The following is a 288,358-nucleotide window of genomic DNA, read 5'->3' as shown; positions in this document are numbered from 1 at the left end:
ATGGCAACACTGATGATGATGCAAGTCTTGGAACTACTACTCCTAACAATTAAAAAACCTCATAACACCAATTTCTTTAATAATAAAAATTCTTCATCAATGGAAACATAACTTCTTTTCTCATGTTAAAATCATCAACTGGACTTGATGATCCTTGAGGGTTCCTTCCAACTCAAAATATTCTGTGAAAAAGCTTTTTACTAAATGTTCCTCAGCCTGATATAGATTTACCTCTGAAAGTACAGAACCTGAAACTCTAGTTGGCTTTTATTCATTGTCCCAACAATGTATGACAGCCTGACTCTATGGAAGCAATATAACTGAAAAAATTGCGGGCAAAAAACCCAACCAAACAACCACAAAGAACCTTAAAACCAAAGATACTTTTCTATTTTTTTTTTTTTTGCTGTGCAAAAGTAGTATTGTATTGGAATTAATACTTCCTGATCAATATATCTTATATTTACTCAAGTCTTTATACATTTTTCATTTCTTTTTGTCAGCATAAGAACTACTTCTGATAAAATCAAATCAAATAGAGGCGAATTGAAATCCAGGACTGGCTCCAGGTTGTGAAGCAAAAATCTCTGCCATGCCTTTTGTCTTTGTTTTACTGAGGGCAGTAAGAGAAGAATGAAAAGGCTTTTTTTTTTTATGGTTTGGGAAAATCTGCCTCATAGAGCTGTCTGATGAGTATGAGATAGGGAAGGTCACTAGAGAATTGCATGATAAAATTTAATTGTTCCTCCTTTCTCCTTCTGGAAACTTTTTGTGTCAATTAAGCCAGTAAATGAATTGAGTATTTTCACAGTTTTGGTCAACCGAGTATTTCAGCAGTATTTGAGCTTTTATAAATAGAAAGGATTCAGCTGTTGCTAGCACAAGAGAGTACTTCTGAACCCATCACCTCCAGCCTGATGGGTGCTGCAGTCTCACGTGGCAGGATGATGTACAGGAGAATATGTATAATATAAGGAGAGGGCTCTGCCATTACACGTCAATCCCTCTGAGCCCTCGGCCCCAGCATGCATCCCATTCCCACCCAAACTGGCTTTACACTTCAGAAACCTCTGCATGGACACAGATTTGCCAGTGAAAGAGTTGACTTAAAAGAGAAAGCAACACAAGATTTGGTGTGAACAGCTTTTTGACACTTTTGCTACCCTGCAAAGCTGCAAAGGGATTAATAACCAAAGCCATAAGGACTATTGATCTGGCATATGCTTCTATTAGTCCAGCTTGCACCTCATTTCAAACACACTGAAGACATGCTGCTGTACATTGAGAAGAAGGCAGTGGAAAACAGGAGCATTAGGAGTGGAGAATTTATCTGCATGCATTCCTACATCGAGGACCAGCCTTAGAAAATGCTTTCTTTTTTTTAATTTTTTCATTTTGCAAAAGAGGGTTGGCACCAGGGATTGGGGATAAAAAAACCATTATCAAAATGCTGGTTCTGAATGACAGTGGAAAAAGAAGCCATGTCAAGTCTATACAGTCCAGCCCTCTTCTCAGAAGAATAAAGCAAAGTGGGTTCCCTGCCCTCCACTTGGGTCACAATCAAGTACAAAACAAAGATTTGAATGTTGAAGAAAACAGTTTTGCTGGGTTAGTCCTGTAATTTGTGCTACATAATTGTAGCAAATGCAGCTGCTATTCTTGATAGAACTTTTCTTCATTTCATTAGGAAAAAAATGCCTATGGAAGAGACTCTCTGTCTCTGAAGATTGCAAAAAAATGACCCTCTTTTTGAGATTTTTAGATAATCAAATTGTGATGAGCAAAGATGGAGAGATGATGGATGGATACCTGCTTATTCAGGCAAATCAGCATCTTAAACCTACAGAAATATTTGCACAAAGCAAGCAGGATTAAGCAGCTTCTAAAAACTATATTAAAAACCCATCAGGTTAAAACAACCAAACAAGAAAAAAGGGTTTTAGGAACATACTGCATTTATTTGGTCCCACAATTCCTAACTTTGTAACAAACCCCCAGAGTTTCACTCCTTAAAGTGCTTCAAACTCCATTTATATTATTATTATTATTTTGAACATCAATGTACATTTCTGTATAAGCAACAATCCAAAGAGATTTATATTTTTATAAAATTCTTTATATTAATGGATCAAATTTGCTCTCAAGATGGCCAACATTAAGGAAAATTTCCAAAGTATGCACACTGGAGTTGCTCAAGTCTCTGCTGTTGTGGATGAGAGCAGAATTTGGCCCAGTAGGGTATATGCAATTACATTTTCTGCATATATCTCCAAAGGCACAACAGATTACCTCAGAAATCAATAACATTTAAAAGGGAGTTTGTCAAAGCAAATACATTTTGTTTGCTTTGGCACAGTCCACATCCAGAGGATGCATTTGCTCACCGGCTGTTCAGAAGGAGCAGCCTGATGCTGGTCACCAAAGGGGAATCCATGCAGCTCTTCAGCAGACACAGCCCAATGTGTCCACAATGACTGTAACAGCAGAGTTACTTCTCTGGGCACCCGTGCAAATTCACTGTACCATGAACCTCTGAAATCCTCCTGGTGGAAACATGTTTGTCATTGATGGTAATATTTCGAAGACAGCCAGAAAATGGGTCTTCGACTGGAAGCCATGGGGTGTCCAAATTTGCTACAAAACCAAGGTGGAAAGACCAAGTTAGTAAGTATTATTTTAAGGAACATTAATTATGGCAGGGTTTTCAAAAGAGGGGAAATTATATAGGAGAACATGAATGGATGGGACCTTTGTTTTGGAAAGGAAAAAACATGAAAAAAATAAGAAGCAATAAAATTACCTGGAATTCTGCCAAAGTAGAGTGGCTGATACACACGTCTAGGAGGAGAGGGTTGAAGTACAGTGGTATAGTTACTCTGTGTTCCCACCTCTAGCTGCACTGTGTTCTCCTTCTGAGAGACTGCAAAGAAGCAGGAAAATGAGAACTCTTTCTTCAACCCTATTAAAGAATCAGCTAGATATGGCACTATTTTTAAATTGCATCTTTCTCGAAATTCAAGGCACAGAAAAAACAATTTTTTTTTATTCAGGGTCCGACTGAAACCTAGGTCATCTGGGGCTTAACAGAGCCTACCAAAAAAATCTTATGTAAAGCCTTGAATTAACACAAGACACAATGCAAGAGTATTCTCAGACTAAACAGAAGTGAAAAGATTAATGAAAAATTTGGAGCTGCAGTGCTCTGTGCCCACCATCCCTTCAAAGCTTCAGAAGAAATGGTATGTATAATGTACCTGCAATGGTATGCCACTGTCCATCAGACAGAGGTTTCTTAGGTGTGACTGATGCCTGGAATTCTCCAGCATCACTATTTCCAGCAGCAATCACCTGTAGAGAAGTTACCTGTAAAGTTACTGTGACAAAGAACAGGAGCAACAGGGGGAGGTCAGAATTCCCCCTGCTGAATGAGGGCAATACAGCTGGAATGGACACAGTCTGTACCCACCTTCCCTCCCTTCATGTAAACAGTCAAGTAGTTGTCTTGCTTGCTTCCAGCATGGAGGAGTACACCTGTGGAACTCCTTGGTCGAATGGTAAATACAATCCTGAAATCCAAATCCATCAGCAAATTACCTGTGGAGAATTAAACAGTGGGGAGAGGTATGATCATAGATGGAGATAATTGGAAAACCATGTAAAAACAAGTAACCCATACACCTCTGTGCTTCACACAATTCCATATACCATAATCCCCACACAGCTTACCAATGGTGATATATCCTCCTTCATTAAAGAAGTAAATCCCTGTGTCCATGGGAACATCCAGACATGGAAGTACGCCATGTTTTTGTTGAGGTGCATTCATGGCTTTTCCATTAATCTTAAAATTCCTCAGGCAACCCTTGAAACTCTTCATAGGCATATTCTGAAAGCATATTTCAAAACATGAATACTGAAGCATTATGGCTTTTTTTTTTTAGCAATAATACTAAACATTGGTTGTTTTGGACTGTTGGACTATTAGAAAGCCAACTGGCACTAAAGGCACCTAGCACCCATCTTTGATGCAGTGAAAAGGCATTCCAAAGTTCTATAAAAGTGCTTGAAACCCAGTAAGAGTTGATTTTCAATTAACATGACTCCTGCTTGTAAAACAGATACTTCCCAATGATGTGTCAAAAAGACAATGCAAAAGGAATTGTGAAATCCCTGAAGCAGCCCTTCCCTTCCTAAGACTGTTTATTTAATTCTGATTTTATAAAATACCCTCATTAACTGTCCTCTTTTTTAAACAGAAACCACATGTATTTCAGATTCAAATCCAGTTCTACATCCATAATTCCTTAATGAGAATAATTCTTTTGTTTTTCTACTGATTATTGCTTAGTCCACTGAGGTAAATGTTCTGCAGAAAGATGGTATTCCTGGAATTAAAAATGTGACTTTGGTCTTCTCTACTTTTAAGGAATAAAAATGAAAAGAGTACGTGTTTGTCATCAGTGTCTCAGCAACATATTGAAAATAGAGGTCCAGGTGAAGGCTGTGTGAACAGGTGTGGAAAAAGATCTGCAATGAGCCACTGCAAATACCAGCCACAGATGGTGCTCATGTGGTCCTTGGAAACCCTCCCCAAAGCTTTTCAGCATGGAAATCCTGCCTATTAAAGACTTTCCCATATAATTAGTGCAGCATGGGGTGTGTGTGGGGGTGGATTTGTCAATTATTTACCTGTCTCTTCAGTGGTGGCAGCCCTCCCACGTAGACTGGTGGCTTAATGCTGATGGCAGCATTTGTTGCCAGTTTTCTGTGCTGGGCCCTTAGACCATCAACGACAAGGCGGGCGTTCTTCCCATCTGTGCTGAAGACCACCTTTCCAGGAGGCAAGGATAACAGAATAAAAAACCCAAAAGCCAACAAAAGCCACTGCAGATTTTCTTTGTCTTTAAATTAAATACCATGTTGTTGAAATATTTAAACTGAAAGTAACATCCTGGGACCATCAGTCTCAATAAGGTCTCTCAGAGACCTGTCAACCACATGAACTTTCAGGCATAGGAATTAATTTCCAATGACCAAAACTGAGTTTCTATTCTCTTAAAAATGCATTAGGCTGTGCTTGCTGAATGCTAGTTATGCTAACACTGTAGTTCCATGCTACTTACAGTGTGCCATTGCCCATCATTGTATTTAATACTGCTTCTGACTTTGATTTGTTTTTCTCCAGAGCCAAGTGAAAAGACAAAACGTCCTTTTGAAATGTGGAGAGCCATATAAGTGTCCTCAGAGCTTCCCTCCATGAAAACTATTAATCCTCTTGATGATCGAGTCCGTACATCTACAGAGAAATGTAACCTGTAGTGGAAAGTAAGCATATTCCAGTATAGGTCTGTTTTGTTGGTTGTTTTATCTTTTCTGTTCTCCAGTGAAACTCCATTTGTGAAATGCAGAATAGAATTTGGGTGGAATCATGGCATTATACACTGCATTTCTGCATGTGAATGAAACTTGACACATTCAGGCTTACATCCCATTCAATCTGCTCAGTTTAGATAAATGTTTGAGCAGGAAAAAAAAAGCCTGAACTTTTTCAACCACCTTTCATTATGGCCCAAGATATAAACAAGCAGAAAATCCTTATAATCAGCACCCTAAGAGTCAAGCAGCTTCAACAATTCAAGTACTAGGAGGAGAACAGAGAATGTTTTTATTACCTGTCTGTAGATAACAATGGAGAAAACATGTAGGATATAAAACTGTTTGGGATGCTTCCAAGGAGATAAGCTTCACTGCTGTCATGTAATGGAGCTGGTATAGGGTGGTTTTGCACATTAGCAGCTTTCAAATAATCAAGGTATTTTTCATTCTGTGCACATAAGATAGAATTGAAGCATTTATTATATGTGCAATAAATAGAAACATTTTAATCAACACATTTAAGAGCTCCCAGCCAAGGCAGTCAACAGCCTTCTCTAAAAGACAGAAAAGCTGTTGTCATTCTAGACAGGTGCAGGTTTAGCACGAAACTGCAACACGGTGAGAACTTCCTTCACATGTGAGATGGAAGGAAAGAAAGAACATCTGAACCTCAGTTCCAGAAATGATGGAAAGCCTGGGCATCAAATGGAGCAAAGATGACAGTAACAATAAGCATACCTTGAGCATCTTAAGCCTGAGAGGACTTTTAAATTCCTGCAGCAGCATTGGTTCAAGGTTTTCATATTCCTGGCAAGCTCCAAGGGATACACCAGTCTTCCCAGTATTATTGACAAGATTTTGAACCTCAGGGAGCTGACCTACCCTGTTATGATGAAAGCAGTAAGTGCTGTGACTCAGCATTCCTTTTCTTTAGTGTAATCAACAATAAACATATTGTAAAAATGTGTTCTGCACGAAATATATTTCCCAGTGACATGATAGTAAAGTACCAATTTTTAGTTTTCAATGAAAAATGTAAATTCAATGTTGTAGATTATATTTTCCCTGGCTCTGCTCATTTCTTTTTGGCTATAGAAAAACTCTGATTTCTGTTCTCATCTTTTCGAAACAAAGTAATTTTTGCTAGAAACCATTTAAAAAACACAAACATATGTGGTCCTTGAAAACAGAGAAAAAAATGACAGCAGCCTTGATTAAGATTTCTGAATCTATAAAGACTATAAAACTTTGATTGTTAATTATACATAAACAGTTTCAAATCAAGAAAATATAACATCAGGTTCTGCTTCACTCTCTCCTTAAATAAGATGTTCTGATGAGTTTTGTCAAGGGACAAAGCCTGTCACAACTTCACATGTACCTCTAGTATTATAACAAAATTATCAGGAAGACTGTCAAAGCAAATTTACCCTGTGTATAAAGAATAATATTAAGGAATACTATAATTTTCTAAGTTGTACAAAGCATCTCTAATCAGTAAATTACAAAAAACTTTACAGCTACAAAAAAGCCACAAAGCTCCTTGCTTGTGGTTTTCTATGAGAAGAGTGGTAGATTTGTGAGTAGAACCTGAACTTCTTGAATGTTGGTCATTCTCCATTCACTCCATCAGACCAGCTACAATATTTATTCTTCATCTATTTTGGCACAAAAACTTTCCCAATTTGTTTTCTGTTGGGAAGTTTAATATATAGGTTACTTCTGATGCCTTTTCCTGGTCTTAAAAAAATTGAGAGCCAGACAAGGTTAAAGGATAAGGGGTTTTTACCTTGGTATTTTAATAAGGATCCTTGTGGTGCACCACTTCACCAAGGCAGAACCGCAATGCACACACATGATAAAATCACATATACAATTCACAGACCTTACAAATTGGGATATCTAACAAGGATGCCCCAATGGAAGGCTAGGATGAATAGTGTGATATTCCCTCATCCAAGGAATTCCCCCTGGATGGGCAGAATCTTAGTTTAGAGGCTATGTTCTAGAGGGGGCCTTGGTTTCTCAAGACAGCATAGGGCTTTCCAGCCTCCTACTATGAGTCATTTAGTATGTCTGGTTTCCTGGCTTAACAGACTTCTAGGGCTATGCTGAGTTACTAGAATTAAGGAATTACAAGTATGCATGCTAGGAGTACTGAGGATACATAAAAGGTATATAAAAGAAAAGGCAAAAAACCATCTTGGCATCACATGAATGCCTTGTAGTGCTTTAAATTAAGACATAATTTGAGCAGCCTGGTCTAGTGGAAGGTATCCCTGCCCATTGCAGGGGGCTAAAACTAGAGGATCTCTAAAGCTGCCTTCCAGCCCTTCCCATTCTGTGGTGGTACGACAATCGAATCAAAATACACTACTTTTGAAAACTCTACACATGTATAAACACTCATCAAAACTTAACTAACACAAAGTCCCACTGGGACATGACTTATGACTCATGTAATGCTTGTCTTCTAGAAACATATTTATGCATATCTTTACTCCTAAATTTTGCCTGTAAGGTATCTCTAATAATCAGACAAATACGTGAAAAAAAGAGACAGCCTAAATAAGGCAGATGATTTCTACACATACGGTGTCACTTGTTTGTGTAACTGGTTTGATTCTGTCAGTAGCTTTGCTCCTTTACCACCTGGTTCCCTAGGGAGCTATAACAAGACAATTTAGCAAATCTTTTTGGATGACTTGTTGGGACATATCCAATTCACTCTGCAGAGTCCATTCTTTGCCTAACAGACTGCTAAACAGGTATGATTGAGACTAAAATTCCTTTACATCTTTAATTATAACTGGATCCCATGTATAATACACCTGAACGAAAGTATTTGAGGGCAGAAAAGTTCATGCATTCATGAAGGCTTCACACACATAGAATAAAAGCATTTTAGCAAAACGTAATTTAAATATGATTTAAGGAGGAGAACAGGCCAAAATGCATGAAACATAATTCTTTCTAGGCCAAATACCTTTCGATAAAGATGTTTGAGATGCAACCTTCAAAACTATCTCCACCAAATTTTATAGGTCTGTTTGATTCCTGTGAGTTTGATGACCTGGGAGAGTCAACTTCTTTTGACTCATCATCAACCATCAGATGTACTCTGAAAAAAGTGAATGAAAATAAGCATGATATATAAAGAAATAATTAGGAAACTAAATAAAAAAAATATATAAAAGAACAATTTGACAGATATATTTCCTTGTTACATTGTGATTATGCTAGAGCTTCATTAGCTTAGTTCTGGGACTTTTTCAGTATGTGCTTATTGACTGCTGTGAAATTGCTCTGTTTTTCAATATTAGTTAAAGAGCTAGAGTTGAAGTTCATACTTCAGTCCTACAGTGAAATCCTGGTCAACTGAAATGCATGAAAATGCTCTCATTGTCAGCTATGGGAAGGATTTAAGTCTGTGTCAAAATGGAATGGACAGTATTAAGTTATAATAACACAAAGTTATAGCCAACCATTCAAAACTTTCCACTTCAACTAACACTTATATCATTTCATGCATTACACAGCAATCACTATGATTTAGGAACTTTTCAGTAAATTGTCTCTTCTAATATCTAATATCTGCATAACAGATCATTATTGAAAAAACAGACAGCATTTGCTTCTTCCCTACCAGGGGTAGGGGACACATAGGAAAGTTATGGGAAGGGGAAGAGCTCCAAAGACTCCAAAGCTCCAGCTAGACAAGCAGTCAAAACTCACACAACCTATAAAAGAAATGCACAGTAGAGTACAGCTAAAGCATCACAGGTACCAGCGTCCATATTCATAGAACAAAAATCTCCTTTCCCTTCATTATTTAGGTATCCTCTGCTAGAAGAGACCATTTTAAGCTGTTTATCCAAAGAATTAGTCTCCCAAAATTTGAATTTCTTTTCTCCAACCACTACATATAAGATTTAGATGAAGAACTGGACTCACCTGTTGCCTGTTTTCATTACAGTCACATAATGCATTGACCCATCTTCATATTTCTTTTCCAGTTTAATTTCCTTATCTCGTATCTTTGCAGTTACAGAGCCAGGACTCAGAAAAATGGAAAGAACATCAGGCTACAAAAGAACCCCACAAAATAATCAGCTAAATAAATGCAAAAGCCTTTAGTTGTTGCTACTGCCATTAATACATCTCTCAGTGGGTGCCAGTAGGCAACACATTTTCTTACACTAGACCTACATTCCTCAGTCATCTAGTACCAGATGTGTACCAAGTTCTGCATGATGAGCATAGCTTCCATTTCAAAATACCTCTGCACTCTGAATAGCAAACATTTATTTAAAATACTTGTTTATTTTTACAAAAAGCAGAGGAGCCAGCTCTCCACTTCTCAAATACCTGGTGTATCTTACCTCCTCCAGTAAGCCAGAATGGGGTTCTACTTAAACTTCCCTGCTTTCTGAGGGATCATAGCTAGAACCAATCCCTTTGCTCTGCCTATTCGGACATGGTAACATTTCTATGTGGGCAGAGTGCCATTTTCCTTGAGAAAATTTCTAGCCAATTAAGCAACAGTTTTCTTGCTGGGATGTTGGTGTCAAGTGTGTGAGCTACTCTGCAGAAGGCTCTAGTTCAAAGCTCTGTTACTCATCAAACTACTTGTTGGCCATGTGAAGAAATTGCCAGAATGCATTTCTCATGCAAGATGCCACACTCAAAAAAGGCATTTCTTACCTTAAAATGCAGGAATTTACATGAGACTTATGACCCAAACTGAAATGACTGATTCAGAGATAAAACTCATCACATATGCTAAGTTGAATGTGTTTCATACCCGTAGATTGTAATTTAAGAGTGTTCCAGTAGAAGCTGTTGTCTGAAAGCCAAAGCCAACTTGGAAATCCTTTGGAAATGGGAAATTTGCTGCACTCAGGCTCAGTGTTCCATCCTTAGAGAAAGCTGCAGATCTGACAAGCTGAAAGAGAGAAAATAATGATTTCAGTGATTTTCCCTTTAATCAGAAGAAACACCAACATGAGACAACAGCTGCCCCACTCAACATAATTGTGATCAGCTCCAGTCAAAACCAAGCACAAGGCAAACCTCAAAAACCATTATTTCAGTACAGAACAGACTGTCAGAGTTGGCTTCACCAGCATTAATTATGCCCTGAGAAACTCTAAAAAGAGAGGAGGCTTGCTGAGAATAATGAGCTGCTCATCTCTAGCTATTGTAGCTTTGAAAGTTTGCACGTTTGAGGACACAAAACTGAGTAGCTGGAGGAATATTTCACAACTATGAAGCTGTGCAGATGAGCTACATAATTGAAACTGTGTGAGTCACTGGACACTTTTTAATACATGAGAAGTTTTGCAGATACAGAGAATGAAGATTAGATCCTCTGCAAAGATAGTCTGTGAAGAAATCGCTCTGTGAAAGGTTTAGATGCCACAAGTACAAGAAAATAAGCACAAACTTTCAGTGCAATACTGTAGCAAAAAGGGCAAATGAGATCATGCATCATGTAAGCATCAGTAAGTAGAAGCAGAAGGATAGTTTTAATCTCTTCATGCAGCACCAGTTAAGCAAGCACTGAAATGTCATGTTGTCCTATTTTAAAAAGAACATGGCAAAATTCAAGGCTGCACAGAAAATAATTAAAAAACAATCAGATAAGTGGAGCCTTAGAATGTGAGAATTTGATGGAAGTAGTCTGTTAAGATCTTTTAAGAAAAAAAGGCTGAGAGGTCATTTAATTAGGAAGCTTAAACACCATGGCAGGAGGAAAGATACAAAGTAGTATTAAGTATTCCAGCCTAATCAATAACAGCAACTGGAAGCCAACAAACTTACATGATAAATATGAATATTAAGTTTACTTAACTGTAAACAGTATTAAATAAGAGGGTGGACTATGTGCTGTAACAAGCTATCACAATAGGGCTGGTGTCTCTTATTTCTGCATCTTCACACCCAATCCGGGTTCTTTTACTGCCATCACATGTTAACCAAATATAATTTTTGACCTTTGCAAAACATAATGGTCCAGCACTTATAGACAAACCAGAGTCTGTGAACTCCAGCAGAAGTTTTTGAGGAAATGTATTAGTTACCTTCCAGTCATCTGAACATTTCTTGCTGACACCAAAAGTCTTATCAAAAACAACAGATGCAGTGCTTGGGTTTTTCAAATTCTTCATGCAGCCCCGGAATGGAGGTGTGGATATATTAAAGCTGGTTTCAGGGAGGGGAAGGAAAAAGAGTTCAGTAGCCTGGCATTTTCAAAGCACACACCACTAGAGTAACCTATAAATGCTGACAATATAAGAAATAGAAAAAGAGAACAAGAGCAATCTTTCTTGTGTACACATGCTCATGCTGATCAAACCCAGTCTTTAGGATGGGCTACAATGAAGATCTCACCATTAGCCAAAAATCACAGATTATGATCATGTATTATACACTTGTTTTTTTATGTCACATTAGATAGTCGATACAGAGCGTGAAAGAAATTGTGTAAGGAAAGAGTGTAGATGGAGTTTCCCTACAAAGTCTGTATATTACAGTCCTTTTATAGTTACTCACCGTTCCCGTAGAAAAGATGGAACTCCACCTAAGTAGTACTCAGTGAAATTGAAGGCTTGTATGTTGACTCTAATACCAGGACTGACATACACAACCCCGTTTCTTCGGTCAAGCACCAAATTAATCTGAAATACATGAATAATGAGAACCACTTCACTTGGCAGAAACAAAAATCATTTACCTGAGTAAAAGTACCCTGACAGAGCAGGACACAGTGATGTTTTTTCCCTTCCTCTTGTTTACTAGTGACTTAAATCAGATAACTGCAGTAGTTCAAAGGTACTTTGCAAGCTTTGGGCATTTAGTCAAAGCAAGGAAAACATTCAACTCGCCAAATACAAGGTGAGGTTTTATTTTCATCTGAAAGATGAATGCCCTAAAAACACACCACCCCTAAGATTCAGATACTGTCTTGTCTTTGTAGCTGAAGTTTCAGAAGCTGCTGCCTGATACAAAAGCTAAGTCAGTCAGCTGGCTGAAGGTAACTTAATCCAGTAAAGCATAAAGATTCCTTGCAGCAGACTCTGCAGTTTGCACTATTTAGTTTGAAATATATTAAGGGGAAAGGGAGAACTAATCAACAAGGATATCAAAGTTTTTAACAATGTCTTTATGATTTCACTCTGGTAGTGCTACAAAAGAGCTGGACTGAAGCTAAGGAGACAAGCAACAACAAAGACTGCAAAAGAGTAATCTCTAAAACGATCAGCCCACCCTGAAGAAATAAACCCTTAGGCGGTGAAAACACTAATCTAAGTATGAAACTAATGCAAATAAAAGCATTGTACACAACTATCTTTATGTAAAACATTGCTCTGAAAAAATTTTCCTTTGATGGTTTCACTGTTAAAACTTAACTATTCACATTAAAGCAGGACAAGAGAAAGATTCATTTTCACATCCCCAAACTAGTCTCCAGTGACTTGATTTCCTCACACAAAAGGAAAACTCCACAACTAAACTTTATAACAGCACAGTTTTAGTTAATGTGTATTTTTACAAATAGTGATTCCTTGATTCTTTAAAATGACATACTTGTTGATATGTTCCATCATTTACAATTTTTTTGGCTTCTACTTCTTCTGGAGTTTCAGAGTCAAGTTTGTATCTCAAAGCTGTATGACCATTTCTAATGAGCACACTGATGAACTGATCCTGCAATAAAAAAAAAAACCACACACCAACACCATTAAACTGCTATAATTTCACATATATATTTCATTGTCATATGAATACTTTTAACAAAGCTATCTAATTGCTTCTAGAAAGCTTTTTGGGGAAAGGCTAACACAAAGCCTAAAACTTATACTAATCAATCATAATTATTTTAAACTGTTATAAACAGATCTGCTATCAGCTTCAAATCTCTGAAGGACTTTGTGTCATTTCAAATGTCTACTGACTTTATACAGCATGGAAAAATTATCCAGAATATGTCCCGGTGATTGCAATACGCCTACAAGATTATTAGATAAGTAGCAGCACTGTGGTTTTGAACATCTTTACAGGTATAAGTCATCATGTCACTTCCTTTATTCCTTCTTACTCTGTTTCCACATATATCTAGAGTTGGGAAGAGTGCACTACCAATTTTGAAGGATTTCAATATTCCAACGTTGGTTTGATCCCAATTACATTCCTCCCTTCGTGCCCCCAGTTCTGAATTCTCTGCATGGCCTAAATGGAGGAGCTTCTTGGAATCATTTTTTACTCAACCTTGACGAAGTGAGTATTCGGCAACCATGGCAGAATCATTGAATATCTCAAGCTGGAAGGGACCCATAAGTCCAACTCCCAGCTTCTTGCACAGCTACCTAAGACTAAACCACATGACATTAAACATACAGCAATATTTACTAATTTTCCACACAGATGAAAATAACACTTTTAAGACATTTCCTTACAGTTATTACTATATCTAACATGTTCTTTAATAAGCAAGATTTTTAAGATGTTCTTGCACTACAGAACAGACAAAAGCATTCCACACATTACCCCATTTGCTGCAAAGAACACAATGCCTTCATCTGCAGTCGTCTCAATTGTCTGCTCATACCGAACTCGTTCGGCACTTCTTTCTCTTGCTGTGACACTGGCATAACCAGTGCCCTCAAAGTAGCTTTGGTCAGTCTCCTCTTTATATCTGTAATAATTCAATGTCACAGGTGTGAATATATGACAGCAAAAACTTCTACCACTTGGACTTACTGCCATTATAATTTTAAAAAAGCTTAAGTTAAAGAATTTGGTATAGGGCCAAATTCTGATCTAACCCAAGTGAGAGAAAACCTTCTATCGGCTTCTATCAGATTCACAAATGGTCTTTAGAGAGGAAATCATTAATGACTGCATTTTTTTAACTTAATGTAATATTTACTTTAAAAAGTAAATGAACACCTTAGTCTACAAATTGTGTCTGTATTTTATAACACTTAAATTTGAACAGATGGAGATTGCCATAGATGTGAACCACGTCACTACTGAGGATTTTTTCTAAGAAATGTAATAATGACCAAGAGTTAGAAAGAAATCACCAATTTAGCTACAGTGGTTATTCTTCTACACGTGAAAGACAAAAATTCATAATGATAAAATCACAGAACTTGGAAACATTTCTGTGTTCATATCATACCGTCTGCAGGGTTGGACTTCAGTGGTGTTGAGATTAAAAGTCCTCTTGAAGTTGTAAAGGCTGATAACACGCTCATTTAGGCTGTTTAATTCAATGCAGCCTTCATAACGAGGATAGTTGAGATTATCTGGAGGCTGCAAAATAGTGTCATTAAAACCATTTCATCTACATCAGTTAACAAAATTTTACATTGCTATCTAACTGCTAAGACTTATTGCAAATGTTTTTAAGACACAGAATATGACATTCTAAATATGTACATGCTTGCATAAAATATCCAAATTATCTGATATGACCCTAGGTGTACTGCAGCACAATTTAAAATAGAGTCACATGGACTGGGAACACTATTTAGCAGGGCTGGACAGGTTTCATGCTTTCCTTGGCAATGAAATATCATCATGCTCCCTTCTTTGAGCTCTAGCATAGTACAAGCCAGGCAGATTCTGTAGGAAGCAGCATCTCCTTGCATCTCATCTATTCCTACTGACATAGGTAAACTTTTGCACATGCTTTTGAATGACTGCTAGGTCCCATCTTTACTTGTAAGAACAATCGGATGATTAACACAAAATCTCTTTAAAACACTAATAAACTCTTTACCCTAAAATCTGGTGGGTATCCTCCAACATAAAAGACAACACTGCTGGGATCAAGATTGAGGAGCATGTCACTGTCTCCACTACTTGCACTCCTAGGGCTTTCATAATCTGGAGAAATTGATGTTGCTGCTTTGATGTACTTCAGCTTTGCATACTGGTAAATCCTAGGACCAAAACAGGCAGAATATCACATCACACTGATAAAAGATGTTATTAGCAGGTTTTCAAGAAGATTGTTGTACACTGTGGGTCTTATACCTTTCAAATGTAACTTGATCCATAACAGCTTCCTCAGCCTTGCTTTGAGTCACCAATGACTGCACTCTCACTTCTCCATCACCACCTCCCAGGTTATAGACACAAGTAAGGTAACCACCTTTCACAGCCATACCAATATAGTCCTTGGAAGCCTAAAAATAGCAAGTAAATAATAATTAATAAATGATTAATTATAATTAAGGTAAAATACAGAAGCACTTCCTCAGAGACATCATCATGCTATGCATGAGTCATAAGAAATCCACCCACCTAATGATGAGAATTAAGTTTATCAGTTCTGGGAAGAAAAAATAATGCTATATGTTGCACTAATTCAATGAATATGGTTAAAAATTAACTGAAAAGTCATGTGTGACTTTTTACTTTTGTAACAACAGTATCTAAAATACTTTTCTCACTTGTAACATCTCCCAGCTAAAGCTATGAAAACATGACACCTTTACTAAGAATTAGACTCAACACCTGTGACATAAAAAGATGTTCAGGACAACACTCAGGGAAGGACAATGGTTCCTGCTGAGGTGACTGGGAGCATTTTCCCCATAAGTCACATTTTATTTGTTCAAGAGACTGTATTTCAGAAGTAACCATTAAAATGCTTTCAACAGATGTCTTGGCTAGTTATTCAGAGGATAAAAAGATGAAATCCAGTGTAGAACAAATACCCCTGAACAGTTTTCTGTGTAAGCACAAGGCTTACTACAGATACAGCTCCTGTCAAATAACAAGAATAGAAGCCACATGCAGGAAATTTTTTCAATGCTTGATGGTGATTGAGCAAGCCTAAATGCACCAGCAGGTCTGCATTATTCTGCATACTTAGAAGGAAAAAAAATTAAGAGCTGAGGGGCTGAATTTTAAAACTGGAATAATCACTTTTTTAACCAAAAGAGAAACTCAGAGTGACTTATATCGTGAAAAGAGTCAAAGCTCTGAGGCAGGAGTTGGGCTGAGTTTGGGCTGACTGCTGCAGAAACTGACAGGTCTGATAAGAATGTGTGATGGTATCCATGATGGAGAAGTAACTTCCAAAGGAGCAAAAGAGCAAAGCAAAGGACAAGGCTCAGCTGCTTGTTAGTTACTTTGCCAGGGAAGGAATGAACATAACACTTCTACCATTACATAAATACAATTTTAAAGAAACTAGGCCAATAGTAGCTACAAATTTCAGTCAGAAAAGCTCACTTCCCATCCTTTTCTCAAAACACGATATCTGGTCCTAAAATCAGATCGAATATCAAAATATACCTACATTTTTATTACCCAGGTACAGGACAAACCTATTTGCCCTCTGCTGGCTGTCTGTACTTTGCTGAGGTCTTTGATGAACAAGGAAAGTGAAGTATAGCCCTTCAGATCTTCAAGGTTGCTTGGAGGTCGAATCTCTACCCCAGAGCTGCCATTGAACCTCATGGGAATAGCAACCTGTTAAGAATACAAAAGTTGAGTATGTTACAATTAACTATTGCTACCACTGGTGTGTTTAATTGCAAAGTAACCCATTACACATTCTAGTCATGTTACATCCATTAATTACCACAGATTTAGACTCTGCTCCTACCAAACAAAATAATTAGGAAACAGAGTGGATAATGCAGTATCTGTATTATCAATACTTAGCACTTTTTTGTTCCAGACATCAATTAATCAACCCTTACTGTGCCTCTGTTACCTTCAATACATGGACAGGGAAGGATGTGCCCTGCAGCTCTGAAGAGCAAGTCTATGAATTATTCAGATGTCTACAAACACATCCTGGTCCTTCACTTAGCTGGACTTGACTGTCTGTTGGGAATTACAATGCACCTCTGATATCATAAAGACACATCCTATTCCAGCTAATTACACCATGATCACTGATTCCTCTTATTCACTGTAACTCTAGGCTATTTGTGATGATCTCAGGGATGGTTCTTAGTACCTGAGACCACACTATCACTTCAGCAACTACAGCAGTTCCTTAAATGAGAAAGGGCAGTCTAATAAGGTGCCAGTAGCCAATTTCTAACATTTTGGAGCAACAGGAGTAACAGGGCTGCACAACTTCTTTGGCAGCATCAGCTTTCAATTGACCACATATGGGTGGAGAGCCCTGTCTCTAAGCAGCAGAGCCAACACTGTCCCTGCTGCCAAAGCCACCACAATGTACCTTGGAAGGCAAGAGGATGCTGTACAAATAAATATTACAGAGATGCCCTGGGGAAAAAAAACTAATGGGAAAAATATGTAGCAGGATGCTACTGCATCCAGTAATTTTTATGTATGAGTTATTATGCTTCCCATCACCACAGTTACTTCAGTTGCTGGGTAGTGCTGTTGAATAAAACTTATGTCTGTTCTTTCACACACATTGAAATAAAATTATTTAGAAAGAGGAATGAAAGTAGTGTTGTGTATCCAAACCACTGAGGTCAAGCACAATTGCAATGCTCAGGACAGACCTTATTTGCAGCATCTCTTGCCTGCTGAATCAGCTCTCTTATGCGATTTATGTTCTCAGAGATGTTGCTGATTGGCATCAGCTGTTGGTTGATACTCTTGATCTTGCTGAACAGATCTGGAAGTTGGTTTGTCAAATTTTTTACTGCAATGAAAGAAAGGAAATAGTTGATATTAAAAAGGAGGAGGAAAACAAGATGCAAAAATATGGCATCACTACACAATTATGAGAAAAAGCAGTGGACAGGGTAATGACAAAACAGTTTTGACTGGTCCTACAATATTAGGAAGTTCTCACTAAAAGTAACAGTTTATACAGAGGTTATTGCACTCCTGAAATTTTTGGCTAAAGGTGGCCAGAATCAGCCAGAATCTGGCAGAAGCGGCCAGAATCAGCACTTCCAAAAATGTTTTAGGTAAAGGTCCAGAAAAAAGTATTAAATAGAACATGATGAGGTCTCAATGAGGTCCCTGGCATCATTACCCAGTGGCTCTGGATGCTAGAGGAGAATGAGGATAAAGGAGAGCAGATAGGACTCAGACTCATAGCATCTCCTACTGTCAGAGAGTGAATAATGGGGTAAGCAGATTGCTGGCCTGACTGAGTAGGGCATGAATTATATTCTTGTGTCAAGGTTGCTAATTAGCACAGTTTCATAGTGTCTTATGGCATCTGGCCAGGTTTATTTAAGAAAAAAGAAAATATGACGAGAATTTTAACTTTTTTCATAATAGGAAACAATTTCTCATCTCCAACCCAATGTTGCAGAAGGCAAATAAAATGAAATGTAGACCTTTTGTTTTTTCTAAATATGACTTCTAAACCAGTTTTGTAACTGCAGGGATGACTTACAATGTTGCAATACCATGCAGGACTAGCTCTTGTATTTACATGATTTAAAATGTTTTTATCTTACTTGACTTTAACAGATAAAGCTGCTGAAAAGATGTAAAATGAAGTTGCTTGGGAATGTGATTGTCCCTTATTTTGTATTCAGCACTGCCTCTGTGCAATCCTTTTCACTTAATTTCAGTTAACAGACATGTAGCCTAAGCTAATAGTCTAGGGCCCTTCTCTAGCCAATGCAGTAGAAAATCACATAATAACAGAGCAGCTGGAAGAGCTCTGGAGGTCACAGTGTCCAACCCCCGTGTTCAAGCAGGGCCAGCCAGGTCCAGTAGCCCAGAATTGTGTCTAGGCAGGCTTCTGAATATTCCTGAGGATGAGACTCAGAGACAACCTCTCTGGGCAACCTGTGCCAGTACTCAGTCCCCTCACAGTAAAAGAACTGTTTTGTCATGTTCAGAGGGAATCTCCTGTGTTTAAACCTTTTACCCCAGGGGGACATTGCAGGCTCATCTTCAACTTCATGCCCACCAAGACCCTGAGGTGCTTTCCTACAAAGCTTTTTTCCAGCTTGGCCACTTGCTCAGCCTGTACTGGTACATAGGTTTATTTCTCCTCAGGTCCAGGACTTCTCCTTGGACTTCAAGAGGTTCCTGGCAGTTTATTTCCACAGCCTGTTGAGGTTTGTCTGGATGGCAGCACAACCCTCTGGTGTATCAGCCACTCCTTCCAGTTTAGTGTTAGGAGCAAACGTGCTGAGGCACACTCTGCCTCATCATCCAGATCGTTAATAAAGATGTTGAACAGGATCAGACCCAGTATTGACCCCTGAGGTCCCCCATTAGCAACTGGCCTCCAAATCTTTAGAGACCAGTCATGGCACTAGCTTTTAACACATAGCACAGAATGGCCTGAGTCACTTTCTGCTATGCCTGTCCCTTTCTACTGGCCATAAAAGAAGTTCAGAATACTACCTTAGGGTACGTGCCTAACTCTTGAGTGATTAAAGCTCCTGCTGCAAACTGGCCATGGTCACCCTTACAGTGATTTGGTAGGTCCCTCACAGCACCTGCAATACCTGAATTGTTTGCCTCCATCAGTGCTTTATTGAAGGTGGCACTCTGTGTGCTTCCATAGTTACTCTTAATTCTTTCCACTTCTGCTTCAATTGGGACCAGTTCACCCAACACACTGTTGGTGACAGAGTTGGCATCTTCTGCCATGTTCCTTGCACTGGTGATGATGCTGTCAATGTCATCTGAAACAGACAGAAATGAACATGCAAATTCTTACAATAACAGATAAAAGGGGCAGGCCAGAAGTGATCCATAAGTAACAAACCTCTGTTTATCCCGTTGAGATTGTTTTGAGCAGTGACAAGATCAATTTTCAGTGCATTTGTCTTTCCATCAGCGACATCAAGTCTTTGCTTTAGGTCTTCCAGGTTAGGACCAATAGCTGCAAAAGAGTGAAAGCCCCATGAGAATTTCAAAGAAAAATATCAATTTTCTGTTGGACAGATGGTGCTGCAGCACTTGTCTGTACTCTTACACAGCTCATGCTGCCACTGAGCATTGAGTCCACTGCAAAACAAGCACAAAGCAAAGAATTTGCTGGACAGGAGGACTGCAAAGGTGCATAGCATAGCAGGAGCCAGAAATCTACTTTCTTGCCTTTTTGCCATGGGAAATAACTATGACAAAAAGTCCCACTGTAATGGAACTTGCATTTTTTTGTTGAACAAGTGCTGAAGATGTGAAAATTTATGGTTCAAGGAACGTTTCTCACACTGTGCCAACATTTCTAGTACCACTTTCCTTCTTAGTACCTTGCAATGTCCTTTTAGTCTCCTGTGCTTGATCCATGAGTGCACTGCTCTCAGTTTTTAACCTTGCAGCTTTTCCTGATAGGTCTTCTCTCCTCACAGTCTGACAAAAGAAGCACGGTACTGTAAGATCACTTGGTAGTTACATTAAAATTTAAAGAGTAAAAGAGAGAGCCCAATCCAATTTAAAGAAACCCCCAACTCTACTGAGATGTAATCTGAAGAACGTAACCTTTAGCAACAACTCCCCAGGTTAATTCAAGCATACTACAACCTTGGTCTTTAGCAATCTTCAGACAGATTTTAAGGCATTAGGAGGAAATTACCAGCATACAGCTGTTGGATGCTATATCTCTGCTGAAGAGCTTGTGGGTATTAGTAATGCAGAGTAAAAGAGAATACCTGAAATCACCTGCAGTGACTACCAGGCTTGCCTTGTAAGAGCTCTTTATTTTTCACTGAAAGCAACAGTCAGTACTCACATGCCTTTCCCATCAGAAAGGCAGTAATTGGCCTGGTTAGTGCTGAGCCAAGACTAATTATTCAACATGCAGAACAGCAACTCATACAAAAAGTCACAGAAAAATAAAGCATGCCAAGACACACGGGTGTTTGATTTTGGGGCCTCTGAGATAGTTAAAGAAAATAGACCCCTGGTTGTAACAAGTTTACAGTGATGTGGACACTTACTGATACTTACCGATAAAGCTGAGTCAGCTGCTTTCCCAGCTTGGTTGGCTGCCTCCTCTGCTGCCTTGATGGCACCAATAATATTGTCATAGGCAGTAGAAGCTTCCACAGCACAGCCTACCAACTCGTCCTTCCTGGCACTGTTCTTTATCCTGTGGGAAACAGGGTGAAAAATGCAGCCTTCTTCCAAGGCTGTGAGATGGATTCCAAACAGATCTGAACTCGGTATTTTCTAAGTAACACCAACACAGAAAATGATTTTCAATTAGATCTGTGACTTCATTCTACAAAAAATATCAAATTTGGAGATAGACCAACATGGAAAGACTCTTCAGAAAACAGGATAAGTTCAAGCATATGGAAAAGCACAGCTGTGAGACTCCAAAGCAGCCTTCAAATGATTAAGATGGAGAGAATTCACCAAAGCATATGTCAATAATAAGGTGCCTCAATCCCAGCCCTCCAAATACAATTAAGAGGAATTCAGAGGATTGTAGATGTCAGATCATGGAGTAACTACAACACCTTTTGTGTTTTCCCCAAGAACCAGCACAGCAGCTCTGGGATCAGAAACAACAGACAAAATCTCTTCTATCCACTCCCTGTGAGCTATACAGCTATCTAGTACTAGCTGCCTTGTATTTGTGAGAACAGTGCCTTCTTAGTTTTCAGTGTGATTTTTTTCAATTAACAAAAAAAGTAATGAAAATGTGGGTTTTTTACCCAAGAATTTTCCAGCCGTTAGGTATTTTGGAATTTAACTTCTGAAACTTTGTAGTTGGTGCTATGACAAAATGCAAACAATTTGACCAGGGAAAAGTAAATCAGGATCTCACTTTTTTTTTTCATTTTGTTCTGATGGATCACAGAAGGCCTCCAAAACCCCACTCATAATTCCAGTCCAAAGTACAAATAATGGAGAGAGAAATGCTTAATTCCTATCAAGTTTATAATATTTTTGCCTTTTGAGAAGATTCCTAGAAGGATGAGAAAACCAATGGAGGTCTTTTCCTCCATAGTGCTGAGCAGGCATGTCTGAAGACTTCCAAGACAGCCATTTATTCAAATTATTTGCCTCAATTCTTTCATACCATATAAGCATCCCTGAGTACGAGTACCTGAAATAACTCTACAAAAATATTCTAAACATCTTCCCACTCTGTACATGAGGATTTTCTCTTACTAGTAAGATGTTAATGAAGTGTTAGTACAGTAGTATAAAACAGTATTACATGAGTTCACACTTCTAGGGGGGAAACAACCAGGAAAAACACAGGAAGATGTGGGTTTTGGAAAAAAAGAAAACTTCTGTAAATCATGAAGAAGCAGAAAGAGACCAACCTAATTTCTCTCTAGTTTTGCAAACAGTTACAAAAGCAAGTGAAATTACAGATCATTACAACCACTCTTTTTGTTCTGTACAAAAATTACTCATTTACAGGAATGGCAACATACTCTTCCAGTTGTTTTGCCAAATCTTGCAAAGATTTGGCATGTTCCTCGGCCCTCACCACCAGTGGTTCTTTGCTTGCTGATGAGAGATTTGCCACTTTTTCATTCATGTCCTTCCTTGCTCCATCCAGCTGAGCAGCCAGGATTTCATATTCCTATGGTTTTAAAAAGATATAATTTTATTTGTATTTGTACATGTTTAATTTTGTCCATGTATACTTCAGTGTTACACATACCTTGCACCTGAGGAGACCAAAGAGAAAAACATTCCGTCCCAACTTATTCTGCAGGTTACTGGAGTCATTACATTATGCTTCCAGACCCATTACATAAAAGCTGAGTCAGAGCAAAGACCCTTCTAGCCTAGTATCTTGCCCCTCTGACAGTGGCTAAAAGCAATTAACCAGAAAGAAAGACAAGAATACCACAATTGCTTATGGTACTTCTCGCAGACGTCCTCCCAGATTCTGATATCTGCAGCTCAGTGTCTTCCTCAGACACATCACAGCCCCCAACAAGCTTCTCTTACAGAAACCTGTGCAGACAGGCAGACTCCTTATACATCCAGGATGGGCTGTGGGATCCTTTCTTTCTTGACTGGCTCGGATAAGCCTCATCTCCAAGAAGATATTGGGGTTTTTTACCTTCTCTTAAACTTTACCTCTTTGCTCTCTTGCAATAATCCAAGTACACTCTTAGCTTGTGTCAGGGAAGACCGGGCTGAGTTCAGAATACCCAGGACACCATTCTGTTGCATATTTGTCTCTTCAATCCGTTTCTGAGGAAAAATGAGAAGTTGAAGAACATGTGATTGAGTTAAGAAAAGGGGCAAGAAAAGCTGTATCTTGAAACCAAAATTAAAAACAAAACAAAACAAACCCAAACCTAATCTAGCTGGCAGTAGGATTTACCAAGGCTACAGTCACTTTTTTTTATTAAATGAGTGTGCTAAACCAGTGATACATTTCAACAAGACCACAATTAAGAGAAGGTGTCCTGCAGCACATTTATTCCTCGTACTATTTTACCAGCTCTAAAATTCAAATACTGCTAAGTAATAACAGCTGTTCCTTGTCATGATGAGACCTCAGAATCTGTTATGTGGAACACTAATCCCAAATAATTTAACAGTACTGCACCCATTTTTGCTCCCATCTTTCATGGCTGTTAAAGCTAAATACTTTGAAGAACTTACTATGAAAAGTACATCAGCATCAGGAATTTGGTCTTGAAAAGGAAACAAAAGCACTAGTGGCAGCTGGAAAGAAGTGCTGGGAAGAGACTGTCCTTCCCTGCTCTCATCAGAGCTATGTCTAGGTCCCACTGTTCTGGTCACATAAAGAGACCGTAAGCAGCAGAACACACATTTACACCTGTCCACACACCCATCAGAAGATAGAAAGGGACCCTGAAGCAAGTCTATAAAGCATTAGTGCTGCTTAGCTTTGTGAGGTCAAAAGCAGCAACCAAAACCACTTCTTCTCTTCTGAGGTTTAATTTTTTTTCTCCTGATGCCCAACATTACCTTAATGTCTTCTAACAGAACTGTGTTGTCTCTGTTTAAGCCTTCAGCCTGCTTGACTTGAGCTGTTGCATCGTTCAGAGCTTCACGAAGGTCAGTGATTTTGGATTCATATTCATTCAGTGCATCCCTCACAACTTTAATAAGCCCACGATTCTCTTGGTGGTACTTCTGTAGCTCATTCTTAATACGTGCCAGTACTGCAGTATCAGGATCAGGACCAGAAAGAAAAGTTTTGTTCAGAGAAGAAAGGGACCAGAACAAACTTTATTAAAAATACCTTGACATTTCGGATTATAAAGCTGTACTTTTGCAAACTGAGCATCTTCTGCAATGCTAATTTCAGTGCTACTATAGCAAAGATACTATTCAGCATCTCGCTGGATCAAATCTGCTCACTAGTTTGCTGCTGCAGACACAGAACACAGATAAATGTTCTCTTAAGTAAGGATGATGCTGATCTGAAAATACTAATTTTCTTTTTTATATGAAAATAACAATTTCATCAACAATTCCATCTACAATGTAGACATCTACAACTGCACTAGTTATCAAAGCCTCCTCAGTAATCAATAGAGAGATACAAGCACATTTAATTTCAAAGAATATAGGAACACAAAAGATGTCAAATTAATCACACTCTTCAGCATGCCCATTTCACTGCTGACAAAATAGAATACAGAAGAGTCATCCAGAGGTGAGGTAGGTATCAATGCTCAAGGTTGATGGAAATTAACTGTCACTCATATGGGTGACATTCACATTCCACATTTCTCCACTATACCCCTGGTTTGGAGATTAAGCCTGCAACTCTTCTTGATGTCTGGAATCAAGTTTCTGAATGTCCCAGTCAAACACTTGCAAAGAACAGGACAAGGAGTGCAACTAGTGCAACTAGAACTCCTGAACTTCCTCGTCCTTGTATGACCTGGCCCTTGGACTACTCTAGCAACTTCTGAAAATCTGTTGTTAAATTAAACATGCAGTTCCTCTAAAATAACTCTGTGTACCACTACCTATCTCTTACAATACACAGAAGTATTGCATAGGTGTGTTAGGATGGGCTACATCTTTATTTTACTGAGATTGATCTAGTTACAAAAGAAGGATCTACTGGGTTTCTTCCCCAGCTCAACCCATTTTCTTCCATACCACACTAAAAATGCCCTAAAATCCCCTCCAGAATGACCGCTTTCCTGTTGACTAACAACAGCTTCAAATCTCAGGGATACACTGCAAAAGGCCCCTCCCTCTACTCCAACCCTATCAATAATTCTTCAGACTTAAGACTGCTCTTTCCAGAAAGCCAGAAGCTGAGAGAAGCAGCACTTACAGCGCTGAGCTTCCGTCCTCTCCTTCTCTGCCTCAGCCTGAAGCTGGCCGAAGTTGCGGCTCCGCATCTCGGCCATCATGCGCTGCGCTTCGGCCAGCTCCTCAGAGGCATCTCCCAGGGGCAGGTTGTTCCCTTCTGTGTTTGTGCCAGCTACCTGTTCCAAGAACACTGAAAAAAAAGCACTGTCAAAGTTAAAAACAGGATGTGCTTAAGCCTATTCAAGATTCCCAAATGACAGAGCCAACATCTTCTCTGAGATGGATCTGCTTTGTTAATGAATTCAGGAATAGGCATGTCTTATTTTTTCCTTAATGAAACTGATCCATTTTCCATTAATTTTATTAAGATGAAAAGTATCCTATGACACACAACCAGAGAGAGCAAGATGGCATTGGCCTTGAAATTTGTCCCAAATGAACAAGTTCACAGCAATAATTTTAAGCTTCTAACTTTAAAGAGCCCATTATAACAACCCAAAACAAAGTTAGACTTGAAATACTCTTCAAGTCTAGGATAGTCAAATTTGTTGCTTGAAATGTCTCTGTAGTGAATCTTCTCTGTCCCTTTTCACTTCATAGGGGAGGTAGGGTCCTAAACTAACATTATATATTAGATTTCTAATAGGAAGAGTGAATACTAGAGCCGTGACTAAATTCTGATTTACAAAGTTATTTTATAAGAAAATCTCTTATGTGTAATTAAGAATATTGTAAATAAGCTGAAAAGATGCTATAAAACAAAACATGAGTTAGAATATAAATTATTATTATATATTTTTTACCTCGTATATTGTTGACCACTACTTGTATTTGTGAAACCAAATCCTTTCCTCTCTGATGAGTTTGGCCAAAGTTGTCAAATAATCTCTCAGCTTCTTTGTAGTTCATTTCAGCCTAGCAAGGAAAAAACCGATTAGATTTAAAGTATCTGGATACAGCATGCTAACACATAGTCAGGAGACATGTACTTTTAAATTGATTTGGTAAGTCACCTTTTCCTGGAGAGCATTTACATCACGATTTAGTTTAACGAATTCTGTCTCCAACTCATCTACCTTAGAACCTTGATTATGAACAACAGAATGGTAATTGTTCAATAAGACCTGAAAAGAAAGGAAAAAATTAATCCAATAAATCACCCACTGCACAGCAGACTAAAAGCAAAAATGTCACTGGATTAAATCTTTACCCAAGGTAAATAAAAGCGGAATTACTGATATGAAAACAGAACAATTCCTTCCCAAAACCTGAGGGTTTTATCTGGGACTATAGCAACTGCTATTCCAACCAAAGAACATTTTTTTAGAATGAATTTTGGTAATGGCAAGGGGAATGTTGAGGGTTTTCGGTAATGCAGAGACATGAAGTGCTTGAAATAGAGATAGCTAGAGGGACACCTCAGAGGTTAACTTCCGAAGGGAGCAGGACTCAGAAAACGCAGAGACACTGTTTCAGAGCATGACATGGAAACCTACACAGCTACCTTCTAACAGGTGAAGCCCAGTGCTGCCAACATCTGGTATTTGGAATCCAGGGTTGATGCATGTGACAAAACCATGGCAAAGGTTCCTGGGTTCATTGCCTATCCACGTCAACTGAAAGTCGCTTTTCTGTGTTTCTGTGTGCCTACCTTTAAGTCCTTGATGCGTGTTTCCAGGTCTCTCATCTGCTCCAGAGTGTGGGTACTTGCATGGACATTTTGCAGCCGAGACTTGATGAGCTGAAGCTCATCACCTATTGTGCTCAAATCCTTCAGCAGTGTAATCACACAGCTGTCACAGGCTGGAGGGAGCAGTGGAAATCAATACATATCCTTGATATTTTACACAGAGAACATTCAACTAAACACATTAATAATGGTGGAAAAGCTTTGAAGCTTGTCACCTGGTGTAGTCAGAAGAACAAAGGCAACAACAAAGCCTGCAGCATTAAGGAAAGTGACTTAAGTCAGAAGTAAGGAGGAGGTTCCATTTACATCTGACTAGATGAGAACCTCTTTAATCATTTTTCCAAGTATCTGGTTGAATGTTTGCTTTTAAAACATTCATTGCAGGATATCTCAGTCCTTTTTAAACTATGTCACCCTTAAAAGAGTCAGCAGTACGTATTCAGAGCCAGCTGAAAGTGATCCAACTGCAGTTCTATTTTAGCACTTACCATCACAATCTTCATTGGGATCCACATCTTTTGGTTCATTATTGAAACATTCTGAAATCACAAGATTAGTCATTAGTAACCAAAGTCTTCTTATGGAAATACTACTGCATTTTTCCCCTCACTTTTCATGTTTAAAGCATGATGCTGCCATTAAAACATGATGTTGCCCTTTCATAAATCCATACCCACTGTGAATGAACTGAAATGCTCAGAAGGCTTGAGCATGCCAGAACATTCAACTCCCACTAATGCCTTGATGAAAGCAACACCTTTTCCATCCCTCAAAGGAAACCTACTGTAATCCCACAATATATGCTAATTGGATAGGAGCAGGAGACCCTCTCAAATGTATTGCTAGAATTTGCCTAGAATAACACCACCACGATTGGAGACAAGATTATACTGCTAAAGCACTTCACCCAGGACATATGTTCAAACCCCTTTATCTACTTCAGTATCCAGGTTCAAACCACAGGTTCTGATTCCCCAAAGAATGTGTTACCCACAAGGAACTGAGAAATATTTATGGCCTTCCTTCATGCCTGCCACAGCTTGCAAGATTAAGGTATTAATCAAGCTTGAGAGAAATCCACAGTGTGTGTGCATGGATGGAGGCGCCGTACGTAAGACAAGGCAAGGAGCTTGGACCACAGATGCAGGTCGCATATAACAAACATTGCCCTCAGACTTTCCAACAAGCCAGCACAGATGATTTCCTGTCCAATGCACTCTTTTGTTTGGTTTTTACAAACCCTTTTATAAGAAGCTTAACAGTCTCCAGGTGCATGTGGAGTAACATCCTAGGATACTAACTTCTAGGATACAGGAGAGGAACTGGCTCCTAAAAATGTCATCATATAGGACAGGAATCTCCCCATCTTGATGCCCAAGTTCCTTTTACAGGCTTGGTCCCACTGCCAAGCTGTCATCTCCTCTTGAAAATGAAAAGGGCCATGCGTCTTGGTCAAAGATTGAACCCGATGATCTTGAAAGTCTTTTTCCAACCTTAATGATTCTATGTCATTTACTCTAAGGGAAAAGGATGCACTCAGTATAGGCTGCCACTGTCAAGAGTCATCAACAGCTTGCAGCTTGTGAGAGGATACAGTGATAAAATTGGACCTGAACTTTACCAGCAGCATGAAACAGCCTGGAAACAAACTGCCTAGCTGTGCCATTTCCTTTGGCACTTGCACATTAAGTCATCGGGAAGTTAAACAGGGTTGGTAGTGATTACTGCTGCCAGAAGGAGACAAATCATAAAGAATGTGTTTTTAAGAGAATGAAGGAAATTCCTCTGAAATTCAGACATCCCTGCAGTTCTGCTGTTGTGTAGTTCAGCTAACAGCAGGCACATTTCAGCTGTGACCGTGAAGTACCAATTAAATAAAACTATTATTACAGCTTGTGCACCAACAACATCAGCCAAGAAATGGTGAAGTGCTGGCCAAGCACCAAACACCACGCAAAGAGAACCTGCTAGAACATGCTGTGCCAGTGATCACAGAGGGGCTTATTCCTAATGCAGAGAAAGGGACTAATGCTGATCAGGAGGTGTAGCTGGAGGAAAACAAACTGGCTTGTTGAATATTGCCCTATGGATTAGTTTGTCCTGGCAAACTGTTGCTTCAAAAAAGAAAGGAATGATAAAACATCAAACACTGCTTGGATTTGTTCCATACAAGGTATAATAGAGATGTGGTTCTTCAATGATTAAATATGAAATGAGAGCAAGCTATTGAAAAATTGCACCAGCTGCCAACAGCAGTTCACATCACCTGCTGTTTCTGATTTCAGTGGCCAAGGACAGACAATGGGTTCCTTGCAGTTACTAGATTGCAGGATGAACAGCACTGCAGAGAAATTAAGAGTGCAGAAATATTTGGAGTTATTAGTTGGAAACTTTGCTAACATATGAGGAGGAAAATCTGTCTACAGGAGGAAAGTGAAATGTTATTGGTGAATGAAAATATGGGAGAATCAAGGACATTTCAGGAGCAGTGGCCTCTGTATTTCTGAATATAAAGGAGTATCCTAAGGGACTGAGGTGAATCAAGGTAAAGACATTCTGAGGAATGTAAGATCAGGCTCTTTATTTCAGAATTCTAATAGATAAAGCAAACCTATGCCCATGGCATAATGTAAGAGCTTACTAGTAGTGAAGTACATGTGTGACTGATTCTGGGAAATCATTAATGTTTTAGCTAGAAGAGCAGTGTAGCAGGATTTATAAAAGAGCCTCCCTGAGTCAGGTCCTAACTTCCATTGCAAATGCAGAAAGCTTGGATACCTAAGATGGCAGTGCCTGAAGCAGAATCTGAAGATTTCACTAAACTGTGCCAAATACATTTTAAGAAGACATTTTGAGGATGCTCAGTTTCCTAAAACTGTAAGACAGACTGGCAGGATATGATTTAACCCTGTCAACAAAGGAACCATGATATATTTAAAAACACTGCCATGAAACAAAAACAAAAAGTTGGCAGTATTTATGGAGGGAAATACAAGACAAAACCATTTAGAAGGGTAAACCTGATGACTCATGGACAGCCCTTCTATTACTGTGGCGCTGTGTTTTAGGAAATCTTACATTTTGTAAAAAAATTAGCTACATGTCTTGTAAGCCTAGATCTTTCTTTCAGTTCAGCTTATCCAAGTACCTTCCTTCTTTTACTTCTTTCCTTCCCAAAGAGAAAACAATGCTCCCCCTTCCATTCAGATCAATGCTCCATTCACAGGCCCTCACATACCTCCAGTCAGGTGGTCACAGCTAGCCAGCTGTCCATTATTATTACAGTTACATTTCTGACAGAAGCCTTCATATTTTTGTGGATTTCCAAAATATCCTGGAGCACAGCTAGATAAGGAGATACAAGTAATATTTATTAAATAGTTGAAGCTAATTTTGTGGAATATACTTTCCCTTGAGATAAAAACCTAGTTATTTGCCTGAAGAAACTTTCAAGAACTTTTGATTTCATGTCTTGACTTAGACAGAAATAATATATTTTTGGTTTACAGTATCCTCTGCACTATGCTAAAAATATCTTTGTGAATGCTGCAGATTTTTTTCTAAAAATAAAAGAACTCCCACAGTGCTCTTGCAGGAATAATTCACTTAATCTGACAAGAATTTGAAAAGGCTTAGCCAAGAAAACCACATAATTCTGGTCTGTGATCCCACCAGAAAACACATACTGAGGGGGATCACACTGCAAGCATAGCTGAGATTTCAAACAGCAACAGCACTAAATGACATCATCACCCTTCTGCTGTGTGATACCCCCTCTTGCCTCCTGCCAGCAAAGCAGTCTGTGTGACTGAGCTCTAAATATTTTAAAGGTAAAATAATTGTTCACACTGGATAGCTACCATTCCTAGAAGTCACTCTGAGGTAAGATCTGTAAGGGCGATAATGCGGGATCAAAGGGCCATGATGAGCAGCTGAGGTACAGCTACACCTGGAACAGAAAATACCTATAACCTGCAGATTAGACAGGGTCAAAGGCACCAGTTTTGAAGGACAAGTCCAGGTCCTACTGCAGGTCCTGTCTTCAGATGTGACATCATGACTTACTTAGCCTCAAATTTCCAAACCAGACAACACCACTCCATTACACTTCAGTTCTCTCTGGATTTGAAACTCAGTGAAATTGGTTCCTCTGCCTGCCTGAAACTGCCATGCTGTTCCTCTCTTGCTTTGCCAGACTGCTGCAATATTCCAGCAAAAGAGATGGCTTCAGCCTGGTGTGTGTAATTGCCAACTGAGGAGCACACCAGAATGATTTGGGATGAAGGGTATGGTGCTACATGGTTGCTGTTGAGGCACCATCGTACACACTGGAGGAAAAGGGGAAATGTTTTTAACTTGAAAAGGGGTGAAATAAGAGGGAGTCATTATTACCAGAGTGCAGGATAAGGCAAGGCATAGGGCACTTCAGCAAAGAGGCAGACACCTCTTGTCAGTAAAAATGGTGCAGTCAGTCTGTGGAGAATTGCTTACATTTCCCCAGGGAGTATTGGGTTTGTGACTGGAATCACACCACAGCACCACTCTTCAGCAGCTGTTCATATAAATAGTTGCTTCTTATGGACATACTGTGCACAGGTGCATGTCCATATGTCCACATGTGTCTATCCCAATACAGACATCCCTCCTTTTATCATCTCTCCAAACTCTTGGTTTTGAGAAACAGGTTACTCACCGCTCACAGCGAGCTCCGGTGTAGCCTTCTTTGCAGAGACACTGGATATCTTCACCATTTGCCACACAGCCAACTGCAAATCTTTGAGAAGAAGCAAAAACACTATTGCAGCACATGATCAAATAGGTTTGACACTCTAGAGGTTCAGTTTAATGACTTTCAGATTAAAAAGTTTTTACACCACCAAATTACTTCTCAGCTAATTTAATTGCCTCTAGATAATTCATTGTGACTAATTCTTTGAAGTTTCATATTTTTTGTGCAAATCATTTCCTTAGACTCAAAAAATTATAACTGCCTGCCCTGTGGACTGAGTATAATAGTTCACTACCCAAAGGAATTCCTAAAATAAACCCTAATAGCGATGTCATAAACAAGTCTGGGTAGCTATTTTATCTTAGTAGGTAAGAACCAATACCCTGTGCTAGACAGACCTTTCCTCATGTTTATACATCTTTTTTCTTTTATTTTCTTTTCAATGGGTGGATCCATTAAAGGATATTTTTACATAGCTAGTGTTTTTAAGGCATTTTTTAACCAAGGCAAAGTAGAGTTGTGCACAGTTTTTGGAATCCCAAGGATGTGGTTAACACAAAGAACTTTTTTCTCTGCTCTTTCAAGCAGATTTGTCTAGATTCAAAGTTCAATGTTTGTGAAGGAGAAGGCAGGAGGTGAAACAGGGCCATGTTTCATTTTTTGAAAATGAAATGAAATATCAGGGCTATTTTCATTTTTTAAAGTATTGGATAAAGCAAGTCTGTGTATCAAAGAGAGAGATCTGCACTAAGAATTACTGGAATTTGAGTGGATGGAAAATTGTCAACTCCAGTAATGCCAGGTGGGGTGCATTTCCTATGTCAAGAATGATATTCACCACCCTAATCTGCAGTTATGAAACTGCACAGGTTTATGGTCTCCCTAGATATTTCAGAGCTCTGAAGGCAAACAATGACTAAAAACATGTTCAGTCAGCCTCAGGCAAGCACCTGCAGAAAAGGCTGTCAAAACCCGATCTGTCTAAGAGTCCTCTGATAAATTATAAACCTGTCTTTTGTCTGGTGGTGTAAATCTCCTACTTAAGGTTATGTGGTGTGTGCTAATGCACCTGGCAAATACCATGTGGTGCCTTCAGCAATTTATAGCTTAGGGTTTGTTTAGTTTTTTTTTTAAAATTTGATTTTATTTACCATGGTTTAGAAGTGACCAACGATGACAATCTGGCTAAACATACTGTGCATTTAAAATGCAATTAACTGCTGAGTTTTGAAAGCCTGAAAACCTTATTAGATACAAATAAGTTTCATTTTTTTCACTTTTCATCTCAGTATGTTTGCACTTCAAACAGAACTTTGACAGGAAAAGCAATCATACTTTTCTAGAGATCTAGATATATACTTAAGACCTTAAATGTTTTTGCATCTTAATAATTTTTCTGAATTCCTATAAAAGGCTTGTTTCACTGTTTTCTCTTATCTCCTAGCCAGAGTAATGGTGCTAAACATTTTGCATTCCAGTAAAAAATAAGGATTCTGGATATGCCCAGTAAGGGAAAAGACCTCATTGCATATTTCTCACTATAAGGAGAAGGAAGTACTGGTGGCTTTGAAAAAAAGCCCTCTTCTACTGTCTGAGTCTCCCCAAGGCTATGAGCAGTGTGCCTCTGAAGTTCAGGATCTGAATGAGAATTAGAATATTCATCTTATTAAAAAAGGCAATGCTGTGAGACAGACCACCAAGCTCTCAGCATAAGAACAGAGAAAAAGATCATTATATTCCTATGGTAGCAGAGTTTGGGCTTTGGGATTTTTTTCTCTCTCTCCCTCATTTTTTTTCCCCTCCCCTGCTTTACTCTTCTTACAAGCTTTTACTATACCTGTTTGTGTATGGGCAAGGGCATTCCCGGCAGGAACCTTGAGTAGCATCTCCAAAATAACCATCTTTACAGTGCTCACATTTCTCCCCAGCAGTATTGTACTGACAGTCCTTGGAAAGGAAATGAGCAAGACATTTAGCAGTGCTTTAACACTCAATATGGCTTTACTATTATTTAAAAAAATACAGCCTATTTACTTGGAGAATATGTTCTTTTTCTTCCATATAAGTAAGCATTTATTGCCAAACTGCCTTCACAGCCAAGATAGAGCAATTTCAGTCCATTTTTGTGTAAAAAGCACAATTTCCTCCCTCTTGTGGAAAAGCAACAGATAAATAAGTTGAATTAAACATATTTTTAAAGAAACTCAGCTAGATTCATAGTTAGTAAAAGAGCATTCCATTAATGCTCTGTCTTCATATTACAAATAAAAGTCACTACATTTATATAAAACTAAATTTTGCATCTTAATACTACTTAGAAGGCAGATACCATCTAAGAGCAAGCAATCAATTGAGCCCAAGTACATTCCTTTAAAAATCTCATTAAATTAATACAAAAATTGTTTCATGTAGCAGATTCAGACCAGAATTCTTTCATGTAGTTTCTCAAGTGTATGTGTTACTTGTATTTTTTTGTAGTAACTGGAATAAATAATAGAAAGCAAAAGCTAAGAATACCATTGAAACTGATGCAGCTGACCCCTTCTCCCATGATAAAGTTGTTGGGAATTGTATCTTTGTTTAGAAACATTCTTAATTCTACTGCTGTCTAATTGTCACACATCTATATTTTATGGGTACAGATAAGGAAGTTGCCTTTGCATTACCTAAAGGGTTGCTAATTTAAAATAGAAGTTGTTCAAATACATAAAAATAGAGCATAAAAATACCTAAGCAGCCATAAGAAAAATATCAAATGACTAACAGTTGAGAGGCATTCACACTCCCAAGTTCTACAACTGTTTGTCTTATGTGCAACAGACTGATCAAATGTCCCACAGAGCTGAAGGTTTACTAACAGAGCAAAAGATGGAAAAAAGAAAGCAGGAAATCGGCTGGAAGCAGTCACTGAGCAAACTGTGCTTCCATTTCAGAGACCTCAGTAGCTCAGGGCTATGTTTGAACACCCTACTACCATGACTGGCAGAAGAGAGGCATTTTTCCCTACAAATGAGAAATAGCTCTGTCTCTCCCATCTCCTCTAAAACTCCATTGTCCTTCACATTTCTTCACACCAGATTCTCTGAACCACAAGCTCTTCCCTCAGGTGGTAACCCATAATTTATTTTCATTTTGGTTAAAGAACTCTATCTGTGGCTCCTTGATAAAAGGTTCTGGTTAAGAACAGGAGAAGCTCCAGTTCCCATATGAGCCATTTGACATGAAGTTAAACATCAAATATCACAAAGGCACTATGTTTGCAAAAGAAACCATTTTAAAATGCAGTCTCTATAAAAGCTGGTGCATATGTTCCTGCAAAAGCCTAATGGAAAATTCAGAACCTGCTTCTGAAAAATTACTGTCAATTTTCTTAATCTTGAATAATAAACTCAACTGCAGAAAGAGTAGAAGAGATGTATTTAAAATATGTGTGCTGGTTTCATCTTAGAGCAACCTCCTCCCACAAGGTTATGCCCCTGTCTTTTTGTTTTGCTCACTCTGTCTATAGAAACTGAAGAAATTCTGTAACTGCAAAGCAAATTTCAGCTATTTCACATATAAGCCACCCTAAATGTGCCATGCTGCTCCTCTAGCTACATGGCATTTAGAGGTTGGAACTCCCTAGGCACAGTGCAATGAAGCCAGAGCAGCAACTCCCTCATGGGTCTTCCTTCAAGTTTTACAGGGTCAGAGATAACCCTGGGAGCCACAGCATGTCCAAACCATCAAGTAATCCAAACCTTGAAGGAGAACTTCCAGCTGACTCTACATGCCCCCATATGGTACCAGGCAGTCAGAGCAGAGTGTCAGGGCCACAGCAGAGCCACTGAGGTTACATCAAACACGTGGGGCTCCTTGACATGAAGCAACATGCCATGGAATCAGCAAGTCTCGGCACCACGCTGCTGCTGAGGGAATGTGCCTTCCAGGAGGAAGGGCAGGGAACCACAAGGACACAAAGCCTGATTAATGGCAGAGAAATGCTTTACCCTTCACATGAGAACCAAAGTCTTCATTCTTCTCCATCTCCCCCTGCCCTCCATTGCTCCCCTCTTCCAGCAACATGGCAGTGCACTCCTCTCCTTCCAGCAGCATGCAGCAGTGGGAGAGCGACTGCCTGAGCCAGGGAGGGCTGTGCTGCTGCACAGGGGAAGGAGCCAGCCTGGGCTTATCCTCCCTCACAAAGCCTCCTCTGGAGGCTGTCACCGGAGGGACACTCACAAATGTAGGTACTTGGGTCTGGGGCTCCAGGTGAGGAGCAGGAAGCCAAGTGAACAAGCTTTGCACTTTGGATGTGGAATTTGATGGCTCCACAGTGGGAAGCCTCCTTGTCTTCTCTGCACCATGTCAGGGTTTTGTCCTCTACTGAGAGACAAACTTGCTCTTGGTTGGGCAGAAGTTCATGATGGAAATAAAGGCCCTCAGGGCTTTCATTTTTCACCACATTATTCTGGATGACTTTGCCTGCCCAGGACTAAGGGCTGATTTAGCTCTACCTATCTGGAAGTTAATCCAGCTGTGAGAAGGATGGGATAAAGAAAAACTTAGATCACATACTTCATGAGGTGAAAGTAAAATCTGCCTTCATAATTCTAATCTGAAGTGAAACTTCTTGATCTTTCTTGCTGTGCCGCAGCACTTTCCTGTCACAGCCTGCCCTACCCCTCCAAAGCAGCAGCCTGTAAGTCATCTTCCAGAAGTGCTGAATTGGTTTATAGTTTCCATTAAAGCAACAGGGTTGGTTGAAACAAAGTCAGGGAGAATGACATAATGCACAGGAATGCACCGCAGGCAGAATGGATGCTCTGCGAATGAGGAAGAAGTAACAGAAAAGACAGACCATGAAAGATGTTGGCAAGGTTCTTGTTTGCACAGTAAATGAAAAATTAGTAAAAGCTTTTTAAGGGGGAATTTTTCAGGATAAGCTATTCAAAGAAGCATCATTGATATACACTGGAGAAGCGCAGTCAGCCAAGTGTCACACTTCCATTGTTGAGGGCTGATCCACTCCCATGGGGCTGCTTTGGGTGTTGCCAGGGAGCAAAATCTACCCCACCACATCTTCTGTAACAGCTGGAATCTTCTAATTAATCTAACTTCTATTACTTTCATTTAATCTTATTTAATTCAATATTTTTAACTCATCCAGCTGTAGACCATGATTAGTGGAGTTGCACTGAAGCTGATTAAACAAAGTTCTGCAAAGCCCTATGCTATACATGAATGTGCTGTTTGTCATCATTATACAAACATATCCTAGTACACCTGTATAAAGCTCAGGACTGCATATGCCAGGATAAGACTCAGGTTATTATAAATAACTACAAATGTTTCCTTATGTATGAGTTTGACTTTTTTGTAACCAGGAGCTAACAAAAATTACAGGTGAAAGAAAGAAATGAAGACAAGGACACAAAATATTCCAACCAATCACAGTTACATTAAATGTACATTTAAGTGTACACATCTTATGCTCATTAACAGTATAAAATTAAGAGAATGAGAGATACAAGGATTGTTCTTAGATGCCTGGAATTTAACAATACTGTATGGTCCATACTGCAGTAAGAGAAATGCTGTTTTCTCCTTTTCTTCCAATTAATTTAGTGAATGTTACTTATTACTTACAATACATTTTCCAGTACCATCTTGACATCTATTTGAATTTCCATTGCAGTTGCAGGGCACACAGCGTCCAGCAAATATTCCTTTATTCTCACGATAAAATCCAATGCCACACTCCTGGACATCATGAAGAAAGAAAAAAATTAGTGATCATTGGTAGAAAGTTTTGTATGTGACAGGAAGTGTATTTTGAAAATGTTTTCCATTCCAAGGAGTAGTGAAGGCAAGCATTTCCTTTCAAGCTCACCTAAGCTCATAATATTGCTTAATTTTTTTTAATACAGTAAATAGCAATTAATGAAGATAACGTTTCATCTGAACCCTGTGCTTTAGACACTTTGGCAGTGATGATTTAGTAATTTTGACTCTAACCTCTGAGAAAAACACATTTCCTGTGGCTACATACGAAGGTGTAGAATATGATGTCTAAACCACAGAAAAATATTTGAGTATGAGAACACTGTAGTGTAAATCTAAAGAAGAGCACCTGGAAATCTCACATACTAATTAGTGGTTATATCTTAATAATTTCACTACAGTGTATTCCTTGGAAACAATTCTGGATACCTTTTACATACATTCATCAGGACTTCCACAGTTAAATCTACCAAGAGCTAAAGCCACACCTAGACATAGCTAGGTGATGTAACAAAACATACAGTGGTCTAGTTTCTAAGTACAGGCTTGCCCTGGAGACCAGGGAAGCATGACAAGAATGTTCCAACTATTGAAGGCACAGGAGCAGGAGCACAGCCTGTCAGATCACAGTTGGATTTAAACAGGGAGGCTAAACCAGAGGGACATTCTGAACGAAGGAAGAAATGTCAAGTTTGTTTATCTACAGCAGGGAGGTAGTAACTAATATGTTAAAACTAGGGTCTTGCTTGGCACGAGCAGGAAAATTGAAAATCACAAGGAATTCCTCATGGGCATGAAGTCCTTCTGCATACACATCAAATTCACGCCCATCTTCTCCTGGAATACTCTGGGTACACCAATCACACTAAAAATGACTGGACATCAGTCTGTTCTTCCTATTCTGTAGCTCTTTTCCCCAGGAACTAAGCTGACGTGGTGCAAGGAGGATCAAAAGCTTATGGAGAAAGCTTCGTGCTCCCCACGAAGCCAGCACCTCCCAGGTTCCTGCCTCCAGCAATGTTCTTGTGAGCTGCACCTCTGCCTTGCCTCTGCCTCTCGGGCAGGGGCTGGCCCCAGCAACATGCAGAGAACAAGTGACAGATGAACTCTAAAGCCATAAATCTTTCCTCATAGTAAGTGCACCACCAAGACTGATGGAACCAATCTGAAGAGCAAAGGGTCTGTGGGATTATGTCACAAATCATATTCCAGTGGCTGGAGGCATAAGTATTTATGCAGAGGCAGGATTAACCAGAGAATTTTCAATGATAGAACTACCACAGGGAAAAAAAAATACTAATTTCTCACAAAGCAGAACCCAAAAGGAATATTGAATTGCTGCTGTTGAAATAGCAATCACTACTTCCATCTTTGCCTTTTCTACATGTAGGACAATTCTGGGAAAAAAAAAAACTATGCAGAATACTAATACCATCAACAGCTTTGAATACTGACTTCAGTGTGAGCAAGGACTAAATTTAGAATAGACAGTTGAAGTTTTTCAGACACATTTATTAAAGAGTGAATATTTTCCCTGAACAACAGGGAGCCAATACACACAGCTTCAGAAGAAACCAGGGCCTGAAATACATTAAACAGCATGACTAAGTAAAATAGATGCTCTAATACATATAAATTTTATTTACTTAAAGTCTCTTTCTGGAGAGAAAAATAAATCAAACATTTTAAAAATACCTCTAATTGCATTTGGAAAAAAATCTGTACAGCCTTTTGTTTTTCTATTTATGCTGTCTTTAAAATGACACATTTGGAGTACGTGGGCACATTGTTTTTGAAGCAGCATTTGTGATTCCACACAAATGACAAACTGATCCCACATGAAGATAAAGCTCCAGGCACTTTTAAGTGCTCTTTAGGATCATTGTTTTCAAGTAAACAGCAATTTAAAACAAACCTCTTGTACACAGTTTTGTTAGTACTTTGAGACAAAAGGTTAATCTTCTCATTACTTCTATACTAAGTAATATATAAGTTGTTACCAAATCAGTTCATTTAAAAACAAAGTGAAAGAAGGAAGGAAGTGAGGAAGAAAAAATGAGCAAATTACCTCTCTTGGATAAAAATCCATTTGAACTTGTTGCCACTGACTCCTCTCCTGAAGGTGGGGATAGGAGAGCCTCTGCTGTATATCTTGTGCTAGGCAATGCCCAAGGGACACTAAAGTGACAACCAGCCATCCTGCATTTCTTGGCCTCTGTGCTTGGGCCATCATTTTACTTTTGCTCCCCTGTGACCATTCGCTGCTCTCCCTTCGGTGCTCACTGCTCTTTCTCTTATTACTCCCCCCTTCTTCTCCAGCTTCTGACTCAGATTAATGAGGTTCTGGGCCGGGACGGGCCCCACCTTTAAACTTTATCCGTGAGTCAAGGTGCTCGGCACACAGCACCGTTCCTGAGGTTAACAAGTAACTCCGCAGTTCCTGTAGCTCAATATATATCTAAGTCAGGGTGTGGCAGGCATCACCTCCTCCCCACCTAAGGCAGCCAGACACAGCCTGGCGATTACAGCAGTAAATCACTGCCTGAGTAATGCTGCATAAATATACAGGGCTTACGAACTTCCCAGTGAATGTCTTGATCACTTCCTTTGGCTTTGTACTTTCACAGGTTACATTAAAAAAAACCCAACAGCTTAATTTAACCAAGGCAGTATGTTGAAAACAATGGGATGGCAGCAGAATTTTCAGTCAAGGCTCATGAATTTGTGTGTGACACAGAGCAACAGAAGTGTGAAAAAAACCAAAGATATTTCCGAAATGGTTACTCTCTAGATGATGAATTAGCTGTCCTGAGCAGTGGATGCATACACAAAATGTAAGCCAGCCATACATGGTTTTGCTCAGTCTCTCTGCAGCTGCTCCGGCCTAGATATTATTCATTCATTTTCAACTCAAAAAGCTTTTGCAAGGTTAGTACGGCAATTGCCACTTTATAGTAATACTCAACAATTTTCTGAGAGTAATTCCTCATATTTTGTGCACTGCTTATCTCTCTGGTGCTTTATTCTGCTGCATTGGGTGCTTACACATGGCAACAGCCAAGCTCTAAGCTAAGCAAAGCGACAAGCAAAAGAATTACAGCTACAGGAACTGCATCGAGGACAGGATATACAGCTGTAGTGCCAGTCTTCAACTAATAGCATTATTTTGCAAAGCCTGCACTATCTTTCATAAACACATCCCCAAATATTTTTTGCAAATACGTTAATTTCAGTTTTCACTGTTTTTCTACACAAATAGTATCCTGAATTGTCTGGATTTGGCTACTTCCCTTGGACCCTGCTAAAATAAGAAACACCAGGAACCTTCTCTACTGTGTATGGTCTCACAGAGTTTGATAAGTCAATTCTGACCTCCTCTCGAGTAAAGTAAGAGATTATTCAGCCTCTCAGAGGGCATCACAGAAGAACCCCTCATCACAGCGCCTTACAAATGCAAAATTATGTTTGCAGCTCCATAAAAGCAATCACAAGTCGAATAACCCCACAGTGCCTAGACGGTGAAAGCACTGGAGCCATTGAAAGTGCACAGGCTTACAGGAAGCACACTTAATTACTTTAACCACCATCCTGCTCCTCTAACTACCCAGTATGTGTAGCTGTAGGCAAAGACAGCAGGTAATGGCACAGTGTGGAGGCAGATGTTTCCTACCTGGCAGGAGTCGCCGGCGTACCCGGGCGGGCAGGCACACATCTCCACGCTGTGCGCGACGCTGCCGCTGCCCTCGCTGCTGGCTGCCTCCAGCCCGACCTCCCCGAGCGCCAGCCGCTGCGTCTCTGTGAAGTACAAGGCCCGGATGTGCAGGCCATCCAGCCTGGAGAGCAGGGTCAGCAGCTCTTCTCGGGACACCAGCTGGCCGCTGCCGGCGTGCCTGAAGCTGCCCTGCGCATCAAGGGGTACAAAATCAGCACAGTACTGCCCTGCACATCAACGGGCACAAAACGAGCACAGCGCTGCAGCTGCTTGAAAGAGTAGCTTCAGAGAAGACCAGAGGACAGAGAAAGGGAGAAAACACGCTGGAGTAGACTTGTCTAGTGCCAGCTGGTGTGGGGCAATAGAGTCCAGGAGAATAGACACACAATGGGTGCAAAAAAAAAAATAACGAGTATGAAGAAAGGGCTGTAGCTTTGACTGTGCAAGGTAAGTATGGCTTTGAGGTATTAAAAAGTGAAGAAGCCTGTAGCATCTTCTTCAGTCATCCAAATTTCTTTGAGATATCATCCATCAAACCATAAAAATGTGAAGAAAAATGCTTTTATTTTTAAGAGTAAATGAAATCCTAGAAACCCAATCTTTCAGGGCTTTCTTGCTGTTAATCAATTTTCAGCATTGCTGAAAATGGAATTTGGCTTGAAGAAACATCTTCTTTGCCTGCATATGAAATAAATTACCCAGTTCAACCTTCTGAGCACAGGTTTAAGGTAGGAATAATCCTCGCTGAATTCACCTACCTGAATGTTGGACACCCCATTCTAAACTAGTACCTAGACACCAAGAAAACAGATAACAATTCATTCCGTCCCTATTAAGTAAAGTCTGTGGCTGCAATGAATCACCTTCTATTGAGGACTGATTCAGCATTACTCCATTGGCCCTGGAGGGAATGCTAAGAGCTACACTGGACGAGATGCCCAGCCCAGAGGTGCTAAAATTAGGTGTCATGAACCAGAAACCCAGGTTCATTGTGGCAGTGAAGAGAGATAAAAAGTGTTCTTTATAGTTAAGGTCTACAGTGTTTAAGTTTATAGTCCTCACTGTTACCAAGTATTTGGTATTTCTGCACGTATTCTACATGTGTGCATTTTTCTGTGACTCTGGAAAGAAAAGAAGGCCATTCCTTTTTCAGTTCTTACCTCAACCAGCTGCACTCGGCCGTAATATTGACGATCAGGCAGTGGGTTGTTGGGATCCATAAAAACAATTTCCATTTCTTGGCCCTATGTGAGAATGAGGATGTAACATTGCTGTTTCACTACTTGTTATGGGAAAGTGCTCAGATACAAAAAAATTTGGTGAAGCACATTAATCCTGTTGTTTGGGGGATCAAAACTGAGTAACACTAGGAAAACTGTATGTCTTTTTCTCAGGAAAGTGGTATAGTGAGCACTGTGTTGTGGTGTCAGCAAGGTTTTCACTGCTTTTGCCTATTAACAACCTTGTTTGCAAGTAAAACATCAAGAGAATCAAATTAATGCTGATCACCTTTCAAAAGAACTAGTTATTACCTTAGAATAAGAATGGTTTTACATTCTGAAACACTCATCTTTGCATCCCGGTGCACCAGCAACTATTGGTATTATGGTAGCAGTTTATGAGGTACATTTCCCAATAAGAATCCTAGAGCATTCAATGGGTATTTCTGATGGTGTGAGGAAACAAAACACCCCCTTGAGAATCTCAACAAACAGTTAAAGATTTCAATTTTGGCTCTAAAGTGGTTAAATTAAAAAAATGTCAACCTAAATTGCATTTTTGTTTCAGTTCCTTGAAGTCTTATAATTATGCCTAGTTTTATGCTGAAAAAAAATCTCACAGAAAATGAGATCAATCACACATGAAATCCAGGGCATCTTTTGCAGAGATGAGGCCATACTTGTTGACAAGTGTGCAACGCATTGATTTTCTTTTTCCACAGGCACATTCTACAGAGAAAATCCTGGTTTATCTTTTTACTTGCTCTGCAAATCAGTTATGCTTAATAATATGTTACTTTGGCAACAGATGTGTTTGGCATAAGTATCATAATATGATACTTTGGCAACACAGACATATGTGTTGATGGTTTTGAGCAAAATGAAGTAAAATCACTTTTATAGAAATAGTTAATGGTTTTGATAGTTAAGTTAATGTTTTAATAGTTAAGTCCACTATAAGAGCAAAATTTGCCATAGTTGTTAAGTAAGATGAAAATCATGTACTGCTTATAGGAAAAAAAATAGTATTTTAAAGCTTACTGTTAGTCGTATATCAGGTTTCTTATCCAGAAGAACCATGCCCTCACTAGGTAAGCCAAAAGATTTCACTTGGTAACTTAGGTAGCCACCATATGAAGAAAGCTGTAACAAAACGCACAAGACCAGATATACTTTACTGCACTATTGGTTGATATTAATGTAAATTTTTATTCCAGTTTATCTCATCTTCCAGCACTATAAATAACACATTTACTCTTCGTTCTTTAGAAAAAATATGAAAATATTGCTGTTTGAAGAAGTTACTTTCTATTTTGTTTACTGTGTGTATCTGACATGAGCAGATACCGTTTTCTGAAAGGTTACCTGCATCATGTTTTTTGGGTTTTTTTTATACTTGGGTTCACACCACCTGTGGCATGGAGAAATCCCATGGTTACATGAATATTGTTCTTCACCTGACTGTACAAAGCAGATTTGGTGCATCAAGAACAGGCATCAGACTGACAGTGAAAGTGGTGGTGAACCTCATGAACAGCCATGGATAAAAAGAAGACAGACTAAGCAGGTTTAAAGCCAGCATTTTCTAAACTTATTGCAAACATGAATGCAATCAGCATTCCTTTGTTCTACCTTCAGGACAGAATTTCTACTGGTATCAGCTCTGTGGTAAGCAGACTGTGTCTGTAGGCTGAGCTGAAACCAGCTACAGGTGACCACAGATGGCCTCAGACCCAACTGAACATGGGGCTGCTGCCCAGAACAGACACAAGTGTGGTTGAATCACCCGACAAACACAGCACAGCCCTGGGTGCTGTGTGAGGGACTCAGTACAAAACACCCTGGGAGCACAGGATGCTCCAGGCACAGCCTAGATAGCTTCTGTTCCAAGAAGAGCTTCAAAGGAAGGTTTGTGGGTACCAAGTGAAATAAGGCATTATGCTATGGATGTCCTATTTTGGTTTGCACCTTTCTCATTTGCCCTTATATCTTATCCTTGGTTTTGTCATGGAAGAATTGCTTTGTCAGGTTCTGCTCTTCTACAGGGAAGATCTACTCCTCTGCATATCTCTGATGAATTTCAAATAAAATACTGACATCTCAACACTAAATTTGTTCCGTGTATCATAGGTCTGTAATTAATGCTATTCTCCTCACACAACTGCATTTTCAAATCATCATTTGGAACATTGTCTATAGTTTGCCAACACAATCAAATCACCCTGTATAAATGAATTCTTTAAAAAAAACATAAGAAATTCAAATTAGAGTTGATTTCCTATTTAACATGTTTCAGAACTGCACCATTTGAGCGGCTGTTAAATTACTTTTAAAATTTTTTTTATAGGATGATATTGATGCTACAAACTAACCCCTGTATTCTGTAGTATTTATTTTCTAATGTCAAAAATGGTCTGTTATGTAGAATGATAAAACAGAAAAGAAAATGGGGACAACATGATCTGAATTTCTCAATTACTCTTAGTTTCCGTACTGCTACACATTTTATATTTGATTCCCTTTTAACTTCGTAAACAAAAGACAGAGGGAGGAAAGAAAATATACTCTGCTAAATATAAATGTTCTAGTGAAACCAGTTTAAAGGTTTCAAATAATGGAAAACAGTATTTATACCCTTATCATAAAGAAAAATAGCTGAAGAGATCTTGTTCATATTTTCTAAAAGAGATGCTATCACTGGAAGCAGACCAAACCCTGACATTTCCAAAACACAATAACAATAATTGGTAAATTTATGAACATGTAAACTCAGAGCTAGATAGCATTTTGGTGGGACTTTCATTACTGCAGTATTGCCTATGCTAAAATATACACTCACACACTGCATACAGCAAAAGCAAAACCCAAATTAGAACTATTTTATTTGCAGTGCTGTCATTGTAAATAACAGCAAGTAATGGCAGGCCTAGGACCTAGGCATGTACTGGGACATGCAACATAAGTCAGCACTGATCTTAAAACACATCAGCTGTGTTTAAAAAGGGTTATTGCCTGCTTTATACCTTGTTACTGAACAACAAAAGTACTTTTGGTTTAACACTGCAGGTGATAATGTGTGCTTTAATATGAAATTCCTTTCAAAAATAATTTGTGGGCACTAAGAACCTTTATAATGTCAAGAAAAAGCACTCAAACTAAATGTGCCATTCACCTGAGATTATATATATACAGCTCTGAGCATAGGAGAGCAGGAAGAAAAATACTGCTCTAGTCTCTAAAATAAGGACTAGGAGAAACTTCAAAAATTGAACCATCTTTCATGTCTTGGTGTCTACACCATTTCTCTTGTGTGTCAGTAGGATCACATCTGAAAAGCCTGTGTATCCTGCAACGGGCTGGTAAGTATTGGCACTGTCAGAGCTCCAAAGAGGGGGGCTCTGGGCCTGCAAGTCACCATTAGCAAAGTCCTCTGGTCAGTGTGATCCTCAGGCTGAGACGCTGATGGCACTAACCATGAGCAGAAGGCTGCTCCCATGCACGGACTGACAGAGCAGCCACCAGCCCAAGAAACACAAAGGGTAGAAAACCAGTTGATGTTCTTCCCAAGGAGCATAGAGCATATCCAAAGCAAATGCTGGGGGCTTTTGTGTGCCACTGAGCACATAATCAGCTTTTACTCTTTTGGAAATCTGCCCAGGATATACTCTAGAGAATCTAAAGAATTGACAAGCCCTACATGTTCTGGGTTTTAGAGCAGCCACATTGGCACGTTCTACATGTTCTGGGCATCAGAAAAGCAGCTGAAGGAACCACCTGCTTGAGACATTGGAGCCATTGAGTTCTTGATCATGCTGTTCACATTAAGACCTGTCTAGCACCAAGCAATATGATTAATTCTGTGTTATTGGTTAATTTCAAAACCACACTCAGAAGTAAAATGGTGTGATTCCCTACATGACAGGTAAGAGATATGAGTGAAGAGAGACAAACTTATCTAAGAAAAACAATGAGACTCTTTATCAATGACACTGGTAAAGAAATGATTACATGTTACTAAACCAGAAGAGTTAAGTGGCATTTACCTTCTCTCCCAAGTAGGATGGTGGTGCTTTCCAGTACAAATTTTGCACAGAAGCTGGCAATTCTTGAACATCAGCCACCACACTGTTACTGACTGGATTGAAAGTGACTGGAATGTCCATATGTTCATCTACTGCCTCCAAGCGCCAGTTCCTCATATCCACAAACTAATGAAAAACATAAAGGAAACCAAAAGTTTGCCTCATCCTTTGTTAAAACTTTACCAGCACCAAGTAACGAGAAAAAATTGTTTAGCAGTTTTAATTCCCTTAGATGAGATCCAACTCCTTCAGAGTCAGCCTGAAGTCTTTGAACAATGGATATTCCATGGACCTCAAAAGAGAGTGAAAATATGAAGAAGACATGCCAAAGCTACTTGGGATGCAGGCATTTGGTTTGTCACCTGGAAACTAAATTCTGTCTTCAGCCACAGGAAGACATAGCCTTCTGGGAGTAATAGGAACTGTGCACACAAACCCGAGAATATAATTTGGAGATGCTTTCTAAAGTCCATTCCAGAACCAAATCTTTGTCTCTCAAAGACAGAGTTTGGAACAGGTTAACTGTGAGGGAGGGGGCATTGCATGACATTTTAGAGAGGCAGGCAATGTAGCCTAATATTCTGCCTCTTTAATGCACATTTTACGTTTATGGCTATTGTTTCATGAAAGACTATGCCTCTTTTTTATCATTATGCTGGAGGAAAGAGAGCATAATGTGTATGATGTACCAGAACAGTTCTGGGTTCTGGTGAATTGTCCTTGACTGGCCAGAGCAAAAAACCAAAAAAAATAGACATGCTTTCATTAATAGTTTTTGGTGAGGACAAGTAATGACTAGAGGAAGTTTTTTACTGATTTCACTTAGGCCACATTTTCACCTTTTGCTTGTAAACAGTAAAGGGCACAATCTGGATTGTATCTAGTCTATGTCTAAACCTAAACTAAACTCCTCATCCACCACTCCAGCTCTCCTCTTTTTTTCCTTTCTCTTGCCTTTTTCAAGCAGCTGTTGCCTTTTTTTTTCAGTCTTTTTTTTTCCAGTCACATGATTTTTCAGCCTACAGCCATTTATGCTACTAAAATCTTTGTTTCTCACACTTGATGTCATGTCTCTTCTACAAGGAGGTAAGAAAGACAATTCTCACAATCTCCGTAGAATCTGTCACACAATTCTTAATGCATCTATAATACAGATATGTAAAATGATATGTGTTTATCAAATCATCTTGAAGGAGATCATTGACTTCAATGATGACATAAGAGTTTGAAGATAAAGCAAGCAAGATAAAGGCTGGCTCAACTTCAGTCCAACTAGTGACTTGTAAACAAACAGGTGAAAAGAGCCATTTCTGCTGAACAGCACTTTCAGACTACTCCTAATCTTGAGGAAGCTGTACTTGGAGAATTGCTTGGAGAATATTTCTCATCCTTAGAAGCTAATAAAATATACTTTCAACTTTAGAAGAAATCTTAAATTTCCTCAATGGAACAAGTGTAAGTTCACTGATAGAAAAGAAAAAAGATCTTTGGTCCACCTTGGTTCTACGACGATCCGTGCTGCGACAGCTGCTGGTTGCCCCAAAACAAAAGCAAGGTGTGCATCCCCTGGGGTTAGAAGGGTTCAGATAAAAGGATCCTGGTCTGCAAGTGTCACACGCTGGACCTTCAACATTCTCCTGTTAGGGCATAGTTCAAAGAAATTTCAGTGCTTTTCTTTTTGCATTGCTGAGGTCCCCAAAATTTCCTGCATATGAAACAAATCTTCTGAAAGAATGTATATATAAATGTACAGAAACCAATGAATGAAAATACGTGGTTGTCTGGATAGGCTATATTACAAATTCAAATAAAACTGTCTTGGAGGCTATCTCGTAAGCTTTCTTTGCAGTTTATAATCTGAAATGTGAACCACTGAGTAATAAATATTAGTCAGAGACAGCTGGTAACTTGCTTGCCAAAACCCTCCTGCTGGCTTTTGCAAACCCACAATATAAAAGGTCACTTGTGAAAGTTCACATTTATCGCATTTAATTATGCAGATCAGAACAAAAGAAGATTTCCTAGCTATAATGATGTGGTAAAATGTCAACTGACATAATATGGCTAAAAAAAGCATGGGACTTGGTTAACATCCAAAAGGCAAGATGCAGATGGATAAAGTGGATCTGTGCAGGGTACATACAGACTGCTTCAGTGATTCAATGGGCACCCACTCTGCAGCTCTCTAACATCCTGCAAAAACTAAGACCACCTGTATAACTGACAGATATTGAAGCCATTAAAAAATTGTATTTAATGTGACCATGATAATCTGTGCACATACAGCAAAGTGTGATGGCTTCGTACAGCTGCATTAAATTTTTACTGAAAATTTACTGATAAACTCACTTTATTCACCCCATTATATAAGAAATAGTCACTGGCATGCAAATGATGCTTGTGAATGCAGAAGTAATTTGATTTATCTGACCTTGCAAAGACAAATTCCTGTCTGGGGATCACAAACATCTGGCTCTGTTCCATCTCTGTTACAGCTACATGGCACACAGTTAGGGAAACCATAAGTTCCAGGAGCACACTGATCACACCGATGGCCTTTTATTCCTGGTTTGCATCTTTATCAAACACAAAGGAGAGAGAGTCAATAAGGGAGGTAGGAATGGAGCAGGGAAAGGAAAATAAAACAGGTAGGTGGATATTCGAAGGGATTGCATGGCTGTGACACAACTTTATGACTTCCACAGAGAAAAGGTTAGTATTGGTCTCAGATTTTGAATAGTGTGATGTTATAAATGGCCACAGAACTGAGTAGGAATGGATTTGACTTTGAAGGATAAAAATGCTCACAATAGAATTAGACTTCTGCAGCTATTCAGGGCTTGCAGTGCAGAACTACTCTCTCTGTATGCCAAGGTGTAAAACATTGAATATAGGTAAGCAGAGCTGGAAGAAGATTTATAGCTGGAAAATGTGCCTGGGCATTAATCAAGGCATGCACCTGGTAACAGAAAAATGGGAAATTGCAAGTATATGAATAATTACAGAGACCTCAATCACCCACAAAGCTTGGGTTAGTTTACAACAGTTCACAGTGGGTAAAATCCATTTTGCTCACACTGAAGAGTGAATAACTAAATTTCCCATTACCTCTCCAAACACCTGAAAAGAGCATTGAAGCAAACCACCCATGCCTTGTTGTTAACACACATAACCCAAACTTACTTGCATTGCCCACTGGTTTTATCACATTCTGGGTTTGCCACATCAACAATTCCTTTTTCTGAGCAGTTGCAGCTCTTGCAGCCAGCAAGGGGATGATAGCTGAAGTAATATTTCTCACACACTTCACATTTTGGCTTCACAGTTCGTGGAGGGCAAATGCATTTACCAGTCACGTCATCACAAAGACGCTGCCCACAGTTGCATACTAGATCAAAGAAATAGTTCCACAAATCAGCCACATCTCATCTTACAACAATCAACTCTTACTGAATATGTAACAAATACACACAACCTTTATGTATAGAAAACATGACTCTTTTCTCTCACTAGTTTAATGTTCAGGGTCATAGAAACCAACTATGTGACTGCAACAATAGTTTCAAAGAGCAGGTTTAATGCTTGGCTCTTTTCCATGGATGGGCTGCTTAACTTCACCACAGACATTGTTTATCACTTGCCAAAACTGCCAAGGATTAGTTTTGGTGTCAAGGGCACCACTTTTATAAAGCAATGTCTATAAACATCAAGTATAGTATCTATGAAAGCAGCTGAGCTGTTGGTGTAATGTATAGATCTGTTGTTATTAACATCAGAATTTGAGGAATTAGGAATACTGTGTCTCTGGTTATCTATGGAAAAGATTGAAGGTGTAAAATGGGATTAACCATTAACAATTTGGAAATGATTTAGCAGTCAGCGCAGAAAAAAGTCCATTTCACTGGAATAGTGGCAATATGGATTTTAACCAGTTCAGCTGTAAGCCTACTACACCTGATCAGACAACACATGCAAAGGGTCACTTCACCACGAGCTAGGTGTGCTTTAGGGGAATGCGATTTCTTCTGCCTTAAACTGGAAGCTAATGCTATGGTAAAGCTAAAACAGCCTGACCAGCCTCTCACAGGATCAGGCTCTACAAAGAAAAGTCAGGCTGCAGTACACCTGCAGCAAATTCAGAGGATTCAGCAGGTGGCCAGGCCAGGAGATGAAGGAGTGCAAGCACATACTTACACTTGCAAAACGGGAATCCATAGTAGCCAGTTTGGCATCGGCTGCACTGGCGACCGACGACGTTGGGTCTGCAAGCACACTGCCCTCCCAGGGGGCTGCATGTAGGGCTGGTGGCACCTGCACTGTGGCAATCACATGGCAGGGCTCCATTGTTGTAGAAAGCCACCAGCGACCTCACAGAGTCCTTACAGAAGGCTGATGATCGTTCTGGGCTGTTTAAATTGGAATATAAATCATTTAAGTGCTGGCACTCAGGATTGCTATGAGAGTGCTTTGCAGTGGTTCAGTCTTTCAAGCAGTTTGACATAAGGATGGCATCAGCACACATGCAAGGATATACTTTAATTAAATCAGGGTGAATAGCTTTGAACATGCAGGTAAGAGGTTTTATCATAGCAAGTGTGGATTAGTTGTATCAGTTCAGACATGCCAAGCAAAATACCAAATACCAAAGATGGAAATACCAAAGACAGGAAGATGACATAGATATTCCTCTTTTGTACTGTGAGCAATAAAGCTCTACCTTTACAATGCATTTGCAACAGAAAGTCATGGAAAAATGACTCATGGAAATTCAATGGGCTAGCATAAGCTGTGAAAAGCATTTTAATGTAGCACAATTACAGGGATTTAAGGCAGCTCTTTAACGCAGAGTAAAAGTAATATTATTCCCAGTTTGTTGTCAATGTTCAGTGTTTTAGAAAGTGATGCTTACTCAATATAAAAACTGTTTCCTCCACACTGGCTGATAAAATCAAATGACTTGTCCACTGTCTTTTTGTCAAGAATTGTGTAACTGTAGGTGTCTGCTGGAACAACTAAGATATTTTCCTTAAAACAATAAGAAAGCTAAATTGTACATTTCAGAGAAAAACAAAAAGACACAAGCTAAGGCATTTACATATTTAAATGTTGCTTCATTATGCAATCTGGATTTTTTCAAAACCTTTAAGATTTTAACCAAAAATAAGAAAATAAACTTTGCATACTGCCCTCAAAGTTGTGATGCTACAAGCAGTGTACAACAAAAACAGTGCAGAATATCTTAAAAATTTAAATAAAAGCAGTGCAAAAGATCCTAAAAATCTGAAACAACATTAACAAATTTATTCTTTTTGGATTTTATCTTTGCATCTATCTGTAAATGAATGGTGAAACTGAGAATAACATTTTCAAGTACATTTACATAATACACGTACCACAACCAGCATTCTTCCATCCGGTATTATCACTGTAACAGAGACCATGGCTTCAGAAATGTCAAGCTCAATTTGGTTTGCTGCAACCACCTGAACCCGACAGCCAGAAGTATGAGGGCAGAATGAAGCATTAAAAGTACCTAGAAGAAAAAATGTATTGGGTTTATGTGAGAAGGTTTTGATTGCAGAAGGTTACTGGGGTGGGTTCTATGAAAATCTCTAAGAACATTCTTCCATGTCCCACAGAGCCAATCCCAGTTGGCTCCAAGACAGATCCAACAATGGCCAAGGCTGCATCTGACCATGGTAGAGCCTCTGGAATAACGTATTTAACAAAGGGGGAAAACCCCAGCTCAACAGCAGGTACAGCCACAGAGAAGAGTGAGAGCATGCAAGAGAACCAAATCTGCAGTCACCAGGCCAGTGAAGGAGAGCTCCAGGTGCTGGACCAGAGATCCACCTGCAGGCTGTGGAGGAGACCCCCTCAAGAGCAGGTGGATGCCCAAATAGGGTCTGTGAACCTCTGGGAATTCGACACTGGAGCAGTCTCCTAGCAGGCCTTGTGACCCCATGAAAAGCACCTACACTGGAGAAATTAGTGAGGAATTGCAGACCAGGAGAATAACTAATGTTGGAGAAGCTGGTGGAGGACTGTCTCCCATGTGAGGGATCCCACACTAAAGCATGGGAATAGTGTGAGCAGTCCCTCACTGAGGAGGAAGGAACAGAGGCAACCTGTGATGAGCGGAGTACAGCCCACATTCTCTGTACCCATGTGCTACTCAGTGGGAGAAGTTGGACAAATTTGCGAGCAAAGCTGAGCTCAGGAAAAAGGGAAAGGTGGAAGCAAAGTGTTTGAAACTTTGGGCACCTTGTGTCCATACAGGGTCAAGCCAACACAGGTCCATAACCCAAAATGCTAAGAAAGGAAAGGGGTTAGGTCAAATTCAGATGCCTACCTGACCACACATGTCCTGCATTCACATGGACTTGCACAGAGAACATTGGGTGTGCCGGCTGATAAAAATGTACCACAAATACGTATCGGCCCAAGTGGGGCACTCTGCCACTCAAGGTGATCTGGTTCTGGAGAAACAAGAACAGCTCTGGTATTAAATCACAGAATAGAATTGTTTTGTGAAACATTCTTGGGCTTACCAGCTGTGCTCAGTGCCCCCTACCAGCAGTGAAAGAGAGGGGGCTTAGCATCTCTCAGCAAGTTCAATTTCTTCAAGGAAAATGGCATTACAACTGCATGTTCTGTTTGCCTGCCAAGCACATTTAACATTCCTCTGCAGTCCGTACAACTGTTGTGCAGTCGAGAAAGAAACTGGTATTTGGGGTTCCCCCCCCGCCATTCTTTCTATTGTTTCTGTGGCTTACTTAGTTTGCAACATTTTCATCATATCACGTCATCCACTTTTTATTATCTTACAGAATTTCATCTACTTAACTCTACTAAGAACATACCCTGTGACTTGCAAAACAAAGTTTTCAAAATACGAGGTACCTGCAATGGTGTCAAGGTGACTCCATGAACTGAACCAGCAGGTAAAATGGCACTCAGTGGATCATGGAGTATATTCTCCTGCACTTCAGAAATCTTCCCATCTTTGAATGCATTCAAAACCAAAGCTCCTGGTGGAGTCTCAAACACTGAGGGAATGCATGCTGCACTAAACACAGAACCACAGCAATTATTCTTGGGGCCAGGAGAAAGTCTTAATCATAACAGAAAAGGCTGCTGACTTAAAGTCAATGTCTTAGACTATATTATAATTGATAATGCAATAATAACTCCTGTACCTATTTGGATTCTTTATGAATGATCAGAAAGTAAATGAAAACAAGAAGTATGGATTTAACTTCCATAAGAACGGGAAAGTTTGTACACTTTTAATGTATTAACTGATTTTATTCACACAAAATTCACATAACTTTAGGTTTCAGTGGAAAGAATTTGCTGAGGAAGAGGAAACTTAAGGGAATCAGGAGCACTAAAAATTAAATACATTTTAGTTAATCCAGTTAGTTACATTCACTAGAATCTGCACTAATATTGAATTCTCAGTTCTACAAATATTTACATAGGAGGATCCTTTAAACATGCAAGTTTTCCCACTGAAGTCAATGGGACTACTCAAGTATTTAGAAGTTAAGTATATACTCAAATATTTGTAGAACTGGAGCCAAAATAAATAACAGTACTCCTTCAAAGCATTCTTATTCATTCACTGCTGTGTTTAACTATTTCTTCCTTGGCATAATTAATTCTGGGATTTAGAGAAGAATTTTCCAAGACTGCAGGATAAAATATTTTGGGGGGTTTCCTGGCTGTATTTATTCACTTCTAGTAAGTACTCAACAGACAATGATTAATCTTGAATCAAGACAGATCCAGAACTGGAATTGCAAGTATGTTTCAGAACTGAGATGTATTTGCCAGGCCTGTGTGGGAAATCATGTGCAGCATCCACTTACAATACTGTTAAACTGAGCCAAGCCTCTGCATCTTTCAATTTGATGAACTTAAAACACTTTCAGGAAAGCAAAAATGCTGGCAGATAACAAAAACAAAACAAAAACCTACACTAAAAAATGCAAATTTAACAAGAGTTTAAAAAAATACCCAACACAAAACCAAAGTCAAATATGTAAGTTTCTACATTTATTTTATTTCGAATCATGTTTTTCACTCATCTTTCCCTGTTTTACTCAAAATATAAATGCCTGTATTTGCAAAATAAATCTGGTGGAAGGACAAGTATTTTCAGTCTTAGAAAGCTGCTCTCAGTGGTAACAATGAGCAGGAGAATTAAGCTGTGATTCAATGCTATGCATGTTTGGAAACCAAGCACAGTCACATGTTTTTATCCAATTTACTACCAGATTTTTCTGCTTTCTGTTTCAATTCAACCATTATATTACAAGCTACCATTTGGAAAACTATTAGACCAAATCACCAACTCTTTTTGACTCTTAAGTCCTGCAAATGACATTCACTTTTATTTTGAGACCCTTCCCACTGCTAGATCAGTAGGAAGGAAAGCTTTAGGAGTAGGAATCACGAGGCACATCCTAGGGAGTGCAGGCAGGCACTGAAATGTGGAGGTCCCTAATTTGGAAGCTGCAGTGACAGTTCCACTCTGTCCCAAAGAACAAAAGACGGGGAGGGGAAGAGCTTCAACACGACAGAGGAGATGCTCTGCAGATCCCAAACTTGACCACTGGGGAAGGCAAGGTTCAGGTTCAGATCTTCACAGCAAGAGAAGAGCTGTCAGCCTGGATTAACCAAGCAGTACATGAGTCCCCTAATTACTGGTCCTATAAAGTATGATGGAGAAGAAGGACCAGCTGGTGTTACTGTGTGAGGTGAATGATGAGGGCACACCTACCCTAGGGGCCCCACTATGACAGGGAAAAGGGAATGGCTTGTTTGGGAAGCAGGAGTTTTCATGTTGAGTAATTTGAGGCTGCCAAGTTGTGCCTGAAAGGGCAGTCACATCCCACACCTAGTGACAAATTAAAGCTGTTTTGGGACAGCTGAAGCAGTAACATGCAGAAGAAAACTTCAGATGGAACAGTAAGTATTTCAGGCCACTAAACTAGGAATGATTTTCCAGCTTGGACACCTGTCCTACTGGATGGCATGTGAAAGATATGTTTTCTCACACATCAGCACTGGGAGGTTCAGATGGGCTAGGAATAGGCTCTTATCAACAAAATTCTGTGCAAAGACTGTATAGATTGACACTAACATTTCAGCTTCTTTACAAAGACTACTTTACAGAAGTGGCCTACAAATCACCTGTGAGTCACTGAGTAAAGCGCCACTGAAAAAAATTAAAACACTATTTATTCTACCTTTCAAGGTTGTCCTCAGATAATAGGAAGGATAAAATCAAGCAAGTTACCTTCCATCACTGTTACTCCTGTAAGCAGCTATGCACTGTACTCTAGGATCCACGTATTCTGGAGAAAATTCTTCAGCTGATATAATGCAAACCTTGTGCTGAAAAACAAGCACAAGGCACAATTAACAATTAATATCATAAATAACAGGGCCAGGCCTGAACAGGAAGGATGAAGCCTAATTTTAGCATAGGGAGATATGAGCCCAAAGCCATGTTCTGTCATAGACCTCCCACAAGATTTTGGATCCTTTTACCTCCCTGCAACTCAATGCCTCAGGGTTAAATAGCATTTTTCTGTCCTTGTCAAGGGAATATTGGCTGTTCAGGAGAGACATAACTAAAAGGTAAGCATACATGTGTGGAAAAGGGAAAGACAGAAGACCAGCTCAAAGGCTGAGAAGCAAGGCAAGGAATGTAGAGGAGTAGGAGGGAAAAGCTCTTTGAGACTTTTGGACCCTGGGGGAACTCCCAGACTCTCAAATAAAGGCACAAACACTTGCTAGTGCAAAGTCCATGGGAGTGAATTTAAGTGACACCAGGATTTCTCACCCAGGATTCAGAACTCATTTCAAAAGAAGCAAGACCTCATATGGGAATTTTTATTTTAACTAAAAGTGGACATGAACAAATGAATCTGTGGTAGTCCTGCTGTACCCATGGTGGTAAAGACATAAAGGAAAGCATTGGAGGTGACTCCCATTTGCCTCTCTGCTCTTCATGAAGGGAACACATGAGTGTCTTTAACCCCAAAACTCCTGCCATTGACTTCATAATCAGTGTCTACACACCAGAAGCACTTATTTTCCCCTTTCCCATCTTTTGCTAAGTGCAGACTTTACAATAAAAGATTGTGAAGGTTGGATCTTGTTAGCACAGCAGCTGCTGCAGGAAGCTAACAGAAAATGTAAATCGTATTAGTTTACACTGACTCATGAAGTGAAGAAAGCATGTATCAGCTGTTAGTTCTACTAGTTGTTACTAGCTGGGCTGGAGCTCAAGATTTTAACAAACCTTGTGTTTCTAAAATAGAAAGCAGAACCACACATAAGAAAATTTAGTCTCCAGAAAAGTATATTCCTGGTGTGGCCAAAAGAGGTCAGTGAAGGCTTTTTATTTAAAATACCTAAAAGCTATATGATTAATGAATGCATTTATTACCTGAAATAAATGCATTTATTACCTGAATTTTGTAAGAGACATGGGAAACTCCCACATGGGCTTTGAGGATTTAGAAAAAAACAAAAAAAGACAATAAAAGATTATGTATAAAAGCTACCAGAATATGTTTCCTCTAAAGTTTACTTGTAGAAGTGAGAGGAGAACTGAAACAAAGCACAAGAAAGCTGGAAAAAACCTTGCCAATAAAGGCAAAGTTCTGTTTGTCTTTGGAACTGACAAGTGTGCCTCAGCATTCTGGGGTGTATATAAGGCATGTCTAGTCAACATCTAACATACATAATTTCACATGTTCCCTTACAGAATGTGAACACAGGGAGACAAATATCTTTGTTTACCCCATCAAGGAACAAGTATGACCAAAAAGAAATGGAAATGCGAACTTACCAGAAGAAAATTACTTGATGACGCCCTCAGACGTATCCTTGTGTCCGCTAGAAGGTCATAGGCTGCGACACGGTTCCTGTCATCAACTACAACGCTGCGACAAAGGAAACTGAGACAAGAGGCAGGATTAAAGACGAGCCTGCTGGCATTGCCACGTTGTTTAGGCTGTCACCTAGCTTCACTGCCTGGCTGCAGGCCAGCCACAGCACCTGGCCCTCCGGCTGGACCTGCCTGTGGCCACCGCAGAACATGCACTGTCCTCACCAGTGAGACACAGGATCTACCATGTACAAAGCACTGCTTATCCTGGGAGGGTTAGAGCTGAAGCCTCCAGATCTCAGCTCAGACACCCATTTGAGCTACTGGCTTAAGTAGGATGTAGACAGACAGCCACACATAGGTGCTACCTACATTTTCACACTGTGTAACATGTGTGTAACTAGTATTCTCCTGCCTGGACCATGCTCCTTGGGGTGTAAGCTCCTTTCCACCACTGCCATGTGCCTCTGAGGATGTGAATCAGCAGCTCTTACACACACAGTGGCAGCTGGGCAAGGCCTGATCTTAGGAAGCTATTCTGTATGCTGAGATACTCCTCAATGCAAGTGAAAAAACAGGTTTGCCTCCTCTACAAACCAGAGAATATGGAATTTTCACTCTTGTTTAAAGCATATATCAGAAAAAAGGTCAGCTCAGGGCTAGGGACACGTACAACTAGAGAAATATAGGTCCCTTACTCATGATTTGCTCAAAGCCTGTGATGCTTTATTCTCTTACCATGTTTTATTTGGAATATTCAAGCTCACTGAGCTGTAAGAAAGTCTGGCACAATATATGACAAATTCTACAAGTTACTGTTATCTACATGTACCTCACTATGTCATTGCTTGATTTATTTTTTATCAGAAGAGACTTCCTGTTTGGGAAAGATGACACAGCAGCTCACTCACCATGTGACCACTCAGTTCAGGCAGAATGCCTGCAGAAGGGATTTGCTGCATTGCTACATTAAAGCAGCAAGGGCTTTCTTTGTATTTCCATGAACACATTTCCAATGTATCACATAAACAAACAAATACGTTCAAAATCAGCCCATAAAATGTGTTTTGGAGAAAAAAAACACCAAAACCCCAATAAAACAGAAGATTTATAGCAAGAAGTTTGGGACTCAAAGTGTTATTTAACAGGCTAAAATAAGAGCTTTCCCCAGCAATAACCTGACAAGGTCACTGCTCCACATGGCTGTGCTCTGTATCACAAACATGCTGATGAAAATGATTTTTCTTACTGAGCAATTTCATCCTGAATATCCCTAAGCCTCCATTCTGCCAAGCAGTTGGCTCATGGGAGTAAAGGCTGCATGTCTGTAGTCCCCTGGCCCTGGGCAGGCTCTCCCAAGGGCTCAAAATAAGCTGAGGTGCTCAAGTGTTAAAGACAATCTCACTCAGGCAAAATCTCTTGTGCAGAAACATCTGCAGTAACCTCATTAAAGGATAAAGAAGCATTTGGCTGAAGACCTTGCCTACAGCCTAAGAGCCAGAGGATGACTACAGGCAGAATTTCAGAGACCTTTACACTTCTGCTTCAGCAAATCTTGTTAGAAACGGTGGGAATACTCTTGTAACACTAGCTGCTACATTTTTTACAGCCAAAGCCCTTGGACACAATTTTAACTGAAGAAAATCAGTGCAGGCATCTGCAGCCAACAGTGATGCTCTTCCACTGGACTTGGGGATTAGTAGTTTATAAGGATTTAAAAACATAAATATAAAAGTAACCCTTTGAATAGGAAAACAATTCATTGAAGCAGTAGCAATATTTAATGAGCTGACTGCACAAAGAGAATTAAAAACCTCTACAAAATCACAGAATCCTGCACTTGCTTTTAAATCATCCTAGAATTTGAACAATCTACATCATAAAATGAACTCAAATATATAAAAAAGTATAATTACTATCCAAATGCTTATTTAACCATTTAGTGATTACTTCAGAAATTCTTACCTGTATTTACAACTGTATATTCTTACTCTGCCTTCAGTGACAGGTCCAGGGCTATGCACTGTTACCTCTGCAGTGTTTATCTGATCCTCTTCATTGGCATACTCAAAAACCAGAACATAGCGACCCACTTGAGGAACATTTATGGTCATCTCTAAATTGACCTGGGTCAAAAGAATTGAAAAACAAAAAAAAGGAGTTAAATCTTTCACTCCCTTTTCTTGCAGGAAGCTCCCATTTCCTGCTCTTTGGACTGGTCAGCATTAGTCCAGAGCCAGTCCTGCAGTGCCTCAACAGAAGACACCTAGCAGAATGCAAACAATGCTTATAAATATCACTTTGTCCTCTAATAAGAGTCAAACAAGTTCAAGAAACAGCTGCCATTATAACTGTTCTAGGAAAGCTGTAAAATAACCCTGGGAAATTGCTACACTAATATTTCTCTTTTCCCCAGCAGAAAGGAAAGAAATGTTATGATGCTAAAAAATTGTCACCATCATCTCTAAGCTATCCTTAACAACATACAAAAACTGAGTTTACTGCTCCACTGAAAAAATATTCCCAGGAACACAAAATTCCTACTGTAGCAATGCTGTATTTTGATTCCCTACTCCCTGAAGAGGGAAAGCATCTTCTCCAGCAAACACCAGCACTTTGAAGCATCAAGTTTTTATTTTAGGTTTCTTGCACAAAGTAGTTAACACAATATTTGATGCAAAATATTTCTAAGTAGTAAAGTGCTGCGGTTACAAAGGTTTTGCTTCAGTTGACTACATAATTATTTTCAAATTTTTCTCAGTATTTCCTTAGGCTACAAACACTTAAACATGTAAATAATTCTGTCAACAGCCCTCTTGACTTCACTGCAATTATTCATACCAGTAAATTTTGCACATGCATCAGTGATGAAGCACCAGACCCTGTGGCATGTGAGTATTCTTGCTGTACTTGATATTTTTAAAAGAACTATCCAAGCACAGTAATAGAGGCCATAATCATTTTACATCAGTATCACATACTTGGTAAAATACCTTACTTTTTGCCAAACACAATTCTAGTAGATCTTCTCATTTCTAAAACATGCTTTGCTTTCAAAGGACCTACAGCAGTAGCATAATTGCTTCTGCTTATTTTTCAGTGAAAGCAAACATTTTACCTAAGTGTAGCTATTTAAGAAAAAAAAGATTAATTTAGAGTGATATATGTATGCCATTTCTGCTGACAAATCATTATGTGATTTCTTCTGAACAGGACAGTATGCCTAAAGGAGAAGTATTTTTATTTAATGAAATGCTTTTGCCAGAATGGAATGTCCACTCCAGTCACAGTTAGAAATCTGCCTACACTGATACTTTTACATAGTTTTGTGTAAAATGCAGAGCTTGGTGCCGAGTCAGTTTTAGGGATGTGTTAAGATCTGAAAATCCTGAGCTGTAAATCTGCAAGCATTTTAGTCCAGTAGGTTTATAGTCGACAGCACAGATGGGACTGTAATTAGCAGGCAGGAATCTGACCTCTCTTCCAGTGATGTGGGCCATCACTGGCAGACTGGGAGCTGGCTGTTGCACAGGTATTCTTCTGGATTCTCCCCCGTGTCTGAAATGCACTGCCTCTGAGCCAAGGACACAGGAAAATCTGTCCAGGGGCAGATGCTGATACAGCAAGCAGCTTACACCAAAAAAACAAAAACAAAAAAACAAAACATAGGATTATTATTGTTTTCAAGTGCAGCAGGATGATAACAAAATAAACCAAAGGTAGTGGTTTAGGCTGTAGCACATCTACTGACTGTTCTGCTGAATCAGGCCCAGGATGTGTGCAAGGCTCCGTAACTCGGATCTGCAACAGGGACGCCTTGTAGTAATCACTAGGTAACAGCACCAGATAATCCTAAGAACAAAGAATACAATAAATGCTAAAGCACTCAAATAATGACAAAAAGAACATCTCCAGGCTTTCACAATGTAACAATGAATGAAACCAATCACATAAACAATTTGTGCAGAAGGTATCTGCAAAATCTGGGTGGGGCTTTTTCTGTTACTACTTGGGCCAATAACATCAGAATGTGTTTCCCTGACTCTGTAATTTCAGAAAGATGGCAAGAAGGCAGCTGCCCTGTGGTCAGGGAAACTCTGAAACCACTCTCCCATCATGTGTTGTACAAGACAGTGCACTGAAGGGAGCTTCCCTGCAGCCCAGTAACACACAGCCAGATGCCTGCAGTTTTCATCCCTGAGTGCAAAACACAAGCACACATCTCAACTCTGGGTCACAAGCACACATCTCAACCCTGGGTGAGTTTTTGTTCTGCCTTTCTTACTTAAATTAATATATTAGAGCTTAAATATAACAACTGTTAATGTGAGAACATGAAGGGCTAAGACTATCAATATATACCTCTTCAAAGGTATTAGTGAAAAAACCCAGCAGAATAATACTGTCACTTTCAGCAACAAATATGTTTGCAAGCTCTTTACTAGCACTTCATGTAGTACTCCATAAATTTAACATAGCCCCAGGCTTAATGACTGGAGACACTGCTTTTTATCCCTGTATGAAATATGTAAGAGTTTCAGTATGCTGTCTTTGTGATCATATTTAAGGTTTTTCATAAATGATCATCTCAAACAATTTCTCTTTCTCTAGCAATTTCTTAGAACTGCTACTAGAAAATTTTTCAGTTTTTCAGTGAATGAAAGCAGAGAAAAGACAGGAGGATAAAAGCAGTCCGAAATTGACCTGCTCATAATGCAGCCCATTTTACAATACTCTTATGAAGATCTTTTTTTTTCAAGAAACTAAGGCCTTGGCTGAGCTAAGCTCTAGACACAAGATTGGATACATAAAAATTACTAATTTTTGTGAGCACTTATGCTTTGTGCTGTATGTTAGTAATACCTTATCATTTGAAGGTACAGATTCCAGATAAGTCTTAAAGTCTGTAAGGAGAAGAAAAATTAGAGCAGGAGAAAGTCAGAAGAAATAAGAGGGAGAAATGTAAATTTTCATAACTGTATTCTGTTCCTTTCACTAGCACTGAATTTCACTTGCTTGCAGGGTTCTTCGCAGCAAATAACTCCAGAGCAGTAACTTCATGACAACCTTCAAGCAGTTGTTTTCCTCAATTGTTTTCTTACCAAGAGGACTTCCTCTGCCATTATACTGACAGTCCACATGCCTGGAGCCAGTGAGAAAGGCTCTGTGGAGCTTTTTCCTGGGATTGTGATAAAAGCTGGCTCCTTGCTGGGTGAGAAGACAAACTCTTTGCTCTGAGCAGCCACTGCCAGAAAAAAAAAAATCAAGTAAAAAACATAAGTGACTGTGTAAATGTCTCTACTTGCTTAGTGGGCTGGACTGATAATTTGGTCCATTAAACTTTGTTTGACAGGAGTTGATCAATGATTTTCAGTCAACATGCATTAGCAATGCACTCAACCAGACACAGAGCTATGCAGTGGTTGTTGCTTGCATTCTTATTACTCTTGAGCAAATTGGTACAGAAAAGCAGAGTTCTGCCCCTGCAATGGCCAGTTTTGAAATATCTGAAATGGTCACTTTTTCAGTTTCCCCTTCCATAATTTTCCATTCAACCTCTCTCTGCACTGACACTCAATATATTCAACTGACACATTCTCGTGTGACTTTAAGTCAAATACTTGAGGTGTTGGAGGCTCTCAGCACCATCTAAAATGCTTACTTACAGACAGATAACTTCTAGACAGAGACGACGGGCCAGTTGTGGATGCCCCATCCCTGGCAGTGTTCAAGGCCAAGTTGGATGGGGCTCTCAGCAGCCTGGTCTAGTGGAAGGTGTCCCTGCCCATGGTAGGGGGCTGGAACTGGATAATTTTTAAGCTCCCTCCTACCCAGATAATTCTGTGATTCTATGTACTACAGAAATAAAGCTGTGGTATGTTTTGTCAAATAGAAGTCATGAGGATCAACTGTTATGAATATTAAAGGTTTCCTCGTTGAAGACCCTGGACACAGACCAAATCTGGTTCCCTGTGTCCCAGCCATTGGAAGCCAGTGATGGCCACAAATTTCTGCCACTCTGCTGAATGGTGTTTGTGAAGTCTTCAGTTTTGTCTTACTTGAATCTCTAAAAGGATCTATAACTTTACTCCTCTCAATAAGGCAGGAATAGTAAGACACATAGGCCTGGTATGCCCCTACCATTCAAAGGATATGGAGTACTTATCTTTTATCAAGGTCTGAAAGGCATAATATGTTTTTGAGGGCTGTAATCAGAACTTGGTAGACTGGGCTCATCATTTTAAACAAACCCTACTCATTGAATGAAGGCAAAAGCCACATTTAAAACTTGAATATTAAAGGCAAGTAAAACAAAGTGTTGCTACCCCTTCTTTAAAAGCTACATAAAACCTACAGTTCAGAGCTTTCAAGTACAGAACTGAAAGTACTAAGTGTGGCAAACATTTGAAGAAACAAATGCTGATTACTACTGCAAGCAAGAGTTTCATGCAAACACAGCCACATCAATTACACAGCAAAATATATACAAGGAGAAGCGCAAAAGCACTGACACTGTTAAAAGCGATGCCTTTTAAGCAAAATTAAAGACTTGACTTAGGTGCACCTTGGAAAGTCTTCTCTGATCTAACATTCATCTGAGCTGTTGCACTGCTGAGTTACACCTACCTGCTCCAGGCTGAGTTTGACAAGCAGATATACGACCAGATAATGTTTCCCCTCCAGGGTTAATATACCTCAGGATAATGTGAAATAAGTAGAGGTTTGATTTTTCCACATTCAAAGTTATCCTCACTTCATTCTGCAAAATGGAAGTTAATAAACAAAAACAGCCATAAAGTGCTGAATTGGAAAACAGTCAGAAGCCATGCAAGCACCAGACTAAAGTCCTACAAGAAAAAGGCACATGCAGAAAAGTATATACTGGAATGGCAGTGCTGGTCTATGACAGAGGAAGACAGGGAAGCCTAGTGAGAAAATTAATTCACTTACAAGTATAATTAGTGCCAATATGTTTTCCCTCAGCAACTGAGATCTTCCCTTTAGAGCTTTTTGAGCCCAGGCTGACATAGTGGAGGACTAGGTGGAAGAGCTTAGGGGAAGCCACAGTGATAGGCATAACCACCTCTGGCTGGGAAAAATAAAAAAGGGAAAAAGGAGGAATGGAAAGTACATTACTTGTTACTGTCACCCAGAGAAAGAAAAACCACTTGGCAAAGACAAAAAGGCATGGGCAGCTTACAAAAGTGCATGGAACAAAATCTCCTGTGAAATAAAACTCTTGTTGAATACCAGCTGATCCAGAAGGACACAGAAGGCTCAACTAACATGTAAGTGTGATTCAGCAACAGTATTTTACTATTATTGTCCCCACTGATGCCATAAAGGAGGCATATGGCTGTTGATATTCCTGCCTTTCCAAGGAATAGGCCACAATCATTGATCCTAGTCTGAGGTCCCACAGCATGCAGACACCTCAGACTGTCACTGAAGCTGCTGATCCTCTACCAGCTCCTAAAGTTGCTCAGAGTTGCAATACCAGGAATGCTGTCCTTGTCCTGGAGCTGAACTGACACCTGCAGACCCACAAAATTCTCTGCATTCACACAGCCCCATTATTTAGTATTCAGAAAAACTAATAGACATGTTAAGGATCAGTGGTGGATTAGGAAAAAACAGGATTGGTGCAATCTCATGAGTTTGGTTTCTTTATTTCTATCCAAAATCCTAAAGCTCCCCTCACTATCTAGTTCCCACCAGTTCACCCATCACAATCCACCCGCTGTCCCTTTCCAAGCTATTTGTGGCACAGTGACCTCCCCACTGTGGTCCACTCTGCTTCCCCAAATGCAAGTGTTTTCTCTGTTACCCACATCTGAGAACAGAACAAAAAGCCTGTACAAAATGCCCATGGAAAGAAATGCAAAAAGCAGCTGAATTAGAAAGCAGGCGTTAAGAAATCAGATACCAAAGAGCTGCCTTCATTTATGAATGTGCAATAATACTGAAAATTCAAAAATTATCTGGGATTAAAAAAAAAAAACAAGACCAAAACAACAAAAGAAGAAAGACTGAAGGAAGAAAAACATAGAGGAAATCATTGCACAATGGTTATGTGCTTTTGTTCCATGCTATAGTAATTCATTAGTCCCTGGACAAACAGAGGCCGGACACGACTATACCAAAGCCCTGCTTTCAAGGGGAGTGAACAAATCCCATTTATTGCTCAAACCTACTGTTTTAAAATTCTGCTTCATTTGATCAGCAGTTCAATCCAAAGTCTGAAGGGCCCTTCTCAGAGAAATTATGGCGACTTTCTACCCGTGATTTACTTATTCCCTCAGCTATTGTTTAGTTTATTCATAGTCTGTCATGAAACTAAAATAATTGTTGCCAATATGCCCCTGCTCACAGCTTCTTTTACTGAACCACACATTTTCCTGTTTGCTGTAATGTGAAGGTATCTTTCATAATAAAAGCTAGCACTTCTCACTTCTCTACCCAATGTAAGTTCAAGTGTAAGATGACTTCGGTGACAGCAGTTGGAATTTACCTGAAAATTTTGTGGATACAGACTGACATGGACCTGTGCAATTCAAACTATTTAGCCAAGCATTAACCTTCTGCTGTTCCCACTGTTCTTGGCTTGACAAGAATTTCTGCACTTAGTATTATAGACTTAAAGCTGTAAGTTCCCTCTTTCCAGCTGTCTCACAAAAAAAACCAACCACAAAGAACATTTCTGAAGGAGGCATATTTGCACAAGCAACATGCAAATGACCTGACAAAAATACCCACAACTCACTAATCCCAACAGCAACACAGTGCCAAAGAGTTAGGATTAGTCAGATCCTGTCCTTTTCTCTTTTTTCCATGACCTTCCACACACATAGCAGTATTATAAAGACATATGTGCCATGTACTTTTGTTTTCATTTTCACCCTAAAGTCTTGAGTGAAACACCAGCTTACTTGTATAGAGGACATCTGTGCATATCCTCTCCAACTGAAGCCAGGAAATTCCTGAGGATCATAGCCAAACCGAATTTTCTCTCCTTGGACAGTAGTACCACCTTCAATCTCAAACTTCATGTGGTGCAGATCAGGAAAAAAATAGTTTTTTTCAGGCCTTTCAAGAAGGAAAAAAGCCCACAACAAATCAGCAAAGAATTAGCAGTCATTTATGATCTACATCCAAGGGCAAAAAGCAGTGGAAGAGAGATGATCTACTGGTGACTGAGGAATTCTGACACCAGCTCATAGATTCAAGACAGCTGGTTACAGGGATGCAATAAGAACTTTCTTTGCAGAAGCTTTCACAGCTTTGATACATTTTCCTATACAACTCTTGATAGATACATAGATACATATTGCAAAACTGGTATTGGTTATTTAATGAAACAAGTCAGAAAATCTTAGTAAAATATAGGAAGGAAACTCCCCAGGAAAATTAATATCAATAACCAGTGCAATTTACCAAGTTAATCATCAACAAACCCAGAATGTCACATGAAAGCATAACAAGGGACTGTGCTGAGGCTGTGCCAGGAGCCCAGCTGGACTCACTCGCGACATGTGGTGCCCACGACGTGCACTCTGCACCGGCAGCTGCCCCAGGGCTGGGAGCAGGCTGGGCTGAGGGATCCTCCAACATCACACCTGCAGCCTGGCACGCCAGCAGCAGAAGCCAACCAGAAAAGGAGAGGTGGAAGTTATCAGCAAACACACCATGGCTTCACCTGATTAAACACCATTAATGACTCGCTTCCTCCTCCCAGAACCCTTAGACTCTCTCAAGCACAACTTAATACACGTGCATAAGCTGCAATTATTTTGAGCTTCCCGTGTTTGTGCCTGTTTCCTTTATAATTTCTCCTTAGAAGGTGACAAAAGTCACTTTAAAAAAAAAACCCTCAAATAATACACCCTGCTACATTGCTAAATGCAGGGCTGCAGTTTTGCAGAACTGCTATGCAAATGTGTTCCCAGCAAGTCAGAATTCCTGCAGCAATATCATAAAGAATAATTATATTAAAAAAACCCACTAATAACAAAATCTAAAACCTAAATTACAAAAATTGCAAGATGTTAATGTTTCTAAGCCTGGTACCCCAATATTTAATCTGACATAACTGCAACATATGGGTTCATATAATACACATATTTTCAACTGACACTGGACAACAACATTGAATGACTTTCTACAGGGGACAGCACTTGTGGCACAAACTAAAGGACACCTCTAATGAGGTCTGTAATGAGGTATAATATGCTGTACTAAGAACAAGTATGTCAAGACTAAAACTTTCAAGCTGGATTGAAAGGCTGAGTCTTCCTAAATAGATTTATGTCCTAGTCTAAAAGCACCCTTTTTTCTAAGACATGCACAAAATGACTGGGAAGCACAGTGGTAACATCTGCCTTGCTCATTCTCCTGCTGAAAGGCAAAAGAGGAGTCACAAGCAAGGTTACAGCACCAGTGCAAAATGCTGTGCACATGAGTAATTCAAACATCCCCATTCTAAAAGTACTGCCTAAGGAATTCTGAAGACTTCTGTGCTAAGTGCAAATGTTCCACCATAGATGTTCTTTATTCATTTTACCTTGGCAGCCAAAATAATTCTTTTTTTCAAGAGCATAATAACCAGCTTCACAAGTGTCACAGGAATCTCCACAAACATTAGGTTTGCAGTAGCATTGCCCATTTTCCTGTGAAGAAAATAAATTTCATCAGAAAATGTTTCAATATCTTTGTAGAACTTCAATCTCACAGTACTTTGAGTTCCCTCTAATTAAATTCCCTCTAATTCCTCTAAAGAGGAAAAAATTTCTAATCTCAAAAAAGAAAATAAAAAAAACCCCTAACCAAACAAAAAAAACCCCCATTTTCTGGACATGATCTCTGTCATTTATCATCTTCAGAAACAGACTAGAAAATATATAAACTCAAGAAGAAAAAAATTTTAAAACTTTATCTATCCCTAGGATGCATAAAATTGATCCTTTGATGAATAAAACTAGGTATTTTATGTTCAAAAGCAATAAAGAGTGCTAAGATTTCTACCTTAGCAAATGTTACAATAATTTATCTTAACAATTTAATATCTTTCTTTTAATTTCTCTTTACCTGCTGACATTCTGCAATTCCACTTAGTGTTCCACTGACATCACACTGACATTCTGCACAGATGAAAAAAAAAAAGACACCTGCATTTCATCTTTTCATGATACTTTACAGGGGAAAAACCCCACCACCCAGAAACTGCAATTTTGAGTCAATGTGCCACAAGGTTGATTTTTATTCTGGAATTAAAGGTTCAGAACAGCAGACTGGTATGAGGTGAGAAGAAAGAGAGAAGGAGAAAGAATGAGGACTTCTAAGTATGTGTGGTTTACTGGTATGTTTTAAAGTGATTTAACTTGTATTTGACAAAAGACAGTATTGAGTTTGAATTTACAATTGTTTTCTTTCTTAGAAACATTCATACAATTGATACAAAACAGTGTCTTCCAGTCTGACTGGCAACCTTCTATTCTGCAATGCTACTCTGGGACCAAATCAACTCCCCATATGAAACAGAAATGGAGAAAATAGTGCAAGGAGGAATTACGCTGAGCCAGAAGTTTGGACAAACCCAGTATCGACTCTGTGACTGAAAGTAGAGAATTACATGGAAAGTGCAGTTCATAATATTTGAGGAGTTGTTACGTATTTAGAGATCTAAAGTAAAAAATGTAATGATACTATTATCAGTCTAAAGCTACTCATCCTAAGTGGCTGTTGTGGTGGAATCTGTTCCAAAGGAAACAGTTGGAGAGTACTTTAAAGATTTTTTTTATCTTTACCCTTTTGAATCTTTATTAATTATTATTATCTGCCTTAAAAACACACTCTCCCTGTTGGAAAACATGGACAATCACAGGTTATTATACAGATACAAACCATAACAGATCTGTCACACCCTGAGGCCACTAGAAGGCTTTACACTCCAAACTAGGAAATAAAGTGAAAAAGCACTTTTTTTCCCCTCAAAACAATGAGCCAAATTCTGGTTTCAGGATTACAGGTAAAAATCCTGTCTTGCCCCAGTAGATCTGCCATAGGGCCCTATGAAGTGAACATCACTGGAACTTCAGAGCACACCCTGGTTCAGCACTAGGCAAACAGCCATGAAATTATGGCCTGGTTTCTGAAAGTAACTGCTGGTATCATGGGTTTACAATTAAGCTGTATGAGAAATGTATGCTGTTAACAAGAGTTGTGAAAATCACAAAGAGCACCACAGACAGTGTCAGAGAATAAAGATGACTACATTTCATAAGCCAAAGAGATACATCAGGAAGCCATACCTGTACATCCCTCGGGGTTTTCTTTGGCCAGGTTCCAGTACAAGGGTTTGCATTTACTGCAGGTAGGACCTTCAACATGCTGGAGACATTGACAATATCCCTAACAACAGAAAGGAGCTAATAAGGGTTTACCTGCTCCATAAAAAAACTTACTGATCTTTACTACTAAGAAAAACCTAACGTTGTTAAGAGCTCATGCAGCTTACTGACTTTTACAGATCCATGGATCTCAGGCTGATTCAGACATCTTAGATTTTTCTCTCTTATACTATCAGCAAAGGATTGTTCCACCCTGCGTATTTTTTATGTATCTAATTTATTCTAAAGGTCCCAAAGGACATAGTTTCCAATTCTTTTATAGCCTTATTAGAAGTGCTCTGAAGTATTAACTGGTTTGTACGAAGAATAAACCCCAGTATTTCCTTAAAAACATTAATTCATTTTCATATTTAATCTTTATTGGTGGAAGACACCATCTCAAGACACTATTAAGACACCAATAATTACCACCATCGCATTAATAACAATAATAGTGGAATGGCAACAAAGATGCAATGATTTTTCAAGAATAATTTGATGCTGAAAGGCCTGTTGCAACCCAGACCCAGAAAGTCTTTGAGACATGCACAGGCTTATATCTTCATGCATATGTTAGTGTTAAGAGTATACCAAAAAGACAAACAGATTGTATATCTTTTATATAAAAAACAAAAAACCCCCATCCTTGACAAGGTTTCGCACTGGTATGATCAAAAAGCAAAACACAAAGTTTATTTCTACTCCTACTTTCAAACAAGCTCCTGCAATTCTTTTAGAGCCTAAGAGCAGGCTTCAGGGCTTGAGTAATGAGCTGGATGTGTTCAGCAAAGACACATGAATGATTAACATGCACTGTCAGCTGCAGTGGCAGAATACTTACAAAATGAGAACCAATGCTACCTGCAGGGTCACACTCGCTGTTGACACCTTTATAAAACAAACACATTGAAAGATCTTTTGAAAACAGAGGCTGTGGAATGTAGCAGTGCAGAAGCACAATGTAGCAGTGTGAGCTTGAAAGGGCTTTTTAATACGGTTACCTTGGATAGACTCAAATACTTTAAATGCCAAGACAGCAGAAGCCTTTAATAATGATTTTTTAATGTGCATTTAGCCTGATTTATAGTATATGGGCTTGTATGCAAAGCAGTCACTTGGAAAATAGAGCACTAGCCTATGGAACTGACAGATATTTTCCTAAAGTTCCTATGCCATCAAAATGGAAATCTTTTAACTGGAAATATATTTGAGACTATTTATTTTCTTCCATGTTGCAGAAATAGGAAGGAAAATCCCAGTAAAAGTAGGGAAGGGTTTTACTCACGCAAGCAGTTGGGATAGCTGTGATATCCTGGAGCACATTGGTCACATCTCAGCCCAGCATAGTTACTGTGGCACAGACACTGCCCTCCAGGACCACAGGTATTCCCCAATGAGCCAACACCATCACAACTGCATGCTGCACAGAGGGAAAAAAAAAGAACAGATACATGTCTAAATCTAGAATTTGCTAAAAAACTTACCTTGGAATATAAATAATTTATGTTCAGAAAACCAAACAAACCATAATTTTGCCAGCAAAAATAAATATGCCAAAACAGACGATTATTCTGCAATTATGTCCTCAACCACTGATAATCTTGGTTCTTGCAGTTCTGTTAACTCACAGCTGAGAGATTTGGTTTGATGCCTTGTAAAACACATGTAAGGGACGTAAATCCATCTTACATTTGGGAGGAATGTCACATGACAGAAATACTTGAAAAAATCTTTTAAAAATATATTCAAAGCATGTTATCAACTGTAACAGTGAACTTCTTATGGAGTTACCACTATTTTGGGCTAACAGCTAAAGACAAGGCCTGCTATTTTATTGAGATGATGCTGGAATGCTCCACAGGGTCACACTTGACAGGTGCAGGAATGGGACCCCATCTGGATATCCCAGCTGTCCCAGGTACAAGATGAAGTGCTGCAGTTAACCACTTGGATGTTATGACTGCCAGAAATGGCTGACTGACAGAAATACAAAGCAAACACTGTCTTCTGCTACACGTTCATGTTTCTGGTTCCCCCTTTTGGTTCCTCTTTCTGCTGCAGTCAAAGACATCTGACTTTGCTGTGTTTACTTTAAAGATGCTTGGAAAGACACAGGGCTTGCTAGCAAGTTAGTGTAAGAGAAATACAAACACTGAAGCTTCCAAGAACAATATCTAGAGTCCTCTGTCATTTGACTACCATATAGCATTCTCTCCTAATTTTAAGTATTAGTGTTTTGTTTAAAGGCTTTGTTTTGATATTGCTTTATTTGTATAAAGCTTCTATTGAGTTCAACAAGTCATGACCAGAGAGTCGTGTAGTCGAGTAGTCGAGTAGTTCTAGTCACAGCAGCCCAAAAAATATAGATCTGTCTCTCTTTTGAAGATGATTCCTCACAGGAATATCAGGCTGGGCTGCTCACTTTCCCCCACAGCTTGCAGCATGCTGTGTTAATTTATGTTTAAACCCATGGCAGCTCATTTTAACTGAGCAAACTGTGAACTGCAGCAGTTCTGAGTAATCCCACTTACTGTGGTTTCAACTATTTTTATCTGTCTTTTACAATTTGTTTTTGCATGCTCTTTTAAGCTTTTATGTCTCTTTTCAGCTTTTGGTGTTCAAAGATCAAACATATTCAATACAGGGTTGATTTGCTTTAAGATTGCTACTTGATTTTGCTCTAGGAAAATAAAAAAGGTTATTTTAAAACCACTGAACGCTGTGTACCAACGCAGAATCCTGATTTTATGTTTTTCATTAAAAATGTTCATCTATTCCAGACCATAAAACCCACAATCACATGGTGTTTCTATATTCCACCCACTGATTTGGTAACACAACATGGCCCATCTTCGCAAGGTGCCACAGTTTAACTCCAGCTGGCAAATAGGTACACACAGCCACTCACACCCCACCCATGGGATGGGGAAAAGATAGGAAAAAAGGTAAAACACAGCACTAGGAGTAAAATTAACTCTACCCCAGCTGAAACCAGGGCATGACGGCATAAAGAACTCTGCTGTCCCTTTATAGGAGATAACTATATAAGCCCAAAGGAAGAAGACTGACATAGTCAACAGCCAAAAATAAGAGAGAAGAAAGCAAATCATCATTTTATACATGAAACTTGTTAATCAGCACAGGAAAGCACATACCAGAACTCTGCAATATTCTATATTCCTTCTCAATGGAAAAATCAGTAAGGATTAAGGGCCCTCTCTCTCATTCACTTTAAAGGCAGACAAAACTTAGGGCCAAGTAGGATGTGATGGGAGTCTTTGTACACACACAAGACCATTACAATACTCAAAAGTTATACCCCATTAATTTCCTTGTCTTGTAAAAAAGCAGGTTAGTCCTTGGTGGGAAACTCCATAGAAATCTTTCATGTTTTATGCCTACACGGACAGGGGCTGGGTTAGCTCCTGTCAGATGATCTTAAAACAAGTGAGAAGCCACCACGAAGGGCAAAATGAGAGCTTCAGATTTTCAGATTTACACAGCAAACTTTGGTACCAAACAAGGCCCCAAAGACTCTCTGCAGTGCTTCACAGTTCTGCCATGCTGGTTCCTCAGCAGTCAAGTGTGCCCTGTTGCTGTGGGCCTCCATGGGAGAACAGCTCTCAAATGCTTTGGTTATTAGTACGACAGCTGTGCTGTCTGAGGGTACCTCAAACAGTCTGACTACAAGGGGAAAAAAAAAGGCCTGAATTTGGAGAATTAAAATCTATGAGGATTTCACTGAAAAGCACAAGACAGAACTGCCCCTTTTCTGCTATGAACACTGGTCTGTCTGCTGCTCTGGAAAGCACTGCTGTCTGCCTTTTCAGGGCCGTGTTTGATGCTGTACATGCAATCAGCAGCCTTACCTTGACAGGCAGGGAACGAGTGGTGGCCAGGCTGGCAGCTGTCACACTGAAGTCCTGCCACCCCTGAGCGGCAAAGACACCTCCCAAGAAAATCGCAGACTTCAGGCTGGGTACCCATCAAGTTACATTCACACTCTGCCAATGAGAAAAGATATTTCAGAGGCAGCCTGTGTACAGGCTCTCATCTTTTATCTTTATTGAAATAAAAATACATTTGAAAAAAATAGCAGTAAAAGCAACTCCCTGCTCCCCGATGCTCAACAGTACGACAATTTTCTCATCAGATTTATATGGATTCATAACAGCTTTTATTGATTGCTCACATCTGTAACAATTCAGGAACAAGGAAAACATTATTAAAGAGCAAGGAAGCTGGATCAAAGTTCAGTTATCAGTGTCAAAGCACTACACTTGGCCTGGCCCCACTGAAAGTCTGATTTATCAATTCCAAGTGGTTTGCCAACTATTGAGAGTAGTTCCATCACTTCTGGGACTAAAGCAAAACAATTCATGGTTTAGATTTACAATCTTGGGTGGGAGTGGTCAATAAATAGCCTAAAAAGACAGCACAGAGACCTCTATTAAAGTTCAAAACCAGTCAGTTTTATAGCATTGATTAGATAGGGTAGCTTTGTGCATCAAAGTGAGGTTGCAAACTCACATTAAGTATATTTTTAAAAAAAAACCTCCAAGGATAAGTAACAGAAATATTTCCAAATTTATTCTAAGTTTAATCAATGTTACTAAATCCAAACACAAACTAGAGTCTGGCAGCTGCATCAAACAGCAGACAGCAACCAAGGAAACTGGGGAATTTTTAGATCAAAATCTCCCCTCATTACATTATTCTTCTCTGACTTTTGTGAGTTGTGGGAGAGCCTGTTATGAATACATCTCCATGGCAAAATAACTCTATCCTTCAGTATAAAACTTGGTGTTTTGGATATGCTTGCCAAAAGGGAATGTTTGGCTTACCCTGGCAGAAGGGGTACTGAAAATAGCCAGCTGCACAGGTATCACAGGAAAAACCCCCAAATCCAGTTCGACATCTGCACTGCCCAGTACTCCCATCGCAGTCACTGCCCAGCACTCCTGCACCATGGCATCGGCACGCTGAAGAGCACATTTGTAAAGAAAACATTTGCAGTATTATGATCTTAAAGCTCTTATTTCCCTTGGAAGCCACAGGTTGGCATTTATCCTGGAGCACAGGCTCCAAGTGTCAAAAGAAACTATGCCACTTACGCAGACACTGGGGGCCAAAATACCCTGGTTTGCAGCCTCCTTCTAGTTAAAACAGGAAAGGAAAAGAAGAAAAAAACAAAGTGAGTGCATATAATCCCAGAATTCCTTGTAATTTTGTAGAGATAAATAGATCAGTACTTAGACAAATAGGGTATTTTTGTTCACGAGTAGTATTTACTGAGTCTTACATGCAAAATCTCATTCAAAAAACCACAATCTGGAATTGTGCTCAGTCTGACAGCAAAAATTTACAACTTCTACTAAAACTTCCACTTAGAAGCAGCTGCTTTCTTGTGTCTTCAAATTCAGATGCTGCTCATTGAAATAGTAAAGAGCTCGAGATCTATTTTCTCCAGTTACATTTATTCACTTTCTTTGGATTTTTTTCTTCTTCCTTTAAAAAATCTGTGAGAAAAGGGACATGCAACAGAATACCCAGAGGCTGACCAGGGAAATTATTTTGGATGCTGTACCGAGGTGAAGTGCATTGTAAGTATGCAAGTGATTAAGTGCTAGCTGTGATGATGCCTCTGTTGCTCAGAACGATAACATAGGCTAAAAAACATAAGCCCACCAAGGGAATCATTGGATGGATTTCAGGCAGCTTTACAGTGGGCTAAACAAGAAATATGAAGCTTTCTTAGAAATCAAAGTCCTTCACTGCTAAGGGCCACATACAATTTGCCAGGTGACAGAGGACAGTCCAGAGGCAGAGCCAGCTAGCCTCAAGAAAGAGATTGACACCACAAAGCAGTGGCTGCCATGTCAGAAAGTTGTACGTGTCAGAAACTCTTGATGGATGTGTTCTTAAGCACACCAAACAAGATGTTCAGCTCCTCCTGCAGATGTTTGCCAGAGGCTCGCCAAAGTTGTTTGGATCCATACCTCCTTCTGGAGCTAGCTCACCTAACTATTTGGTGTAAATGTGATAGTATGATGAACTTCTGGCAAGAACAAAGGTTCTCTTGAAAAATAAACACCAACAGAGGCAAAATTGCTACCTAAAAATCAAGCTAATGATTCTAGTATTCTACAAAAGATAGGCACCATTGAAATAGTGAAAAATAGCATCATGGGGAAAAACAGTGAAATAGAGAAAAACCACCAAGAACTTGCCTATTATGTCACCAGCCACAGCATCACTTGGAACTGAAGAAGTAGAAGGATATACAGGATTATCTTCAAAACAAAAGAAACAGCAAAGATCACTGGAAACACATTAAATTTATTAAAATCATGACAAAAATAAAGTTACCCACCATCAATAAAGAGCATGATATTCCTATGACTCTAGTAACCAACTCCAGCTTAGTTTACTTTAGTTTTCTTAGGAAAGAGGTAAGAGACATTGCACTTTTGATTCCCAAATCAGATACAAGGTTCCTTACTCGAAAAAGCAGTCTGAAAGGCCAGACACCATTTGGAAATGACACCAGGTTGCTTTCCTGCTCCTTATCCTTTTGTGCAGAAAGCTTTCTTACACAAAACAGCATTGTGAAAATTACCTAAGGATTTCCATATTTATTTCACATTTCCTGCTTCCAGCTAAAGGTCCATCTCCTTCTATGTGGCATTACTACCTGCTACATGAACTGCCATAATTTATGACATGTACATCTTAGGAGCTTTTATTTGAGAGTCCTCCAGATTGTCTTTCCCATTCTTAAATTTTCTTGCATTCAGATGGGATCCAAATCAATGAGCTACACGCACCTGTGGACTCAGATCAATGTCTACCTGAGCTGAACTAATTTAAAAATGTCAGATTTCAATCAAGAAGATATATGAGATGTGATAATATAGAATACAGTGTACAGACAGTATTCTATCACAGCCATTGAATTCAAACAACATTCAATTTTCACACGGGTTTTTTTCCTTTGTTTTGTATTGTTTCACTCTTCTTGTGTTTCTATAGTGGTACCTCTCTTCTAGTCAGACCTCAGATCTTGTCCCAGATCAACACTTGTCTTTTATCAGCTGGCAGAAACACATCTTTCCTGAAGGCACAAAACATCCCACTGATGCATTTCTACAATCCTTTCATGGAGTCAGAAGCCTTTATGCAGCAATCCTGATGCTACATATTTTCTGCTCAGTTATTTCATATGTAATTTTTTTATGGGAAAAGCACTTTTTATCAGAGGTGCAAGATCCAAATCCTAGGAGGTGTCAAGGAGAACACACACCCATTTTCTCTCCCTCAGTCATTATAGTCATGTTCTACTTCTCTGTGCAGGTGGTCTTTATCCCTGAAAATCCTGACACATGTTTAAACAATTTGTCCAGGGCTTTAGGACTGGAGTTCACAACTCACTGAGTTCACAGCTCACTCATCAGGCTGTAAACCTGATGTCTCAAATGATTTCAGAATTGGGACAATGCAGCACAATCTCTGTTTTTCAAGTCACTACAATTTTGTTAAATAACCCAACTCTCTTCAGTATTGTAACAACTGATTTATCAGAATACAAACATGTGAAGCTGAAATACCAGATGCTTTTTAACCAAGTCAAGAGCAATGAAAAACATTAATTCTTCAATGCACATTTAAAATACAGAAAAAGAGGCAATTTTACTTGTATACTTACAGACACAAAATGGATAACCATAGAATCCATCAGCACAGCGTTCACAGTGGTCTCCCTGGAAATTCTGCTTACAGAAGCAGCGGCCAGACCCTTGCTCACAGCCGTCTGCATGCTCCAAGTTACAACTGCAAGCTAAGTAAAAATATCAGCAATTAAGCACTCTGGAAAATAATCAATTTGCCTTTTACAGCAGTGCACAAGGGCATTGTAACAACCAACCTGAAGATTGAATGACTCGTTATTTAAAGAGTTAACATTTCCCAAGTACTTACATATCACCAATACATCCTTTAAAAGCAAAACCCATGTTATTTTCTTAGAGTGTTTAGGAGTTTTTAATTCCAAAAGATGCATGTTGTTCCTCCACAGCAATTTTTCTGTGGCAACCACTCATCTCTCTCCATGGTCCAGGCTAAGCACCACTCTATTCACTTTGATTTACACACTACATGCAACACTATGACCACAGCTCTGCTGACTTCCCACTCCTTTCAATCCCCAAACACAACATAACTGTAGTTTCCTCCTGCTTGTCACATCTCCTTCAGTCTCTTTGTAATCCAACACTTTCCTCCTACCTGTACTCAGGTTTTTTTTCAAATGTTCTATTAGTAATTACCCTATTGCATCACTTATTAGTCGATGGGCTCAGCACTGCATGAGATCACAGTAGTGATCCTTGTAACCTTTTAAGCTATAGAATAAATTTTTCAAGTGACCAAGGGCCAAAGGATAGCTCATGTGTACATCAGAGAGCTAAGAGAAACAAGATCATGAGAACAGGAGATGAGAATGGCTTCCCAGGGGTCCTGAGATCCTCCTCACTGTGGGGTGTGTAACGGCATCCCAGGTTTCCATGATCCTATCTCCTCTGTACCCTTTTATGGCTTATTTTCTATCTTTCTGCTGTTCTCAATATGCTCATATGACACATAAGTTGAGAAGAATATAATTTAAAAGGCTTAAAGCAATATAGAAATTCATTTGTAGCTCTTCTCCCAATATTTTTTGCCCACCCTTTCATTTTTTCCTCCACAAAGACACGTCCTATGCCTTGGTTACAGCCCAAACCCCTCAAGCCACCAGGAGATGATACTCCATAGAGAAGGACTCACGTATGCAACCATCAGGAGCCCACACTGGAACGCCGTAAGGACGATAGTAACCTTTTGCACACTTCTCACAGTTAATCCCAGCTGTGTTATGCTGTGCAAAACAAAACAAAAGGATAGTACAAGATAAAGAGAGGAACCTGGAAGAATTAAGAAACAATAACATCCTTTACACTGTTTCTGTACACAACTAAGAACTGAATAAGACTCCAATAAAGAGTCAATCATGGTGTTCTTTAACCACCTGGTCTCTACAGGGCTCTGAATCATTGTATTCTCACATAAAGAAGCTGAATTTTTTCTTTAAAGCACAATAAACCCCTCCTCTCATTAAAAATAACCTTTGAAAAAATAACTCTTTATATCATAAAATACCTCCTTTTAGGCTACTTTCTTATCACCATGTATATATTGTTCAAGAAACTGAAACATTAATTTTTTCTTATACTACATGTTAATTTTCTGACTATCTTCTGTCTAAGATCAGCAATACCAGAAGAAATCAAAAACTGAAGAGTCCAGCCAGCACAAAATAGATTTTCCACTAGAAAAATGTCTGTCTCTATAAATATGTGGTTTAGGCACACCAGAAAAAGAAAAAAACCCTAAGTAATTTAAACTAGAGCAGTGATGGCAAGTACAAGTTGAGTAAATCATGGTCATGAGGCACCCTGATGAGCTCACAGACACGAGAGCCAGGGAACCAGATCAGGAAGCTCTGCCCTGGAGCAACCAAAATACTTCTCCCAGCTCCCACTCCCTGTTTAGTTCCTCCTTAGGGAGTGTTGCAATTCAGGGCTGAGCAGGGACACGGCATTTCCTGGCTGGACTGGTGAGCAGTTCATGAGCAGGGCACTAAGGACTCTGCATGTTCTCCAGCTCTGCTCACTCCAGTAGCACATCAGTGGCCCCAGCCCAGACAGAGCTTCAGGAAGATGCCAGAAGGACAAGGCAGCAAGGTGCAGGTAATCCAGAAGGTGTTTTGAATACATGAAAGAAAGACAAGCAAACAAGAAAATAGCAGAATTACAGCTCTGGGCTTCTGAAAAGTAGATTTGTCCTTGCTCAGAGAGCTGCTTGACAAGATCCTGTGTGAAAGTGTCCTGGATGGAAAGGGAACCAAGAGAGTTGACTCTCATGGACAGCCTCCTTAGAACTAGAACAGTTCTTTCCAACATGAAAGCATGGCAGAAGGTCAGCACAGATAAACACAGAGTTTCTGATTGATCTCAAACACAAAAAGAAAGTGCATGGAAGGTGGAAGCAGGGCAGGCTACTTGGTGGCAATACAAAGACATTGCCCATATATGCAATAGTGGAGTTCAGAAAGCCAAAGCTTAGCAGAGTTAAAACTAGCAAGGAAGGTGAAGCACAAAAAGAAAAATTCCAAGAGAAGAGGAGCAGCAAAAAAAAAGCTAATGAGGGTAGTGAGCCATTGCTCAGTGGCAAAGGAGATCCAACGCACAAATTCAGAACACACAAAGGACAAGAAGGTGATGGGGCACATCCAGCATAGTTTACCCAGTGCAAAATATTCCCAAATCCACCTCATGGACCCCTGTGATACAACAACAGGTGCTGTGGGCAGACCCATGCAGATGGTGAGGGACTGAAGCACATGACATCCAAGAAGATGGTTGGGTTTCTTCAGCATCAAGAAGAGAAGGGTGAATTTATTGCTACCTACTACTACTGGATCAGAGAATACAGAGGGGATGGACCCAGACTCCTGTCAGAGGTGCACCAAAAAAGGCTGAGAGGCAACAGGCACAGATTGGAACATGAAAAATTTCAATTAGATGTTAGGGACAAAATAGGCTATGCAGGCAGTCAAACACCAAAACGGGTCGTCGTGAGTAGCTGTGGCATTCCAATCTTTGGAAGAGTTCAAAGCTTGGAAGAATGAGTTCCTGAGCACCCTGGTCTAATTAGACCTACTCTGAGTAGGATTGTGTGGTTTCCAGAGCTCCTCTGTCATCATACTCTAAAGAAACTGATTCTATCTTTTTGTGCAACACTTCATTTATATCACTTCTTCATTCAGGCATCCATTCCTAAAACTTTGCTTTCCCCTGACACAAACAGAAAAAGTAAAGTAAACTTCATGCCTTTTGTCAATGAAAATAAAAGGAAAAAAAAGAAAGCTATAATTGGATTTAAACTCATTTAATCCAACTTAACTTCCACAAAATTAATTACAAACAATTCATATCAGTCATATAGCCAGGATTTGTAGAATTAGACTAATTTTGCTATTTTCTATATTTGAAGTAGTATTTAAAGAAATGTTCTTTCATGAACAAAGAGCTGATAGAAAGGAGCAACATGGTAAATCTTACTAGACTGTATGAACAAAGTTCTGCACAGAAATGTCAATGGGAAGACAAAGAACACTTCTACTCATGTTAGTAAAAATAACGCTACTCTCTTCTGACTGCCTTTTGGACAATATCTGATTATATTGTGGGAAGAATATGGAAAATATAATCTATACTGAATATTTGCCTTTTTGTTGCTTGAATACAGCTATATTTTAAAATGCACAACATGGTAATACATGAATCACGATGCATAGATTTCACAGGAAACATAGAACCGACGATAATTTTCCAGCAATGCAAAATTCTGGTCAGCTGCTTGTCATACATCAGATGACTTGACAGCAAAAGAAAGACAGACTTCCAAGTAAGTCTGGATTTATTTAACCCCGAGATCACTGAACCAATGAGTGACTCGGGTTGTAAGGACCTCAGGAGGTCGAGTAGTTCAGTCCCACAGAGATAAGGCCAAGATTAAATCTTTATCAGAGTCTTATTTGATCTTTCCTCATAGTCATTGCCAGAGTAGAACAAAGTCAGAATGAAAGAAATTCTTGTTCTTTCCAAAAATGCGTTATCTATTTATGACAGACACAGTGTAAAGTCTCTGATTCCAAATTTACAACTTTTGATTCAATCCAATGGAGCCTCTAAGATAGTTATGGAGCTCATCCCCTCGGTTTTCAGAGGAAACTGATGGAATGAATTTGGTTGGTGTGGAGGGAGGTGCCTGATGGCTATTTTCCTCTACCTAAGGCATCTTTCCTCTACACAAAAGACAGAACCAACTCTTCTCATATAAGCACAGCACAAGCCCAAAAGGCAACTATCACAAGCTGCAATTGGGGAAATTCCTGCTGAACAGGAGTGTGACTGAATGCTGTTAAAGATTCAGACTGTGTGTAAAGTGCATCCTCAGAAATTTGCAGAATTCAACTGCATGTTTCTCAGTGCAACTTGATATAATTTTGCATTCCAGCCTTGGTTTGAATGGAGCACTAGTCCAAAAGGACTCCAGAGGGCTCTTGCATGCTTCTCTGCTTTCCCAATATCTATAACTTTCCATCTCGGTATAGTCTAGATCCTCCTTTATTTCTGCTGATGAGAGAGATTCCTCTGTGTTTTGCTGAAGTAAGGAACCAGCTGTCTTGAGCTGGCATTTTATTTGGTTAATTTTCCTTCCTTCTGTTAAGGAGGGAAATGGCAGACTTTGTAACAAAAGGAAGGGAAATTTTTATAGCTGATCAAATTGTTTGCTTTGATTGTGTGGTTTTATTTTGATCCCACAGGACAGAGCATAATAAAATAAATATACAATTTTTATAAAATAAAAATACAATTTTACGTGCCTTTCACACATTACCAAGCAATGTTGAACAAGGTAGATTATTTTCGTGCGCCTTTTTCCACACTTTGAGTACAAGCAGTAACACCATCAGACAAATGGGCCTATCTGGACTGGTCAGACCCAAAACTACTGGTGTGAACATTTTTTTAAACTGATCAAAATGACCTTTTTACCTGGCAGTTAATGCAGACTCCTCCACCTTCATAATGCCCGTGGATGTTTAAGCTTGCTCGACGCCGATCAACGTCAGCATCATAGTAGCAATCAGTGGCATGTCCATGACAATTGCAGGCTGAAAAAGTAAAGTTCCAAGTTAGCTTTCTTCATTAAGCTGGAATTTAGCAGTCTCCAGCATTTACCTCCAGCCAAGGTCTAAAAGTAGATTAGATTTTTTTTTTTTGTGTACATACATTCAGGCTGGAGTATACTCAAATGTACATAGTTACCTATAAACAACTGGATTTTCATACCAAAAACATAGTACAATAATGTAGGCATGAAGAAAATGTGCAGCTAGTCTTACCAGAGAAGGCAACGGTTGTACCATCTCAAAACTATATAGTTATGCATAAATGCACAACTAGGAAGATCCAGAAAAATGGCCACTGTAGTTTTTTTAAAATTATCAAAAACATACTCAAATGTTTCTTTTGCCATGTCTCAAAAATACATCTGGACTGATGCTATGTGCACTAAGCCTTTATTTAAAATTAACAATTTTAGATAAGATACATTCAAATAAAAAGATCTACACCTAAGAACTCTCATATTCAACTGTAGCTGAATATAGATATACCAGCAAACTTGGCTATAATTCTGTGTAGAAACCAACCATAACAACAAACATTGAATAAACCAAAGGGCCATAAATTCATTCAATGTCCTCTTTTTTTTTCTGATTTGATCTTCCTTCTTGGCTGGAGAGGCAAATGGGAATATTTTTTGAGAGAATGCAGGTAGCAAAAAACAGGCTTCCCCAAGCATCTGGGTGCTAGCTGATCTTTTAATTACAGGAAGTTACTTTCCCAGGAAATTCCTGAAGTTATGACTTGATAAAGCTATTACTTCATGTTTAGGGAAACCCTCCCTCCATCAGGAACAGGGGGGACAATACTCTGGAAGACAATGGGCTACAGAAACTAAGGGCTCTGCCCCTTCGTCAGGATGAGGGAAGCATATGGGAGGCAATCCTTCCAAACTCTATTTCAAGTTCCTGGCACAACTGGGAGCATAACTCAGGGACAACGGATTTTCCGTGTCTTGCTACATAATCATACAGACAAGAGAAGAGAAACTGGATCATTCTCTGCATTCTCCCTATGCCTTTTTATCTGAAGAGTTGTGGATAAGGAAGACTGTTCCTAGAAATTACCAACCACACAGCTGAGGAGGTGCCATCAGGCTCCCTTATGGTCTGCTGACAAGAACTGGACAGGGTTCAAGAGTGGGTTCCCTAACCAGGATGTAATACCCTAAGAAGATCTTTGGGTTTTCTTACTCAGAAAATTCTTCAAGAAAATAAAACATGACACAAATGAGATGCTGGCTCAAGATATTAAGTCAGAAAAGGAAAAAAGTAGAATATTATATATATGTATAATTACAATGTAAATAAAACCACCCTTGCCTCTAGGGTCAAACCACCTGTGAGCTACAGCTCAGCTATGTCTTCCAACAGCAATGGGAAATTTGCTCTGACTACAGTAGCAGCACTTTCACTTACAGGGAATAGAAACCCCTTCTACCTCATTAAACACCTTTTCACCACTTGGGGCCATTTGCTGATCCATACATACCGGGAAGCTAGCGGCAGAATGTTGGGCTGATCCCTACAAGCTTCACTGACCTCTTTCAGAGAGTTTCTCTCAAGGAATCTCAGGCTTCAGGAAGTTGAATAAGGTTGTTTTAATTCCTTCACTACTGGCTGCCAGCTAAAGAGGCCTGCACCTGGCAAATGTTCTCAACAAATCACCTCAAACTGCTAGGAGCAATCCATACGAAAAAGGATTTTTTTTTCAGAGCTAGTTAGAAACAAAGTGGTTTTGGCTCAGAATCTTGTAGGTGATCTTCTATATACTCATTCTTCAAAAAACATGACGTTATTTATGCTCTTTGTCTGTCTCTTTTCTGGCAAGAAATTTTTCCTTTTAAAGAGAGGGACTTGAATGAGGTTTCAAATATTGTTCAAAAACTGTGTCTCAACATGCCTACCTTGTATCAAACATTTTAATCACACAAAACCTCCTTCCCCCCACCCAAGTCTTAGTACTGCAGTTTAATTAATAACCGCAGTTAAACAAGTCATCTCTTTATTCCTCAGAGTAATTATATAGGTATATCTCTGGCATTCAAAAAAGGTTCTCCTGTTAAAGAGTTTGTACCCACTGGCTATGCTACTCTCAAGAAAGACAGATCAGGCCAGACACAAAGGAAATGGTTGTGCACAGAGATTGCAATGCTCTGCACCACCCCATCTGGCTTCTACCCAGGGATGCAAAACACTCGCGTGGGACAGAATAAACCCATCACCAAAAGAGGATCCGTGCTGTCACTTTATTTAAGAATGAAACACAGGGAGAGTGGGAGAAAGGCAAACAAATGGGCTTCTCCAGCTTGACCGCTCGGTCTGTAGGGCTAATGTCCTCCAAATGCCCAAACACAAGGATGGGAAGAGGTACCAGCATGGAATCACCAGGATTCCCCACCACAAACCTTTGAGCCACTGTCACACAGCCAGTGAGGGGCAGCTCTCAGCCTGGGAAGGGAGGGCAGCTCAAGCACCCATAAGCAACCTCTCTGCAATCCAAACACCAAGAGGCTAGATGATGGAAAGGAACATTTTGGAGCTGTAGAAGGTGCCTACAGTCTCTGCTCTGCTTGGAGACCCACAGTCTGTCAGCAGCCAGTTACAACTGGGGAGAAATGTTGACCCAATGTTCTACAAAAAGTCTTTTACTTTTCTCATGTCATATTCTCACACAAATTATTACTTCCACTGTTTAATAAGAAAGAAGAACATAAATAATATTCACTGCCGTTTTGATTCTTTATTCCTGTATGGAAAGCATTTTCCCTATACAGAAAAAAAAAGGGGTTATGTTCCATTAACATGTGTACTACAGCTAATTCCCACCCTCTTGTCACTACCTCTTTTAACCCACCATCTTTTTGGCTACTCACGTTCACATATGTTTGTACTCCCAGCTGTTGCAGGTTGCCACTGTTTCTGATTATATCCAGGGCAGCAGTGATCACAAGTTTCCCCACAAGTGTTATGCTGACATTCACACTGAAACCTACAGAAATAAAAGCCTCTTAATGAAGCCAGGCTTAAAATTTATCTCTTAAGTTTTTAAATAAAAAATAATTGTTTTTTTCTTCATTTTGCTGCAGTCCAAGACTTACATACAGTATGAGAAAGATAGGACATAAACCTCACATGTAGAGAAGTCAATCAGTAGACTAGAACACTGTGGAACTTTCCTAAAATTCTTCAAGATTGATTACTTTAATCATGTGATTATGAGTTTATTAGAACACATTACTTACACAAAATGTTTATAATTGGTTTCCATAGACTAGATAATGAAACTATTGTAGATTATTCAGTCAAGCTGATACATTCTAAACTATGTGTATCTTGTTTTAACTTCATTCCAAGGCTCAAGCTTGTTGGCCTAGAGTAATCAAAATATTTATCACCTTTAAATGCATGCCTTCATAATTTTTCCATTATGCTTTGTTTACAATAATATTATTGGTGTTTTTCATAAACCAAGATCATAAATTGATCCTGTTATTTTTAAGACAGTTTTAGGACAGTGCACACTATTCACCAACAAAATGTAAGAAGGTTTTTGATTTATTTAGCTGAATAGTCTACTTAATAGGTAGGATCTAATTATGAGCAAGGTCTTACCATCCTGCATAGCAACTAAATACCACGAGGAACAAAGGCCTTGGGACTCAGGAAGCCTTTTAAAACAGTCTTCTCTTATGTATGAAGTCTAGTAACGCAAGGGCAATAGAACTTTCCAGTATAATCATCCTATTTGCATAGATTTCTCACCTTCTTCACTTATTTTTCTGTAGCACAGACACATGGAACAGAGGCACGCATCTCCCCCCCCTTACTTTTCATTAAAACATAACTGAAAATATTGCATCACCCTAATAAAAGATTGTTTTAATGCCATTAGGGATAAAAGCAAGAGCTGGTTTAAAGCAGGTTTTTAAAATATGTTTGAGACAAGCTGATTATCCATAGTTACTTCCCTGCAGTAGGCAAGCCAAGAAGCCTGACCTAACTCCTCATGAAATCAACACAGAGGTCACAAACTTGACAGGGAAAGGGAATACTCCATTCATTTTGTTTTTATGTTTTTACAGCAATGATCTAAAGCCATTGGATCTTGCACAAGCTCAGCTATACTGCTCAATAGCTCCCCAAAGTCGACTAATTTTGTGTTGTTATTTTATCATAAATCTTTTATACCTTCTTGGTGATCTGTCATGGGCATCACCTCACAGCACAGCCAACAAACTCCAGCTCCTTTCTCAACCGGCTAATCACCTCTTTTATAGCCTCATCCTCATTGGACACAGCTGTGGCCTATTAAGGCAGGCCTGTTCCTACTCTTTGGTAATTAGCACAGCTGTAACTCGTCAGGGGTGAGATTGCCTTCTGCACCATCTCTATTCTCTTACATTCTATCCTCCCATAATTTTATTCCTGAGTTGGACTTCTAATTCTGATAAGGTGCTATCAACTCAAGTCCGACAATATCATCATCAGAAGGTGATGTTTAACTCAAAGAACTATGGGTTTCTAAGAAATTATTCAATCTGCTGAACTGGTATTTCAGTTAAAATGAAAAACCTAACCTAAAAAAACCCTAAAGATTTTCTATTATTATCTTTCATGTACAATCACCCTTGACATGTTTTCTTGCCAATCATTAGCAGGCTCTCTTTTTTTTATATATAAAGAAAAAAAAATCCCTGTAAAACTACGTAATTCTATAATAAGAAAAGGTCATTTGAAAGCACTCATGTATTGTTTTTCTCAGATAAATGTCAGGCTCCATTTACTTACTGGTATTGGTTTTCAGTACTCTTTGGATTACAGACTTCCGCATGGCCATGGCAAACACATCGACCACCAATACTGATGTCCTTTATGCTGTAGTAATACTGTGGAACAAGCACAACAAGTATGTACAAATCTGTCCTTGCTTGTATTGTGTCAGAAATATCAACATTAGGTTTGCTAGATTTGGAAGGTCTCTACAACAAAAATTTTTACTCTCCTTTAGGAATTTAATAAAACACTTTATATTTCATTCATCTATCCTACAACCCATGACCAGGATAACACCAGAAGTTCCTCATACTAAAGCTGTGCTGCTTGCCAAGTAAGCTGCATTCTGCATTTACCTCTGCCTGTGAGCAATGTCTTAAAATTTACTTAAGGCAGCAAGGACACTTGATGGGAGTGCTGTCAAACAACTGGAATAGCTTTATGTTTTTCAGTGCAAACATTTGTGTGGTGCCTCACCCCAGGGTTTCCTCCAATTGTTACCAAATCTTCATTTAAAATGAAAAGGTTAAAAATAGCAATACAATATGAAGTCTGAAATCTCTGTGAGTATGTGAAATTTCTGTGTGGCGTTCCCTGTATTTCCTTATATTTATCCACTGAATGGGAGTGGAACTCTGGCCTTCAAGCTCTTGGATAGCCCAAAATGCACTGAAAACACCTAGGCATATCAAAAGATTTGTGGAAAGAGAGCATCTTTCAAGTACAGCTTTTGATTTCTCCTCCTTCATGAACTCATGAACTGTTTTCTGAAAACCTTTTCTGAATAAATATCAGAAAATAGTGCCAAATGAAGTTGAAGAGATTTAGTTCCTCAGTTCTGAATAAGATAGTTTAGTATAATTTTGTTTTGGCTCTTTATAGCTCCCATGATGCACTCAGCTTCCTTCCATATTGGAAAGCAGGGAATGAAAATGGTCTGTTACAAAATCATTAATTATTACTGCCCCTCCATAAATCCATGCTGGCCCAGTTACTTTTTTGTATCAAACAAACCTGGAGAAAAATACGTGAATTTCAAGGTGGGTCAATGCAAATCACATTGTCAGGATGCTGCAAACTTGAACCACTCAGACCATTTTTTGGTCCCTAGCATGCTGGGAATGATTGTTGGGTATTTACACCTCAGTGACAACAGCACTTACTCTGCGAGTTACAGTGGGGTCCCGCTGAGCTTTGGATATCAGGTGTCCAAGCAGAGTATTAGTTCTGAGAAAGCGGAGGCGGATGTTTGTTGCCTTTGTGAATTCTTGAAGACCAGGGGAATAAGTGAAGTTTTTCGCTCCTGGGCGGCCATTTACCAAAGATACTACAATCTAACAAAGAAATAAGCACACTCTTGTTAAATACATCAGCTCCAAGTGCCAAGAGCAGCATAAAGCAGAATCAACAAAAGAATCCAAAAACCTATTATTGTTTCTGAACATATTTGCAGGAACAATTAGGCATTTCATACTGAAGTCAGGATACTGGGAAAAATAATGTTGTTAGCATTGGAGCCTCCTGTATTCTTATCCATATAACAAATCAGGAAAAAAAAGTGCCTCTATCTGTTCTGAAAACATCAGGTATAGCATGCAAAAAGTACATTTTTAATAGGAAAAAACAATAGGAATAGTTGCAAGTAGTTGTTTGAACAATTGACAGTGTCAATGGAAGTTTAGCCTGATTAAAAACATCAGATTTTGGCTCTTTCCCAAAGCACATTTATTTTTGGGTCAAGGCATAAACATTCCTGGAAAATATTATTGTTAGCAGGTCCAGTGCCTGCGAGCATATTAATGGTCTTCTGGAAGAAAGTACACAGTGTTGCTTTAGAAAATCCCCTCACATGAAAGCAGGTTTCTCTGACTTCCAAAACAAGGGATCCAATACTTTTTTATTTTTTAAAGAAACAGCTGCCAGTAACTCAGCAATCATGAATCTCTACTGAATGAAAAGCCTAGTTTGGATGTACAGGGCTCAGTAAAAGACTCGAATTTATTTATAACCATCCAGATAACATTTCTATTTTCAAATGGCTCCTGCATTCTGAAGCACGTAACAAGGGTATGATGATTGTTCCAATTGCAGCACAATTCCTTCAAGAAAAATCATAGAGCATGTAATAGGGATTGGCACCAGCAGTGCTCTTCTGTGGAAATTAATCTTTACAATATCTGATTAGGAAAATCTTACAGATATTTTAAGAAATAAATTCTATTTTAATATGAAACCCTAGATCCATCTGCTCAAAAGTCTGAATAACTCTTGAGGAGGTCAATTCTGGATTTTAACAACATCAGGCCTAAGAGGAGAATGCCAGGAGGACCCATCAGCACATCAGGAGTTTAACATTCATTCAAGTAGTACAAGAATACAAGTCACAGCTCTGCCTAGCAAAGAACAATGGCTAAAATCAAAGCAATGTTTTCCAAATACTTTTACTATATTATAAACATGTAGCTTTGTATTATAAAAATGTATTAAGAAATGCAGCTTTTTTTTTTTTAGAAGCTACTATTGAATGGTAAGTATCTGTTTCTACAGTCTTTACTCATGTGAGCAATTCTGGTGTGCCAAGTTTTGCCATGCACATTGGAAGTATTCAGAAAATGAAGTCAAGACCTTCAAATGCACATGGCTATAGTGAGGTACATAAATGATGATAAATATCAAATATCAGGTTTCCCTGAGGAGCTCCCACCCCCATAGGGAATGGTGAAAATTAAGAAGAGTCAGGACACGCTCCCGAAATTTCACTGAGGTTTAGGTTATGGACTTACTGATAGAGATTCAACCAGTCATAACTAAAAAATTACTTCCAACAAACTTCTGAAAGCAGTGATGTTTGCTTCCAGCATCACACATGCCTTCCTGAAAGCACCTACCTCTCCATTTTCAAGAGGCAGAATGCGAGAGTACTCGGTGGTGCACAGGACATCGCTGTCCCTCCTCACGGGAAGATTTGCTTCCTTTCCAAAGCGCTCCAAGCAATCTAATCTCGAGTCTAGTCAAGGAAGAACAAAATTAATTTTCTATAAAATAGTCCCTATTGTTCTAATTTAAATTAGCAGACAAGTATCCCCTGTGCTTTCAGGTAAATTCTCCAAATAATAGAGTAGTAACAGTGACTGGGTCACTCAGCAGAGTAACAGGCATTCCTCAAAACAATAATCCCTCTTCCTAAGCAATTCAGTGATGCCTGACAAGACAGGGCACAGTATTTCTCATATCATCACCAGAAAAAAAATCTATATAGCTACTACAAGATTTTGCATTTGTATTTCACTTTGATTTTTGCAAGAAACTCCAGGGTCCCAAGGGATGAAGGACACCAAAGTTCTGACATTCCCAAAAAACAAGAGAAATAAAACAAATCATAAATTTTTAAAAAGTGAAAAATATTCATGTGCTGAGTTACACTTTCAAGATACCATACTCATACACTCCTATCACTAATTTACTGTGGCTAAATAAGAAAAGAATAATAACTAAACATATTTAACATTCACTGTCTTCTCTGCAGGTGAAATCTTCAGCAAGCCCCATGGTTTAATTTTGCTGCTACTGAGGAAATTATTAAAGAAACCTTTCCCAAAAAGACCAGTGACACAAGGATTAATACTTACAAGCAAAATATTGCCAGGGAGTGTAAGTTTTTCCAAAGTCCACCGATCTTTCCAAGACCCAGAGGTCAGGACGAGGAGAATTTGCAAACTTGATAAGGATATAGGCAACATGGAAGAGCTGGTAATAGAATATACATAGATCTTGTCAAGAGCTTTTTTTTAATATAAAAAAGCACAGCAATAATAAAACTAATGCAAATAAACACTTTTTCTTTAGTGCACAGGGAGAACTCTGAGCAGTTCTCTGCAGTTTCATTCCCACTAAAATCAGAGGCCAGATTCTCAGCTAGCTTCTTCACTTGGCAATGTGTTCAAGACCATTAAGACACCTGCAAAGGACTGTGTTAAACGCCATCTCCCACATTTCAGAACCAGTCTGTTGTGCAGCTGACTGATTGCTTGGGTGTGTTAAGGGTACAGTACTCAACCTGGAAAAGCTGTATCGCTCAACTAAGCTGCTTTTGCAGCACCCTGGGATATTTGTGACGCATTCCAAGCACGTAATTGTGCTTGCAGCTAAGGCATATCAAAATCATGGAAGAGAAAATGCAAATACCCTTTACATTGGTACTCCTTTGGTTGATAATAATCCCAGCCACCCACTCCCTCATGTTAAGATTATTTCCAGATGAATTTGCTACTTGACAGACCTTCCAAGTAAGGGAAGCAAGCCACCCCAGAGTTTGTGGGGGTCAAATAGCACAGGAGAGATTTTTGTAACTGGTAGCTCATTCAGCTACAGCAGTCTGAAACAGCTCAAAGAGCTCCATCAGCTCAAGGTTCCCAAGGCCAAGAGTTTCATCTGGCTTCTTTAGGTGCTCATTGTGTATCACACAGAGGGCTTCCAAACACTAGAGAAGAAATGGGTCTTAGAAGACAGGAAGTCTCACTGTGTCTTGGGATAGTCCACAGTCTATCTAAAAACCAGGACATCAATAAAAATTATCTTTACATAAAAAGCTAAACACAGATTGATTCTAAGGGCCATTTAAAAATTAAACCATGACATGGATGGAGCTGTCAATAAAAGTGAACCAATACTGAGGTACACTCAATATTAAAGTGAAGCTGCACTGGAATTTCCCCCTCAACAACCTCAACTGAGAATCATCTGCTGGCAGGAGATTCTCACTTTGATGGGAGAGACTGCAGTCAGCAGTTTCTCAAGTAACTGCTCCCAGAGCCCCCACATCAAATACACCCAAGCAGTTTATCTTTGCTCATACCTCATGAATGTCATAACCCTGAAGCTAATACTTTGCAAATTTCATTAGACTCCAAACCACAAGTGCATACAAGCTCTCAACCATGAACTGAGAACAACATCTTTTGGCATCCCTGGCCCATTCAGCTGTCAGCCAGCTGTCACACCAAATGGGACCACCAAGAGACAGAAGCAAATGGCAAATAATGCAGTGAAACAGATACCTGGAAATACTTGTCCCTAACCAGCTCTGCACATGACAATCCCATGGTTACATGCAGCCTCCATGCTCACACATCTGTTTCAGACATCAGCTTCTGAACACCTGTATACTCTATTCACAGTAGAAAGTAAAACCTCAAGAAGAAATGGAAGGAATTCAGGCACTTCATGGAGCATGTTCTCATGATAATAATTCACATCACAGAAGAAAAAAAGTGAAATTTTTTTGTTGTGCATTCATCTATGTAGTATGTACAACTACTTTCCAGGGCAAGCCCCTGGAAAGTTAGACACACACACACCAAGGCATCACTGCAGCAGGTATTGCACCTTGAAACCTATTTCAGAAACTTTTGCTTTGTTGAATGATGCTGACTTAGATCAGTGCAGAGAGAACCAGGAGGAAAATAACCCAACTTTTCTGCTAGTGCTGAAATTTAACCTGCTATTAAACGCAGCCTGAAAAGCACCAGCTTTACTTCCGGAGATATTAAATTAGCAAACAGACATTATCTCCATAGGAAAAATTACTTACTAGACAACAACACTGAGCAGAGTAAGTAGCAGCCATTCTGTTGACAGAGCCATGTCAAAACCTATGCTCTATGACTGCACAAGTGGAGTAATGCCCTCAAAATGCTGATTCAAAGTATTATTTTAGCCATTGTCAGAAATAGGTGAGTACTTTGGGGACAGTGGCAAGATTGCTCTTACTGAGTTTCTGATACTCTTTGCCTGAGTAACTTTTGCTACTTCACTGTCAAGTTTCAGAGTAGAGATATTGGCCATACAGACATTACATGTCATCTGGTATGGCCACTCAGTGCAAAGATTAGTATTATTCTAGGAAAGCATAATAGTTCTGAAACTCCTAAAAAAAATGTGCTTCATGTTCTCACTTTTGGTCAGCTGAATCTCTCAAGGGTCATTTGCCTGTTAAAACCAGATTTGCACTGGCAGGCAACATTAATACATTGTCTTTCTTCCCCTATGTTTTAAGATCTTTGGGAGTCCCATTTGACATGCACGTTAGCAAGTGCTGATAACACTCTGTGCGTTGACTGATACAGATTTAACCAAGTCAAGTGGTTTGGAAAGCTCAAGAGGAAATAAAGGAAGCATATAGACAATGTCCTGCCTTTTCCAGGGCTCCACTGCTTGTAGTGACATTGTGGAGCGTTTACAAGTGACCTTACACCTACTCTTCAAAATGTGTATTCTATCAGGAACTCTGCAAGTCAGCCAATGCTTAAAGAACTGCCACCCAGCACCACTCCTTGCACATTTCCATGCAAATAGCAAATGGAAGGAAAAAAAAGAAGTATGGCAACTTTACAGTTCTGTGGTAAATGGAAACCTCTTATTTGCGTGACGCTCTCCTTCCATCTCTCAGTTTGAGACATTGCTCAGGTCTGTATGGGCACATTCGGAAAGGGAAAAGGGACAGGTGTGATAAAAATTAAGTTAGTGTTAGTTAATGACGACATATCACCAAAACATAGTCTATCCTCTGTCCTGCTTCTGACTTCACATGAGTGCCAATGATCTAGTTTTGGCCTGGATCAAGGATGTAGAATGGCACTTGAACATCTAAACTTCCACTAAGATTAAATGCTGACCAAGTTGACGAATGGTCTCTCTCCAGATCTGATGAGACAACAACAGAAGAAAAATAATCCTTGGCTTAGCAAATAAATCCCATCTGAAGATAAAAGAGTAACCTTGCTGACATAAGATCTAGAAAAGCTACCATTAAAGCCATTTTTAATCACATATTCTAAGCTGGCATTTCAATACTTTAAATCTTGATCCTGACCTAGGACCTACCCTGAGAAAAAGGCAAAACTCAAAGCAATGTTTTCCTTCAGCCATTTAGTTCTGAGAAAAAAAAGAAAGAGTCTTAATTGTTGAAAAAATGTTTATTTGGTTGCTTTTAAGCCAAATTTGTTTCATAAAAAACAACAATCTCTCAAAAAGAATGTTAAAACTGTAAGTCAGCATTTTGGTATATTTATATAATAGTAAAATTTTCCAAAAAATCACAGAAATATGACTTAATCAAAATTCTGACCATTTTCTTATATGAATAAAGAACTGAATTTAAAAGTGGAAACAGCATTTTATTTCCAGTAATGGAAACAATGCACTCTGGAAATGCATGTTTAAAAGAGGATGTATTACTGTAAGACTCAAACATCATATCCTGCTGTAATCCAGCACCATAGGTCAAACCTGAAGGATTATCAACAGCTGGAATTTAATCAATTCCACATTGATGTGACCTTTTTTTTGTTCACTCAGGTTTGTTCAGATTTAAAATGTTCTAGCAGCCAATGGCCTTAAAGAATCACAAAAACCCAGAAAAAGGTTTTAAAAGTCATCAAGTAGAATGAACAAAATGCCCTCCTCCTCTGAGAATGAGAATTAAAATTCATTATTATGCACTAACAATATTACATTATAAAAAGAGAGATTCCTATAAAAACTCTTTCAGGTGACCTTAAGATGATATTAAAAGAGGTCATTTAAATTGATTGAGAGCTACACTGTAGTATTATTGTTAATGATACAATATTCTTGATCTCTAACAGCATGCACACTGCTTATTTTAAACCAACAGAAATAATTCCTGTTACCCGCTGCATTTTCAAGAGAATGCTAAAATTCTCAATAATATTAGTTTAAAATGTTTTCTCTATTTTCTCCTTAAAAGTTTAAACAACTCTTTACATAGAGAAATTTCCAAGATTTTTTTAAATCCTAGAAATCATTAAAAATGGATAAAAGTTAGATATTAATATATAAAGGTATAGCACATTTTCCTCCATTCCTGACACCATAAACTCAGACCAGAATACTAAAACACTGAAATGACTTGTTAGATGAGTGCTGGACATAAACTAGCACAAAAGAAAAAAAAACACACTATGTTCCAAACAATCATGATGTTGTGTGTGTTGCTTCTGTAGGAAAAGATTGTTCTTCCTTTTTGGCTCATGAAGAATAAAAAGTCCTGGAATGTGGCAGTAGCAAGAATCCAACTAAATCCAGGTAGACCATCTATCTGAGGCATTCTGTAGATCTTTAGATGCATTCAAAAAGTTATCACAGGAATCTTTCTTCATTTAATTTGAATCTGTTTCCAGCAGGGTGAAATTTCCTCAGACTGTTATTGGCAGATACAGCTGCACCACCAAAACTTCCCTCAGCATGGTTTGGTTGTCGTTGCAGGTTTCTTTCATTATCTTGAATAATGGGGTTGGTGTTGCAGATTGCTCAGAAGAGACAAAAATCCAATATGACTCAGTACAAAAATTAAACTTTTCAAAGGGAGGCTGATGCAGGAGAGGGATTCAAGGACTGTGAACTGTGCTCAGCACCTGCTCCAAAACACACCCCAGTGCCCCTGACTGCATAGGGTTGGCGTGTGCATGCCCACTGGTCTCCTGGTGTAATGAAGCCAAAAGGTCTTGAGCATTGTTTCCTCTCAGAGACCAAGCCACAAAAGCATCAATCTGTTCAAATGAAATAAATATCCTGCGAACTCTGGCTAAAATTAAAGGCTTTGATTTTTTGATGCTGCAAAGAGGGAAGCAGTCCTTTCATTCAAACATCTCAGTAGGACTTGAGGCACCCTGGCAGATCCAGGTACTGTATAAAGCACTCCTGACAGTCAGTATTGGTCAATTCCCAACCATGTATTTTGTAACATAGATGGCAATACAAAAAAATGCCAACTAGAGAGAGGTGAGTCAGCACTTCTGGAGTTGCCAGCTACTGATTGGGTATGTGGAAAAATTGCTGTAGCAGAGGTGCAGAAAAAATCATGTGTGGGTAGTACCTGAGAGGCATCAGACCTCCTGAGTGTGTTCCATCCAGCTTAACTGAGTGCACATGCACACAGCGATGACTGCACTGCACAAACAGTGACAGTGCCTGCAGAGGCTCCCACTGCACAGCATGCTGAAGTCATTCCTTGTGGTCCAGCTTTCTAGTCTGGGGTGAAGAAGCCAGGAATAAGCACAGAATTTCCAATGTTGTTCAGTTATCCCTGGCCATGCTGCATTCACATCATGCTTTCCTTTAATCAGCCACTGATGCTGAAAAATGTCTTTAGTTAAGTGAGTCAGTGCCTCTGAAAAGACCTCATAGACACATCTGGACATCTTTGTTCTGACCCAGTTGATGGCAGGATCAGAAGGAAGAAGCTCTCCCTATATGGCATGGGCTCTAGAAGGAAGAACTGCATCCAGAGACAAAATGATAGTCCTTTCTCCACATTCAACCAGTCTTTGGTCTTTTTGCCAAGGCTGCAGGCTGCTACATCAATGAGTCTCGATTGTTTTCCTGAAATTTTTTATGCAGCCACTTTTCCATTAGGATTTGGACAAAGACCAACTCAATGCTCATAATTATTTCTTACATATGGCCTATTTCTTCACAGAACACTGAAGCTATTGATATGGGAAAGGATTTGTTGTACGATTCAGCCCTCAGTTGTCCAGAAGAAAAATGTCTCCTTATGAGGGCTGCAGTCCAAAGTAGAAGGAACACAGTAGGACTGTCAACACTGGGAAGAAATCTAGGAAAGTGCAAAGGATTAGAGGCAACAAGCAGAGGTTCTGCTTTTACTACACTGGGTTAAAACTGAGGTATTTAGAACAACATATCACAAAATTAAAGTTACATGTAGGAATGAGCATGGAAAGGAAGATGGGGGAAGCAGAAGTACAGACATGAAGGGAGCGAAGTGAGATCTATGAGTGGGAACCAAGGCCTTCCTAAAGGGATGCTGAAGAAGAGCCAAAGGAAGACAGAGTCAGAAAAGTAAAGCAGAACAAGACTTGTGAGGTTTTCTCCTATATATTTTCAGAATAATATTAAATTAGTATCAGAAAAGCATTTTAAAACCTATGACATGCAACTAATGCAACCACAAGAAAAAAATGCTGAGCCATTGAAAAGGGCTGTGATTAAAGCTTAAAAAAACCACAATACCTTGACTACAACTTATAGGAAATCATATGAGCAAGAAAGAATGTATTTTAAGGTATTTCCCTTATTAAGGCTGGTAGCTCAACTCTGAATGAGTTGCTTGTAGTATGACCTAGGAATAAATGAAACATGTATTACGTGATCCAACTTTTAGAAGATTCTATCAGACAGATGTTACTTCATCGGATGAAGTTGTGTTACTCTAGAGTTCACAACTAGATGCACCTTCCTGTGGTATGAGCCAAAAATCACAACTAACTTTAAAGCATACTGTTCTGCAGCACAATCCCAAATCAGCTTCCTGCACAAACTGAAATATTCAGAACCAGAGTTCTCTAATACAAAGGAACACTTCTTTGCTGTTAGCATCCCCATTTTTGTGTACTTCCCCAAGCTTAAAAGCCCCTTTTCTCCCCAGTGTGAACCAGAACAGCAGAGGAGGGCTTGGTGCTGCTGTGGATTCAGAGCTGTGGAGGGTTCCAGAGGAAGGGCTTTGTGTCACTGAGGCATAGCTCTGTAGCACTGCAGAAGCCTTGTGCAGCGGTTTCATGCCCTAATCTGTAGGGCTTCCCAGTGTTATTATAGAGGTTATGCAACTTCAGGCTTAAGCTGGGTCTGATTTCAGGGTCAGTGATAATAAAAAGTATTCAAAAGCCAAGCACAATGAGTGCAATGACTATTTTTGGGAGCCCAGTTCAGTGCAGTCTATGAAAAATCTCCCACCATCTTGAGAATTTCTCCCTACAGAATAAGTGAGCACAGGACATCTATTTTACAGAATGACACTTAAATTAACTGTAACTTCAGAAACATTTTAAATTACCACGTCAGTCTTTTGCAAGTTAAGAACAATTGGTTTTAGTTCTCAACAATTTAGCCAAAGCTGAATAATATTCCAAGCAACAAATATTGTTTGTAAATCAAAGAATTGCTACCAAATATAAAAGTTAGACTTCTACCATATAAAAGCAACTCAGAAGATTTGCCAAACTGTGAGGCTATTTACAAAATGTTTATATGCTTTGACTGGTAGAAAACATAAAAGCATAAAGTCCTCCCTCCACAGGCCACACCACTTAGCTTTAATTTATGGTTGAGTTGCCCTCTATCCCTAATAAAAGTACTAATTTGGACATTGCATTCCACTGTGTACTTTTAATTTACAACAGTGACTAATAGTATCACTACATAAAAACTATTCAACACATTAGTGCTCAAAATTCCACTGAGTCTGAGTCTTTCAGCACTATATTGTTGCCAAAATGCACAGCAAAAATAAAAAAATTATACATAACAAAAAGCAACAATAAAATATATGGGCTATACTTCTTTGAACTACTTTTTGTAGTTGGACATTTCTTTTTCATCATACGCTATCACGCTATCCTGATCTTTCATTTCTTCTGAAGAGAGAGTTCAGAAAAATACCTGGGGCAGTGTTACTGTAATATCTGCAGAGCATCAAGCAAGCCAAAGATGAGAACACACCTGTTGAAATTAGGCAATCCAAAGAGTCAGGGGAAGGGCAATGAAATTCAGTCAGACATACTGGATTCAGAAGTTTAAAAGCAGTTAAACACTACATTGGGAAAACCATAACCAATTAGAGGAATAACTGAGATTTCATTTGATCCAAATATTTCAAACAAGTCGGGAATAGCCACAGTGTAAGCAGGTATGTTAACAGAAAGGAGAGAATGCCTCAGGGATCAACATTATAATTGTTATTCGGAAGGACTGTGATTGATTACAAATGTAACTATAGTACAGAAAGTCAGAAAGGGAAGTAAAGCAGGGGTTTTGCTTTCAGGTTTTTGCTTTTTCTCATATTACAAAGTACAGCAAAATGAGCATTCTTCTTGCAAACAGATTTAACAGCCTGAAGGCATTTTGACTTTCAAAATCACCCAAGCCCTTGTGAAAGAGAAGCAGCACCAGGTGGGTGTTCTGTTCCAACTTCACTGTAGTGAGCACTAAAACTTCCGTCATGGTGCAGCTCTTCAATTAAATATTGTCGCGTGACCATGGCAGGAGGCTCCATTGGGACTCTGCTCTCAATCATAAAGATATAATGGCAGGAATGCAGAAAATAAAAGCTTTTCACTTCGCACCATGTCCTGCTTCCTCTAATTGTGGATGCTTGATGACCAGCTTACACTCAGTCATTGCTTCCCTGCACGCATTTGTACATGTTTGTCATGTTCTGGGCAACAAAAAACTTCTCCATTTTTTGTTTGCAGAAAAAAGTAACTTGTATTAAAAAGAAACAAAACAAAACAAAACAAAACAAAAAAAAAACCCAAACAAACAAAAAGGACAAATAATTAGTGAGGAAAACTACATCCCTGTTATCTTTTCTGTTCTGTATTTAGATACACATCTAACTTTAAGATTTGTTTTTCCTTAAAACCCAAAACCTTCATTTCAGCTCAGTTGAAGGGGAATTGCACTCTGAAAAATTGTGTCTGTCAATTACTAAGAAAGTCTGCATCATTAAGACACACCAAACTCTTAATATTTAGGACCAGGAAATAAGGTAAGATGAATTGGGATCTCAGTGCTTACCTGTTCACTTTTGCAGACTTACTCTGTGACAGTACTTAATGTTCTTCATTGTTATTAGTATTGTGTGCTACTGGATAAATTTGGGAGTGAAAATACTAAGCAAAATGTCAAAAGAGAATCTCAAGTTTAAACAAATCCTGAGATTAAGGTTTAACTGGATGAAAGCAGTTAAATGATGAAAGTCTGTGAAGTGGGGAAAAAAAATCACATAAATCTTACCAAACCCTCATGTATCCACCAGCTAAAATGATTCATTCCTGATCACAAGACATGGAGTGATTTTCACCTTTGCCTTTGATTACCTTCCTTTCCAAGAAAGTGAATTCAGAGTCATGTTTCCAGGTAGTACCAGAGTAATGAGAAACACACAACCTCATTCTAAGAAAACCTTTAACAACTACAGAAATCTTAGCACACAGCTGCTGGTGTCCAAGGAGTCCCATAAAAAGAGGACACTTAGCTCATATCCCCCCTCTCAAGGAAAGAAGTTTCTCAGAACTTTAATCAGCACATATAAAGTAAGGTGTCTGTCAGTAGGTCCTCCAAGGAAGGTAAAAAGTGCACAGCAGGAAAATAAGCTTAGTATGGCCTTTCTGCACTGCAGCTCTAGTGGATACAGAAACATTGACTGAGGATAACCTCAAAATGAGAACCATTCCACCCGTGGGAGGACCAAGAGTATTAGAACACCATGTAAGACAAGATGTAAAATAAGTTGCACCTGAATCCCCAGCAAAAAGGCAGTTAAGTCTCACAGAGAAATACATTCTCAGTTATCCCCCACTTCACTGTCAACTAAACTGAAAGTCTAAAAAAATCCTGTCCTGTAGAATCAGTCAATAAACAATTACTGCAGTCCAAAACCAGATGCATGTGGATACATATGTTTTGCAGGCCTACATATGTATTTATAAACATGTGTTTTCACACTGTGTGAACTTGCACAGTGTAACTAACTTCACTGGATCAGCACCCAATCATGGCAGCTGAGAATCCATCCCTGTGGCTTAAAAAACAGATACAGAGGCTTCACTCTTAGCTACTTGCCTATTGCTTGCAGGGGAAATATGGGTGTTCTTGTTACTGTCTCATTACTAATTCATATTACACTGGTTTTGCTGTCCCTTCCCTTTTAGACCACCTTATCAGTATTCTTCTGTCTATCTTGAAGATCTTGCTGGATGACAGAGAAACCAGACGGACCCCTGAGGCAAAAGCAGATTCCAAACATTATTCTCAAAATGCGTGCATCCACAGAGATCATGAAGCCTCTCTCTCTCTAAGCTCACGGAAAAGGGGAATATTAAACAGAAGGTAGAGTTCAGGTTTCAACTGAGAGCTCCCCCCATGCCGCTTCAAATTAATGTGTTACAGTGTCTGTGAAAGAAAGTACACCACCACTACATCTGTATGATCCCAGTGGCAAGAACTTCCATCATCAAAATTCCTAAAAGAAAACAATCACTTTATACATTATACAGTCACCTTGGTAAAATAATACAGAACATAAACCAGACAAAAAAGCTGGAAGTGACGTCAGGAAGTAAAAATCACCAGCTCAAACATCTCTCCCAACTGCAAAGTATATGCACAAGAAATGATCACACTTCACCCCATAGCTCAGGCACTCACCTGCCCCAGATCTAAGGTGACATTGACTTCGTTGTACTTCAAGCCCATGGAAAGAGGGGGACTTTGCCACCAGCTCTCAGTGCCATCAATGGCATTGGTTATTGGGTGAGCTTTGCTGGGATCAGCAGCATTGCAGTAATCACAAAACTGGCCCTGAAACACAATCAATCAAAAACATGGTCTCAGACAACATCTTACACATTGATAGCACCTGGTTGTTTTGTTAATGGAGATTCTGAACTAGGGTGTTGACTAAAAACATGGGTAAATTTTGTTCCTTTATATACCATAATTTTTAATGTATAAATTATTCCCCTGGTAATTAAATTACACACTGAAACATATTAACTTTTATGTTACAAACTAAAGCTTCAGAAATCTTAATAAGGGAACTACAGTAAATCTTAATCTTATTAACTTATTGACATTTTGATGAAATTATCTATATTATTTCTACAGTGGTGTCTGCAGGAAATCTGCAGAAAATTAGTGAAATAAAGATTCTTAGAACTGGATTAGGAACAACAAACAAATTATCCTCAATTCTTCTAAAACACCATGAACACATGCACATTGCCTGGTATAGATAAAACCATAACAAAAAAAGCTCTGTTACTTGGCTATAAGTTCGGTATTAGAATTTTATAACACTGTTTTCATTTTTTCATGCCATTAAAATACATTCTGAATCCGAGTTTTCTAAACAATATGTACGGGTGGAAAATGCAACAGACTGTTCCCTTTAAAGAATGCCATTGTACCTTCATTTCAAGAAGTTACTGCCCAATTTCCAGTCCACAACTAAAGCCACAATCTAGAGATGCCCTTTGAGAGTCTCTTAAGCTTTTTGTACAATAATGATGAATCAACTTCAGGAAACTTAATTGTCTTTTGATTTCATGTCTTGGCTTGCCGTACCAACTATTTTTATCTCCAAGAAAACACATTTTACAGTCTACTAAGATTAGTGCTGAATTGCTGAAATTAGTTATTAAGGGACCTTTTTAGTGTCCCATTCACTTCTTATTCCAACACTAGGTGGAGATAATCAGTGAAAATGCTAAACTGTGCCAGCTACAGATCTTTGTAGAAAAATAACTTTTTCATTGAATAGCAGTACACCCCCCATGGCTACTTCAGTAGGACAGTTGCTTAATCCATCAGTCTGTGAGTTGCTGACACTGTGTTTGACTCCTGTTCAAAATAAAGGGAATGGGGCAAATGTCACCTTGTCAACTAAGCACATGCTACCATCAAAAGCATGTGACAGATCTTTTGTTGTTTCCACAATCTGCACTGCCAGGCACGAAGCGCATTCCTACCCTTTAAGAATTAACAGACTCCTATATAAGTGCCATTGTTTTGTTTGTCACAGCTGTCAGACTAACCAGTGTAAAGTAACTGGAGCAATCATACTAGTCCACTTTTTACAGAGAAGTAACAGAAGAGCTCTCACACTCTTGCTGGGTGCAGTCTTGCAAGCTTGGTGAGTTTAAGATGTTTAGCAGAATTCATTTAACATCTACTATAGTTAGATTGGAAAATACTTCATCAATCTCATGTGATATGAATATACCATCCTGTACCTTTCAAACTGAATAGAAAATTGATGTTTGAAACTGAAATAGATGTTCACTGAATTGACTCTTTCTGCATCAGTAGCAGTGATTTCAGCATCTGCATTTAGCAGTAGTTCCATCCTCATCCTGCTCTTCCAGAAAGCCCAGAATATGATGCAGTTTCCAGAAGACATGGCTACCATTAGCTGTTCTGATTTAGCACAGCCAATGCCAATGTGGCTGGGAGTTAACTCTTGACAATTCAGAGGACTAAATACTCACACACATGAGCTGGTTAACTACAGCTGGGGTCATGTTATAACACGATTCTCCTCCAGCTCTGTTAGAGAAGATGGTTTGGATGGTTTGGCTGACTTTAATACAAACTACAATAGGGGCAGGACTCTGTCTGATTCAGGTGGTTTGCTGCAGCAGATACACATCAGCCCGTGTTAGCTACAGGCAACGCTGCCAGTTTCTGCAGCGATGACAAAGAACATCATGTCACTATCTGCAAAAATCCATACCCTGAGAAATCAATCTATGCACTGGCAACTGCAGTTACCACCACATCAGAGCATCCTCCCTGACAAATGCATACCTGAGTTCTGACATATATGTTACAACAGGGCAAATTTCCCTAAATAGCTTTATAATAAGCTTGAAACCTAGTCTTTAGATCTAAATTACATTCACAAAGATCAGACTGGAAGTACACAGGAAACAGTTGCTGTTAAGCAGTTTCAGCTCTGATCTGGAGACAACCTCAAAGAAAGGTTGAATGAGAAGAAAACAATGGTGAGTATTAAACACAAGAGTTTAATTTACATGCATTTATGTGATTTCCAGTGATATGTATATCAGATCACTTGATCTGAACTCAAGATACCATCTTTCTCTTTTTCGGCACATAATTCAAAGAATTTCATTGCAACAGCTGGAGTTTCAGTTATTTAAATTACATTCCAGCAACCCTGCCAACTAGGCAGCAAAACAAAAATGAAAGAAAAAAAATTATTGGACAGAGCAGCCTTCCTTCCTTCTCACTGGCAGTATCTCAGGCACATCATGCTCTGTCTGGTTGTTACAGGACACGTCTCCATTCTAGTAGACTGAGCCTTGAAACTTGGTTTGATTTTGGCTGCAGTTCATAAGACAGGCAGGTGTGCATTTGCTGGTGACCTTGCTACCCTCCTTTCCCCTGCTTTTCCTGAGCAAAGGAGAGACCTGGAACTGCATGAAAGAGTTTGCTGAAATATGCTAGTGTGGACCAGGGACACACGGGGACGAAAATGTCTTGCCTGTAAGTTATAGAAAGTGACAACAATGAAGGATTTGTTCCCTTTTTCATACCCAGCAGCTCTGTGCCACTGGCAGGGCAGGACAGGTATGCAGTTAGACCTTAACTCACGCCCGCACACCACTGTGGACAGACTGGCAGGCAAAACCAGGCATGCCACTTATCTATCAGCTGCTGAAATATTTTATACTGTTGTGCATTTCTTCACTCAACACTGTTCTCATTAAGTCATTTCCTACATGCCAATGTGCTACATAAGGGAAACCCACCTCTTTCCACAGTGAATGTCCAGTACTGCCTTAAGAGCCTTGGTTGAGCTACCCACTAAAGGACCGGCCACCCCACTGACCACCTTTAAACAACATCCAAATGCTCTTCTGGATTTGCTGGATATTACAGGCTTCATTAAAAGACACATCACTAAATGGCAAGCTGAATGAGAACAACCAATGGCAGAGCAATGGAAATGATGCTAGGGCTGCTCTTCCTCTTTGCCTTATTTTCAGATAGCACTGGCAACAGAGCTGTCTGCTCCCTTTGCCAGAACGAGGATCACATTCTGCACCTCCTTTCCAATTTCCCTACTCATAGAGCAACTCGTGCAATCCAGCATTGTAGAGAGTCCAAAAGAGAGTGACTCAAGTGTGTGGTATCACTTGAACTTGAACCAGCACAGCACAGTGGCTATTACACCTATCACTTTGTAAAAGCCACATGACCTTCCCTCATGACTCTCAAGAAACCCAATTGATTTTAAATTGCTGATTTTAAATCCTTCTATGTAAGCTCATGTTCTGTAAAAGTTTAATGCAATTCTCTGCAATTTTCCATGAAAGAAGAAATTCTCTTATTTACAGTGTCTTTGAACTTGAGAGGTGAAGTTGCTTGAGAATACACACATTGTGCATTTTCCATGTCTGAATTTGTCTGGATTTCCCTGGCCTTTTGAAAGATTTTCCAGCACTTCTTGAATCAGAACAACTACTGGTAAACCACAGAAGCTTCACGTTATGTATCTCAATGGGGCTTTGTTAAAAGTGGAAAGGGATTCTGCAAGTATCTGTCCTTACACAAATGCTCTGAGAGGCACAGCATGCTTCCTCGTGCCAGGGCTGAGCTATCAGTAGTCCTTCTGGGAACTTTAATTGAGCATGAACTCTAACCTAGGACCTGCAAGTCAAATATCTAAGAAGAAGAACTCCCCCCTTTCTAGCCTCCTTCTTCCTTTACACAGCAAATCCTCATTTCCAGTTGAGCATTAGTATATAAAGGAAACAACTACAAAAACCATCAGAGGAGGCACACAGGCTTCGTTCTGCTTGCTTGACAAGTTTATCTGATATTTGCTTTGGCTGATTTTTATTGCCCTGTGATTTCTGATATTTCAAGGCATGTCGGTTTGAGATTTCATTGCAGCAGTGGGCTGTAGCGAGTTGCTGAGAGATTGCTGGGTTTACAATTTACCTGGCGGCACGGTTGTTTCGGGCAACTTTAAACATGGGTGCTGCATTCAGTATGGAAGGATGGGAGCCTAAACTTTAGAGGTGTGTTAGAAACAGCAAACCAAGCAGTTTCCTGATCATCACAACCGTTTTTTGTAACCTCAGTTTAAGCATGCAATACCTGTGTCCCAGTTTTCCCTCTGCTAGAACTGTATACTACTCAGCCATCTCCAAAGTACTTTGAGCTTTTTTTATGACTGAAAGCACTACAGAGATATAAGGTAACATAAAAAGAGAGAGAGAGATATAAGAAGATTTCATTGTGAGGCAGGGAGTTATGGCAGAGGGAAGTCCAGAGCAAAGCACAGTGCTGTCTGTGGCTGCCCAATGACCTGAAGGACAGGTTTCATGATGGTGCATGCTCCCTTCTGGCACATGGCAATACACATGCTGCACCTTCTTCGTCCTTTCCCCCTCTCTTGAGTGCCTATTCTCATTAAAAAATGAGAAGAACAACTCTGTTATCCATTGCAACCCTTACTGAAACCATATCTTAAGGGTTATTTCACTATAAAACATGCATAAGACTTTGAAACGCTACCTCTTCATCCAAGATGCTAAAAATTTACTTGTATGCTTTCTGTATTGCCTGAAGTCAGACAGCGGACCTTTAAGCTTTCAAAATCCCTTTCAATTTGCAGTTTCTTTCTGGTTCTCCTCCCACCAACAGAGAATACTTTTAAAATAGCTTTGGAAGGTCTGAGGCTTCAGGAAAGTCCTTTCTTTTAACAAAGCTCTGATCAAACAGATATCAAGCATCTATCACAGTACAACAGTTTGATGCATTTGTTACTCCTTCCTTATCCTCTAGCAAATGTGGAAATACATGTTTCTCCCAAAGGAAAGATATATTTCCATTAATCCTTTTTCAGAAGTTTTGCAGTTTATTGTTATCTTTCTTGTGACTGGCACAAAACGTGTGTAGTAATCTTGAGCTATGCTAGGAAAGAACAGCATGCTCCTTGCTGCCCTCTGCGCTTATACTCCTTGTCAGAGTCCCAAGAAGTCTCTGGCTTCCTCCCACAAGCAATGCAAGGCACAGACGATAAGCTTCACATTTAGTGCTTCCAAAACACCACAAAATACTTGACTAAAGCCAGGACTCTTTTCCCACCGCCTGCAGAGAGATGCCCGCTGTCCAGTCAGCAGCTGCCAGCGAAGCCCCGTCCCATGCGCTCCCCCAGGCTCGCTGATTTACCCTCGGTGATCTCGCTGCTCGCCGCAGACCACGGCCACAAAACACCGCCCCGGGGCACTCCAAGTGCCCGAGCAGCTCACACACGCCCGGCAGCAGCCGCACCCGTGCGGGTGTGTGGCTCCAGGAGGTGCCGGGACACCTGAGGGCAGGTGCGCTGTCCGCTTCCCTCCATCCTCCCCGGCGCTTCCCTGCCTGGCCTCCCGCCGGTCCACGCTCCCCTTCCCATGCCCGCGGCACACGCTCAGCCAGGAGGAAACAAGACCGCGCACAGCAGGGTCACATGAGACCATCCCAAAAACCCACACACCCCGGGGATGCCCGTTACCTGGATGGCGCGTCCCAGCGGGGCGGCGGCCGGGCCCCCCACCAGCTTGCAGAAGAGCTGCGGCCGCCCGCCGCCGCCCGCCGCCTCGCCGCAGGTGGCCGTGGCCCAGATGCGGGCGGCCGCCGCCAGGTTGAAGTAGGGCGGGTGGAGGCTGAGTCCCGGCTGCGCCCCGCCGGGGCCCGGCTGCGCGGCGCCGAGGGCGAGCAGCGGCGGCAGCAGCGCCCAGAGCAGCGCGGGGCCCGGCGGCGCGGCCATCCTGAGGCGGGCCCGGCCCTCGCCGCCCCGGGGGGCACTGCCGCGGCCGTGCGCGGGCGGGAGCGGGGCAGGAGAAGGAACCGCCACTGAGAAGGAGAAGGAGCAGGAGCAGGAGCAGGAGCAGGCTGGGGGCTGCCTGCACCTCTCTCCCGTCCTGCCTGCGCTGCGCTGCGCGGTGCGGGCTGGGGCGGGACGAGGCGCAGCCCCGTCCCCCGGGGCGTGCGGTGCGCTGAACGGGGCGGGACGGGACGGGACGGGGGAAGGGTCTCCGGGATGGCGGGGTTGCCCCAGGTGTGTGCCCGGGCGCCCAGCTCCGCGGGCATGCCCAGAGGTGCCGCCCCCGGCTGAGCTGGAGCTCTCTGAGCCTCCTCTTCCCCGGTGAGTGCGCGGGTCAGTATTCGTGACAGAACGTGAAGAAGTCTCAGAGCATGCCACACTCCTTAATCTGCCCACAACACGTTACATTGGTGATGCCCCATTCCTGGGAGTGTTCCAAGGCCAGGCTGGATGGGGCTCTGAGCGTCCTCCTAGTGGGAGGTCACCCTGCCCAGGGCGGGGGGCTTGGAAAACTAGATAATCATTAAGGTTCCTTCCAACCCAAACCATTGTGATTCACTGATAACCCCTGACCGGTCATGTCACATACCGGGAGTAAAGTGACTAGTAAGGCGTCCAAGCTTCCTCCACGAGCAGGAACATCCCCACACAAGGAGATGTATCTCCACACAAGGTACCTCTCTGCAGGGTATACCTTGTGTGTATACAGGTCCTCAATGAGACCCTGTGTGACTGTGGCAGAAATCGCAGCTCCTCTCACTGTTTTCAGTGCTCTGAGGCTGCTGGAAACCCTGCAGTCTGGGACACCCTCCTTCAATGCACAGTCAGGGCTCGCAGCTCCTTGTGAAATGGGTGTTCCTGCTCATCCAGGGCAGACAATGAGTCTCCTGTCTTTTTGGAGCTGTTTGGCACAGACTTTGGATAACACAGGAGCCTAGGGGGGTGAGGGGGAAGGTTGGGGAGGGAGAAGGAGGCCTAAGAACCATGTCATCTGCATCAGGATTTGCACTGATTAATGGCATTTCTATCCTACTTTTGATACCTATTCACATTTGCAATCCTACACATGCTAACACATCCAGTGTTCATTCCTCTTAAAACAATTTGAGGGATTCAGACAAAAGATATGGGTAGATACAAGTGCTTACAATACTTTAAGAGTGATTCATGTGAGTTGCAAAGCATTTCATAACTTTCTCAAAGCTTTGCTACATGCCACTGAGCAGTGGCAAGAGAGATCCCTGGTGTACTGTTTCAGGAAACACCAGCCCCAAGCTATTGATTTTGCCTACAAGAAAATCTCACCACCCTTGTTTGTTTGGCCATGCCTTTAGCACACCATAGAGACATATCTCTGGGAGACAATTTTTGTGTCCTCCATAATAAAAGTTGACTTTCATAAATGTAGCATGCTGTCAATTCACATGTCGGATTTCAAAAGTTCTTTTCTCTTCTAGAGCACCTTAAAATATTCCCCTTTTCTAACTGTTACATCTTATTGCATAAATACATCATTTCACTCCATCAAATAGATTGCACTTCATAAGAAATACAAGAGGTTTGAATACAAACAAATGTTCCATTAACCAAAATGCCATGCTATCAGATAGGACAGCCACTGGTCATTTCAAACTATTTGTTGAAAAATAGTTAAGTTCCAAATGTATCCTGGAGTATATCACTTTTTACAAATGGAGATCTGGAAGTATCTGATGGAAGTCCAGAGCAAGCAGGATTAGAAAGGCCTGCCCACTTTTTTGGGTGGTTCAGGTAAGGAACCAAGCTCCAGGAGATCTTTTGCAATCTCACTTTGAAGAGGAGATTCTTGTGAGCTGTTTGGTGGGTTTCTCACAAGAGATGTCCATTCTCAAACAGAGAATTTTAATTTATTGGTAAGCATCACATGAAAAAACACAACTTACACAAGCAAGAACCTAATAGTTTAGTAAAATAATTACATATTCTTGGATCTAGTTTCCTAAAAGTTAAAACCAGGAAAAGTTGTAAACATTCACAAAATTCATCTATCAGATAGAAAAAGAGAGGGAAAAATTTTTCTGCTTTTTCCCTGATAAAATTGTGTGCATTTTCCTTAATGTATACCTAGATTTAAAAACATTTTGTTGGTCTTCAAGGTGGTTTCCTTGTCCTTTTGTAAATCACATACGCCAAACATGGGTTTGTTTTTTTTTTAATTCAGTGTGTTTTCTAGAAATAGAGATCAATAGAGATATTGATCTCTATTTCTAGAGATTTTAGATTTAGAGAGATTTCTAGAGATTTTAGATTTTCTTGAAAAATCTCTAGGGATCTCTCTAAATATGTGGGTAGGCATTATGAAACATGAAATGACAATTTTTGCCTTTGACTCAAAGTGGTTGGAAAAAATGTTTATAGGGGCGTTCCCAGCACAGGTATTCGATAACTTGATTCCTATAAAAAGTTCATGGAGAATTATCCAAAAAATTTATGCAGAGAGCCTGGAGCTATGCAAAGCCAGAGATAATAATTTGCATGAGGAAGCAGACAGAGCACTAGTGTGGGTGTGTATATGGAGGTGATGATAACAGCATGGCCTGTCACTCACAGTTGGAAAACTGAAGTTTTTCTGTGACTTCACTGAGTTTTGGCTCACCTTATCTAATGTAGAACTTCATCCTCTAAAAAGGTCACTATCAATAATTAATGACATAATACTTCATCTTCCCCTCATGTCATCTTTTTTTTGTAATTACAAGTTCCAGAAACACAGGTAAGAATTTATTATCTGGCAGCTCTCTGCAATCAGCGTTTATGAGACAGTGCCCCTCTGCAGAAAACATTCTTCTCCAGCTATCTGCCCTTTTTTCTTCCCAGTAGAGCATTTCCTCCATTTTTGTCCAGCCTTTTTAAGGTTTGCTTTCCTTATTTCTTCCTGTCTTCAAGGAGTAAACTTTGTTAGTTGAGCACTTTATTGAATAAATGTAGGCAACTGAAAATGTTACTGGGTCTGTATTGTTATAACATAAGCAGATTACATTGTTAGGCATTTACGCTACTATGAATATAGATCATTCTTTCTATTTTAAATAATGTTCATTTAAAATTTCAAGTCAAGAATGTTTGTTGAAAATTAGCCTTGCTGATGTAACTTCTGTTTCACTCTCTTATTGATATGTGCAGTACAGCATATCTCATCTTGTATTGCTGTTTCATATATGTTACATTATAAACCTCCAGTGAAAATGAAACCATCAATAGATAGTACCAGTGAGTAACATTTTTTATTGCTCACTGAGCAATTAGTGGTAATATTTAGCTCCTACTTTACCATCCTACATTGCCACACGTGGTGTTATGGGAATTTGCTCTTTGTTTTTGTGATAATAATGAATCAATATCAAACCAGGTAGCCAGAAAGTCTCTCAGATTAGATAGTCCTGAGTCTCTGCTCAGTGATCATTATAGATTAAATTGTGCATCTTGTTACCCCATTAATGTTTCCTATCTGGCATTTATGTTTAAGCCAGTCTTAATAATCTTGAGGAGAGACTCAATACTTTGCAGGAAGACTCTCCCACAGACTAAATCTTCACCAGGTAAGCATGTATCTAGCCTAGAGTGTAAATACCCAACCAGAAGCTTTCAAGCTCAGATAATTATCCCTACTCTTATCATGGAAATAAGGCATTTATCACATCCTGTCATAAATGCTTATGCATGACTAATACTCAGTTCATGTCTATATGTAAACTTTCATTAGTTTTAATAACAGCTTTTCACAGTAAACCTAGAGTAAAATAAGGTTACTTGCAGGCACTCTGGTTTAATAGGAAAACAGTGCAATGTGCTGGCAAGACCAGTGTCCTCACTGAATATCATTGAATAAGATGCATTCTGTTTAAGATCATTTTGCCTCTGATTTTCTGACAAAAGTAGCTTTTTTATCTCTCAGAAACTCCTTTAGTATTTGAGGACCCTACCATGTCACTTTGAAAAAGATAAATTATCTTCCTTGTAACTGGAATAGAGGCATACAGAGGCTAGGACTGAGGTCTAAAATGCAGCTCTATCAGCAGAAAGTTTTGCTTGCTACATTACTGAGTGTAATCCCAAACTCAGTTATTCAGAACTGCACTTTTGTTCTGTCCTTTGGTTTCAGTTCATTTTCTCTTGTTTCTTTCACCTGTTTCTTTCTGGATTTACACACTAGGATTACGCCATCCTCCTTAATAGACCATCTTTTTCTGAATGTCCTTGTACTGTGTCTGCTAGATCTTCTTATCCATCCAATTGGAGCCTCTCTTATAGTCTGTCCTATCATCTCAAACGATTCAGGTATTTCAGCTGATGCTTTCTGAACTTTTTCATAATTGGATGGCTGCATAATGGTGCTGTACCGTGCAAATGTGCTTGTTGTATGGTAGTTTAGTTGCTACCATTTACTTAGCATCGTTCTACAGCCTAATACAAGGTCTGTCTTTCCTTCTGCCAGACAGCAATCTCATGTACTAAGATTTTACTGTACCTTCTGCTTCCTAAGTTAACTTGACATAGTCTTATAATAGAAAACCACTGTAAATACTCTCAGTTTCTAAGGGCTCTCAAGTTAAATTGAAAGATCTGAAGAGCATTCTCATCATAACTCTTATATTTTTTTATCTTTTGTCTTTCTTTCCTATTTCTTGTATTTCTCAAAATGTTCTGGCTGTAAACAACTTACTAGTAAGCATTCATGGCTTGATGGGATTGTGGGCCAAGAAACTTTAAAATGGCTTTGTGGCAGATTGGTATTTCATGCTCTTTCACTGCAGAGAAGTGCTAAGCTTCCCTCCTCCTTAAAGAGGAGGGAAGGTGAATGTTTGCTACTTTACAGCACTTTCCCCATTAATGGGAAGGCAAATTGTAATTTTCCTGAGAAGGGAAATTGCATTTTCAAGGCAAAAACATGACCTCTCATCCCTAGCCAGTGCGTAGAACTCATGACAGTCCATCCCAGTTTTAATCTTTTTATGTTTACTCAGTGAATATCCTGGGGCTAGGACAACCCTGGAAGTGAGACACAACTTCTTTGCCATCCACTTCCAATGAATAAGTCCAGAGGAACACTCTGGGCTATGTAGCTAAAGGTATAGCTGAGACTCACTAAGCAAACTACACTTAACCATAACTCGTGTTAACTACAGAGGCTGATGTATCTTTTTTTTTAACTTGAATAAACTTTCTGATGGACAACATTAAAATCCATCCACTTTATTGTTTTGTTTCTTAATGGGTTTCCTTCTTATTCTTGGCTTCCTGTACTTTTTTATAGAGTTGCTCATGGACATAAAAGTTCAAAAAGAAGAAAACAAGTCTGGTTCATAAAATGGCTGATTTTTTGTGAAGCACATGATCCCTTTGGTCAGTACTCGATGACTTGTCAGTCAAACATCTGGGGAAAACTAAAATGTCAGCTCTTGTATTTTTCACATCCTGTTTTTCTATTTGCTGACATTGGTGCTATTATTGCTACTTTGGCCATCATAATAAGGGAAAACAGCACTCCACTCTCTGCCACAGTACTCCAAGAAGCTACTCATGGAAACCACTTATTTGTAGACTGCTTTTCCTAAGAGGCTTTTTTAGCCATTGATTAAATTAGATTGGCATTTGAATTTCATATTTTTCTCTGCCAGAATTGGCTTTGATCTGATCTCTAATAATAAGACAGTGGTTTTTTTCTGGGATCTGTATCCAGAAAGGTTTTAGTTAGTGTTGCTTTTACACACTGCCTCAGGTTTACTTCAATCTCAGCTCTAGCCTGATCATAGTCTCATCAAGTTCTTAATTTTTAAATAGAACCTTATGTTTAAATATGATAGGAAGCCAGACTTTCAGCAGTATAAACTGAGGAGACTCCAGTGCTATATCAGTTTATTCCAGCTGAGGATCAGGCAAAAAAATGTAACTGAAAATTCAAACAGATGTTGTTTAGGAATATATATTTTTTTTAATTTTGTAATTCAGAAAATAAAGTGAATTTAAAACTCAAGAGAGTGCCAAAAATTAAGTGGACAATACTTTTGCTATGTTTTTTTGAGCGCAATTACAGATTTCTGTAACACAAACATAATACACTACAAAAATTCTTCATGGAGGAGAAGTTAAAATTAAAAGAGTTACAGCTCTTATGAATCACTTGTTTGTTTTGGTTTGTTGGTGGTTTTTTTGGTTAGTAATAATTAGTTTCAGTCATGTTAATTATCAGGAGCTACATTAGGAGATGTGATAGTGCTTGGTAGCCCTACTGTGGTATTATTTTGTCATTTGGGTATTTTATCATACAGTTGTATGCATATGTTCTTTAGCCAAATCCTTTCTTATCAATTAGTGGACTGATTTTCTGACCAGCAGAGCATAAGACAGAGAAATCAAACCGACTGAGCTGCAACCAATAACTCAATTTTTTTACCTGGCAAGGCAAGTAGTTTCTCTCTCACATGTACAGAGTTGACTCCTATTGAACTTGCTTGTGCCATGTCATCCATACCCTCAGCCCAGGGTCTCATTCCCTTCCTCTGAGGACCTCCACTCTCTCCAAGTGAGGATGAAATGAATCTACCAGATCAGTTCTACTGGATGGGGTGAGCTCTAAGGTCCCAGAGTGGCATCTCACACTCTGGACTCTGAAAGTTATGCTCCACAACAACTTCTGTTATCCTCAAACAAAGCTTTTGGGGCAGAAAAGAAATAGCCAAACACTATTCAGCTGGTCAGAATGGCTCATGTGAATGAGACAGTGAGAATCTTACATGCCAAATACAGAGCAGTAATGTAGTTCCTGTGCAGCGCTGGTGAGGTGTGACCCCTTTAACAAATCTATTTACTTAGGCTTAGGAGGATAACTAGAATTTGTCCTGATTTCTTACACTGGGGTTTTTCTATCTTAGTAAATGCACACAAATCTTCCACTTACAGGAAGTTCTGTGGAAAAAAAAAAGTACAGCAAGCCCTGGATAATCTGCTATTTTTCCTACCTGCACTAGCATATGGGATATATCATGCATTGTTCTCACACTCATGTGCCACGTATGTTTTCAGATCCACAGCACTTTTCACAGTAAAGTTACATACAACAATATACAAACAATGGCTGGGAAAGTGGATATGGTATTTTTTGATTTGAATATGCCTTTTTGTTTAGAGAACCTCACTAGCCATCAAGTTTAGATTGTTCATGGACTCAGCCAGTTTCATTTATCTGCACCACTATCCATTAGCATTTAAGGGCCAGGTGTAGGGTTAAAAAGATTGTACACTTGAACACAGGCTCACAGGCTTCTCTCTGGCTAAGCAGATGGAAAATAGGTAAACAATTTGCTTCAGACTCAGTCATAAAATCAGCATATACAGAGGGTGAGCAGGGAAAGCAAAAGGAAATGACAGTTGAAGATAACATACAGTCACAACCTGTAAATGCTGTCTTAAAGCAATATAACTTGAAGAGAGCTAAATTCCAAGACTGGGAGGGGAAAGATAAAAAAAAAAATTGAGTATGACATACAGATGCTAACACAGAGAAGCTTAAGTTAAACTGTTTGAAGGTTGGAAGGCACTTAAGTGAAGATGGCATGCTGGTGCTTATACTGGACAGAAATTAGTCTTACATGGTAGTTGTTGTCCTTTCATTGATTTCCTTGACCTGTCCTTTGCTATCTGTGACAGAAGTCATCAATTTACTGTGAACAAATGGAAAAGAGGAAGAAAAAGAGCAAACTCATTGAAAAACTCAAGTGGCAATTTGTGGAATTTGTTCTCTACTACTTATTGAAGTGCAATGATAACTTCTCTCTGATTCTCTGGTCATTAGCCCAGGCATCAGTTCAAAGGTTCATGTGAAGGAAGTTAATGACACTCTTGTGGTCCCCAGCAGCTACATGTCCTTACACCACTTTATACCAGCAAATTTGATTGGAAGTTGGATGTAACAGGAGGCCTCAGCAAAATGGCTGTGTAGTAAAAAGAAAGATTCAAAGTAAGAATTCCCAAGAAAGATGAATGAATACAGTTGCCAACATGTTGGGTAAACTATTTCTATTAATAGATAAACTTTTCCATCTTCAGGTCCAGTTTTGTAAATTCCCCATTCTATATTTGAAAGGTTTATGGGACACATAAATACTTAGTATAGTTTTCCTGATAAGTCTGCAAGATTTATTTTCAAAGTAACTTTTGCTGTTTCTAATATTATACCTATTCATTTCCAGGAATACATTTGAAAAAAAAGGAGTAACTCAAAGTACTTTCTTCATAAACTAGTTTTTGTAAAATAGACCTGTATTTTTTTAATATTATGGAAGTAAGGAACAGGCCATGTACTATTCATTCTACAGTTTAGCAAGGGAAAGATTAATGGAAATGGTAAACCAGGTGGGAATTTTTTTTATTTCTAGACTGTTTCATCAAAGTTATTGCTGATGATTTAAATGCATTTTCTACAACATGAAGGATGTAAATATAAAAAATAATGAAAAGTGCAATATACAACTTGAAGACTGTAATGTTCCTGATAATTACAAAATTGAAGTCAATCTATTAGCTTAGTTTTCCTTAAATTTTGCAACATTCCATCTTCAAATTAAAGTAGGTCCTACAACACAGGAATCAACAAAACCAGGTCGTATTCCTTAAAGAATCACACAAAAGTTCTTCCCAAATCATGAAATTGGGCTCATAACACAGGGTGAAAATGTACTGGAAAGGCATGACAGCATGAATTAACCTAATGCAGTCCTATGAATTAATCATTGGAGTTGTCACTGTGTGGTAGGATTTACTGATTTCAGTGTCTCAAGTAGCAGATCTCTCCAAAGCTATGTTATTGAAATCTTTGTCTATGGAGTTTCAGAAAGAGTAAGATTTTTGGCTTGAAATGAGCAGCATCTTTTTTGTTCATAAAGACAAAAATTTAGGGAATTAGATACCACCTCAGCAGCAAGGCTGTGTGTATTTCTATGCACTTTCAAAGTGACATGTTCATGGATCTGCTCTGGTGCTTTCCTGATTTAAAACTCCTTGTGCACACAAGGCAAGGCTGGAAGTAAAATCCCAGTTTGCTGAATTAATTTAGAAATGCCTTTCAGATCTGTCACTATTCTTCCTTTTAAACAAAAGACAGTTTGAATAGCAATAATACATTGGACTCAAATTCATATCCACCTCATAATGTCCTAGCATTTTGCGTGCAAACTTTGGCCAAGCACATAAGCAGTAATCAATCTGAGACATGCCAGGAGGTTTTCTCCATGCCTGTTCAAGTGTTTCAACATGAGATGAGCAGTGCCACTCTCATTAAAAGATACAAGCTCAGTTACTCAACCCTGAGTGCTGTGAAGGAGCCAAAGGGCATCAAACCAAGAAGCAGACAAGGGATTCCTTTAGGAATTAATATTCCTAGGTGGTATAGACTGCTGGATTAGGAATGATTAATACTCTCAGGCAGGGAATGGGCAAGCCCAGGCACTCCAGGGTGTATCACTCTTGTTGGACATGTACAAGCTGATGACACAAGTAGATACAGCATGCTTAGAAAGTATCACATTTATTGTGTATGTTATGTATGTACCATGAATTTGCACTGTGCACCCCGAAAAAGGTCAGGTTCACCATGTCCTTGAAATAGGTTGAGGAAGCAAACATACATGTATCCCACAGTGGACTGCAGTGGATAGGCCTTGGATTTCCTGATGGTTTGTGGCCCATTTGTAGGTGCTGCAGAACATCTGCAAGTCCTGGGGATAGTGAGACTTCCCAGATTCTCACTGGATGAGAGAACACACACACAGAGCAAAGGGAAGGAGCCATGGCACAAGACTTTGGAGACTTTTCAGGCAGGAGACTGGGGCCAACGTGGCTGTGCCAGACATCTTATTATAAGGTATTTTTTGTGTATCAAAGATTGCACTGCACTTTAGAGATGTCTAAGCTAGCTGTGGTAGTAGTAGCACAACACAGGCTGTCTACATTTGCAAGTACTGCAGCCTGACAGGAGTCAATCTGTAGTACAAACAGTGCTGAGGACCTAAAGTCTACAATGTACCCATTTTATGGTGAGTTAGTTCAAATTCAGATTAGCTCTCTTTCAATCCCACTTGGTTGCTACAGTTCATTGAGTCTGTCCTGGAGTAGTTCTTTGAGCTTAGTTCAAACTGGATCCAGTTTGCACGGTACAGGATCCCTTCACAATAGGAAAAGTGCACCATAAGGGGAGACAATCAGGAGATTCACTTCAGCTATGTACTCCTCATCCTGACTGGAGCACTAAATAGCTGTCCCAGAGAGGTCAGCATGAGCTGATTTAGCCAGCCAAGCAGTTGGATTTGCTGGTCTATGCAGATGCCCATGCTGGCACAGCAGAACTGCTGGTGGTGTCTGAGCTTGCCAGCTCAGTTCACAGCACAGTGCAGGATTTAGTCAAGATCAAAAATTATTTCAGCAACATAAAGAGTCCAAAGATTGAGAAAGAGACAAAAGTTTTAGAGCTGCTCTCTTACGGTGTGCTGGTATTGAATGTTGCTGACAAAAACTGATGTGCAAAAACATTAGGCTGATGGCTTCAAAAGTAGTATTTGTCTTGGTGTCATCACTTTGAGTTACAAGGCAAAAGAACGTAAGAAAGACAAACTGAGAAGTTATTTTTGAATATTTTGGCACAAAAGGCTTGCCCAGGCCCACACAGGAGGTCATAGGCAGAAACACACAGTCATCTAAGAGGCAATCCTCTAAGATCCAGGATTTTGAAATCATGCAGAGAGAACTAGAGTAGGAAAGAGCATTTATACCTTTAGCAAAATAGAAAAAGAATTTGCTATTCACAGTAGCCAGGCTTATAGCAGTTGTTATCTGGGTAAACTCAGGCTTCAAAATTTGTAACTGAAACTGCTGAAGATTGTTCCACTTTACATTCTAAATTGCCTTTTTTTTCATAGTTTGGATAAAGTAATTTATTTCTAGAAAAACACAGAAACCTATTTACATTTTAAAAATATTTAAATAACTAAATGTTGATGGAAGCAAATGTCCAAGGAAAGAAGACAATGCAGATACAGCTGAAATCAAAAACATTATATCAAGATCTAAACCATTTGCAAAGCTTCAGAAAAAAAAAGTTAGTTACAATCAGAGAATAAATGTCATGGACCTTCATCAATGATTTTTATACAGGTGATATTGAAAGCAAAATCATTGACATTATTGACATACAGCCATATGGGAAATGACAAAAGGTATTGCAGAAACATATTTGTCAATGCAATATCGTCTGAGTTACACAGATGCAGTTGTGTGGCACACCCTGCAGTAAAGAGCTCTGGAGTCTGGAAGATGGCAGGCAAATTTAACAAAAGGTTTTTGAGATGGGGGCAGAATCCCATGTCACAGTTCACTGAAGTTACAAAACACACATTGACCATCTTGTCTGCTGAAATGTATTTATCCATTTCCATACACAGCAGGCAAACTTACATTGCTATCTATTAACATTTCTAAATGGGAATTTGTTTATTTATTGCTCTTTTTTAAAGCTGATAGAAATTAAAGTCATCTTTGCATAAAAATTGTAGAAGTTTAGATTATAATCTCTGAAGGATTTTTTTAAACTCAAAATTTGTGCTATTTCTCTTCATCATCCATATATAGATGTGCTTGAATTGTTCTGGCTCTGGTAGGGTTTTTGTGTGACTTACGCAGCTGGTTGGATCAGCTTTTAAATGCAATAATTTAATTTGTTCCTGCAATTCATCTTAGGTAGCCTTCAGATTTGAACAAAACAACATGACTCAGGACATTTGAAATAATCACTGTGATGAAATACTAGGTGAGAGGAATGCAGCCTGCTGCCCTGCAGATGAATTCTGCCAAGCAGGTAACAAATCCCAACCAGTCCGAGTATCTTGCAATCTTAAATATTGTGCCAAGACAAAAGAATAGAGGAGATGTGTAGCCCTAAAACACGGTATTCCCATGATAGTAACAGGCATGGAGTTTGCAGGGCCTTGGGAACTGAGGCTTGCCAGGTTTGCTCTTTTTAAACTTTTCTTGACCTCCCTCAATTTTGTTTTACATGGCTTTTCTCTAACAGCAGCTTTTCTAATTGAAATGAAAATTAGTTCAGTTGTAATATGGAGCTGCAGATCAGTAAAAAAAGAGTCAGAGGTAAAAGCATGGTAGCAAATGTATAAAACAGAATTAGGCTGATCCTAGGGGGAAGAAGAAGAAGAAGAAGAAGCCATTAACATGAACATCGTAGTCCCTGAAATGACCAATTCCAGATGCTACAGCTCACCATAACATCACAAACCACCACCACCAGAATGAAATCACCAACTCTGGGACCTAGCAGAGCAGGGGAAAGGTGAGGATAATATCCAGAAAAGGAGTAAAACTAGGAAGTGTATATAAGTTTTATCTGTAATGTTATTAATACTGAATTTTTTCTCTGTTTAGACATCTTTCTTTTTTTGCTACAATTACATCTGCTCTAGTAATGGTTCTTATATTAAACTCTTAAGATTCAGTTATAATAATTACATATTCTTGGGTTTGTATATATATATATATATATATATATATGAGGTGTGTGTCCCATAAACAAGTGTAACAATTGGCAGATGTCTGCATCAAAAACCATTGTTTCTCTGTGCTTTCTGGGATAAACTTTCAAAGGACCACTAAAAAGGAGCATAATTTATGTATGTATTTTTGTGTTCAACTGTTCTGACAAATTATTGTACCTAAATATGAAAACAGAAAAGTCACAGGAGACCACGTGCAACTGAAAATAGGTGAAATTTCAGATTTTGTGGAGATATTAAGAAAAGCACTTTACATTTTTTCCCTCAACACCCAAGATAAATACAGACCAAAAAAACCTGTATTGCTTTCATCTCCTTTTTTGTTGTTCATCGAAAGAATTCTTTGGGGCTTTTTTGGTCATGAAATTTAATATTTGGGCTGATAAAAGTGAAAAGTTTGGTATGTTATTCACAATAGATTGAATAAACACAGGGATTTTCCAAGGGTGAGGTAGGGAATGTGTACAAATCAGTAGCATTTTCCTCTTTCAGTGGACAATCATCACTGTGCAACTGGATCAGAGCAAGGATGACATTCAACTCTGCAATCTGCTGAATTTATTCGGTATTTTTAGGTTTAAGAGGAAATCTGAGTATTTTTAAGTTCAAGAGGAAATCATCCAGGATTGTATGATCTCAGTAATTAAGGTTCACACCAGGCCATGCATTCTGAGATGAGCTGGTGCTATTAGCAGCTTTCATCTGCATGCCTCCCGTTTGTTTTACTGTATGCACAGATGCACAGATGAACATTGCCTCAGGAAAAAGATCTGCAGAAACCCCTTCACTTGCAGATTTGTAGAATAAGCTGTTTGGATCTCAGCACAAGTATTTTCTCTCAATGCACACACATAATTTTCTCATGAATGGGATTTATGTGTGCACATCAAAAGAGGAAAATCCCTAAGGGCTCAGTTTAAACCAACAATAGCAAAGAAATTCAGGAATCTCTCACCAGAGCATGCCCTGCTTTGCCTACTTTATATCACGAAGACTTTGAATGAAATCTGTGGCAGCCAGGCAAAACAGGACATGAATTGGCTTTATGACTCTTCATTTTTAAAGGCATACAATTAAGCCCTTAAAAATTTACTGTCTTCCTAATGAGAGCACATCAGCTGTGGGAGATAGCGTTGGTGATAGCTGGATGCAGGCAGGTGAAGGAACCCTCACCCCCACCACAGGGTTGGGTGGCAGCGCTGTGGCTGTACTCACAACAGTACCTCTTAACAGGTTTTGCTTAGGTATGAAGGGAAGAGGCTGTGAAATACAAAAGTGCTGCTATGCAGGTGGCATTAGCAGCATGATGAGGATAGGGCTGGGGTGAGGGTGCTTGGGGTTTGGACCATTCCAGTGCTATTCCTGAGCTACAGAGGCCTGATCCATAGGTCTAAACCAGAGGCTGAGTGCTGTGGGTCCCCCACCCTGTGTGCTGGCTTCTCAGGATGCTGCTGGAGCAGGGGCCCACTTTAAATAATACTGATACCACTACTATAACTAATAACAACAACAACAACGATAAAACAATAACAATTATGCAACAAAAATAGCAACAACACATAATTTTCTGTAATTATATAAAGTTGTATGCTGGTATAATTAATACGTGTTCGAATATAATTGATTCTATTATAATCTAATATAATCTATTCTGCTAAGTAAATAATAATAATAATAAGAAGAAGAACAATGATGATGATGATAATAATGATAATAATTTAAATAATAATGAAAAAAAAATGAAAATAAAATAAAATAAAAATAAAATAAAAGAAAATATAACAATAACAATAACAATAATAAATAACCAAATACTCCCTTCCCGCCCCAAAAAGAACCTTTGAAGAGCAGTAGTAGCCAGCACCCCCTGAGCACCAGGTGCTGCTGCGGAGGGAGGCGCCGGCCCCGCGCCGCGCCCCGCCCCGGCCCCGCGCAGCCCCGGGCGCGGAGCGGTGCGGGCCGAGCTGCGCGGGCGGGCGGGCGCGGAGCGGAGCGGGGCGGAGGCGGAGCGCTGCGATGTGCAGGATGTCCTTCAAGGTGAGCCGGGCGCCTCAAGGGGAGAGGGGCGGGGGGATGCGCGTTTGGGTTCCCGCTTTGGGCTTGTCATGCCGGCAGCCCGTGGAGCGCTCTGTCGTGTCCCTGGATTCGGGGGTTTTATTTTTTTAGGGAAAATGGTGTAGGGCGGAAGGAAAGAAAGCAGTAATGTCCTTTTCCCGGGCTTTGGGGTGCCCCGGGAGTACTGCGGTGGCTGCTGATGGAGCGGGCGCTTTTCACAGCTGACAGCCCCTAAAGGGTGCGTGCCTTGTGTTACATAAACTGCGAGCTCCGCGGAGCTTTACGCTGGCTCTGGGGTGGCCGGGCTCCGTGCTGTGGGTTTTGGTGCAGTCAGGAGCCTCCTCCTCACTTTTGCGACCATCTCTGCTGGTTGTGTAATAGTTAGGAGGCAGTCTTTATCCGTGCTCTTCCTTTCAGGCTGTGGTGGCCACTGAAGCCAGACCGGTTCGTTCCCTTTGCCAGATGTGATTCCTGCCACTTTTTGTACTTCTTCCATCCAAACCCACACAAGAGCAGTCATTTCGAAAGATTGCCTTAAAGAAGTTTTTTAATTTAAGGACAGGATTAATAAGATTGTTTGGCAAAGAGGGAAGCAAGCAGCAATTTACTAATGATGTTAGCAGATAATATTTATGATGGATCATCTTCTCTGTTATGCACTTTCTGGATGCTGTGCTTGCCTTTCTCTTATTGATCAGCAGCTCAGTGCCAGTCCTTTGCCATATTGCTTGTGTGGCATTTTTTGATTTGATGGATTATTCCCTGTACTTGCCTCTCTCCTGTCTGGGTGTCTCCCCCCTGGAATGCTGGCGCTTCGATGTCACCGTGTCAGTTCAGTGGTGGCGCAGCAGGTGGTTCCCACCTGCAGTTAAAGCTCTCCTGTGGAGGCAGCAGAGAACCTTTGCTCCAGGGGCAGCTCAGTCTTACACTTGGTGGTGAAATCATAGAATGCCTTGGGTTGGAAGGGACCTTAAAGACCATCATGTTCCAGCCCTCTGCCATAAGCAGGGACACCTTCCACTAGACCATATTCCTCAAAGTACCACCCAGCCTAGCCATGGACACTTCTAGAGATAGGCACAGCTTCTCTGGGGAACGTGTTCCAGTGCTCACCACCTTCACAGTAAAGATCTCTTTCAAATATCCACTCTAAACCTACCCCCTTTCAGTTTAAAAAAATTGTCCTTATCCTCTCCCCACATGCCCTTGTACAAAGTCCCTCTGCATCTCTCCTGCGGGTGTCATTTAGCCACTGGAAGGCCACTCTAAGGTTTCCTCAGAGCCTTCTCGTCTCCAGGCTGAACAACCTCAATTCCCTCAGCCTGTCTTCATAAGAGAGGCATTCTCTCATGATCATCTTCATGGCCCTCTTCTGGATTTGCTCCAGCAGGTCCACATCCTTATGTTGAGGGCCCCAGAGGTGAACATAGTACTCCAGGTGTGGTCTTAGCAGAGCAGAATTGAGGGAGAGAATCACTTTGCTCAACCTGCTGGTCTGGATTCTTTTGATGTAGCCCAGGATACACTTGGTTTTCTGGGCTGCAGTCTCTGTGGTCATCCCCTTTTTGGTCCTGCATTGGTCTCACACCTAATTTCTTTTTTTTCTTTGTTTTTCTGTCCCTTCATTCTGTCTATGTGAGTTTTTTCCCACCTTCATTACTCACAAGCATCCACCCTAACAGCCCCATGTTCCTGGTGATGCCAGCTTCTTTTTCTTTCTTATTCTTTTTCTTATCCTTTCTTATCCTTGTTTATTTAACTTGTTCTTCAGGTCTTAGTTTCTGTTCTATCCCTATCAGCTCCTTTTCTGTGCCCTATTTCTCATATTGTATTCCCTCAAGTTTTCCTGTTCCAATAGCTCACTGCTTTCCCTTCCCTCTGAAGAACTGCAGACCATACCTCCCTCTCTCTATTTTCTCTCCCTTTCCTGTGACATTTTGTTTGGCATTTTCTCTTTCTCTCAGATCATGAACTTAACTTGGATTCTCACTCTTTGCCACTGGCTGTTTACATTTTCCATCTTATTATTCTACTTACCCATGGCATAGCATTTGTCTTTCTTTCTCACACAAATATCCTCTCTTCTGCCACATTTTGCCTGACTAAAACATTTATCTATAAAATCACCTTTTGTTTTTATCAGGATCCTTTATGTAGGATATATAGCTATCTAATAAAGATCTCTGCTCCTAAGTTGCACTAGCCTTTTCCATCATGCTTGATCCTGATTTCCAGCTCTTCTTTAAACTTTTTATTCAATACCTCCTTCCCATTAGGACTGGTTTGGAAACTAAGAAAGAAAAGGGAAATTTCTTGCATTTTCCCAGCACAAGGAACAAGCCAGTGGGCAGACTAGCATTCTCTTTTTCCTTTCTTTTCTTTCTCTTTGTCTATTGCCCCTTTTCTTTCCTCTGCAAGATCCCTGTTTAAGAACTGCACTCTTCTTCCTCAGCGCTCACCCCACTGTCACCTGCCCTTTCTCTGCAAACAGCAAATCAAAGGTGTAGTGCAGGGAGCAGGAGCTGGTGGTCATAGCATTTAAATTATACTTTCCCCCTCAATATTCCTGAAATGACACAGATAGCTTAGCACAATTCATTTTTTTTTCTGTATGCCTGCAGAGAAATGGTTCTGTCAGATTTATAATATATATTTGCCTCTAGGCCATTTTTGAAAAAGTGTTTTTTCTAATGTCAATACAGCATGAATATAATGCCAGCTTTCCATCTTTGGGCTCTCATAAAAGCATACAAACAATCAAAATTATTAGCACAGCCAGATTTTAAAATAATACTTTAGAGGACTTGATGAAGTGAAGGAATTTTTAAAGCTGCTGATGCTGGTACAAGTGACATAATGAAACAAGCAATTTTCATGAAAGCTATTAGCTAATAATTTTCAAGTGTTTATTACATTCTGCTCCCAGGTTGTCAGTGCTGATCAGTTGTTTACTTTGAGGATGCTTTGGGAGCAGACTAGCTTTATGATAAGAATTATGTAAAAATTTTGTCCAATTAATCTTTTGAAATTCAACATTACATCTCCCTAGGAAGTGTCTGATGAGACATGACTGAGTTCATAACTGAACAACAGCAGTCACATCCTGCAGCTATAAACCCATTTATTGCTAAAAAATAATTCAGTTCATTGGATTATTAACCCCAAAGTGCTGTCATACATTTTGCCTACTAGTGATGTCAGTATTGCTGATGAAAATGAAGATCACAGAGATGTAGATCAGAGACATAAACTGCCACACAGTACACGATGAGGCTGTACTTGTAAGGTGCCCAGATCATCTGAATCATTTTGCACTTTCATTCATCTTAGCATGTACAATAGCTCAGATTTGCATCTGATTTTTTAATCAAATCACTGGATGGTTGATGGTCTGAGTGTGCTATATACTCTACTTTTATACAAGGGATCCCAAGCAACACAGGGGCGCAAGGTGAAGTAAAAGTGCTTAATAGGAGTCGGTTCAAATGAGAAAAAACTTAGTTTGGTGTCCTTGGTGCACTGAAGAATTCTTCCATTGCTTGGGTCTGATCCAAAGTATAAGGACAACTCTGTTGGAGGGCTACTGTAGGACATACAGGAGAGAAAAAAGAGGTAGGAATTTATGACTCATAAGGCCAAAGACTTTGAACTTCTCTACTTCCTGAGCAGGGTCACACTGGACATTTAGTTCTCTTCTCACGTGACTGGTGAAAAGCAGGTAAGGAGTTCCTGGATATGGATTCCAGTTCCTGCCTGCCTGACCACTGAAAGAGTTGGCCTATGATGAGCCATAATAAAATTCAGTCTGCTACTGTGCCCTTGTAGTTAAAACTGGGGTGGATTAAATAAATCTTTCCCTTTATGGATGTATTGGCATATGTCTAAAGTTTCTAAAACTTTAAGGGATAGTTTGGGACAATAAAAGATAAGGAATTTGATTGTCCCTTCAAGGTCAAGGTCTAAACATAATTCTTTTGCAATAGCTTTCCAGTGAATATCATAATAACAAAGCCAATAAGACAATATTCCTAACTGCCACATGTGTAAATAAATACATATCTAATAAATCAGAGCAGAAAAGGGCAACGTGAGCCTCTGTGTGTTTAGGCCAATTGTTTGCTTTTACATAAAACTTTAGTTGTTCTAAGGGTAAAGGTGGGAAGAGACTACAGTGTTGCCAGCAAGGAGGGTATAATCTGCTGTCTCTACTTTAATCAACGTCATCTACAGATACTCCAGGGAAATGCAACAGCTGTGAAAAGAAGATCAGAATTTAGCTTATTGTGCTTGCTAAAATTTTCAGAATCCTGCCCCTGCGTGTGCTGGTACAAGAAATACCACTATCAATTTATAGGAAGTGATTATAATTTATTGAATGGTTGGAATGTCTCTCATCTGAAACAGCTGCCAATTTTCCAACCTAGTAATATTAAAAATGCAACCCATGGAAAGTGCTCAGTGTGACAGACCTGAGATAGATTCAGATTCATGATTCTTGTGTCTGCTGGTTTCTGCAAAGTTTATTGTCTTCATGTCAGTGAAGGCAGCAATTTAAACTGTGCTGTATATGTGCATTTTAATTATAAACCATAAAACTATTGAATCCTGATTCCCTGCCATATTACATGTGCACATTGACATTTAGACAAGAAGTGCCAATGTAATTTCTGAAGCTGAATGATTGACTTTAATATCCACTCTGCACTCTCTTTGGGTTACCCTGAAGGCAAGATATCCTCACTGCAAAGCAATGTGCCTGAGTATTTTTAACTCTGCTTTGGTGTGACTATTGGTGAAGTGGTGTTTTACACCTCTGTAGATGGTTTGAGCCCATATTAAAAAATCAACAGCACAAGCCTGCTCTAGGATATGTGTCATTGTCATCACGGTGTTTCCCTCCACACTTCACCCTTGACAGTGCTTACCTGTCAAGGCAGAATATTGGCAGCTGTCTGCATCGATTGGGCAAGGTCCATGTCTTTCCTTTCTGTCCTTTTCCTGTGCTGGAGCAGTCATCATTCGCTCCTACCCAGGAGATACTGCACATGCCCACAGTCCCAGGGTGTTAATTCCAGGAAGGAGGTAGAACAAGCAGTCTGGGAGATGCATGAGCAATACATTTCCTGTATTGGAACTTTGTGTGCAGAAAAGAAGGAGATGACAGAGAGCTAATCTGAAACCCAAGAGGATGTCCTGCAGCAAGACATGTCAGCAGGATGCTTCAGCCTAACTGTGACCAGCCCCTCCACAGAAGCAGACAATTCAGGCATCACTGAGGATGTTGTTTTCTGTGATGTTTCCCTGTGGATCTGGCCTAGCATCATCCTTTCTCATTACAGGGCAATCTAAGAGACATAGGCTGCCATGGACACGGGCAAGACTTGAAATAACATGAGGAAGCACAGGAAGACTGGTCTCTTTAATTGCAAAAATAAATTAAATTAGCTTTCTTTCCATGCTCTGGGTTTGAAAGTACAGCACATTAAGCTGAAACTTTCCTGGCTTGAATGCAGAATGTATGGGATGTGTATGCTTGCCCAGTGTATTTGTGTATTTTCCAAAGTGATTTATTTCTGCCTTTTTTTTTTTTTTTCCTTTTCCTTTTTTCCACCAGAAAGAAACACCACTTGCCAATGCTGCATTTTGGGCTGCAAGAAAAGGAAACCTGGCTCTGCTCCAGCTGCTGCTGAACAGTGGGCGAGTAGATGTGGACTGCAAAGACAGCGTATGCACACAATGCACCTACAGCCACAGCACTCATTTTGCATCACTTTCCATAGCCCACCATGCAGAGGGTGTAGTAGGGATCTAACATGAAACATGAATGTCTTATGGTACTTCAGGATGATTTAAAACCTTCTCCTGTCAGTAATCAAGCTTGAAACATAAGATAAAATAGTGTGATGATTTACATCAGTGGCAAAGGGTTAAGAATTTGCCAGCATTCAAAAATGTCTCTTACACAGTTATTTGTGGTGCTGACATTACAAACACACATCCTAGCACCTCGGGCTTCTCTTTGCAAAGAAATGTCATTGTAGTAATAGATCACAGTGAAGAGTTGGCTGAATTGAGCCCAGGTAGCAATGATTCTGTCAGCTAACAGACCTTCTCATAATTAGAACAACTGCTGGCCTCCTAAATTCTTCCTCCTCCACCCAATCTCTGGACTGGGCACTAACATGAAGGCACAAGATTGCCAAGCAAGAGGAGCCCAGACACATGGCAGATTTCATGGGAATTTCCTTACTGTAATTGACATGGGTTGAAATTAATTTTGAGATTAGAAATTGGTTGATAACAGAGAAAATGAGCAGGTCTTTCTATTCTGCCTACAAAACATGGAGAGATACTTGATTGTGCTAAGCTGAGTCAAAGAGCAAGGGGAAAAGGAGGGTGAGAAGTTCCAGGTTTCTTTTGTTTGGCATTGGGACTGACTGACACACAGTCATGCTGGTGTTGGTAAGAATTGATGCCACTTCCAGCCCAAAACATGAATTTGCCACAGCTTCTCTCACTTTGAGTACCTTCAAAGTGTAAGAGATTTTCTAAGCCCATTGACTTTAATGTATCTTTTCATTTTCATTTCATTTTTGCCCTGTAGGCAAGTATTTGTCCTACAGCACTTCTGGGGCTGCTGCTATGACTGTCCTTCTGACAAGGAGGGAAGGTTGTTCAAATACAGGCTTGTAGTAAACAGGACAGAGATCAGTATGAAAAAATAAAGTGACTACTGTTCATTTTTTCTCAAAAAAGGCTAACTTTGGACAAGAACTTTCACACTGCACTGCAATAATAATTGTATCAGACATACACATTTTCTTGACTAATTTTTTTACAATTGAGACCACAGGTTCCTTTTTTGTAATGTCACCCATTCCTTCTTTAAATTGAGCTGTTGTGTGAGAATGGTTTTGAAGGATGTGTTTCATCCTTATGCATGTGGTTTCTGCATATTGTCCATACACTGCATACATATAAATCTTCATTCACTGGAAGTGACCTTATAGTGTACTGAGGGAGTTGAACAAAGATTTCTGTACAGAAAGTTCTCTCTTATAATGTGAAGAGTCACTGAGTGAGTTTGCTCTCATTATTTGGATAGGGAATTGCTGTTCAAATCACCCAGCCCCTTCTCCTGACTATGACTCAGAATTCTAAGTGACTCAGCTGAGTCACTCAGCTCCTGTGTCTGAGGTTATTCTTCTGGAAATGATGCAAAGAACTTTGGAATTCTCTGCTTAAAAAGAGGAAAAAAAAGCTGTTTAGAAACTAAGCCCCTTTTTTAATACTTGTTGCACTTATTTTGGGACAATAAGATATCATAAGCTCCCTCCAGCTTTTTGGCAGAGATGCTGTCTCATCCAGACAGCCTGATTCATTGCTGTAGGTGTCTGTTGAAGGTACTGACTTGTTTTTCCTTACTCCCAGCTTGGCACAACAGCTCTGATGGTAGCATCTTACTATGGCCACATAGATTGTGTACGGGAATTGGTGTTGCAAGGAGCAGATATCAATCTGCAGAGAGAGGTAGGATTCAAACAGGGCCTGATTAAGTGACTGTTGGTTTGTTACAAATAATAAGAGTGTTGTCTGCTGCTTGTTGCCAATTGTTTCTTTGTCACTTGCTGTATAGTGTATTTATAACATGTATAACAGGTTCTGTTCTGAGGACATCAGGGAATCAGAGATCTGGAGTTTACAGTAGAAAATCAGATGCCAGAGGTACATTTATAATAACTCATGAAACATTTTCAGCACATCTGGTTGGTGAGGGTCAGTTATATCTGGGATGTAACCCCCCAGGGTTATGCCATTTATGTATTTGCAGTTTTACTTTTTGGCACAACAGTTTACAGATCTCCAGATGGGATAAATAATAAGAAGACTTTCACCTTTTGATTTGCAGCCTGGTCATTAAAACAGAGTGGATGCCATTGCTAGCACAGGGATTAGTTTTGACTCTGTATGTTTTGGAGTTTCTGCCTTTTAGTCTGAGCCAACTCATCTCCAGAAGTCACACAGCTGTATCATTTGTACCCTTCCCTGCATCCCTGCTTGGCATTCAAGGCATGTCTTGCACCATGACATCAGCATGGAAGGGACATCAGCAACTGATTTTTTTGGGAAATTGCCTTTCACTCATACTCCATGCAGACAGTTGTAAGGATTGCAATTGCTCTGCATGTTGACTGCTCAAAGAGCAGAATTGCCCTGGGACAACCACTGGTTTTAAGAGAAGAGGAGTATAAGCAGGGCATGAAATTACATGGGATGGTGGCAGGTCGTGCAGGATAGCAGTGTGCTCATTGCTCAAACAGTACAAGCCAAGGTTTCTTACTTTCCTTGGTTACCTGGAACCAGAGCATTAATCTCATGCTGACATCTGCACATTACTGAGTCAGTGAATGCCCTGTTTGATGATGTAGGTGTCTTTGCACTTACCGGCCTAAACTTGCTCTAACCATGACTGTCAGTGTCTTTCAGTGGGGTCCTGTTCTAACAAAACATGGACCTAAATATGTCCCTTCCCTCAGGTAAACATTGCTTGGAAAGAAGCAACAAAAGAAAAAGTTAAGAACAGTTTTATGGAGCTGCTCTTGATTATCACTCAGGAAATACTGATCCAACAGGCCAACAAAAAAGAAAAAACATTGAAAGCCTCCAAAATCACTTTGTTGCAGAAAGGGAGCAAAACAGATGAAGTTTAAGTGCTAAGGACCAATGGCACTGTTCTGTAACTAAGTGCAGTTACTCCAACCAGTGCCCTTGTTCTCTGAAGTTGTTGTGAAGCTCAGGGAAGTGAGAGTTCAATAAATGTGCCCAGGAGAGTGGGCTCTGAAATTATCTAAATGGGCCAATGTACTATTGTAAAGGCTTTGGGCACTGGAGTGAATTTCACATCTAGCTCCCATTTCCTGTACTTTTGACATGGGGTGAGAGAGCCCAAAGTCAGGAAAGCCTGCATCTATCTTCCTTCCTTCCCTTCCTTCCCTTCCTTCCCTCCCTCCCAAATGTATGGTGCTGGACAGATTTTTCATTGCAATGGGAAGAAGACTGAGTTAAAGATACCTGGTGTCCTCTGGAGTCTTCAAATTCATCATGTCTTTTCAGCTGACATTCAACTGATTGAGCCTGATACTTTTTAATTTGAAATGTCTATATGTCAGTCAATTGTGTTATGTGTTTGTTATTATTTTAATCCTTTTTAATTTTTCCTTTACAGTCAGGTGCAACTTCTCTGTTCTTTGCTGCACAGCAAGGCCACAACGATGTAGTGAAGTTTCTCTTTTCATTTGGAGCCTCCACTGAATTTAGGAATAAAGTAAGATGATGTGTTTATTTTTGCATGCTGATACATCCTGACAGTCAAGGCTGGGTTTTTTTCTTCACATGAAACATGACACGGAAGTGTTAAGATGATGAAATTTCCTCACGTGAACATTTTTGAGTAATGCAACACATTGTGAAGTATTAACTTTGGACTAGCTTTTCCTACCTAGACTGAATGGCATAAGTTCATCAAGGTCCCTTGATAGTGATATGAGTCTTTCTTCATAAGCCATCCTCCAACACAAGATCAAAGGGCCTTCTTGTACGTACCAGCTAGGATCCTGATTTAGGTGTTTATGTCCTCTGGTTGCATAGAACTTACATTTCATCAGCGTTAGGATGTCTCTGCGTGCCACCATAGGATACATAAGAATATAATGCCTTCAGCCCTCCCTAAATTCCCACTTCCCCAGCTGGGACAAGAAGATTAAATGCTCCTCAGAGCTTTTACTTATTTGTTCAGGCAAGTTCCTTTCCAAAATCTTCTTAGAATATCCAAAAGCACAGGTGGCAGGGCCTGGGTTCCTCACTCCTCATGGGGTGAACAGCAGCAAGATCAGCAGTTCATCACTGACAGCAGTACATCAACCTTTTTTTTTTCGCCCAAGCCAGTATTAGCACCTCTGCTGTCAGCAAATGGGGGGAAAAGCAACATATTTTCATTAAGTATACTTGTCCTTGATGTGCTGGTTACATTTTGAAGCATTCCCATTATCTGGGAAGGAGGACACTTGCCAGTAACTTATCTTGGGATCCCTAGTGATGTCTTTGAAGAAGCAGTAGTTCTTTACCCCACAGTAATCAATTTCTCAGATTTTAGTCTGTGATTTGAATGATTCTCTCAATCCATACCTGCTTTCTGGAGTCCCTAGAAATACAGGCTCTAAATATAAGGGAATTGATGGAACATCAAAAACTCAGCTCCTTATGCTCTAGGGGCTAAAAATCCTGTTGATTTGTGGCCAGAGTTCACACATGCCCATAGAGTAGGATTCTGATACCCCAGGGAGCTGTGCTTGTGGTGAGCAACTCTCTGACTGCAGCAGCAATCACTAATAAAAGCATGAATGAAATTGTGACTGTTTAACACAACACAAAGTGCAGCTGTGAAAGTTGGCAATGCAGGAGGTTGCAGTGTTAAATACAACAGCTGTATCTGACAGTGCTGAAAAATCTCATGTGGGACAAATTTCTTGGGTAAGGTTGCAGATTCAAATAAATGTTGCTTCTCTGATTTTTATTTCAGGGTATGGCTGGAGGTTAGCGAGATTCGGAGGGGTCATCTTCCCTTGCATTCAGCTGGCAAATCAGAGGCTCAGTACCTTATTCTGTCTAGAAAGACAGTTACATCTTCACTCAATATTTCCTCACCATGTGAGCTAGGAGTTTGTGAAAAGGCCAAGATTTGATCCAAGAGGTGAACAGCGGACTTGAAATTGTCTGATCCTTCGTGACAATATACAATCTTTTTTGAAGCATGCAAAATACATTGATGTGAAATACTAGGGCAGATAAAAGAGAGCAAAGATCTAAATTATAAAAGAATATTCCTGTGTTCAGCTGCTCCAAATGGCTTCCATCTTTGGACAAGTGCAAGTTTGGGGTCTACTGTTGCTCACCTTTAAAACTTAATTCCAGACTCTCTCTTCCTGCCTGACCCTGCTTCTGAACCCAGACCTGACTTGGTCCATATGCCAGTCCCAAGTATCTTTTGAGCTGCTGGTTGCTCTTCCTCTCCAGGCCACAGCTTTCTGTTACATCCAGACAAGCTGGTTGAAAGATAACACCAGCTCCCAGTGGGTGTAACATGGGAAACTGGCTGGGATGTGTGTGTGAGATGATTATCCAGCAGCATCACCCAGCGTGTGCCTGAGCAGGAGGCACCAGCCAGGTGTAGTGCATGGACAGTCCACATCTTCCACTGTATCAGTTCAATCTTTCAATCAGTTCAATCTGATTTAATAATGTGGTTTTCATAGCTTGGAATACTTCCATTGTTCTTTTAACAGTTGACCAAGGTGACAGGCTCCTCTATCCCTCCCAAACCCTAGAAACAATATAGTTGATAAAATACACCTTTTCAGGTTAGGGACAAGTCATTTTCTCACTAAGACACTCATCTGGGAGCAGCACTGGAAAAGATATGGCTGATCCTGTTTTTAAAGGGCAGTACAAAATTAATCCATTTGCAAAGAATATATATATATTTCTATTATAAACTACAACATGGATTTGGAATAAACGCACAAATTTAATGTATCTTAGAAAACAGAGACTTAAGGGAATGCAAAGCTCAACATCTTTTTCATGTACTTATCTGTAAATTGTGATTACTACATTTGTTACTCATATATGAGAATTCTGGAGAACTATCTTAATACAGGCATGCAATTCTTGTTAAGCCTTGTATCATTAGAATTTATATTTGCTATGGCAGGCAAAGTAAAACTACTCTAAAATAGTATAACAAAGTAATTAGCAATAAATGCTGATGTTCTAAAGAGAATGAATAGTACTATTGAAGGTTAATTATTATATAATTATTACATATAATATTAGTCATTAATATTATTCTGAACTGTCCCAGTCTGACATCCATAGAAATATTTAATAGGTTGAAGCTTTTTTCTTTTATTCTGATAGATGTGATAAGCAAGTGAGTTCTTAAAAAGCATGGTGGCATGTTTTCTGAGCAGCACTGCAGGTTGAACAGTATGTCAGAGGCTGTTTGTCAGCAAGCACTGATTGAGTTCTCCTCCTCTGTTCCATTTTTAAGAGATGGTAAAACAAGGTATAATTCTAAGCTATTTCAGGTGATGAAATAGGAAAGGGGTCAGCAAGTAGACAAGGAAGTCTACACCACTTAGCGTGGTCATACCCAGTGCTTCTGTTCCAAGTATTTTCACTGCAGATCATCAGCTGCTGTCATGTGCTGGCAGTGAGGAGGGCAGACCCGGGGCAGGGCAGAAAAATGGTTTCAGGGGAAGAATTGCAGAGGTAGCTGAGAAAAGTCCAGCTCCTATCTGAGCTGGAAGTAGTTGCAGGATTAATAGAAGCTTCATTGTGTCAGGAAAACAGGATATGAGCAAGAAGTGAGCCCAAGGCAATGTGCCATCTCTAAGAGGTTGCACAGTGGCCTCCTGCCCACTGCAGAAGGGGTGATAGCCCCAGGAGCCCCTCAGTGCTTGCTCACATGTCCAGCTCCCACTTGTTGCCCAGCTCAGAGTTTCCAAGAGGCTTGCCAGTACCAAAGACGCTGCTTCAGCTTTTTAGTTAATCTCAGCTGAAGCCAAAAAGGAAAGAGGTAATCACATGTCTGAAAGGGATGTTAAAACTCCATCATTTACTTTTTTTTTTTTTAATTCCCCACAATTTATCTGCTTTCCCTATGGTCCGTAAAACATTGGGGTCTTCAGCTAAAGTTTGCTGGAGTTAAGTGTAAGGGAAAACCAGATTGAAGCTCAATAGAGGCAAGAGGAGGACTGAGTAATAAACCATTGCACTGTTTGACAATTCCTTGATTTAACTAAGTGCTGTCTTATCACATGGTCAGTGGAAAAGTTTCCTGCCCCCAGCTTCCCTTTCTTACAGAAGGGTGTATATCTGATTTTTCACAGTGGTACCCCCAGCTCAGAGCATGCAGTGAAGTCCCAATCCCTTCTGTTGAATGTGTTCAGCTTCATATACCAGACAGACAGTAGAGCAGGGTTCAGTTGTCCTCCTGATCAGGTACCAGATCTTTGAGCCCAGGAATTGTTACACACTTCTCTCTGCCACAGTAAATATTTGATTCAGAATGAACAGATGAAACTGGGAACCATCCAATGATCCTCTTCTAACCCCTGGACCCTGAGCAGACTGATCTAGGAAAACTTGATCACTTTAGTCTGAAAGATCCAAATGGTGTATTTTGGAATTGTGTTACTCTTTCCAAAAAAAAAAAAAAAAATTATCTGTCTAAAACTGTTCACTGGGTTGAACCAAACACTTGGTCGGGAACCCCTTTTTGAATTAATTAACATGTCTTGAGAGAGTTTTGCCATTCCTAACCCCAAGCTGTCACATGTCCCGAGGTGGGATCACACATTGGGATTCCAAGTGTTGGGCTTCAGCTCTGCTGGGCCAACTGGGGTTAGCTTTGTAGGTCTGCCTTTTACTTGGGACCTGTCACTTGGTTCCCTACAGAAATTATGATAATAACCAAACAATCTTCTAAAAATAACAGAAGTTTGTGGAGAACACAGGAATTTTAGAAAACAAAAGCCAAACCATAAAGCAGTAAACAAACTTTTCCATATGCAACCAACTGAACATGTCTATTTACCCTCCATACATGGAACTTTAATATTTTTAAGCTTCCTAAAACTTTTCCTTCCCTGCCTCTCCACAGAGGACCTTAAGTCTGGATAGCACAGTTTCTGTTCTTAATTCACTAACCTTTCTCTCTCAACATCGTTCAGGGGAAAAGTCTTTAAAAATTTCTCTGTTTTTTTTTTTTGTTTTGTTTTGTTTATAGCCCTTTGATCCAGTAAATCACCCCTTGAACAAAGTGGCTTTCACTTGGCTGGGGAGAGGAAATAGGTTACATGAAGCTATTAGCTTTTCCATTGTCTTTTAAATGTGTATAAGGTGTTTTTTTAATCAAAGAACAATTGTGATTGCTTTTGTGTTTTGTTCCAGCAGTTCCCACTAAGTTACAGTAGTTTAATTTGGCAGGAAAGTCTAATTTCTCATAAGAGAAACTTAACTCCACTGACCTGATTACACACTATACTTAGTCAAATAATCCAGAATTAATAGGCAATTCATAGACTGTCACACAACAGCCTCACATCTCTGGCTTTGCTGACACTCAAGCCTCTTTTCTTTTCAATATTGTGGCAGGAAGGGTGAATATGGGGTTTTGGGGGTAGTTATAAATAGTGCCTGTGGATTAGTTCAGTCATGTCAGAGCTTGAATTTTCACCAGGCTATTACAGCCATGAAATTGCACCATTGATTAATAAATTTGATTGGTGCTTCTCGTTATAAAAGACACATTTGGTCACTCAAGCTGCAACTTCTTTTGTGGATATCTGTCTGTGTGGAAAATTTCAGACAACTTTGGAGATGTTTCAGAGAGCAAGTCTGGGCCAAAGCACAGTCTTGTGTCCACATTAATAGCAGCTCTAGAAACCATTTAGATGAAATACTTTAGATAGTTTATTTTGTGGAGGAGAGGCTTGAGACTGGGAGAAGGCAGGGGAGGAGAGAAGACCTGTGGTGGGGGCATTTTGGGGTGTGCATCATCTTTGCATGATGGCATGGTGCCATACCAGGCAGATGACAATGCCTTGCTCTGCATAGCTCTGTCTGAAATACTGGTAATTTCTGAGTGGGGCACAGCACATTTAAGATGGCAAGACCCACGTTTCTGTCTCAGATGTTTGAGCTGGTTTGGAGTCAATCACCAGTGACACTGAGGTGTTTCCCTTCTCAGTTGGCTCCAAAGGGAACGTTTCTACAAGGAGGGATTGATGCATGTGCCTAGGTCTCCCTTTAGTGGTGATGTGCAGTAACTCTAACTGCCTGGGACTGATCCCACCTGCAGGGATCGCTTCTCAAGCAGCAGTAACAGTGCTTTCAGTGGTGGTCGTGCCTTTGGCCAGACTCACATTTCCACAGACAGCTAGCACACTTTAAAATGCTTCCTCTCTGCTCAGCTTCAGGCCAACAAGCCACCGATGAGAGACAGGACAAAACAGGGCACAAGGTTCTGGCCAAAGAAGAGCAGATGGTCAACAGGCTCTGGAGCAGTGGAAAGGTGTGCTGTCCTTCCATCAGTGGAAGAGTTTGGCAGGCATGAGGAATTTGGCTGTAAAAGGAAGAGACGTGGAGGAGCTTGAAGCTGTGAAAAGAACAAAGCTTCTAATGGCAAGGCAGAAGATGAGGAATGAAAACCTGAATTTTCTTCATTCCTTTCCCTCCCTAAAAAAATTCAGGAGAAAAATTTATATAGTGACTGAGCCAAGTTGAAAGATTTACATGTCAACACTTGGCATTAAAGTTATGAAAGAGTCAGTAGCTACTCCTTACAGAACTGCTGTGAGCCAAATTCTGAACAGTCTTAAAGTTTGTCTCTTTTTTTTTTTTTTTATGGTGAAGTTCAGCCCAGCACCTGACCTCTCACCTGGCTGTACCCATTCTTTTTTGTTTTCACAGGATGGAGGCACAGCTCTACTGGCTGCCTGTCAGTACGGGCATGCAAAAGTCGTGGAAACTCTGCTGAAGCACGGCGCCAACATTCACGATCAACTCTATGTGAGTTATTTGACACACACAATATTGACAATGGTGGTGGTGGAACAAATGTGCTGTTGCTTGGACAACAGCAGACACCCTGGCTCCAGCACAGACAGGCATTTGCCAAACACTGCAGTTTTATAGTACTCTATTCCTCTAAGATGTGGATTTTGTTAACTGTCTGCTTTTCATGATGCTGAGAGAAGTAGCACAAAATCAGAAAAGATTCTTTGGCTGCCTTTTGGTTCATGATCTGTATGGAGGATATGTACCAAATGTGGAACAGACTTGTGCTACTCATTAGCCTTGGATGAAAGAGTGTGTCATGTTCTACCATGATTTGCAGGAGAGTGAATAGCTCTAGAGCCTCTGAAGTACATTAGTTTTCTGCCAGAAAGAATAGCAAAAATGAAAATCTTTAAATTACTTAAAAGCAGGGTTTTTTTTAATATCAATTAAAATTATGTTATTTGATATTTGTGAATCCCCAGTTTGGCAGTGTTTTGGGCAAAGTAAGGTTAAAATGGCTGAACTCATGTTGTTTAGTTGACTTTTCTGAAAGTTGGATTGAACCAATGAAGCTCTGGATTTAATTTTCTCTAACAGAGACACAGATAAGTTGAGCTTTTTGACATTCAACAGAAACAAGTAGCAGATTTTGCCTCTGCTTCCCACCCCACTCTTTCCTACCCCAGGGCACTCAAGACTGACAAAGAGGAAGTTGTTTCTCTGAGATATATGAGTTTTTTCAGCTGTTTCCATTGGCTTTGGATCTGCAAGATGCTGTTGCAATCCCTACTGGCTTGCAGGGGAGCTGAGAGCTGGTGACTGCAGAAGTGGTCACAGGGGGATCCCACCTCAGTGTTGCCTCACCCCTCATTTATAAATAAGGTTGTTCCACCCTTGGTGTTGTGCAAATTGTCTTTCTGATCTGAGGGCAGTGATTCATCCCTCTGCAGGGTAATCCCAGGGGCTGCCACTCAGTTTAAAAATAGCTATGCTGCCACACCTGCAGACTCTTACCCAGAGGTCAAGGCAGTAAAATTACTTCCTTGTTTTCTCTTCTGGAAATGAGCAATATTTGCAATTGGATTTTAAAATGTGCTTTTATTGCTCACAGACATTGGGCAAAGCCAGTCAGAAAGAGTTGTGTAATAAAATAAGAATATGATCTCTTGAAAAAAATGTTGTCTAGCTCTTTTTATGGGCCAAGCTGCATTTGTCAAGTGGTGCCTGGATGGCAGTTTCACTGGCAGCCAAATGGGAGGGATTTTGAGCATGCATTTGGATACTGCTCCCAAAACCATCAAGATCAAAGTTTTAATCCTAAATTGACTCATGTGAGGTGTCAGGAGAGCAAGAGACAAAAGAATACTCTAACTAAATAATATTTCTTGCAAAAATGTGTTACAGCCTCAAAAAAGCATTCTTATTAGAGCATCCATTCAAATCAAATAGATATCAGTGAATGCAAGGTTCTCCATCTTGATTGATCCTACAATAAAGAGTTTTTTTAATATTACACAACTTTGTTTACTTTCTAAATTGAAGTGTTCTCTGTCTCTGGAGGAGAGTGTTCTCTGTCTCTGATACTGCCAGGTTTTTTCATCTATTCACACAGCAAACAGAGAAAACAGCCCATCAGAGGGCCCAGGGACAGGCATTAATAGTTCCAGCAGACACCTCTTTTGTTTACCAGGACATTTGTCTTGAAATCAATCTCAAACATCCTGAATTCAGTCCCTGGGGCACTATATTCAACTCATGCTTCACCAAGTCTGTGCTGAGTTTTTCACTAGAGGAGTAACTGTGCACACTCTCTCTGCAGACAACAGCATTTAGTCCCAACATAGTGATATGCCAACAAGGCCAACCGCAGGCTTTCACTAAAATGCTCTGTATTTTGTGATAAGCACCTGCCTGAGTTGGTATGAGAGGTCTACTTGCACATCTGAGATGCAGGAAAGGGGTTAATTCCTGTCTCTATTTAAACAAAAAGTTTTCTTGCCTCCTGGGAAAACTTGTCCTAGCACATCCTGTGCATAGTGCTGTGGATGTAGGATGGGTAAACACCTGTCCCACCCTCAATACAGATTTCTACTTATAGTTGGTTAGATGGATTATAATGCTGTTTGAAAATGTTCCATCAAAAACACTTAATGAAATATGACTTATAATTTTTTTTCCTATGGAAGGGTTTCTCTGAAGCAAAATTCTGAGAACATCTGCACATGAAGGGCACGTCAAAGAAAAATAAAACCCTGGATTTGTTCATAATTTATTCTTTCACAAGCTTTTTGCAGGAAAATTCTGGTTTCTGATATGGCTACAAAATACTTTTAGATGACTAAATTCTTGTAGAAGAACCTTCACCTAGATTACAGGTGAAGGTTCTCCTACAAGATGTGCCAGAGCAGAAGCATGGTGGTTTCTGGGCTGGCACAGTAGTATGGCACTGGCCTTACTCCTTCAGCCTCAAGAGCAGCCTTCAGTGCTAGGCTCTGCAGTCTTGCAAAGTACCTGACATGTCTCCACCATGTATCCATGTAGCAGAACACTTCTGCATGAACATATAAAAGCTAAATGAACCTGTATTGCTGTACAGGAGCTAATTTCTAATTATGTAGCTCAATGCCTCAAAGAACTAGACTCTTAGTATTCCAGACACAGGATTTAATGCTGGATTTGAAATATGATGGGAGCCAGTATTTGTGCATACTGAATGAAAATGTTGTCATGGTTTATTATGAACTAGACTGTGCATTTGTGTAGTTATTTCTTGAGCATGGCTGTATATCTGCTGTTACAAAGCATAATGACTAAACACTGAGAACTTAATTCAATTTGATTTGGTTTTGTGTGGAAAAAGGGCATCACTTCAATGCAGTGTAAGACTGATGTGTTTGTTCTTAGGATGGAGCTTCTGCAATTTTCCTGGCGGCACAAGGAGGATATCTGGATGTCATCCGATTGCTGCTTTCTTCAGGAGCAAAGGTCAACCAGCCACGACAGGTATGATCAACACCTCAGGGCAGAATTTTATAGTTCTAATTTTATAGTTATGAAAATTAACACTGGAATTTCCTCCAGGCATTGGGTTCCTGTGGAGGTGTTTCATTGGAAGGTGGTTTGTGGCTGTGTCAACATTCTATGTTTTAGTTCAGATTGGTAACATGATTTTGAAGTCAATATTTCAGTGATTTCTGAAATAATTGAAACTGAAAGCTCTGCTCTACATCTACACGCTACACCCCATGAGCCACCATCCCTGGAGGTTTTTAAAAGACAGCATAGATGTGGCACTTGGACACATGATTTGGTGGTAGACTTGGCAGTGCTGGGTTAATGGTTGGACTCAGAGGTCTTTTCCAGCCTAAATTATGCTATGATTCTAGAGCAGATCAAGCCACTGACTGGAACATTTTCAAACAGCATTATAATCCATCAAACCAACTATAAGTAGAAATCTGTATTGAGGGTGGGACAGGTGTTTACCCATCCTACATCCACTGACTGCTCCTTTAAACGGGTTAGAACCACACGCATGTTTGGGTCAGGCACCAAGCTAAATCAAAATAAAACCCTCCATCAACCCTCCAGTATGGAATGTTGATGTAAGTGCCTTGCACTACCTCTTGCAACTACCAATCTGTGTTGTACATTACCTTTGAAGGTCTACACAGCCTACAACATCCCTGAGTTCTTTTGAAAACTGTTTGAAAAGCTTTTGAAAATCTGGGCACTCTGGGAGGAGGGCAGTAAATTTGAAATCTCCAGACCTTTTAGACATGGCTTTGGTGTCAAAGTTTATCTTTGACAAATGTTTTTATTTTTAGTTTAACTTTTGTTTATTTGTTTGTTTTACTTTGTGTCATTCCTGTGCACTCTGAAATTCAAGCATGAGTGTTGCCTTCATCTCTGGAAGTTCTTGATACATAAGGAAAGCTTTTCTCCCTATTTCCAGCTAGTCACTCTAGTGGGCCTGATGTTGCTAACACATACAACCAGAGGCAGCTGTAAGCATGAAATTAGCTCCTCTGCAAGCAGTAGGGCTGCTGTTTGATTATTGAATGGGAAGTGTGAGCTAGATTTGTGGCTGGTTCAGAGATCCCTGCTAGGGGGTCAGGGGCTGGATCCACTCTGCATCACTGGATGCTGGAGTTAGGTAAGGGTGCAAGAGGCTTTCTAGGTTTTAAACTATCTGTGGGATAGGTAAGCATAGGTGATATACAGAGACATGCTTTCCAAATAGAAGGGTTTCTTAATTGTTTAGCTGTTTTTGACTCTAAAATCAGTGCCTAAACAGCCAGAGGTGGAGTTGCACAGCCAGCTTAACACCCAGCCCATAGAAATGTCTGGTTAGAGATGGAGCTTCTCAGGAATCTCTACCTGCTTTAAGAGACCCTTGCCTGTGTTCTGCTGAAACCCTGCAGGCAAGGTAGCTGTCCTGGGTCTTCAGTGCACATTTGAAATTGATGGGATAAGGTCTTGTCCTTGTAATTAGTCATGCATGTCAGCCAGGTGGCTGTGATCACTGACTGCAGCAAGTGAAAAAGCAGCAGGCAAGAGCAAATGAGTGTGAAAACTCTAATAACAGTGGACAACGTGGCATGAGACAAGCTCTGCCAGGTATTTTCAGTATTTCCTTTCATCTGCACCAAAAGCCTGACAAATCATAGCCTGACAACAGACACTGCTCTATATGCTTCTGCTTCATGTGTAGGTCTGTGTACACTCCTAGCTGTGGAAAGAGGATGGGTATTTTTAACTGAAACAGTTTTCCTGCTGCCCCTAGCCCCACCTCTGAGCACCAGAGCTGTGCTGGCAGCTACCCCCTGCACTGATGCTGCTCCGAGGTTGCCTCCACACTGTCTCCCTAGAAAAAGCTTAAGAAATGTTAAAAGCTGTTAATTAAGTTTAAAGTTTCAATGTAGAAGGAGAGACCAAGGTATGCATTAATGCCTTTTGAGTAAGTCAAAATAAGGTTGGGGAGCTTTAGATCTGGCTGAACCCTGTTGCCATTAAAACTGCTTTCTGCTATCTGTAATTATAATGCAGCTAATTCTTTCTGACATTATTTTTTTAGCTCTCTAATCCAATTTCTACAGCACAATGTTTCACGAGGCAATTTTAAATCTTATTTGAGGCAAAGTCTTGTCTCTGTGTGAATGTTCCTCCTGGCTCCTATGTTTCATCTCCAGCAGGACAGACCTTCTTTGCTTGAGGGTACCTCCGATCCCTGCTAAGATTATGCCTGGATAAGTACATGGCATTTGTGTTTGGGCCCACTGTAATCTGAACATTTCCTCAACAAATGGAACATTTTTACTGTTTAATTAGTCAAGTAATGGTTGGATGGACTTCAGTCTGTTTCTTACTAACAAATGGATTTGTACTTAGTTAGAAGGGGGTGTGCTGGTCATGAGGAATGTAGCTCAAGAAGGGGCAGTTTTGATGCCAGACAATTCTCCTTTACAAGCTACATTGCTCTCACTGTGGTAAAAAACTTTTCCAGGCAACATTACCTCAAATACAGGGCTGCAGAGTGCCAGGTGTGAGTTCATCTTCTCCTTCCTCGTGGTTTCCAAGTTTTCCTCTCTACCTAGGGAATTTGGTGGCTTAAGCCATGGACCTGCACACATGTGTCTGCCTTCTGTGTCTCCTCCTGCTGCTGTGGTGGGTACCAGTTCCCCCTCAGTCTGGTGTCCCACCTCCTGTCCCATGTCTGACACCACAGAGCATTTTGGATAGTCCTGGCTGTCCATATGCAAGCACTTCAGCTCTCACAAGACCAAATAGTGAAGCTTCCTGCAAAGTTTCTTCCCTGGCAGTGTCCTTTCTTTCAGGTTGTAATTACCTTCTGCTCTTGCCAAAATTGAGGAGCTGGGCAGGAATTCTTTTGTCATCTTTTTGTCTAGACAGAGCTGGGGGCAATGTCTGAAGCCTGCTACAGGAGATGTTTCTATGCTTCTTCAACTTACAAAACAAAGCTGTAAGATTCTTTGCCAATGCTGTTTTGGCAGTCTGTGTCCCAACAGGCTTTATTCTGGCTGGCTAAGCAGATTCAAAATAACCTGAAAATTAATGACTTTTTTCTTAGCACTTGATATGCAATTACAAATACATGTAAGCCAGTAAATCTATATAGGGTGCACTTCAGCAAGCAAGAAATTTGCTATTGGCAAATTAGTTGTAGTAGTGCAAGTGGACTAATAGGCAGAGCAGTGGAGGATATGACACTGAGTAGCCTGAGAGTAGGGGTTGCCTGCCCCTGGAAATGCCTCCTGGAAATTTGAGGAGTCTTTCACCTCCCACTCCCATATGGCCTTTTCTAAAATGTCAAGCCATAAGCAAAAATTGAGATTCAAAGCTGCAAGATGAAGTCATTAGTTAAGGGCTAAGAGAAAGAACATTAATAATTTCAGTCAGAGTATATTTGGAATTTCTGGCTGCTGGATATAAATCAAGTGTTGTCCATATATACTAGCTTGTAACCAAATGTGGGAAAAAGAACACCTTACAAACATGTGGGATATTTAAAATTATTCTAGGAATATAGTGATCTGCAGTCTGCTGGCTGGGCAGAGGGAAAAGGAGAGTAGATTTTTAACTGCATCTTTCCCTATTCTCACTTTCTTCCTGACTCATCTCCAAGCCCTAATATCTGTTTACACATGAATTCTCATGTGACCTCTTAGTAAAATATAGTATCTGCTTTGCATCATTCACCAACATGAAAATGGACAGAAAGCTCATCTACTCAGTATAAATATCATAGATATTTGCATAAGCCTGAGTGCTAGATGCTGACCATAGTCAATGTGAGCTCATCATTATCTTCACTGTCTTTCTTCTCTTCAGGCTAACTCCTTCAATACAGCCACTCTTCCTCATAATGTACTTTTGTCTCTATCCTATAGCTGAGGTGCTGAGGATAACATCTGACAACAATACTATTAATGACAATTAACAGTAGCAGTGGTATTACTCAACATTTGCACCTCCTTTTGCTCCTTTTCATACTTGAAAATAGGGGTTGTTCCTACAAATTTCACTGTGAGTAAACAAAAGCTGCTTTATTTCCTATGCTGAGCTTGTGATTTCATTGCTTGTGTAAATACAAGTGTGGATTTGCAGAGCATCGGTTCTTCAGGCAGATTAAATTGTGCAGGCTGCTCTCAGATATTTTGCAAGTTTTACAGGCTTTTTCCAATGCATCTATTGCTATTTTCTAGAGCCCTCTGGTGGGGGGAGATTAGAAACATATGAAGTGTCAGCTTACTGAAAGGGAAAACACTAAAATAAATAAATTGGAGAGGGACAGGTTTTGCCATCAAACTAACATCACATACTCTGTATACAAGACAGCCTTTGTTATTTTTGAATCACAAAGAGCACTTGTATTAACAAGATATATACCAGCGTGAGTTCAGTCACTAATTTCAGTGAGTTAATTTAATACAAGGGTGAGCAAAGATCATCTTTCTCACCATTTGAGAATACTGAAGATCTCAGGATGTGAATTTGTTCCTTCTCAGAATCAGAAAAAGGGAAGCCCAGATTATTATATCAAAGGAAGAAATAACTTTTCTGTTTCTTTCAAAGGATTAATTCATAGTCCATGGAAAGCAGAGAACTGATTCAACAATGGTTTCCTGGGTTGCATGAGCAAGTCATAGGAATCTTCAGGTAGCACTGGGAAGAGAGACTATTTCTTTGATCAAGGTGGCAATGTTTTATTTAATGTAAAAAGTTGATTTCTCCTGAAACTTCTCATTAAAGGCTGTTTTTGCATTCTCAGTTTAGTTTGTCTTCCTCTTTCAAGCCAAGCCTACAGGCTGCAGAGGGTGGTGAGGGGAGCTGGCAAGCCCAAAAGGCAGAAGCAGGCACCCGGCTTTGTGGGGCCTCACTTCTGCGGTAAAGTCCATACAGGCAAAGCCTTTTTTAAAGGCCCATGAAAATTAGTGTGGCAGTACATAACTGCTGCAGTCTGGAGAATCAGGCCATTTAGAATCAAAAAGAGGAAAAGACACGAAACTAAATTCTACTTTCAGTGAGAAGTATTTCTAGTGCTTTAACTCCTTTTTGCCTTTGGGAAGAAAATCCATCACAAAGTTTAACTTACTCTGAATGTGCGTTTTCTGAGGCTTTGTGCTCAAATAATGGTTGCATAGGACTTTTCCACAGCAGATTGTTTCATGCTGGATTCCTTGATAATTGCCTTGTTTTGTAGTGGAGTTTTGAAGATAAAATTTCTAAAATACTTACCTTCACTGTAAGGCAGGATATTTTTACCCAATTCCCTGAGGGTGGATAATGTAATTCAATACTGAAAGTTGGTGATCACCTTGCATTGCTCCCTGGCTTCTGTAAACAACTTTCACTCCCTATGTGCAGGCACCCAGCTGCAGAATCTGCCTGTGCATGCTGAGATTTGTCTGTATCCTCTGTCCCATCTAATCACCTAGAATTCAAAGTATACAGGATACCTTTAGCCCTTATGTTTCAAATTTCCCTGTGTGTTTTAGGCATGGCTGGTGCCTTACTGGCCTTCAGAGCAATGCACAGAGCATTTTCACAGAGCAATGCACATTTCTATGTGCCAACTATGCAAGAGAAGGCAATAAAGGGGGCTCTACTCCACAAACTGAAGCAGTCCTAACTTAATACACCAACCTACCAACGGGTTTGGACACAGCTTTGCATTTGTCTCCCTGTAGGTTTTGATTGAGTAATCGATGCACATCAATTCCAGTAGGCTTGGGCAGCAAAATATCAGAGGGCACTGCAGTGAAGCCCTCAGCAGTCCTGTTTTGTTTGCAGGATGGGACAGCTCCCCTGTGGATTGCCTCGCAGATGGGTCACAGCGAAGTGGTGCGAGTGATGCTGCTCCGGGGAGCTGAGCGAGACGCCGCGCGCGATGTGAGTAGCGCTTCCTCCTGCACTCTGTCTGCAGCTGAATGCCTCACTTGGGGGCTGTAAGTCTGCCTGGATGGAGGCTTGGTGCCACCAGAGTCCGTCCTGTTTGTCAGGTTGCAAAGTCCCACCACAGCTTTCCTTTTCTCCATTGTGTCTGGGACAGCTTTCTGGAGGGACCTTCTGGAATAAGGGAATGGAAATGTCCCCATAGTTGAGAGACAAAGATGGTATATGCCGTCACTGGTTGATTTTATCCTGAAGTTTTCACCCACCAAAGAAACAAGCCTCCAGGTACCCTAAAACCAGCAGCACATGCTGTGGAGGTGCCCCCTCAAAGGTGATGAGCAGAGGTGAATCTCCGCTCTGCCGCATGGGGTTTCCCTCCAGCTTTTTCTTCCCCTCCAGCTTCCCCTACAAGGAGAATGCAGACAAGTAATTTTTGATATTCCTCTTTTTTTAAAGGATGGTACCACTGCTTTACTGAAGGCTGCCATTAAAGGCTACAACAATGTGATAGAAGAGTTGCTGAAATTCTCTCCCACACTTGGCCTGCTGAAGGTTAGTAGTGAAACACAGAGATTTTTTCAGCAGAACACAAGAAAACAAAGGCTCTGATGAAAAATCTGTCATTTATGACTTCCCTAGTGGAAAATGATAGGAGTTTGAGCCAAAAAAATTAAAGAAAAAAAAAAAAGAAATCATCTTTTTTAGCCTTAATGCCACTCACAAATCTTTTTAAACAAAACTGTGAATTTAATTCTTGGAATGAGGAAGCACATTGTGTCACAGAAGAAATCCTACTTTTTGTCACTTGATTTTATTTCTACTGTAAGTAGATTACTCTTGAGTGTACAATTTTAACATTATACCCAGCCTTCTATTGCATTTAGTCAGCAAAATATATGAGACCCATTGTGAGCAGATTCTCTACTTGATTTTGTTTTCCTCTGAATTCATAAAGTGACTTGAAAAATAACAGCTATTTGGAAGCTGCTTTTTAATGGGTGACCTAATCTTATGTGTCCATTAATCACATACTTTGATAGCCTCTGTGCACGCAAATGATTGGCAAACTTAATGTACTTGAAAATGTAGGTGGCATCAACTTAGTTATTAATTTTGAGTATGAAATAGCTTCTGCACATATTTGAACTGTCAGTTTGCAACCACAAACAAACAAAAGGCCAGCCATAAAAACCCCCACCTATCAGCTGCCTGACACTGAGGCCATTAATCATCAGAGAGAGAAGATAAAATGCACAGATGGCTTCCATTACTGCTTGTGCTTCTGTTTCACTTGTTAATAACTGATTTTGCCAGGCAGAAACAAGTGCTGCGTTCATGTCACCTCTGATCTATTGCCAAGGCTGATTATTAAAAGGAAATACTGCTGTGGTAACGTGATCTTGACTCTCATTTTTATTAAAGCATTTAAAATCACATCCTTCACATCCCACTAGAGGCTGCTAGCACCCTAAATCAGACCCTATGCTTTTGATGACCTAATCTCTCCCATGTTACTTCTTTCTCGCTTGTAGGTCTGTTCTTTGCAAGCATTTGTGTTTCACTGCCTTTTGCTTTTCTTCCCGTGCACGGGACAAACACCTCCACTGGGATTTCCTAGAATGGGACCTCTGCTCTGCATGCAGCTGTCCTGAGTGGCAACGTGAGGACAGTGGCGCTGCTCCTTGAGGCAGGAGCGGATCCGTGCCTGAGGAACAAGGTGGGTCCTGGCTCTCCATCCTTCCAGGCACAGTGGAGTACTCAGCAGTAGAGCCATGTGTGCCATCGAGGTGGGAGCAGCCCATGCTTCTATGTAGAATTCAGGGCATTGCCAATACAAAAAAAAAAGATTAAAAAATCCCAAATTACATGCACCTTTCCCATATCTTATGTAGATCTGTTAGGTTTTTTTATTAGTTTCGCATTCTTTTGATAACAGCAATTTTTCTATAGGAAACTTACCACAGTTTTATCCCATGAAGTGTTTTAACATTACATGTTTCATAATTTCTGAGAATATGTCTTCTTCTGGCATGTTTCTGAACTATTTGCTGCTAGGGTTTGATATGGGTTTGTTAAGCTGTAAATGAATGGTCTGGCATTGACTTCTGGGTGAGTGAAAGTTTGTAAAACAAGTAATCCAGCACATATGTTGTAAATATTTTGGTCATTTAATATAAAATCTGTGGCTGTTAATTTCTGCATCATTCCACTTGATGGCAGCACAGTTAATGCCACTCAGACAGTAGCCTCTGTTAATAGACATTTTGGGTTTATAATAGAACCTGAAAATGCACAAGGTCTTTCTGCTGCTGATAATGATCTACAGCAGCAGGGGTGTGCAGTAGAAGAAAGTGGCTGAAACCTCTCCTACTGATTTTTTTGTTTTATTTTGTTTTTTGGGTTTTGTTGTTGTTGTTTTTGTAAACACATGCCATTTGGTATGACAGAGCATATTTGTAGGACAGAATTACTGATTTTCAGAAATAGCTTCATCATAAATACTTTGTGTTACCAAAATTGTATTCAATAAATAAACAAAAACAATAACAAACTCATGTTCTATTACCAACCTTACAGCATAACAGTATTTTAAGTCAGGCCTTGGAGTTTTATGGACATTAGTAGATAAGGACCTGCCTCATCTTCCCTGAACAATCAGCAGCTATGCTCTCCTTTACATCTGTGGCAGAAGCATAGGGAACCCAAGGGCATTTAGGCTGGACAGTCAGCACAAAATAAGCTGTCACTCAAATTCCATTCTGGGATTGTTTTGAAGACTTAAATGAGACTTGAACAGTGAAAGATGGTTTCCTAGGATATTTTCAACAGTGCTGGAGACAACGCTAGAAAAAGCCCATGTCATTATAATGACCAGTACAATCTTCTCTAGGGTGTAATGCTTTCAACCATGATTGGGAAATACTCTTTCATTTCTGCTAACCTCAAGGGGTTTTTCGTTCCAGGCAAATGAATTGCCAGCAGAACTAACAAAAAATGAATGCATCCTCCGACTCCTCCGTGCAAAGGAAAAGCAAAGGAAAAGCTAATGCAGCTCTACAGCAGATGCAGTTTGACAGAGATGTGCCCTGACCACAAGCAGCATGACAGTAATCCTAGGTTGGAACAGTTTGAGAACTGATTAGCCTGTCTAGTACACGCTCCCTGAATGCACCAGGCCCTTGCCGAGGGTCACCATGGGCTGGGGCCTTCACCCGGCGTCACTGAACGCGGGACCATGATGAGAGCAGGAGGTGGCCCAGGAGCTGCCTCTGCACCACAGCCCTGCCTGTCCTCTGGGATCCCACCGCTCCCAGCACCCACGTTTGCTCCCCATGCATCCCAGCACAGGCAAGCACCCCAGCTGCTTCAGACACACATCCCCACGCTGTCATGGCACACACCCGTGACAGTGCGGGTAGGGAGCACTCGGCCCTGTGCCAGAAGGATACCCTGACCTTGCAGCTGTTTGGATTCAGCTGGTCATGGAGCAGCCCCATGGCGCCCCTGCCCTCCATTTGCTGACAGTGACCATTCCTCTCTACCTCCAAGTGCCACGTGAGACTAGAGGTGAGATGCTGCCCGAGCCATCACAACAGCAAAAGTTCTCCTGTCAGCCAGGGCTGAGGTAACATTTTTGCTACTACATGATGCTCCATAAAAATGATCAAGAATATTACAAATGATGTCAAAAGCTACCAACCAAACAAAAAGCAAGGGGAAGTCCTCTCAATTGCAGCATCTTGATCTGCCAATCTGTCCAGCAACAAAAACACAGCAGAGCAGTTGATTTTGAGATGCCTACGCAGCTTATGGGGATTCTTCCCCAACTTTGTGCGCCTTTTTTTGGGTAGAGGAGGACTGGGTGCTGAGCAAACCAATAATGCCCAAAAGCGCATTTTTCCACAGGTGCAAGTACATCAGAAACTCAGCTGTCAGGCACAACAAACCGCACAGATGCTACACAAGTGGTATGTGTATGTTCTGCACCCAGATATGTGACACTATGGTTTGGTACCCACAGCTACTATGCAAAGCACTCATTCCCCAGGTCTGTGGCAGGAGCTAAGGGAGAAGTGCACAGTGCACAGGTGATTCAACAGTTGGTGAGAGGGTTACACGTGGCCATACCTGAACAGACCCACTAATTATTGCAGAAAATGGAAAATTAAGTCTGAACAGCAGTTTTGGCCTTTATTGTGGTCAAGACACTTAGACATGCTACTAGTGCCTGTGTGGGGAAGGCAGTGCAAATTGCAGGTGGCTTGTGAGGACCTATGTTTTAACCATTTTGCTCTAAGACACCCCATTAAAACCCAGTCATTTCTGCAGTATAAACAGTATACACCATGTCCTGTTAGCCACAAAAACATTAGAGATTAATTTACAGTGAGTTGAGGTAAGAGGTTAGTTCAGTACATAAATCCAGTCAATTTACCCACTTTCAAACCTTGGCAAATTATTGAATTGCTTTAAAAGCTGAAGACAAGGAAGATTGTAAGGACAAAAAATAATTCTTGCTTAAGAAATGTCTGCCTGTGTTTCAGCTGAACTGCTGCATTTTTGCTTTGGTGAGTTAAAAGGAAATCTATAAGTGAGCTAACACAAATGAATGTAGTCTATGTATTGCAAATTAGCCATATGAATTATCAAATTATAAAGTTATTCCTTTTGTGAGTAAATTAGGTAAGAAGTCAGTGTTCTGGTGAAGAGAACAGAACCAGGTGTACCTTTTCCTGCATGCTGGAATTCCTATTCAAGTTCTATTCTGCATTAAATAGGAAAGCTTTAAGTTTTCCAACAATGTAATAGGAAAAATTTATTTGTTTAGGTAATTTATGCTGCTGTATTTTTAAATGAAAATAATGTTGTGCCTAACAGAAACTTGCAGATGAACTGGTGCAGAACCAAAGAATTATGCAAGATGCTTAAAGAGTGATTGTATCCAGGGTTAAGTTCTGCAAGAGACTAAAAAATACTGAGCATGCAGAAATCTCAAGAGCCTTATTGGGATCTTAAATTGCACAGCATTACAAGGGACTGCACTCTAATTTCTTTAACAAACAACTCTGGAGAGGACAGGTTTATTTGGAGCCTCCAGTGGGCTGAAGATGAACATACTTCCGATACTATTTTGGAGAACAGTAGAGGGACTATGGGCAGCCTGGCCTCAATACTAATCTTTCACCCTAAATTTTCTACAGATCAACAACTGGCAACAACTACGCTCTCAAGGTGAAAAGCCCTTTCATATTTGTAAAGGAGGTGAATAATTAGAAGGTCTTCAGTAGCTATGCAATAAATACTCTTAATATCAGACAGGCTGTAGTAATCACACAGTCCTCCTAAAAAATGTGGAAGCACCCATTTTTGGTGAAGGTCTCCTATTTTTTCTTGATAGCAGAGCATAGGAGAGAGGACAAGGCAAGGCAACAGTGGTCCTGCAACAGCTGAAGTAAGGAAGCTGAGACATCAAATGCAGGTATCCAGTATCTACAGGTGGTCCTTCCTTTCTGCCAGGTATATTTTCTTGAGAGAGTTGTCTTATCCCAAAGGGAGCAGTTACTCAGCAAAGAGCTTCTTCAATATGCCTGTCCATGAGAAGATGCATGTCTGCTCCTCACCACTTAGAGTAGGAATTTCCAAGTCCTGTATCCAGCTGCCTCTATGAATGGTCAGTGCAGCTGGGGATCTCTTGAAATATGTGAAGAACACCTGGGTCCCTGTGTCCCATACAGAGCATCTGCTGACCTTCTGAGAGGATACAGCTACCAGGTTTGGGTGGGTTTTTTTGTTTGGGTTTTTTGTTTGTTTGTTTTGTTGTTGTTGTTGTTGTTGTTGTTTTTGTGGGTGGGGTTTTTTGCTGTTCTTTTTTTTTTCCTTTTTTGGTTGGTTTGTTTTGTTTGTTTTTTTGGTTTTTGGTTTTGGTTTTTTTTGAGTGATCTTGTGCTATAATGGGCTTTTCTTATTTTTGAACAACATTTGAAATGTGGGGCTAGCACAGGTTAAAGGGAGAGATTTGCTGGTCTCTTCTTGCTCTTGTTAGTGCTGGCTGATACAACACACAGGATCTGTCATGGAGAACTGGCACTGAAGTCTTTCTCTGCCTGATTCAGGCTGAAGTTGAATCTAGCTTCAGCAAAGACACTATTCAACCAAAATGAGACTTCTGGCAAGGAAACCTTCTTTTTGGGAGCATTTGTTTCATCTTGGAGCCTTTGGAGAGAGGGATGGTTTCAGTTTTGGGCTCCCTGTAACCCAAAGGTGCTTAATCTGCCTGTATATGGGCTCTAAAGTTGCAATACTGTTTATCACCATGCAATTAATGTTTTCACAAGGAAACCTTTATAATTATTAGTATTTATGTAGCTGGTGTTATCTTTAAAGTGTTCAGTAAATACTGCTGTGGTTTGTTTGTTGTATTAAAAAGGAAACCCGTTTTCCCTTGGTGGCTGAAATGATTCACTAATACTGGCAGCTGTTCTTTGCATAGTTGTGGTGCCTTTTGTGTAAAGTTTTCCAAGTGCTCTACAGATTTTATTTACCTTTGTAAGTTCCAAAATGTATTGCTGAGGTAAGCAAGGAAGTAAATTATTTTATTCACAGACCAGTGAAACAAACTAGCTCTTCATCAGTTCATGACAACAGAAAATAGTAAATTTAGACATTTAGATTTAGAAATTATGGGATGCTAAACTAATGTCATAGATGACAGGATGAAGATAGATATAAAGATGTGAAATAGAACTGGGACAGAATAACACAACAAATTTCTTCTGAGATGGGTTTTGGGCTTTCTTTTCCCTTTAAAGTGTAATATATATCTCCATCTTACACCCAAAACAAATAAGCTCCACTAGCACAACGATTTCAGGTTTGCTTTTCTGCACATTCAAAGCCGAGGCTCAGCCTGCTATCCCCTCTACATTTATGCAGGTGCTGTTAGCCTGGTGACCTCCCATCAGCTGCAAGTGAGTACAATGGATGTGCAACCAAGCAAAAGACCACACCATGAGTCAATGAAAAATATAGGGCATTTTTCCTCTATTTCACTAGTATCAAGCTGTCACCGTTGATCTCATTTCAGAGGAAGGAGACACACTCTTTCAAGGAGAGAAAGAAGATAAAACTTTATTTTTTACATCACTTTATACAGAGTTTCATAAACTCTCTCGTGTCTATCTCCTATTGATTGGTAACAAGATGTTACCCCATAGTAATTGGTCAGTCTTGGACAAGGTGCAAGAAAGGGTTGTTTGTGAGATATTGTTTTTGTTCTTTTACTGAGACAGTCAGGATTGTTGAATTAGGTGCAAGAAAATAGTCCTGATCTGTAGAATTATTTTTGCTGTTGCTTCTGTTTTCATGAAGAGCTGTTAGCTTTCCCATGGCTATGTTGAACCAAGACTCAGTAAGCAAGGCCTTACACAGGCCTGCTGTTGGCTACCACATCAAGCAGTTGTGTGATAGGGATGAGCACAAGGAAAAACCTGCAGGGTCTAGAGAGGTGACATCCCAGCATAGACATAGTAGTGGTGGAGCCTCAGAGGTACCAAAATACATGGAGCTTGTAATTTGGATTATCACTGCAGTGCAGTATGCAGAGACATCTATTCAGTAATGATACAAAAGGCAATATTGTTCCACTTGACTTGCACATGCCTTTCTTCTCCTGGATTTAAACCATCTCACTATTGATTCACCACTTTTGTTTAGCTTAGAAGAGCTGAGAGAATTAGAGCATGAGATCAAATAGCTGCAGGTTATATTTAATGCTCTTTACAATGATGATTATCTGCCTCAGAGTTAATTGCAAGAATAATTCATGCTTCCTTTTCCAGCCAGTCCTAGTGACTATTGGAAAATCCACAAGTTAACCAAATCTGGTGTCTCTGAAATTTCAGAACTGTAGTACAGAAAATGAGGTAGCACAACCTCCAGCCTATTTGTACTCCATTTGATATGAATACTGAACAGACATAAAATACAGCCCTTGTCTCGAGTCATTGGTGTTAGAATGGTAATGTTTGCTATGAGCCTAACCAAAGGTAATACACAAGGCTCTTTTTCCCAGCAACAGGATATTGTACTGCACACCTGGGACTAAATGGAGTTGTGCCTCCTCACAGCAGCTCTGCTTTTGGCCCCTGGGAATGTCAGGAGAGTTTCATACTGTCCTGAATTCTGCCCTTTTTTTGACCTGATCTTCTATGCATTTGATAAAGTATATATAAACTTATGTAGCTCCACGTGAGACTAATATTCTACAACTGGAATGTTGCTTTACTAAAATATCCATATTTTAAATATTTTCCATAGTTTCCATATCATTTCAACAAAAATATACTACTCAGATAATCTTGTTTCCGCATACTTCAAGATTTCTTTGCTTTCTTCTCTATTCTACTCTTTTTACAATACTAGAATTAATTTCTTATTTACACAAAGACCACTTTGTTCTATTCCACTCAATTGATTAGACTGTTATTGTTTTCCAGGTCTTCAGAGATGAGATAGCATTCACAAAAAAGAAAAGAAAAAAAGAAAAAAAAGAAAAAACAAATGGTGTGTCTTGGGAACAGGAAAACTTAATTTATTAATTTAGCATAACATAACAAGGTTTATTTCAAACATCCAGACATCACTGACAAAGTTCCCTTTACATTAACATCCATTAGGTCAGATCTCTCTGAAGGGAAGATTATAAAAAGTAACATTAGGAACCAAAGGAATAAGACAGTACTATTAATTAGTCAAACACGTCTTGGTGGTTCTGTTTTATTCCTAGATGTAAAACTAGCCCTTACACTGATCTGAAATATTTCAGCTAAAAAAAGTCAACACCCTGTTGATATGTTTATTATGGTGTGTAGTGGATTATGTGCATTATAAAAAGGAAAAGGTCTACACTGAAGCCCATATTTTGACATATTTTCACTGTGTTTGATATCCCAGGCTTTTTGCCTTATTCATACAATTTTCTATTGTGATGAGCTACATTTTGAGTAGCTCATCATCAAAAATTCCTACAGCCATTACTCAATAAATCATCTCACTCTATTCAGAGAATATAAAGGGAAAGTATTGTGACTTGTTCGTGGCCTAAATCACTACAAAGGATGGTTTCTGGCAGTGAAAAGCTTCTTAATTTTGCATATGAAAGCATATCAAAATACGATCAAGAGTCTGAAACTAGACAAATTCAAACATCAAGCTGTAGATTTTCAAGACTGAGGATAATTATTTCAGAAACAAATTGTTGAGATGGTTCCTTCTTCATTTGAGTCAAAAAAACCCCGACAACTATTTTTCATTCTGAAAGATGTGTAGCAGCTGAAACATTTTGTGTTTAATGCAGGAATTACTGGATGAAATTATATGACATACAGGAACTAACATTATGTGATCATAATAGTCCCTTTGATCTTGAAATATATGAATCAATACACTTTTTGCTTCACCTCCTCTGTGACTTAGAGAGATGCTAACTCTCATGGGATCAATAACAGGACCATATGCCTAGCAACTGTGGCAAAATGAAATCTGAGACACATACCTACGCTGTCTCTAGATAATCCATTTTGCTCTCACAATGTTGAGAAGGCACTTTAACTGGACTAATGCTCTAATGTCCTGCTTTTAATGTCAAGGCAGTTGGTTCAGAACTGGCACCAGAGCTGCATAGTGCTGTACCTTGCCAGGGAACAAGGATCAGCAGAGTGATCTGGGATGTGCTATTGGGGAACATAGCTAAGTGAAGAAGGAACATGGGACACAACTTTTTGGGATGGCAAATGGCTTGGATGAACAGATGGAGCATGACAATAACCTGCAGTGCAGAGCTGAAACACTCTGCAGTTTTATACAACTTGCACAGATATGTTCTTGTGTGGTATATACAAGCACATGTATGCATGCATCCAGCATATGGATATAGGCTCTCATAATACCTTGGAAAAGTGTCATCATGACCTCATGATGTGCTTGCCTGGAATATATTGCATAAGAGGCAGAAGAATTATTCTGCTTTCCGAAGACTCCAAGAACAGTTTCTGCAGGTGGTGCCTTGGCCATGCTACTGCATCAGACCCGACTCACTGGGACAAACTGATATAAAACTGACAAAAAGTCTTTGAATCCAAATCAGTCTGTTCCTCAGGTGAATTGTAGTTTAGAAACCCATCTCCTGTTCTTCCTGACAAATCAGATTTTGGTAGTGCCCTTAGGCACTCCTCTGCGACAGTTCTGCCCATATTCTCCACTTGGACAGCAAATTGTCACCACGTGGCAGCATGGTGCTATAAGGGCTCAGTAAACTGATGGTCATGCAAACCATACACAGCTGTTAGTTGGTCAAACTTTGAATTTGTCAGCATTTCAGTGCTTATGCACAGTGTCTGGCATGAAGATACACTGCACATATTTGCTCACAGCAGTAAGTGCAGAGTGTCTGCTGACTCCACTGCAATAATAAGCTGCACTTCTACAGTGTTTTTCTTCAACAGCTCAGTGGTTCATACCTGGTTTTGGAGCTCTTGGGCCACATATTGTCAGGCAATTGACACCTCTTTATAGAAGAGGAAATCGCACTGGCTAGATTGGGACCTGCCCACTTCATCCAGCAAGTTTGTAGCAAAGCTGGAACAGACATTGAGTTTATTCAATTCAAGTCCCAAGCTTTTGCTAGAATGCAATAAATAACTTTACCTACGTGTAATAAAAATTAACAAGTTTCAATTACTTCAATGATAAATGAAGAAAGGATGTGATTTAAGAACTGTTGAAGGTTAAATAAGGACACACTGGCACAAGTTAGTGGAGCAAAATACACTAGCGCAGATAAAAAGATGAAAAGATGATAAAGAGACTTGATTAAGCATCACCTGACACACTACTTGCATATTTAAGTGAGTACTGGCAGCATCAGACATTGCTCTCAGCCCCCTCACTCTGAATTTATGCCACATGGTTAATCTGAAGCCAAGAGCATCTGACCAAAATGACAGGTACATTGAGTTGTGTATAATTAAAAGCCGAGCAGGCCTCCACAGCTGGGGGAGGCAGACAAATGAGAGCTGATCAAAAGAATACAAATAGTTTATAACACCAAATAGGAAACATCAGGTTTGTTTGGTACTAGCATTATTCTGGTTTGGCTGGAGAAACAGTTTTGGAACAGGCTACAGTGGTTTTGTCTGAGTCTATGAAAACCAGACATATGAGAAACTGGGTGAAACTTCTCACTCACCTGTTGCAGCTTGTCTGCACACAGATTGCAAGACATCCCCAAGGAAAACATCCCACTTTCCCATGTGCTTGTGCAGGGTGTTGCTTACCATAGCTCCCAGTCCTTGCAAGTGCCTCTGAGTGGCATTGCAATAGAAACAATAAAGGCTCATTATAAATTATGGAGAATAAACAGCAATAGACATTTTAATTGATTTTGCTGCAAAACAGTCATGTACTGTGTTTCCATTGGTAGGCAAAAGTAACTCGACAGATTGCCATATAGAAATTGCAAGGTCATTACCACTAGGTGTTCAGTTTCTACTGTTTCTACAGTTTCTACTGTAACACAGGTTACGTTTCTGCATTGAATAAAGGGATGGGTACACAGTAAAGTCCATACCTCTGCAGACAACAGTCCTGGCTTTCCATCAAAGACACAAAACACAATGAAGTGATTTCATATGAGCTTTCCAGGCAACTTTACACCATTCAGGGTATCCAGTGAGGGAAAGGGCTGATTTGACCCTAATGGACAATTAAAGGACTTGTTCAATGAATTAGTAGCAGGTTCTTCTTCCAGGCAGGAAAATTTTGTTTTGTATACACTGCTGAGAACCAGAATAAGTGTTTCCCATAAACCTTCCAAGTCCATAACAGTTATGTATAATTCTGGGTTTAAAAGAGAACCTTATAAAACATAACTCGATAAATGTCCTTCTGAAGGAGCAGGAAGGAATGAGATTGTTCTCTTTTGGGCCGTGTGTATCACAGACAAGGCAATGAGCTGTTGTCAGCATGTTGGTTAACTGGGTTAACTATTCCAGGCTACTTTTTCCCTGCCCACAAAGAACGAGATAACCTTAAGGTGACACAGTCATGGTGCCAGCTTTGTCATTGCTAACACTCATGCAATTGTGCTTAAATGCCCGTGAGCTGCCAGGTATAGCTCTGCATCCCCATCCCCCAAATCTGGCACAGAGCTGTGACCAAGACCAATGGCTGCAGAAGGACTGAAGGCATACCCTGCTCTGTTCACCTGGCTGTCAGGGTATCGAGGCCACATAAAAACAGATACTTGTCTGAGTTCCAGCATCTGCCATTGCACAAGACTGCAGTGTTTGTTAATTGGTCTTCATGCCTACATCACTTCAAAAAGGCAGCACTCTGAGAGATTGCACTGGAGTAACAGTATGAATTTAGTCAGCCAGCTAGAGATACTTGTGAGAGAATTCCATAAATATTAAAATACTACCCCTTCTCTCTCTTTGTGCTGCAGCTGGTAGACAAGGGTGATGTTAATTATTTTATGGTGAAAGTTGTCCTTGCAGTAGCTTTTCTCTTGCTTGTTCCACAACACTCTACATTGGTTCTCTCTCAGCTGTCATTCTTAAATCACTTATTCACTGTGTAATTTATACAGAAAGAAAATACCATTTCTGTTCAGTTTTGCTATCCTTCACATTTTTTTCCCAAGCACTGAAACAAGGTTCTTGCATTTTTTTACCTGACAGCTATACAAGCTATGCCCACTGAATTCTGTGCTTAAGTGGAATGCCTGGAACTAGTTCTCCTGCTTCTAGAATCATACTGCATAGTCCTGAATAAATTTATTATTTATGACATGAAAATTAAAACACAATATAACTTTAACTACTCTAGCTTTGTTTGGCACTTGCCAAATGCCAAGTCTTGCATTTCGGGTGGAGTAATCCCACAGAAAAGTACAAGCTGGGCAGTGGCTAGATGGAAAACAGTTTGGAAGAAAAGAACAGGGTGGTTGGACGAAATGCTGAACATGAGTCAGCAAGCTGCATCATCAGCAAGAGGGTGGTCAGTAGGTCAAGGGTTAGGGTTCTTTCTCTCTTCGGGACATGTCAGATGCCATTGAAGTGCTGTGTCCAGGTTTAGGCTCTCCAGAACAAACAAGAAAAAAACCCCAAAAACCAAACACATGCCCCCTCGCCAAAAAAAAAAAAAAAAAAAAAAAGGGAAGGAAAAAAGGAAACAAACAGACAAAAAAAAAAAAAAAAAAGATACTGACATACTGTAGCAAAATCTATTTTACTGCCACCCCAACAGCCGGGGTTGCTGGAGCTGTGAGCTGCGTTTCTCAGCCCAAAGCAGAAAGCTGGCTGTACTGGCTGTAGGAACATTTTACTAATCACTGCAGCTACCAAACGGGAAGATGTGAAGAAGGAGTCACACTCTTCTCAGTCAGGCACCATGACAGCACAAGAGGCAATAGCCTACAGATGGAAAATCTCTTTAGATACAGGAAAACATTTTACTCCAAGTGTGGTCACTCAGTGGAAGAGTCTGTCCAAAGAAGCTGTGAAATCTCCATCTCTGAAGCTATTAATAGCAGGACAATTCCCTGAGCCACCTGCTCTAACCGGGTTCTACCCTGAGCGGAAAGTCGGATTACCGTGACCCTGGGGAGGCTGCCGGCCAACACGCCAGCCCGAGTCAGTCTGGCTCTGACACCCAGACGAGTCTGCGTTCCCGTCAGCAGATGGCAACATCAGCTAAATTACATGTTTTATTCCAGCACGGCAATGCGAGTTACCTGTCGAGGAAGGCAATAAAGAGGTGGGGAAATTAGAGACTGCAGGCACGGGAATGCCTCACACCCTGCTTTTATTGTGCCTCTTCCCAGACAGGTCCCGAAATGCTCCCAAACAGAGTCCAAACAAGCAGAGCCCAAGGCAACAGAGCCCAAACAGGCAGATAGCTCTGGCAGAGCGCAGCCAGCACTCCCAGAACTGCTGATTGCGACAGCGGTCAGCTCCAGCCGGGAACGGAACGGGCAGCGGGCACAGCCCCGGGACAGCGGCCCTTGGCCGGGCAGCCCAGACCCCCCGGTCCTTGTATCTGATTGCACCCTCACGGCACGCAGGGCTGCCCGACGAGTCCTCAGAAATAACCAAGCAGTGGCTTTGAAGCCCAATTAAGGCGCTTTCCCAAATGCAAAGGTTTTTAACGAGACTTTTGGTATTTACAAACTACGCGATTAACACTCCCGCGCGGGGACGATGCCGCTGCCCGGCTGCCGGTGCAGCTTGGGCGGGATGGTCCATCCCGGAGGAGCACGGCTCCGTTCCCGCACCGGGACGAGCTTCCCACCGGGGCCCCACAGAGCATCGCGCCCCGCACCCCGGCGGCGCGGAGCGGCCGTGGCGTGACGGGAGCCCCGCCCGCCGCCGCCGCCGGGACAGGCCGTGCTGGGGAGGCGGTGCCGGGGGCGGTGTTTCTGGGCAGGCCGTGAGGGGGAAGGCGGTGCCGGGGGCGGTGTTTCTGGGCAGGCGGTGACGAGGGAGGTGGTATCGAGAAGGGTGTTCCTGTTTTGGCCGTGCAGGGTGAGGCGGTGCCGCGGGGTGGGCCGGCGGTCGCGGTTGGCGGCAGCGCTGGGGCGGCCATCGGCCTCTCCTCGAAGGGGCTGGCGGCTCCGCCCAGGTAGGCGAGAGCGGACCTTCTAGACTGCGCTGGCGCGGCTGCCTCGCCGCCCTCCTCCTGTTTCCCTCCGCTGCTGTTCCGTGCTGCTGCCCACAGCGCCTGCCGGTCATCCGCGCTCCAGCCCGCGCCGCCATGGGGACCCCTCAAGGCAGCCCCGGGCGAGGCGGCCTCGGGTTCCTCGTCCTCCTCCTGCTTCTGTCGCCCGTGCGGGTGAGTCCGTGGAGTGGGGAATGCCGGGCCTCCCGGCGTGGTGGCGAGGAGAGGGAGCGGCGGGTGGGCAGCGGGATCCCGCGGGTGTTCCCTGGGGCGGGGGGAGCCGCGGTGTCCCCTGCGCATCCCGCGGCCGGGGGTGTCCCAGGCGGCGGGGCTGGATCAAGGCGGCGGGGTCCGGGTTAGGCCCCTGGGCTCGGGGCGGCGCGAAGCTGAAGAGAGGTACCGGGGTGTCCCCTCCTCGTCCCCGTTGGGGCTCGCCCAACTTCTCCCGTGCCCCTGGTCCCCGTGGGACGGGGCTGTCAGCCGGTGGCTCAGCAGGCCCGCCGGGAAGCACCCGCGAACTTCAGCCTCTGCCCGGTCCCCGTCCCCTGCGGTCGCAGGCGGCAGCGGCAGCCCCGGGATGCTCCCGTGGCGTGCCCTGGTTATGCAATGCCCAGTGCATGTGAGTGGCCACGCAGTCACATGCTCGGCAGAGGCTTGCAGATGTCGTCGGTGTCTGGTTCGCTTTGCTTGGGGTGTAACTTAGGCTAGGTGACGGCTTCTTGGAAGTAATGATCCATGCGGACTGAGAGCTGCTGTTTATTTATGTGCCAGTAGTAAGACTACATATATCCTTAAAATCGAGGACTAGAGTATGTTGGACTTCTTGAGAGCTTTAGGAAAAAATATGGTAAAACGTTCACTCCTCTCAGTCATGTTTGTTATGCTGTAGCGCAAGATAGGAGCGGGATACTCCACATTCCTCTGGAGAAACAAGGAGTGTCTTGTAAGCCTTAGTGCTTGGCTTTCTTTCCCTCTCTACCTACGTTGAAAACATACTTTCTAGGTCAAGTTTTATGATTAGCTCTTTTTAAACATAGGAGTTTGTCATCTTGTGTATGTGCTGTTCTCATATCCTCTTTGAAAAAAACTTTTTAAGAGCTTGAACATAAGGTATTCATTCTTCTCTTAGCACTGGAGAAGGTGATTGTTAGTTGTGACTCGTGATCTTCAGGTGAGTAAGTAATGATACTTCACAGCTAACCAATGCACCTTTATGTAATGTTTTTTGGAGGAGATATCATCTTGGAGCAATGAGGTGTGTCCTAGGCTGGTAAAGAAATGACAGAATGCTTTCCTTTTCAAGAGGATACTGACCTATAGGAACTTGAAATAAGTTTCCCAAATATTTAGGGGAAGAGGCTTTGTGGTCCCTCGAAGTAAACATTACAAAGTTACTCTAATCATGCAAGTCTCAGTTGTGTACTGTAAGAAGGCAGAATCTGGTTTTATTGGGAATCTTTGCCATTAACTCTTATTTACAGCCTGACACTTCACAAAGAGGACCCTTGATATCTTTCAAAGAGAAGCTGGTCCTTCAGTTGGACTGAGCCTATTTAGTGTTAGATGCTTGCTGGAGAGAAGCATTGTAAAGGTAAACTGTTCTCTCCCTCAAGTGTACTGCTAGTGTAATGGTTTTGTGCTTTCAGTTGTGATGTTTGTAATCCAAAGTGCCCTATGTCATGTTTCTTTCTGTTTCAAAGCAGTCAGTGGACTGGAGTGGCACTTCAGCTCAGTCTTGCCACTACGTATGTATTCACAATGAACTTGAAGTGTTCAGCTTGTATCTTTCACTCTGAACAGTACATGGTACAAGATTTTTGCCAGCTATCCATTACTATTTTATTTTCTTATGAATGTCTTGATGCACTAGATGGTGTTTGTGTGCTTAATGGCCACTATTGCAATTGATCTTTGTATAATTGTACTAAAACACAAGCTGTTAAATCACTGGCTAATCAAGGTTGGATACAAGTTTCCTATCAGCAGCTGGGATCCCAAGCTATATTTGATTTTCTGAAATCCCATGGGAAAGTGTTAATGACAAGTGCTGCTCGTGCCAAGTGGCTGCAGTGTGGTGTTACCTGACCTTGGACATGAAATTCTGAAATGTCTCTTTGGAGCAGTTTCCTTGTCAGGGATGGCAGTGTAGCTTCAGAACAAGACAGTAACCACTTCATCTAAATTACTTGCTGGAAAATCAGGAGTGACTTGTTCAGCCTTTCTGGATGGAAGGTGAGGAAGCTGCCTCAGAAGGGGAGAGATGACTGAAGGGAGTGACTGGTAGAACTGAGTAGTACCTAGCTGGGCAGTAGCCAAAACAATCTAGGTGTGGTGCATGATTATTATTAACCTGCAGGACATCAGAGCTGTTTTGGTGCAGATGGACTTAGCTGCAGACAGATGCTAGCTGGGGCCCCTGCAATTCCTGATCATGCATGCATCCTTGCAGCTAACATCAGCTTGTCCCACAGATTCTGAATTATTACTGTTATTGCAGCTTTCTCTTGACTTTGACTTTACTGTGACATCTGAAATGCTCTTGGATAACTCCAGAACTGTGGCTTGCTTTGCCTGACCAGGAGTAGTAATGATTTTTCCATCTGAAAGGAAACAGGCTGGTGAGCAAAGGAACAGGAGGAGCTTGGCAGATAAGGCGTGGCTCTGAACAAGTTATTGAAAGAGACAAAGAATAACAACTAAACCTGTAAAGTTTCCTTTAGTCCATGCACCTGTTTCCCCCAGAGGAAGGGTTGTGAAGTAACACACAACTTCTGGGGCAGATCTCTGAATTTGACCTGGTCACCTGATTCCATAAACCAGTCATCACCCATACACCACCCATTTATTAAGGGTGGTGTAGTGTTTCCTTAGAACTCTCAACCTGGTTGGCAATAGCAGATATTAAGGGATGCAGGGGAAGAGTGTGCTCTTTCCTGGATTGATCTTTTTGCTCTGCAAGATCCCAGATGCATCATCCTAGATGAAGGAAAGGGAAACAGCTGTATCTGATGCTCTTGCCTTTTCCATACATTAGTAATCCTAGTTTGAAGAATCAAACAGTGTTCACTTGTCATCTGGTATTTGTAAGACCACAAACAGTTGCTGTTTCTGTGTACAGCATCATCATTGTTCTTTGTCTCCTTAACAGCTGTGTATTCATTGGTGGTGGTGAATGCTGCTGGAAGCATCAGAATTTATCAGTTTATTTCAACCTGCAGTTGAAGAAACATGGGCTGCATTAAATGTGTTTATGATCTGTTGGAACACTAGTTCTGTTACAAAGGAGTGATAATGCTTGGGAACCAGAAAACTCTTAACAGAACTTTTGTAGAATGCCCATACTTGCTCATGTGCAAGTTCTTTATAAGGGCTCCTAGAGCCTTGGCCTGAGGTGAAATTTCTCTTCAAACAGGCTAAGCCTGCCAGAAATAGGAATACAGTTTTCTGAACTCTGAGGATGTTCTGAGGGTTGGTGTTAGTGTACTGACAAGTGCTTTCTAAGATATGCTAGAGGCAGGAAGGAACAGCCTTTATCTAAGGTTGCTGTTGCTTTATGAAATACTTAGGAAAGTCCCATTTTGATATATGAAGTACTTAGTTATGTGATCTTAAAAGGAAAACATGCATAAAAAAAACCCCAAACCATGAACTAGCCCTGTGTTACTTATGGAGTATTTTAAGTATTTTGCCTTGTTTAGAAGGCAGTTGGGTTCAACATAGTATTTCTCTGTTACTTTTGGGGCTAGGCTTTCACCCACCTAAGAAACTTAATAGCCAGGTGAACAACTATCTGACCTAAAAGTCTGACTGCAAGCAGCAGCAGCTTTGTCAACTATGAGTTATTTACAACCACACTTAGTCATCCCTATCTCACCCTACCCTCATAGGAGCATTCTTCTGAAAAAATGGAAAGAGCAAAGTGCTTGTCTTACTCTCTAACTTAATCTAGCTTTTACTAGAGGGTTTTCAGAGGGAAGAACTGTCAGCTCTATCTTATCTGTGGCAGTGGAGTAGTTACATGGTTATTTGTATCCCTGAATGCTGCCTCAGCCATAGGAGACCAGTCCTCTCCTGTATTTTGGGGCTGACTCAATGGTAAGTAGGCTGTTTGCTTGTTAATGTTCAAGAGCTGTCTTGTTCAATTTAGGCTATTGATGCATAATGATTTGGTGTTTTTTTAGGCTTATTGACTTGGTTCAACCACTGTAAGTCAAGCATCCCCAAAGCTTACTGGTTCAGGGGACAAACTCACGCTTTTATTAGTGAAATCCTGCTAGGTAATGGCATAAATGTAAAATCTTAAGCTGTTTCTGAAACTGCCTTCTTGGTGTTAATACTGAAACAGAGTGTTCAGACTTGCAGTTCTAGGCCCAGTTGCTCTTCTAATAGTTTAAAGCAGCTGATCTGTTCAGCTTTTTTTAAACAGGCTAGAAGTTTGAGTGGCAAACATTGTTTTTTTCCATTGTATGTTTTATTGCTGTGGAACTTCAGGAATGTGATTTGAAATTCTTTATCCAAATTCAAATGTAAGCTAATACTAGGCCGAACTTTGTCTTGCTTTATTTTTCTTTTGTGTTTGGCTGTTTAATGTACCTTTTGGTACATTACCAAGTGTCATGTGCAAGTAAGTTGTTTTATGTTCTGTTCTGAAAATGATGACAAAAAGCCTTGTAGGTAAATTTATAAACATAAGACAGATTATATTATGTTTTATATCCATGTAGCTATAACCAAGGAGTTGCTGCCTTGAAACACAGATAATGTTTTTAAAACAATTGAACTATCAGCCAGACTGACATGGTAGCTGAAATTTACTCAAGCTTTTCTATGCAAGAGGTGCCCTGATAAGTTTTTTGTAACTGTTAACTGCATTACCAGGTTTCCCACACATTCCACTCTGGAAGAAACAAAGTCTTTCTCTAAAGAGTAGGTTGATGAATTTGTGTGTTTTAAAAAATAAGAAGTGTTAGATAAGAAGATGTAATGAAGCACAGAAAGTGTTTTTTAGAAAGGATGCTTACAAATCATTCTAGACTAAATACTGAAGCCAGCCTGATACTGAAGATACTTTTCTCACAGGCATTGCAAAGCAGCTCCAAATTCCTTGCCCTTTTGCAAGAATAGTAGTGAATCTGTGCTTCCTCTTGAAGAAACAGTTCACTTCTGATGCTGGTACAAACAGCAGAACCATTTCCACTGCTAGTAGATTGTTTGCTGTTAAAACTGGGGCATATAGGTGTGAGGAAGCAGAGTTGAAGATGATGACTTCTAAATTTGCATCATAGTAGTATTAACTTCTTAGATTAACTTGATGCATCAGCAAATTTACAATGGGGTTTTGAGAAATAGTCGACAAGTTATGGAAGTTTGACTTTTTGGCTTATACTGGTGTTAAACATTCAGTGTTTATAAGTCAAATCTTAAAGGGTGTTATCCAGCTTGTATCATAGAACATGGTAATACTTAACAGCTGGCTGTGGGTTTAACTAGAAGACATGCTAGAATATACAAATGAAATGGTGATCTAGATGAGTGGCACTTAAACTGACTTTTAGACCTGACTTGCAGTGAGTAACTTTGAGTTGGCCTCTGTTGCCCTGGTTAGGGAAAGGAGGAAACAAGTCTTGGGTTGGGTAAATTAATGATGGTTCTTCTCCCTGATAAACAGCCAACTACTGATGTACTTTTCGAAGAACTGTCAGTGTTGTTCAGCGCACAAAAATGGATGTTATGGAGGCACTGTGTTTCTAGGTAGCTCTTGGGTATTGTCAGGGCAGCCTTTCAGGGGCCTCTCTGGTTGGTAAATAATACTATTCGTGGTCAAGCACAAAGCACAGCAGTCTGTCCTTGCAGCAACAACATAGGGTGTCTCTAAAATGCTAAGTCAAGGTTGTTTAGGAGATCAAAATAGGTCAGTTATATCTCAAACTGTACTAAGCAAACTCCTGATCAGAGCTGGCAGAAGTATAGTAAATGTTTATGCAGTCTGCTTGCAGCCCAGGTGGTAGGAAAACTTTGGAGCTGTATTAAAGCTTTTGTTGTAAATAGCTTGTTATTGCAATAAATGTTTTAATGTTCAGAATAAATATTTTGGCTTAGTATCTCAGATATTTCAGTGTCAGTACCACTGAACAAAAATAAAGACTTTCAAGGTGCCACTGCCATTTTTCAATTTCTTTTATGCACTTAATAAAGAACAAATTTCTTGAATTTTCAATAGTCCCTTAAATTAAAACATCTTTAAAATGAGGTTTTTTTCTTAGCACTGTTATCCCGTTTAAATGTTCCATGCTTTGGCTTGAAAGTGGTGATGGAGGGCGTCCTTTGAGATTGTGACAGTATATGTATGGCACATGTGGAGCTATGAAGTTCTGTTTCAGAATCCTCTCTGTGCTGCTGTTTCAGAATCCTCAATCTGTCACTGTAATGAGTTTTCAGGAAGGATCAGGAGGTGGCAGAAGGAAGTGAGATTGCACATAAGCAATAAGTTCCTCTCCATGTGCACTGACTTGTGGTCTAATGTGACATTTTAACCCAACAATTATTGTGTTGTCTTGCGTGAACAAATTATTTTCTAAATCACCTTCTACTTGAAGATGTTTCTCAGGTATTGTTTAGGTTCTTAAGTAACTCTTGTACTTGATCTTAACTATAGGTTGTGCACCTCCTGTTTCTGTAATGATCAAGGGAAGGTGGGGAGCTGAGCTGAAGATAAGTGGTGATGTGCACCATGTCAAAAACACCTACTTTTGTTAATGGGTGCTTTATGTAGTACACACTGATGTTTTAATTAGCAGGAAGTTATCACATCTGGACTGCAAGTGCCTTTGGAGTAGTAGCACATAAATTCTACAATAGCTGAGATATTTGGCAACTATTCCTTGCAGTTAATCACTTGTTTTGTTGATTAGGTACTTCCACAAATGTGTGTCTGGTATGGAGAATGTGGAGTTGCTTCTGGAGACAAGAGGTACAACTGTGCTTATGATGGGCCACCAATAGCACTACCAGAAGATGGCTATGACTTAATGCAGGTGAGCTTCTCTTGTAGGTTTGCTGCTAAAAAAAATTCTCCAACAGTAGAATTCTGTATTGGGTTCTTTTGGACCTGTGCTATGACCTCTCATCCTAACCTGATGAGAAAGTAAACAGATTATCTCTGATTTCTCAGGTCCAACTGGGTTAAGGTAATTTACCCCAGTTTCTTTTCAGAGGTACGAGAAGTCTCTCTCTTCATGCACAACACAGCATATTGCCAGATTTGCCTTCTGGCATCTGATAGTTCAAAGCTTTAAAGAGTGAAATAACTACAGAGTTAAACAGTGGTTAGACTGGTGACAGGAGTGACTTCATTAAATATGTAGGTGAGCTAACTGCTGTTGTGTATTGTTTCTGAAGACTTAATGTACAGTTCTTGTATGTTTGTATCAGTTAGACTTATGTTAAATGCATTTGTCTTTTCTACAAAGTGAACATGAAGCAGCTCTTCCAGTTAATCAGTGGTTTTATGGTTAGTGGCTTGCCTTCTGAGACTTTAAAGTCTGATACTATCCAGAAGGAGTACTAGAGGATAAGCTGCAGGAATACTTTAAACTTGGATAAACATGTGTTGTCCTCTTACCAATAGGCTCTCAAATGCCATTATCATTCTATATATAGACCCTGGTGACTAAAGATCATCTGAAGGAGCTTTTCAAAAGGAAGTGCTGCCTTGAATAAAAGAAGTGAAAAAAGTGATTCTTCTCTCCAGTTTCTAAACAAAAATCTTGTTTGCGGGACTGTTTTTCTCCTATGCGTCTCCCACAGCAACAGCTACTGTGTTCTGAAATATGTTGATGCAAACCCCATGATTAAAATGAGTTCTGAAGTCTTAAACATGCTTTTTCTTCCTTTCCTCTTGATCTGAATGTTGTTTGTTTTTTGTTTTTTTTCTTAAGGAACTCTGTCCAGGTTTATTCTTTGGCAATGTTAGCACTTGCTGTGATGTTCATCAGCTTCAGACTTTGAAAAATAACTTGCAGCTGCCTCTGCAGTTTCTCTCCAGGTATGCTACTGAATGGCAAAGCAACTAATTTTATAATAGAATAACAAAGCACTTGTCTTCAAGTAGACTGTAGAAAAAGAGAAAAAGTGGTAATTTCATTAAAGGATTATTGGAGCAAGCTGCTGGAGTGGCTTTCTTATCCATAGCAGCAGGCTGCAATGTCATGAAACAACTACTTGCAGTCCGGATTGATTTAGCTGGTAAGAATAAACATTCCCTTAGCTTGCCTCAAGCTACTTTATCTATTGAAGTCTTCAGAAGAGGGTGACAATGTAGCATTTGGTCTTGTTCTTACTAAGACATTAAGAAGTCTAGGTCTTTTTACTAGCAACAGTTAAGTTTTTCTTCAAATTCCAGTAAAATTGTTTGAATCTGCTATTTGAGGCAGGCAATTTTATTAGTGATTTATGGTGCTTAAAATTGTTCATCTGTAGCATCAACAACAATTGTCATATTGCTGATTAAAATCTTACAGAATTTAAATATTTTGTTCTGTTGCTCTGAGCAGAATGTTTATATTTGCAAGGTGTATCTGACTTGACCTACATAGCACCTTTACCTCTTAATCTGATTGCTGTTCATTGGCTTTCCTACCAACTGGCTTTCCTTCCAGATGTCCATCGTGTTTTTACAACTTGATAAACCTCTTCTGTGAACTGACTTGTAGTCCCAAGCAGTCTGACTTTTTGAATGTTACAAGCACCATACCTTACTATGATCCCGTTTCAAAAGAGAACAAGAGTAGCATTACAGAGCTGCAGTACTTCATTGGAGATCGATTTGCAAATGGTGAGTAAGCAGTTTGTTAATTTACCTTGGTGTTTGTCCAGGTAACAAGACCAGTGCTTTTTCAGAAAGTCAGAGAGATGTTTCCCCCTCCTAATTCTGTCTTTTTGAAGTTTGAGTCATCACATAGGTAACAGTAGGTCCCCCTTAAAACTTATGGAACACTTCTGCCTGGGCAGGGGACGTTCATTACACTGACATTGTTAAATAACAATGTTTGAAAGGTTCAGTCGAGGATGAACATCTGTACAAACAGTTAATAGCTGATAACCCTGATGACTTTAACTTCAGAAAAATAAAGTTTTTTGCCAAGTATTGAATGTCCAAAGTCTACCTGATACTAAAACAGTCTGGCAAGCATGATAATAAAATTTGTACACACAATGGTTCTCTAAGAGGTACTCAGTCTTGAAATGGACTGTCTAGTCCTTTGTCAAAATCAGATGTTTTTATAGAACAATACATTGGGGTTGTATTTTGATTTTTGTAGCAAACTTAAAGCATTAATTCAGTCTTTTTATGCTTTTTGCAGTAAACTTTAATAAAATTGAGACACTTGATAATCATATACGGCCTACAAGTTGAAAGTACCTTAAATGGTTTTCATAGCTTTCCCTGAAAATAATATTAGGTAATGTTTCCTGTCAAACAGAAAAGTACCTTCTAGCGTAATGCAGATTTGAGTGGCTTTCTCAGAGCAAGGTGGCTGTAACAAAGCATTGCAACCTTGAATACTATAAATACAACTGAAAGTATTAGTTCACTATCCCAAGATATTTCTACTTGAAAACTATAAGTATGTTCCTGGAACTTGGGGAGTCTGTAATATTGGAAATACTTGGAATGCTTACTCAAATTATAACACTGGTTTAATGACTCTTCCCAGCAATGTATAATGCCTGCAAAGATGTGGAGGCTCCATCGAGCAATGTTAAAGCACTGGGGTTGCTGTGTGGGAAGGATGTTAAAGACTGCAATGCAACCAACTGGATTGAGTACATGTTTAGTAAAGACAATGGACAAACTCCTTTCAGCATAATTCCAATTTTTTCAGGTAAGAAACTGAATAGTCCTGGCCTTTGAAACTCCTGTCAAAGGCTGGCTGCTATGGCTAGAGCATTGATGTTTAAACAGCTGCCCAGCAATGAAAGTCTGCAGTCAGAGGCTTTCAAGGCAATGTGAGATTAACTTACTTTTTTTAAAATTTCTGCTTGGAAACCATACTTTGGGGTTTTTTCTATACAGCTTCTTACTGTAGAAATCTCTAAAACTCTGTGGTAGACTGAGCCTAGGTAACTGGCTACTTGTATTCCTTGGGAAATGGGCAGTACCCTCATCCTGGAGGATTTCATTAACAGAAAATTATTGTTGCACATTTCACAATCTGAATAGATTAAGAGGGATGACAAATCATTGTTAGGATGATAGAAGGATGTGCTTATTACTTTTACAGACCAAAGTGTTACAGACATGACCAGTCAATTAATTATTATACAACTGTAAATAGTTGGTACCTGCTGTGGAAAAGGCAGTGGATTCTTCATCTGTAAGACCAGGAAATGCTGCTCTACACAGGGGCTGTGGACTTTCATATAAAGGGTTAACTCGTGTAACTGGGAAGGTCTGAATTTTTCCTGGTAGTAAACTGACTCTGCAACTTGTGATTTCTCATAGATGTTCCTGTCCATGGAATGAACCCCATGAATAATGCTACCAAAGGCTGTAATGAGTCCATGGATGATTCAACAGGACCATGCAGCTGTCAGGACTGTTCAATTGTCTGTGGTCCAAAACCTCAGCCCCCTCCATTGCCTCCCCCTTGGCTATTGTTTGGTTTGGATGCTGTCTATGTCATCATGTGGATCTCATACATGGGCTTTCTACTCATATTTTTTGCACTAGTTTTTGGAGTCTGGTGTTACAGGTAAAGCATTCAAAATGCTAATCCCTGCAAGTCACTTGTTTATCTCTGAGAACTTCTTTGCCCTGGTCAGATGCTTATGTCTTGACTACTTCAGCCAGCCAAAAGTCATGTTCTGTAGCAAATACCACATATACTTACAAAAATGTTCTAACAGCTAAAACAACCTGGTAAAAAGGGTAAAAAGATTGCAGAAGTTGGTTTGGTTGATGCATATGTGTCATAGCATTCTTAGCTACAGAATCACATACACTATTCTTCAACTTTCATAACTAAGTACGCAGAAGTCTGTGAAAACAGACATTCACAACAAAACAGTCATTGCTCTATTGCAAATTAGGTAATAAATAATTTTTCCTAGTCTCCTATTTTGAAAAAAACTAAATGAAAGCTAAGCTTTCAGTAATTATAGCATATCACCCTTGATCACATGGCTGGAGCACCTCTCCTATGAAGACTGGCTGAGAGAGTTAGGGCTGTTCAGCCTGGAGAAGAAAAGGCTCTAGGGATTCCTTACAGCACCTTCCAGTAACTAAAGGGGAGCTACAAGAGGGCTGGAGAGGGACTTCTTACACAAGGGCATGTAGTGACAGGACAAGGGGCAATGGTCTTTAGCTGAGGGAGAGTAGATGTGGATTAGATCTGAAAAACAATTTCTGTCCTGTAAGGGTATTGAATCAGTGGAAGAGGGTGGGCACTCACCGTTTTTGGAGGTGTTCAGGGCCAGACTCGATTGGGCTCTAAGTAAACTGATCTAGTGAAGATGTCCCTGTTCATGGCAGGGGAATTGGAATTAAATGATCTTTAGGTTTGCTTCCAACCTAAACCATTCTGATTCTGTGGTTGTTCAGTTATAACCAGAAAACCGAAATTGCTCTATAGTAAGAATTAAGTCTGCTTGGAAAAGGATAGTGGGTATGACAATTTGATATGTTCAGCTGCCTTCTCTTAGCGGACATCATGAAGTGGTGTGTTTGAGATGCCTGGTTCATATTTCTAATGTAAAAATCTCTTGCAGAAAACAGCTTAAAGAATTTCTTTAAATTGATTCTGTGTTGTTAATGCTAGTGATCTTCTAAATGTGCATAAAGAATCTGTGCTTGATGTAAGCTGAAAAAGTTTCTTAAGATAGCTGACATGGTGTTCCAAAAGATCACAAAGCTGGAGACTGTTGTACAAACAGTACAGATGCCTTTTTGGACAAGCAGGATAACACAGTTTCTTGTCTTGCAGAAGGCGGCACTTTGTCTCAGACTACACCCCAATTGACAGCAATGTAGCCTTTTCTGTGAATTCCCACCGTGACAATGGTATGTCTTGGATAGCAGTAATGGTTTATTACAAACTCAGTTTAAGTGTATCTGTTTCCTGTGGTTGGGCTCTGGAGTTTTAGCTTTGTTAGGCTAAAAGTCCATTCTGAGAGGGCCTTTAGCCTTTTGACCAGTATCTCTCTTCTTTTAGAGTAGTATTTACCCCTATTTCACTGGATGCTGAAAGCCCTGGGTACTCCCCTCATGGATCTTAGCCAAGCTCCAAGGAAGTTCTGGAGAGCTTTGTTGTGGGATTATAGAGAGGACAACATGATCATGTTTTGACTCATCCATGTATCCATTTAAAGCATATTGGGAAAGCATAATTTAAAGTATATTGTACTGTAACTTGTGTACCAGCTGAGGTAGCTTGTTTTATTGCTTATATTTTAGCTTTATTTGCTACCCCTACTGCTGTCAAACACAACCTAACATTACAAGGGGCAGCGTAAGTACGAGCTGTTTTTTGCCCCTTGGCTTCAGTCAGGGATTGGTCCCAGGATCTGTCTGTCAGTGGAGACATAGCTTCTGGTGCTTCCTACAAACAGTTAGAATAAAATTTCATCTTTCGGTGTGGACTCTAAGAAAATGCTACTTAACTGACTTCTCATATATTTACTGTTTTTCTTACTCTTGCAGGAAACATTACCTGTGGTGAAAGGCTTGGTGAAAGGTTTGAGAATGGCCTGAGGATGACATTTACATCATGGGGGGCTTTCTGTGTCAGAAATCCACGTCCTGTTATCCTCTTCTCTGTGGTCTTCATTGCAATGTGCTGTTCAGGCTTTGTATATATTAAAGCAACTACAAATCCTGTAGATCTTTGGTCAGCCCCAAGCAGCCAAGCCCGCAAGGAGAAGGAATACTTTGACACGCACTTTGGACCTTTCTTCCGTACTGAACAAATTATTATTCAAGCACCAAAGAGCCACCCAGACACCTACTCACCTTACCCATCAGGAGAAGATGTACCTTTTGGGCCTCCCCTTACCAAAGATATTCTCCATCAGGTAATTGGGACTTACCAAGAGCAAAGACCTAAGCATACTTAACAGGTATAACCGCATGGAGTTGGCTTCCACCTGCAATGTTATGTATCCATCAAAACAGTCACTAGATATTCTTATTAAAAATCATAGCCTTACTATAAAAGCTTTTTGCTGGAAACCTTTCTGTTAGAGAGACACTTGGAAGCTAAGTCTCTGTTCATAGTATGAACACACAAATAATGTTTTTGTAATGTGCTTCTGTTGATATGTGCCTCTGTCTCTGGCAATTGCAACAATATATTGTGCACTTAAGTCCTGTCTTGCAAGGGAAGTGTTTTCTTATGCTGCTCCTAAACTATGGTTTGTTTTGTTTAAAGGTACTGGATTTGCAAGATGCTATTGTCAACATAACTGCTTCTTATGACAATGAGACTGTAATGCTGAAGGACATTTGCCTGGCTCCTCTTGCTCCCTACAACAACAACTGCACTATCCTGAGTGTACTCAACTACTTTCAGAACAGCCATTCTGTTCTGGATCACACTGTTGGGGATGAGTTCTTTGTCTATGCTGATTACCACACTCACTTCTTATATTGTGTTCGGTGAGCAGTACAATTGCATGTTTTTTAATCAAGTTACCTGTTCAGCTTGGTTTGGTGTGGATACTGGTTCTGGTTTACCTTAAACATGTTTTCAATGCTTCTGAAGAGTTCTGAACAGAAGACCAGTTTCTGAGCTTTCTCTTTAGTTTGTAGTTCAGTTGGTTAGAAGGTACTCCTTGTCTTAAAGGCTGTAAGGCACAGACCTTTAAAACTGGGTTTAAATTAAAAGCAAAAGCAGCACAAGGGCAGTGTACCACTAGCAGTTTTGTCTTGTTTGTCTTGATTTTCAGTTGTAACACAACAGCTTTTTACTGTTTTATGCCTCAGCTGTCATGCAGAAGCTAACAGTTATTGCTGGTGATCTCTTTAGGGCTCCAGCATCACTGAATGACACAAGCTTGCTTCACGATCCCTGCTTAGGAACATTTGGTGGACCTGTATTTCCGTGGCTGGTGTTGGGAGGATATGATGGTGAGTGGCAAAACAGTATTGGAGCATAAGTCTGAGAGTACATTCTTGTGTGCTGTTCTTGGTGCTAAAGTTGTGTTCTCATTTAACACAGATGTTTAAATGCAGTCCAGAGAAACTGAAGTTTTGTTAAACTTTCAGTAAGTAAGGGTGTTTTAAGTAAGTTTTCAGTAGACCAGTGCTAGGATTGGAGGCAGACTACTCTGGAAGTGCAAAATGCAAGCAATCTGTAGCAACAGGACAAATGTTTGGTCTGCTTTGGGCCTGGTAAAAGATAAAGACATGAAGCAGCTCAGGTTTACATGATGGGATGTATGTGTTTTGCTTTGAGTTAGAATAAAGTTTTGTTACTGATCTGACAAAGCAGTTAAGAATAGATTAAAGTGTTCAAAAGGAAATTCTTTCATAATTACTCTTAAGCCAGGATTTTGTTCAAGCAATTTATCTAATTAAACATAACTTGGTAGTATATTTGTGTTTAATATATCTGAAATAGTGTTTAAAGGCAAATGCTTATTTATTAAACTGTAGGGGATTTGTATTTGCTTTGAGTAATATCTGAGTATGCAAGGGGTACAGTGTTTAGGAAGCCACATTTCTCATTAGATGGACAGTCATAAGCAGTGGTTATAAAGTAGCTTTTTGTCCAACTAGGCAACAATGTAACATTGTGGTGTGATGAACATGTTAAACAACGAATAATTACTCTGGAATGAAATCTGTAGTGCTTATCAGCTTTGGTTCTTATTTCAGTAGTTTGAGAACTCAGTGGTGTTCCGTGGAGTTGTAGGGATGGGATTGCTTTGGGCAATGCTAATTTTAAACTTATTTGTATCTGCTATACTAGAAAGTAAGTTCCATTTTTTTTAATGCCAAACATTTTATTTCTTCTATAGATGATAACTATAATAATGCTACAGCTCTTGTTATTACTTTTCCTGTCAATAACTACTACAATGACTCAAAAAAGCTGATGAAAGCCTTGGCATGGGAAAAAGAGTAAGTAGTCTTCCTGTATTCTGAAATGCATACATGACTTAAAGCAGCTCTAAATGTTGATTTAGAGCCTACCTGCACTGTACTGACAGTTTTTCAGTATAACTACAGGGATGTTTCAAGAGGCAGCAAAACTGGTTAAAACCAGACTGTGCTGGTCATAAGACCTTCACTTTGTCTGGCACACTTAATTTGCTTTGAGACGCAGGTTCTGGTCCTCTTAGTGACCATCTAGCCCAGTAGTACTTGCCAATAAGCAACTTCAGAAATTATTTATTTTATTCTGGATAGAATTACGCAGGTAGACTCTTTAATTTACTGGACCATTAACCATGGGCGGAAAGGTCGAGCCTGATGCTGTAGTTCTTTACCTTTAACTTTTAAAAATGTCATCCAGATGAACATCTAAGGCTTTCATCCCCTCTACCACCTTGAAGAGCTAGCTTACACAGGCCAGCTGCTCTGGCTGTCTGTTCAGATAGAAACTACTGTACTAGACAGTTTGTGACAAGATAAAAGTATGACAAGCATCTGCCTGTGTCACAAGCACCTTCCAAGCTGGGGAACTGAAACAAGGGCTAATAAATTGTTCCAGTACTGTAAGCAAGCTGCAGTCATCTTTCATGTGTGTGTTTCTAGGTCTGGCTTTGAGGAAAATTGTGCTTAGAGTTTTGCTTAGCTCATGCAAAGTAGCTATTGGTCCTCAAACACTAGAGAGAACATGGAAAGTATTTCAATGTGGTGTATTTCTAGTTTTTAAAGAAGAGTACCAGGTACATGTAGCCAGCACCTCTCTTTTAAAACTGAGAAAGATCCCCTCAAACTGTCTGGCCACAGGGTACTCTTGTACCACACAGATGATGTAAATCAGCCATCAACTGACTTCCAAGTATTTCTAGTGGAAGATGTTTTATCCTTTTAAAGTGTGATCAACCTCTTGGTTTTGTTTTTTAGATTTATTAACTTTTTGAAGAACTACAATAATTCAAACTTAACAATATCATTTTCTGCTGAACGAAGTATTGAAGATGAGATTAACCGCGAAAGCAACAGTGATGTTAGCGTTGTGTTGATAAGCTATATTGTGATGTTCCTCTACATCTCTATAGCTTTGGGACACATCCAGAGCTGTAGAAGACTGCTGGTATGTGTATAGTTTTCATTGCCATAAAGACTGAAGTTAGAGCTTGCTGATAGCTGTAAGTCACTTAACTATTTTTGCAGAATGCTGATGTTTTTTATTAGAGCATTGAGTCTTTCATGGGCAGGAATTAGGGGGAGCATTGTTTTTCTGCTAGACAATTCATGTGTATTTCAGAGTTTCAGCTAAGTTCTTTCACTTGATGTTCAGTTCACATCAGCTTTAAGACTTGCAGCTTCAGGGTTGATAATTTTTTTTTTAATATCTGAATTTCAAAAAAACCATGAAATGTTTTCTGCTACCTAGACTAAATGTTAGAAATGTTTTGCTTTTGCAGTAATCTATTCCGTGGGATGATGCTTGTTTGGCTGATGTTCAGTACAACTTTTTTTAGGTGGATTCGAAGATCTCTCTGGGCATTGCAGGCATCCTGATTGTACTGAGCTCAGTAGCATGTTCTATAGGCATTTTCAGCTACTTTGGAATCCCACTGACACTGATTGTGATAGAAGTAATTCCTTTCTTGGTGCTGGCTATTGGAGTGGACAACATTTTCATTATGGTTCAGACACTTCAGGTATTTATTCTTGCATACAGATTCTTCTAAAAGTGCCTGTCATTTTTGAAGGCTGTAAACTTAAAGAAGGAAGTCTTCTGTGTTCCAGTGCTCAGCTAAATGTGAGCAGCTCTGGATTCTCACAAGATATCTTGTGAGAGTTGTAGAAAGACAAGAATCAGTGTACCTTCTACCTTCACAAAAAAACCCTAATTTATGTCTCTGCATTTTTCATGTTGCTGCTTTATATCAAAATAGTTGTAGAATACAACTGGTATTTTGATCACTTGTAACTTAAACATATTGTAAGCAGTAGTCATGAACTAAACTATATGCTTTAAGACTAGGAACTTCTGACACTAAGTCTTAGTGGGTAACAAGCTTTTTAATTTGACAGGTTCAATAGCCCACTGAAACAGGTACTGCCTCTGTCACACATGTAGTTTTACCTGAAGTACTGAACTTAGTACTAGATTTTAAATTTGAAGCAAGACAACAAGTAATGTTCAGGCTGCTCTTGCTTTAGAGAGTCTCAGCTGTTTTTTAATTAACTCTTATTAATGCAGTGGATGCAACAAAAGATAGCTTAGGATATTTTTAAAGTTTCAGGTTTTTTGAAGCGATATGAAATAGCTTTATAAATTGCATGATTCCTAATAATAATAAATCATTGCCTTAAAACAGAGAGATGAACGCCTTCAGGGTGAAACTCTGGATAAACAGATTGGCAGAGTCTTGGGAGATGTGGCACCCAGTATGTTTCTCTCATCCTTTTCAGAGACTGTGGCATTCTTTCTTGGTAAGACTCCTTTAATGTTTGAAGATAAGGGCCTTATCATAACTGCATGTTTCAAGAATAAATGCAATACTAAAATATAAAAGCAAAATAAGAATTTGTAGAGGCTGTTTAGCTTAGTTGTTCATTGTTAATATCAAGTTAAACTTCTGCTGGGGATAGGCATTGGCGTACTTTAGAGTCTGGCATAGTTAAAAAGATCCAACTCTGAATCTGTCAAGCCTTTCAGCCTGAAAGACTGGAGGTTTTTACTGACTTGCAGTGACTGACAAGTCTCAATTTGAACTTAGGAATAGATCAAATACCAGAGTGTATGAACTCCTATATTGCGTTTATTCATCTTGCCAAAATGCCCCTTGGTTGGAAAAATGCCCCTTGGTTGGAAAAATGCCCCTATGACAGATTTGTTTGAGGCTCACATTATAATGTTTTAGAGGTAAATCTTTTGTTGCCCTACAAGTATAATTTGGTCTTCTTTCATAATGGCTTTGTTTACCTGCAGAGTAATTTGTCATTGGATCAACTTGCATTGAAGTGGCTTAATATTGAAGCAAGATGTTGCCTGACAGCACTCCTTAACTGCCCTGTTACACAGTCTGCACCTAAATTTGAGATTGAGAAATGGCTTAGAACTAGTCACTCCTTTGCACAGCCTCAGTGCTGTTAAATAGGTCAAAGACAGCAGCTGTAGCCAGGCTTGTATGGGCTGGTTCCTTTGCTCTGGAAAGAGAGGCTCTTTGTCCTGCTATAAGGCTACCACTTAAACTGGATGTTTGTCTAGCAAATGCTGGTGCATTTCTAGGAGAGGGAGCTCTCTTAACAAACTGGGTCACTTCCTCCAGGGACACTGTCTACGATGCCAGCGGTTCGCACGTTCTCCCTGTTTGCTGGAATGGCTGTGCTCATAGACTTCATCCTTCAAGTCACTTGCTTCGTCAGTCTCCTGGGCTTGGATATCAAGCGTCAAGAGGTGAGTATAAGTGCACCTGTAACTGCAGTGTCACAGGGATGATGACATCTGCAGAACTGCTCTAACTCTGGCATTTAATCCATTTTCAGAGTAATAGACTGGATATTCTGTGTTGCATCAAAAGCAGTGAAGAAATGAGTGGAGTCCAGCGTTCTGAGAACATGTTATTTCTGTTCTTCAAAAATCTGTTTTCTCCATATCTGCTTAAGGACTGGATGAGACCAATAGTAGTATGTATAATCTATTTCAAGTAAGCAGTCATCTAAACTTGAGCAAAAGAGCAGTGAGCCTGAAGGCCTAAATAGGGAAGAAAGATCTTCAATACAGTGAAACAAACGAAGCTTCTAGTATTTTTGTTCTTAGCATAAGAATAGAAATAAGCTTTTGTAACTGCAAAAGTATTTCAGTAAATAGAGGCTTGATTGTGGATTGTCTAAAGCCCATATTTAAGAGTTGCATTGCAGTCAATCAAATTACTTTAGCCTATGTAAAAAAAACAGCATGTATTGGCTTCTACACTGCATTAATCCAGAGCGTTGTTGATGAATCTGTGATTCAGTTTAAGGTTACCATGCTTATTTACAGAAGGTGTTTGTAACCTTCACTGATGATTTCTAAGAATAAATTTCCTTACAGTTCCAAAGGGACTCCTGAGTAGCTATGTTGTACTACCACTGTTGTATTAAGCCTGGGTAGCATATTTAAACTAGAGCCTCTTTGCATGGTTCCTATTAGCTTAACAAATGACTCCTATTGCCTCTTGTTTCTGTACAGTTCTCAAGTCCGTGGGTTTGCTTTTTTTGCAGATAGCAGTGTTTGTGGGTATCCTGTCATTCAGTGCAGCAGTTATGCACAATGTAGAGATTGGGCTGGATCAGTCTCTCTCAATGCCAGATGTAAGTCTTAGGATCATGTCACTGTTCAGCAGTTTGTGGCTGAATTGAAACCTTGATACCCTGTTGTGCTACCTCAACATTCCATATCAGTAACTCAAAACTTTCCCTTGAAGGACTCCTATGTAATAGATTACTTCAGCCACATCAGCAAGTACCTGCATGCGGGTCCCCCTGTCTACTTTGTCCTAGAAGAAGGACACAACTACACCACTTTGGAAGGGCAGAACATGGTGTGTGGTGGAACAGGATGTAATAATGATTCACTTGTCCAGCAAGTCTTCAATGCTGCAGAAATTGGTAGCTAGTAAGTCTTTCATGCTTGTCTCTCATAGTTGCATGGAAGAGATGTAGCTGAGCAACGTGTCCTCCTGATTTACTCAGGCTCAGCTGCTGGTCATAAACAGACATTCTATTTTATTTGCTTTATATTGTGGGTTTGGGAGGGAAGGGGATTGGAGGCAGCTGTGACAGTCTTCTAGAATGAGGATAAAACTTGTATGGACTGATGGGATATATTGATGTACTTGGGTTTGGAAAAGTGGCTTGATCCTTCAAGGAATCTTGGAATGGTAGTAAGGATAACTTGTGAGAACCTCTCAGCAGGGTTATGATGATCTGGAAAATGGCTGCATGCTCAGCTTCTAAACCTGGTGAATAAACTAGACTAGCCTAGGGAGGCTAAGCAGGAATTCTATCTGCAACTAACAACTCAAGGAAGTCTTTTCCCAATTCCTTCCAGTGTAGTTCATTTCAGCCTAACTGAAGGAGGAGCTTTGCTCTAAAACTGAGACAACAGGGTGTGAAATAGGATGGGGAACAGAGTGGGCAGGAGAATGGAAAGTTGAGCTTGGCAGCAGAACAGGATGCAGTGAAAAAGCTCCTGCTGTTTTCTAGCTGCAGTGTTCTGAGCTACCTGAGCATTATGGCTTTTGGATGGGGTACTGGAGCATGGGATTATATGAAGAGCTGAGTAGATTTGACAAGAATGAGTTGACATGGCATAAATTGGAGAGATCATGTGATATGTTTTGGAATTAAACATAAAGTTACTGATGATGGATATGTTGTGTTATTTTTATTAGCACAAGGATAGGCTATGCTCCATCGTCCTGGATTGATGACTACTTTGACTGGGTGAAGCCGCAGTCATCTTGTTGCAGAGTCTACAATACCACTGGACAGTTTTGCAATGCTTCAGGTATTGGCATCCATCTTGTTGTTAGTGGATTAGCTTGGTTTATAAGTTGCACAGCCAAAACGTTTTCTCATGGCATGAGTCAAGTGAATACCTTTTCTTACTGTAAGTAGGAACCTCTTGAGTTGTCCTCCTAATTTATTTGAACTGCTGTTTGAGTGAGCTTAAATATTCTACTGGAATGCTGCAGATTGAAAACAGCCTACCTAGACAGCCAATATAACTCGCTGTAAAAATTCTGATCCTTCTGTTGGCTTTCTTAGAGTACGCAAACTTGGTGCTCTGCTTTTGTTCAGGTCCTTCAGATAAAGTAAGAGTTCTCTGACAGTCCTTGCCTTAGTAGCAATAAATCAAATTAAGGACTACAAACCTTTTATGGAATTTCAGGATGGATCAGTTTGTTCATCAGTCAAAATGCTTTTTATGGAATTGTATCCTGTAGTAATGCAAGTCAGAAGTTCCTAGTGTTAGGAAAAAGAATGCTTGTCCCTGTAGGTGACCTCCTTCCTGTATTTCTTCAGTCAGCGATCCATCCTGCACTCGTTGTCGACCACTGACTCAAGAAGGCAAGCAGAGACCACAGGGTGAAGACTTCATGACCTTTTTGCCAATGTTCCTATCGGACAACCCTAATCCTAAATGTGGCAAAGGGTAAGAGCCTTATTCTATGGACCCTGCTTAGACCAATGTGTGAAAGATATTTGCTCTGGGTTTTGTCTGGAGGTTTTATGTCTAATGTCCTCCTAAAAGCTCTACAAACATTGACATCTCACCAGTTCGGTACTGTTTTCTGAAAAAAACCCAATTGCATCATCAACTAAATGGAACAGCAGCTTTCCCCTGTACAAAGAGAGACAATATCTATTGTCAGTCTCTGCTAGAATATCCTGTGCAATCTTGAAATGTATTGTGCTCTGAAGCTTTTATAGTTTTAGAAACTGCTAGAAACAACTACCAGCTGTTTCTAAAGGGCACCTACAAGAGAGCTGGAGAGGCACTTTTTACAAGGGGGTGTAGTGATAAAAAAGGAGGCATGGCTTTAAAATGAAAGAAGGTAGGTTTAGAATAGATGTTAGGAAGAAATTCTTTACTCTGAGGATGGTGAGGCACTGGAACAGATTGCCCAGAGAAGCTGTGCCCCATCCCTGGAAGTGTTCAAAGTGAGGTGGGATGGGATGTGAGCAGCTATAGTCTAGTGAAGGTGTTCCTGCTCATGGCAGAGGTGCAACTAGATAGAGGATCTTATGCTCCCTTCCAACTCAAAGCATTCCATAAGATTATTTGTTACAAAAGCTAATAAATGTGAATGGTGCTGACATCTGATACTTGTTTTTATAGAGGACATGCTGCATATAACTCTGCTGTGAACTTTATAAACAACAAAACTGAGGTTGGAGCCACTTATTTTATGACTTACCATACTGTACTGAAAACATCATCTGATTTTATTGATGCTATGAGGAAAGCTCGGATTATAGCAGACAATATTACTGAAACCATGGGCATCAAAGAGAAGAACTACCGGGTGTTTCCTTACAGGTATGGTTAGATCTATCTTGCCTTGGTGACAAATGCTTGAGCAATGCAGAAAAGGTGCTGGCTATTAACATATTGAAAACCTGAGTTTTGTCTAACAGAAGGTAATGCAGAGACTTGGGGATTTCTAGTAAAACTAGGAAGATATAATTTATATCCATAGCACTGGCCTCTTTCTACTGTCATTGATAACTAATTTAAATCCTTCACTACAAAGGTAGATATGACTCCATTTTGTGGCATTTCTTAGCTTTCATAGTAGGGTTTAATAGTTCATACTTAAGCAGATATGTTGACATGTGTAGTTGCAACCTGTGATCTGAATGTATTGACTTCAGATAAGTTATTTAAATGTAAAGCAAATGCAACAGAAATGTCAAGTATAAGAGTACCACACTGAAATTGAGTTGGAGTTGATATCTGTGCATCTGAAATACTGATCCCTGCATCAAAGAATCCTACCTGTGCTTAGGGTTCATCTGCAGTAGCTCCTGTAGATACCACAGTGGATCTGAGCACCTGCCTTCTGGTATCTACTGTAGCTATTTATATTGAAATATGGGAATTACACTGGCTTTGAGACCATGATCTTTATTTAGTGAGGAGTGAACTCCTACAGAATGATGGCTGTTACATGACATTCCACTGATACAAGGAAGCCAGTTTCTGTTGGTGACTTCTATGAGGGGGTGGGAGAACTACTTTTTCCTTAGCAAAGAAGCTAATCTAATATTAGCATATCAAAGGGAAGATGGCTAATGACAACCTCTCTTTTTTCTACAGTGTGTTTTATGTCTTCTATGAACAATACTTGACAATTGTGCACGATGCTATCTTTAACCTCTGCATCTCTTTGGGTTCAATATTTCTGGTGACAACTGTGCTTCTTGGTTTTGAAGTATGGGCTGCTGTTGTGGTTTCAATAACTATTGCTATGATAATCGTCAACATGTTTGGAGTGATGTGGCTCTGGGGCATCAGCTTGAATGCAGTTTCATTAGTAAATCTTGTCATGGTAAGTCAACAAGACCTCTCTTTGCTTCTGTTTCCAAGTTTTGAACAGTTCTGTGTGCTACATATATACTTGTGATACTGAGCAGTATTCTGCTATTGAACTTTGGCCGGCCTTTGCACAGTAGTGGAACTATTTAACACCTCTAGAAGAAGAGAAAACAAGTTTATTCTGACAACTAGTCCTAATACTAATAAGATACAGCAGTTGAACTGAAGCTATACTGCATCTGGTGGAGGTCACTCTTGTTTTGCAGCTACAGCTGCATTGCTGCTGCCTAGGCTAGGTGCTGCTCCACATTAACACAGGTGGCTCATGCTGAAGAGGGGAGGATGCATAGGTTTGTCTGCTGTATTTATGTTTACAGAGTAGATCTGGGATGTGCTAGAACCAGTATTGTTCCTGCATAAGTGGATGGAATCATCTGGGCAGAAAGCCTTGGTAAAGCACTCCAGAACTAGCTCCAGTAAGCAGCTACTGGTTGTTCTGGCCTACCGTCTTCTCTAGAGGTTTGTGGCAGGTCTGAGGGCTAGTGTAAACTGTTGGCCCATGTTGCAATTCGATGTATGTTCAAGGAAGTCTCTCTACTAGATAAGGCTAAGATTAGCCAAGTGTTCAGGTGGTGGTGCAAATGATTTATCACCTGAATTGCCATGGTATCAAATCAGGATTTACATTCAGTGTTATTCTAAAGCAATGTTATTGCAGCTAATAGTTGTAAACTGATTCTAATGTTCAGTGTTCGCTACGTGCACTGCATCAAAGCCAGCTTGCTTCAACCTCAGGAAACTCGACCTCTGAAACAATCTCATGTTCCACTTCCTGTTTGGTTGCCTGTTAGTAATGACTGGTGGTAAAACACTGTGTGGTAAACACCTGCAACAAACAGCCTCTGGGAAGCAACACTAAGTTTGTAACTTCCCATGGTACTTTTAACTCTGATGACAGTTGCTAGGAATCTTTCTAGGTCATCCAGAATTCTGAGTAGAGACCTTGCTATCCAAGTGCTGATCTAAGTGAAGTTTTCACATGTTTCCTTTCACTCTCCAGAGCTGTGGAATTGCTGTGGAATTCTGCAGTCATGTGACAAGAGCATTCACCATCAGTACCAAGGGCAGCAGAGTGGAGCGTGCAGAAGAAGCTCTGTCTCACATGGGCAGCTCAGTGAGTATCTGCTGGCTGGGGAGGGGAAAACAAGTAGCCAAGTAACGGCCTTACTATTTTAAGAAATGTTATAGGTGACAGTCTTGCTTTTTCTTTTTGGAATGCTTTAAGCTCTTAAGGTCAACACAGGCTTCTACTAGTAATAGGGGTGATGAAGACTCATTTTTAATCTGATATTATTACTACCTAATAGTAGAAGAGAGCTAAATGCTTTAGCTGAACTAATAGTTTGGATAAACCTCAGATTGTCCCATTAAAATTCAAGTGTTTCTCTTCCAGATAGTTAGAGGTGACTAGGAAAGGTGGTTGTGCATATAGGATGTACTTGGAGCTTGTAGAGAAAAAGCAGGACTCGGTGTTTAGGCAGTACTGTCATGTCACTTGTCTTAGTCTAAGTGACATATATGGGGTTGGAATGGACAGTTCTTGTGATGTGTGTACCACACCCAGGTACAGAACTTAACTGGAATGTGAGTTAAATTAAGTAATGGTTTTCACTTGTATCTGCCTGAAGCAAAAATTAATTAGGTGGCTGCAGAGATCAGAGTGGATTTTTAATCATACTGAGCCTGTCCAGTGGGACCAAAAATACGAACTTGTCTCCTGAGTGCATCTTGATTTGGTTCTAGACTGGCAGGGTAAGAAGTATACTGCATATTAGGAGCCTTAGATTATGCAGAAATGTTACCAAACGCTAAATAATTGAAGGAAATTGATTATCTAAACTCCTACTTATCACTTTTTTATTTCCAGGTGTTCAGTGGTATCACGCTGACCAAATTTGGGGGAATTGTAGTATTGGCTTTTTCCAAATCTCAAATCTTCAAGATATTCTACTTCAGGATGTATCTAGCTATGGTGGTGCTGGGAGCAACACATGGACTGATATTTCTTCCAGTTCTGCTTAGTTACATAGGTAAGATGTGACAGTCTGCTCTATACCACACTTCAAAGAAAAATAGCTGTCTGTGGACTTTCCATGACATGGAAAGGTTTGCAGAGATGAAAAGCAGTACTTGAATGTGCCTCTCTCATCCCAGTGGCCTGTCCTTTGGAAAGCAGAGGCTGACTGGTGGCACTGCAGGCTCACTGTTGTGAACTTGCTGAACTGAAGCAAGCACTGCCTGGCCCATGTGGTTGCTTTGTGAAGGTGCCTGCTGTCCCAGAGAAACATGCATGATTAGCATGTTTCAACCTGGGGACAGGATGGTAGGTGGAAGCAGCAAACCTCCTGTGGGTCACTGTTCCTGCATTTGCAGAAACAATCTTGCCTGATGGGGATTCATCTCCCACTGCCTTTGTTGAGGCTGACAGCTGTTAACAGCTGAGCTGAAGCATATTTCTGACTGTTAAGCAGGCCTAAACAGTAAGATCATGCATGCTTCCTGATGACTGATCAGCTGAAATGTGGAGCCTTTGGTAACTGTGTTCTCTCACTCAGGCCCATCAGTCAATAAAGCTAAAACTCGTGCTGCACAAGAGAGGACCAGAGGTACAGAACGCGAGAGACTCCTCTACTTCTAGTTTTTAACAGTGTTCAGTGGACTGCCTGAACTGTGGCTTAGGCCCAACTCCTAAGAACTGAAGAGCAGCAATGTTCTATGACTATCACACTGTAACCACCACAGACTTGACTCCTGCACAGATTCAACTAGAAGATACCAGCTGCAGCTTTGGACATAGCTTTAAACTCAGGAAATGCTAAGTGTGGCTCAAGTAACAGTATTATAAAACTAAATGCATTAACAAGATTACTAAAACACTTCTGTTTTCAAGAGGTTGCATCTTTTTCCTTCAGAAACCTAAACCAGCTGTAGTGAGAGTTGAATAGCATTTTGTCAATAAAATTAAGGTGATGTGTATGAGAATGGACTGCTAAACCACTGACACTAATTTTAAATGCAGGTCAATGCAATTTTTGTCTCTATTTTTAGGGGGAAGCCATCACAAGTTGTAATATTTTTAGTACTATTTGCCAAAATGTCTTGTATATACTTTATTATAAAATAGCCATTTTGTAGTTCAAAAATCTACTTAAATGCAATAAATTAAGTTTATACATTTCAGTTGAAGAGTCTTTCAGAATGTTGTGGGTTTCATGAGAGCATGTTCTCCAAAAACTTGTTTGAAGAAGGTGACATGTTCTTCACAGTGCTCACCTACAGGAAACAAAAAAAAAGTTCCACGTTCACATTACAACTCCCAAACCAAGTACCAAGATTGTTTAGTTTCACTTACCTTCATTTATCAGTACTAATTCTTATCGTTAATGTGTTTGAGTACCAGAGTTGAACAAACAGAAAGTATTGGAATACTGAGGTATTTCCAGTCCTGTGACTGGTATTCTTGAGGTGAAGCAGATGTTTGATCTAGTTCATGGATCTAACCAGCAGATTCACAACCATGAGAACCCTTTACTGTCAAGATGCAAGAGTGTGGGGTGGGATTCTGCACCTACAGAATGTCTGGTGGTTACAAACATGTTGCTGGTGCAAGCAGTTTGGTTTGGCTTTTAATGAAAGAACTGTAGCATAAAACAGGCCTTGAATTTTTGTAATTAGTGGAAATAGACAATTGAACTCAAAGGTTTCCCAACCTGGTTACTGACTTCAGAAGAAAGCACTAATTGGAGATAATGGCTCTGCTAACCAAGCAGTGAGAGCAAATGCAAGTCAAACAGGTTCATCTGCAAGTTTGTTTAGTTCAGCCTCTTTACTCCTGGGTGCAGTAGACAAAGGAATAAGACAAGTTAATTTGGAACTGTGCTTAAAGGTGAGTATAAAATATAGGCTAAACTATGCCCAAACTTTTATCATCTAATACAGGCTCAACTGGATTGCACACCTGAATATCTTGGTCAAACTGTTTCTTGCTTACCTGGTGTGAAGCTGGGGTTTCCTCGTAACCGCTGGTTTCTTTGTTCAAAGAATCGGAATATGGTGTAGAAAAGCATCTCATCCTCTGCTTGTTTTGCTGCATCGAGGAATTTGCGGGCTGAAATGCTGTCGTGTCCTCCAATACCCCTGATGAATCTCAAGGCAGCCAAAACTTGGTGTTTGGACAACAGAACTTCCACTATTTCATCATTTGCTGTGGAAAGTCTCTGTGAAGTCAATCACAGCTGTAAGGCAATGCTTCTAATGCATGGAAATGATTGATGCTAGTTAATGACTTCAAGCCTGGTCAGGGAAGCTGTTTGACCAGTCTAACCCACATGTGACATGGAGCTACTAGAGTCAGAAATGCTTACTTTTAACATGTCCAGTGAGAGCTGATGTGCAGGAGGGTAAATGCTTTCCAGGGACAGTAAGAGACAAGCCTAAGGCAAAAGTAGAAATAACCTTAAAATTCTGAAGACTTCCCACCTCCCTCACCAGCTTATTGGAGCTACTTGTCTTACATACCAAGGGCTTTGAGTCACTGAGCACATGGTACTGCAGAAACTGATGGAGCATGTAGAACAAGTTGTGCTGAACAAGGGTTTTGATGACCAGCTCATACAAGTAGTGCTGTGAATGTAGGAAGAATACAATCAAAGGCATGTCTCTATATGTGTTTTTACAATCTACAAGTCAATATTGTATAGAGCTTACACATGTGACCAGGACTGGACTAAAACTGCATGTAATTTCATGGAAGGGGGCAATGTACTTAGCACATAAGTGATTTACCTGAACTGCAATCTGGAACTGGTTGAGAGAACGAATGTATTCCATCAAGACAGCTATAGTGAACTTGTGCGGTGCTTCCTGGACAAAGAAGCAAGTGTTAGGTGGAATTTCCATGGCTTCTCTGTTAATAACCCCATAAGAATAGGCATCAAAATACCCTAATCCTGACAAAGCTTCCTGCAGCCAATTTCAAGCCATCAACTTAGGTTGTCTGATCTGAGACTGCTGCCAAATTAGCCCTCAAATTTATTTCATTAGCCCTTAAAATTAACTTACCTTCTTCTCTGTAAAAACAGATAAAACATGTGTGTACATATCAGACTGGTCAATAACTGCTTGAGTGCGGATAGGACGTTTCAGGAGTGGATTACTTCTACTCAGGCCTGTTTCTACCACCTAGGAGGAAAAAAAGGTCTTTTAAATAGAAAACTAATGTAGTACAGTTCTGAGTCAGTCTCAATTGTACAGACTCTTTTCTCATTCAAACACAATTATAAACTTGTGTTAACAAGGAAATTCGTATCTGTGGTCATGTTATATCAGATGCATCTTGTTCAATGAGGATTTCATATTAAATTTAAAACTTCTTTCTAAAGTTATATAAATACAGCTGCTCTTACACCTCAAAGCCAGGAGATGAATCTAACTACACTGACACAGGCCCTCAGGCTTAGAAGAGTTTTAAGTATGTGACTGTACTCTGAGTTAGTGTTGAATTTGGTACTTTAACACAGTAACAGATGTATCAGGACTGCCTGTTATGCCATGATACAGTGTGCAGTGAAATCAGTGCTCTGGAAACCAGGGTAGTAGGCATTGATTCAGAGTTGCTTTTTCAGCTTCTACCTTCTCTCTGCTTTCAAGCACATACTTTCAAGTATGTTAACTCATCACTCTGGAGATGAGCTATGCAGCACCGGCCACACAGGTGTCAAGTGGGAGTCTTAGTGCATTTTCCATGGCAGACTTTTACTTGTGAGACTGAGGCAGTCAGGACCTCTTGAGGTAAGCCCAAATTTCCTAAGTAGAAAGGAGCATGCCTTCACCTTGATGCCACCTGAAAAGCAAAGAGCATTGTCCTCTCTCTGTAAGCTGCTATAGCTAACATGGTTTACCATTGTATAGCTTTGCTCAGCTTCCAAGTACTTCTTATATTCATGATTCAGTTTGTCAAAAACAGTTGCAATCACAGACAGTGATCCTCTCTCTGGCTCACTGAGCACTGAAAAGATAAAAAGAAATAACTATGAGGAGAAATAACCAGGCACCTGAAAGTTGCCTTTTTCAAAAGGTGATCTATACTTTCTATCTAATTTTTAACTTTTAAGAAATACTTTCAATCATGTCAGGTGTATTTGAATTGAAGTGGGGGGAAAGTTGAATTTTTCATGCTGTTACATTCCTTCAGAATAGTGACTGAGGGTCATTGAGGCAAATGACATCCCAAGGACCAAGGCAGCTTCAGAGGTGATCTCATATCTAAGAACAGCTAAGCTAACTTGGGTGAGTGTATGAATAAGCAGTATTGTACTTTCAAGATACAGAAAACACACTTGAACTTACTTTGAGAGCATACAGACAGGATAACCATTTTGCATTCTTTTCTTTGAAGAAGGAAATCCATTAGTTTTCCTTTATCTAGCAAGAGGTTAACTACAGGTTCAAGTTTCACTTGAAGACTCCAGAGGTAACCTGGATTTGAAGGAGTAAACAAAGTGAATTGTCTTGTACAGTATAGGCTAGACATACAACTTTTCCACCCTTAAATGAAAACACATTGAGATTGTTTATTTGCCTTTCTAAGCCCATATTTTAGAGCAGCATTACCCTTGAAAAGTTGTGGTAGAGATAGCTAATCCTCTAGTTAACACTATCAAGAGCAATCAACTCAGCAGATGTACCTAGTAAGTCCCTTCAGTTTTAAGCTGCTTTGTGCACTGCAAGTGTAAACCAACCATCCTGATATTGAATATTGTAGAGTCCAAGAGCTCACCACTTACCTTCACTTGCACTGATGATAATATCAGGTTGAAAGACAATCCAAGAAGAAGAATCTAAATGTTAAGGTTTTAACACCTATATTAACATTGATGCTAAACTGTTTCTCCTGAATTTACTTTACTATAGAGAAGCAGATCCCATTAACATACTTCCATTTATTGTCACTTCTACTCCTGAGGCTTTGAACCATGCTCTTACAATGATATCTTCAATTTTATGGTGTACCTATTCAATAATTTCATACACATGTCTCAAATAATCAGGAAGTGTGGTATTATTCTAGACTTCACTATTTACAACTCTCTGAAAGCATTATGAGGCTATTATGAAGCATATTTTGTCTTGAAGTAAATGTGCATAATCAGCTACAACTGCTCTGTTAAGGAGCCAAGGTAACAAATGCTACCTTCTTCCCTGCTTGTTACATAGAATGAGGTTCTTACTTTTTGAGAGGATTTAAAGGATACAGAGTTTACATGGAACAGGAGCCTGACTTGTCACAGAAGCTGGGCCTGCAGAAAAAAGAACATCAGGTGAAGAACAGTGGTAACTCTGGCAGCTCTCCTGTACCAAGTATTTTATGCTGCAAAGGTAAATATGGATTGTAACACTCTAGCATGTAGTCAAAAAGAAAGATGCATTTCTCTGTGTAGCCAGATCTACAAAGAAAATCTGACACTGAGAAGGCAAATAAATCCTTCAAAACATGATTGTTTTGTTTCTCAGCCAAGTGAAATAATGCATGTAGAAATATTCCAGCTCTAGTACTGTAATTCTAAATACACAGATTCCATTTGCTGTATTTAAATGTATACTCTTTAAAAGGAAGAGTGGTTGGTACATTCTGATCCTAACCTTTGTTTAATACAAATCTGCATCTGCAGATTTATCATACTTGCTATCAAATGTTAGAGCTTTTAATGTGCAATCTTTTTGTATAGAAGCATCTTTTCCTTCTACAAAGAGAACCTCACTGCTTTCTCACCTGCTAGTGAAACTATGCTCAGGCTATTTTTATATTCCCAGTTTGAGGGTAACTACCTGTCACACTTCCAGGACTGGAGAACAGAAAGGTAATCCAAGAAGAATCTAAGCACTGGAGCCCTAACACTGATTGTAGCATTAAACTGGTCCCAAACTTGATTCTGAGTTTGTACTGTCTTTCAGCCTCCAACTTCTTAAGTCACACAGTCCTGACTTAAGCCAGCATGAAGTGCTTTTGAGCACCCACAAGCTTTGAGAGCCATGGCCAAAAAACTCCCCACACCCAACACTTTTCAAGTGTAAAAGCAAAGTACTATAGGAAATGTGCACCTTAAACAGCAACTCTTCTGTAGTTGGCACACACATTTGAAACACCAACTTCTGCTCAATTGCTTCTTACCTTCTTCCTTCCTCACCCTCTCCAATATGTATAACTGAAGTGTTAGTAACCTGAAGCACTCCTGTATGTGAGCTATTGCATTTAAGTACTCTTGCTAAGTGTTAGGTTGTTCATTATACAGTGGTTCTACCTGCTACAGGTATTTGATAGGGTTGTATTGATCGAGGTGGAAGAACAAACTGATGGATGGTTGTGGACCCATCAAATTCTCCTTTTAGCTTGATGTCAAATATAACTGAAGTCTGCAATTAAAAAGAGGAAGTTAGTATTGACAAATGTGAATCACCACCCATTTGCATGCATTCAGTCTGCTTTTCACATTTCCATCTAGTATTCTCTCTTAGAATCATAGAATGGTTGGGGTTGGAAGGGATATACTGGGGTTGGTGACATTTTTCACTGATCAGGCTGCTCAAGGCCCCATCCAACCTGGCATTGAACCCTTTCAGCAATGGGGAATCCTGTTCCAGGGTCTCACCACCCTCACTGTAAAAAGCTGCATCCCTTGCATCCCATCTAAATCTCTCTCCCATTGGTCTAAAACAACTGTCCCTAGAACTGTAACTACATACCCTAGTAAAGAGTCTCTCTCAGTCTGTCTTGCACTGACTGACACTGCACAAACTCTGAGGAAATTTGTCTATCTTCCTCTGATATCCTCATACTTCTACCATTCAGTCTTGTTCAACTCAAGTCACTAACACTTCTACCCAGTATGGACCACCAGGGAAAGCAGCTTTGCTTTCAGTGCCAGTGACACTTCAATTACTGGTGTCTCCCAAAGGCAAAGTGAGTAATGTTTTCTGGGTTTCTATAGTCATGTTTATAGCTTGACCAAAACACTGGGGAGAAAGTGCTCTGGATTTAATGCTAATGTGTAGAACTAACATGAAATATAACTGAAACATCAACTAATCCTCCTAAGGAGGTAAGATGCCCCACTTCTTGAAGTTTCCAAGAGAAGATAATACAAGAAGTCCAAGCCTTTTCCCAAGTTAAGAGCAGAGTACCACTTTACCTTACCCACTGACCAAGCCTTGCTGCTGAGACTACAGACAAGAAGTTTTACCTGTGCTGCCAGATGCACAAGAAGATTTGTGTTCATACAAGTTTTCAGAGAGCCAGGCCTTCAGACTAAAGGAGCTTATGTTTGTGTCACAGAAACATTTTCATTCAAATGTTTGTGATAAGTTTCCAAGGATTGATAATTTAGTATCTAATTTAACTCTACTTCTTTATATAATGCCTTAAAAGCCTACAGAGTGGAACAGCAAAGCATCGTAAGAAGCTGACAAGAAGCAAAAACAGTGTAAGAAAAAAGCAGGCATTACCAGCAGCCCTGATTACGTGTTAGCCCATCAGCATAAAAGGATAAATTTGAATCTCTTACAGTGTTCTGGTTTTGTTCCTGCAAATATGCTGGCTTTTGGCCAATCTAAGGCCAAATAATTTCTAAATTAAATTATTAGGTTATTAAAACCTGCCCCTAACTGCCCAAAGTTATGGCACAACACAATATAAATAAATCAGACCTCAGTATCCTGATGATGTACTACCACCAAGTTATCCACTACATTCAGCGCAAACTTCCCAGTTCTGTTCAGCTTTAAAATATGTGTCTTCTTACAGGAGCCCTCTCTATGGAAACAAAGAGAAATGAGAACTGGTCAAGAAGCCATTTTGTCCTAGTTTTGCTGGGACTCAGTTTATTTTCTTCCTAGGAACTGGTACAGTGCTATATTTTGGATTTAGTATGAGAATAACACTGGTAAGACACTGATGTTTTAGCTGTTGCTAAACACTGCTTACTCTAAGTCAAGGACTTTTTGATTTCCCAAGCTCTGCCAGCAATCAGGTTTGCAAGAATTTGGGAGGGAGCAGGCCCAGGAGAGCAGACCTGAACCGGCCAAAGGGATATTCCATATCCTAGGACATCATGCTTGGTATATAAAGTGGGGGAAGTTGGCCAGGAGGAACAGATCAGTGCTTGGGAAAGGCTGGCTGGTAATTGTTACTGTGTAACTTGCTTTTCATGGGTTTAATTCCCTCCTCCATGCGCTTTTCATTACTACTACTATTATTACTTTTTGCCTTATTTCACTTATTAAACTGGTTTTATCTCAACCTCTGAGTTTTACCTTCTTCTGATTTTCCTGCCCCTCCCACCAGGGGTTTGGGGGAGCAGCTGGTGGTACTTAGTTGCCGATTGGGGTTAAACCACAACACTGACACAGATGAGAACTGCCACTAACATTCTTCATTCTGCTCTTACCTGGGTAAGTGATAGAGCACTACTTCTGCTCCTGTGCTGTTGGAAGTCCTTGAGTGATGCCTCAAATAGAGAACGTAAAGCTGCCCGTATCTAACAAGACAACAGGATTAAAGCATTCTTTTCAATTAAGAGCTCTACCAGTCTCTTAGGTGATCTCATCCCTTCTTCTGGGATAAAATGTTTGACTTTAAGTCAGGTAATCATTTAATTAAAAGTGAAAGATTAAACAGTACTTGCATGAGTATAGGCCATGCATTGTGATTTATCAAGTCTGGCATCTGTGAACGATTCCTCTACCAAAATTTCAACAAAGAAATGAAACATTCTCCAAATTTCTGTGGTAATCCAGAACAATGTCATGTAAGACTTCTCCATTTGCTGCCCCTCCCCCCCTTGCCCCAAGAGGGTTGTTTAGATGCTTTGTTCAAGGCAGTAACTGAAGTGCTTTAAAGCAACAGCACTGCTAAAACAAGTGCAACCATTGTAATGTCCTTCCCTTCTTTCAGCATTCCCAAACTGCCCCACCTTCCCAAGAAAGTGAGATACATACATTGTAGCCATAGCAATATCTCTTTCGGAAAGGCTGAGCTTGGATGACTTGGGTGCTGCAGGCAACTCAATTTCAAATTTTGATAGTTTTGCCATGGTCCCACTCTGTAGAACGGCAGAACAAGAACTGTCACGACCTGAACCGAAAGGGAGGAGCCGCCTTTGCCCAAACGCTGCATCACCAGCGCCCCCACGAGGCGAAGGGCGGTCATAGCCTAAACGAAAGGGTTTTGCGCTTTCTTTCCTAAAAGAAACCCCAAGTGATTCTCAACACACACTTCTGTAACTTCAGAAGCTTTATCGTCTTCATTTTATGACTTCAGCTACAAAAATATTTCTATTTCAATTCAGTCAAGAAAAATATATATTCAAATCTCAAGTACAATTGGTCTCGAGATCTCAGATCTTTTAACCTACTTTCCCTCTTCCAGAAAAGTATATGCTCCAACTCTTAAAAAATTGCTTCCTGGGAAGGAGAAAATATCACTACCTCCTACCAGTCACAGTCTCCTTTAGTTCCTGCCTACTACTTAGAGCACATCTCTTCTCCTGCCCAAGGCTTCCGCTCTCCTCTTCCTCTTTTCTATGGAATTCATATTTAAGCAAGTTTTCACAGTTTCCAAAGCTTCTACTGAAATTAACTTCCTATTCTTACTGATTCATTCTTGAGAGCGAAGTGTGAGTACTACAGAACTATTTCCTTTGCTAGATCTCTATTTTCAAGTGCTTTAGTACAGGACCTTTCTCAGGAGATCTTTAAATATGACCTTCTGAACACGAGATAAAAATTATTTAGCTTCAACCTACAACTTGACACAAAATGTGAAGGAGGGGGAACCATAACCTAAGCTGAGTTATTAAAAAGAAAACTGTGAAAGGCTAGTAGGTTCCTCCCAGCCACCTAAGGAAACATCATTTCAGGATGCAGTACAGACCCTATACAAGATTAACACAAACCAGGAAACTCATGTGAATAAGATGCTTTTCAATCTCTTCCCTTAAACTGCCACAGAAATCTTCCTAATCCATTGACAGGAGCAAGACAAATACTGTAGTTCTTTTCCTAATTTTTAAAATCACCTGGCTGCATCATTAACTGAAAACAGATTCTGGTTTTCACAACACACTTTTTCCAAGACAAAAAGAAAAATATTTTCCCAGTAACAGTAAGTGTTGCCCACAGCAAAGAACACCAAAAGAAATAACTACGGTAGACAAAGCCCCCTCTGGCTTGGGACAACAGTTGTTTCTTAAGTGCTACCTTATTTATCTCTTTTTCATCCAGTCATATCTGGGAGGTTATAATTATAATCACAAGAGAAAGGCTCTTAATTTTTCTTTATCATACTACAGACAGCAAATGTTCATATTAAAAGTAAATCATAAATACCTATTTAAGTGAAAAAAAAATTAAAGACATTTAAGTTGTCAAATATTGAGTCACCACCAATTTTTTCTTTCCTTTCTCAAGGTCAACTGTCCAGCCCTGTCTGGACACACATCTTCCCAAAGAGCATGTAAGAAAGAGTGAATTACCTAATTCTAAGCCTTCACATAGAAGCTACGTGATAGATTTGCTTATTGTCATACAAGGATATGAACACATGCACCTTTTGGAAGAAATTCAAGCAATAGAACATTTGGATGAAGAAGCAGTTAAGGAAAAAGTGAAAATGACAAGTTTGGAACATATCCCTTTACCTTGAAATAGAATGGCTGCAGGACATTTCCAAGGACAGTGGTTGAAAGAAGGATAACAGAGCTCTCTGGACAATACATGTACCAATTGACATTAATACTCTGATTCTTCAGGAGCTTTAAACTTCGTTTTTCTGGCAATACCTAGAAACACAGAATATTAGCATTATATTACCACCAGGATTCCACCAGCATAAATGGTAATTAATGCACAGGAGAAAGGAATGTTAAGCAAGAAAGAGACACATGTAAAGACGATTACCATGCTAGAATTAAAAATCAGAAACCTGAGAATTACAGCTGAGGCCCCACTTTACTGTAGCTAAGGAAAGAATACACATCAAGTACTAATGAGCCTAAAGGTGCTGTGCTTTCCCACTCATCCAGATCTGGGTATAAGTTCTGTGCACAGTGGAGAAAACACCTGGCTTGATACAACTAGTGAAGTTTTAATAAAAGTTCTTCTAACAATATTCTTGCTGCCTTCATTCCCCAGCCTCCTTAATCTTTTATATTTTAAGAAGTATGTAAATCAATTCTCTTCTCAAGGGCTTAAATATCGTCTCTTTTAAAAGACACTTATTTGATTTAGTCCTTTTACCTTATGAATGTTGACATTCATAAGCCTTTCAGGTGCTAAACATACATTCTCCCCCTCAATCAGCATGAAATAATGCTGCTTTTTCAGTTACTTTCTTTAGTACTAGTTATTAGTAACTGTAACCATGAGAAACATTCTGTCTTAGCTCTAGGACTGAAACTATTGAAAAGTGCACACCTTTTTTTAGGAAGTGTTTGAATATCCATCATCATGAATGTTAGAAAAAGTTATTTATTCATCAGACATCTTTAAAAACACATGCAAAGGAAATTACATGTTACATAAAGGGACTCAACGAGGTCAACACAGGAGAAAGCTACAAGTTGCAGAAGGGTACTAGCTGGTCAATTATTAGTTCTTTGCCACCTTTTAAGTATTTACACATCTTCCCCAATGCTGATTTGTTTTGTGTGAAGTGGTATTTCACATTAGATTTAAATACTCATTTCCATACAAGCCAAGAGCATCTCAATCTAGAGTTCCCAAGGCTTAGTTGAGTACTCCTTTATACAACATCTTAAAACCTGTAAATGATAAATTTGCCCTGACCTAAAAATGTATTCTTCTTAAAAAAAAATTAAATTGTAGTCTGCAAACCAAATAGCAAAAATTGCTTTTTTAGCAGCACACTTTCTCAGTTACAGAGACAACAAAAGAATTCAAATATGCTGTTACAAATTTACATTTTCACATCTCTGAGCATGTCCTACAGGAGTTATTTGTATTACCTGGTAGAATTCAATTCCTTGATCTGTGATGAAGACAATTTCTGTAGAACTTGTCCAGCAGAATCCTAGAATATTGGCATTCTTTGTCTTTTAACAAAAAAGCAAACAAACACTCTTTACTTGGAAAAATTAACTATTCAGGTAAGCTAATATTACTAAATGAAGAACACAAGACCAAAGGCAATTTAGGTATCCAGTCTCTGGAGTTAATACTTTTGGCCAACCTGACACCCAGCATGCATCAGTTGCTTTTATAAAGCATTCCCAAACTACACATGAACACAATTACTGTATGACCCAGATATTTTGGCAGCATGTAAGATTTACAATTATTATACAATTTATTATACAAGATTCACAATTTTATTATACAATCAAATTTTATTTTCACCCAAGATAAAACTAAGTTCCTCTGCTTCAAATTCTACTGCCAATTCAACCAGTTCCTGACATGAAAAGCAGGAAAAGATGTTAAGAAAAACTAAAAACTAAATGGAAAAATTTGCCATGACTTCACTCAGAATCTACTCCTATTACCCTCAGAAGTTTCATTACCATAAAGGTTTTGCTAGAATGGTTTACTTAAACTCATAATCCTAAATAATGAAGCAGACAGTGTTTCAGCTTTAAAGACTACAGAGATTAAAGGATCTGTGTAAATCAGATGTATAAAAATTTACTTTAGCATGCTATTACCCAAAAATGTAATTTGTTTTAGTTAGAAGTTGGAAAATATCAAGCAATGACAATGATACTTGTTTCTGGTAAATAATCATCAATAATTAGAAGGATTATTAAAAATAGCAAACATAATAAGAAAACTAGTTATTACTTACTAGCTTACCATTACTGATTAGTGACATTAGAAAAGAACGTCCACATTAACATATGTGGCACTAATATAATCATTGTCCACTGTTTCTGTATCATCAGCACTTTGTCTCTTCTCCTTATCAAACCTTGACATTTGCTGCCCCCACAGCATTTCTGATCCCTCTAGGAAACAATTACATTCACAAGACAGGGAAGTTTCTATTGGTATGGCTAATACCTGTTTGTTCACTCAGTTTCAACAGACAGTAGTGCTGACATCTCTCATTTCCCTGATGTTAGTGTTTAGAAAGGTACCTCAGTTAGTTCTCTTGTAGTCACCAGCCTAACTAACATCAGAGTCTCACTTAAGCATTTAGGGTTGGGGCATTTAACTCACCTTACATTCCTGTGTATATTCTAGCTGAGGGCTATCTGGAATAAAATTCAAAAAATCCTGCAAAAACATCCATTGAGTGGATTAGCAATTAAGAAGCACAGACAAGATACATACATAGATAGCAAAGGACAGATATTAGTTTATCAAATTGTCTTAGATGCAATATATACACAGAAGAAAACCTTCTGTTCCACCTCACCCTCACCAGAGCTGGTTCCCCATTACACTTTTTGTTTAAATGATGATACTAGCAAGACAACAATGCTGCCTGATTAGCCTCTCAGAATGATGGAGGAATTTTCACTACAGCTGTTGCTAGCCAACAGACTTCTTGAATATTTGTCTCAAAGAATTGTACCCTGGAAGTAGAAGATTTCCAGCTCCAATTCCCTAGCTGCATGGTGTACATTTCTTACCACACTTTTCAAAGTTCTCTGCACAGCCAGAATCTTGTTCCCCAAGGAAAATTTGATGCACTTCACTTCTCCTTTATCCTCCATCCTATACAAAAAGAAACAGAAGTTATGGAAATATAATCTAAAATAGTTTCTTAAAGAATATACCCTAAAAAAAAACAATGATGGAGAAAAAAAAAAGTGTAATGCAAATGCTGTTAAATACAGATTATTACTCTTGCCTGACTAATATATTCAAAATCCAGACTGACAGCAAATGGCAGCTCGCTCTTCAGGAGTCCTGAACACATCCATTGCAGAATCATGGCTAAGCTCACACAAATTAGCACCTGAAATCACTGCAAATGCTCAGCTCTGTTGGCCTGTGATGTGGAACTGGAAGACTTGTGGGACTATCCAAACCTGCATCCTCAGTTCTGGACACCAGCATCCTGCAATCTGCTGTGTAACTTCCAGAACTACTGCTAGTTGACTCAAGCCTCCTTCCTTTCCCACTAGGACACAGCCTCTGAAAGAACTTCTGATGTTAAAAGAGAGTGAGGCTGTTTTCACACCATTAAAATAAATTTTAAAAGTATTCTTACCAAACAAGCATCAGCACAATTGGCATGAATAAGGTATATATAGTTCCTCCAGCATATGTTATTAAGTCAGGCCAAAGAGAGAGACAGTCAAGTATGAAAATAGTTGGAACAGCATGAAGTTTACTAAATATTTTCAGCTCCTTCAGGATTGACAAATGTAATCCAATAAAAAAGTAAAATAAACCCAGCAACTTTCAGGACAGGCCCTGTGCAATATCCAAGAGATCACAGTAAACACATTTTGATTACAAATTGCTTCATCCATATTTGGATTGATATGGAATAAAGGAACACCTCCTTACTTATGCACAGCAGAGTACAAAGAGCCATCACTTTTCACAGAGACATATATAAAATAGTTTACTGTTGTCAAATTCTGCAAAAATGTTTTCACAAGAAATGGAAGACACAGAAGAAGCCCATTCAGATGAAACAAGGAATAGAACATGAGAAACCCACATCTAGGTTTGGACATTGTGCTTGAATCGCAGACATCACTTGCTAAACTGTATCCTTGGATATGTCATTGCTGCTCTAGGAATCACTCTCTCATATGTATAGCATGTTATAATAAAAGACTGTTGTTTAAAAAAAAGAAGTCAAAGCCTAATTACTTTTTCCCCCCAGAAGACCATAGAGAAGGAAAAGCATACCCTCTTAATTGCAAGATTATATCTAAGAACAAGTCAAAATATGATCACAATTACTTGCCAGTTTTATGCCTGAATTACAGTGGATCAGGACCAATCACCACATAATTTGAAGATTGCATCATTCTATCCCAAGATAAAGGTGCCTTACCTGAAGGAAATAGGATTTCTATCCTCCAAACCTTTAACAACAACTCCTGTGGCTCCACCAGATCGAACAGCAAAAACCTACAAAAAAAGTTTGGAAGATATATTTAACTCTTTCAAAGTCATAACCTTCACCTGCTTCCTCTTCTATAAGCCACACCTTTATTTTTTTAACTAGACAGAATTTTTGTTCTTCTGCAGATCTAACAGTTCACGCTGAGACAATCTGGAATTCCAAGTTTACTTGACTTGTCAGATTGCATGGTACAGCAACAGTCTTGCAGGCATATTCTGAACTACTGGGCAAGTTAAAACAGTAAAAATCTTTATAAACCTTTATCTTGGCTTTGTTTCTTTTATATTTTCCTAGTAAAAGTATCTAAGACATCAGGGCATTGTTTAAAACAAACAGGACCTCAGCTTTGGGACTGGAAGAGATGTAACTCAATGACCCAGAGCCTGATCCTGTCAGAACATGTTATTAAACAGAATAATTTAATAGTAATAGATTTTCATAGAGATTTTCAACAGATTTTACCTAAGGAGCTTCAGCCAATATTCCCTACAACTGAGAATTCCTTTAGCCCAGCTTCACATACATATATGTACAAAACCTGCTAGAGATATGACATGTGTTGAGCTAGAATAAGATAGTGGAAAAAAAAGAAAAAAAAAGAAAAAGAAAAAAAAAGTTACGCTGCTATAAACTATACCTAGCTTGGAAAAAGAACATCAGGCAAATACCTTATTGGCACTTGTTGTATGTGCAGCAGCACTAGGCACACAGAGCAGGGCTCAGGGTGACAGGGACATTTTTCTGTAATATCAGCCATGCTGTCAGTCTGCTATGCTCAGGCAGGAAATACACATATCAAGATTATAAATTGCAAGCAAGTCCACAGCCTTACTAGAATGATAAATACTTAGCTTAACTTATTTTTAGTATTATGGAGACAGAAAAAGAAGGTAACACTCTCTTAATCTCTGCAAGATGAGAAGATTGCACGGACACATTTCTCACATGGGAAACTGTCATTGAAATACTGGTTACAACTGATTCAGAGACACACTGGAATTCAAACTATTTTATATAACAAGAAAACACAGAGAAATAAATTTACACTGGAAAAAATGACTATTTCAAGTGAGCTCTCAACAACCAGTTTCTATATAGTTATATCACATCCACACTATGATACAGTGTCTCCTGACAGGGTATTTCAAGTGGCCCTCACAGATAATGATTTATAAGAGGAAATATCTGGAAAGTGGCCCAGTGCAAAAGGACCTGGAGATGCTGGATGACAGCAGCTGAACAAGAGCCAGCAGTGTGCCCAGGTGGCCAAGAAACCAATGGCATCCTGCCTATATCATGGATAGTGTGGCCAGCAGGACAAGGGCAGTGATTGTCCCCCTATACCCAGCACTGGTGAGGCTGCACCTCGAAGTGCTGTGTCCAATTCCGGGCCCCTCAATTCAGGAAGGACATTGAGGGGCTGCAGTGTGTCCAAAGAAGAGAAACAGAGCTGGGGAAGGGTCTGAAGCACAAGTCCTATAAGGAGTGGCTGTGGGAGCTGGGTTTGTTTAGCCTGGGGAAAAGGAGGCTCAGGGGTGACCTTATTGCTCCCTACAGCTCCCTGAAAAAGGCTGCAGCCAGGTGAGGGCTGGCCTCTTCTCCTGGCAACCGGCGACAGAACCAGAAAACATCACCTTAAGCTGTGCTGGGGAAGGGTTAGGTTGAACATTAGGAAGAATTTCTTCGCAGAAAGGGTGATTAGACACTGGAATATTCTGCCCAGGGAGATGGTGGAGTTACTGCACCTGGAGCTGTTTAAGGAAAGACTGGATGTGGCACTCAGTGCCCTGGTCTAGCTGACAAGATGGTGTTCAGTGAAAGGTTGGACTTGATGATCTCAGAGACCTTTTCCAGCCTAAATGATTCTGTAATCATTCTGAACAGAGTGCAACAGCAAGAAACACACCCCAGAAATATTGCTCCCTCTCCAAACATGCCACTGATCATGTCCACACATGGGGCAACGCATGCCAGCTACATGGGAAGAAAGCTTGAAGGTTCTGACTCCATGAATGGTGAGGTCAAAGAACAGATAGATGAATCAGACAGTGGAATGTACCCACATCTGTATAAGGCTCATAACAGCTTGTGGATCTTAGCTGTACTGAGCTGAACTCTCAGGAGCCCATATGGATATTAAGGAGAACCTGCTTAAAAGCACTAAAGCCAAGAAACAGCCACTTGGGTCTGTGCCACAAAGAAAGCTGTAATTGTTCATTTTTTATGAATATATTGAATTTCAGGAATTTAAAAGGATGTAAAAAAATTCAGGGAAATTAAGCTAAGAGCAAAGTGACAAAGTTTGCAAGTCAGGTGGGGACACTTGGAACAGAAAGGAAAAGTGCTGCCTCCGATGAATTCCAGAAAGACCTTACGGCAGTGAGAGAAAGGCGGGTGAAACCCAACCTAATAAATCGGTAAAGGAAAAACAAAAAAATTCTACCGCCTCTAGCACGATGACAGGTCTTGAAGGGGAACAACTGGGCTCATGCCCGGCGGCTGAGGGACGGGAGGGAACCAAAGCCGGGCAGAGAACCAAAGCCAAGGCGGGGAGCAGCAGCAGGGCCGGGCTGACCCCCAGGCCCGGCCCCCCGGCCCGGCCCGCGGCAGGGTCCCGCCGCCCCCACCTGCTTGTTGGCCTCGTCGAAGAACACGCAGTTCACGGGGTTCGCCTTCTCGAAGTGCACGGGCCGCGCGCACAGCGCCAGGTAGCAGCCGCCGGCCTCCGCGCCGCCCCGCGCTCGCCCCTCGCCCTCTTCTCCTCCTCCTTCTCTTCCCGCTGCTCCTCCTCCTGCTGCTGCTGCTGCTGCCGCCGCTCCCGGCGCCTCGTCCTCGGCCGGCCCCGGCGGGTCGCGGCCCATGGCGGCAGCCATTGCCCACCCCGGCTCGCAGGCGGCCGCTTCCTGTTTACACTCCCCTCGCGCGTGACGCGGGGCGCTCCCGGCTTAAAGGCGCAGCGGCTCGGGAGCGGGATCAGGGACTGGGAGCGCTGCTGGAGAGACCGGGATCAGAGACCGGGAGCGCTGCTGGAGAGACCGGGAGAGGGATCAGGGACTGGGAGCGCTACTGGACAGACCGGGACCGGGACCGGGACCGGGAGCGAGATCAGGGACAGGGAGCACTGCTGGAGAGACCGGGATCAGGGATGTGTCCAGGACTTCTGAAAGCCAGTGTAGAGAGGTATCGGTGAGATTAACAAATAGAAACGGAAACCTGGGAAGCTTCAAAATCTGCTTCAGGAAAGGCGTGGATGCTGACAAAAAGACGTGGGATGAGCATAGCGTTACAGTGAGAGACCACATTGTAAATATTTAGGAGGGCACAGATTAGAGGGAAATAAGGGAATTAAGGTGCCGGGGTAAGCTCTGACTCCAACTCGTGTCACTTATCAGGGCACTGCTCTAGCTGGGAGGATTTATTCTGCTTTTAAAAGCAAAGGTACTGGATTTTAAAATGTCAGGCAAGCAAAACCACTGTTTTTCTTAACCAAGTGTGAAGGCTGCAGCAGCAGACTGGGGCTTTTGGCCCAGCCTTTTATAATGATTTTAAAACCAACAAACCTAAAAAAAACCCAAAACTTTTATGTGGAGAAAAAAAGGAAACAACTGCTGCTGAGATCTGCCTTTATTTGTCCACAATTACTGCATCATCACTGTCACTATTGATCCTGCTCAGGAAACTACTTTTTAGTGTTGCAAAATAGTTCAGGAAAAATATTAATAAGCATTATTGAAGTCAAAGTCTGGCTTGGTCCTCAGCATTTAAGCTGAACGTATATTTTAGTTTGGACAATGAAACAGTGATGGGATTTTTTTTGTTGATGCACTGGCTAATGCCTTAGCTCACTAGCTGTAAGCCCTACATTATGATCTAGGAATTGTGTGACAATATCAATTATGTATTTGCTTATTGGTTTAGAAAGGAAAATTTAAAAGAGGGGGGGGGAAGACTAAGATCGTAACAATTTTAAAAATTTCAGATTAAAATGGTATCACAGTTTAGTATGAGAGAAATAGAAATTTAAGTACCAGGTACTAACACAGTATCATGAAACAACTATTGGATAACTTGTGACCCAGTTAGTCCACCTGCACAATTTTCACATCAGATACTAAAGAGATTTCACATAAAGGTACTAAAATCACAAGAATTACAACAAGCTATTTGTTCTGCAGAACCCTCCTGCATCATCAAACAATTCTGTTAACTGCAGATGACAAGTACATCCAAAGCATTTGAAGTACCTTAAAATTTATAATTTTTTTTCCAAAGCAACAAAATTTATTGCTTTTTAGCCAGAAGTTTAGTAAATCCAGAGTGAAAATTTAAGAAATTCTACTGACATTTACCCTTTCCTACTTCTCTAAAAACCAGCGTGGACTTCCTCCAACTGCGATAGAAACTGAGGTATCTTTGAGGGGAAATCAGCAGATGAGTAAATAACACACACTTGTAACTCATCTGATAGTAATAAACCTAATGGCCAATTTCAAAACTAAGATTCTATTTGCCCAATAATAATCCTGGAACCTTTTATTTCAAAGGAATCCAGGAAAATGCTTCTTTTAGCAAATTCTTGTTTCCAACTACTTGGAAACATGCCCAGGTGTCTTAAAATCTCAAAGCAAATTCCTGAGCCAATTTTACTGCTGGAAGTGAAAATATATTAATATATAAGATATACTATATAGTGTATAATAGCTAGTATATAATATATTTGGGCCCAGTAGCTTTAAATTAGACTCAAGAAAAATTGCTTCATTTATTTGGGGCATGTTTGGTTTTCTTAAGCCTGTGCTAGACAGATTTAGCAAGGCATTAAAAATGACAGTCACAACAGAGGCTTTGGCCCAAGCACAGAGATACAAGCAGGGGCTTGTTTCAAATAGCTCAAAAATCACCCTCCTTGCTTCCTGTTATTTCTGCCTTCTTCCTCTCTCTTCATGCAAATAGCTGTAGCAATCAAAAACTTCCTTGTACAAGAACATTTTAAAGCATTAGCAACTGTTCTATGCTCCTCCCTAAGAAATGTTAATATTAAAACTAGTTTTAAGCCAAGAATAGGACTATCTTTATTTTTTTTTTTAAAAAGCCTTCTCCTCTGAAGGAGATCTGGCTATCTTTGACAACAGCAGCTTGTAGTCTTCCTAAAAAGGTTAGCACTTCCCTTGCAGGACCTAGTCTGTCCTTTCCCTGATACCCTTATTTTGGGAAACTATTTCACTGAGAAATTCAGAACAGACTTAAGGATCTGAAAGATGCAAGCTCCTTTATTTAAAAAGTAAAGGGTAAATGCAAGATACTTGTCTGATTTAGGAAAAGGATCTAAGTGTTGGGATGAAACTGGCAAAACCAAGGTTGTTTACTGTTCATGTAGTACCCACCCAAAGACTCATTTTTATATTGTTGTAAGGAATTTGTGTGGTCTTACCCTAAGACTGCTCTAGTGAAGCACCAAAGATCAATGAAGGCCTCCATGATGCAAAGAACCATGCAAGAATACCACCACAAGATCTTAAATTTTTACTTCACCACCAGTTTTCCAACAAAAAGAGATTAAAAAGTCACTTTCACAGCACACTGTGAGGTCACATGTAGCATCACTATGTTCTGCTTGATAAAGAGCAGCATCAGAAACTAGAAACCAGAAATCAGTTAAAAAGAAGTTGATTAGAATTCCTTAATTCCAAACTATCCTACCACATCAGTTCATCTTTAAATGTGTTTTTTGGAGAGAAACATCAGTAGATTTATAGAAGATGCTCACAAAAAAAAAAAAAAGACTGACATTAAGAATAAATAGACTGTGGAAACCAGTATCAGTCATCATTATTTCTAAACAAAGCTTTTTTTGCTTACAGGTGCAAAAAGAATACTCATATTTGTCTGTGATTATCTTTAGGGTAAGAACATTTGATGCTCCAGACTGATATTCTAGGTATAGACAGGATTATTATAGTTTTGTTTTTGGCTTACACCAAGTTCTTGGAACCATTTGTGTAGTAAGAGTGAAGCTACCTGAAGTGACTCCTTATTATATATCATTGACTCAGGATTTCCTGGCATGTCACCAAGGAAGTCCTCTGCTGGTTGGATTTCAAATATGTTTCCCATAAAATACCCAACAGGATTTACAGAGATTATTAGAGCCACATTCCCTGTACTTCAAATGAAAAAGTCCAGACTTCTACATTTATAAATATATTACTTTGCTAAATTAATATTTTCATATGATTGCAGTGCATAGTTTGCTTTTTCATTTTACCCTTGGTGGAGATGGATGAATAACACTGTGTCCATAAACAACATTTCATTAGTTTTCCAAGTTGCATTAGGAAAAAAAAGAGAGGGACTCTTCTACTGTGCTTTCCCACTAGATACTTTGGACAATATAGATGGTTTTAAGATTATTTTTTTTAGACTAAAAGATAAGTAAGCTCTGAATCGTGCAAAATATGACCATCTGAGCTACATTAGTCTAATGTAACTGGGCAATTGGTGAAGTTGTCAGTCTGTTCAAAGTGGTAGTGACAGTCCATTCTCACAGTGCCAGCCTGATGTGTGGGACAAGTTAAAAAAAAAAGCAAACCACTGAGGCATCACCATATGCTTGCTGTGTTTTCCATTTTGGTATTCCCAGCCAACCATTCTCTTGACATTGGCAGTTGACATTTACCACTGCACCAACGTAGTTAGAAGCAGTAAATTTGTGTTTTGTTTTGTCAGCAGCTACAAACTCAGTGCTATTCATCATATATAGGTGGGTCTCCATCACTAGAAAACGTTGACAGTTTCTTTCCATGATTCTGCACGTGATCTTCATTCATCTTCTCCAAAGCTTCAATCTAGAGAGGCAAAAATAAAACCATGCTGAAATCATAAAACCATGCCAGCAGCAGAAGGCTTCTAAACAGCATTAAAAAGTAGCTTTTGAGGCCAGAGCAGGTATGTAAAATGTTGCTATTTCAAAGATTCAGTCACATGTAGCAGCTCAAATAGAGCCAGGTACACCTTGAAATATCTGTTCTCAACAAGTTACTAAAATGAGCAGCACTCCTTTACAGTTTGAAGCTATGTAACTAAAATGCACCAGGGAGGAGGACTGGATGATTTCTTAAGATTTCAGCTGTATTTCTCAAAGTACAGAAGTGTGCCTCCCTCCAATAACACAGAGACTGTGGAACTGTGGCACTGTGTTCTCTTTATCTCTTTCTTAGTTTGACCACCTACCCCAGGAGTCACCTAAGTACAGCTCCCACCTACTCCATGCTGGACTAGCACAAACCTGCAATGTCATTAGTAATTAGGGAGAGTAGAATTGCCACATTGCCCTTACTTAAGTAGAAAATATGGAATGTCTGACAACTAGTTTTTTAAATCTGATATCAGGACACAGGCCGTGAGGAGTTACAGCCAAATGTTGAAAGTTAAAAGCCAACAGTGACCAAGATTCCTAAGTCCATACTTACATAGCATGATTTTAAGCTTCAAAATTAGAAATGCTAGCCTAAACTTTAAATTCAAATAAATTAACATCTAAACCATGAAAAATTAGACGTAGAATAATTATTATTTTTAACCCAACTTTCCTTTTGTTGTACAACCTTTAATGTATGTAAGGCAAGACAACAGCTTTTAAACTAAAACAGATCACTAGATTTGCCTTAATGCTGAAATGAAGCAACTATATTTAACATTAAGTCTTTTCTGCTTGGGAGCAGGGAGATCAAGAAAGGGGGTGGAGAGGTCTGTCAGTCTGAGTTTCTGGAAATGTTTGTACTAAGTTGAAATACTCAAGGTTTTAAAAAGAGATGCAGAATGACTGCTGAAATTTTACTGACAGCAATCACACAAACTAAATCTGGAAAGTTAAGGTATTATAATAGCTACCATAGCTAACCAAATTTAAATTGTTAGACAGAGAAAGCTATACCTCTGCTTGGAAGTCTACTTCATTGTCAGCTGTAATATTTAAACCTGAGACAGCGTTGAAGAGTTCACGCTCATTAAGTGCTTCTGCCACGCCTCCTTTCTGGAAGAACTAGTCAATATAAAGAGCACACATTAAACACTTCACTACACAGAACAAAATAGTCCTTTGACTTTCCCCAGTTACTACATTTACCCAAAATTACATTTTTGTTTTTGCTGACCCACAGATAAACGTAACTGAAAGAAGTTTTAAGTTCTAGTGGTATAATTTTACTTTTCCACATTTTTGTCACTTTCAGAGAAGGACACTATCAGCATGGAAAATGTGCAAGAGTAATCTTCTACATATCTAAGATATCTTGTATCTTAGAAAACATGCAGCATAACAGAAGATTGTCAGACAAAGAGGTCTTACCTGTGAAACATTCCTACAGTCTCTGAACAAAAACTCAAGTCCATGAGGATGGGTTGGCTCCACAGACTGACTGACATCAATGAGCCAGACCTGTAGTCACAGAGAAATAGCAATTCACTTTGTATTAGTACTTCACAGTAGATAAAACTTTTCCCCCACAAATTATGAACAAACTCACCTTCCCATCATGCCAAAGCATGTTGTATTCACTCAGATCTGCATGGACCAGGTTGCACTCCCTATACAACTGCTGCATCATCTGCAAGGAACCAAAGTAATGAAGGAAGTGTGCTATACTCCAAATAAGTACTGCTAGCATGACTTAAAAAAAAAAAACCAACAAAACACCAAAACAACCCCAACCTTTCCCTAATCACCCACATAATTTACAAGATTTTTATCCAAGTCTTCAATACACTGCCATCCAGGGGATTGCAATTTTGGCAAAATGCCAGCAAACTAAGCTTTTATCATTGAGCTTAGCTTTGGCAAAGTCAGAAGAGCTACTCTGGTAAACTCAAGTCAGCTCTGCCAAGCAGTCCAAGTGCAAGAGACAGATAAGCATATTCTCTAAATACATGTCATTTTCACTCCTATCACATGGGAAGAAAGTCTCACAGTTGTAGAGACTGAGTCCTAACCAGAACACAAATTCACTTAAGACACAGCTGTGTTGCTCACTGGTCTCATTCAAGACCTAGACCACTCCTGTTACCAAGCTGTGGGGCTGGTTGCCTGGTTGGGTTTTTTTAATATCTATAACATAATAATGAGTAGACAGTTAGCAGCTGGTGTGTTTGAACCAAGCAGATAATAGGAAATTAAAGCATCCACCATGCAATGTTCTAATTAATTCTCCAGTTTCTAGGTTTGCTGAAAAGGAGGCGGGCAATCCACTGGAGAGTGCTTAAGCATCGTAAATTAAGTGTTTGGTAAGCCCAGAAAGACTTCAGAGAATTTTCTAAACCACATACTGCTTCTGTAAAAGGAGGACTACTTGCTCACAACTCCTCTGCTGCTAAGCATCTGTTTGTGATCAAATTCCAGTATGTTTTCCACTCAGATTAAGATTAAATTTAATTCTATTTTTTTCAGTGCATACTTTCTTACTGATTCTAAGTCACACATTAAACAGCAGCAAAATAAGACTTTGGACTTTGTATCTTGACAATTAGGTAAGCATCCTGAAAAGTAAATAAGCGCTCATTTGTCCTTACAGTCATTCCTTTAAAAGAAAATACAACCCAGAATTGGAGGAGAAATCAGCATCATCTTACACTAAGAATCTGATAGTAGGCCTTTTTCATATCTTCACTACTAAGTGTTACATCCTTTAGTTTAGGAGCTGGGACTTGATCCTGCCCAATGAAAGACATAACCAAGACGTGCTTCTTAAGGATAACCACTTGAGGACAAGGAATTCCTGCATTTTGCATTCTGTGGATCAGAAAATAGATACTGATTAAGAAAAACAGAACAAAAGCTTCAAAGCCCCCAAAGTTCTAGTTCCTGCTATCTCATTTGCAATCTGAGAGCTTTGTGAAAAAACTGATCCAGAGTAAACAAAGTCTTTGAAAGAATTAAAAACTGAATAATTATATATAATGCACAGTATTTTACACATGAAAAATCAGATTCTGAAGTTATAAGTCAATCTAAAAATGCTCACTAAATACTAATCACTTTTACAACTAGAACCTGTTAACTTCATGAGCCGGTAAATTCTGCTGCAAAATCACTGAAGATGCTGACACAGCTTATTAAACTGTAAAAAAAACCAGGAGCTTATTCAATCTGTGCCAGGTTGTATATTATTTTGGCCTAAAAGTTAAATACCCAGACATAGACTATCTTCCTTAAACAGAGAACAGGAAACTGACAGGCATTTGGCAACTACACTTCCTTTTTCTTTCTTTACCTTGTTAAGTTATGCATTTCTTTCTCAGCCCACATACGAATAATTTTTCGTGGATTCAATTTACTGAAGCGGTCTTTAAACCTGTAGTCATCCTTAATGTATTTGTCACGGTTCTTGAATTCATTAAGAGTTGTTTTAAACACTTTGATGGCACATTCTGGAGGAATAACTTTATCTTCAGTTGAACTGCTCATGAAAAAGACAAATATATAACAAAGTTAACTATTCACATATTTACAAGCAAATGCATGGGTTTGGGTTTTTATATATTGCCATGCACAGCTATTTTTAATATAAGAGAGGATCTAATTTTCTATCACATTTAGAAGCCAACTTAAGTTTATAACAATTCTATGATTAAACTTGCATATGAATGTTTGGGTTTTGGGATTTTGAGTATAAGTTGCTTATCAAATAGGTTACCTATCTCGAATTGTTAAGGCACATCTTTTCTCCCCAGTTCCAACTTTCTCCCTTGACACTTCTAAATACATGATCTGTATTTGAGTTTTATTAGTTCTTTCTCAAACATCACTGGTTTAAAGTCAGTTAAACACAATGCAGTTGCCATATTGCACTCTAATCCTTCCAGTATGGCAGGAAGGATTCACGAAGTGAGCAGCATCCCAACACTATTCTCAAGATAACCTGAAAGTAACAAACAGCACATGCACTGAGCTGCAAATATAGAGCTGGCAATAGAGCAAGCTCTATGGAAATACAACCCTCAGGTAGCCCAAGGTCCTCACGACAGCTCTGTGGTCTGGGGCAGGTCGGTGGAAAGAGTCTCTCAAAAACCTCAAGATTTCTTTTTAAAAAAAGAGTACATATTTTTCCACAGAAAGGCATGGTGGATTTGTCCCCATTCATTAACAGCCTCCAAGGAGGAAAGTGGGGATTCTTTTACTTTATAGCTGGTATCATTTGGTTTTCAGATTTTATTATTACCCTCATATACACAAATACAGCCTTTAAGTCTCAGAAATAAAAAAGGTGCAGATGTTTAAATATGTTTGTGTTTTCTGCTTTTTAAATCATCTCTTGTACTTAAAGCTATCATCAGTAACAAACAATATACTCACTTTCCTCCATAGGCATGAAAAACAACAGATTCTTTTCCCGTGCTGATGCAGCCTGTGATGGTCTCCAGCATCCCAGAATTGACCATCTTGTACAGAAGTAAACGTGTTTTAGGATCCACTGCTTTCTCCTACAAGAGATTAATAAGATTAATAGGCAAGACATGAATACTCAATTCAATAAAGCAATTCTTCCCTTTCTCACGAGTTTAGATTATTTATATATCACAAGAACTCAACTAAGTGGAAAGAATAATATATTAATAAAATTTCTCTCAACTGACAGAAGGGAGAAAAAAAAAGCCAAACCAAAATAAACATCTGAAGCAAAGCAAATCTGCTCCAGGACTGATTTAATGATTTAATACTCTTAGTTTCCCATCAGCTGTGCGGCACATAGAACATTTTACTAATTGCACATATAGACTGTGGCTCAACAGCACTTTCTACAGCGTTTTCAAGAAGCCTTTACAAATCATGAATTATAATATTCCAAGTATTATATTTCTTTGATATAAGTAACAATAAAGCAAAGCAAAACACACAAATTTGAAGAAGTCCAGATCAGGAATTACCAGAGGCCCTACCTCAAACTCACCCATACAGTCTACCAAGTAAACTCCTAAATTATTAGGTCAGTAGGTCACCTCATCCTCCTGAAACTTGTTATGAAGACAGATATTTAAAGCCATATGGTTCAACTGCAGAGGATTAGTCCACTGGATGTTTCTATAAATAACTTCCAGGCAGTTTATTCAACGTAGCTGGTTAAGAGACAAGTTTAGAAAGACAAAGAGAAAAAAACAGTAGCTGCTTGCTCTTACTTCAACATGGTTCTCACAGTAATGCAGCTCAAACAAAGAGCTTTTTTCTAGAAGGAGCTAGCTGATATCATTTCCTTCAGCAATGTTAACATAATGTTGCTTAGCTGTTTTACTAAAAATGGAATGTTGCAAGAAGTTACCCAGAGAGTAACTTTATGAAAAACATACAGCAGTGGAGTGCTCCTTCTTCTCATGGAGCCTTGCACTTCGACGTTCCTCAGAGTATGCATGTTGTTTTAAGGCATTGAAGACTTGATTTGACAGCTTTAAGTCCATCCCAATTCCATCCCCAACTTGGAATTCAGGTGCAAACTACAAGCAGAAATAATAGGAATTTAAGCATTGTTACTAGCAGATGCCAAAAGTTGGCACAAACAGAAATTTCTCATTCTGATTTGGAAAAACTCATGATAGATTTGGACCTATGTGAAACCCACTTTTTTAACACAATGACAACATTGCACAAACACACTGCTTTAAACTCAGAACTCAAAGTTCTGCCCAAATTGATATGAGATTACCTAACATCCTGCAAAAAATAGCACTTGTAGCATTTCCTTATTTACAGAAGTTGCACCAGTTACCTTAAAAACAATGAAAGGTATGTACTAAAGATAAACAGACTGAAAAGCTGTAAACAATTGACTGAAAATAAGTTACTTGGTATCGCAGACATCTTTTCACTAAAAATCCTTTCTTTAGGATTTTTCCTTCTGAGAAGCTAAGAGGCCTCAGAGACAGAATATAAACAATGATTATCTGCTGCTGTGGAATGTAACAGGTCCACCTGTGATTGGCCCATCTTGGATGTTTATAATTAATGGCCAATCAAGGAACAAGGTATCTCAGACAGAGTCCAAGAGAGCTGCCTTTGTAATTCTTTTTTTTTCCTATTCTTAGCTTAGCAAGTTTGTGAGGAAACCTTCCTTTTCCATTTCTTTTTAGTATAGTGATAATGTAATATATATATCATAAAATAATAAATCAAGCCTTCTGATCATAGAGTCAACATTCTCATCTCTTCCCTCATCCAAGAACCCCTGTGAACATGGTCACAACTTGGCTTATCAGACAAAATTAGTTAGAAGAAAGATTACACAACATCTATCCTTTTCAAAAATAGCTTTTGTGTTTTATTAGCTTGTGTGCCAGACTTGCTGATAGTTTTGTTTTCCCAAAACAGTTCTGTGCAAATTCTTGAATTGCTCAATAACAAAGTACTTTTAAACAGAAAACTCACAAAACTCAAACTGCCAATGAGAATAACCAATAAAGCAAAGACTGCATTGCTTTCATGCAACAGGGAAAAAAGAAAAGTCAGCACCCTAGCCAGCAGCACTGGTGGACAAGCATTAGTTCTTTGGCTGAACTGCAGCATTTCAGTTTTACACAAATTAAGTTTCCCTAAGTTTTCACTTACATTTTCCATGCGAGCAGTGTTTTTTCTTCCACATACCACTTCATCATGTTTCGTAGTAATGTCTTTTCCTTTTCCTATGAAACCCCTTCTTGGTGTAGTAGTAGGTTTATCTGCCAGCAATGAGAAAAAGAAACCAAACTTTACATCTAAGAAAACATAACCAATGCTCATAGAAGTCCCACAATATCCACAAAAGTAATATAATTTCATTTATAAAACAGAATAAATTACTTCAATTGTATGATCTTAATACAGTCTTCTCCTCTCCTAAGCATGACAGCTTCTTTTGGCTATGTTATAACTAACTTCTCTGTCTTCTCTGGGGTGTCAGACACACTTCTGGCATGCTATGACAGGAGTATTCAATATTATGTGCAAATGATATGTAACCATATCATCCAAATGTAGATGACAGATGAGCACAATACTTCCCACAATCCTTCCCATGTACACTGGTTATTTTGCCAGATTCAGCCACTGAAGCCAATATACTGGCAGACAGAATCCAGAAGTTACCCACCCAACCTCCTGCTGACACCTCCCACTGAGGTGACCTGATTTTAAATGTAGCTGGTGTCTCTCCTCACATTAAAACAAGACCTAATTTAACTCTGTCCTACTCTCAGGTCTATTGGCTGAAGAAATTGTATTGTTTAAAGCTGTCACATACCTGCTCTGTATGGATCATGACGGGTATCCTGCCAATCAACCTCATCCTCTGAGCTGTCACTGTCATAGGGATGCACCTTCCGATAATTTTCAAAGGATATGGAGACTTGAGAAACAAAACAAATAAGCATGTCTGTGATTATCAGGGATTTGCTACTTCCTCACAGCTCTGCCAATTTAAGCTAAGTGCCAAGAATAGCTCCACAGCATCTATTCTGTGCTTCTGATGAAGGTACCTTTGCTATCTCCATTGATCTTCTTCTCTTCACGCCGAAGCTGCGCATCGTATTCCCTGTCAAATTCCATCTGCAGCATCTGAGCTAGCATTAGATCACTGGAAGTGTCAATATTTTCTCCTGTAATAAATGGTCCTTCAGCAGCACTACATAAGATGAAAACAGGAATTAAAAAAAAAAATAAACACAGCAATCTAAGCAGAAATACTGCTTTATACCACTTTCCCACTCTATACAACAGACTTCATGCAAAGCTGACAGAAAGGAATGGATCTCAGCTGTCTGCCTCCTCTCCAAGCCAACACTAAATATTAATAGATCATGACTTCATTTCTCTTTGCTACTCATTTACGATGCAAATTTTACTTAAATTTTTGCTTGTTTACCATTCATCAAGAAGCACTAAGCTCTATTTTTAACATGTCCTTCAGGAAAAAAAAAAAGAAGGCATACAGGTGTATGCATATGTATACCTATTTATATGTTTAAAATATCCCAAATAGTGTTGCTTTGTTCTGCTTCACGGGGAAGATAGCCAAAATTTGTACAATTTTGGAACTAGCAAGCTCTTGGCCTTTCTTTAGAGCTTTCAGGTAGTGGGAGGATACAGGTGATATACCTGATAGTTCTCAAAATAACATTGTACACTGTTAACAAGAGTTCCTAAAAGGGTAGAAAAAACCCATTTCTGACATTTCTCTAAATATACCCTACAGACTGTGTTAACATCCCCAGAAAATGCAAAGTAAACATCAATAAGGAAGTAAGAGCAATAGAGAAGAGAATCTAAGGAAGACTTTTAGCTGGGGAAGCCATCTTCACTGAAGATCAGAGGAAGCAGAATTAGGGGCAACAGGCAAATCATTTAGTATATTGCTATGCACTGAGCACATTGTAAGAAAATGCACAAGAGTGAGAAGATGGCATCACAACTATGGAGAGCACTAATCCAGGACTTAAACTTACGCAACCACTTCAGGAAAAGCAGCATTTTCTTCTTCCAGCTGCAATTCTTTTGCCAGCTGTTCACTCATTACATCAGCAAGAGAACATGATATTGATGTTGTGCTAGGGGCTCCCCACGGACACTGTAAATAAACATTTTATTCAAGTCAGCAAGACTTGTGCAGTGGCAACACAACAATCAAGATAATTAGCTATCGCTGGCTCCAAAATAAGCTCATGTAATCTTGTAAGGGCTCTTCTACAGATACTTGGGGAACTACTCAAAGAGTAGTTTCATAAACTCAATAGAGAGAACAAGGGTTGAAGGGAAAAAAGTCAGTTTGTCAGTGTCGGTACCCTCTGGAGACAGGGATAAAGCTTCCCCAGGAGGTTTGCAGACAAGCAGACACACAACCTATCTAAAACCTGGAATAACCCAACAGCAGTGGCTTACGCCCAGCTTCCTGCCCCGCTCCTGGAGCCCTGAAAGGTCAGCCATGGTAAAACATGCTATCTCAAAACCGCACAGGGACACAACACCTCGCTCGGGGAGGCGGGGGCTGGAGAACGACGAGCCAGGCAAGCCGGGACTCGCTGCCTACCGCCGGGATAACCGAGCTCACTCATCTCCAACACCCTCGGAGGGAAGCAGCTCGGTTATCAGGCTGTCACAACAGCTCTCACCACCAAGGAGATAATTGCCGGTAGCAGCAAACCGCGCTCGGGTCGCTCTGCCGAGCGACAGCCACCCTGGTGGTGCTGGCACCACCTCGCAGCGCCCTCTCCACGGCCTCGGTGCTTCTCCTCCCAAGCGGCGCCGGCACAGCGCTCACCTTGCTCTGCCAGGCGGGGCCCGGCCCGGCGTCGGGCGCGGCGGCAGCGACTCCCACCGAGTCCATGGGGCACGCAGGGGCGGGCGGCGACAGGAGCGGGCTCTCTCCGCGGGGCAGCAACGCTGCGACTGCGAAACCTTCCGGGTCCTCCGCGCTTCTCCGCGGCCGTCGGGCGGCCCATTGGCCGGGGGTGACCCGCCTTTCCGGTGATGTCACCGGGGCGGCCGTGGCCTCACCGGCGGCGTGCGGAGCCCGGAGGCGGAACCTGCCGGCGGAACGTCCGTCCGCCCGCCCGGCCGGCCCTACCCACCCGCGGGCTGAGCTGGGCTGGTGGTAACGCGAAAGGGAGAAATTAAATAGCTAACGTTTGTTTTTTATCTCAGGAAGTAGCCAAGGGAACGTAGGGAGGAAAAAAACCCCATCAAATCAAACAGTAAGCCAGGCAAAACAAATGGATGAAATGGAGTCCAGAGAAGGGCAACGGAGCTGGTGAAGGGTCTGGAGCACAAGTCTGATGGAGAGCGGCTGAGGGGGCTGGGGGTGTTTATCCTGGAGGAAAAGGAGGCTCAGGAGTGACCTTACCGCTCTCTACAACCACTGAAAGGAGGCTGGAGCCAGGTCGGCCTCTTCTCCCCGGCAACAAGTAACAGGACCAGAGAACACAGCCTCAAGCTGCGCCAGGGGAGGTTTAGATTGGACATTAGGAAGAGTTTCTTCACAGAAAGGGTGATTAGATTGGAGTGAACTGCCCAGGGGGGTGATGGAGTCACCATTTCTGGAGGTGTTTAAGGAAAGACGGGATGTGGCACTCAGTGCCATGGTCTAGTCTACTTGGTGTTTGGTCATAGATTGGACTCAGTCTCAGAGGTCTTTGCCAACCTAACTGATTCTGTGAAATGAAATATTTGGCATTTGTTTTTATTACAGGAAGTAACTGAAGGAACACAAAAAATTACAACAAATTAACCAAACCATAAGCAAACAAATTAATTTTATCCCAGTCCTGTAAGTCACTGTAGATATAAGTTGAAATACTTTGTATGTGACTTGCTGCCTTTTACATCTCGATTTTATATGTAATATTTATCTGGAAAATAGTATTGTGACTAAAGTGCCCTATTTCCAGGACAGCAGCAATGGGATAATGTTGTGCTATGACACATTAGGTCTACTTGGTCAAGTTTCCTTAAAGGAAGGAAGTAATGCCTAGAAATCCCCTCGCTGGCTTATCACCATCTGTTGAAGGTATCTGTCTGCAGTCAGACAACTGTGCTGTCACAGTCACTATTGATAACCTGAAAACCAGCCTGGAAAGCTGGGTGGCTGCAAGGGCAGAAGTTGTAAGGGGTTCTGTGGCATGCCCCAGCCTCCTCGGAGTAAGTTCCCTGTTTTACATCTAGCAAAGCCTGTACTGCCAGGCAGGCCTAGTAAAGGCCATCCATATCAATTCTCAGCCATGCAAGAATCAGCTTTGTCGGCCAAAGTTCCTCTTATTTGTCCTTGGCAACCTGAAATGACGTAACACATTACAATCTCCTAAGACACACTGTTCCAGGGTTCATTACCCCAGAAAATTCCTAGCTAAAAGACAAACCATCTGGAAGAGGGTAGGGACCCAGGCTGTAACACACAACCTGCAGGCATGACACAGGCTTGTGCCACAAAGGCATTTTAGGATCATAGAATCATTTAGGTTGTAAAAGACCTTTAAGATCATCAGGTTCATCGGTTATCACAGCACTGCCAAATGCTGGCAAGAGTGGCTTTGTCTGGTGATGCAGTACCAGCATGTTTCTTACCCTCTCTGCACTTAGCCCTGGTGGAAAGAGATTATTTATTTTCCTTTGCAATTGCCTTTTGCGGTATGAAGATTACTGTCATGCTCCCTCTATCTTCTTTGTCTAAAATTAACAGCTTTATATATGAGCAGAATATCAAAGCAATGTCCTGCTGCTCTGGGAAAAATCATTATTCTTGCACAGCTGTAAAAGCACTGATTAAGAAAATGCGTTTTGGTAGGTTTTGATTCAGAAAGACATAAACAGTAACTATATATTCCTATGTCTTGTTATGAAGTTTTTAATTTTCAAAAATAAGTCTTCTGTTTTAGTCTCTTGAATATTTCCTGATTAGGCCTTGATCCCATGACCTCTCATATGAATGGATCAAGCATTGAACTGAATTGTGTTAAAAAGAAATGTTCTGTGAAATGATGTGTAAACAAAATAATTTGCGACACGTTCATACCTCCCAATAAAAATAGTTAAAAATCTAGATAGAGCAGAAACATCCCTTCATATTATCAAAATAATTCCAAAGCTGCATAGTGATTACTTTGTACGTAATACAACTCAGTCCTGATAAACAACATTAGCAGAAATTTACATCTTCATTCTTAATCCCTCACTGTAAGTGGCATACAAGAATTCAAACCTGCCTCTGTATTTGGCTGTAAGAAAATATATCATCTTTGCCCCAGTCTCCCACTTGTACTAAGAAATACTGCAAAAAGCTCAGAGATATCACTGTAATATTTTGCATGAAAGTGATACCCTACTGTAATAAAAAGTCAAAGGTACTCTTACTGCATGCTTACATTAGTCTTTGTAGATATCCATAAACTTTACTTACTCTCTTTTAAAGCTTTACAAGCTGAATTTGTGGCACAATGCAAAGTGTGCCTTTGTTTGCCAAATACACTTTTGACATTTGTACATAAACAGATGCTGTGCAAAGTGGAAATGCTGTATCACTCACCCTGCCATCTCTAACACATCCATTACAGTGGCTCATCAGTGATCTCCATGAGCCTGGATGGACCAAACATTTCAGCACTGGAAAATGATGTCTGTGTTGGACCACCACCTTAAAAACCAGATAGGATCACGTCTGATGTGCCAAAATACTTGAATTTATCTTGGTCAGTTGTTTGGCTGTTGCACTCTGTTGACCTTGTCTTTTGAGGCTAAACATAGCAGGTTAGACAGGCTCATTTAGTGGATTTGACCACTTAGTGCCTCCCTCCCTCCCTAGTTTAAGCCATGCTCATAAATAAAGTTCCTTATTTATGCTGCTTTGCTCTGTCCTCTAAAAAGAGGGTGTATGTGTACAGAGAGGGCCTTGTACTTTGTGTTACCTGAACAAAGTCAAGGTAAGAACTGCAAAGATAGGGCCTTGCTAATACCAGGACGGGGAAAAACAAGGCTTACCTAGGCCATAATAAAAGTTCACCCAGTAACCATGACCTGACAGGGCGTTTCTTTTCACCTGCCTGGGATATTTATAGTTCACACATCACCAGTGAATCATAGAATCATAGAATAGTTGGTTGGAAGAGGCCTTTAAAGTTAGCCATCTAGTCCAGCCCCCTGCAATAAACAGTGGCTTCTTGTCATGAGTGTGTTTCAGACAAAATTTATTAGGGAAGTCCTCCCATTGAGCCATGAGGTGCAGAAAGGACCCCCTTGCTTTATATATTCCTGCTCAGAGAGGAGCCAAGGTGCAGCTGAATCCAATCTTAGCCTCAGACTGTCAGTGGTTTAAGAAATTATAGAGGTGTGATTGAACTTTTGTACAACTTTGTCCTGTAGGATAAATGACGGCAAACCAGGTCTATTTATATAAAAATGAATGATTTATTATGATAAATTATTAAACAAAGAGATCTTACTCAGAATTATTTGCTACACACTATAGAAGATAAAACCACTAGGATAGGATGGTACAGTGCAGTCTATCAAAGCAACTATATTAAAGCAATTCTAAATAAAACTAGCAGAAAGAAATAGTTATTAAAGCAGAGATTGATGTTAATCACCCATACCAATGACCATGGGCAAAATCTCTCACTCAGCCTTAAGGACTAACTCTGAGGGGTGTCCCCACGCAAAGGAGGAATTTTCATACACACTCCAAGAAAGGATATGGTAGAAGAACCTAACCATATGTAAATGGACTGTACTTTTATAGTGTACAGTGACTGACTGCCACTCATATATCTCCAGGTCAGCTTAGCAGCTTGTCTGCCAAATCTTTACCTCACTGTCAGGATGCTAATTTGAGGCTGATGTGTCAGACCGGTGTTGTCATAATTCATCACCAAAACCAGCTTGATGCCCTCTTTTAGTCACCACTGGACTAATAGCCTTGTAAATAAGGCATTGTCCAAGTTGCTTGACCACATTCCAGGGCAGGGCATCCTGCTAAACGTCTTCAACTAGATCAGGTTTCTCTGAGCCCCGTCCAGCCAGGCTTTGACCACTTCTAGGGATGGTGTGTCCACCACCTGTTCCAGAGTCTCACCACAAGAAACATCTTCCTTACATCTAGTCGAAATCCGCCCTCTTTCACTTTAAAGCTATTCCCCCTACCAGTACATGTCCATGTAAAAAGTCCCTTTGCTGCTCTCTTACAGGTCCCCTTTAGGTACTAAAAGGCTGGTGTAGGGTCCCTCCAGAGCGTTTCCTTCTCCGGCCTGAACATCCCAACTCTCTCAGCCTGTCTCCGCAGGAGCGGTGGGTGCTCCAGCCCTCTGACCAACTTTGTGTCCCTCCTGTGGACTTGCTTTATGTAACAGGTCTTTCCCGTGCCGAGTGCCGCGGAGCTGGGCGCAGCACTCCACCTGGGGTCCCACAAGGCAGAGGAGAGGGGACAATGTCCTCCCTCCCCGGCCGGCCACTGCTCGGCGGTGCCGCCTGGGCCGCAGCTGTGCCCGGGCTGCGGCGCTGCGGCCGCTCCGGCCGCCCTGGGCCCGGCCCGGCCGCAACGGGCCCGGCACGGCCGCCGGGCGGCAGCAGCGGCCCCGCAGAGGCGGCGCCCGCTGAGGCGACGTGTCCCCGGCCCGGCCGATGGCCGCCGCCCGCCGCGCCCGCGCTGACCGATGTATTTGAAGAGGCCGGCGGGCGGCCTCGCCTTCTGCCTCTTCTACCTGGCCTCCAGCTTCACCAACAAGGTGAGCGCGGGCGCGGGGCCGCCCCGCACTCGGACGGGCCGGGCGGGGCGCAGGGAGGTGCGGGGGCGCTGGCTGCCGGTCCGCGGCTGCGGGAGCGGGGGCCAGGAAGTGCAGGATCCAGGGGCGGGAGGAGGAGAAAGACGGTGCCCTGTGCTTTCCCTGCCCTGCTCAGGGAGAGCCAGAGGACCAGCCCTTCCCGGACGGGACTACCCCAGGAGTGAAAAAGTCCGTGACGCTCCAGCCAGCCGCCCATCCCTGTGTGCTCCCCAAACTGCGGATAGGGTGCCGGTTTCGTTTTGCTCAGTGTGTGACAGCTTTACCCTTCCACGACAAATGAGTTCCAGTATTGTCTTGTTTAGGAGAGCAAGGAGGTTGACATCATATCATTCCAATGAATGGAGTGTTATAGAGCCAGAAGTTATGCTGCACTGAAAGTATCGCTGATGCTGTATAAATTTCATTATCGGGTGTATGGCAACTGCACTCATTCCCACAAGATCTGTTAACTGGAACAATGATATCAACTATCCAAGGGGAAAATGTGAAATATTCAAAGTATTATTTTAGAAGTGAAACAAATATTAACTTCCATGGCAACTTTGTTCCATTGACTACTTAATTAACAGACGAATTAAGGACAAGGATTTTGTTTTCCCCTGTGTAACAATTTCATATTAGTGTTGCTGAAGTGTCTAAGTGTAAGAAGTAAGCTGAAGATGGCCACATTGGGAATAAAATTGTATAATTTAAGCATAGTTTGAAAGTAGTTTTTTCACTCTGGGAGGAGGAGTTAGAGTAACTACTCCGTGCTATCCTGTTTGTCAGAGAGCGTGTCTGTATTTCTGGTGCAGATTTCTGAAAGAAAAAAATATTGGTGAAACAATCAGGGTATGAATATTCTGAGGGAGGATTAGAGAAAAGCAGCATTTCATTTCAAAATGAAATCTTTTCTGGGCATTGGCCAGTGGTTCCAAGATACATTTGCCATTAAGGATGCTCAGGAGTAGACTGAAATCCAGACATGAAACAAAGTTGTGGGAAGAGATAATGCACTTGATTTGACAGACTGCTGGAAGCAGTGATTAGTTAAATAGAAAGGGGCTAAAAGAGCTTCTAGGTTGCATCATGGATTGGGAAGGGTATTTATTTGGCTTAACTGTGATTGAGGAGAGGTCATAGGGACATTGACATAGGGCCTCCACTTTCAGACCTGCATGTAGGTTTTAGTGTAATAAAGTATAATATAACCAGAATATAGACCTTTCAGTTGTTGAAGGTGGTGTGCAAATGCAAGTAGGGGTACAGATGTGTAGGTTGATTGTCCTGATTTAAAATGCACATGGCATTTCTGACAGCTGTACATGTAAAAAGACCTGTTGTGAATCAACATGCCTTGTCTCTGTATAGTGATACCAGCTTATTAGTGACACCCCACAAACTTGAAAACTGGACCTTGCAAGGTGCTCAGCACAGTTTTTTTCTCTCTGCTGAAATCTTTCAGCTTCTCCTTTTGCCCTTCACAGTTTCTGCTGGCTCCTGGAAGGAACAGCAGGTACCTTTCATTTCCTCTGAGGAAGCTTCAATCATTCTTCTCCTTTGCAGAAGTGGTATTTATATACTTCATCATGGCAAATTGTTAGACCTGGAAGGCATGTATTTGTGCCTCACATTTGCATATATACATATTTAGTGTGAAGAGACATTAGCATCCATACGCGCAGGCCCAGACAAAGCAGGCTAAAGCAATGACACAGATTTTGCTTTTTACCCCCATGTATTACATCTCTAATGGGCTTTATGGGCTGCTTAATATTTTACACAATGTGTAAGCAGAATGTTAAATCTGTAAGATACATTAGCCATAAGGAGACAATTATGTTTAGATTATTGCTCTTGGTTCTGCCAAAGATTGCCTGTTTGGTATGATATGATTTTAATTGACTGGTGCTCATGGCTTTTTGTTCCTGTTAATCCTTTTCCATTCAGTGTGATGTATGGACTATGTTCAGAAAATGAAAGTGCAATTCAGATGACAGCCTTCTCCATTTTTCAGTATGTCCACTCCATGCCTCATGTCCTTTAGTGTCTGTTACTTTCCACAGCGACTGAGGCAGCATCCAGCAGTTCTGGCCTGGGAAGTGTCATGAATGAGTGATTTAGGTCACTCAGAGAATCACCAGCAAAGGGATGGGCAAAAGCAGATTAATATTAAAGTGAAATCACAATAAAGTTTGTTGGTGAGGTTCATTCTACTGCCATCAATACTACATTATTACAATGTTACATCATTATTGCATTACTACATCATTACATCTATGCCATCACTATTAGATGGTTAAAGCAGACAGAGGAAAATCAAACTAAAATAAATCAATTTAAAAATCAATAAACCAAAAATTATCTGCATGGAAATAAGAACAGGGAAGGGAATAAGACACTGAGTCACAGCATTCATAGTGGACTCACTTGCCAAACTTAACCCCAGATTTGATGAATGGTTTAGTCTAAAGGTTATAGCAGCACTTAAACATAGCAGCTCTTAATCAAAAGCTTAATTTCAACAATTTAACAAAATATTCATATAGAATTTAATATAGGCACGACAGTGACTCACTATCTTACTTATAAACCTGATGTACTTAAGAATCAAAGAAAGCAATGAATTCATAATGAATTTTCTACATAATATATTCATAATGAATTTTCTACAGCATATCCACATTCACAGGCACTCAGACCTAAAGGGACATGTACAAGGTATACCCAGGAAAAATTGCCCTCAAATTCAGTGAAGTACTCACTTTGTTTGTCCTTGCATCTTCTTTATGAGCAAAAGATTGAGTCTTGAGTAGTGGTTGGTGTCAGCCCAGGATCCATCATCGTCCTTCAGAGATCTTCCAAGTGTAGCAAACTAGCTGGCTCTGAGAGGTGTCCCACTCAGAGGGAGGATGCTGATTGCATCCTGCTGTGGTCCAGGAGAGCTTAAAGGGTCACACTCAGGACTGCTGCTTGTAGGGTCACAAGAGAGTTGGGTTTAGACAAAGCGATTTTCCTTCCTGGCCTCAATGCGGGTTGGTAACATTCTTTGAAAGTTCAATAATAAAAATGTTGTTCTACTTGGGTTCTTATACAGGCAAGAAAAATTAATCTCCAAAGCTGTTTGTTGAAAAGCAGGAGCTCGCTGGACAGCATTAAGTTCCTGAGAGCTAAAGTGTTCCTGATGAGCTCAAGTGAAACTTAGCCCGGGTGCTGTTCATTGAGATTTAGGCCTATCCAGCACTTCAGAGATCATAGTGAAGCCCTGTGAAGGAAGGGGCAGGAAATACATCACAACAAGTGAAATTACTAAACATTTTTTTGTCTTTTCTACCAAAATAAAGCAAAATGAGAACTTTTTGTGTTTGTTTTGTAGCTTGTGATTGTTTGTTAATATTATGAACAGTCGGTGTTTGATGTCCATTAATTTGCTATTTATTTTCCAGTATGTCCTGTCTGTCCTGCAATTTACCTACCCTACCCTTTTTCAAGGGTAAGTATGGTTTTAAGAATTGTGGTTTTTTTAACATCTTGCTGTTCCATGCTTAAACTAACTTTACTACTTCTTGTTCTTACTGGCTTTTGCTGCCTAGAGAACATCCTTCATGAAGCCTTAATAAAGCATTCATTAATGTGTCTTGGTTAATTTTTAAACATCATGGAGTTGATGTAATTGAGATACGTAGAGTCCATAATTTCTCATTTTCCTTAAAATCAGCATAGAAAAGTAGCAATTTCAGTATAACCTCTTTTCTTTAGAAGAGAGGAAAATGTGGAAAATGTGCATTTATAGTGCATTCTTTTGCTGTGCTAGAGAAAACCAACCTTGAAACCCTCTTTAGGCATTCACAAATACCATGTTCCCTCTTTTCATGCTTAGCCTTGGTTGTAAGTCTCCTCATGAATTACTATCATATCTTAATTACTGTAATGAGAAATTTAATGTTTTGACAAATGTCCGTATATACCATCAATGCTCTTGATGAGACATTTAGTGAAAATCTGGCCTCTTGGAGCCAAGACTTCCCCCATTTTTGTGTTAAAATCTGCAGACACTGGGTATCTTTACTTCCTCTTCTGCTGCTTAGCACGGCTTACATTTTTGCCTGACTTGCAGTCCCAGGACTACAATCAACTCTAGGAATAATTGCCTTGGGAATCTCCACTTTGAATCTAGTCAGCTCATTTAGATATGCAGTAAATGCTTTCTTCAGTTTTGGCACACACACAGAGACTGTCTCTTGCACAAGGATTTTATCATATGGGGAGAGGGTTATGTAATTTGTGTAAAATAGACGTAAATCAGCAGAAAAGTGTAATTCAATGGCAAGCAACTGCCTTATCGCATATGCGTTATCACAGTAATTACCTTTTTCTATTATTTGGAAATGCATTTAATATCTTAATATTAACATCTTAATGTTTTCCCCTAAGTTCTGGCTTTTAAAAGTGACCTTTCCTTGGATTTTTTTAGAGGCTCAGATGGCACTGAAATGCACTGAAAGTGTCACTTTCATTTAGACCTGTGACAGATGAGCAAAGAGGAAAAGGATGTAATTCTCAGTTCATGCTCTTACTGTTCATTGTCTTGGTTTTGTTCCCTGTATAAACTAAGACTATACTGCATAGTCCTTAGCATCTGAAACTGTCACGAACTTCTGTCTTTAAACCTGAGACAAGAGGAATTTTTTCACAATGAAGCAGATGGGATTTCACCACTAGCTGGGATAGAGCATAGTCAAACCTGCAGCAAATGTCAGGGAAACCTGGCTTTTAAGCTCTCATGTGCTCTTCATCTAAAAAAAGGTGAAGTGAGTTGTGATAGTAGCATTGAATATTTACCACTATGCACTAGTACTGCGTAGGGTGAATATTTGTTTATTTGTGTATGTGTGAGAAAGATTCTAAATAATTGCTTAAATGCATTGCAATGAATGGGAGTCATAAATAAGCCCACTTCTATATCTGTTATGGATGTTAATGTAATTTAACATTATAATACAGTGTCTCTGTCTGAACTGTACTAGATATTCAAGAATTTTCACCCAAGGAACATGGAACACCTCTCTTAAAACTACTAGCTTAAGGAAGAAGAAAGCTGATAGCTTATTTTAAAGTGTAAAAGAAATCGATGTGCATTACTTGCTACTTATTCTAACTTGTCTGCACACATACCCTAGGCCTCACATATTATTTCCTAGTGTCATTCTATTTCAGGTGGCAAACATTGGTGGGTGGACTTCTGCTTCACATCTCCTGGAAGCTGGGCTGGGTGGAGATAAACTTGTGTTCAAGGTACTGAAGGTTTTTTGGTATCTGCCAAATACTTATTTTCTGTAGCTGGTTTACAACATAGTTAAGTTGTTCATGGATGTTATGAACTGGCTAAAATAGAGTTTGATGTATGTGGGGGTGTGGGTGTTCTGCTTCACAGATGTAGAAGAGAACTCACATTTTAGTTAAATGGGTGTTCAATGACACACTTAAACCAACTACTTTTATAAAGTGGATTTAATTTAACCTTGGTAAGACAACCAAAAATCCCATAGTGAAAACAATAAGGATGTCTTATCCAAACATCTGTCCCTAAGAAACAATTTCTTCCCTGGATTGTTTCTTAGTATTGTAAGAGAAACCTTGGTAATGTTAGTTAAGAGCATTGACACAATCTTCTGCAAAACCCTCAGGGCTGTGAAGTCTATAAATGTGATCTGCCTTTTTCTGAGAGCTGGGTCACATAAATGGGGACCATTTGCCTTTTCCTAACTGATGTTAACAATAAAACTCCAAATTAAATGGTGCTTTGTTGACAAAGATCATCTGCTTGAACTGAGTGTGACAGCGCAATTCAAAAGAGTCATCATGCTGTACTCTGCTCAGGTGGATCCATTCTGCAGTATGGAATGCAGCACCTTTTTCTTTGTGCAAAATGGTATCATTTAGAAGATGTATGTCCACAGCAATCATTGGATCTTCATCTCAGGAGATACTAAAAACCTTCCTGGGCAATGACCTGAGTAATGTGACTTGACTCTGAAGCTGGGAGAGTTTGGACAAAATGACTGCCAGACACCCCTTCTAATGTAACTTTTTCTCAGTGATTCTGTATTAATAAGTGACAACTGATGAATTTTCTGTTTGACATTCAGACAGTTGGCTTGAAAAACTGAATTTCCTCACTTGGAATGAAATCCTGTGAGTATGTCAGAAAAACCAGGCTGTGTTCTCTTTTCCTGCTCATGCAAGTGATTACATCACTACGGAAATATAAGTGAGGTCGTAAATGAAAACAGAATTCAGTTTCCTATTTTATAGCTGCAATAAACTGAGGATATCATAAAAGCTGTCAGTGACTTTGGCAGAGACAGGATTAGAGTCCAAACCTTGCTTTACTGGCAGTTACTGATACATATATATATTATTATCAAATTTATATTTTTAATGCAGATTTTGTCATCACAAAACAGTCTAGAAGAATACAGCCATCAGTAATGTCCTTTTATAGTTCAGCTTTTCTACACTAATGATTACTTCTGCTTTAAATCATGAAATTGAAGAAGTTGAATCTTTTTTTTCCCAGCTTGGAAAATATTTTTTTTTCTTTTCAAAACCTGGGAAGACATTAAAGAAAATAGAGGACAAGAACCATTCACTGATGTTGAAGAGGTTGTTTTTATATAAGAAAGGCTTGGATGAAAAATTAGTTCATCTTTTGACCCTGGAGACTTGAGGCCACTAGATGTCAGCACACTGTAGGGAAAGGGGTTGAAATCCCTCTTGAGAAACCTCTTCGTTGGCTTGATTAATACAGAATACCTGTTCTAGAATAAACTGAATGGAACAAGCAGAATTAATTTACATGTTTTGGCTATAATTCATCCAGCTATTTAAGCGTGAGTTTAAACCTGCCTTTCTTCACAAAGATTAGGCACATGCTTTATTGCTTTGCAGAGGTAGATTTGTAACATCTCCAGTATTAAAAAAAAAAAAAAATCAAAGCCAAAACAAAAAGCAGCCTGAAAACCCAAACATGGGAACCCTCTAAACCTCCAAAGCATTACCAAGAAAAAAACTCATCAATAAACAAACAAACAAGCATAACATGCAAAGGTGATTTTAATGCTACTACTGGGATATGGACATTTCCATCCCCCCTTACAAAATATCTGTCTCTGAATCTATCTATTGGTTAGAGGGCAGGGTTTTGCCTATGTGTAGGCTACTTAGGAGTATCATAGCCAGTCTTCAGTCTCAAATGCTTCAAATAATAAACTGCCATCCATTTGTTTGTTTATGTCCACAAAGTCTCAATTTTTCTGTCACATGGACTGATCTCATATACTTTCTGAGCCAGTTCATGTTATCCCAAAGTGTCTCAGCAGAATTAAGTTATTACATAGAGATCATTGCCCTTTGTCTAAAGTCCAGAAAACTAACCTCACTATAAAGACCAAATAAAAACTTATTATTTAGAGTAATCTCACTCAGGTTTTATGGACAACCTGCTTTGCCTCTGCTTCCCCCCAGGACATACTATAAGGAACTTTCTCTCTTTGCTTCCTTACAGCAAATGTTGACTGTCTGCAAAGCTTTTTTTTAATCCAAAACAAGGGCTCTGTGGAGCACAGGGGAACATGCAGCATCTGCATAATGCTTCCAGTCTGCTGCCCGGCTTCTGCCTAATCCTTGTAGGCACATAAGTCTGGTGTGTTCTGATTGGCATTTCTTGTAGTGCTGCATTTCACCCATAGCTAAGCAGCAGCTCAGAGCCTTTCTTTATGTGTTGTTTGGGGGAATCTACCCATTGCCTATCATGGGATTTGGATTTAGCCCGATAACAACCACAAACTCATCAGTTCTCTTCCTACTTTGCATGTACATCAGTGTGTTGCCAACAGGAGAAGCTGCTAATTGGTTTACATACAAGACAGATTGTTGATGCTGACACGTTACATCAAACATCCGTGCATTCTTTTTCAGTCCTGAAATTCCCACTTGGCAGCATAAAATTCTACCCTTACATCATGGAAAAAGCATCTGAAGTCCTTTTCCATCGCACTTCACAGAATTGCTTTGGAGATGAAGACATATTTGGGATTCCTACAATTTAGTGGTGGGGAACATGAAAGAGTGGTATTTTTATGTTCTAAATGAAAATTTGGTTTTTATCGTGTGTTCCTTTTATCTTCCCAGAGCCACTTTCTTTTCTTCCCTCCCCCTTTCTTCAATTTATTGCTGTTCCAATAGTGCAGGCTTATTTTTGTTGGTGTCTGATGTGAATTCATTGGTAATGAGGTATGACAGTATTAGATCTTGGACTTGATGAGACTCCAGTTGAAGTCAATAACCTCAAAAGGAACAGTGTTTTTATAAAAATTTATGGAAACTATTCAAGAAAACCCAGGGCAAATATTTATGCCAGTTAAAGGATCTAAACATTATTTTTGTGACCCTGGGTTTTTGTTGTCTTGGAAAATTATATGTATAATAACAGAGGAAATATGGCATTTATGGTTTTTCCCTTGTCTGTGATTACATTAATCTTTGTGTATGTTTTATCTTTATTTGTACTGTTCTGATTTCATTGTTTAGTGGTCTGTTTTCTTGTGTTCCATGAAATGTGTTGGTGTACCAGTATCTACAATTATATTCAAGTTGTACATGTTAATTGGAAGTGTAATGCAAACGAAGGAGTTAGGTTTTGTTTTGAGGACAAGCAGTTTGGTTTTGTTTTGAGAACCAGCACTGCCCATTAACATTTTCTCCACTTTAATTCCAAGGTTGGGAAGAGTGAATGGGGCAGCCATGTCTTCAGTCCTGGGAAGCCCTTGATTCAGGCCTTTACCTCACAGCTACTGCTTTCTTCCCTTGCCAAAAACCTTACATTATTCTCTCTGAAATTTACCACCTACCTGATCCTTTTTTTCCCTTAAGTAACAAGATCAAAAATAGGAGAGGCGCAAGTTCTGAAGCCCCTTCTCAGAACTGAAATGTGACCCTACAGCAGTAACCATGGCTAAAAGAAAATTAATCAGATCAATCTGATGACTTCATTCCTCCATTAGTTGTCAAACTGCCTCTAGGAGTTTGGCTTAGTCAAAGGAATATGATTAGGAAATCTCAAGAGATAGGCTTCCACAGAGACAATCTGATCTTTAGGAAGAATCTCTTTGTAAATCTGGCTGAGAAATGAATGTGTGGGTGGCCCAGTGTATTTGTAGATAGTAAAAATGTGTGCTGTCTGTGCAAGTGAGCCATTTTATGCCTTCATTTGTCAGGTTTTGTTCCTTTCACAGAACATCAAGGAAATTAGTTTAAATGTCTTTCCTTTAATACCAATGGAAATAATTTCTAAGGGAGGAGAAATACCAAAAAACAACACTATTTTGGAGGGAGAGGAGCCAGGGAAAGAGTAAAACAAAGAAAATATATCGGCAGTTAGTTCCTCTCTTGGATTAGACAAAATGAATAATTTCTAATTTGGACTCCTTAGTAAATGGAAAGAATACTGAGCAATCTGATACTGACTTTAACATGCAAATGTTTGAAATTAATGTACATATATATGTATTATTACATTCTTTGCAAGCAACTATTGCTTTCTATTTGTAAACAGAATGTGGTGAAATAATGGGATTTTAATTGCTTTCACAGGTCTGAAATCCTGTCATGGCTTCCTGCATCAGTACTTTTTGTGGGCATTATTTATGCTGGCTCCAGGGCACTGTCTAGATTGGTAAGAAACAAACCAGTAGAAGTCAGCTCTTTATTACCTCTACTTTATAAACAAAGACCATTTCCTTCATACATGGTGTTTAATGCTGTTCCTGGGTTGAGGGAGAAGGAGGGAGGAGGACTTTAAATAATAGATCCATTGTTAGTGGAGCTAATGCAGTGGTCCAGTTCTACTAAGCATCAAAAAGCATCTCTGTGACAGTCTGAAGCACTCAGCATCTCTACAGAGTACTTAGTGTTTTACTGAACTGATCCTCAGTGGTCTGAATTGTACAGGTAGGGAGGAAGCTGAAGAAATCAGTAGCTGTAACTTTGCATAAGCAGGAATGGGGTTGTGAGATCTGTGGGAAATCTTCCAGGAAACTGATGAAGACTATTTCAATGAGAAGGTTTTGATTCTTTGCAGGATTTGAAAAAATAAATAGAAAGTTGGAAAGAGATTATGGGAAGGGTTAGATTACTCCATTTTAGGATTCATTTGCATCACAGTAATTCACCAAATGTTTACAGAATGTCAAATCTCCTTTCATGAAACTTGAATGCTTTATGCCTAAATTATATAGTCTTCTCTAAAAAAAGTAAAATAAATTGGTGGCATTTATTTTTTTAAAATAGCAATATTTTGCTGCTGTTGTGCAGTCTGCAAGTTCAGATCCTGCACTAGTTCCCTTCTGCATTCTGTCAATGCATCTTAATGTAACTCCAGAGCCAACTTGCCCCTCTCAACTCCTCAGCCCTAAGCAGGATCAAAAGGTTTACCAGATTCTGAGTGCAGTGATCCCTTGAAAATCCCAGTAGAGAGATAGAGCAGAAAAGAACAGGAGGTCTTTTTCCTTGTAAGCAAGGTTGGGGGTCTTATCTTGGACACAAATAATCTTGGGAAGGCATGTGCTCAGAAGCCCCATGCTCCCAGATCAGTTCTCTCTCAGTGTGATTGCATTTAGTTCCTCTTGCTTCCTTGTCGAAGGAAGTTCCACTTGCCTTCTTTAGTGTAAGGTAAACAAAGTCCCATAAGGAAAGCCCTGTCTGGAAGCACCAATAGAGCCTTGGCAGCAGCCTCTTTTCTCCTTGCTCACCTGGGTGGTGAAGTTAAGAATCACATCCTCTCTGTTATTTCTTCTTAACTTCCTGGTCATCCTGCAAGTTACTGTATTTACCTCCTGCTCCTGCTCTGGTCATTCATGAGTGAACTGCACTGGAGTGGCAGAAGGGCTGTGAAGGGTTTTGATTTGTATCCCAAATCTTTCTTAAGGAGCATCTCACATTTCTTAATGGCTTTTGTTGTACATGAATGGGGATTTAGAGATCTAATTCTGTGGCCATTTTACAAGGCAAGACAAAATGAAAAGCAGTCTTAGGCCATAATTATTATTGCAGTGGGGCTAAATTCAATCCTATGTAGAAGCTTTACTTACAATAACTTTGTCTACAACAATTTTATGACACAATGAAAATGAAAGCGGACTCTCCCAAACTCATAGCTGAATTGGCTCCTCTCAACAGCATATTTTAGTTAAGTAGGTTTATTTCTAAAACAGAAATTATGTGTACTTTTATTATCAAATCCAAGGGGAACCACTTTCAAACACTCCTGTATACTGGCAAAGCTACAACTTTAATCTTTACTTGTGCCTCTTCCTAGAGGTGCTGGCAATCTCCCCAGATCAAGGATTCAGGGCTAGAACTGGAGGAGGACTGCTTAGCTCTGGACTGTGATGATTTAAAAAATTATGCAGAGCCATGAGAGCAGATTTGTTCAGAGTGTATTCACCCTCCCTGCCCAACCAGTAAACCTTTCTTTTCATAAGCATTAAACCCACTCACAAGTTTAAGAAATACTTGCATCAAAGGCAATAGACATATGGAGAAGGTTAAGTGGGCTAGGCAAACTGGAGCCATTGTTGGCTCCAAAACACATTTGGAAGAGCCAAAAGCAGAAGGGAGGAAAGAAAAACCCAACAAATTTGCTTTCACAAAGGGAAGAATGTAAATTCTGCTGTCAACTTTCCTTGTTTATGGGTATTTCTTGTATTTCCTATTACTGTGTCAAGCTCAGAGTACTTTTATGTTTAATACTTCTGGGTTTATGTTCTCAGTTATCCAGCAACAGGGTTGAGAATTGGTTTTCAGTACCAGTGAAGCTGGTTCCAACAACTTCATGCCAGTTGTGTTTGTGTGATTTCCATTCTTATTTTGGTGCAACTGTTGTGACTATGGACCCACCCTAGTCGTCATTATGACTTAAATTGTTTAATCAGCAATGCTTATCTGGCTTCTTTTCTCTAACATGTAAAGAAAAGAAAATTACAGAAAATATGCAAAGTCATATTTGAGAGATATTTGCTGCTTACATCACCTGGTACTTAAAAGTTTGGACATTACTGAGAAAGTAATCCATTCTCTGCTACTGTGATTTAAATACCATACACGAGTGGGGAAATACTGCTTCCTAAATTGGCTTAGTCTTTAGATTATCTTAATCAGAGTAGAGAATTGCTTCTGTTTCAGCTGTCTGAGAGACCATGGATCTGATTTGGAGGAAGTATTATGAACCACTAATTCTGGCTGGGTTTGCCTGGGGCAATGGGTGTTTGATTCATTATTGTTATCGTTGGGGTTTGTTTCTTAATGATTTCATGTTGGGATGGTGTCCAGATACCTCAGTGGGTATAATTTCAACATCATTGTGTATGAACTATTGCATTTCTATCCTAATTTTGGGCAGCTCTTCCTAGCAGTAACTGAAAGCAATCACCTAAAATTGTCTTGCCCACAAATCTGTTGCTAGGAGTCACACTGTATTCTTAGTACCAGCAGACAGAGATGGGACAACAAATGAGAACTGTTTGCTGTGGAGGCTGAAGATCCTGGATCAGAGAGGGAGGACTAGAGTCTGAAACCTGGAGCAAATCTCACTGGGGTAGCTGGGTACAAACAAACTGACTGAGCACTCAGCAGTGGGAGACACAGCAAGCAGGTCTGCAGGGGGTCTGCATTTAAAGATGCCTGTGCCCATGTGCTAGTGATTGGAACGGGCTAAGTCTCTTACAGGTGATGTGGCATGGGTTTACAGCTTCAAAAACAAAACCCCAAACCACAGACATGTGGGACAGCTGTTTCTAGAAGTGCCCCTTTCTATGTGTGTGACTGCTCTGGGTTGATTCGAGCATTTTTGTTCTCTCCCCATGACAGCCAATCCCGGTGTTCCTCACTGTGCACAACGCAGCAGAAGTCATAACCTGTGGGTTCCAGAAGTTTGTGCAGAAAGAGGTAATTGATCTATTAGTCTGTGATAGAACTGCCCCAGAACAAGATACCTAATTTCTCTTAATACAGGCATCAGTGCCATATACTTTTCTGGACTCACTGTAATAGCATTTCATTACTGAGACCCTGAGAGAGCTTTTTGTGTTGACAAGTATCTATGCTGATGTTTCCTTTCCCCTTATTTAATGAAATACTGCAAATACATATCACCAGTCTGATCTGCATTTTTAAGACTGGCTGTCCCTGCTTATCTTTTGCTTTTGAAAATTAATATTCCCTCTCTCTCATGCCCCACATAAAAATCTCATTGTTTGAGCTGAGAAGAATGAGGACTATGGCCTTAGATCTAATCAGTATAATAGATCTTGTGTATTGTATAATTACAGATAGGTCACATCTCCACATAAAATGCAGGAGGAATGGGCATTTTTGAATTTGTTTTGAATGCTTGAGATTTTACCCCTATGAAAGTCAGGAGAATAACTCTTGTACCCTTTTGTAAGAACTGAGTTGCTTTTTTTTCTTACAAACTCCATTCGGGAGCCTTCTTTTTAGGCTTTTTTTGAAATGTTTTTCTAACTGACTACAGAGTTGTTGTGTGAGCTAACACTGGGAAATCATTCATCACAAAGTTGTTTCTACAGTGGCCTCTGGCTTGCTGTGAAAGGCATCTTCCATTCATTATAACTGTTTTCTGTATAGAAGACAGATAAATGGGTGTTTACTTCATCTAACAAACCAAAGAGATCACTAAGGTTATGCCTAAGGGACATAGCAGTGTGTACCATGGCATGTCCCTGTGTCATTGTCCTCTGATTAGTGTCCCTGTCAAAGTGTTTCATATTTTCCTTCTATGTCACAAGCTTATGACTCCTCTCTTTAAAAACAAAAGCACAGACAGGAATAATGCAAACACAGGCCTAACAGAAAGCTCCTCAGGAATAATTTCATACCAAAATTATTCATGAGTTTAAATCAAGATTGGTTTGTATGAGATAGTACCTAATTAGGAAAACTCAATATTTGAGTGCATATATTACAGTTTTGGTACAATTCAAGTCAAGTTTGAGGAGCGGATATAAAGTTCATGTCTGGTTTCAAGTTTACTTGCTGGTAAGTAATCTGAAAATATAAATCAAGGTGAAGTAGGCTAATCCATAATCTTGATTCTTCTTTATCAAATTAAATTTGCTAAGCAGTACTCAAATTTTGAATGCTGCTCATTGCAGTTTTAATGTGTATGGTGCAGTAAGATCAGCTGTCATCACTTTCCAGTTTTTGGAAGGAGAAAACACTGTTTTACCATTTTTATCATTAAATTTTAATGTTTTAATCATACTTTCTTTTTTACAGCAGACCTCTCATCTGAAAGTCTGTAGGTAAGCTTTTAAAACTACTCAGATTCAGATTCAGACTTGTTTTGGCTCCAGCTTCTGTATTTGCTTCAGATAATGGCACACCAAAACAATGAAGAATGTAAGGCACATTCCTGTGGGCAGTGAGCCTAAGTTGCAACATAAGAGTAATTAAATATTTTAATTATTTTTAGCAATTGCTTGAATAGTTTGATATGTTTTTTCTCCTTACAAAAATGAAATGAATGATAAACAACCCATAACAATGCTTGTGAAAAGGCTTGGAAGGTTTGAACTTTCAGTGGGTAATTGTAAACAGTAAGAGAAAGATAATTAGTGTGTTAGAAAGTAGCTAAAAATTCTCTGCCTTAGAAATGAAAGGTAAATGAGATCCATTTCTGCTAGAATCATTCATAATGAGGTGGGGGTCAGTCTCTTCTGCCATGTCTCAAATGAAGGGACAAGAAGAAGTGGCCTTTAATTGCACCAGGGGAGGTTCAGATTAGATATTAGAAAAAAAAAATCGCTACAAGAGTGGTTTGGTATTGGAATAAATTTCCCAGGGAGATGATGGAGTCACCATCTCTGGAAGTGTTCAAGATGTGGCACTTGGGGATATGGTTTAGGGTGATTATGGTGGCACTGGGTTGACAGTGGGACAGATGATCTTGAAGGTCTCTTCTAACCTTGATGATTCTGTGATTCTGTGATATTAAACTGCACAACTATCAACCTTTGGTGGCCCTGGATGATTAGGCTTCAAAAATGAGATGGAAAGGGACAAACAGAAATCAGCCAGTCATGTGTTAAAATTTCTGTTCTATGCCCCTACATCCCCTTGAAGAATTGGATATTTGCTGTCTTCCACATCCTGTAATCTTTTAGCTGTACTTTAGAATGGATAATGTTGGGTTATTATTTAGTGTACTTAGAGGCATTATCTTCCTGATTTCTTCCCGTTGTTTCCATTATCTGACTATGTGGCCTTGTCTTCACCACTGGATTATTGTCAAGGATACCATTTAAAAAATAATCTTTATTCTGTCTTTTCCCATGCCCTTAGAGAGTAGGAAAATAAGCTGCAAAACCAAGTGTATGTTATATTAATAGTGACAGTCCACAGAAATTCCACAGTGTATTCCCTGTAGCTTAAAGAAATACTTACTCAGCCATAGGTTAAGAATTTATTTAGCTTAAGTTGGTGGACTAGGAGAGGACTTGTGCTGTCCTTAAGACATTCCCAATGTATACCAGTCAATTCCACTTTGCTCTGTGCTCTGGAGTAACAATGTCATTTTGCTGTAACAGGCAATTAGTCTCAATGAAAGAACTTTTTGGTAGCCATTCAGCCAGAAATTGGCTGGTTTTGACTTTTTGAAAAAGCCTAGGGAAGTCAGATGGCTAGTGAAGAAAAATATTCTCTACCAAAGAAAACTTGCTTATTATCATTTCTGAGGTGTTTTGTGCTGCTTCTCTTCCCATAAAACTTTGTGTACAAGTTATGAAGAATTGCATTATGTAAAAATTTTGGTGGCAGAAATTATTTTTTAAACATGGAATAAGAAAATTAAACAAGTGAAGTGTCAGTGTAAAATGGAGTGGAATTGCCTCTACTTTGCTGGGAGTAGAAATGCAAGTTGAAAGCTTTTGGTCTTGCTTTTTTTATTTTTTTTTTTCCTTCTTTCTCTTCTCCACAGTGTGCTGTTCCTCCTGGCAGCAGCAGTGTGCCTTCCTTTGTGTGACACACAGGTGAGATCTGCTTTGTAAAGCAGCTTGAGCTAGGCCTTGATGCTTGACATGTTGTTAGCATATGAGGGATGCAGCTTTTACTGGTAAGCTAGAGTAGGATTCCTGCAAGGGAATTGTAAATGTTTCCTGTTGCTGTGTTGGAGTCTTGCTGGGTTTACTGTGTTTGCATCATGGTAAAACCTCTGAGCAGTGTGGACATACAGCTCAGGTGGTGGCTGGGGAAACCACAGTTTTACTTCTTAATAGTGCTTACAGCAAATCACTTAGGTTTGAGCTAGTTGTCTTTAGAGAGTGCTCCATTCAGGAAAGATCTAATCATTGGATATTCTCTTTTGGAGACTTAGGAAAGCTGCTTCCTTGCTTAAGATACCTCAGTTAATATCTGAAGTCAGATGAGTCTGGAAACTGGTGTACACAACTGAAATAGAATTATCCCTGCTGAGATGAGCTGAGAGCCTGCATAATTGGCATATGCCAGGTTTCTGAGTGTGACGGGAAGAATTTCAGTCTATCTAGTCTTCTTTAGTCATCTTCCCTTTCTTTGTAGCACAGCTCCCACTTGCTGTACTTGCTTTGCAAAGCTAACTGCAGGGAAATTGCAATATGTATATTTACATGTTCGTGCTTTTATTTATGTAGATGTTCTTTATTGCAGTTTGATCCAAACGGATATTTATGGGCTCTAATTCACTTGATCTGTCTTGGTAAGTAATTTTCTTCTAGAAAAAGAATTAGGAAGAATAAATGTGTTGGAGAAACCAGCTTTATTATGTACTTACTGATATTTCAGACTCTATATGTAAGAAACACTTGGAAAGAATGGAGATCAGTAAATATAAGAAAGTGCATTCTTTTTATAGCTTTTATGTTGAAAACAACAACAGAACACACTGCATATTGCAGTCTGTTAACAGTGGATGAGAAAATGCACATACAATTTTAATCAGCAGTAAGCTTTTCAGGTTGATTTTTGATGGTTGCCTACTGAGAGAGACTTCTTTTTGAGGGGAGAAGAAACATGAAAAAAACAAGCAATAATTTGTACTTGGAGCTTTGTTGCACACACAGTTTTTATTTTAAAACTGTCAAAAATATACTAAAATATCATGGACTGTGGTCCCAGAGGAAGGATGTTGAAATATTGGAATTTTTTAGGCAATCATATGCATTTTTAAAAAAAAATTAACAATAAGTTGCATAACTTATCAGGTTTTCTTTTGTCTTTTTTTTCAGACCAATGTTTATTTGAATAAATCGTAGCTGTTCCCTGAAAAGCTAGAAACAGTCAGACTAGAAAATCTGAAGAAAACAAGAGCAGTAATATTTAATAGGAGATTTTTGGTTTTTGGAGTATTTTGGTGGATAATAAGGGACTTGTATTTGATTCTTATCTGTCCTATATACTGAGTGAGTGACTCATTCATATGTTAAGTCTTGTCAGCAGATTAGGGATGATTCCTTCTTTATTTCTTCTATTCATACTGTAAAATTTTCAGGGCAGAGGTAATATGTTTATATGTATACCTGTCTAGGAAGGTCTAGAGATCCCCATCTGAAATGTTGTTAAAATACAAATAAGAAATAGTTTTGGTGCTTTTTTGAGAAATATCATGTGGTAAATATTTGCTCATTTATATAAAAGTAAAAGCTATGGATTTTCCACTTCAAATACTTTTTTGCTGTGATGAGTGATGTTCTTGCTTTCTCAAAGCCAAGGAGTCTCATTTGCAAAGCAATGCTTGGTCATGGAGGTGGAAAATTGCTTAGAGAATCTTCAGAATGCTTCATTTGTGTGTTTGAAATGTGTAGGAAGTGCCAACAGAATGTTTATGCTCAAAATATAGCTGCCTTCCATTTCTCTTGGTTTTGAGAGTTGTTGCTATTGCTGTTGGGAGTTATTTGTGTAATTAGATTTCCTATCTGCTGGAATGAAGGTGCTACGAGAGAGGGCAAAGAGATGAACTAACTTACTGCATAGTAAATCAAGAGAGAGCATTACAGAAAGGATGAGTGTTCTACCCTTTAACTTGTGTAATGGAGGCAGAATTGAGGATATCTATTTCATAGTCTTCTACTGGATTGACTTTTCATATTCTGGTTTTCTCTGTGAATCAAAAAAATTACCCCAAAGCCTGGAAGAAAGGATATGAAAAAACAGAGCCTGAAGCTGTGTCACTTCTTCCATAAGTGCTCAAATCTTTACCCAGGACAGAAATGGAAGCTAACAAGAGGTAGATGGGTGGGTCAAGAATGTGAAGAACCTGGAGACAGTAGAGCTGAGAGAACTTTAAATAGGAAAGATGGCTCAGACTCGACAGCTCTATGTAGATGATCATATATATCTTAGAACTTACCTCCAAAATGGTGTGGGCTGAAGAACCCATTCTGTGACACTTTTCTGTATGTATTTACACACAAAGCCATGCACAAACACACAATCTCTCCTTTGTTGTTGCTGTGAGCTAGAAGATGTCCTCAGAAGGACTAGCAGAACCATGAAGCATGACTGTGCTCAGAGCTGATAACACTTTGAAAACCATTAGTTTGAAGCAATAGGTTCATTTTACTCATGGTTTAGGAATCCTTTGTGCTGCCTTGCTAAACTGTAATTCAGAGGGGTTCCATGTCTGCCAGTACCACGGCCCAACAAGCTGTTGTTTGTCAGAATGATTGCAGGATATGGCAATTACACATGTCATTTCAATTACAGGGGCTTACAAAGTATTTCACAAGTTGTGGAAACCTGGATCTTTAAGGTAATGTGTTTTCCTAGTGTTTCATAAAGAGAGATGACTGTGATGTAGGGAGCTCTGCATGATCAGCACGAGCTGGGCCGCTCCTGGTTAATGATTAATGATTTCTCTTGCAAGATGAGCCTTATTTATTGTTGGTAGCAACAGCATGTGGTTATTGATAGTTATACTGCTAACTGGAACACTGAATTAGTTTTAAACACTGTATTATCCAAGGGTGATGACTCAGCCCTGGAAAAAGAACCCCTAATTACTGGCACAGGTGTTAAGAGGAAATATTAGTCTGTGTTCATGTGGAAAGCTACATGGTTTGAATCTGTCAGTATCTGCCTTTGTGACACAGTCTCAAAAGTGTTCAGCAGCTGGTGGCTTACCACAGGATGGGAATGGCTGAGTACCTTAAACACCTTGGAACCTTGTGCTAATCCCATGTGCATGTTAGAACTGCAGCCACACAATAGTAGTCTTGGAATCAGGTGGCATTGCATGTTCACAGTGTCTGTAATCTGCAGTTTTCTTTATGGATGGAGATGTTGACACTGCATGTGATGTATATATACATGCATGGATAAGTTTATTTATTTCAAAACCATTTTCCATCTCTGGTTAAAGGATCTAAATTTTGATCAGTCTCACTTTATCTTCACTTTAAATGAAACTCCTACTGACAGTAGCAACAGAATAATGTGTGGATCCTGTGTAAATGAATATGTTGGTTAATTGATACATAATTTATTTGTGTTCATAAAATTATTACTATATTATCTTTATAATGTATATAATTATAATATAATGTTTTACCTAATATTAACCTTATTATGTATTATATAAATAAATATAATGTAACATTACAGCATAACTGAATATTACTGTTTAATGTACTAACCTTTTATACCAAATGAAGTGCATTGCTAAAAAAAAACCACCTTTTTTTCTTTGCCTCCTCTCCCAGTGACCTCGACCAACAGTACATCAACTACGTATTCAGGTAAAATGAATAAGTCTTTGATACACCAGAGCTGGTTTTATGTGGTATATGTTTTCATTTTCAACCTTGGCTTGTTGAAGAAACTCATGGCTACCACTACTTAAATGCATTTATTTAGCAGGACATTCACTGAAAGAACAGTGCTAAGCTGAATGGCTTAGCAGCTGAATTTTTTGGCTGCAGTTGTAGATGGACATGCCAATATACACCTGAGGAGGTAACGAAGTGTTAATTATGAATTTTTAAATCACCACGTGCACAAGTGATCTATCACTTCCAGAAATAATATTTACAGAGTAACTCCCTGGTAATACCCCACTTCAGAAAATAAAACTTGTACAAAATTGCCAGAAGAGGAGGTAGTGATTACAAAAGTACTGTGTGCAAAGAACACGAGCAGTAACTGATTGTTCAGAGTGCCATTAGTGGGATTGAGTAATTCTGACTTTCAGTTGTTTTTCTGGTTTGGAGATAGAAGAGTGGCTTGTTATTTTGTAGCTGGTGAAATAGTCTGAGTCGCTGACCAGATCCCCCTGCTTTTTTAAATCCAGTCTGAGTCACTGACCAGATCCCCCTGCTTTTTTAAATCCAGTCCTTTCTTCAAAGAGCCACAAACCAGGACATTCGGTGTACATGGCTTCTGTTAGGTTTTTGTGAGGCTTTATTTCAAGCAAGGCGTCTAGAGACTTGATTCAATTTTCTTCCATCCAAAATCACATCTAATATGTGCCTCTTTTCTTGGGTTCACACCTAAGGTCACCTTTGGGAACACAAAGTATGAATAATAAATTCAAAGAAACTCCTTCTGTGGTCAGAAGGAGTGAAAGAGGGAGCAGAAGTTGGGAATAAGCATAACAAAAGTGAAGTTGTGCCAGTCTATTTGATTAGATGGATATGTGCTCTTGTCTGGCCACATGAGAGATCCTTGATAAAAGTACATCAGGGACACCAATGTATGACAGTTGCTTTCCTTCAATTCCCATTTGTCTTGTGAGCATAGTCAATATGATAACACTGTGTCTCTTTCTGTCTTAGTTCAATTAAATCTCCTATATCTGTAAAGAAGTCATGCAGGCCTCTGCTTTTGCCTTTATGATTCACCAGGGCCTCATTAATGGACAATATCTGGATATCAGTTTGCTTGAAGTAGGCTCTTGTTTAAGTCAGTTGTTGTTTTCCATCTACTATGAAATGCAAAGAAAATCAATTTTGCACAAAGAGGGTAGGTGTGTTTATTGAAACTTTGGAAGAATTAGTAATGGAATTTGCAAATATGCGGCCACATGCAGAAATAACCTATGAAGTCTGGAATGAGATGTAGCTACCTCTCTGTGTTGAAGGGAAATCATGAACCAAGCAGTAAAATCAATTGATTTTCATTTGGCAGCTGCCTGACTGTCTCTCAGTTGTCATTTAGTTGAAAATTGTATCTAGGCCTGAACCTTTAAATTTAGATTTTGGCCAAAAGTCTCACTTTTTCAGCTTTGATTGAAAAGTAAGGGCTGGGCTGTTTCTCTGTTAGTTCATGATTTTGGCCCTTTGAAGTCTGTGAACTTGTGTCCAGCAGAGAGCAGGAGTCCCACATTGCATGAAAAGTATGATAATTTATTTGGAAGCTTTTGAAAGGGACAAACTTCTCATTAAGGAACTGTGAGGTGCAGCAGTATATGTCTCTAAAACTGATTTTTTTACAGAAAAGAAACTAACAAACAATCCAACAATGGATTTATGCAAATTGGAAGATGGCTATTTTCAGCATCTGTTTAAGAGCAAAGATTTGTTATCAAAGATCCAAAGTTTTTCCCCAAGAAGAGGCTTAGAGGTCAGCGTAGCTAACAAGATGATGGTGCAAAGCAAGTTGCTGGAAAGCAGGTGGCTTAAGGGAGGTGGCAAACTGGATGCTTATTTGTTTGGTTTGGGTCTGTGTATATCTGTATGTCTGTGTGTCTGTATGGGTATACATTTCTGTGTGTTAGAGAAGTTCACAATCCATAGCATTTGGATCTCATCTTGCCTAGGGAAAACAAGCAGTACCATGGACAATGGGATAAGTGACATCTGAATTTTTTTAGAGTTTTGTTTTGTCAAAATAGCTAATGATGTTTGAAAGGGTGTAAAGTTTGGCAGAAATTCTCTCCTGGTCTGCAACCACCATGACATGTCTCCTCCAGTGTCTAATGGGGCTGGAATCCTGCTGCAGGAGGCACGGGCAGGGTTTGCCTCTGTGTGAGACCCCTGCACATGTAGTTATCTCAGAGACCACTGCCACTTCCCAAATCTGGATGAAGCTGTTCAGCATGTTTGAGAGCTGTGTGGAGATATGTACACCCAGCTTTACTGCACAAACTTGATTTCTGTAGAAAACAATCCAAAATACTTTTAAATATCACTGACTAAAGGAATGTTCTCTGCATGAGCACTAACTCCTCACAGGCAGCTCTGGGTCAGAGTTACTGTAGACATGGATTATCTCTGTCAGAGGGTGCCCAGCAGTAACTTTTGTGATTTAGAAGGTGTTAAGGCATATGCTGCTTCTTCTTCTCAGGCCTTCTCAAGGACTGTTCTGGCCATGACCGGATCACAGTTCCACCTCCAGGACAGTTTAATGTGTATTGGAGGTCTTGTCTATACAAGCATGATTGTATGATTCTATGATTTATTAAAGAACTTGCTAGTGTGGTATCAGTGCAACTTTCTCCTCCTAAAACTATTATCAATTGGTTTTTAAAGCTCTTTATTTCTAACCTAGATCAGACATGCAGCTGTGTGGGCACAGCCAGATAGTGTTTAGAATCATCCAATCTTTTAGGTTGGAGAAGACCCTTAAGGTCATTGAGTGCATTAACCAAGCACTACCAAGACCACCACTGAAGCTTGTCCCTAAACCCTACATGTCTCTAAAATACCTCTAAGGATGGTGACTCAGACACTGCCCTGGGCAACCTATTCCAATCCTTGATTCCAAAGCCTTTTAGTGAAAAAATTTTTCCTAATACATAGGAAAAATACGTAGGATTATGTTCAAAGTGTTCATTATGTTAAAAATGTTCATGTTATTATGTTCAAAGTATTTCTCAGTTCAGTATGAAAGCACAGTTGTACTCTACTGAGTGTAGAGACTGCCTGCATGAAACAGATTAAAAGATCTGCCACAAATTACTGGATAGAATACTGTTAGAATATACAATATGTTAGAGCAAAAATAAATAAATAAATAAATAAATAAATAAATAAATAAATAAATAAATAAATTTATATATATATAAAAGAGAAGGCTGTGTTGGATGCTTCCAGAAGTGCAGCTGAAATGAGCAGTCTCCTAACATATGCTGTCCTTACACACCATGCACTAGTTCTTATTCTGAAATCTGGAACAGTTTGAAAGAAAAGAACACCCTAAGTAAATGTATATGAATGGGAACTTTCCAGAATCAAACAGATCTGAAGAAATATTTGCTGATGTTGAAATCTGGCATTCTTCTCACTTCATCACTTCCAACATGATTATTCAATGGTTTTGAAGAGGGAGCCAGGCCAGGAACAAGTGTAGGAGGGAAAGCAGAGCTGTGCTATGCAGAGAAGGGAGGGGTAATGTTGCTTCTCAGTGCCCAGCCCCATCCAGTTCATCTCTCTCCCTTGTGTTTAAGCATCTGGGGCAGGGAGGAAGAGAAGAGGGTCAATGTACTTCCAAGATCCTGTCTCTAATCCTCCAATCCTCTTGATCCCACCCCCTTTCTTCAACTGCAGTATTGTATTTCTCTGTACTCTGACTTCTGCTTTAGTGTTCTACTTCACCGTGGTTTTTTTTCTCATAATCTTATATTTTCTTTTATTCCTTTCTGTTCCCCCACTTTTTATCAAAGGGGAGCCAGATTTCTCCCCCTTAGCTAGTGAGGGGTAGCATGAGAGGAGGAGCAGTAATGCCTGCCTGGCATGTTGAGGGAGACATAAATGTCTTAGAAGCAAGTTGTAGCTCCTCTTGGGGCTTTCTCCTATGCTGAGGCAGGTAGAGGTACTTTACTTCTTGTGAAGAACCTGCAAGAAAGTTTCAATGCATCCCAATACCATCTCTGTCTGAAATTTGTTCATAAAGGCATGCCTAGATGGCCTGGCAGCCATTGGTGAGGAGAAAACAGATACAGGAAAATTTCAAATGGTGAATAAATGGCAAAGTTATGAGGTAAAGGCTCTACTCTATGCAGCAAAACTACATCTGGCTTCTGGAAGAGCTGCTAATCTGTCACTTTTGTGAATTAAAAATGCTGCAGTAGATTTTCTGCAATACGTGAGAGCAGCTTTGCAGGCATAAATTGCTTTTCTTGCTGACAAAACCTCTTTTTTTCAGAAAGGAAACCACGAGTGACCCAGCCCTCAGTATTTAGTACAGGGGGGGAAAAAGAGAGGAGCAGAAAAATCCAGCACATGGAATTTGTTTTTGCTGCAGCCTCATATCCATCCAGGCTGTCCTGCTAGAAACCTCTGAATCCCTAATCTGGTTTTACAGCATCATCGTGTCTTTTTTACAGATGCTTCATTCAGAGCATGGCTACAGAGCAGCTGTAATGCCATCTAATCCATTTGCCTTAACCTGCCCTGCACTTCACAATGAAGGTTTTGTTTTCTCCTGTTATTTTGTTTGGACCAAAACCTGGGATGTCTGTTAGGGTTATCAATTCCTCTTGGTTGCAGAAGGAAGTTTCTCTCTGACTATTTCCCAATCTCAGTGGGTTTTTGTTTAAAATGTAATAATTCAAAAAGTAAGTGGAGAAGCATGGTTTAGCCCTACCTCTCACCACTGTTGATACAGTTCCACTTTTCCTGTCAGTCTCCTATTTTCTCTGTTATTCAGTCAAAAGCAGTAGACCTTTGCTTCCTTTTCTCTCTTTACCAGGAAACCAAGGAACTGAGGCTGTTTATTGTGAATTACTCTTGGCATCCCTATACAGGGAGAGCATCCATGTGTGGGGAGGAGGGTAGGGCAAATTACCTATTGTAAGTGATCTGCTTTGCCTTGTTTAATGCCTTTGTGGCAATAACATCTTTTAAAACCATGTATTAATATTGAGAATGTGAACATACTGTACCATCTGATGCCTTTCAAAGACTTATAAAGTGTGAAGCCTAAAATACCTGCCTGTCTGTCCCTCATAAACCCCTTCCTCCTTCAGCCTATTGTGTTCCACAGCTGATTTCAGTGACAAGCTTTCCCCCAGGGCTTCCTTGGCCATGGGATTTCCATGCTCTTTGCAGTTCCTTTTGCTGCAGGTGATTCTGTGACTGATGCTGGGGTCAACCAAAGCTTGCCAAGGGCAGGTCACCAAGCATGGAAGCTTGGTCCGGTAGAGAGCTGGGACCAGCTGTGAGTGAACAGGTTTGGAAATGGTAGCTGTGTTAACACTGGGAAAGGGAGTTGGCCTGGAACGCTTGAGCATTCATAACATCAATTAATGTCTTTTTACCTCTGTAAGTGCAGTGCTTGCTGCTTACCAAGAAGCAAACTCTTGAGATACTATTTCCTTCTTCTCCCACTTGTCCTTACAGCTTGTCATGGATGTATGTTGTTGGTAACTGGAAGAAGCTGTAGCTCTACAGACATGCATGCTTATCCCATCTCACAGCACCCCAGACTGTTTTTCTAGCCCTCTAACCTTAGAAGCGATTTTGAATGAAAAATGTGCAAAAAAAGAAGAAGAGAAATTTACAAGAAGAATCTGTAACACTAAAAAAGGCTCTGTACAACCTATACTAAAAATGCAAAAAGGTGAGGTCTTTGAAAGACCTCAGAAAACCTAAGTGATAATAATTCAGATAAAGAAGTGGTCACAGCTGGTTTTCTTGTTCACTTGTATCTGGAAAGTGTGAATAATTTGGGCTGGTACTTGGTTTTATTTTCATGTGTTTTTAAACTTGTACATGCAATAATAAGCATAATATGGAGCAACAACCATACATTGCAACTTTGGTGGTTTAAAAATGGGACAGCAGGAAAAACTTCTTTGCTGGGAGGGTAGAGTGCCCCTGGGAAAGTTACCCAGAGAGGTGGGGAATCTCTGTGCTAGTAGGTTTCTGAGACATGCCTTTTTTAGACAGAACCAGAGGGCATCATCAAATATTTGTGATAGTCCTACTTCAGGTCAGAAATTTTATTAGGTGACCCCAGACATTCCTTTCCAATCAACTTGTGTTTTCTTTTAATTGGTATTTATGTCTCAGTTATTCTACTTAACTGGAATAAGTTTCACCATGGAAAAACAAACACAAAAAACACAAAGCTGTCAATTTATAGTCTTCAGCCCATGTCATAAAATTCTGTAGTATCCAAATATATTTTTTTTTTTTCAGTGTGGTGCTGTTGGCCTCTGCATCCCATCCAGCAGGTAAAGTCAACTGAGTTCTTCCTTTCTTAGGTTTCCATGTTGCTTTTGCTTTCTGTGCATGTTTTTAGCAACTGAACCCTTAGGATTTTAGCCCTGAATATGACCAATAATATGTTATCATGTAGGAAGAGGAGAGAAGGGTATATAACTGGTGTAAGTTACATGATATTTCCCAATACCATTCTTAGCTGTCCCATGCAAACAAGCAGTATGGGACTGACAACAAAGAACAGTTTTTGAGGTGGTGCATGGTAAGAACAAGGATTCCCTAAGCCACCATGTCCTCTTCAGAGCAGTGTCCCAGCAGTCCCTGTAAAACTGAGTTTCCTTCTCTGCAGTGCTAGTTCCTGCAGTGCAGTGCCCAGTGCTATGCAGAGTTTTTATTTTTTTGCTTTCCTAACAAGGACCCCATTCCTTGGGCCCATAGCAGGATTTGAAGTAGCAGCCCATCAGGTGGTAAAAACTGAGAAATTTTGTGGTGGATAATATTCCTACCTTCTGGTGTGTTCATAATTAGGAGGGTAAAGGTGATCATCTGTTGCTTACATTTGTTCAGCCAGAAACACAAAGAAGGAAGCATTTAAAGAAACATAAATTCTCCCTTTTTCCTGGTGGTGCAGATTGTGTATATAGGAAACCCCCACCAGGATAGACATACATGTTAAGTGAAACAGTTCTGCATTTCAAAAAGTGAAAGATGGAGCTTCATGTAACTCTGTAGAGCCTGAAGGCCAGAGAACTCCTGGAATTGCCACCAAGAGCACCCAAGCCCAGGTTCCTGGAAATGCAAGTACTCAAGAGCTCTACTTAGACCTAGCAGAACTCTTTGAACCTCTCAACATGCTCTGTGTTTCAGAGTTCAAATGCCAGAGGGGGAAGCAGCCACCATATGTCTGTGTTTTCTGTTGTTTCAGTAGAAGCTATCACATGCTGCACAGTAAAAGAAGTGGATATGATACATGTCTGTCCACTGGCAACTGCTGCAACTTGTTCCTTCTGAACACTGGAAAAGAATAAATACTCTTAGGTGTCCCTTTTCCCTTTTTCAACCAAAGGCAAGAACTGGCTAGAAGCAAGGTCAGAGAGAAATCATTAAACACGCCAGAAATGTGGAAAGCATCATAAATGAAAAGCCAGCCAGCTGTAAAGGCTCAAAGGAATGTTAAACTAGTAATGTTCATGTAATTGCTGTTGCATTGCTTGTAACAGTGGGTAATTTTTTTTCCCACCTACTGAGTGTATTGCTTTGTCTCAGGTGATCTCTTCAGTGCCTTGGATTTTCCATTCCTGTACTTCTACAGGTTTCATAGCAGCTGCTGTGCCAGGTAACCTCTCTATATAACAGGTCATGTAAATATTTTCAAAATAGGAGGTTCAATTGACTTCCAGCCTATACTCTCAGTTAAAAACTTTGTAGCATGTAAAGCCTTATTTATACTAGTTTCTGCTGCCATAAGCCAGTAGAATTGCAAAGAATAAACCTTTGCATGTCTGTGGATATGCATTTGATGGCCTGAGATTCAAATGTGCTAAAAGTACGTGTATCCTTGAGTGAGTGCACTTGGACTGGGAGAGTTCCCATTCACCAGTAAAATAATGTTTACCCAATATAGCAAAGCTTTGATACGTAGCATCTCTCAAATGCTTCTGAAGTCAGATTAACCCAAACTTGCTGTTTGCAGCAATTACTAAGTATTAGTCTTCAGCAGTATATGGGTGTACATGGATTTATTTGCCTGTACATCTTGTGATTTGGCAGAATGCTGTTTTGGGTAAAAGGGAAAAGCTTTAACAAGCATTCCATTATTTTCAGTAGCAAAAGTTCACTGCATATTGGCATAATTCTCACAGGAAAACATAAATATGTTTCCCATAGATCTTAATTTTTTTTAATTCCTGTCTTTCCCCCCCAGTCTTTTACCAAATTAAAGTATTTTTTTTAAGAGGGGGAAAAAGATATTTTCATTCTAACTAATGGCAAAAATATTTCTTGAAAGGCATTTTCTGACTTGTATCTGGATTTCCTGTTGAAAGGGTATATTGGGAATGACTGTTAAATAATTTCTAATGTATATAGGTTTTTGTTATGTTTTTCCAAGTGTGGTCTATCCACACTACAAGTAACTCGCAATTAGGTATTCTGTAGGTAGGTGAAATCTATTTTTCTTGAAGGTGAGGTCTAACTGCAGGCTCTAATGGATATCAGTCTAGCCCAGATATTCTTCTCATTCACTTCATTTACCTCTGTGGTAGCTTCCCACTTCTGTTTCCATTGGCCCACCTTCAGTACATGTGTAGTAGGTAGCACTGTACACTACAGGAAAGGGAAAGGAATGGTTAGATGGAGAAACAAACATCTCAGTTGCTCTCCTACATTTTATAATCGAGTGTCTTTGTACATATGTGGGATTTGAAGGAAAACCTATGCAATGTAAGGTAAGGGCAATTCATGCAGCTAAATCTACTGCCTCTGAAAAATGTCTGAAGCATCAGTAGTAATGTGGAAAGTGCTCAATTTATTTAATGAAATAAATTGCTGTTAATTGTCACATCAATATTTTAGGTCTTATAATTTGCTGTTTCACTTTTTTATCTCTTGAGTTGCACTAAATATCTTCAAATCTTCATGACTGAAAGCCCTTCACAGCAGGGCAGAAGATCTGAAATAAGCTACTGGACTCTTAAAAAAGTATGGGCAATGTTGTTTCATTGAACTCATTCATTTCTCAGAGTGGAATGCTCTACTGCTCAGCACTCCATCCTCTACAACAAGTTGCTGAGTTTAGGCTTATCTTTTGTCATCAAATCAGCATCTGCTTCCTTGGCTTCAGACTTCACATGCATCCCAAACGATCTTGTGTTATGGCTCAATGCAAAAATTCTCAATGCCTTCTACTCTGACAAGTTATCTTACTCTGCTCTTTGGTGCCTGTATGGACATGCAGCTGAGCTGGAACTTGGCCACATGTGTTGCACAGGAACAGCACTTGGCTGATATACTGGAGCCCAACAGAGAACTTCTGACCTGAGGAGCCACCATTTTCTACCCTTCCTGCTGCTGTAGGGAGGGGACCAGCTACATGGCACCTCTATCCAGAACCCTCTGTGAATACCAAGGCACTTTTGCTTCACCACCTGTCTGCTGTGTTGATCCTATCTCCTTTTCCATGCAGCTCCCACAGCACTTTGTAATCTCTTATGCCTCACAGTGATTTGTGCCTTACATATTTTGAAGTCCCTTTCTGTTCCCTGCTTGCTGGATTACACCATTCCACTGGTTCACAATTAGTGGGTTGTATATATGTTACAAGTGAAACAAAATCCAGAGCCAAACCTCATGAGCTCCATAAAGTCTGTTGAGATGTGGAACAAAATTTCCTTAAGGGTAGTCTTGGCTACAGGAGTTCTGTGGACTGCTGTCCTATAAGACTTGAGAATCAAAATTCTCTTAATCGTCAGCAGAAAACTTTGGAGTATCCTGTTCCCAGCACTACTGAGCCATCTATTTGTTATACAGTGGAGATGTATTTGACTTCCTAATTGGAATTTTGGCTTCATGAAGTTTAAACAGCTTAAAAGCTTCAGGCAGAAACTTTCCAGTGGTTATTTTTTCAGTTCAAGGCTCTATGGAGGTTGAAGTGAGTTAGTTGCCAAATATGTGTGGTTCCTGCTGAAATTAACATTGCTGTTATTCAGAGCCATTTCAATGCCTGAAGTTAATATTTCACCTCATGTTTTCAATAATCTCTACTTTTCTGATTATGCAAGTGCATTAGACACCAGCCATAAGAGTGTCAGACTTTATTCAGATTCTAGTCCCTGACTGAACAAAACACTAGGTGTACTGGACATAATGTAAGCCTCTTGTCCACCAGCTTTCCTTCTCCAAATGGGATTAACACTGCAGTTCTTCATTAGGAAAACCAAGATGTCTGTAAGAGATTGTTTAGTTGAAGTTAAGAGATTTTATTAACAAGCTTTCCCCATCCTTTGCAGTGGACTGTTGGGATTCTTTCTGATGTTGCACACAGTGAAGCTAAAAAGCAGCACAACCTCGGGGCAATATGCAGCCTGGAGTTTCCTTGCAAAGGTAAGAGAAAGACCCTCACAGGAACACAGTGCATCTGTGCATCTCCTAGGAGAACTGAGGAATTTCTGCATCTCTCTAGTTTCTCTTGCTATTCCTCCTTGATGCTTCCTTGGTCCTGTTTGTGCAATCTGCACATACAGCTGTGGCAACAAATTTCAGGTGTGTAATATCCCAGGATCATTATCTGAGATAAAATGCTGTGTGTAGACTGAGCCTAATGGAACTGGGATGATTATTGCAGCTAAGGATTTGGACTATGGCATCCCAGTAATACAAACCTATACTTTCCAAAGTGTTTTGGAGAATACTTCTATGAGGGTGTGCACCAACCATTTTTGCACACAGTTTGCAGTGTGTCTTTCCTGTGCCAACAGTTACAGTTAATTCCCTGAAGTTCAATACCAGAACTCTCACTGTTTTTGTGGCAGGAGAGAGCTGAGGATGTCATTTGCCTTGACATTACCAGGGCTTTTGATGGTATGTCCCACAATATTATTATATAAAAATTAGAGTACTACAGTCTGGATGGGCAGACAACTAGATGAATAAAAAATGGTTGGAGGATCATGTTCAGAAGGTAGAGCTTAATGATTCCTTCTCTGACTGGAGTCTTGTGACAAGTGGAATGGCACAGGCATCTGTCTTGGGTCCTTTCCTATTTAACATCTTTATTGAAGAATGAGAAATAAGAGTATGCACTCACATTTTCAAGGGACACCAAACTGGGAGGACCTGTCAATAACACTGGAGGATAGGGTTGCCTTACAGAGGGATCTGGACAGACTGGAGGAATGGGCCAACAGAAATCCTAGAAAATTCATCAAGGACAGATGTGAAGCCCTGCACATGGGAAGGAAGAGTCGGTGGCAATATAGAGCCTGAAGGCTGTATAGTTGGAAAGAAACTCTGTGGAAAAGGACCTGGGATTTTGGTAGACAGCGAGAAGGACATGATTCAGCAGTGTGCCCTGGCAGCTAAAAAACCCCAAAATATCCTGGGCTATACTTATAATAGGATAGACAGCAAATTCATGGAAGTGATCATGACCTTCTCCTCAGCACTTGTTAGTCAACATCTGGACTAGGGAGCCTTGTTTCAGGCACCTCAATACAGGGAAGATATTGATAAACTGGAATGAGTTTGACAGAGGGTTGCCAGGAAAGTCAGGGGACTGGATCACTTGCATTTTGGGGAGTGGCTGCTGGATCAGGCTTGTTCAGCCTGGAAGCGGGACATCTTTGGGAGCACCTAAGAAGCAGAAGCCACCCAGTAGCTATGGAGAAGTCATCCAGAAGACAGATCCAGGCTATGCACAGTGCTGTGTAGAGTTGTGTTAAGTAAACAGAGAGGTTCAGATTAGGTATGAGGGAAAATTTTTTCACCCCAAATACAAGTCAGGCAAGGGCACAGGTTGCCCAGGAAGGCTGTGCTGTTTCCGACTTTGAAGGTTTACAAGACCCAACTGGATAAAGACCTAAGTAACCCAGTCTGAGCTCCTGAGGTCCATTCCTTCTGGAATTATCCTGTGATCTGGGGTCTGGCTGTACTTGATTTAAGCTATTAACAACTCAGTTTTTAAATTATTGGTGGTGAATGCAGTCAAAAGAACTTCTTAGACTCCTTTTCCCTGCTTAGATTTTACTTAGTCTAGTCACTTTCATCTAGGTCGTCTGAAAACCACAACCTTCTGATGTGGTTTGTGATCTCACCTTTCCTACTACAGTGAATGAAGCTGTTACATTATCACCCTCCCCACCCCAAACCCTGGATTTGCATAATATGCTTCTTTAGAAACTGTAATCAAATGAGTTTGGTTTTTGTGGGGATAACAAGAGTGGACTGATATGACTTGGTTTGTGCTTTGTAAGCTCTTCCCCACTGTCCAAGTCACATAGAGTTTCTCACTAATTTGAATTTCTTCCAAACATTCTGAGTGTGCAGATTTTTTAGCTTTCTTCTTACTGCTTCATAGCAAAGTCTAAGATCTAAAACTTGCTCTTGAGTCTTTTGTTGTTGTTGTTGTTGTGTCTTTTTTTTTGTTTTTTGTTTGGTTTTTTGGTTTTGTTTTTTTGTTTAACATTCTGGGTTGGAGATTGGAATAGCTGGCTCTGCTAGTAGGTGTTGTGAATGAGGGTAAATGGTTTTACATGTGGTATTTATGACTTACTGAAAAAAAAATGCACAAAAATGTGTTGTGAAATATATTTTAAGCAGATTTGGGTCCATCCCAGATGAAGTGGATCAGAGCCATAAAGTCTGGATTGGATCAAAGTTTTCCCAGAGTTCAAGGGTTTCTAGATTTGTGGGGATTTGGCCATCTCTAGACATAAGTGATATGAAGTTTGTTCTAGCCACTGTTGTCAATGAAATTATGTGCCTTCATAGCAACTTAAAGCTTGTTTCTCTGTCACTGGAAGAATTTAATCTGTTCTTTAGCCTTTAAAGTGCATGCTTTTTAATGTACACTGTTTAATTATCTTGCTTGGAAGGTTTTTGTAACAGAGCAATTAGTCCTTTTCCTGTTGTAGCTTCTAACCCAGTGCTCAAATTATGTCTTATCTTGAGTTTGAAGAGGGCAATAATAATGAATACATGAGATCTGTCTGTAGCACTAATAATTTTATCAACACTAACAGTTTCCCTAAGTCTTCCACTAGTGTTTTAAAACTTGCTATGTGACTTATTTTAGGGTTCTACCATACCCACCTAAGGACTCATGAGGAGCATGGAGGAACTGCTGCTCCAAGTGCTGAAATGCAGTTGATTTGGGGTTAAAAGTCAGTGAATGCTTGAAAAGTTTGGAAGCACCATACATCAGTTTTAGAACAGGGATCAAAGCAGAGACAGACACAGACAGGCAGAAAGCAACAGCTGAACTGGAGCTTGCCTTAAGGGTAGGGGCTGATCTACTGGCTCCCAAAAACCCAAGGAACCTTGTATCTACAAGGAGCTATAAATTTATGTACTGTGTAGTTAAGATTTGAGTTCCATCTGTCTGATCATCAATACTGCTTCCTGCAGGTGTTTGAAAATGGTTTAACTGTGTCCTGATCCAGCTCAGCATTGCCCAGGTATCACGGCTGTGTCAGTCACATCTTAAATCATTGTAAGTGCAGAAAAGCGGCATTTAACTAGCACTGTAAAAATCTGTTTAAGTCTAAGTGTCTGGCTCCCTTGAAAAAAAAAAAAAACCGAAAAGGAAGGAAGTTAATATGGATAAAGAATAAAGATAGAAAGTATTTGTATCTGGACTTGCAGAATGGGATCCAGTGGAAAAAAAAAAAAACACCTCTGGTCACAACAACAGCTTTGTGTTCCCACATGAGCATTTTTCTTGGATTGAGTAGTGCCCTAGATCATCCTCCTAATCTCTCAGACTGACTGGAGTTTTCACCAGCAGTTGGAAAGGAGCAGCGTTTGAGGCCAGAATATGTTTATCTTGCAAATGAGCCAAGAAAGGAGAATGCTGCAGTCCTCAGACAGCAGCACAGGCCTCCAGGGAGGTGCAGGGAATCGGAAAATCTGTTTTCCATTTGGATGCTTTGTACCTATGTGACTGATGAGCTGGGGCTGAGATCGTTGTCACAGCTTCATTTCCAATAAATTAACCATGGGATCTGACCGGCTCTGCTTTGCACATCCAAGGACACATTCTTTGTGAAGCCCACATATTTGGCCTCCCTACCCTCTAATTTTTCATTCACTTAAAAACTGGAGCTGGGTCGTAACTTGTTGTTATGATCTTTACTTTGGCTGTGGCAACTTAATCAATGCACGAGGTTTTTAAATTATTTCCTGTAATGATTTCTGGCAGCTCTCATGTTAGGGCATTGCTTTGCACAGAGACAGATGAAGCACAGGTTTCATCTGTGTATAAAGTCCTGTGTGATAATTATAGTGACAAATGCTCTCTGCACTTTTTCTGTGAAAGCAAATAGTATATGTGTTAGTCATATCTGTATAAATTCCTGAGAAATGCAAAAGAAATCAGTGAAGTGATCTGTATAAAAAAAAAAAAAAAAAGGTTTTTAAGAAGTCCAAGAAATACAAAATGCTTTGTCATAGCCTTGCACAGATTTAATCCCCGGAAGAGCAAGGATTTGAAGCTGTACTGAGATTTCTTGTTTTAATTTGAAAGCTGTGCTTGTATCCTGGGTCATGTACTGGAAAGAAAAAATTGGAGATGCTCATATATACAGACAGAAGCATCTGGTGAGGATGGTAATGAGCTCTAACAGTGCTGTCAGTGAGTTTGTTTTGATTAAGGTTGCCAATCTATATCTGGTGATGAAGCCTGTTAGGGTCTCTAAAAGTTAAGCAGCAGAAATGATTTAAATCATTAACAGAATGGAAAAATTCAGCAAGACACTGGTAACTTATGAATTTGTATTCCCATATCGTGTTAAGTGTTATCCTAAAAAACTGGTAGTAGGGAATTCAGCTTGTTTCCAGTAAGAACCTATTGAGGAAGCTTGTTATAAACAGGAAGAACAAATGGGAAGGTCAGTGGATTTTGAATTCTCTTTTTCTTCCTTCCTCACCTGAAGAAAGGAAATTCAATAACTGAAATTAAGTTGCATTGAGGTTTACTGATTTTCCTATGCATGGGTTGGAAGGAAATATAGAATCATCGGATCAGGAGTATGCAACCATGTTCTATATAAACATCCCGGGCACTATTATGTAATCTATAATTTATCTGAACAGTGTTGGAGGCTCCCTAGTACATAAAAGCATCCTCTGACAGCTCCTTTGGTTCCTTGTTTGTTAACTTTAGATGTGTATGCCCCAGGTCATCCTGTGTTTAATGTGGGCTGCCAGACATTGCGAAAGCAGCTTTGCAGGAGTGTCTGAAAGCATCTCTTATCTGTGGGTTCTGTGTACCAACTGTACTTATACTCCAGCAGGTTTAGTCTTCTCCCCAAATGTATAATGGCTGTTCAGAATCCCTCCTGCTATTCAGAATGACTCCTGTAGTCTTGGATTTTATATTTCGTGTCTGTGGTTTTGCTTCTTTGCTCCCCATGGTGTCTTGAAGAGAATGGATAGACTAGATCCTTCTTCATGTCAGTGCAAAAATAATTGATGATATCCATCTTAATGGTTGGAAAAGTACTGATATTTTTATTAAAGCAGAAATTCTCTTTTTTCTGCTTCTCATAAAATGGAGAGCCACAACTGCAGGCCTTCTGGGGCTCCTAGTCTTGTTATGCTCACTGCACCTCTCTTCACATATAGCATGTCACATGAGAATTTTATCTGCTGTAATTCTAGGGGCAAACCAGCCAAGAGAAATAAAATGAATTCATGCTTTTCCACATTGTTGCAATCTTAAAGCTGCTGCCAAAACATTTGCTTCAATTTGTATACATCTTAATTCCTTTCTCACTGCTGCTTAGCATGCAAGTGCTAGAAAATATTCTGCTGAGGGCTATTTACTTGCAGGAAATTTATAAAAGAGTCCTGCCATGGGTACCTTCTGTAGTAGATGTCTCTCCCTTGCTCTTCTCTGCCTTAATGGAACAGGATTCTGGAATTTAAAAACCTGTTTAAAAATTTTATATGAATATCATAACTAGAACAAGAATGTGTTTGGTTTTCTGGCACTTGTGCACTTGGTTATATTGTAGACTGAAGTAGTGTCTTCTTTGCATGCTGCTGGCTCAGGAAAAAGTGACAGTGAGATTCTTGGCTGAAAATCCCATTTCTTTCTTGGCTTGGACCTCATAAAGCTTTAGGCAAAAATGTCATAAACTCCTGTTGAAGTTCCATAAACACAGCTCGTTTTCATGCAGCAAAGATCCTGCACTTTGTGCAAGACTGTCTCAAGATCTCTGCTCATCCAACCTGGGAAAACTGTGCAGCTGCAAGCCAAAACCCTGTGAGAGAGGGAGAATTGTGTCCTAGACCTATCTGGACTCCACTGGTAGGAGCTCTTTGTGACAACAGTGTGCTTAGAAGTGCATCTCTAATCTGAGAGAGGAAGATTCTGTGACCCTGAAGTTTACAAGGATTCCAAGAAGGGGTTCATAAAAGTAGAACTGAGCTTGTTCCATCTACATACCTTGTGCACTGTCATGCGTGTGGATGTGCACACATACAGGGATAAAGACAATTAAAAATGGTAAAAATCCTTATTGCTTTCTGATTGGTCCTCACTGTATGAAATATGTACATTTATTCTTGCTACATATAGTTGATTCCTGTGAGTCACCATGGGGACTATGCAAATACCTTGGAAAACAAAATGTGTTTCTCAGCTGAGCTTCAAGCAGAGAAGGCAATCAGTGTGAACTTCATTGCATTGTTAGGGTCTGTAAAAAAGACTAGTTGCTGAAACCTTAAAAATACCGGTTTTAGGGTAGTTTCCATGGAGACAGCTTCATAGTTACATTGTAGCAGCCAACACTAATTACAGCATATAATTACTGGGGAGACGTCAGTCTCCATAACAACTTCATTGTGTGCTCCATGGCCACTAAGCTCAGTGACACAGGCTCCCTGGGGCGCTGTTGCAATTTAAGGAAGCTGTCTTGTAAGAACAGCTGAGACTTGTTGGAGATTTTGAATTGCCAGGTAATGGAAAATTTTAATATTGTGAGGGTGGTGTAAATGGCTGCAATTGTGTATCCACTGAAAAAGCCAGTTGCACCGCTTTTTGGGCATGACATAGTCACACAAACTTATGACTCAGGGGTGGTATCACAGAACAATTTTTCAGCTTTGCTTAATATAATAAATCCAGTCTCAGCAGACATTAACTTTGAGCCCTAAGAGATGCTCTGTAATAATTTGTTTCCTTTTATCTATTATGATATCCATTTGAAGTGTATGTTTGGTACTGGCATGTTCTTTAATGTAAAGCTAAAGGCAGAACAGTGAGCTAGGAGTATGTCTTTGGAAGATACTTTTTCATTCCTAGCCTTGACGAACCATCTCTATATGCTTGACAGTACAAAACAACAGTTCAAAAGGAAATTTTTTTGAATCTAACAGAATTTTGAATTGCAGAGAATGCAGGTTTATTTGTTCCTCTGCATAATAGATTGCTAGTCTCCCATGTTTTTATTTAGTCTCCTGGAGTTACTAGCATATGGAGAGCTGAGGCTGGGACATGAATCATTATTGTGACAAAGAGAAATCAAAAGAATGAGAACTGTTTTGGAAGTCATTTCCGTTGCTAATGCACTGATGTAAATGCCAAAATTACATGGGAGAACTGTGCACTCTGTAACATGCTAATGTAGAAGGCTCCCAAGCTAGATAAGGCTGGACTTCCAAAACCAAGAAAGATATAGCCACATTCTTCTGATTTGCTGGTTCTCTGTTCTTTTCAGAATGTTCCCTGTTGATTTTTAAATACCTTCATGGGTGAAATGTCTCCAGGCTGTCTCATAAATCTTGAGCCTTGACCTCTATGATAGGCACTGGATGTCACACTTCAGGTGGCTTCCTTCAGAAACTTCAGATGCTGCTCTCTGAAACAGGTCTCTGTCTTCCTCTTCCTCCCCAATTCATACCAACTCTTTGCCAAACCTCAAGTGCATTCATTTCTCAGTCCAACTCCATACACCTGTTTAAGGATTAGATTTTGATTTTCAACAAAGTCAGCAACCAGCCATAGAGCTCTAGGGAAGGCACACTAAATGGATTATGTTCTGTTCCTGAAATATGTGGTACTCAGGGAAGTCACATAGGCTTCAGACAATGTCAGGAGGTGGCAGTGGGCTGTTCTTGACCTTTGCACAGCCAGCATGGAGAGGAAGAGGGCAGAGTCCAGCTTTCTCTCTATGCATGTTGCTGTGTATGGTTGTTCTAAGAGACCAGAGGGGAATGGACCTGCCTTGCAGAGGCTTCCCCAACTCTTTTTGGAGGAAATGTTTGGAGTATATTCAGCTATAGTCAGTTCTGTCACTGTCTTCCCCTGCATGGGACGCACAGAGACTGCTGGGTGTAACCTTGTGACATTGCTCATAATAGGCATTGCTCAAAATTGATCAGCTAAATAAATGTTTTTTAAAAAATACTTTTTCAAGTATCACATTTTTTAAAGCTTCTGATGGAATATTTTGATCTTTTGTAACATTTAATGGTTAGAAAGCACTGGAAAGGCTGTCATTTTTAAATGGAAAAATAAAACCTTAAAGAAAATCAATTCTTCCTTGCAGTCCTTAGCATAACAACAGTAATAATAGCATGTCACTTTCTTTCCATTACATCATTACTAAAACAGTATAAACACACCAAAGAATGGTAATGCAGAGACTGTGCCTCTGTTATTCTTTTTTCGGTAGTATGGAAAGGGGTCAGTAGAGAGATTTAGTTATCTTCTCTGGGAATTGTTTGTTTATGAATTAGGTTTTCCCAAAGGAGCTGTGAGAGTGGAAATACAATAGGAAATGGACTTCATACATGCATAGAAATACCAAAACTGTAAGTGTCATCTGGGAGAGAGGCTGATGGAAACTTGCTATTTTTGCTAACAGATTTTTAAAAAAACTCTTGATTACGCATTCCAAAGTTTCCTATGCTATTTTGATACTGCTGATATCCTCCACAGAGTTCTGAATTAGTCATGACAGAAAAATGTTTTACATCTGATAATGTTGACAAGGAACATAGGCAGTTCAGGTGTGTTTATAGATCTTAACAATGGAGAATTGCATTGCATTTCTTTTCACTAAAATATTCCCCTTAAGCTGGGCATCCTCGTTGGTTCTCACAGCCCCCTTCAGCCTTTTCAGCAGCATTTGGGTTTTCCACACATAAGAAAAGCAGCATGTACAAGGTTTGTTCTCTTGTAGCAGTGACACTGGGGGCAAGGAGGGATTTGAAGATGCACTCAAGAAATGCACAGATCTTGAACTGATGACAGCCTCAGTCTGCAATGTTCAGCATGAGACCTTTGGGCAATCTGGCATGGAAAGAGCAATGTCTGAGAATGTGTGCAGCATCCCACTCAACACCCCCCTCTATGGTAAAGGGCTCCACTGATGTGATCAGTCTTGGGCTAGTCCCCATCTGGATCTTTGGGCCAGTTATGGCAGTGATTTCAGAGTGAACAACTGGGTGGGCATTCACCTGCCTGAGGCCTATATGGAAAAGAAAATTTTGTTGTTGGATTCCCAGGTTGCTCAGGGAGCATTTACTGCTCTCAGGCTTCTCTGTTTTGTGAAGGTTTTATCTAATGTACACACTGTCTGCTGGAACTAGCTTTTTCATTTCTCTTGGATGCCAGCTGAGCCACCACTGAGCTGATGCTGTGGAGGTCATGGGTCACCTGTTTGGAAGTGCATCCTCTCCCACAAGACAGTTATAGCAACCATTCCTGATTGATGCCCACTCATGGGCATCCAACACTTGGGAAGAAGATAGGCATAGGCAGATGCTGAGCTCATTCCTTCCTAAGGAGCCAGCTCCTTTCTTGCCAGATATACATAGCAAACTGTCAGTTTGGCTCTTAAATTCACCACTTAAGTGTGACAATGAAAATCATGGTTGTTTCATCTGGATTATCTTCATGATCTCATGAGATGAAGAATAACTTGGAATGCCAGCAGGCTAGCTCTTGCTGAGCTTAACATAAAATAAAGTGTATTTCATTGTGGTATTTTGCAGCAGCAGAGGGTTAGTACAGCTGACTGCTGCTCAAAACTGAAAATCAATACTTCTCAAAACAGATAGAAAAAGTAATTGTTTTACACAGTGTACCATATTATTGATCAGTAAAATTCAGTGTCTGAAGGAGAAGATAATACTGAGACTGAATAAAAGTAAGGAGATATTTTACAGGCTTGGATCTACTTAAAAGATCCAAGGTTCCAAGGGACTGAGCAATTTCAGCAATAGTAGATATTTTATGGAAGTTTTTCTTGGAGATAAAGGGAAAGATTAATGATCTCCATGCCATGAGATGTAAGTTTTGTATCAGCTAAGGTCAAGATACAAATACCTCCTTTTCTCTGATGCCAGACTTGCTGCATTAGGGGAGAATCATAAATTCTCCCAAATCCTCTGCCATCATCCAATACTTGATTAAACCTTATCTTAGTCCAATCCAGTTTTTGTCTGTGGTCCTAGTAGGTAGAACTTTACAGTTGTGGTTGTTGTTGCTGTTGAAATGCTTATTCCATTGCACAAATATTTAATAATTCATAAAATATTAACAAGATGATGAATCATATTGCACTGTCAGCTTCTGAACTTAGAAGTTTCAGGGGAGAGGCTAAATGTCAGGAGCCATTTAAGGCCTTTGCAGCAATGAGGCAGCATATAAGCAAAAGAGACTCCTTGACATGCTGAAAAGATACAGGAAAAGTACAGTTAAGCATTATAATGCATGAAGCATCTACAGGAAACAGGGGGTGTTGGGTCTTAAATCTGGTGAAATAGCAAGAATGGGCAAAATGCTTCTCGGCAAATTCAAAGAAAATCAAATTTATTTGGTATAAAGAAACTTTCTTGGTCCCCATTAAATGACTGTTGTTGTCCTTGCTTGGCAAAGCTTCAGCTGTATGGATTGTGCCTCTTGTTTGCAGACCTGACCTGAACAGATGCTGTTAGTCTGGAGCATGTGCACACACCTGTTTGGATCATAATTGATCATGTTTCCAGATCAGTAAAGCATGCTCAGGAACAGCAATTAAAAGAATTGTGCAGGCTGTTCCCTTTGTGTCTTCAGAACTAAAACTCTGGAAGTAATAACAGTATCTGGATTGCAGATGGGCACATGTAAGAGAAATATTTAAAATATGAGCAGAGGTACTGTTAAAATTGTGTTCTGTACTGTAGCCACTTCATAGGCTGAAGATTGGTGTCACTGCTCAAGCTCTTAGTCTTAAAGGGGAAATGGATGTTTTGGTCATTATCTTCAATAGTAGAGGGCAAATTATTCTTCTTGTGGCTTTGTCTTTGATCAGAAATTCTGATCTTTATGTCTGAGTGAAGGTAGCATGAAGTGGCTATTTGATGTTCAAAAGGAAATCACTACAATCACCATAATTTTCAACCCAATGTGGTATTTTCCAAGGAGAAAAGAGTTTTGATTTTCTTTAAATATATCACTTTTTTTGAGGAAAGCAGAATAAATTATAATCTGCTTGTAATAGTTCTGTCCTGTCTCATCAGTCATGTATGTTTATGTATTTCTGCAGTGTGTACCTATATAGTACACATTTATATGTAAATGCATATATAAATACATGTTTATACATTGATAGATCTAGGTCTTGCTGAAAAGGAAATTCCTCTTTGATTATTGTAAATATGTCCATGATATCCTGTTTCTCATAAGAGGGGAATTTTCTTACATAGATTCTATTAGTTACATTCTGTAATCCACATATCCTTCTTTCCTTACTGTACTTTAACATTCTAAGATGTTTCTGCAGCATAAAATAATCATCATATCTAGTGGCTATTGTAAAGTTTAAAAAAGAAAGTGACACTGGAGAGACAAGAAAATTAAGGCCAGGATTCAAAATGGCCATCTATGAGCTATATTTAAAGTCTTGGTATGGCTGAAAGCAGCAAGACAGGTGGCACATACCTCAAAGAGGTGAAGGCAGAGGATTCTGTAGAAGTGATTCAAAGCAAAAATGAAACCTTAATGGTTCATTTTCTCCTACAGCCAAACTGCTGGTGAGATGCATACAGTGCAGGCCCAATAGCTCGGTCACTTTTGTCTTATACGGAATTAAAAAATGATGAAGTTAGACAGCAGTTCAGCAGTTCTTTTGATATTCACATGATGCTCAGGGCTAAAAACTAGTTACTATAGCATATTAATTTGAAAGGATTGTACATTGATCATATATTAATCTGCTAAGACAGGATGCTCAGTGACTTTAAGGATGCAATCACCTGTTGGTCCCACCTTGCACTTGCAGGATCAGCATCGTGGTTATATTGGTCATCAAATAAAAAAAAAAAGAACTTACAGAAAACAGCACTGAAAAAAATCTTCATAAATGTGATAGAAAGTAGAGGATGCATACCTAATTCTTGAAATACTGGAACTGCATAGAGGTACTCAGCCACAGAAATGCAGAGGATTATCTTCTCTCTAAGCACGTACTAGGGCTAATTAGGAAATCTATTTTCTCATAGCAGTCAAAAAGCTAATATATAGAAATATTCATCTGCAGTACAGAGATTATTGTATTTGTAATGTAATAAAGAGAAACCACCCTAAAATATCTGATGATTTTTCTAGAGGCATGCATTTGTCCTGCTTTTGTTGTGAAAATATTTTCGAGGGCAAGTTGCTGGTTGTGTGTTATTTGATCTACCCTCTTCCTCTGCTTTTAGTACGTTCTATATTTTAAATGTAACGTGTAGGTGATTTTAAGCTTTGTCAGAATCTATTCCTGTGAAATATAGACAGACTCATTTACTCTAGAACTAAGTTTTATCATTACCATTAGGCATTTGACTGCTAAGGCAGGTTGAAACTCTGCCTGCTTTTGAGTCACAATACATGGAATTAATTGGGTTCTTAACCCCTGGATATTACCATCATTGCTTTTATAATGCTAAAAAAAAACAACAAAAAAAACATAGAAAGAAGAAAGATAAAATATAAAGAAAAGGCAGAGAGAGTGACCAAAACCTCCTTTTGGAAAATAGATGCTTTAGAGAAGGAGATGAGTGCAGGCATTTGGGCAAATATAAAATAAATGTTCTTAAAGAAATTTACAGCAGCTGAAAAAACTTCTGTGTGGCTGGATCAAAGCTGTGTGGATCATGAAGGTACTGTCACCGTTGCCATGGTGCCACTGTTGCCATGGTGCCAGCATCACCAGGTTATCCTTTAAGGAGTAGCTTGTATTTCAGAAGGGTTAAAGGGTTTTCTTCCTTCAGAAGAGTGGAGCAGAGCATTGCTCCTCCTATGAGCAATGTGCACCTAAGTATGCTGTAATGTACAAACTCCTTTCATTGTCTGCTGATTTCATTGGCTGACAGTCTCCAGTTAAGTCTGTCAGGGGATGAAATCCCTCAGGGCACGTCTACACTTCGGTCAGGCGGAGGGTAACACAGCAGATGTGCTTGAGTTAGTGTTAAACTAATGGGCAGAACTGAGAGTGAAGCCTGTTTTGCTTTCCCCTTTCCTCCCATCTATTTCACTTTGAATTGTTTCTTTCCCTTGTTTGGGCTCCTCAGCTTTTCAGGCAGGATCACAGCTTTGCTGTTTCTTTCGGGAAGAGCCATTATTTTATTGGTTAAAGCCTCATTACCTTTCCTTGGAAAAAGTTGTATGGCTGATTGGAACCCTTCCTTGTCAGTGGATTTACTAGCAGTGCTCCTTCAGGGGCTGCACTATCATCTGAAGCCCTTATGTTAAGCAGCAAATTTTGTCTTGCTTTTTGATTGGTAACAACAGACCCTCAGAACAAAGTTGAAAGGTCTCAGACTTTGTTTCATTATATTGATTAAATAACTAAATTAATATCTAGGGAGAGGAGACTTAAAAGGAGAGTTGGTCAGAGGAATTTTGCCTGAATTTGCTGTATCTTTTTTAACCAGAGATTGACCTTGCTATTGTAAAACTGATTTGTGAAGAGCTTTTGAGCTTCTAGTGATTTCATGGAAAGTTTTGTCATTGCAATAGGCAACATAATTGAAAGCTTCCAGTGAAGTTTTTTTCCTGTGGTAGATCATCTCCAAAGCTAACCTAAAATTAAATAGCAAATGCTATTAATGCTTTGGTCTGTTTCTGCATGCAGGATTCATTCAGATGCTTAATTCTGCTCACAATGGAGGATATCTCCTGTGCACAGTATCTGCTGCTGCTAATGGTGCCTTATTTTGTTTGATCACCATAGGAAAAAAATGGGTTTTTTTCTACACACTTTGTTTGTACTTTTTTTCCCTGCCCAAATGCCAGCAATCCAGTCAGACTTGACATTAGTTCAAGTGACATCCTCTCTTTCTTGTGAGGGAGGTCATGTACCGTATTTGTCATGTTTAGCAGGGATTTTTGCTACCAACTCATGTCAGATTTCCAGTGACAGTAGCAGCCTTGCACAATCAGTGAGCTTACAGGTGACCATTGGTGCCTCTCCTTAAACATTGCTGACTTTCTGCAGCTTGAAACCTCCCAGTCAGCACCTGCTCTATAAAAATCTTTCAAGTCTGGGTTATTTTAAAAAGACTTGGCAGTACATGCTGGACCACATCAGTTGGGGTTTGGACAGCAGAGATCCCAGTCCCTCAGTGTTCTTCCATGTATTTGGCTGTGCCAGTAAATGCCTTCATCTGTTCAACTGGTTCTGTAGCTGCTGGACATGTGTGAATGAAAGTATTCTTGCTAAGGTGCAGAGAATTTACCCATCTGGCAATGTTTGATTGTCTTAAATTTGGATGAAGGAAAGTAGAGGAGAGCTAGATGGAAATGGCTTGTAGACCACCTGAGATGGAAAATGTAAGCAAACAAAGAGAAATGGTATTAAAAGCTTAGAAAATTCATGTAAATTAATGAATACAGAGGATGGCATTAAAATATTAGTTGTTCTTTTTTTCTGTTCTGAAGATTTTGGGCGCTTTTTGACATATTTCCATTCCCAGCATGGAAACATTTTGTATGCTCACGTAACATATGCTTTCTCTTCAGTAAACATATGTACAAAGGAGAGATATAACTCTGAAATCTGGGAAATAATTTCAGTGGCTCTCCCTCAAGAAAAAAATTATGTGTTGTTATTGATGTTTTCCTGCTGTAATTTTTATCTTTTTTGTAGTACTGGATTATCTTGATGTAGCTGTTTTCAGTGGCCCTAACAATGATCCATTTCCCTGGCGATTTTTGATGATTATCTTAGCAGCTGGTTAAACCATGCAGAAGAGGGACAGAACAAATATTATGTCTATAAAAAGCTTGATATTACTTTAATTCCGACAGTAGAATGAAAACAAATGTTACGTACATCAGAATCTTTTTCCTGATGTTTTGAGAAGATGACCCAATGGTAAATAGAATGATTTATTTTGAACAGTGAGTGAACTTGATGAGCTGTTTCAAAACACTCTCTTTGGAAAAAATACGCGTCTTTGTAAGGACAGAGGTTTTGGCAGTTTGGGGAAATGAAGTTACAAGGATTGGCTCTGTGTACACAAACTAAAGAAAACTTTTTTAAAGTATTCTGTGTTCACTTCACAGTGAGAACTATGACATTTAACTTCTTAGCAGTTTAAAAGTTTCAGAGAAAACATAGTTTTATATGGAATGTACAAGTAGAGTGCTAATATTAACAAATCATGGTCATGTCAGGACTAAATCCCCACCATATCTTTCCATTCCAGATAGAAAGATTAGATCAGAATCTAAATTTTGAAAATGTCCTCATCTGTGTTCTTGGCTATATAAACAATACCTTCCTGAACAACTCAGAAATGCTAAATATTCAAAATCTACAGCCAGCTTCTGCAGCCTGAAAATCTTTCTCTGAAATGATTGTAAAGTCAGGGCTGAAGGGGATCCACAATAGCTTGGTCAAGAATGACACTTTTATCTGGCAATGATGTCTGGTTTGAACCAATCGAAACCAGACACTCCAGAGTCTGTGGTATAACCACAGCTGGTCAGAGGAGAACTCAAGGCAGCAAAGAATGCAGAGTTCCACATTCCTTTATCTCCCAGGATCCAAATTTGTGCATTGCCAAGGACCAGGGACACTTAGGGTGCCATCTCCTGTCTTCAAGCCACATATCAGACTTATCAGAGTTTTCTGATGTTATATGTTCAAGAAAAACATCTGAGGGAAGCTGGCTCAATAATTATCTTACTTGTTCTTAATGTCTACAGCAAGAAATTCTCCAATCTTTATTTTTTATTTTGTTATCTGTAAACTAAATTAATCTCTTATTCCAAAATAAATTCCATTTCCTCTCATATTTTCTTAAAACAACTCTTTGAGACAAATTTTACTTTCTCTTTGGAAATTTTTTCTTATCTGACCGAAGTGATAGGGTGAAAGGAGGAAGTCATTCACATCATGAGTTGTGCAGTGATCTGTCTGTCAAAGTTCCTTGGGAACCCTTTAAAGCTAGTGGCAGTTGTGCCTCCCTCCACTCAGGAATCACTAAAGCAGATTTAGAAAACGTGGGTGCATTGGAGCATATTTATTCCTATGCCTATTATGCCTACTATTTTCCTGTGCAGAAGTGATTTTATGTGCTGAATTTATCCCTACTGTGCAACCAGTTCTTCCACACATTGAGATATTTCTGCTTCATGGATCTTAGTCTGTTACCCACCATTTCAATGATGCCATTGTTTTTCTAGTTGCCACTAATTCAGCCTGGTAAGGGGCAAACTCTAGAGCTCTGGAATTGAATTAATTTCTTTGGATCCAGAGGTTGAGTGCTGTGTTGTCCTTGATAGGAGCCTGTTAAATGTAAATGGCAATGTAAGCAATGTGCGGAATGTTTTATGGCACCTGAGCCCTTCTCTGTTTCCCAGAATAATGGGAACACCTGAAGTTTTCACCTTTTATATGGGGACCTGAATTTGGGGATCTCCTGTAACCAGTAAGTTTGAAACCTCTAACTGGCTGCGTTGCTCTGTTTTTTCTCCTGGTTTCTGTTCCAGGAGAAACAGGATCTGATCCCTTGTACTAGAGTATTTATGTGAAGAATATTGGAGTATTTATGTGTTTTGTTCCCTGACTATTTAGGCCCAATCTCTTGTGTGGAAGGGATCAACCCCCTCTCCTCAGACCTAATCCCAGAGAAGTATCCATTACAAGGATACACTTATTTCCTGCAATGTTGATACATATTGTAAAGAACTAGAACTGGTTTTGGTTGAGGTACAAAGCACAACTTGAAATGCCAAGGTTTTTGGTTAAATTTAAAATGATTTGTGAATAACTCAGTTATTCTCTGAGTTATTATATCAAACTCAGATTTGAACTACAGAAATAGCTGGAACCAAGACAAATAGGTGTTAATAAAGTGTTCCTTTAAAATGGGTATTATTTTTGCAGTACAATGGAATGACAGAATAAACTTAGACTGATTTATTTTAAGTAACAATCTTGAGGGGAGGTTGTTTTGTTTTGATTTGATTTTTCATGCAAGTAAGGGTTTGAAATGATTTCTTAGGAAAAATTTCAGCTCAGATGGAAATGTTTTGTTAAATTATGCTACGCTTGAATTTTTTTCCTAATCATCAAAAGCTGTGTCAGAATTTTGTAAGAAAATTTCCGGGTATGAATGTTTTTAAAGTAGCTTTCGTAATACTGACTGGTCACAGTTCCTTTAAAAGTAGGCAGAGTCCATGGAGCTATTCCTGTTTCCAAAATAGTTGGCGTTCAACCATCCAGTCTGTACAATATGATAGAATTAGTGACTGTATGTCAAAATCTTGGGGAGTTTTGTTCAAAATAGGTATATTATAGCTAATTAAAATTTTCCTTTCCACCTTTTAGTTTCACAGATTCAGCATCAAAATATATTTGGAAATCATTAACTTTAGTTTGCCCTTTAACTTGCTTTCTTTTGTCTTGAAAGCTCATTCCTTTTACTAAAGCATCTAAATGCCTAGGAGGACAACTGTGACCTTTAAAGTGAAGAAAGAAAGATTACTGCACTTAGCTTGTTGTGAATTTATTTTGTTGGTTTTTCTTTTTTTTTTTTTAAAGGCCATTCAGAACATCAGTGTAGGTGGGGTTTTTTTCGAACTAAATGTGCTCTTAAAACACTTCAGATAATACTGAAATGTACTTAAAGGAAAATTACCTTCACTACTATGTCCCTAGGATTTAGATTCTTCCTCTGGAACAAATGACATTGTTAGCTTCTCTGAAAACTTGTTTTTCACTTTTAAACGTATTCTTCTTTTAGATAAATCATCAAAGGTAGGCATTTTAGCAACGTCTTTTCCTTTTGGTTTGTTTGTGATTTGTTTTTTCTTTCCTTACACACACTTACTTCATGCGCTCTTCCAACCCACATTTTGTTTGTCTTTGGCACTGAGACACTCTTACATAATTTCTCAAAAATACAACAGTGTTCAGCTCTAGTAGTCCAAAAGGCTACAGCCTGCATTTTTGCAGAGGTTTGGGATGATCACAGTAGAATGGTGTATTGTTTCTGATAGGGCCTGTTTTCGGAGGTTTCTTGAATGCCTGTTTCTCTGCCCTTGGCCTCTTCTCAAGTTTCTAATAAACAGGGCTCAACAAGGGAGTGGGTGACACAACTTTAGCTTGTGCCACTTCTCAAACACAGCACTTCAGTTTCTTTGAGGAGATGAGCTTTAGGAAAAGAACGCTCTGTGCGTACCACAGCTGCCATCCTTTGTTAGTTTCTGTTTACATGGTCAGTAATTGGTATTGTATATTTTTATGTAATAAGTTAGCATTAACCTAAAATAAGCTCAGTACAGTTAATTCCACAAGCATTCACACCAGAGTAAATGAGAAATGGTTCCTTGTAGGTCAGTGCATCTACTGCACTCTTTGTAAGGGGAGAACCCAGCCCACTAGAACAAGATGCAAACTTATTTTAGAACACTGGTTTTGAGCTAATGGATATTCAGCCTTGCAGCTGGATTTTAGATAAAGTACATGAAAGATTCAGCTCCTGAATAGTTAACTTCTACTGTTTGGAGTAGGTATCAGCTCTCTCTGGCTGCACATAACTGTGAGACAGACCATTGAATGTGCACATTTGCAATATGATCTTGAGTTTTGAAGCATAACTCTCTGTTGTGACTTGTCCTTGTCCTCTGTCAGTCTCTTTTGAGTATGCATGTTAAGCTGTATGTTTGCTTACATGTATAGATACAAGGCTATAGGAGTAGATACATTATCTTGATTTTCCCTAGCAGTAGGAGCTCACTTTTTCTGTTGCCTTAGAGCTATACAGCATTGCCTGTGCTGTACACTTCTGTGGCTGGAAGTGTGAAAATACTGAAGTCAGGTGAAGTTTGTATCAGGAGGTGTGTCTGTGGTTGTATTGGTACCAGCAATTTGGTTGCTGAGCAGGGATGGAGTGGCCCTGCAGTCATGTGTTATCCTGTCTGGATCAAGTCCATTTCCTGCCTAATTTCCTCTGACAGGGGCCTGGGCTACAGGCACATGGAGAACAGTCAAGGTGTGAGTTATGGTAATATCTAGGAAGCAAAAAGCCACCAGCACACCTGATGTCCCTAAAGTAGAAAACATCCCCAAAGAGGCCAGAGGAGGCATGCCTTGTGTAGTCCCTACTGAACACCTTTGCTCCTGTGGCACTGCATGGTCCCTCTGCTGCATTTAGATTGTTGTCCCCTCTCCACCTAACTCATAGAATGGGACTCCAGAGAGAGGATGCACAACATTCTCTTCTTCACCTGCCACTCCTGCCTGTGATCCTGCCCTGATTACACTCCAGGCAGATTCAGACCCTGCCTTTTAAAATGTGACCATAACAATTGTAGCAGGTATTGACTAACAGACTGTTAGTCCAGGCTCTGGTGCACAGAATCTACTCTAAAATGGCATTTGCTTCCCTACTTTCCCTACTGCACATGTAGTAATGCTTTAACAAGTATTAGATTACAGAATGAAGTTTCTGCTGTCTCCCCTGGGAGTCAACTAGGAAAACAATGATTAGGAAATCTTAGCTGATAATTGTTTAAATGTTTTGTTTCTTAATTTCATTTTTTTTCCTTGGGCAATTTTTTATTAACCTAAATAGTTCCTTTCATTCCTCAGCGCTTGTGTTTCTCAAGTTTTTGTAAACCACTACCAAGTCTTCCTTTCCCACAGGCATTGCTTATCCTAACTGTTGACTGAAAATCAATCCCCCCATCTAATGACTCTGTCACTGTTCTTTGAACTCTTTCCATTTTACATTATCCGTCTGGCAGCAAAACATCCAAAACTGCACGCAGGCTGCAGATGTGGTGGCTCCGTAGCTGCTGAGGCAGGATCTGTTACAAACCATTGTACGTCAGGATTTAGCTGTTTCTGGGATCAGGACTTAGAAAGCAGAGTTATTTGTCTCTAATTTCTCTGCCCAGAACACCTGGGGCTAACGAGAGACTTGTAACATAAACCTACTGAAGTTGTGTTGTTTTTCTTAACTCTGTACCCTGTTAATTTTTGTTTTGTTTTTATACACATTTAAACACATTTCAAACTCTCATTCTCAGAAATATAAGCTTTCCAAACCTGGGATCTGACTGCTCTCCCTAGTCTGCTGTCAACAAGTAAAAGCCAGCAGGCTCCTAGGCCAGCCAGCTGGGATATGTGACAAGGGATCCCCTGCTCTGGTTCCCTGCCCTGCCTCTGCTCTGTCCTGGATTCTGTCGGAGTCAAAATTGCATTGTGATGTGTGACTATCATACTGTCTTCAACTGAAAGATGAAGATATGACTGCAGACATGGAAATTGAATTTCAGCAAAAGTATTTTAGTTTTCATTTGTGATATCACAAGTTCACAAAGTGTTTTTTCCTTCTTTTCAATTTAACAGGTTATCACTGCTAGCTTATCACCATTCTTCTTTGTCATGACTGCCAATGTATTAACAATTTCTTGGTAAGTGCCTACATGAGCTTTTTGTTTAACAGTAAAGATGAATTTTCACACAGCGCTTCATGTGGAAATATTTTTAAATGTCAAGTTCTATTGCTGTCAGTATTATTTTGCATGTAAGGAGAACCAGGTGTGCAATGATGGATGCAGTACAGTAATAGAAAAGTGTTTTTTCTACCTCTGTGGGAGAACATGGACATTTTAGACATTAAGCCTCACCACAATTCACTCAGCACATTTTACAGTGAGGCAAATGGATCCAATAGGCAAATAAATGACCCATTCAAAGTCATGCTGCAATTTAGTGGTGGAACTGGAAGTAAAACACAGGAGTCAAGGTTTGCTGACAGTATCTTTTTAACCAAGAGGGTGCATTCAAGTTTCTCTAACACACTGTGCACTGGAAATGCATAAAATTAAACTGGAGAAAAATAATGATAATAAACTTTTTCCAGAGCTGTATCTGGATTTTGTAAAGTGTGGCCACACAGTATAAATCACCTAACCTGACTTTTTGGGGTAGTAATATAAAGGATTGGGGCGCAAACTCCTTTGGTCCAAGGCAGTGTTTTTTATCAGTGTTTGTGTAGCACACAGTGAAAGGGAATCACAGAGCATGGCTGGTGCTCCTAAATGCTTCTGCCGTGCAAATAACTTCTCGATATGGGGTTAGGCATGTGTCTCTGAGGACAGATTTGTTAATGGAAATAAAAATCTACTTACTTTTGAAAAGCTCTAAGCTTCTTTCTTTCTACTTGATTCATGATTCATTTGGTTTGATTGCTATCCTAAAGATTCAGCTCTGCACTGAATGGAATTAGCATATCCTTTCTTCAGGTGTGATAAGAGCCTTATAGAAAGGAGAATCTCCAGTTCAGACTGGCCTCATTTACTTATGTGTTGATATGGATTCCTATCTGTATTTTAGGCACATGTAGTCTCAAATGCTAAAGTAAGTAGTGCTTTTTTTTAGCTCTAGGAAATACATGCTGCCTGTGCATGTCAGAGACTTAACCAATGTCAAAGCAACTACAAAACACTCCTAGTCCAGGCCATTAAATTGCTGTTCTTCACCATGTTTTGCATGTGTTTGTGCAGGTCTGTCACGTGTGTGCTAGAAGCAGGCTTTGGTTATATATCTGTATTTCACTGACATGTGCACTAAAAATTAATGTGTACCTTTATTAATGTGCACCTTTGTTAATGTGAGCACACAGACCCATGTAGCTGCACACATGCCACCTGCCTATATGGACTGAAACTTCTATAAATGATGAACACATCTCTATGTTTACAAGAAAATTTGCTTTAGCCCTTGGGCCACTGTTACATTTTGATTGTCATAATTAAAAAAGAAAACAATTTCTTTTATTTATTTATTTTTTAAATTTTAATTCTGTTAGTGCTTGTGCATTGGCAGTGCCTTGACTTAGCAGCAAAGCTCTGGAAATAGTTTGTTGGATGATAGCAGCTGCAAAGTACTCATGAGAACATTAATCACTGAGGATTTTAGTGCTGCTCCAGTGTGGTCATGGACAATATCATATGTTAATTTTTGAGCTATGGGCAAGTGCAGTTATCTGTCACTCCACTATAAACAGAAGCTGGAGGATTTGCCACATGGGAAAATGAAGGTAAAATCAAGGGCTGGCATTTAGCCATGATTTTTGCTCTGCTTCATCTTAAAGATATAACAATGGTTTCCATTTGCCTAGTTATTTGGACTGCATGGGCACATGGATCCCAAGATTTCAAGTCCTTCAGAAAGGGATTCTTCTTCTCTGATGTAAGAATATGATATTAAAGAACAGCTCTGGTACAGGTATCTTTTTACAGAACAAGGCTGGGCAGTTTATTATCTTTTGTACATAATTGCCAGTCTCATTTTTGAAATGGTATGTCAGAGACAGATTTATTTTTTAATCTCTGTTAAAAATTTAGAAAACAACACAACTAGAGAAACAGGAAAAAAAATTCTAAGGTCTTCTGTATGTAGTGTTTTGGAATTTTTTCCTTTAGGATTAAGGGTATATTATCCAACCATAGATTCCAAAGGAGTTAATGCATAAGGCGTGTTTATAACTGGAGCTGAAATAAGACATGGGGGTTAACCCTCTCCAGAAAAGAAACCACTCAGATGTTGTTACCAACTGCAGGTGGCCAGACTCAGTGGTTTAGACCCTTTTTGAAAAGCTTGCAGCCCTTGCAGCTCCTTCTTGGTAATTCCACACCAAAGCTATTGTGTCTTCCCAGTGGACCTTCACAGACTTTCTGTAGCACCTACTTTCCAGGCTGTTTACTGTGGAATTGTAAGATATTGTGCTGTTGTTATACAATATTTTTTTCCTCTCAGGAACAAGGGCAATTATGTGGTTTTTAAAACAGCTCACCAAAGCTAAGATTTAAGTGAATGTAATGCTATTAGACTAAAGAGCCTTCAGCTTTACATGCTTTTTTTTTCCAAGGAAAAAAAAAAGTACCCTTAGAAATGAACTTAACAGAAGTTTGTTTTGTTTATAAAGTTCAGCAAGGAGCTTTTCTGTTTCATAAGCTAATTAAGCCATGGAGCTAAGATGAAAGGTCAGTACACTTAGCTTTTCACTGTTCTAAAAGGAGAGAAGAGTCGGCATCTTACCATATTCCTGTCAGCTGTGAGAGATAACAGAGGAGACTTGGGGATTATTAACTATTGCATGCATTGAGTGGGTTCATAGCATATTTAAGGAAAGGTTTTTGTAAAACCTTTCATCCTGACTTGGAGCCCTGCTCCTAGGCTGACTCTTGGGGAGCAGCCTTAATGCCATGGCTGTGCTGTGAGCAGCACAGGAAAGAAGGGCTTGGGCACAGGTACCTTTTAGGCTGGGGCAGCTCCTTTCACCTCACCAAGAGAGGCAAACACAGGAATTTCTACCGACCTCACTGTGCCAATGGGATCACCCCAGCACAAAAAGGTTTTCCCAGATTTCACCTTGTCCACAAAACCTAGGCTTTACATCTCCTCCTGATGTTGTGAAGTGGCAAGTTTTCAGGACAGAACACAAACAGAAATTGCAAGAGGGAATCAATAGGCTAATAAGGTTCAAACTCTCTTGCCTTCCTTTTCTATTCTTGCTAGTGTAGGGGTGTGCAGCTATTGTTGTAACTAGGGGCAACCTTCTCCATTTAGATTGCTGTCTATGCATTTTTACTGAACAGCACCAGCCCAAAAACACAGGAAAGGTAATTTCTGATGAGATCATTTAAATAAGATATTTTCGTTCCAGCATTTCTTAGCAAGACAAATGAAAAAATCACCTGGGTTACTGTCTCTAGGTTGGAATGTGTTTAGATAAAATAATACCTTTTTGTATCAAGTAGAAGGACTTGCATGATGCTAAATTTGTGATATACTTTGTTTACAGCCTTGTGGTCGGTGGAGTTGGAGAAGCATTGCTTGTTTACACTGAAAGGACAGGCACATAAAGAGGAACCAGATCTCACCAGTTGGAACCAAACTGACTTGCAGCCTAGAGACGCTATCATGAAAAAAGTGGCAAGAGGAATGAAGAAGTGCAACCAAACATGAGGAAAGGGATGTTTTTTTGGGTTTTTTTTTTGTTTTTTTTTTAATTAAGAAAAGAACCTATGCTATTAATAGTGCTGGTAAGGGAGCAGCATAGTTGGCAGAGATGATAAGGAGCCTTTGCCTCAAAGCACAAGACCAACTATATCAGATTGATGTGGTAAAGAAAAAACTGCACTGTATCATGCTGATGGCTCTGTGTGAGCATCACTCAGTAGCAGCTTCTTGCACAGGGAGCTAAACTCAGGAAAAGCAGCATTCCCCACTGGATGCCCCCAGTGGCTTTTTTTTTTTATTTGAAGCTGACAGCAGGTCATACCAAACAATGTATAAATTCAGGATCTGGAAGGATGGATTTTGCCTCCAACTGTTCTGTAAGCAGCAAGCTGCCACACACAGGTCTCTAGTCATGTTGTCTGAACTGGCACAGGGACTGAGGCCAAAGGGCTTGTGGACTTAATCCCCTTCTGGAACTGTGGCAGTTTGACAGCCTTTCAGAAAGGGAAAATCAGCAATAAATCTCAATATCTGTAGTGATTGCTCTCTGTGAATTTTTTTCTCTCCCATTCGCTGAGATTTCTCTTGAACTCTGCCAATTTTTGTCAGCTGGAGGGGGTGGAGGGACACGTACTGTTCCCAGCAGTGGTTTGTCTCTTAAATTATTGCAAGAGGAAACAAAGAACATGAACCTTGAATGAATGTCATAAAGAGTGTAAGGAAATTAATCTCAAGTGTTCTTAAAGTAATTTCACTTCTGGTTGCTTAATGGCTGTTAGAAATTAGTCTTGATATATTAGAGCCTGCAATCTATGTGAAAGTAATATTAAATGATGAGTTTATATTGTGGGAAAGGTCTACATGGTAAAAGGAACTTAATAACAAATCTTCAATGAGGAAAGAGACTTGTCTCACTTGTTGTTAGATATGTAAAGTGTAGTCCTTTAGTCTAAGCTGACCAAATTTCCTTCATGGTCAATGGAAAGAGAGTTGCCCTCACAGAGATGATCCTTCTTGAATGGATTGCTGTGTTAGGAAGTGCATATTTCTCTGTAGATAGAAACTGGGTAACTAGTCTAGACAAGACACATGGTTTCTACAGGGCTACAGTTACTGGAGGCTTCAATCTAACAAATTCCACCAGATGGGCTTGAAAATATGGCTAAATTTTAATTTCAAATAGTACACCATAGGTTAACAAAGAAGGTAAATTTTACAAATGTTTGCAGTCAGTTTCTATGACTGGAGAATTTTAGAAAGAGATTAGTTGGTTTTCAGAAAAAAATTGCTGCAAAGAGAATCTTAAAGGTAAGTACTCTGGTCAATATTGTACCTGAGCTTATCTCAGTCTATCACAAAAGGTCTCCCCACATGGGCATGCTGTCTATGTATGTTGGGTCCCACTCTGGCTTGAGCTTGGTGTGAGCCATTTTTTAGCCAGGTGGTAAAACCCAGGTTTGGGAAGAAAGGGGGAAGAGAGGGACAAGCATGAAAAAATAAATGCTTGAACTTGAGCACTAGTCCAGAAACCAGCATGAGCCTCATGGGAAGTTGGGCTCATACACCCAGTGAGCCGTGACACAGCCAGCCATGGGTCCTCATGGCATTCCAGTCTGTAAATTCAGACAGTGCTGGGAGTGATGGCTGCAGCATTCTGGCTTTCCCCAGACAATTCTCTCTGCCAGCCAGTTGTGCCAATGCACTAGGATCCTTGCTGTGCCACCTTTCTGCTGACTTTGAAGTGAATAGTGACCCTAGGAGACCTCATGGAAGAGTCCCTGCGTGACTGCTGAGGTTTTGCAATCGTAGCTGGAACCCTTGCTGTGGGAAAAGCTCATCTTGTACCTCTCTTCTTGCATAACTTTCAAGGGTAGGCTGCAGTCTGGTTTTTTTTCTTCCTCTATCTTGCCTGTGCTGTTCATAGCAATGTGCAGAACACCCATTTGCTTTCTTGCTGGTGGTCTCAGTGGAAAGGCAGAGGCCAAACCAGCAGCCAGAGTTGCAATAGCACTTTGATCAGAGGGCATCTTGGCATGGCTGCAGGAAGCCTGTTTGGCTGCAACAGGCATTTCTGTTGTCTGGGCTCTGGGAGAATTCAGGGCCTGCAGATACTGCATTAGAATCCTCCTGCACAGTAAGGCAGCTGCCTTTTTATTTAACTCATGAATGTTAAACAACACTGAACTATTTAACTTCTACTTGCATTTTTTGTGCCTTAGTGCAGCCTGCTTGCATTTCTGAGACTCTCCTTGAGGTAAGTAAAAAGCACAGGTTTAAACTGATTGCTACATAAGCAAATCAAAGAACCACAGTGAGCAGTGGAGTTGGGCTCCTCTGTCAAACACAACTGGTTCAGTACCCTCTGAACTCTGCAGAGCAGCATGAAGCTCATCAGTCTTGCTGAAAACTCAGATTAGAAATAGAGCTCAGTGGCCTCCAAAATCCATCTTTGCATATTTGGACTTGTCTTAAGGTGTTGAAGGCATGGCTTGGCGTCCTTCTTGCTCAGGCAGAGGGGCCAGCAGGGCCAGGTTCCAGTGTGGCATCTGCCTCTGGGAGAGTTCTGTGAGCCAAGGGCCTCAGTGCTGCTCAGAGTGAGCTGTCAAAGGGTCAGCCTGTGGTGGGGCAAGCAGTGGTGGGGAGAGAGCCCTTGGGGGACTTCTGGCTGTTGAAACAAGTGGTGCCTTTCTCAACACATGTGTGCTGAGTTGGGAATGCCAGCCAGGAATTGGTGACCTGCAGCAGTTGCAAAGCCCCGAGATGGCATCTCAGCTGCCAGTGCAGAGCAGGTCATACAAACCTAAAGGTCAGCTCTGGGAGGGCACCAAGAAGACCCTGGCTCTCCATCACTGCCCTTGGGAAGGTGTATGTTCCCACCAGTGGCACCCAAGGGAGCAGAGACACAGAGCTGGTTGGGCTCCCTGGTCCTCACAGCCCTGGGTGAGCAGACAATGGCAGCAGAGGAGAAATGTGGGCAGCACTACTGGCTGCTTAGAGATGTTGGGGACTGGAGGGGATGGGTAGAGCAAACCTGGCAATTTTCTGAGAAAGCAGTGCCCTGGTCTTTCATTCAGTTTTGCCACAGAAGAAGGGATGCTGGATAATAAAGAACACACTTCAGGGTTGTTAAAGTGATCTTCAAAGCAGGAAACCTCCAAAGCTCAAGCTTAAATTGGCTCTTGCAAGACTCGTGAACAGTTATGTTAAGTAATTTGAAGCAGGAACATGCAAGGTTGGACCATTTCTATCTAACTGACCTTTTTTTGAGTCAGTCAAAAATGCAAAGTGCCGAACACACAGCTCTGAGGAAGGAGGAGCTCCTTTAGGTTGCAGAGAAGCAATGACACCAATTAATGCCTGAATGCAAAGCACTAGGTTTGTAGCTCAGCTGATACAAAACCCTCCACGTTGATAGGTATCCAGCATTTAAGGAATTTATTATTCTTGGGTTGTCAACACATGAGCCTAGAGAGAAAAAATGGAGTGTGCTGTTCTTTCTAAAAGGCAGCAGGTGCTGGAAGCTGTCCCATCATGCCCTTTTCACATCTACTGGTTTTGATCAAATCACTGACAGAGATGGTCCTGAATCATGTCATACCTTTTTGATCCTACCTGGCTTACGCCTATTTTCCAAGTGTCATTTTTTTCTTACAAAGTAATTGGGACAAAGCTTTTGTTATCCACTGCAGTGGCATGACTCATGCATGTGGCCAGCCTTAATCACAGAGAGCATCTGCTTAAAGCCAAGTGCCATCAAAAGAAGACTTGAAGAGTAAATGCATATGGACTACAAGTGGATTACAAAAATGCAGGCCACAGGGATTCTGTTTTGAAACAATCTTCTGGATCTGGCAGCTGTAACATAGCTTCCAGCAGAAAATGTTATTAAATTAATTAAATGAACCTGATACTTAACACTGAAGTGAATCTTTTGTTGCTTATTGCTATGTTGTGTTGGCAGAGAATCTATGCCAGTCTTTCAATAGAAGCTGAAAATTTGCAGAGCAAGTGATCTTAGCAAAAAGCAATAGGAAAACTTTTAAAATTCTATTTAAAAGAAGCTCTGTACCTGTTAAAGTATTTGGTAAGGGATAGAATTCTGATTTACCATTACTCTTTGTAACACCTATATCTGAGTTGGTGCATGAGTATATATATTTATATATATATATACATATGTTTGTTGCCTACCCTCAAACAAGATCTAAAGAATTCAAGAAATGTGATGTCTACAAAGCACAGCTTTGAAAATGATGCTTTATTAAGTATTGTAGAAAAGTTAGTTGCTGGGAGCTATACTGAGTGCTGAGGAAAGGTTTTCTCAATCTCCTGTAAGCTAAAGGAGATGATGGGTTGAAGAAAACTCTATGGCGAATTTGCCTTGCCCAGAGCTGAATGAACAGCTTTCAAACAGATCATCTGCTACTGTGAACCCAGCAACAGGCTCAGTGTGAAACTTTAATCCTGTTCCAGAGGATAGACACAGGGACAGGCTCATTTGGTTTGAAAAGAAGGCATGGGTGAGGGGAAGGAGATTGGGGGCAGACTAAAAAAAAATGAGGCTGGTATACTTTTGTACAAGGAGATAAAATATGATGAGATTTGCTTCTGAAAATGTGTTTCTTATTCATTGTTTTGGGGGGTGGGGGCTGGGGCTTTTCTTTGTGGGCTTGTTGTTTTGCTTTTTTAAAATTAGGGTGTATTATAAATACATGTCTGTTTAGTCCCAAAAAGGAATTAGTGGAGCCTATGAAGGTTGTGTAACTATTTCCATATTATTTGCCTGGTTTGGAAAGCTTAACCCTTTTTTTAACTAAAGTGTCCTTGTGTAAGCCTTGATTTCTTCTGGAAAATGGACTGGTTCTTGTAATCATACTGGTAAAAAAGTTGTGCTCTCTTCTTGATCACCAAGATGGGGAATCTTCAGTATCTGTGATGGGAAGGAGTCACACTACTCTTCTACCTTTTAATCATTGCCTTGGCTTCCACAGTAGGTGGGAGTAGCCAGCCAGCATGTTAAGTTCTTGATTTGGTGGTATACAAAACCCCTTTGAAAGCCACACTGGGAGTATGATTAGTAAATGTTGTCTTTTGTTCTGTCATTAAGATTTACAAACATATAGCCCAGGACTTGTTCAGCTGTGAGCTTGCTGCCCTATAGGGAATGCTCTCTATAGAAGAATACTGTGACATGGGTGTCTCTCTCTGTGCCCCTGCCAGGCAATGGGTGAGATCCCAGAACTGCACTCACAGATGTGGCTGTGGGAAACCCTGTGACTGCTTGAGCTTTTCTGCTTCCTGTTTGCCATCAGCAGTCCTGTATCTTTGATGACTCCTGACAAACATGGCTATGAGAGGGAGGAAAACTTGCACATTCATAGGTGAGGCTGGTGAAGAAGTGGTTGCTCTACCCTAAGATTCATGTTGGTTTAAGTACTTGAGGGCCAGTACAGCTTGGGAATCAAAAGCCAGGCCCATTTTCCTGTAGGAGTTCGATCCCTGTTTACACTCAAACTTCAAATTTCTGTACCACTGCCCATGGGGAAGGCTGGTGCACCAACAAGTTTGTTTATGCTGCAGTTGCAGGCAACCAGTGCCTCGTGATACTGTGTAAGAACAGCACCTGCCTGGAGCAAGCTGGCTGAATAAAACAACCAGCACAGCCCTTTTGAAACTGATAAGGAGAAGGTTGATGTTGTTTGGAGGAAATGGTTATTCAGATTGAATCTGGGTCATTAGGCAATGAAGATGGAAAGTGGAGAGCTGGGAATGCTGTTTGCCATGCATAAGCACAGAAGAAGTATCACTGACACCAGTTAGACTAACAAGAGGTTTGGAGTTTCTGCTAAAAGGACTGTTTCAGGCATGAAGCTGTTGTTAAGCAGAAAGGTTTTGGAGATTTGCAGATGTCCACTGTAAGGACTATGTGGCTGTAATTAGCAGTCACATGGCAAAAGCAGAAAGCATTCGTTGACTGGGATGGGAAACACCTCGAGGCAAATATTTCTCAGACCTTCCTTTGAAAGCTGTGGAGACCAAGCTAGTCTGGCTAACTGTCCCCTCTAGCCCTGGCTAGAGACAGAAACCAAAAGGGATTTTTGCTGTTTCTCCGTCACATACCTTCTGGGATGCCAAGGGATGAGCTTGGCCTCAAACATGGAAAACATCTCATAAGGAGTCACTTCTCCCTTACTGATCACCTAGAAACTGGTCTGTTCTTTGCCTTCTCAGGGAAGAGGTCTATGTGCCAGTTGCCATCACAAGTTAGCAAATTAAGTTCTTTCAGGTTTGGGCAGGCAGGAGAAATTTTAATTGAGACCCTTCATGCCCATAAGTCTGCAACCCTGTGGGCAGTCCAAAGCCCGGAAAAAGATTATCAGCATGTTGCAAAGGATGCTCAGCATGCTCAGCCCCTACAGTGAGTTTCTCCATTTAAGCTGAATGACAGAAGTGACAGCCCCATTTCAGTGTTAGTGGAGATCAAGCTGGAGGTACTGCTGTTATATGACTCTGCAGGCATTGCCCTGGATCTCGCCTGCCAGCATTTGAACGACCCGGTCTACTTGTGCAGGAAGCTTCAGCAGTAAGTAGAGAACATCCCCATAGCTGCAGTGTAAGAGACACAATAAATTTTAGCAGGCAGAAGCGAACAGCCTCCAAGTTCTTCTCTTCTCCATTCTGCTGTTGGCTGACTCCCTGCCAAAGCCTGAGATCTGCAAATCACTCCCATAATGGCCACTCAGAAAACATAGTTGAACTTTCTTTCAAACATTATGTTCCTTTTGGGTGAAGTTAATTGTTTTCCCTCATTTGGTGTCTCCAGTTATGGTCAAAGAATTATGATGTAGGATAGACACAGAAGCTAAAAATTTCAGCAAGGCAGCTTTTATTTCTTTATTATAATTGTCTGTTCATATTGTCTTCAGCATGGGTGCTCCTTGGTCTTATTATTGATGATGAATAAGAACAGACTGTGCAGAGATTAACACAGATGGTTGTAGCCTCAAGACTTGATGAGCTGTTACCAAGGAAAATAAATCTCTACTTTGAAGGAGAGCCTTACACAACAGAATTTCATGTGGTTCAGCTGTATTCAAAGAGGAATATTAAAATTGCTGAGCAAAGAATTGAATGGCTCCTGTTGTGAATAGCCGTCTTTATGGGTAAGTTGCTTACCACAGTCTCTCAGATGGAAAAAACTCAACTATAGTGTTTTCTTTTGGGTTAAAACAAACAAACAAACCCATAAAACAAACCCTCTGTGATTCAGAAATGTTTGGAGAGAAGCAGTGCAGCTCACCAGATCAAATGCTGAATTGCAAAGGCAGCACCACTGAAAATTTTGCCAGAGGAACCCTTAACCTCCTGCTACAGAAATAAGTGTAAAAGCCATAGGATAACTTCCCCTTTCCTTTCAAAGTCCTCTTATGTTTTTTACTCTTCTTGTTTCTGAAAACGTGGCACAAAGGCACCATTCTGGTTCAAACCCCTCTTTGAAACCATATAAAGTCACTTTTAAAGGAGTAGATGCAGTAGAAAACAGCTGAGGTGGCTGTGTAACCTCTTGCTGCCAGCATCTGGGCCTCAAACAGATCGTGGGAAATCAGGGAGGGGTTTTTAGACTGAAGGTAACTTGGGTCTAGTACCATGTTCTGCACTGTAAGCTATTAACCCAAATCTTTTAAACTGATGCAAATCAAATCTTCTGTGTCAATCATGTTCCTCTCTTCCCTTTGTATGGGCTTCAGGCTAGATACAGCTCCTGTAAACAGATGGCTGTGCTGATGGGAATGTCTTAGGCTGTGGCTTTAGCTAGCATGAGGAAAAGAATGGAATGTTATGTTGCACCACCTCCCAGTCCTTGCAATCATTTCATTCAAAACTAAGGACTGGAAAGATTTTGGAAGTGTTTGTGTTTCTTACGGAAAGAAAAGAATGGAACATGCTCTTAACCATGTTGGTCTCTCTGAGAGACTTCATGAACTCACTTCATGACAAATTCTTTCATGGTCTGGAGATTTGGCTGTCTTGCCTTAATAGGAAGGTACCAAGTAGCCCAAAATATTTTTGACCACTCCAAAAATACATTCCTGCTATAGAATTCTATCATAATTTTCCATGTAACAGTTTAAAAACAAAGAGTAAAGCAAGACCATGGCATGAGATTTCTGCTAGAGCATTCTTTAAGGTTTTGGTTTTTTTGGGGTGGGGGGTGGTTGTAAAATGCATTAAGTTTCCATTTAATCATACTGGTTTCATCTTCTCCTGTATTCTATGGTAGTTTTATATAAGTAGCCATAATTACAGCAATACTTTTACTTTATTGCTACACTGTTAACTGCAAAAAAATAAAAAACCATCATATGAGGAGTGTTGTTATTATATCAATCAGTGGGTTTTAAAGCTGCAATTCTGCTTGGTTTTACAGCTTTTAATGTATTTATTTTCCCCCTAGGAATCCCATTGCTAGGTTCTGAGCTTGGTTGGGATTTGAAAAGTCTCTTCACTGATTCACTGTCTTCTGCTCCATGGACAGCAGCAACCCAGGTGTAGATTGTTTTCCATGTGCCTTGAGGGGCTTCCCCAATGTCTGATCAGGTTTTCAATAAAGGTGACTTCTCTAAGCTCTTTATTCTAATGAAACTGCAGAACGACTTCTTCAACATTCCTACCACTTTCTCAAATCACATGGATGTCATCAGATATGTCTCACATCTTTAAGAGGTGAATAACTTGGATGGTTAGCAAATGTAACATCACAGTGATAGTGGTTCTATCCTCTGTGTTCAATTTTGCAAAATGTTTGAACTTCCTGCTGGTGAGGAATATTTTAGTTCCATAGCCCTGTGGCCTTGCAGACGTTCGTGCTCCCCTCCTTGTGACCCAAGGATCTGCTTTGGGTCACAGACTGCCATTTCTTTAATATCTGCCTGCAATTATTGCGCTGCCACCATCAATTAAATTCTCCAGATATTTTTCTTCCTGGTCTCCTGCAGCTTTAATCTGAAACTTTCCATTTTCCTGTCCATGGACACCATCACAGCCTGAACAGGGTCCAATTTTCCATTAATGGACACAGCAGGCTTTTAAAATAAATCAGATGAAGGGTGGAGTCTGCAGCTCCAGATGCACCATGTGAAAGAGTCAGCCAGACCCACTCCCAGCACTGCATCAGCTTCTTTCTGTTTATCATTGTTCTTATTGAAATAATAAAAGGTGAAGAAAAAGTGGGGGGTGGAGTGGGGAAGGAAAATCAGGTGCCTAGACAGCAGCAGTCAAGAGAAAAGCACATAACATGGAATAAAAGAGGAAATGGGGTCTAGTTCTTTGTCCATTGGCACAATACATAATTTAAACTGTGATCTGAAGTGTTCCTTAGAAAGTACATCTGAATGCAATGCCTCCTGTGGTCCACTGACTGGTGGAGGTCTGACTTGGCATGATATTTCTCAGGTTTGAGGAAATGAAAGATTATGTACTAGACCAAAAAATAAGAAAAGTAATTTTTTTCTTTTTTTTTTTTTATTCGGGTTGTTGTCTTTTATTTACCTTCATTCTGTTCAGATACACAGGCTGCCCTGGCAGGCAGATGGCAGCTTGCAGAGTCTTGTATTCAGAAAATATGAATGAACCTTTTGGGCTGTCATGGGAGATGAGCACTTTGCAGTTCTGGTGCTGGTTTTGTGTGTTGTCTTCCTGGCCCATGGGAATACCCCAGATGTTGGTACCACAGTCTCTGCTGCTCATGGAGGATGTTGCTCTGGAGGAAGGCATTAAATATTGAGCTTTCAAAAACACGCTGTGTTTTTGGAAGATCTGCACGTAAAAGATGTAAATGCCTTGGGGTTGCTTATTAAGCTGGCGTTGGTCTAGCTTTGACTCGAAAAAATGTTCACAACTAGAAGAGACTGACAGAGTTGCAACTTACTGATGTTTGGAGATGTGTTGGACTTAGTTCACCTCAAAAGTGTAAGTCTGTGCTTTGCTGTTTTGCTGAAATGCTTGTGTTCCATGAGGAGCCCCAGTGCAGTCATGCCTGGCTGCATTGTGGGAGGCCAGAGCTCAGACTAAACCCTCTTCAAATAGCCCACTTCAGACCTTGGAGGCAGAAGGAAGGTTGCTAATGGCTGCACCTCAATAATGCTGCGGATTCAGCAACCTCTTAGTCCTCTCACAGCTGCTGGGAGAAGAGAGGCCCACTTCTTGAGATGAAGGTGAAGATGATGCTGACTCTACTGACAACGATGATGACTGGGTAGTCACTGCTTCAGTTCTCCCTTCTTCTCCTTTTCCTCTAGGGATGTTACCATGGATAATTGTCTGATGATCTCTTTCTTCCCTTCTTGTCAGTGCTGTGGGTTCCTTTGCAAGGGAAGCTGAATGGGTGTGGGAGGGTGCACAGCCAAGT

General features: G+C 40.0%; 6 protein-coding genes across 7 annotated transcripts; 3 read left to right on the top strand and 3 right to left on the bottom strand.

Moving 5' to 3' along the window:
• Positions 1-1,932: 1,932 nt before the first annotated feature.
• On the bottom strand, positions 1,933-107,970 carry LAMA3 (laminin subunit alpha 3). Its single transcript, XM_054517226.1, is given in 77 exon segments — positions 1,933-2,634; positions 2,801-2,920; positions 3,255-3,348; positions 3,467-3,594; positions 3,727-3,886; positions 4,690-4,830; positions 5,124-5,313; positions 5,673-5,824; positions 6,115-6,259; positions 8,363-8,497; positions 9,331-9,461; positions 10,181-10,321; positions 11,460-11,580; positions 11,932-12,056; positions 12,967-13,086; positions 13,927-14,074; positions 14,564-14,697; positions 15,167-15,329; positions 15,424-15,575; positions 16,697-16,770; positions 16,773-16,869; positions 17,886-18,028; positions 19,809-19,988; positions 20,072-20,188; positions 20,559-20,658; positions 21,256-21,397; positions 22,701-22,852; positions 23,359-23,475; positions 24,223-24,419; positions 25,553-25,720; positions 26,334-26,445; positions 26,544-26,654; positions 27,182-27,333; positions 27,709-27,759; positions 30,459-30,565; positions 31,914-31,994; positions 33,787-33,896; positions 37,578-37,691; positions 41,383-41,613; positions 42,585-42,668; positions 43,686-43,787; positions 46,688-46,852; positions 48,223-48,363; positions 49,158-49,302; positions 49,910-50,114; positions 50,921-51,132; positions 51,636-51,751; positions 52,120-52,259; positions 53,079-53,205; positions 53,630-53,795; positions 56,034-56,131; positions 57,597-57,705; positions 59,601-59,761; positions 61,112-61,265; positions 61,387-61,487; positions 62,738-62,880; positions 64,587-64,725; positions 66,566-66,722; positions 67,160-67,259; positions 68,197-68,302; positions 68,721-68,773; positions 69,944-70,043; positions 70,863-70,909; positions 73,891-74,025; positions 74,866-75,003; positions 75,136-75,177; positions 76,252-76,314; positions 77,727-77,858; positions 78,842-78,932; positions 82,678-82,796; positions 85,685-85,800; positions 87,600-87,697; positions 88,748-88,918; positions 90,473-90,591; positions 91,214-91,331; positions 101,832-101,984; positions 107,716-107,970. Coding segments are annotated over 77 exon segments (10,023 nt in total). The 3' UTR covers positions 1,933-2,488.
• A 14,644-nt stretch (positions 107,971-122,614) lies between these two features.
• ANKRD29 (ankyrin repeat domain 29) lies at positions 122,615-152,016 on the top strand. 2 transcript variants are annotated; one of them, XM_036379002.1, is made up of 10 exons: positions 122,615-122,657; positions 128,290-128,400; positions 130,107-130,205; positions 131,902-132,000; positions 138,210-138,308; positions 141,204-141,302; positions 147,114-147,212; positions 147,672-147,767; positions 148,834-148,932; positions 150,179-152,016. In XM_036379002.1, the coding sequence occupies exons 1-10, from the start codon at positions 122,637-122,639 to the stop codon at positions 150,260-150,262; spliced, it is 906 nt and encodes a 301-aa protein (XP_036234895.1). In that variant the 5' UTR covers positions 122,615-122,636; the 3' UTR covers positions 150,263-152,016. The 2 variants fall into 2 exon arrangements, with proteins under 2 accessions (XP_036234895.1, XP_036234896.1); XM_036379003.1 differs by lacking the exon at positions 130,107-130,205.
• Positions 152,017-161,892: 9,876 nt separating this feature from the next.
• On the top strand, positions 161,893-188,380 carry NPC1 (NPC intracellular cholesterol transporter 1). Its single transcript, XM_036399984.2, has 25 exons — positions 161,893-162,104; positions 168,842-168,964; positions 169,868-169,974; positions 170,588-170,763; positions 171,647-171,814; positions 172,435-172,684; positions 173,915-173,991; positions 174,631-175,001; positions 175,358-175,584; positions 175,955-176,055; positions 176,949-177,051; positions 178,003-178,192; positions 178,584-178,766; positions 179,430-179,544; positions 180,384-180,511; positions 180,601-180,741; positions 181,318-181,407; positions 181,521-181,711; positions 182,490-182,605; positions 183,124-183,253; positions 183,941-184,141; positions 184,922-185,153; positions 186,201-186,314; positions 187,068-187,230; positions 187,756-188,380. Exons 1-25 carry the CDS (start codon positions 162,027-162,029, stop codon positions 187,836-187,838), a joined length of 3,858 nt encoding a protein of 1,285 aa, XP_036255877.1. The 5' UTR covers positions 161,893-162,026; the 3' UTR covers positions 187,839-188,380.
• On the bottom strand, positions 188,296-205,204 carry RMC1 (regulator of MON1-CCZ1). The gene is made up of 20 exons (XM_036399998.2): positions 204,929-205,204; positions 202,230-202,306; positions 200,845-200,929; positions 200,429-200,485; positions 199,219-199,305; positions 197,893-198,033; positions 196,193-196,296; positions 195,643-195,732; positions 194,903-195,008; positions 193,501-193,612; positions 192,454-192,498; positions 191,986-192,039; positions 191,549-191,677; positions 191,101-191,207; positions 190,262-190,381; positions 189,986-190,063; positions 189,719-189,823; positions 189,565-189,633; positions 189,192-189,417; positions 188,296-188,473 (listed from the first exon to the last, which is right to left on the bottom strand). The coding sequence occupies exons 1-20, from the start codon at positions 205,172-205,174 to the stop codon at positions 188,394-188,396; spliced, it is 2,118 nt and encodes a 705-aa protein (XP_036255891.1). The 5' UTR covers positions 205,175-205,204; the 3' UTR covers positions 188,296-188,393.
• A 2,597-nt stretch (positions 205,205-207,801) lies between these two features.
• Positions 207,802-218,768, bottom strand: RIOK3 (RIO kinase 3). Its single transcript, XM_036378570.2, has 13 exons — positions 218,573-218,768; positions 217,761-217,882; positions 216,795-216,940; positions 216,560-216,664; positions 215,890-215,999; positions 214,638-214,781; positions 213,649-213,776; positions 212,567-212,752; positions 211,926-212,085; positions 210,827-210,907; positions 210,649-210,738; positions 210,235-210,342; positions 207,802-209,146 (listed from the first exon to the last, which is right to left on the bottom strand). The coding sequence occupies exons 1-13, from the start codon at positions 218,636-218,638 to the stop codon at positions 209,045-209,047; spliced, it is 1,548 nt and encodes a 515-aa protein (XP_036234463.1). The 5' UTR covers positions 218,639-218,768; the 3' UTR covers positions 207,802-209,044.
• A 4,640-nt stretch (positions 218,769-223,408) lies between these two features.
• TMEM241 (transmembrane protein 241) lies at positions 223,409-278,486 on the top strand. Its single transcript, XM_036379136.2, has 15 exons — positions 223,409-223,523; positions 227,006-227,052; positions 228,777-228,854; positions 233,214-233,295; positions 236,487-236,564; positions 237,915-237,940; positions 239,614-239,665; positions 240,321-240,369; positions 242,376-242,421; positions 243,371-243,406; positions 249,749-249,783; positions 251,039-251,108; positions 253,780-253,873; positions 274,330-274,394; positions 277,793-278,486. The coding sequence occupies exons 1-15, from the start codon at positions 223,452-223,454 to the stop codon at positions 277,851-277,853; spliced, it is 891 nt and encodes a 296-aa protein (XP_036235029.1). The 5' UTR covers positions 223,409-223,451; the 3' UTR covers positions 277,854-278,486.
• Positions 278,487-288,358: the final 9,872 nt, after the last annotated feature.

The sequence above is a fragment of the Molothrus ater genome, chromosome 1 (genome assembly GCF_012460135.2).
Source record: "Molothrus ater isolate BHLD 08-10-18 breed brown headed cowbird chromosome 1, BPBGC_Mater_1.1, whole genome shotgun sequence".
In the NCBI taxonomy this organism is placed as follows: Eukaryota; Metazoa; Chordata; class Aves; order Passeriformes; family Icteridae; genus Molothrus; species Molothrus ater.
The sequence above is the reverse complement of the archived record's forward strand: the minus strand, read 5'-3'. Positions and strand labels throughout refer to the sequence as shown.

Bases quoted from the DNA above. Each gene is read 5' to 3' on its own strand.
- TMEM241 (XM_036379136.2), top strand. From the start codon at position 223,452: ATGTATTTGAAGAGGCCGGCGGGCGGCCTCGCCTTCTGCCTCTTCTAC. The intron at 239,666-240,320 runs GTGAGATCTGCT...TCTTTATTGCAG, and splicing joins TTCCTTTGTGTGACACACAG to TTTGATCCAAACGGATATTT. The intron at 242,422-243,370 runs GTAATGTGTTTT...CTCCTCTCCCAG, and splicing joins TGGAAACCTGGATCTTTAAG to TGACCTCGACCAACAGTACA.
- RIOK3 (XM_036378570.2), bottom strand. From the start codon at position 218,638: ATGGACTCGGTGGGAGTCGCTGCCGCCGCGCCCGACGCCGGGCCGGGC. The intron at 216,665-216,794 runs GTACCTTCATCA...TTGTTTCTCAAG, and splicing joins GATCAATGGAGATAGCAAAG to TCTCCATATCCTTTGAAAAT. The intron at 214,782-215,889 runs GTAAGTGAAAAC...TTCTGCTTGTAG, and splicing joins ACACTGCTCGCATGGAAAAT to TTTGCACCTGAATTCCAAGT.
- RMC1 (XM_036399998.2), bottom strand. From the start codon at position 205,174: ATGGCTGCCGCCATGGGCCGCGACCCGCCGGGGCCGGCCGAGGACGAG. The intron at 191,678-191,985 runs GTAAGTGGTGAG...CTTCAAATCCAG, and splicing joins TATCATCAGTGCAAGTGAAG to GTTACCTCTGGAGTCTTCAA. The intron at 189,418-189,564 runs GTAAGCATTTCT...TTGACTTCACAG, and splicing joins TCTCACTGGACATGTTAAAA to AGACTTTCCACAGCAAATGA.
- ANKRD29 (XM_036379002.1), top strand. From the start codon at position 122,637: ATGTGCAGGATGTCCTTCAAG. The intron at 128,401-130,106 runs GTATGCACACAA...CCTTACTCCCAG, and splicing joins ATGTGGACTGCAAAGACAGC to CTTGGCACAACAGCTCTGAT. The intron at 138,309-141,203 runs GTGAGTTATTTG...GTTTGTTCTTAG, and splicing joins ACATTCACGATCAACTCTAT to GATGGAGCTTCTGCAATTTT.
- NPC1 (XM_036399984.2), top strand. From the start codon at position 162,027: ATGGGGACCCCTCAAGGCAGCCCCGGGCGAGGCGGCCTCGGGTTCCTC. The intron at 183,254-183,940 runs GTAAGAGCCTTA...TTGTTTTTATAG, and splicing joins AATCCTAAATGTGGCAAAGG to AGGACATGCTGCATATAACT. The intron at 185,154-186,200 runs GTAAGTCAACAA...TTCACTCTCCAG, and splicing joins CATTAGTAAATCTTGTCATG to AGCTGTGGAATTGCTGTGGA.